Below are 284,750 nucleotides of genomic sequence, written 5' to 3' on the forward strand. Positions count from 1 at the left end.
ACAGAGTCATGTGGACCTGGGTTTGAACCCCTGGCTCTTCCCTTATTAGCTGTGACTTTGAGCACAGCTTGAGCATCAGTACACAGCTGTATCCTTGTGGTGTTGTGGAGATCCAAGGAGAGCCTAAAAGGAAAAGGGCCTGCAGAGGGTTTAGCACCTAGCAGGTGCTCAAAATCTGTGACATCCCTTTCTTTTTCTCCTTTCTGTCATGCTTAAATGGCTTTTCAATGGCATATTCCCCTCTCAGGATTGAATTCTCCTAGTGTTTCGAGTCATCCTTCTTATGGTAATCCTTCCTCCTGTGTGTGTCTCTGGTCATTTCAATGTCCCCTAAACTATACTTGGAAGAACTTAATGGCAACTACCTTCCCCCTTCTAAATGGATTGACACTGTCACTTGTCTTCGTGAGGCCAGATTAGTAAGGATGAATGATGGATCTATTAATATTAACACAATTGTTTTAAAGTTGTGAACATTTGTACTGAGATGGACCTGGAAATAGCTTGCAGTGAGAGAGGTGTGGGGACCAGGATGGTAGAGTGTGTCCTCCAGATGGTGACTGAAGGAGGGAAGGGGAAAGTTAAAGCTCTCTCAGAGAAAATAGTTTCACAAGCGGAGACTAAATATGGTATAAATATGGAGCGGAAGTTCTTTCTAGACCTTGGTCTAGCAGGGAAATAGAAATAAGGTCATGTTGGTATTGGGAAGCTGTTCCAGCAGAGCTCAGTGTCTTTGAAGAGAACTCTGTAATCTGGAGCCAAAGAGAAAGCTGTTATTTCTTCAGGACAGAACACTATGGCAGGGGCTCTCATCTGTACTGGAAATGGAGGCCAGGGAGAACTAAGAAGCACACTAAAGGTATCTGTAAGGTATGGGTGTGTATGCTCCTCTGTGTATGCTCACTCCTACAAGCTGTGCTCATACTTCTCTGCCTGAGTGCCATGATTTCCACGTGTCCACAGCGGGGTAAAGTGGAGCAGCTGTGGCATGCAAATGCTGCCTTGCAGAGACACGGGAGCAGAATGCTGCAAAGGTCCTCACAGATACCCTCCCTGACCCCAGAGGCGGACGTCTTCAAGAGCACATCTGCAAGCCTTTCACAGATGCATTAGAGTGGTATCCAAGCAGCGGTAGAATGGTAGTGGAGGTTTGGTTTGGGGGCTCTCCTAGGCTCCTTCTTGCTATAGCGCCCATATATGTCCCTGGATGGGTTGCATGATTTTACATAGCTTCACATGGCCATGCAACGGATGGAGAGGACAGGATCTCTGCCTGCAAGGAAATGTATAACCAAGGAGAAATTCGGTAACCAGTATGAAGACTGCTCTTGATATCCATCCCCTTCTTCCTGGCTCACGAGACAGCCACAGTATTTATTTATTTTTTCCCCACGGCCATGGTTGATAGAACCCAGAAGGTTCATGGGATCTATTTTGAATTTCCCTTCGTGCCCTATTCCATCCTGAAAGACTTCCTGGCTAAACTGCTATTCCAGGCCTTGGAGGTGGCCAAATGGAGATATTTGAGAGTCCACTTGGCACAGTGAGTGTGAATAGTGAGAAACCGTGATTACAGTAACTGAGAGGCAATCTTGCTCCCTGTGACTGGTTGCCTTTGTAGAGATTTTCATATTAGAAGTTAGACAAAGTAGCCTGTCAGTTTATCTTTCTTTGTAGTAGTCACTTTGTCTATGAAAGTGTTAAACACAGCTGGCGGGTGTGAGGTCAGTTAGGCTCAAGGCAAATGAGGATGTGAATAGCTGTGGAAGCCATAACCCACAGCACTGAATCCTTCCAGATTTCTCTGGCACACAAGTGCTTTGATGTTGAGAAACACAGAAATAACTGGCTTCTTCACAGATTCAACATTCTGTCTTAGTCTCCAGGAAGTAGTTGACTGACTGAGCACTGGAGGAATCTGATCAAGGGCCCCTGAGTCTTTCCTCCCTGGCTGGGAGTGAGGGAGGCATTTATTCCAGGTTTACCATGGAGGAGAGGGGGAGGGCTGTGGCAATGGCCCCCAGTATCTCTCTCTGTTTCTTACCTTTTATAGCAAGTACTGTGTGCTGGTGAAATGAGTATGTTTCTGTGCGGAGACTCCTAGAAGGGAAGGACCTGTACATCTACATCAAAGAGGTCATGAAGGAAGAGGACAGCTTTAGCCCAAGCTCCAGGGGTCCCACCTCCAACCCCAGCCAGCAGCCCACCCTCTGCAGGGCAGGGGAGGGGCACAGACACTGTGGAGAAGGTGAGCCGAGGGACCCGGACATTGCCACTCAGCCTGAAGCACTAACACTGCCGTTCCAGCTGACAGAATAAACCATCACCCAGTCAGTGTGGAGCGGACACCCTCACCCCGTCCCTCACCCCACTGGGTTGACAGGTCCGGGGTGGGGAGTGTAGACTGAGGCCAGAGCTGGGGCAGGGGAGGCCCCAAGTCTGGATGCTGTGTGCGCCCACTATGGCACTTGGTCATTACCACTCCTGGCCTCCAGGTTTGGAAAATGAGGAGTGAAGGCCAGAGGGCCTGTGGGTGACAGCTCTGTTGCATACAAGGCTCCATTCCATCCCTTTTGAGGGCCAATGGGCTCCTGCTGTGGCCCTAACCCTTGGCCGACCAGCCTGAGGTGTGAGGTTCACAGCCTCACCACAGCAATGACCGAATCCTCATGCCTGAGGGGTCTCAATCTGGGCCCCACTACCATGCCTGGGGCAGACCCAGTGCCCGTGGGCCCCCCAATCCCTGTGGTCTCCCCTCCCCGTATTCATACCTGATGGGATGTTGCTGAGGTAGGCGGGCTGGCCTAGGGCCTGTTCCCTCAGAGCCACCTCAATACCACGAAGGCTGAGGTGTTGCCGGGCTCACATAGCAGGCTGATCAGTCTGGGCAAGGACACCTGGGAGGGGGTATGCCATAGGGTCAGTGCTAGCCCCGACTCAGCATTACCACGTGACCTCAACCCCTATGACCTTAGGTGCTAGTCCTGTAAGGTCCTATGAGACCTGCAGCCGCCTCTTCCCCAGACAGGCCTATGCTGTCTGTCTTTGACCCTGCCTCTCTCTCCTCTCACTCCATCTTGGTAAAATGTCACCATGGTCCTTATTAAAATAACACCAGGAAGGACTTGATCAGACAGAGGGCTTTCTTAAAATTTTGAATGGTGTGACTTTGTCATCACCTTCACTGGGGAACATTCCGCAGGCAGAAAAAACACGAGAGGTCAGGACTCAGGGCTTCATGGGAGGGAAAGTGGCTGCCTGCAGGGAGGACAGGACCTCCCAACAGGGCCCTCCATGGCCTGTTACCCCCTCCATAGCACAGCAGCTCCCAGGGCCCCCAGGGACCCTTGGAGGCTGCTGTGAGCAGACAGGGCATACCATATCCCCCTTTCGTACATAAGGGGAAAGTCAGCCCATAGAGCAATTTCCTCAAGATGTCACAGCCAGATGCTGGCAGAGGGACTCCAATCCAGACTCACCACCCAGCGACCATCATGTACTTTCCTGAACCCCTACTCAGAGGAGGCCCAGGCCCCAGACTGGAAGAGACGGAAGTGGAGAGGAGTGGAAGAGAGAGGACAAGGGGGAGATGGAGGGCAGGGAGAAGAAGGCAGTCTGGGGGACAGAGGAGTGGGCTGGGAGCCAGGAGAGGAGGAATGCAGAGGCCTGTGTGACCCCAGCTATTTGTACCGTCTGCAGGACTTTCAAAGACATGAGTCCAATGTCCGCTTCATTCTGGAGGAAGAAAAAAGAACTAAAATCTGGAAGCATTGCCTGCTGACCCACCTGAATCAAGGCTTCCTGGGGCCAAGGACAAGGTTTGGGAAGGGCAAAGTCCCCTGACCCCAGTCCTGCCGGCCCAGCCTCCTGTCCCCGCTCTGCTCTGCACCCTGCCCTTTCTCTCTCCCCTCCCCTCAGCCTTTCTACTGCCTCAGGCCCCCTCAGGAATGGCCCTGCTCACCGAGGAGTCCCACTGGCTGAGCTTCAGGAGGTAATCTATGACCACCCTGCCCTCGGGAAGGCTCAGGTAGTCACGCTGCCCCAGCGCCTCCAGGAACCTCAGGAGGGCCATGCGCACCTGCAGAGTCAGAGAGCATCACATGCAACACAGCAACGGACCTCAGGGACACCATCTGACCCCTTGGGTTCCAAGTGAGGACACAGAGCACCTCAGCAAGTTAGGGAGGACTTCAAGGAACTCAGGTCTCCCGAGTCCAAGTCGACTGTGACTCTTCAGTGGACTCTGTGGCCATGACAGAGCACAGTCACTGAACCTGACCACTTCCAATGCTCCCTGAAGTTCTCACTGACATCCCTGCCACCGTCCTCCTGGAGGACTCTGAGCTCTGGGCTTGTCCACACTGTGGGACTCCACAGGTGTCTGGGTAGGGGGAATCTGAGTCCAGGAAAGGCCTCGTGTTCCTGCCTTCATGGGTCAGGCCAGTAACAACTCCTGCAAGTCCCCAGGGCCCAGCCCTCAACGCCCAGGCTCTTCGTGAGCCTTCTGGGACTTGGGCCCCTGTCTTTCAAGATGATGTCACTGTCCTACATTTGGTGCTCACAACCAGGGTGCCCTGTTCTTGCTGCCCCAACGCTCTGTCCCGCATGGTCAGAGCTGGGAGTCCCTGCTGCCTGCCACCCTGGCTGTGGAGCTTGTTCGAAGTACAGCTGCTCAGCCCCCACCCCACACATGACACCTGAGGCTCTTCTCCCTTAGCAAACTGTGCATCCAGGCACTGAGGAGTGTCATCTGGAGCTCCATGGCTCCCCTGAGGACACCACAGTGCTGCCCAGAGCAAAGGCTCCGAAGGAGGCAGGTGGGAAACTCCTTTCTGCACTCAAACTCTTCCTGGGCTTTGAAAACTCCAATGTATCCCGAGGGAAAGTCCTGAGGCTAGGACAGGCTTGGACAGCCCACCCTCCCTTCCTCCTCCTTCACTGCCCCCCCCCGCCGTGAACAAGACCAGAAGGTCTCAGAGGCAATGGCCCTCCCAGCACAAACATGCAGCCCTTCAGCTCACTGGTCTTCGATCCTTCTGTGTCACTGAGATGACCGAGTTCAGCACCTCCCTCTTCAGCCTTTCTGCCTGGGGTGCTAGAGAAAACACAGGCATGCAGCTGAAGGTCAGATTCCTCCCCCCTCCTCTGCTACTTCAGGTGACATAAGGCACACAGGTGGGAGTACTTCCAGGTATAGTCTCGGTCTTCAGGGCCAGGTGGCATCTTCATGGTGTCTGTCTCTGCCACCCCTCTGCCTGCCAACTGCACTGAGATCAACCAGTGTAGATGGAAAAGTGCCCTGAAGCGGTCCTCTCATCAAGCTGGTATTGGAGCCTCCACCCTTGCCAGCCTCCCGTGGCTGCCCACACAGATGCCCCTGTGCAGCCAAGCTGTGCTCCCGCCCTCTGGTCTCAGCCTGTAGACCTTGGCCCTGGCTCTTCTTCACTGTGAGCTCCCTCTCCTAGCCATGGTGACAACTCTTTAACCTGCCTTTGGTCCATCCCCTCCATGAGCCCTCCCAGCCCCTGAGGGATCCCTCCCTGCATTCCTGCCCAGTGTCATCATGCACCTGTTTCAGTAACTTAGTGCACGTGGCCTGGCATCATTCCCCTGCAGAAACAGCCTCTCACCTTCCTGTCCACCAGCAAGCTCATGGATAGTGGGTCCCGAATTATCCTCATGTGTGTTCCTTAGTGCCCAGCACTGTGTCGCACACAGTGTTTAACATAAGCAGGTGACTGCAGGTGGAGCCCATTCTTCCAGGCAACAGTCATAGATAAACTACGGTAACCACCTGCATAGCAAGCCCTGTTCTAAGCACACCACATACTGTCAGTTCATTTAATCCTCACTAAAACCCCCTAAAGAGAGGTAATATTTTTATACTCATTTTTCAGAAGAAGTCATAGATGCACAGAATCAAAAAGGGGTTTTCCCAAAGCTGCACAGCTAGTAAGAGGCAAAGCCAAGATTTGAACCCACTGAGTTCACTTTGAGTTTAAAAAAGTGCTTTTAACTACTAGACTTGACTGTTGCCCAGAGAAAGGAATCTCCTAGGAAATACCAAGTCCTGGAATCCCAGCCCCCCACGCCATCCCACTCACCTCCAGGGACCACCTCCGTGAAGTACTCAAGGGCTGACAGCACTGTGGACTCCTCTTCTGATGGGATTGCCCTCTGCAGAACGTTGACTGTGGTATCCAGGCATAAATGGCCTATCAGGAGGGTGTGAAGACAGACTCCTGGCGGTTTGTGAGTGGCAGGGAATAAGTAGGAGGAAATCATGCTCCCAGCAACCACTAAGGCCATGACTGGATAAATCAGGCGCCATCAGGATGGAGAAAGGAAGGAGGAAGGTAGAGAACCAGTGTCTGTCCGCATCACCGTGTGCCAGACGCTCTCCCTGAGCCAGACCTTGGCCCTCCCCTGCCCCCTCATTCCCTGCCCTAGGCCAGCACATTGTGCTCATTAGTGCTGAAGTGACATTATTTGACTTTATTCTGAGCTGCAGGTCCCCACGGAAGAAAGGGAAGGCAGTCCCAGGCTATGTGAGTGGAAACCAAAGGAGTGGGGGGCCAATGCCTGTGCCTTTTCAGATCCATTTCATTTCACGCAGAGCTCTCAGGAACTCCTTTGCATCTTGTCTAGAAGGATGGAAGCCCCCAGGAAGACTTTGGTCCCATTCCGGTCAAGGAAGAGGCAAAACGGTCCTGAGTACACAAACATACTCATACACAAGTGCATGCAGACACACACACACACACACACACACACACACACACACACACACACACCTGGGGCTAGGGAAAGGTATTGACTTACTCAACAGGTTAAATGCCCACAGGGATAATGTTTGGGTCTCATCAAAAAGAGCTGATGGCTGGCTCTCTTTGTCACTCATCTGTAGGGAGAACAAGGCCTTCAGACTAAAACCAGGGACCCTGGGCATAGCTGAAGAAACTGAGGCATGAAGCCAAGAAAGACATGGTGCTTGGCCATAAGGAAAATAGGAAAATGTAACCCAGGAATCCACATTCCCCTCCCCATAGGGAGAAAGACAGTGGCCAAAAAATCAAATACCAGGAAAGTATCAATTTTGCTAAATTTTGCAGAGTGAACTCTGATCTTTCTCTTTTGCTCAAAACTCCTTCCTAAGAAGGCCAGCTGAGTCAGGCTGACAAATGGTAAATCCCCACTAAGCAGCTTTTGTTAACCAAATAAAGGGGTCATTTACTTCCTAACCTGATTCAGGTATAGCATTAACATCACCTAAAAGATAAAAAGCCCCTATCTTAACTCAAGCATCCTAGCAGCTGCCTATCTTAAACTTGAAACATTCTCCTGTCTGGACCTCCCAGAGTGCTCACAACTTTATCTTAAATTGTGCATATCCTTTCTGGTCTTTTAGATAACTCTAAAAGTCTAACTCTTAGCCAATTGCCATCCAAAGAATCTTTAAACCCACCTATAACTTGTAGGCCCACCTTTTTGGGCCAAACCAATGTATGCCTCCCAAGTATTGATTTATGACTTTACCTGTAACTCTTTTCTCCCTGAAATGTATAAAAACCAAACTGTAACCAGCCACAGCCAGTCCACTTGCCCAAGGCCTCTTGACAGTGGCTCTGGGTCATGGTTCTCAAATTTGGCTCAGAATAAACCTCTTTAAAACTATTTTATAGAGTTTCCCTTTTTTTCCTTGACAACACCAATGGTCCTCCTCCTACTCCATAACTGAGAAGTCTGCACATTTCCCACAGGCAGATGGAGAGGCTCAAAGCTTCTGCCCTTTTCCCAGAGTTCAGGGGGACCAACAAAGGCCCTTCACCCCAAGAATCATACAGATGTGTCCACCTGTCCTCATGGGAAAGATCCCACTGCGTGTCCAGAATCCAGGCATGTCACTGTTCCGGGGAAGCCTAAGCTGTGTAAGGCTGAGATCCCCACATGAAAGACACCTGTGCTGTGTGGAGTGGCACACTGGTGGGGGGAAGCCGTCCCCTCCAAAGCAGGGAGAAAGGGGAGTCCAGGATGGCTCTACTGCCGCGGCCCTCACCTGCTTCAGGAGGATGCCTGCCAGCTCCTCTGCCCAGGATTGTACCTTGCGACCTCCGTGTTTGCTGCGGTACAGGGCTTTCAGGACGCCGCAGAGACACTGTGTGAGGAAGGACAGTCAGGGTTAGGCTTCCCGGCCCTTCCACAGCCTCAGGGGAAATACTCTTTCCTCACATCTTCTCTTCAAGGAGGAGCCAAGCCATAGTCACTGCACATGGCCCTCTTGGAACTTTTCAAGGCAGGCTCAGGGGCCAGTTCTTCCACAGCTCAACGCAGCCAGAATCTGTCTTTCGCCTCACCCAGCAAGCTAGACTGATTTTTAAATAACCCCATCATTCCACAGACTGCCAGGGCAATTCCACACTGCAAGTGTAGGCTGACTTCAAAGAAACAGGATGACATAACCATGGCCAAAGCAAGAACCGGTTCTATTGTTCTCTGACATTAAAATTTCTGAAGACTACATCTAAAAGCCTGAAGAGCTCCCTTCTGCCTTCTGGATTCTTCCGTTTTGTGGCTTATTCTTACCACTGGTGTGAGGAAACACTCTCAGATTCCACATGTGAGCACATGCCTTTAGCTTTGTCGAAGGATAATTGACATATCATAAACTGCACATACTAAATGTACAATTTGATGAATTTTGACCAATGTATATACACCTGTGAAACTGTCACCACAATTAAAAGAATGAACATTTCCATTATTCCCAAGAGATGGACCTTCCTCTGTGTAATCCCTCCTTTCCTGCCCTACCCCAGGCCACCAGGGCTCTGCTTTCTGTCAATGTAGACCTGTCCCTTGTATTTTACCAAACCACCAAATTGTTTTCCAAAGCAGTGTTCCCATTCATTCTAATAGATGTGTACTGGAGTCTCAAATATTCCCATTTTCTTAGGACTTTTTCAATGTCTCACAGCAATGATAAGGGAACGCTAGGGCGGAACGCACAAACCTCAGGTTACTCAGATTTACAATTCTTGGAAACAGTTTTGGGGTCACATTCCAGTTTAGAGTCTTGTTCTCTGACCAGCAAACGTGTGGTGATACTAGTCCGTCCCCAAGGAAACCAAGAAACAGAGGGAGATGGCTGATGTCCACCATAAAGTGACAGAAATGAAGATGTATCTTCCGACTGCCTTTCTTTATTAAGAGAAAAAGGACTTTAATGCAAGCTGAAAGGAAGTGAAAATAGACTGCAAGGTGCAGAGTGGGCCATTGTCTGCATGGTCTCTGGTCTTCTGAGTGTCTTTAAACTCCCTAATTTCTGCCAGCTGGTAAGGAGCTAATCTGCTAAAGTAATCTGTCCTAATTAGGCAAGGAGTGTAATGAGTTACCCATCAGGCAATGAAGGGGTTTCAAGCACCAGATAAGGCACCTTAGATAAGGAGCTAGTTTTGGCCACTGTAAACTTAAGCCATCTTTCAGTTCTCACTGGTGGGTGGGTGGCAGTCTCTACCTGTCCCTGCAGAATCCTAGCCATGCCTCATTCTTTATCCAAATTGCTGTATGATTTAAATGGCCCTTCCAGACCTAGAGGCTAGTTTTGGAAAATCTTGGCTGCTGATGTCCATCTTCAGCTGCCCTTCCTGTTTTGTGTATCTCCCCCACCCCTGGCAAATTTGCAACAGCTGCCTCTTGTGTTCCTGGGCTTCATGCCATCTATGAGACACCTATAGTGAGACCCAACCCTTTGACTAGCTGACTCACTGGGTGGAGATGGTTTGGAGAACCAAGAATGATTTTCGAAGTGGTTGTGACAGAAAATGTTGAAAAGAAAAGCTCTGGTTGACCAGCCTGGTCTTATTCCCTTGACCAAAGTTGAGTAATTTGTTGAGTCATCCTGGGGTTTGTTTAACTTTTTACAAAAACTTTTAAAAAAGTCTACTTTTTGAATAGATGATGTGTGCACCATTCTGAAAGTACTAAAAGTACATTGAAAAGTAAGTCTCATTGTGCCCCAGCTCTCCTCCTAGGAGGCAGCCACTGTTTGCTACCTCAAGTATCTTTTCAGGGATATTCTATACATATACGTCAGATCCCACAAGTTGAAGGCTCAGTCCCACAAGACTGAACACCCTCCCCCCCCCGAATCAGTTCCAAGTCTGATCAGAACTTCTGACGACTGGGTTCCAGTTGGGGTTCCACAACCCCTCTTTGTGTTCAACTAATTTTCTAGAGCAGCTCACAGAATTCAGGGAAACGTGTTTACCAGTTTATTACGAAGAATATTACAAAGAATACAGATGATGCACGTGGAGTGCTTTGGAGGAAGGGATGCAGAGCTTCCATGCCCTTGAGCAACCTTCACGTGTTCAGCTCTCTGGAAGCTCTCTGTACCCTGTCCTTTGGGGTTTTGTGGAGGCATCATTACATAACGTGTGACGATTGATTAAAGAACTGGTGATCAACTTAACCTTCAGCCCCTCTCCCCTCTCTGTAGGTTGGGGGTGCTGAAAATCTCAACCCTCTAATCCATGGTGGACTTTCTGGTGATCAACCCTGTCCTGAAGCTACCTAGCCATCAGTCAACTCATTAGGATACAAAAAGGTGTCACTTAGGACATTAAGGATTTTAGGAATTGTATGCCAGGTTTTGTAGAGGGGTGTGGGGGTCTCTGTGTTGCCCAGGTGGATCTGAAACTCCTGGCCTAAACAATCCTTCTGTCTTGGCCTCTCAAAGTGCTGGGATTACAGGTGTGAGCCACTGTACCTGGCCGTCTGCTTTTAAATGTTTGAAATTTTTTACCATGAGGTCAATAAACAATTGCAAAATAAAATAGTAAAAACACTTAAAAGATTACTGGAAAGATTTAATAGTCACACGTTGATATTCAGAAACTGGCTGGGCATGGTGGCTCACACCTGTAATCCTAGCAATCTCGGAGGCTGAGGCAGGAGGACTGCTTGAGGTCAGGAGTTCCAGACCAGACTGAGTAAGAGTGAGACCCCCTTTCTACTAAAAATAGAAAGAAATTAGCTGGCTGTGGTGGTGCATGCCTGTAGTCCCAGCTACTCAGGAGGCTGAGGCAGGAGGATCACTTGAACCCAGAAGTTTGAGGTTGCTGTTAGCTAGGTTCCCCCATGGCACTCTAGCCTGGGCAACAGAGTGAGACTCTGTCTCAAAAAAAAAAAAAAAAAAAGTTACTAAGAAGGGTGATAATGACATGCCTATATAGGTTATTTTTCAAGTACAGTACATCATGACATGGAATCATGGTTATAGTTTTACAGCAGCCTTGTTAATCATTTTTACAACGTCTTTGTTTCTAGAGGTACAACTAGGGCATATATATAAGTTAAAAGGATATAATGTCTGGGATTTGCCTCAGAATAATCCAGTGGAGTGGTGAGGAGTGAGAATATTAAAGAAACAGGATTGTCCATGACTTGGTAGTTGTTGTAGCTGGGTGATGGATCCATGGGTTTATCTTTACTTTTGAATAAGCTTGAAAGTTGCCATAATCAAAAGTTAAATAAAATGCCAGGGCTTAATCTGGGTATATGTGACTCTAGAATGTTAACTTTTAACCGTTATACCATTGTTTCTCATAATATGGTTTCACCATACAAGGGGATTTCTGTGGCACCTAGAAAGCATTTTTTATTTTAATAGTTATATATTCATTTTAGTATTACCATCTATTTGTGGCAAGAACCCTATGGTAAGTTTTCCATTTATGCAAGTGGTATGAAACAAATTTAAGTAAAATATTAATCCGCTTAAGAAAAATATTAAATAATAGTACCAGTAAATTGAGGTATGACAAAAATTGTGTGGTATGACAAGGAATTTGGAACTTTTGCTATACCAACTCCATTAGCTCAAATGGAGCTCAAATGGTGAAATGAAAAAGTATTTTATAAGGTTCTACCACCAGTATCCTCGTTTTAGTACCCGACAGACTCTTTGGAAAGAAGGAATATTTTGCATAAAACCTTGTGTTGTGTGTCTATCTGTATATCTTCAAAATCCTTAACCCTTATAGGAAATTACAGAGGACATGTTTTATTGCTACAGAATGTGGTACCCAGGCTATCCTCCTACAGGCTACCCACCTTTCCCTGGATATCCTGTAAGTATTGCCGCTTATAATATTAAAATAACTCATGTCCTCGAAACAGGTGGTGTATAGGAGTAGCCCGCTACTGCTCTTACAGATATGCTAGATCAGAGGTACTGTGTAGAATAAGTGAGTGAAGGCAGGGGTTATGGGGGAACTCAGAAGCACTTGCCTCATCCACACCCAGCTGTAGCTTGATTCGGCCGTGCAGGGAGGCCATCCCAGTGTTGCTAGATACTCTAATTCTTCAGGTAAAGCCAGGAACCTGGATTTTATGCGAAATTGCCCCAATTTTGTTTTCTTTTGGTGGAGGTGCTGGGGATTGAACTGGGAGCCTCAGGCACCAAATTTTTTAAAATGTGGAAGTTTTTAAAAATGTTAAGTGCTATATGAGCCAATAAGACATTTATGTAAGCTAAGCACATGCCATGAATCACTGGGTTTTAGCCTTCGTGTTGGAAGGTTATTAAAATAATTAAAAAGGGCTTGACTTAGAAACAAACTACAGTGGATCAGAGGGCCCTGGATTTTGTGGTTCTGAGATTTTTAGTATTTGGAGTACATTTTATAAATGTGCTACAGACTTCCACCTTGTTGATAGCTGTACTACTGTGAGGACTCAACTGAGAGCTGAGGCATAGTAAGAATTAAGCATTTCAGTTTCATACTCTTAAGTATGAAGTGCTGCTATCTAACGCTGGGAGAATAGAAAGAGGCCTATACAGGTTAATGATAATATGTGTATACTCATGCAAAGTGAATAGATAGCTGTTGTGAATTTATCATAGGAGAGATGAGTGCTATGAATATGTTCCCAAGTCCCTGTGTACTAAACTGAACTCTGGCAACCATTTCAGTCAGTGTAGGTGCTGAAACAGACAACCCCCAAACCTCAGTGGCTCATCACAATAAAAACATGTTTCTTGCTTGCTTTAGTCTCCTAGAAGTTAGTGGTGTGGTAGGAGTTGGGTGGGAGGGGGCTTTGTTTCATGTAGTAGTTCAGGTTCCCAGACTCCTCCTATGTTTGATTTTTATAATACCATCCTTTGGTGCCTTAGAGTCTTCCACTGCATCCTCTACTTATAGCTGACAGATGAAGGAAGAGAGTGAGCATAGAGGATTTTTTTTTTTTTTTGAGACAGATTCTCACTTTGTTGCCCAGGCTAGAGTGAGTGCCATGGAGTCAGCCTAGTTCAGAGGAACCTCAAACTCCTGGGCTAAAGTGATCCTCCTGCCTCAGCCTCCCGAGTAGCTGGAACTACAGGCATGTGCCACCATGCCTGGCTAATGTTATATATATATATATATATATATATATATATATATATATATATATATTAGTTGGCCAATTAATTTCTTTCTATTTCTAGTAGAGATGGGGTCTTGCTCTTGGTCAGGCTGGTTTTGAACTCCTGACCTCGAGCAGTCCGCCCGTCTCGGCTTTCCAGAGTGCTAGGATTATAGGAGTGAGCCACCTTACCCGGCCGAGCATAGAGGTTGGGCAGAGGTTTTTAGGGGCTAGGCTGGAAGTGGTGTACATCACTTCTGTGTATGTTTATTCAGTGGTATTCAATCATGGTCCTACCCAACTATTAGGGGGTCAGGGAAATGTAGCGTCTCTAGCTTTATGGCCTGGAAAGAAAGAGTTTAGTGAGCAGGTAACAATCTCTGCCACTCTTAGACATTTTGTGGTCTGAACCGTGAAGTCCAAAATGTCACACTCTGTTTGTGACTCAGGTCATTTTTTTTTTTTTTAAACATTATGCAGCAAATCCAGGTATGTTGCAAGAAAGCTATGAATTCCTATTTTTTTTGAGACAGTATCTCGCTCTGTTGTCCGGGCTAGAATACTGTGGTGTCAGCCTAGTTCACAGCAACTCCTGGGCTCACATGATCCTTCTGCCTCAGCCTCCCGAGTAGCTGGGCCAGAGGCTCACACCACCACATGTGGCTAATTTTTTTCTATTTTCAGTAGAGACAGGGTCTTGGTCTTGCTCAAGCTGGCTTTGAACTCCTCACCTCAAGCAATCCTCCCGCCTCAGTCTCCCAGAGTGCTAGGATTGCAGGCGTGAGCTACCACACCGGCCGCTGAATTCCTCTTTAGGGTAGAGAGAGGAGGATCTTTCTCATGTTTCCAGATGCCTGGAAAATGAAGGAACTGATGAGGTTTGTTAGTTGTTCCTGCCGCCTTGAGGTTTGTAAAGAACCTGGTTCCAACTGCCAAATAGAGAAAAAAAGAAAAAACAAAAAACCTCTTTGCCTGACCCAAGTAGAATTAAATTTAGCCTTATTCTGGCAAAAAAGTGTCCTGAGAAAGTAGTATACCTATGAACCAGAATAAGACCCCAAGATTTCTCATAGGACTTTAAAAAAGTTTAAGAACAAGCTATTCCTTAATAGTAATCTCTGTTCTTTATTTGTAAATGGGTCATATTTCTTTATGATCACATTCATTTAAAATTATTCTCATTTTCAGCCTGCAGGTCAGGAATCATCTTGTCCCCCTCCAGGTCAGTGTCCTTATCCTAGTGGCTTTCCTCCAGTGGGAGGAGGTGCTTACCCACAAGCGCCCAGTAGTGGCTACCCAGGAGCTGGAGGCTTCCCTGCACCTGGAGGTTCTCCATCCCCTGGAGGCTGTCCTGGTGCCCCACAGCCAGGGGGAGCTGCATCCTATCCCGGAGGTGAGTTCTGGCTGTGGAACTAGTAATGATTTGGGACAGTTGTAACACTTTCCTTCTGTCCTGTTCATTCTTGCTTGTTTTGTCTGAGGTCAGAGTCGCTCTTAACTACCCTTAGACAGTAAGGGACCTAGCTGGCACAATAGAGGGATAAAGTTCTCAGGGGGCATGAAAGCTGGGAGCAGTTTGCAAAATTCCGTTGTGAAGGGAAATGCAATAAACTTAATGGTAATAAAGGACCAATATATAATCCTTTGGTTATTTGTAACCTTTTTTTGTTTGTTTGTTTGTTTTTTTTTTTTTAGACAGAGTCTCGCTTTGTTGTTCAGGCTAGAGTGAGTGCCGTGGCGTCAGCCTAGCTCACAGCAACCTCAAACTCCTGGGCTCGAGCGATCCTTCTGCCTCAGCCTCCCTAGTAGCTGGGACTACAGGCATGCGCCACCATGCCCGGCTAATTTTTTTTTTTATATATATATATCAGTTGGCCAATTAATATCTTTCTATTTATAGTAGAGACGGGGTCTGGCTCTTGCTCAGGCTGGTTTTGAACTCCTGACCTTGAGCAATCCGCCTGCCTTGGCCTCCCAGAGAGCTAGGATTACAGGCTTGAGCCACCGCCCCTGGCCTATTTGTTTGTTTTTTAAATGGAGAAGTGGTTGCTTCATATGGTTATTTGTAATCTTAAGACCTGATTAAGACACTCGAATTAACATGACTCTGGCCTTTAGGACAGCTTTATCCAAAGGTTAAAAAAACAGACTTCATGCTTTTGTATTGTAAATTAATAGGAAGATGAATAAAGTAAAATTTAAAATTTTTTTTCTTTTACTGGGGAAGGGATTGGTGAGAAGTTGAAGTTCTCAGTTTACACAAAAAGGGACTGCTGGTACAGCTTTAATCGCATATTTTTTCCATTGTTAACAGTAGAAATTTTTCTAAAGTTATCTCTTTAATCATGGAACTGTCACTGTAGTTGATCAAACTCTTCTTTTCTCTAGTTCCTCCCGGCCAAGGATTTGGAGTCCCATCAGGGGGAGCAGGCTTTTCTGGCTACCTACCCACAGCCACCTTCGCAGTCTCACGGCGTGGGCCAGCACAGGTCCCGCTACCTGGTAGGTACCAGCTGATCACAAAAAACGACATCGTGATATTTTGAGTTTTCAGTTGCCATCGAGAGAACTTAGTTTATCTTTGGGATGGTCTTCAGTAAATGTGTATGTATTTCTACAAGTAATTTTAAATATATGTTTTCATGAAATATATTAATTTGATGGAAAAGCTTAATCAGGAAAATGAAGTAAGGACCCCTTTTACTATTAAAAAATCTGTCCCAAGGCCAAAAAGAAAAACCTTCAGGAACTTTCACTTCTCTGCTGAATCCTGTACCACAGATGAAATGACCGCCAGAATTATATCCTGATAACCATTCCAGATGGAATCAGAATTTAATCTGGTTCAAGTGTGCGTGTGGGGGGAATAAGTATTGTTTGTTAGGATCTTACGTAGAACATGGAATATTAAAACTGTTCTTGGCCGGGTGTGATGGTTCATCCCTATAATCCTTGCACTGTGGGAAGCCGAGGCGAGAGGATTGTTTTAGGTCAAGAGTTCAAGACCAGCCTAAGCAATATCGAGACCCTGTCTCTACAAAAAATGGAAAAATTAGCTGGGTGTGGTGGTATGCTCCTGTAGGCCCAGCTACTCAGGAGGCTGAGGCAGGAGGATCACTTGAGCCCGAGAGTGGGAGGTTGCAGTGAGCTATGATGATGCCACTGCACTCCAACCTGGTGACAGTGAGACCTTGTCTAATAAAAAAAAAAAAAAGAGTTCTTAGGACCAAAGCTTGTTTTAGAGTCAGTAAATTATAATATTTAAAAACTGATCCTACTTAATATACAGTGTGAATGTTCTCATGTTTCCATATTTATAATGCTGTTTTCAAAAATTCGATTATATAATGCCTATTTGTTATACATTTTTTTTTAAACACATAGGTGGCTTTCCTGGAGGACAGTATCCTGGAGGACAAGCTCCTTTCCCTGGTCAGGTATGTTCACTCCTACTTTTTTTGTTTTTGGTTTTTGTTTTTGAGACAGGGTTTCACTCTGTCACCCAGGCTGGAATACAGAGGTGCAATCACAATTCACTGTGAGCTTGAACTCCTGAGCTGAAGTGATCTCTTACCTAAGCCTTCCCAGTAGCAGTACAGGCACATGCTATCACGCCTGGCTAATTTTTAAATTTATTTGTAGACAGGGGGTCTCTTTATGTTGCCCAGGCTGATCCCTAACTCCTGGCCTCCAGCAATCCTCCTGCCTCAGCATCCCAAAGTTTTGGGATTACAGGCATGAACCACCATGCTTGGCATAATCCTGCCATTTCAGTTCAGTCTATGTAAATGGATAATGCCCAAGAAGGGCACCACTCCTTTGCTGACATGAGAGGTTTCCATGAAGCAGAGGAAACAGTCTGTGACAATAACATAACACTTTAATCTTTGCTTCTGATAGAACTTGTGCCCCCTTTAGTCGATCTGCTTTAACCACTTCGGTACGGCGCTCACCGCCGCGAAACCTTGCCCACAGCTGGCACTCATAGTCCGCACGGTAGTTGGTGCTGTGCATTCACGGCGAATCTGTTTTCCTCTTGTGTGATGAGGAAAGCTTTAAAGCACGGAAAGCTTGTTTTACTTCACAGGCAGCTTTACTTGTAATATAAATCAGAATCGGTAACATAAACATATGCTTTCATTACATTATTTTTAGATGTTCACAATTTTATTTTGATAAATGAAAAATTAGAAAAGTCATCTCACGGCTGTCGGCTAAAGTCGCTGTGCGCGTTCATCTGTGGCTGTTGACTACAGTCGACGCTCGTACCAAAGTGGTTAAATACGGTCCTGATGATTTTGATAAGACAAGCATAGGTCCTTCTCACAGGTGATGATGCTCATAGTTTATCCTAGAGATTCACATTGGCTCTTGGCATTGGTTTTGATTGTATTAGCTCTTCCTTGCCCTTACTAGCAGTTATAACTATGAACTTGGGCAATTTGTTGATTGGATTTCTGGCAGTGGTTTATGAAGGGTGGTTTTTGTTTTCCACTTTTACCTTTATACTTTCCACTCTTCTTTCAGATCAATACAGAGTCCTTTCCTTCCTATCCTGTTTTCTCTCCTGTTTCTTTGGATTATAGCAGTGAAGTGAGTAAGGTTTTCTAATGTTCACGAATCACTAAGTACCCTATATGTGCTTTCAGTTGTTTCTCATTTCTCATATATTTATCTCTCACTATTCCTTTAGGACTCCGATGTATCTGTTTTATCTTTATGTCCCTGTAGTAATTGGTAGGTCTTTAAACATGGTAACCAGTAGGTCTTGATTTCTTAGTAGCCCTACTGGGAAACATTTCTTATTTCATATATCAAATCTTTACCCTATCTCTGTATAGCTCCTTAACTTAATACTGTTTTATTCTTAAATTGCCTTGTTAACTTTTTAAATCTTGAAAATTTTAAATCTTGAAAGTTTTAAATCTTTAAAACTTGAATAGGAATTCAAGTTACTAGGAACATAAGCAGTATAGCTCTATGGTTACATTTGTCTTGATTTTCTTACTGACTTCCATACTGTATATTTATAAAGATCTAGCATTTTCAAGCTTGTTTTAGCCTGGGGTAGGAGAAGGATTACAGTATTGGAAGAGAAACACCTTAGTGATTTTTGTTTGTTTGTTTTTGCTCACTTTCCTGATTTTTGAGGAATTTGAGCTTTAGAGAGATTAAGAAACTTGTCTAGGACTACATAGCTACTGAAAGACAAGATTTGTAACTTTAATTTCAAAGGTTTCACCATCTTTTCTCCTACAAGTTTGGTGTCTGGCTATCTGTTAGCAGGAGAAAAATCTGTCTGCAGGAGTATAGGTCTTTCCTATTTGTTCTAGAATGAGCCCTGGCAATACAATGCTTATATCCTTGCCCTAAAACCCAAACACTGGCCTTCTTTCCTAAGAGCAATGTCTGGGGAAGTCTTTAAGTTTCTTTATTAGAAACTTATTGGAAGTCCTGACTTGGATTTTATGCCTTTTGTTCTCAGCCTGCTGTGATGAGTCAGGGCACTCAAGGAACAATCAGAGCAGCTGCCAACTTCGATGCTATGCGAGATGCAGAAATTCTCCGTAAAGCAATGAAGGGTTTTGGTAAGGAAAGCAGATTTTTGTCTTCTATATTAATAATAACTTTAAGTGATTAATTCTAAAGTAAAAATGAACTGTTAACAAACATACAAGGGGGGCTTCTCTGTTGCTTGCTCACAGAGAGCCAGTTACTGAGACAACAAGGATTGTTGAGGAAGAAAGGATTTATTACAGTGGACGTGTCCACTGGGAGGGGGAGGTATGAACTGTCTCAAATCTGTGTTCCCAGTCAACATGGTCAGGGTTTTCTGGAGGTAAAATGAATAATGCATGAGGGGAGTGAGCATCATTACATGTTTGGGGCGGAGTGGAGGGCACCCAAGTACAGTGATAAATCATACTACTACATAGATCCCATGATCCAAAAATGGTGGATAAGTCCCTCCCAGGGTGGGGATTTTAGTAGTATAATGAGCTGGGTGTTAATATTGGTCATTTCTGATGTGTAGGCAGGATGCAGGGAATAGGCTTCTCAGGGGGTCTTAGTATACAGTCTGTGGTGGCATCGCTTAGCTTGTCTTCTCCGGACAAACAAGTGGTGTAGGGCTTGACAAGGCCGGGAAAGAAACACAAAAGGGAATTCATCAGTGCAGCAGAAAGTTACAAAGTCCTGATCAGCAAATCTTACTGGTCTGGGAACTTGAAGCCTAAAAACTACAAAAAAACTAAACAAAATGTTTTCTTGTTTATGGAGCTGGTTATAAAACCTTATATCATAAACCAAGTTTATGTGTCAGGCTTGGTGCACACACCTCAATTTAATCTAGGGCCTAGCACCTTGTAAGCCTTCTAAGAGATACCCTCAAGGAGCAACCAGCACAGATTTTGTCACTTCTTAAACCTGTCTGGAGCTGGCTGTGAAGGCCCATGCCTGTAATCCTAGCACTCTGGGAAGTCGAAGTGGCAGGATCACTTGAGCTCAGGAGTGTGAGACCAGCCTAAGCAAAAGTGAGACTCTGTCTGTAATAAAAACAGAAAAAATTAGCTGGGTGTGGTGGCACATTCCTGTAGTCCCAGCTACTCAGGAGGCTGAGGCAGGAGAATCGCTTCAGCCCAGGAGTTGGAGGTTGCAGTGAGCCGTGATCACATCACTGCATGCTAGTCAGGGTACTAGAGCAGGACTCTGTCTCAAAAAAACAAACAAACAAAAAACAAACCATGTATGGTTCTTCCAGGGACAGACGAGCAAGCAATTGAGGATGTTGTGGCCAACCGTTCCAATGATCAGAGGCAAAAAATTAAAACAGCTTTTAAGACCATGTATGGCAAGGTATGTTTTTTTGTTGAGTGCACATCAATAGTGGCCCGAGAACTCTGCATTCATGTCAGATTGGAATGCTATCTTTTTATTAGTACCTGTGATATAGAGAGATAACTAGTCTTTAGAGACCTCAGAAGTGGTATATTCGCTTCTCTCAAAAGCGTTTTTTGGCCGGGCGTGGTGGCTCATGTCTGTAATCCTAGCACTCTGGGAGGCCAAGGCTGGAGGATCACTTGAGGTCAGGAGTTTGAGACCAGCCTGAGCAAGAGCAAGACCCCATGTCTACTAAAAAGACAAAAAATTAGCCTGGTGTGGTGGTGCGTGCCTGTAGTCCCAGCTACTTGGGAGGCTTGAATGATTCTTTGTTTCATGTATCTCTTGTCTTTGTATCTGTTACAGTGGTAGAACTGCAGGAAGGATTTGTTATTAGTCAGGCGTGGTGGCATGTGCCTATACTCCCAGCTATTTGGGAGGCTAAGGGGGAAGGATCGCTTGCACCCAGGAGTTCCATACCAGCCTGCGCAACATAGTAAGACCTCATCTCAAAAACGAGAAAATAATTATTATTGTTTATTGATAGAATGAATAAAAGTCATCTGCTTGAGTGTAACAAACTTTAAACATATATATTTCTTACATAATCAGATTTGAAATTCATGGTTTTGTAAAGCGATTCTATTTCAGTTTTCCATATTTTTTTTTAAAGACATTGTCTTTTCTCTGTTGCCGAGGGTGGAGTGCACTGGTGTGATCACAGCTCACTGTAACCTTGATTTCCTGAACTCAAGCGATCCTACTGCCTGGGCCTCCCAAAGTGCTGTGATTACAGGCATGAGCCATTGTACCCAGCCCCATATTTTCTAGAAAAAGATGTCAGTTACAAATTTTGGAGAGCACATGTACTAAGCTTGTGTTTGTAATTAAATAGGATTTAATCAAAGATCTCAAATCAGAGTTAAGTGGAAATATGGAAGAACTAATCCTTGCCCTGTTCATGCCTTCTCCATATTATGATGCCTGGAGTTTACGGAACGCAATGCAGGTACTACATGTCATTTATTGTATTTTACTCTATTTTGTATGTAAAACCCCACAAATGATCACAGTTCTGAATTTACAGTGATAAAGCAATACATTATTTCACATCATCCGAATATATAGTTTTTCGATTCTAGAGAACAAAGAAGTACTGGTGAAACAGTAAGATTTAATTACTTCTAGAAATTTTGATTATCTTTTGTATAATTCTCCCTTCTTTTCACATAGGGAGCAGGAACTCAGGAACATGTATTGATTGAGATTTTGTGCACAAGAACAAATCAGGACATCCGAGAAATCGTCAGGTGTTATCAATCAGAATTTGGACGAGACCTTGAAAAGGACATTAGGTCAGATACATCAGGGCATTTTGAACGTCTACTTGTATCCATGTGCCAGGTGAGTGTAGCATGAATGTATGTGTGTTGGTGAAGGGCACTTTATTGCCAGTGAGCATTCTTTATTCCTTTTGATATTTAGCAATCTTGAAATATTGCCATTTTTAAGAGGGGCAACACTGAATCCAGTGTACAGATGTCTTTGTAGTTACTACTAGGATTTATTTCTGCAAATCTGGCTTTTGTAAGGAATCAGAAATTAACATCTTTAAGGTTGTATGGAATCAGAAACCAGCTTGAGGCTCTGTGGCTAGAATGAAACTGTTCATTCATTCATTCATTCATTTACTTTGGCTCATAGTCTCACTCTGTCAGCCAGGCTAGAGTGCAGTGGCATGGCCATGGTTCACTGCAGCCTTGAACTTCTGGGCTCAAGTGATCTTTCCACCTCAGCCTCCATAGTAGCTAGCTCTACAGGCATGCACCACTACGCCACCCTAATTTGTTTTTATTTTTTGTGGAGAGGAGGTCTTGCTATGTTGCCTAGGTTGGTCTTGAACTCCTGGCCACAAGCAGTCTTCCCACCCCGACCTCCCAAAGTTCTGGGATTACAGGCGTGAGCCATTGCACCTGGCCTGAAAGTGTACATACAAGCTTAGCACTGTCCTGCCTATTACACTGGCCATTAACTGAAGACATGCAGGACTGCTATGGAAGTGCTAGAGGAGATGAGGACTGTGTGAGAAGAACCAGAAATGCAGAAAAATGTTTCAGTGTTCACAGTAATACTGTGATTAGCACCTTCCTTATTCTAATTCCGCAGATGTTCTAGAGAATTGACAGAAAATACTCTAATTTAGGATATTTGGAATAGTATTAGGAACACACTTGGAATGAGATGATGCAAAAGACTATTCCATATCAGAAGTTATTGGCTATCCTGCTAGTGCACAAGGTTGGACTATCTTGAGAGATCTAAAAGCAGAGGAGGGGCTCCTAAGATCCAGGGGAAGTAGTTGCAGCTTGGGTAGAGTACAAAAGTGAGTGGATGTAGAAATGAAAATAAAGCAAATGGGCTGAAGGAAACTGAATTTACCTACATCACAGTAACAGAGCAGGGAAGCAGGTTAGGATGTCAAAGGCACAAGAAGAAAAAACAGGAACAGACATTTAATGCTAAAGAATGATTATTAAGACTTTATATGAGGTGCATAGTTTTTCTTTATGCAAGGTTCAAGGTCATACCTTTTTGAGGGTATGAGCAGAAGAGTATCTAGGAAAATGAGATTATACATAGTATGTATAAATCGAAAGACACAAATTGAGGGAGTCTTCCTGAGCAACTTTACCTGTGCTGTATTCAGTTGCCCATTTAGAATATGCCTGTACATATTCCTTGTGCCAGGTGCTTTTCAGAAGACAGTTCTCCACCTTCAAGGAGCATCTTTTCAATCTTTCTGTTTTGCTCACTGAATGGTCACTGAGACTCTAGAGGGCAGCCTTTCCTTGGTTTGGGTTTCTGTTTTTTTTTTTTTTTTTGAGACAGAGTCTTTGTTGCCCTGGCTAGAGTTAGTGCCTGGTGTCAGTCTAGCTGACAGTAACCTCAAACTCCTGGGCTCAAGCAATCCTTCTGCCTCAGCCTCCTGAGTAGCTGGGATTACAGGCATGCGCCACCATGCCCGGCTAATTTTTTCTATATATATTAGTTGGCCAATTAATTTCTTTGTATTTATAGTAGAGACAGGGTCTCACTCTTGCTCAGGCTGGTTTCGAACTCCTCACCTCCAGCGATCCTACCGCCTCAGCCTCCCAGAGTGCTAAGATTACAGGTGTGAGCCACCGCACCCGGCCCTGGCTTTCTATTTTTGAGAGAAACCAATTGCCTCTTCCCTTCCACCTTGCCTCCTATCCCAGGAGAAGAATTTGGTATACAACCTGGCATAGTCTTGCAGAACTTGAGTTATTTATAGCTTCTAAAAAGCTCATGTGTCATTTTTATATATGTAGTTGTAATATATACGTATTAAGTTTACACTTAGATGAAGGAAAGGAAGTTTATGAAGCCTCCATATTATATCCTTCCTCCCTAGACTTACACTCCTACAGGGCAGGGACCTTGTCTGTCTTGTGTCCCTGCCACCTAACATAGTGCCTGACACAAAGAAAGTGCTCAATACCTTTCAGTTGTATGAATGAATACAAAGTAGAACTCAGTACAATGCATGTTGATTTTAAATCCAAGCTAAGGAGAGTTATACTTTCTCCATTTCAGTGGTAGTGTATATCTCCTAGTGGAAATATTTTTGTTTAAACGTTTTCTGGTTTCATTTAGCCCTCAAATCTCTGAAAGCCGTCATGTTAACATAACATCATTAAACCATGATCATTTATTTAAATCGTCCCTTTAAATCCTGAAGTGACTAGGTTGGAACAAAAATTTAATAGAACTTTGATTTCCTTCTACGAATTCCTGCCTTCCTCCTTTGCAGGGAAATTGTGATGAGAACCAGAGTGTAAACCACCAAATGGCTCAGGAAGATGCTCAGCGTCTCTATCAAGCTGGTGAGGGAAGACTCGGGACAGACGAATCTTGCTTTAACAGGATCCTTGCCACGAGAAGCTTTCCTCAGCTGAGAGCTACCATGGAGGCTTACTCTAGGGTAGGAGCTTTTCTTTGGAGGATTTGGCTTCTATTCTAAGATGTGAAAATATTTAACCCTGTAATTTTTCTTTGCAGATGGCTAATCAAGATTTGTTAAGCAGTGTGGGCCGTGAGTTTTCCGGATATGTTGAAAGTGGTTTGAAGACCATCTGTAAGATGCTTTTGTGCTTTGTTTTTAAATGAATGAGAGCTTTGAATAGTCTGTTCCCATTAAGTGATGATAATTAATACAGCCTCCTGGAATCTGCTTAGGCAGTAGTAGCTGGGCTAATCCTATATTTTTTAATGCAATTTCCTATGAATGGTTGGTGTGATCACATAAGGTTTTTTGGGGATTATTTGGTCTTTATAGGATTTTCTTGGGAACTATTCGACAGTATCTCATAGACTGTAGCACTAGTGCCACAGAAAACATTTTGAGCCCCCAAAACATATCTTTTAAGTACTCAGCCTTATGAGACGCTTTTTCCTTTTGAAATTAAACGATTTCTGGTAGTCTAACACTAGATGTCTAACAAAACGGAAATTTCATTCCCATTGATAATATAGGACTAAAGAGAATATTAGTAATACATTGGTATTAGCAATGGAATGTCTTATAAATGTTACTACAGTAATTGTAGTGAAAGTAAAAACATACAGTTATTACATCTCTGTCATCTGCAGGGGGAGCCTGCTAAGCGAATTTTCCAAAGAGAAACCTGTCAGATTTCTGAGCATCGCTCTGAAGTCTTTGCTCAAATCTGTGTTGTCTCTTTTAAATTGGTTGTATCTGATATCCTTCTCTGAGCCAGATGGTAGTCTTATCTTTTAGAATTCAGATTTTTGTCATTATTCCTTTTGGTTTGAGGTATTACTAGGGTATAGATGCTACAGATTTTCATACTGTAAAGGGAAAACATGTACAGAATCTAAGTCCCTGCAACCATGGAGAGAAAATAGGATTTATTGGCCAAAGGGGATCTTCTAGAATTGAAGGCAATCTGTCGGATGCAGTTAGGAAGTTGGATGCTGAGAAAAATCAAGGGGGGGAGACCATCCCCAACTCGCCTCAAGTTTTAAGATAATTGCATAGCTAATAATTAATGGTGGTAGCCTGGACACAGTGGCTCTTGCCTGTAACCCCAGGAATTTGGGAGGCCAAGGCAGAAGAATCCCTTGAGGCTAGCAGTTCGGCACCAGCCTGCGCAACATAGCGAGACCTCATCCTTACAAAATATTTTAAAAATTAGCTGGACAAGGTGGTGTGTGTCTGTAGTCCCAGCTACTCAGGAGGCTGAGGCTGAGGCAGGAGGTCTGAGCCTAGCAGTACGAGGTTGGAGTGAGCTATGATAGCATAACTGCACTCCAGCCTGACACAGTGAGATTCTGTCTCTTTAATATAAAAACAAAAACAAACAAACAAACAAAAAAAACAGGCCTGGCATGGTAGCTCAGGCCTGTAATCCTAGCACTCTGGGAGGCTGAGGGGAGGCGGGAGGATTGTTTGAGCTCAGGAGTTGAGAGCAGCCTGAGCCACAGGGAGACCCGTCTCTACTCAAAAAAATAGAAATTAGCTGGACAACTAAAAATATAGATATATAAAAAATTAGCTGGGCATGGTGGCACATGCCTGTAGTCCCAGCTACTCGGGAGCTTGAGGCAGGAGGATCGCTTGAACCCAGGAGTTTGAGGTTGCTGTGAGCTAGGCTGAGGAGAAGGCACCCTAGCCAGGGCAACAGAGTGAGACTCTATCTCAAAGAAAAAAAAAAAAAGAAAAGAAAAGAAAGATTCACAGGCAGGCTGGAAGTGGTAAATGAAGTTGGAGGGATAGACCTGCTTGTCAAGTCATGATTCCATTTCTGAAGCATCTCTACCTTGCAGTGCAGTGTGCCCTGAACCGCCCTGCCTTCTTTGCTGAGAGGCTCTACTGTTCTATGAAAGGTGCTGGCACAGATGACTCCACCCTGGTCAGGACTGCAGTATCTCGAAGTGAGGTGAGTCAGGGCTTTTTCTGTTGGGTCTCTCTTGATGTTGAATGCTGATTTCTTAAAAGTTTCTCAATTGGTTGTTAGTTCCTCAGGAATGATGTTAAGAGCTCTTTGTCACTGGTGAGAGCGGTTGATACTAATATGAAGTACAGTATCACTTTGTTTGGCTGTGGGAGAGGCTTGTATTAGTGAAACAAGCCGATGTGCCTTGATGAAGATAAAAACCAAGAGGTTTTCCTACTTGAGAAGGTCTGTGGAGATCGCTAGTTTATGGGAAGTTGGAAGACACTTATCTTTCGATTTTTACTTTGTGTATGTAAAAAATTACATGAAAGAGCTATGTAAATTAATCCTATTGGATATCAAAGTTCTCAAAATTTAGCATCCCTTATTAATAGTAAAATGATTTTTAAAAAATTTATTATCTTTACCTAAATATAGCCTTAGATTTTTTTACCTTAAATTTATATATTTATCGGACTTTTTTAAATTTAAAGAACATAGACTATTAGATTTTACTAAAGAAGGTAGATCATTTTTTTAAGAAAATCAACATATGTTTTGAAAAACTTTTATTTTTCTTAGGCTTAAATTTTTTAAGTAGGATCTTTTTTTAAGTTGTGATATAATATGCATAACATAAAATTTACTGTTTTAACCATTTTTAAGTTGCATTTAGTACATTCGTATTGTTGTGCAACTGTTGCCATCATCCATCTCCAGAACTCTTCATCTTGTAAAACAGACTCTACCCATTAAATAATAACTTCCTTCCCTATGTTTGACTTCTCTAGGTCCCTCATATGAGTGGAGTCATTCAGTATTTGTCCTTTTGTGACTGGCGTCTTTAACTTAGACTAATGTCCTTAAGGTTTATCCCTGTGGTAGCATGTGTCCAAATTTCCTTCCTTTTTAAGGCTGAATGATAGTCCTTATGTATATACTGCCTTTTGTTTATTCATTCATGTGCCTAGACACACTTGGGTTGCTTCCACTTTTTGGCTGTTGCGAATACCGCAACGAGTATGGGTGTACAAATACCTGTTCCAATCCCTGCTTTCACTTCTTTTGGGCATACCCAGAAGTGAAATTGCTGGATCATATTGTAATTCTATGGGGCTTTTTTGTTTTTCAGTTTGTTTATTTTTAGGAACCACCATACCATTTTCCACAGCAGCTGCACGCTTTTCCACAACGCACAAGTGTTCCCATTTCTTGACATCCTCACCAAGACTTAATATTCTCTATTTTGATAATAGCCATCCTACCACATGTTTGTGAAATGACTAATTTTGGGATTAATAGATGAAACTAGTACCACCCTTATCCAATATTTTATAGAGCAGTGAATCAGACCTTTATTGGGTATGAGTGTAAGCTATAAAATATCAGTCACCTGTTGATTTTTCCCCCCTCAGTTTTCATCATTATTAAGATCTTGTCATTATTTAAATACCAGTTTTCTTTTGACAGATTTTTTTCTAACATCAGAAATATCATTTCTTATGCAGATTGATCTTGTGCAGAAAAAACAGATGTTTACTCAGATGTATCAGAAGACCCTGGGCACAATGATTGCAAGTGACACGAGTGGAGATTATTGAAGGCTGCTTCTGGCCATTGTGGGCCACTAGGAAGGATTTTCTTTTTGTACATGAATGAAGCTATTCATAGTTTATCCTTCAAAGCAGTGACTGACCTGCATGCAGCAATATCAACCATCACCTAACCAAAAGAGGTTTTTACTAAGGACTGTGTCAGGGTAATGTGCTTGGTCAGCACATGTTATTGCCTTAATTCTAATTTTTTCTTGATATACAATCAATGTGAAGCCATATCACTATGATGTAGTAATATCACAATGTTTGTTAAGCTTCATTCTCACTAATCTTATTCTAATCAGGATGACAAATCGAATAAAAACTTAAAACAATCTATAATTCTGTGTAATAATGTATATATTTTTTTCTAAAGTTTAAATTCTAAAGTTTAATGGTTAAGAATAGGTAACAGCCCAGAAATCATTCCTAGCAAGTCTCAGGGAAAATAATTAAAATAACCAAATAGGCTGTCAAAGGAAAATATCTGCAGTATGAGACAGCATAAGAATTTCACTTTTCAGAAGAAAATGATTAGCTGTTTGCAAAGTTACAATTGACTAAATCCATATCACCATAATTTTAGGACTTAAAATATGTACCAGTGGCATGAAATTTTACTTGCCATAAAGAAGCTTAGGACATAGTCACATGGTTAGAGGCATTTGAAAATGAAATAAAGGTCAATGACAAATAGCCATGCATAAAGCAATTAGTTAAAATAGTAACAGATCTGAAAATGTAAGGAGACACACGATTGCTGCTCAAAGAAAAGTCTGCTTTAAACCGAAGACATAAGCATGAGGCTTAGTGCCGCAGATCATATCCAGTTTGGATGGTTTTTTAAAAGTTTTTAAGACATCACAGATCTGCTGGATAAAGCAGGAAGTCAAACCTAAGGAAATCACAAGCAAAAGGCATTCACTTTATTTTAGCAAAAAGAAAATCTCCAATACCTGTGAAAGAAATTGTTCATATAGTAGTTGAGTTCATTAAAACACTGCAAGTCTACATAAATTGGATACTTGCCCCTTCTGATTTCTCCATCATCTCCTGCAGGGCCCAGACAGAGAGGGACTGTTCTAACATGAAGGTGCAGATGGAGAGGTCTGAGTGGACATTCTGCACAGAAACAGAGAAAGCCATTAGCGTCACCATCATGCAGCATCCAGACCCAGTTTACCTTAATATGCTCTGGGTTCCTTCATAGGAAAAGTGAGAGTACTCGTCAACTCTATACTATGAGCTTCTAGATCAGCATACACTGTCATTACTGCTCACATTTAATGCATTTTTAAAATCACAGATAACAACAGCTGCCACTTGGCGAGTGCTTACTGCGATGCACATTGCACTTAACTCCTGTGGTCACCTATACTAAGGATTATTACTAAGACTGGACAAGAAACAGAGAAGTTGGATCATGATGGTCCACTAGGCACAGGTAGCATGTGCCTCCACCCTGGAAAAGAACCAGAATAGTAATCAGATTCTCCCATTTCAGACAGGTCATCTAGGAGAGACCACCAGGTTTCACCCGACAAGTGACAGGAAGCACCAAAAGCGGGTAAGGATAGGGTTCAGGGCATCTTGCCCGGTCAGGGGCTCACAGCTGGGAGAAGCTGCTGGAAACAAAGAGTCAGAAGACGCCCCCAGGGGATCTCCAAGCTCGTCCAGTCTCCAAGAGGAGCTTTCAGGATCTTGGTTACAAGAGAACCTCCCGACCCACGCAAGTTGCAGCCTCACATAGGGAGCTACTTGGAGAGTTTCAGAGACGTTGTTCCAGAAAGGGAACCCACGCAGACCCCACAGGCGTCCAAGCCTGGAGCAGCTTGAGCCAGGCGCCATATTCTGAGAGCCAAACGCCAGGCGGCCCGGCAAGCCTGCGCGCAGCCCCGAGGAGGGATGGAGAAGCCCGACACTGCCACACGCCCCTGAGAGGGTCCCCACCGCCGTGCTGGGGGCTGCTGTTGAGCCCGAGATGTGAGAAGACAGCACTTTCCGTAGTGTCTCACCATGCTGCCGGCTGAGGTGAGGCCCCACCCCTTCGGGCCACAGGTCAAGGCGCCGTTTTGAGACTTTGACGCTGGGCGGTGCCGTCGTGTATAATTTTTTACAAAGTTGCTGAGAATTCTGCCTTCCACAATCTTACCAGGTCTATTGGCTAGTTAGAGTTGGTAGTATGTCAAAACTGTATTCCTTTTTTTAAAAGTTCATCTCTTTCGACCTAGAGGAGTAATTTGCATCTTATTTTACATAAATTGGTATTCTATATTTGTAAACACATTCCATGTAGAGAATAGATTAGTATTACCTATAGCACTTTTTAAAAAAGGGTCAAATGTTTATATGCTTAAAATACAGACTACTTTTTTCCAGTTGTTTTCTTAATTGAAGTATGATTGATAAATTTTGCATATATTAAAGGGATACAAGATGATATTTTGATATAAGTATTCCTTGTGGAATGATTCACACAATTAAGCTCAAGCTATTTATCTGTCACCTGACATCATTTTTCACCTTGTGGTGAAAACACTTAAAATCTACATTAGAAAATTACAAGTGGTACAGTACATTATTATTATTTATAGTTACTATTTATTACATGAGATCTCTTGAACTTAAATACATATGATAAATGAAAGGTTTTTTTTTTCTCTATGTAATTTCTTTTACTAATAACTGAAAGTTTCTACCCTTTGACCAGCATCTCCTCATTTTCCACACCCCACCTCTTACAACTACCTCTCTGTCCAGGTTTGACTATTTTAGGTTGCATATACAAGCAATATGCAGTAATTCTTTGTGTCTGGCTTCTTTCACTTAGCACAATGTTCTCTAACATCTTCATAGTTCTTCAACATTGTCACAAATGGCAGGATTTTCTTCTTAAGATTTTCTTGTTAAAGGCCAAATGATATTCCATTGTGTGTATATATACTCCATAGTCTTTATCCATTCATCTACCAGTGGACAGTTGGGTTGTTTCCATATCTTAGCTATTGTGAGTAATGATGCAGTGAACATGGGAGCGCACATATTTCTTGAGATACTGATTTCTTTTCCTTCAGGTATGTACCCAGAAGTGGTATTGCTGGATCATTTAATGTAGTTCTGTTTTTAACTTTTGAGGAAGCTCCATACTGTTTTCCATAATGGCTGTACCAATTTACATTCCTATCAACAGCAAACAGGTTCCTTTTTCTTCACATCTTTGCAAACACTTACATGTTTTGTAATAGCCAATATAACGGGTGTGACTATCCCATTTGTACTTTAAAAGAATATTTATGCTACTGCTGTTAGGTAGAGTGTTTTGGATGTGTCTATTAGATCTAGTTGGTCTATTACATAAGGCCTCTTTTTCCTTCTGATTCTTCTGTCCGTTGCTGAGAATTGAGGTATTGGCATCTCCAACTATTATTTCTTTCTTTTTTAAATATTAGATGCTCGATGTATTGTCTTTCTTTTTTTTAAATAGTAGTTACCCAACTACTATTATAAAGCTGTTTCTCCTTTCAATTTTGTCAGTTTTTGCTTCATATATTTCAGTGGTATGCTAGGTGTGTAGATGTTTATAATTATCATATCTTACTGTTGTATTGAAGCTTTTATTAACATATAACGTCTTTTGTCCCCTGTAACCTTTTTTTGATTTAAAGTCTATTTTGTCTGATATTACTAGATTTTACTAAAGAGAAAACAACCAAAATATGTTTTGAAAAACTTGTGTATTTGTTCTTAGTCTTAAATTTTCTAAGCAGAATCTTTTTCTAAGTTGTGATAAAATATACATAACATAGTTACTATAGACTTCTCGGCTGTCTTTTGATTAACTATTTGTATGGAGTATTTTTTTCCATCCTTTTACTTTTAACCTGTTTGTGTCTTTGGATCAAAAGAGAATCTTTTGTAGACAGCATACAGTTGGATCACTTTTATCCATTCTTCATTCTTCCAATCTCTATCTTGATTGGTGAGTTTAATCCATTTATATTAAAGTAAGTATGAGAAATTTCTGTCATATTGCTATTTTCTATATTCCTTACTGCTTTTTTGTCCCTCATTTCCTACAATGCTGTCTTTCGTGTTTAGTGTTTTTTTGTAGTGAAACATTAAATTCCTATTCTTTTGTGTATATTCTATAACTATTTTCTTTATAGTAACCATAAGGATTACTTTTATTAGTAATGTCCTAAAGCTATACCACAGTGGAGGATAAAGCAACTCCATCTTGGATGCTAATCTGCCATGTTGACTTATGATTAACTCCTGTTCCAGCAATGTCTTTAAGATTTCTGCTTTATCTACTGTTACCATAAATCCTCTTAGGATAACTTTGACCATAAATCCTGCCCTTAGGCAGATTCATATAGCATTCTTGCTTACCCTGAGGGGTCAACTTCAATTGTCCCACACATTCTTTCGCCATGGTATATAAGCCCTGGGTCCTTGGTGGGTAATGGCTCAGGGATCCACCATCTTGTCTTGCTGCTACCGGGAACGTGGCTTCTGTTGGTGAATCCCTATTAAATGTTTCTGAGAAAATGTATTTGTCAGCCTCTTTCTTTGGCCTCAGCTTCCTTGGACTTTGAGGGTAGGTTTGCATAGACCTTACCACAAGACACACTCTAAATTTATACCTTTTTTTTTTTTTTTTTTAGACAGAGTTTACTTTGTTGCCCGGGCTAGAGTGAATGCCCTGGCATCAGCCTAGTTCACAGCAACATGAAATTCCTGGGCTCAAGCAATCCTGCTGCCTCAGCGTCCCAAGTAGCTGGGACTACAGGCATGTGCCACCATGCCCGGCTAATTTTTTCTATGTATATATTAGTTGTCCAATTAATTTGTTTCTATTTATAGTAGAGACGGGGTCTTGGTCTTGCTCAGGCTGGTTTCAAACACTTGACCTCGAACAGTCTGCCCGTCTCTGCCTCAGAGAGTGCTAGGATTACAGGTTTGAGCCACTGTGCCTGGCCAAAATTTATACCTGTTTAACTTCAGTAACACTATAGCTGGGCGTGGTGGCACGTGCCTGTAATCCCAGCTACTAGGGAAGCTAAGGTAGGAGGATTGCTGGAGACCAGGAATTTGATGTTACAGTTACCTGTGATTGGGCCACGGCACTATAGTCTGGGCAACACATCCAAGTCCCTGTCTCAAAAAAAAATTTTTTTTAACATTTTTATTACCCCCAGAAAGAAACCCCATACTCAATTAGAAGTCCTTCCTCATCTGTCCCTCTTCCACTCAGCACCTGTCAGCTACTAATCTACTTTCTGTCCCTAGGGATTTGCTATTCTAGGCTTTTCACATGAACGGAATCATAAAATATGTGGCCCTTTGAGTCTGACTTCCAATTAGCATAGTGTTTTTAAGGTTCTTCTGTGTTGTAGCAGGAATTAGTACTTTATTCTGTTTTATGGCTGAATAATCCAGTGTATGGTTATACTACATTTTCTTTATCCATTCATCAATTGATGGACATGTAGGTTTTATCATCTTTTGGCTATTACAAATAATGCTACTGTGAACATTCATGTACAATTTTTTGTGTGGACATGTGTTTTTTCTGTTTTTATTTTTTATTTTTTTTGAGGCACAGTCTTTCTCTGTTGCCCCATACAGAGTGCAGTGGCATCATCCTATCTCACTGCAACCTCAAAGTCCTGGGTTTAAGCAATCCTCCTGCCTCAACCTCTCAAGTAGTTGGGACTACAGGTGCACACCACAACACCCAGCTAATTTTTTGTTTTTTATAGAGACAGAGTCTCACTATGTTGCTCAGGCTTGTCTTGAACTCTTGGCCTCAAAGAATCCTTCTGCTTTGGCCTCCCAAAGTGTTAGGGTTACAGCTGTGAGCCACTGTGCTTGGCCTGTTTTCAGTTCTGTTAGCCATAGACCCAGGAGTGGAATTGCTGGATCATGTGGTATTCCTGTTTAATTTCTTTAGGTTCGGCCAAAGTGTTTTCCAAAGTGGCTGCACCATTTGACATTGCTGTCAGCAATAGATAAAGATTTCAATTTCTCCTCCTCATCAGTACTTACTATTATTGCCTATCTTTTTGATTGTAGCCATTGTAGTGGTTGTGAAGTGGCATCTTATTTTGCTTTTGATTTTCATTTCCCTAATGAGTAATAAGCAGACTTTTTTGTGCTTATTAATCATTTGCATATGTTCTTTTGAAAAATATTCAAATGCTTTGCCCATTTTTAAATTAGGTAATTTATATTTTTTAAGATTTTTTTTCTTTCAGCATATTATGGGGGTACAAATGTTTAGGTTACGTATATTGCTCCTGCCGCACCCGAGGTAGCGCTTCAAGCGTGTCCATCCCCCAGATGGTGCAAATTGCACCCATTACATGTATATATACCCATCCCCTCTTCCCCCCTCCCATCTGCCTGTTACCCGATGAATGTTATTACTATATATGCACTTCAGTGTGGATCAGTTAATACCAATTTGATAGTGAATACATGTGGTGCTTATTTTTCCATTCTTGGGATACTTCACTTAGTAGAATGGGCTCCAGCTCTATCCAGGATAGTAGAAGAGGTGGTAGATCACCATTGTTTTTTGTGGCTGAGTAGAACTCCATGGTATACATACACTACATTTTATTAATCCACTCGTGTATTGATGAGCACTTGAGTTGTTTCCACATCTTTGCAATTGTGAATTGTGCTGCTATCCACATTGGAGTGCAGCTGTCTTTTTTATAGAATGCCTTTGTTGTTTTGGGTAGATGCCCAGTAATGGAATTGCTGGATCAAATGGTAGTTCTACTTGTAGCTCTTTGAGGTATCTCCGTATTGCTTTCCACAGAGGTTATACTAGTTTGCAGTCCCACCAGCAGTGTATGAGTGTTCCTATCTCTCCACATCCACGCCAACATTTATTATTTTGGGACTTTTTGATAAAGGCCATTCTCACTGGGGATAAGTGATACTTCATTGCGGTTTTGATTTTTATTTCATACACACACACACACACACACATATATATATATATATATAATTTATTTATTAATTTTGAGTACACTCTTAAAAAGCACAAAACTGAACTGATCCAGGAAGCAACAGTCTATTTTTGTTGGGTCATAAGATTTGTTTATTCTGGATAGTTGACCCTTATATATAATTTACAAAATATTTTCTCCCAATGTGTGGGTTGGATTTTGTTTTCTTGATGGAATCTTTTGATGTACAGAACATTAAGATTTTTTCTTCAAAACTTACATATATGTATCTGTATATATATATATATATATTTTTTTTTTTTGAGACAAAGTCTCACTTTGTTGCCCAGGCTAGAGTGAGTGCCGTGGCATCAACCTAGCTCACAGCAACCTCAAACTCCTGGGCTCAAGCAATCCTACTGCGTCAGCCTCCCAAATAGCTGGGACTACAGGCATGTGCCACCATGCCCGGCTAATTTTTTTCTATATATATTAGTTGGCCAATTAATTTCTTTCTATTTATAGTAGAGATGGGGGTCTCGCTGTTGCTAAGGCTGGTTTCGAACTCCTGACGTTGAGCAATCTACCTGCCTCGGCCTCCCAGAGTGCTAGGATTACAGGCGTGAGCCCCCAAGCCTGGCCATCTTATATTTTGAGACAGTATCTCTTCTGTTTCCCAGACTAGAGTGCAGTGTTGTCATCATAGCTCCCTGCATCCTGAAATTCCTAGGCTCAAGTGATCCTCTTGCTTCAGCCTCCCAAGTAGCTGGGACTACAGGCACATGCCACCATGCCTGGCTAATTTTTTTGCATTTTTTTCTAGAGATGGGACCTTGCTATGTTACTAGGCTGGTCTCAAACTCTTGGCCTCAAGCAATCCTCCTGCCTGTGCCTTCCCAAAGTGCTGGGATTATAGATGTGAACCATTGTGCCTGACTTACAAAATATATATTTAATTGACACATAATTGTACATATTTATGGGGGACAGTGTGTTTTGATATGTGCATATAATATGCATAATCAAATTAGGGTTATTAACATGTCTATCGCCTCAGACATTTATCATTGGTGGTGAGAACATTCAAATTCCTCTCCTGGCTATTTTGAAATACATATTACTGTGAACAGTAGTCACTCTTCAGAGCATTGGAACACTAGAACTTACTCCTCCTATTCAGCTGCAACATTTACCCATCGATCAACCTCCCCTCTCCACTCTGTGCCCCCTTCCCGTTAGCCTCTCACAACCACTATTCTACTCTCTACTTGTATGAGATAACTTTTTGTGGCTCCACATATCAGTGAGGGCATGCAGAGTTTGTTTGTCTTTGTGTGCTTGCCTTATGTCACGTGACATAATGTCTTCCATGCTTATCTATGTTGCTGCAGATGACAGAATTTCATTTCTTTCTTTTTTTTTTTTTGATAAATAGTATTCCATTGGGTGAATATACCACATTTTCTTTATCCATTCATCCATTGATTCCATATTTTGAGTATTGTGAGTGCTACAATAAACATGGTGTGCACATATCTCTTCAATGTACTGATTTTATTTCTTGTGGATATATTACCCAGTAGTAGGATTCCTGGATCATATGGTAGTTCTACTTTTAATTTTGATGTTTTTGAGGAACCTCTATACTCTTGCTCCATAGTGGACTGTAGTAATTTACGTTCTTCACCAACAGCATATCAAACTGATGTTTCACTCCATGATATTCCTCATATTTGACTCTGGTTCCAGATCAAAATGGAGCTGAAAAATTCCTATCACCTAGTATTTCCTTGTTAAAAAATTGTGCTTTTTAGAGAGAGGGTCTCTCTCTGTTTCCCAGGGCTCAAGTGATCCTCCCACCTCGGCCTCCCAAAGTTCTGGGATTATAGGCATGAGCCACCATGTCCATGTCCGGCCATTATTAATTTAGAGTATACGCCTTCTACTTAGGAAAAGAAAGCAAAGGGTAAGACAGCCTCAGCGGGCCCTTCAGGAGGTATTCCAGAAGGTCAGCATTGTTACCATAGGAGACTACAGCTCCATGTGTCACTGCCGCTGAAGACCTTCCAGTGGGACAAGATGTGGAGGTAGAAGACAGTGATATTGACAGTCCTGGCCCTGTGTAGGCCTAGACTAATGTGTGTGTTTGTGTCTTTGTTTTTAACAAAAAAGTTAAAAAAAAATTAAAAGCTTATAAAGAAAAAAAATTTTTGTATAACTGTACAAGGTGTGTTTTAAGCTAAGTGTTACTACAAAAGAGTAAAGTTTAAAAAGTTAAAGTTTATGAAGAAGTTACAGTAAGCCAAGGTTAATTAATTGAAGAAAGTTTCAAATTAGCCAAAGTGTACAGTATTTATAGAGTCTACAGTAGTGTACAGTAATGTCCTGTGTCAGGTTTCAGTGTGAAAATGTCAGTTCTTGGCATGCTCATGGCCAAAGAATGACCAGACAAGCCAAAGTTAGGCGAACATGAAAATGAGGTTTATTGAGGAGAGAAAGATAGGGTTATAGGGCAAGAGCAAGACACAGGTTTATAGAGCATGATACATACGCCATGGGTGACGACCAGACACATTGTCCCGCAAAGGAAGCGTTTGACACGGATTCCAAGTTGCCATCAGTCCCTCCAACATGGGACGAGACCAGCGCCAGGAAAGGTCCATCCTGGCACTGAAGGATAATCACATCCTAGACGCAGGATGATTGATCAGTGATGCTGGAAGACAAAGGTGTTAATCAAAAGGGAGACACAGGAAAGTTGTCAAACTCAAAAGGGAGTCACATGTGTTAAACAAAAACAAAAAACCTGACAAATTGGGCTGAGGGAGCCTATGAAGAGAGGGTTCTCCTGCTTGCATACGTAATCACAAAAACTATCACAAAAGTTTTCGCAAAAACCAGAAACTTGCACAAAGGCCACTGCAAAGCTTACACAAAAAATACTTCTGCAAGAACGTCTGCCCAGCAACTGCCTGTTTAACACCACTTTGGTTTCACCCACGTTATTGATCTTTGTAGACAATAATAGTGAGCTCAAACATATTGGAAATCCTCCTCATTTTTACCCTAAAGACTACTTTATCTCCCTGAATTCGCGCATAGTTGACTATGGCATGCATATTCCCATTGCAATGCTCTATTCCTGAATAAACAGTTTTCTTTTAGATAGCCTTTCTGTTTGTTATTTAGGTAGACTCATGTTACAAGAAAGTAACACTAAGGCTGTTTTGGGAATTCTTGGAGATAGTGCATGTAGGGACTGGGCACAGTGTCTGATACAAGAAGTACTCAGTAAACGTCGCTCTCTGTAGGAAGGGGTTGCTCAGTCCTTAGCCACTCCTGAGAAAGTACATTCCAATGAAAACCTAATTCCCTGAGACCATCCACACGGCTGTGCCCAGTGAGAATGTGGCAGTGACGGCCCCTGCCCCGTTCTCTGCACTCATGGAAAGAGGGGAGATGGCCAACAAGCCTCCTGGGGGACAGGGGTCATTCTGGGTTCAGCAGATGGCCCTGGAATCAAAGACGTGATGGAACATAATATAATCAGATCCAATGAGTGTATCAAGGGCCAGGTGAGGAGGCTGCCGGAAGTCCAGCTGTGCCCAGGAGCTCGTGGGGAGGAGCCCTCCCACGTCAGCGCCGAGGCCGCTGCACTGTGGACAGGCCACGCCCTGTGGTAGAAGCACCCCTCCTGCCTGACAGATGCCAAATTATAGGAGATTCTTTAAAAAGTGTTAAGGCCTTCCACCTGCTCGACACCTGCAACGGTGCCTACTGCAACCACTGTTTTGGCTCCATTTTGCAGTAGAGAAAACAGAGGCTCAGAACAGAACACTCCTCTGGTCAAGGTGACACACAATGTGTGCCTGAGCCGGGGTTCCAGGGCCCAGGCCTGGCGGCTGGCATCCTCTCTCAATCCAGGGCAAATACCCCGGCCTGGGCAAGCTACTGGTACACCCGGCCAGGCCCAGAGCCTGGGCTGCTGCCACTTGGCAGGAGCAGACACACGGGCTGGGGGGCCTCAGCGCTCCAGGGAAGGGAGAGCTGGGAACAGGGTGGGCAGGTGCAGCTGAGACGCAGACCCAGCCCCCAACCCAGCCTCAGCGGGGTCAAGCCCTGATCTGGGACGCTCTTGTGGCCCTGGGGGATTTACTCCTCCCCACTCTGCAGATGAAGGGAGGGGTGGCCAGGCTCTGAGTCAGGTCCTCCTTCCACCTGTCCTCACCGCTGTCACCCACAGTGTCCACAGGGAATGGGCACCACGCACTTGAGTCTTGGCTGGCTGTGGAGAAAGCCGGCGTTGTGTGGGGAATGTGTGACTCAGCAGTACCAAGAGGACAACTTTCCAACAAGGTTGTTTTTGCCAAACTTGAGTGTGCAATGACTTGGTCTTGCCCCTTCGCATTCAGAAAGCCAGTTCCACGAATAAGCACTTGGCAGGCTTCTGCAGGGGCGACAGCCAGAAGTCTGAGTGAGGACGGGTGGAGCGCTGTGCGCACGCGCGCCTCGCCCTTCCCGGCGGTCCACCCAATACCGATGGCCAGGGCGCTCCTGCAAGGGAGAAGCTGTGCCTCTACCAACATGTGTGTCCACCAGGCCGAGTCCTCATCTGGTGTCACTGAGGGTGCATGAGGAGGCGGCTGGGCCTTGAGCACTCAGAGGACCCTCCCTGGCCCAAGGAGCCGTGAAAGGCACCTGCACAGGGGCCGACTGAGCCAGGCCTTCCCCACCCTGGGGTCCCACGGTGCACCCTCAGGCCAGAGGGCAGCAGGCCAGGCCCTCCCTCTTGTAAGGCGTCAGAGGAGCTAGGACAAGGCGACAGAAGACACCCTGTCTCCTGCCTGAGCTGGGCACCCGGGCCTGATGTCTGCTGGGCTGCTGCCCATGTGAGGGTCTACCCTTCTTTCTTTCTGTGTGCCTGTGGCAGGCTGGAGACCCCAGGGGCAGGGCCAGGACTCAGTGTGGCAGGTGAGACACCCAGGACACTGCTCAGGAGAACCCATCCCAGAACAAGTGCTGTCTTGGCTGAGCTTCCAGAGACCTACAGATGATTCCTGCTCCCCTGCCTCTTCCTGGCCCACCGCACCGCCCCCCACCACGCTGGGGTTCAGCAAGCACTTCTCCCCAAGCGGGGCTCCTGTCCCTCAGGCAAGTCGCACAGAGAAACGGGACGTAGTGAGAGGGCTGGCCCAGGAGCCCGGAGGCTTCCCGCAGGACTCCAGGTTGCTCCAGGGCACTGGGCTCTGCCCGTCCAGGGGGTGGCTCATTCCTACCCCTGATGGGGCCAAAGGCACCCCAGGTGCTCCCCAAGGAGCACTGCCTCTGGATCCTGCATGGTCCCAGCCTGGGCCAGGTGCTTCTGGGCCTCCTCAAGTGGGAACTTTCAATCCGAACACACTATCAGACAGCGGGAGTTTATAGGTCCACAGCGATGACTGTTGTTGCATCAACAATTAGGACTTGTTTTCTCTTCTAGACGAAAAGTCCATAGAAGCTGTAACATCTTCAAATGTGTCACTGCACGGGAACGGCAGTCTCTGAGGCCGACCCTAGGTCCGGCCTTGTGGCACCTGTCCTAACTCAGAAATGCCCAAGCGTTGGTGGTTCCTGACCATTTGCTGGTCATCACTCCTGCAGGTCAGGCACGATGTTGGGGGCATGGCAGGATGAAAACAAACGGTCTGAAAGAGCTCACATACCTGTAAAGACCTCACACACCGGTATGGGGCTAGTGCACCTGTGAAGAGCTCACACACCTGTGTAGGGCTCCCACACCCACATGGGATCACATGCATGTGTGGAGCTGCTGCAGGCGTGTGGCCTCACACCATCCACAGGGCAGTTGCTGTGCCCTAGGTGCATCCTCCCTCAGCCTCGCACCCTCCCCAGGAGGCAGAGCCCACTGACCCCTTACAGACAGGGAGGCAGAGACAGGAGGTCAGTCACCTGCTGGCCACAGTGGATGGCTGCGTGAGTAGTGGGGTTGGCAGCGAAGTGACATCTCGGCCAGGATGCATGTGGCCCACGGAGGCCAGCCCAGACCACGCCTGGGAGCAGCCAGGCCCACTGCCCTGGGAAGAGGAACGCCCCCGTACCTCTGCCGGCGCCTCCTGACGGTGTGCAGCAGGTGGGGAGCAACGTTGGCCCTGTGGAGACGCAGCAGCTGGGTCACCCCCCTCGTCCCCTGACTTCCCCAGGAAACTGTGTCGGCTCTGTGGCCCTGTGCTGGAAGGGGACCTATGTGGTGGCCGCCAGCACCCGCCTTGGCTTCCTGGACTGGGGGACGCAGCAGGTGCAGTGGGTGACCTGGCTGGTTAGGGTCAGGCCCCATAACGGGTTCCACAATGGAAAGGGGGACCCCACTGGGAGGTTTATGACAGGTGAGCTTCCTAAAGGTGAGGGTGTGGCCTCGGCCCTCTGAGGCTTGGGTCAGTGGAGACATGAGGAGGCCGGTAGTTCTATGCTCACAGCAGGTGCGGGCAGAGCTGGGGGCTGTATGACGCTGTCCCCTCATTCCTGGAGGAAGGAGTGGGGACGAGCAGGCCACGCCCTGCCCTGCACTGCCCTCCTCGGGCTGGGCCGCCATTCTGGCAGGTTTCCTTCAATGCCAAACCCAACTTTTCCCCCCTTATGCCCCCTTAGTTCCCAGCTATCCACAGACAGGGCCGCGGCCTCCCCCTGGGAGCGTCAAATCCACCAGCATGTGGCAGTGGCCCAGAGCGTCTTTCCGAAGGTGTTCCATGTTTTGTGAGGGCTTCATGTTTGCCCTGGGTGTTATGGGGTGGGATTCAAAAGTTTACGTGGTGCTGCATTTGGCAACTCACAGAAATAACCATTTTATACGAATACACTATCCATTACACTAGCATTTCAAACAACAGAAATATGACACTAACGTCATAGATACTTGTACCACCTTTCACATTGAAAGGTAGTTTTAATCATCTCTGTATGCCTACCTGCATTCTAGGTCGATCATGCCTCAACGGACACATTGTGAGTGAACAGCTCCTCAATTCAAAATAACTCCATTCCCCCTAAACTTTCCAACTAATTATTGTAAATCTGTGGTGAGAGGTTTTGCCTGAATTATCTACGTATTTGCTTTAATTCTTTACTTCCATTTGGAGAAGCAGACATGGTCTCCAGTCTAAATATCTTTTGATAAAAATGAAGAACTTTTCTTCAAAATTCCTTTAGAGAAAACTCTTATGGGGATGGATTAGAGAAAACTGACGGGCAGTGGGGGGTGCATTGAGGAGGAATGGGGTGTCTGGCAAGGAGAAATTCAAACAATCACTAGGTTTAGCAAAAGTTTTAGTGGTCCCCTTGTCAAGTAGTACATACTCAGTGGTTAGAGAGTGTGATGATTAATATTCCAGATCCTAAACATTTATCCAGTGAAGCATCTATTCACAGTTCATTCGGATTCGGTGACTGAGACTACCTTAAAAGCACGGATGTCCTCAGTGACAATTCGCATCCTAGCTGCAGAGTCTGGGGAAGTTCCCTGCAAGCTGTCTGTGGGACCACTAGTCCCAGTGGACACATCCAGAGCACACATGGGAGAAGCATTTTTCTTTCTTTGTGGCCTCTGTCTTAATGCAAAAGTAAAACATCCAATCACCTCAGCCCCCAATGCATTTTCTTTTGGATTGTTTTGGGGAGTGGCCAATTAGTAGAGTTAGAGCTAAGTGGTGGGTGGGAAACAAGGGGGAGAGGGCAGAGACTTCCCCAGAGCTGTGAAACAAGATCCAAAAGTGCTGCAAAGTGTCCCGTGGGCAGAGGGAGAAAACTCAGGGGCCTCCAGATTCACTTGTTTCCTTAGATGAATTCAAAAAGTACAACTGTCAGGTTTTCTAAAATGCACAGGCAAGCCAACAGTGTTCAACTTCTGCACCTTGCTCTCAAGCAGCTTAGGGACTCTAGGATTATTATCTAATTGGTCTATTGGCCAGGAAGGAAGCGATTTAAGGCCAAGAAGCCAAGAAGAAGATTTCAAGCCCAAGGAAGTGGAGCTTAAATGTTCTCCATAGGAACATGGCCATGTAACCCTGCCCACCCAGGCTTGGAAATTGCAGCCAACCAAACTGAACCCTGGGATCTGGGCAGCTCAGGAAGAGCTGGCTGCTGGCTGAACCTGCTGCATCTGCAGATAAAACCCTTCACTCAGCTGGTCTGGGCTCCCCTCAATCATCCCCTCCCACCCCCAGCCGCTTGCCTAGGAGAAGAACATTTAATGTCTGCAGCTCTGTACAATGCTTGGAACAAAAAAAGAAAAAAGAAAGAAGTAAAAAATAATTTTAAACAATGTCTGCAGCTCTGAGGAGCCGGATTCGGGGCAAAAGGGGAACTGGGCGCCCCAGCAGCAAGCAACCCTAGCTACTGTGCACCCTCTCTGACACCCTTTCAACTCACCCTTTACCTAAGGAGTTCACCTCCTCCCCCTGGGCCCAGGCTCCCTACCCCTCCTTGCGGAGCTACTTCTGGGGGCTGAGGCACTGCTTTATAACAGTCTCAAGAGGACCAGGCAGCCCGGACCGCACGCGTGCTTCCTCCGGAGGGCGGGAGTCTTGGGCCACCGAGAGTTTGTGGAGGGCACCTATGGGGTGACTACTGGGCACCCGCACCTCGCCAGGGAGCAGCCACAGGAAGAGGGACAAAGAGCCCCGTCCCCAAGACTAAGCCCCTTTAGCCCAGATGGGCCAGAGCACCCGGGGTCGTGGCACCTCCTTCTCCCCAGGCAATTGCAAAAGCTGCACAGAAAGCACTGGGGAGCTCTGGTTTGTGGATCCCAGGGGCTTCCAGTCATTAGGCGACACCATCTGACTCAGGACTGAGCATGATAGCCACAGTCTCAGGAAGTGCTTCGCCTGACCTCACCTCCCTCCATCCCCAGGCTGCCCGCCCCTGTGCTCCACCTGGCCATCCAAGGGATGCAGGGCCCCCCAGGCTCTGCGTCTCAGACATGGGGGGACTCCACCACCAGCGAAGACCCTGAGGTGGCCGGGGGGACTGTGCTCCCTCACTCTGGTAGCCTGTCAAGTCCTGGTGGCCTGGCCGGGGGAATCGGGCTGGGCAAGTGCCCGCGCCGCACCCGCCTCTGGAATTGCTGCTGCTTGGCCTGTGGGCCGCGTCCTCTCTTCTGAGGCGCCAGGGCAGCACGTGGTCACTGGGCTGGAGCTGACAGCTGCCTGGCGCCTTAGTCACCTGTGCTCATCCCGCCTCCCTCAGCAGCAGCGCCTCTACCGCCACTGCAGCCACTTTGCCTCCACTGCCCCCATCTGCTCAACACCTTTTCTGGGATCAGGTGACGGGGCTGGAGAAGCAGGCCATGGCTGGTGCCGGGGCCGGTGTGCTGCCAGGGCTGCTGTGGCTTAGGCTGCCACCATTGCCACTGCCAAGCCCTGAAGTCCAGCAACTGCCAAAAAGAAGGAGGCAGGAGGAGGCAGAGACAGGTGGCTCTCCTGGGGGCTGGGAGGTGGCTGTGGAGGAGGAGGAGGGGAAGGGAAGGGCAAGGAAAAGAAGGCTTGGGGTTGTAGAGCCTCTTCTCTGTGTTTGGGAGTTGAGGGCACTGGGAACACTTGGAAGGTGACTTGGAAAAGGAAGAGACTGGAAATGAATTTGCGTCCCTTGAAAAGTTAGACAGGGGAAGAAATTCCTCCTCCTTTCCTGAGAGAGAGAGAGACAGAGAGAGACCACGCGCTCTAGCAAGCACCTTGGCCAGTTGGAAAGTAAAGAGAGGATGAGGAGATTCCCCCAGGATAGGGTCAGGCAGCCCTGAGCACAAGCAAAGGACAGAGCAGTGGGTGTCACTGGGCCTCCCAGGGTGGCGGGAGCAAGAGGCAAAGGCACAGCAGAGTCTGAGGGGAACAGGCCACTGGCTCCTGTGTCCTGCACGGAGCTCCTGCTCCTGCCAGGGCTGGAAGTTTCCTGAGTTCCTGCCCCAGGACTCAAGTGGGATGAGTGTGTGTGCTTGGCAAGGGGGTGGCGGCTGGGTGGGGGTGGGGAGTGCCTACCTCTCATCTTGGGCAGATGAAGGGGAGGGACTGAGCTTGGAGAAAAGGAGAAGGAGGAGGGAGGCCAGGCTGACCCCAAGCCAAGGCGACTGGCCAAGGCACAGAGGCAGCATGTGACATGGTCCGGAGGGTCAGCTGAACATTTTCAACTCTCCTAAGCAAGCAAGCAAGCATAATGCAGAGGCTGATGGCTGGTTATTGGCTACCTGTGGTCTCTAGGCCCTAACACACGGGCAATATGACCGCCTCGGTGCAATGTTGACTGCACCTGGGGGCGCTTGTGTGCCACCCTGAGCCTCCCCCATGCTCCTGTCCAGAGACGGGATTAAAGAGACAGCCCAAGGATCTGGGGCCAACTCCCCTCTGGCCTCGCCCGACCAATCGCCTGAGGGCACCCCTGGGCAGTAGTCCTAAAAGGTGGAAAGGCAACTCTCCCAGAGCCACCTTTCGGGGATCAGCCACTACCTGGGCCTCCACGTGGGAAGGCTGCAGGAGTCTGCAGGAGCCAGACTGCGGGAGTCTGGCTGCACCCGCGGCAGCGCTCTAGTTTCCTGAGAGAGGGAAGGGACTGCAGAGGAGTAGGGACGGCCCCTGACAGCCCTGCTGGGTCTCAGAATGCCTTTCCCACAGAGCATGCTGCCACAACTCATGCACGTGTAAACACGCACACAAGTGTAAACACACACACTTGCACACAGATACACGTGCACACGCACCAACACAGACGCACTCGCAAACACGGGCACATTCACTACACACGTACACACAGGCACGTGCAACGTGCACACGCACACGGGGCGCGCCAGGGGCTTCAGGGAGCTTTTCCCGGGTTGAGGCGCCATGCTGTGAAAGGGAGGTAGCAGGTCCTGACCCCACAGTTGCACCAACTGCCCAACTGCCCTTCAGTTCACCTGCATCTAACCTTCTCCCTGAGAACTGCCTTTCTGCCAAGCCCTGACTGTGTAGCCCGGGCTGTTTCTCAGATGTGTGAACACGCTAATGGCCACAGTCCCTGGTAAAAGGCGGAGTACATTTTAATATGAACGTCTTTCATCCTTGAATAACACAAAGCTCTGAAAGAATTAGGTTTAGGTTTTCACATATCAACCCAAAAATATTTTGGACTAACTCCAAAATAAAAACATTCACCTGGAGAGGAAATTTTTCCCCCAAATAGAGACCACCTAGAAATAGAAGCGCTACTTCACAGCCCTAAGCGGGACTTGGGCACCGCCAGGCTCCCCTGTGCACGGGGAGGAAGCTCAGGGAAACGCCTGCTTAGGCGGGTGGCGCTGATGGGGCAGAGCTGCCACTTTACATCCATTTCCAGCTGCCCTGGACAGAGCTGGGACACGTGACTGAACGTTGAGTCCTCTGCGGGTCCCCAGTTTTCTCCTGGGTCCAAATTTAGCTGTGGTGGAGAGCCAGAGCTGCCATCCTTCGCGCCAGAGCCCAGCAGCTGACTGGGAGGGAGGCATCTGACAGGAACCAAAGGTTTTCTGTCAGGGCTTGGCTGACAGGATGGCTTCCCGCATGCGCGACCGGGGGCGTGGCCTCGAGGTCAGTGGAGCAGCTGTGCTCACGTGAGAGCATGTTGGCAAAGGGGCGGGGCAAGCAGCTCCCTAAAACAGTCAGTAACCGCAGGGGCGGAGCCAGTATCTGATTGACAGTCGAGAGGCCAATGAGAGAAGGCAGGCCACACCAAGGAACCTGTCAGTTAAACTGTCAGGGCACCTGGGAAATCTAACGGGTTTTGCCTGTCAGGTTCCTAACTTGGCTGTGCTAGGCCTAGCGCTCTCAAAACTGACCTTTTCTGGCGGTCTTAGAACCCATTCGTGGACTGTCTCCTCCGTCGTCTGTACGTTTCTCCACAGGCGCTGGTGAGCACTATTACCACGTCCATTTCACAGGTGCGGCAGCTGAGGCTTAGAGGTAGGAAGCTCAGCAAGGCCACAGCTGGGATCCCACTCTTGGCACCTGACCCCAGAGCCCATCCTGTCCAGCGCGCTGCAGTTCCACTGGCCCGGACACCTGGGAGTCAAGGCGGAGCAGGGCCGGTAAAGAGACCCGGATGAGTGCAGTTGAGCAGATTGCTGGCGCCAGTGTCCTCGGAGTGGACGTAGTGATAAGTAGCTGTTGGGTCCCACACGGCGTGAGAGCTCAGAGGATGCAGATGGGAGGGGAGACAGGAGACAGGAAGGTGAGAATGTGGGTGTCATGGGCCAGGCTGTCCCGCAGCTGGCAGAGCCTGGCAGCACTGCAGTCTGATGTGGCTTTGGGTTACCCCCAGGTGCAGAAAAGCTGTTCTCTCGGGGCTGTGGTGTTTCCCAGGTGTGAAGTTCAGCATTTAGGAGCACAGCAGTATTATAGTCCCTAGGAGACAGTTGCCTCTGTCTGCTAGGGCTGCGACTACAAAATACCACAGAGAAGGTGGCTTAGACAACAGATTTCTTTTCTCATAGCCCCAGAGGCTGAGAAGTCTGAGATCAGGGTGCTGGCAGGTGTGGTTCCTGGCCAGGCCTCTTTCTGGCTTTCAGAGGGTCACCTTCCATCTGCGTCCTCACATCGTGGGAGGACTCCCCTCTCTCTCTCTCTGTCTATCTCTGTCTCTCTCTCTCTCCTTATAAAGCCAGCAATGTTGTGGTCTTATGACGGCACACTTAGTACCTCATTTAATCTCAACTGCCTCCTTAAAAGCCTTATCTCCACATAGACTCACATTGGGGGTTAGGCCTTCAACACAGGAATTTGGGCACACACTGTGCATTTCATAACAACGGTTCATACTCAGTAAGCATGTAATAGTGATAGTAGAGCACTGAAGAAATTGAACAGTTTGAGAACTCACATGCACCTGAAGTCCTTTCACAAATCTTAGCTAGTATAATGGGCATGAGATTCCCTGTGCCTGGGTGAGCCTTAGCCGTGGGGGAACATTCTGAGGAGAACTTGCATGGGAGATCATGGTTGTCCTCTAATAGCCACCACGAGGAGATCTCAGAATGTTATACCACGTGTCCTTGATGGGCCTTAGTGAATCCATTATTCTCTCATTGACCTAAACATTTTCTGATCTATTATTTACCTGGTACAGCTTCTGGAATAATAATCACCCCCAGTGAAGTGAAATAGTAATGACTTTTATTTTGTATTGTTTAATGTTGTCCTGCTAGCTGAAGATACGAGGTAGAGAGATGAAAGTTTGGGGTAATCAGAAACTCTGAGCCAGCTGAAGAAGTCAGACTGTGGCTCCATCTGGCACCTGCCTGAGCAACGAATGAAAAGACAGGGCATTTACTTGTCAGTGAGGTTCCTGGAGCTGTCTTGAAATCCAAACCCCCTTGCAGTTCTAGTCTGCAAGAAGTCCCACCTTGTCATCAGTTTCTGTTCTTGGTGTTCCCAGACATGCTCAGTTCTTCATTTCTTACCAAGGATACTTTCAGCATAACTCCCTTTTACTTTTGCTAGTTCTGCCCTGCAAACAGAGCACTTGACTGGAACAGAGTCATGTGGACCTGGGTTTGAACCCCTGGCTCTTCCCTTATTAGCTGTGACTTTGAGCACAGCTTGAGCATCAGTACACAGCTGATACTTGTGGAGGTGTGGAGATCCAAGGAGAGCCTAAAAGGAAAAGGGCCTGCAGAGGGTTGAGCACCAAACAGGTGCTCAGAATGTGATGTCCCGTCTTCCCCTTTCTATCATGCTTAAATGGCTTTTCAATGGCATATCTCCCTCTCAGGATTGAATTCTCCTAGTGTTTTTGAGTCATCCTTCTTATGGTAATCCCTCCACCTGTGTGTGTCTCTGGTCATTTCAATGTTCCCTTAACTATGATTGAAAGAACTTAATGTCAACTACCTTCCCCCTTCTAAATGGATTGACACTGTCACTTGTGTTCATGAGGCCAGATTAGTAAGAATGAATGATGGATCTATTAATATTAACACAATTGGTTTTAAAGTTGTGAACATTTGTACTTAGATGGACCTGGAAATAGCTTGCAGTGAGAGAGGTGTGGGGACCAGGATGGTAGAGTGTGTCCTCCAGATGGTGACTGAAGGAGGAAAGGGGGTGGCCAAAGCCCTCTCAGAGAAAATAGGTTCATAAGAGGTGAATGAATATGATATAAATATGGAACAGAAGTTCTTTGTAGACCTAGGTAAGCTGTTCCAGGCAGAAATAAGGTCATGTCGGGATTGGGAAGCTGTTCAAGGCAAAGCTCAGTGTCTTTGAAGACAACTCTGTATTCTGGAGCCAAAGAGAACGCTGTTATTTCTTCATGACAGAACACTTTGGCAGGGGCTCTCATCTGTCCTGGAAATGGAGGCCAGGGAAAACTAAGAAGCACACTGAAGGTATTTGTAAAGTATGGGTGTATATGCTCCCCTGGGTATGCTCACTCCTACAAGCTGTGCTCATGCTTCTCTGCCTGAGTGCCATGATTTCCACGTGTCCACAGCAGGGTAAAGTGGAGCAGCTGTGGCATGCAAATGCTGCCTTGCAGAGACACGGGAGCAGAATGCTGCAAAGGTCCTCACAGATACCCTCCCTGACCCCAGAGGCGGACGTCTTCAAGAGCACATCTGCAAGCCTTTCACAGATGCATTAGAGTGGGATCCAAGCAGCGGTAGATTGGTAGTGGAGTTTTGGTTTGGGGGCTCTCCTAGGCTGCGTCCTGCTGTAGCCACTTACTGCCCCTGGATGCGTTGCATGATTCTAGCGTAGCTTCACATGGCCATGCAAAGGATGGAGAGGACATGGTCTCTGCTTGAAAGGAAATGTACAACCAAGAAGCAACTGGGTAACAAGTATGAAGACTGCTCTTGATTTCAATCCCCTTCTTCCTGGCTCATGAGAGAGCTATTATAGTATTTATTTATGTTTTTCCCAGGACCCAAGAACCCAGAAGGTTCATGGCATTCATGTTGAATTTCCCTTCGTGCCCTATTCCGTCCAGAAAGAACTCCTGGCAGAGCTGCTATTCCAGGCTTTGGAGGTGGCCAAATGGAGATATTTGAGAGTCCAGTGGGCACTATGTGTGTGAATAGTGAGGTAGCGTGATTACAGCAACTGAGAGGTGGTCTTGCTCCCTGTGATTGGTTGCCTTTACAGAGATTTTCATGTTAGAAGTTAGGCAAAGTAGCCTGTGAGTTTATCTTTCTTTGTAGTAGTCACTTTGTCTATGAAAGTGTTAAACACAGCTGGAGGGTGTGAGGTCAGTTAGACTCCAGGCAAATGAGGATGTGAATGGCTGTGGACACCATGCCCCACAGCACTGAATGTTTCCAGATTTCTCTGGGCACAGAAGTGCTTTGATGTTGAGAAACACAAAAATAACTGGCTTCTTCACAGATTCAACATTCTGTCTTAGTCTCCAGGAAGTAGTTGACTGAGCACTGGAGGAATGTGATCAAGGGCCCCTGAGTCTTTCCTCCCTGGCTGGGAGTGAGGGAGGCATTTATTCCAGGTTGGCCATGCAGAAGAGGGGGAGGGCTGTGGCAATGGCCCCCAGTATCTCTCTCAGTTTTATAGCAAGTACTGTGTGCTGGTGAAATGAGTATGTTTCTGTGCGGGATCTCCTAGAGGAGAATGACCTGTGAGCCACCTCACTGTGTCCCTGTCCTCTAGGGGGATTGGCTAAGTTGGCCCACAGGAGGCTCCTGATATGTGTGTGCTGAGTGAAGGAATGAGAGAATGTGACTCATTCTTTTTCTCACTGTTGGGAGCCTGTCAGTCTTTCTGGAGATAACACAGGGATCTCTAGGGACAGGAAAAGTGCCCAGTTGGATACTCTGTTTTTCCATTTTGTTCTTTCATATGCAGTGAGTGGGAGAGATTAAGGCCCTCCAGTTAACAAAGAGAGCTCCCTGTATGTGGTGTGCATGGTTTTCTTAGGCAGTATGCTGTTAGCATTCTCACCTTCCATCTAAACCCAAAGCCAGGTGCCTTCTTCCCATAGCAACTCAGTGAAACATTGTTTTTAGGGTCAGTACTGACTTCCTGGCTAAGAGACTTGGATATTTCAAGTCCTTACTTAACTGTTTGCTACATTTAATATTGTTGAACATGTCTTCCTTTTTTCTGTTTAAAGTAATTTTAAAAAGTTAATCAAATATAATACATAAAATTGATGAAATGAGAGAGATTTGACACCTTAAAATAGTGTGTATCAATCCATGACCATGATATAGTCCTGTAATCATTTAGGCATTCTTTACTTTTTTCTCCAGGAATGTTGTATGATTTCCAGTGTAGAGATTTTGCACAGCCCTTACTAGATATATTCCTTCGTATTTTTGGTTTGGGTACTATTATAAATGCTCTTTTCAAAAGTTTATTTTCTGATTGTTTATTGTCAGTATATAGAATGCAATTGATTTTGGGTGGCAGTTTCTTTAATTGTGATAAAATATACCTAACAGAAAATTTACCATTTTAACCATTTTAAGGTGTATAGTTCTGTGACATGAAGTACATTCGCACTGTTGTACAACCACTATTGATTTTTCATATCAACTGTATTGACATAAAACTTATACGTGTTTAAAATTCACCAATTTCAGGTGTACACTTCAGAGAGTTTGGATACATGTGTCCACATCTAGAACATTTCCAGTGCCCCCAAGGGTCACCTATTTCCCTTTACATGTAAAAAAATAGAGGCCCTAAAAGTTAAGCCAATCGCCTAAGGAAATGTTGGTGGGGAGGTGCAATGTCTTGTCTAGAGGCAAGCTTCCATCTCCTGATTCTTAAGCATTAGTCTTTGCATGTTTTCACCATCCATGATGAAATACCCCGAAGAAAATCACCACGTCCACCAGAAGAGAAACACCCCCCTCTTTATTCCTTACAGAAACATCAGCAGCCATGGGTACCACAGCATCTGTAATGTGCTGCCCAGCAGCTGTGTGTTCCTTGTGCTCTGGAGAGGAGTACACAGAGGAGGTTCAAAGAAGAATGTTGGAATGGTACATGCACAACATGCCAAAGAGCAGCTTTGTGGGGTGCCTGCAAAGAGCTGGTGAGGTAAGGCTATCTGAGACATCTTTCTGGCTCCAGCCAAAGTGGGACACCTCCATCCACATAGCTGGTTGGGCACCTACCCAGTCAAACTTCCTGTGAGCAGTGCATGACTTGGTCCAGTTCATTCACAGCTCCATGTCTGATCCCCATGTCCCTCGTGTGACCCATAACTTCTCCACTCCCACAACCACTGGTCCAGCTGGAATCCCCTCTCCACACTCACTCCTCTTCTTCCTTTCTCTGCCAGAGATTGTCATTTCTTTATTATTTCCTCCCTCTAACCTTCCCTCCTTCCTGAGTACCCTCTCTCTCCTAGGTTTATGCAGAGAATATATTAATCACCTTTCAGAAGCTGCAAGCAAAAATCATAAAAAAGGAGCTGGCAAATACACGATGCCAGATGGTGGCTGACATAACCATCCTGTTCCTCAAGAGAATGGTGAGGAGCCCTTGCCCCTAGGCTGGAGGAAAAGAAAGAAAGGACCCCGGGTCTGAGCCCAGGAGTTCTCTTTTGGTGGGCGATGACATTTGGACCCAATTGGGACCTGGGAAATAAGCACCTCCAGTTGCTAAACAGTGCGATCAACCACGTATCCTGCACCCTGAGTGCACCTCAGGAAATGTGACCTCGGCAGAATGGAAGACACAGTAATGGAGGGAAGGGTGAGGCAAGAGAGATGAGATGGACAAGGGAAGGATCTGTGCTATTGGCTTCAGCACCTGACTTGATCCTCAGACTGCGTCCACAACTCCCTTGTGGGATACCATAGATGGTCACCTCCGTTATTGTGACTCAACTAGTTTTCCCACTCAATTTTCTAAGCTATTTAAATCCATCACCAGTGTGCTAGCCCACCTCTGCACTGAATGTTCATGCCATCAACCTGTCTATCCATCCACATAGTTTTGCAGTAACTTTCCTGACACTGGGTTAATGTGCCTTCTTATTTTCTTGGATAACTGCTACTTGGGAGGTACCCTTCTTCCAGTTTACCTGCCTTCCCTTGGCACAGTTGTCTGGTGACCTAGACCACTGACCTCCCAGGGACTTTCCAAAGTTGCTTCCACCACTTCCATCAACCTTCCTGATGATTCACTTGCAGCTACAGGGGACACTCTGTGCTTTGGAACCTCCTTTCCCCACCCTCACCCCAGTACACAAGCCAGAGACATTGCAGGCTGAGAACTTGTCCCTTCTTGTCTTCTCATCCTCCTGTGTGCACTCAAGGAAGCTCTCGCCCTCCAGCACCATTAAGGTGAATGTTGGATGGGTGGTGGGTTGAGGTGAGTGAGCTCCTGCCCATTTGAGAGAAGACAATCACTTATTGATGAAATGTGGTTCTCAGAAGCTTGGGGACTTGTCTGGGGATGACCCTGGGAACAGCTAGTCCTTGTCTTTCTAGAATCCACAGAGAGAAGTGGAGGATGCGTGTACATCAGTCCTCCTGGCTCTGGGGTCGCACAGCATAGAGATGGTCATCGATATGCTGTTGTATGACATCGAGGAAAACATGATGCCCCCAAGGAGCCTCCTGCTGGCATTGAAGGAACTCAGCCTGCGCCCAGGTCTGGACCCTGTGCTGGGAGAGTTTGTGTGAGAAGACGATGGGGCAGCAGGAGAGGGGTCACTGTAGGGAGTCTTGATTCTCCTAATTCTTTTAGTGGGACAGCTGGGCATTTTAGTGGACACTTGGGCCACCACTTGGGGGTATTGGGGAGGAGGGGGATAATCCAGGCTCCGTGTGGGGCAGATGGGAACTGGGGAGCTATTTGTGGGGACCAGGAATGGCTCAGAAGAAAGAGTATTAAGGTATGGGAGACTGGAGCTGGAGGAAAGACTGAGGAACAAAGAGGAATGAGAAGGTGGATTAGAAAGCCCCATTCCCCAGAGGCAGGAGGGGCAAAGGGGGCAGTGAGGAGACATTGCTTAGGGAACACTGGGGGTGTGGATCGGATGAGAGGCTTGGAAGGGTAATTGAGTAGCAGGAGGAGGTAGAGAATCACCACACAGTCTTCCTCTTCCATGCTGTCCCTGTGGCACCTGGTGACAGCAGTGGTTCTCTTACCCATTCCACTTCTGTCCCTCAATCCAAAACAAATCAAGTCACGGACAAATGACAGTCCCTGCCCTTTGTTGACCAATTGAGCTGGGGCCAAGGAGAGGCTGGGGAGTCAGCCGGCCTTCTGGGCCTCAGGTTCCAAAGGACAAGGCACGAGGGTTGGGCTACCAGACAAGCCCACAGAAATGCAAATCAAAACCACAATGAGATTTCACTAAACTCCAGTGAGAATGGCCTTCATCAAAAAGTCCCCAAACAACAAATGCTGGTGTGGATGTAGAGAGAGAGGAACACTCTTACCCTGCTGGTGGGACTGCAAACTAGTTCAACCTCTGCGGAAAGCGATATGGAGATACCTCAAAGCGATACAAGTAGATCTACCATTTGATCCAGTAATTCCACTACTGGGCATCTACCCAAAAGATAAAAAGTCACTTTATGAAAAAGACACCTACACTCGAATGTTTATAGCAGCACAATTCACAATTGCAAAGCTGTGGAAACAACCCAAGTGCCCATCAATTCATGAGTGGATTAATAAAATGTGGTATATGTATACCATGGAATACTATTCAGCTTTAAGAAACAATGGTGATATAGCACCTCTTGTATATTCCTGGATATAGCTGGAACCCATTCTACTGAGTGAAGTATCTCGAGAATGGAAAAACCAGCAGCACATGTACTCACCAGCAAATTGGTATTAACAGATCAACATCTAAGTGGACATATAGAAATAATATTTATCGGGTGACAGGGGGGTGGGAGTGGGGAGGAAGTGATGGGTATATACAACCACAACGAGTAAGAGGGGCAACGTTTGGGGGATGGACACGCTTGAAGCTCTTACTCGAGGAGGGAAAGGGGCATGGGCAATATACGTAACCTTAACACCTGTACCCCCATAATGTGCTAAAAAAATTAATTAATTAATTAAAAAAAAAAAGACAAGCCCAGAGGACACAGCAACAGAGGCAGGAATTGTGTCTCCCGATCTGATCATGCCAAATGCTCTCACATCGAGCTCAGACAGCACATGTCTTTGGTTCTTCAAGTGTTCCTGAAAGGGGGCGCGTGTGCAGGTGGTGGCAGCCCCCGGCTTCTGTGTGCTCTGCTCACACTAACATGGAGCTTCACCTTCCGCGCTGCTTCCCAGAGGCAGCCAGGTCGGGTCCCCTTTCATAGCTGCAGAAACTGGATTCAGGTCAGCAAAGTACCTTGCTCCAGCTTACCCAGACTCTTTGCCGGCAAAGCTAGGGTCAGAAGCCAGGCCTCGTGGCCCCTAATCAGTGAGGCCTCCTACACTACAGCATGGCTGGAAGGCCCCCCTCGCTAGGATGGGGGTGTCATCTTGCTCTCTCCCTCCCAGACATAGACAGCTACCGGGATGCCACGTGGGCCCGTATCCTGAGCCTGCTGAGGAATAAGCGCAGGGAGGAGGACATGTTGTTGCTGTGTCAGGGTAAGGGTCGGGGTGTGGGGAAAGCTCTGTGGGGATCAGGGAGGGAGCAAAGAAGGGCAGGAAAAGATGGGGTCTCTGAATGTGGATCCCAGAAGCCCAGAGAAGGGGCGGGAGGTGGCTGGGAGCAGGCCAGCGTGTCAGCAGATGTTGTGCTCCGTCACCTGGTTTGTGGCCAGGACCCAACTTGATCGGGATGCGGGGAGTGTCGGCAGCCTCACCCATTCCCTTGCCCCTCTGGGTGGACCAGGTGCCATGAGGGGAGGATAGCTGGGGAGACGGTGAATGGGCAATGTTGCCAGCACAGGGCCCCAGGGGCCCTCTTGGGCAGGAGGGGGGACTGTGTGCACACGTCTGTGTGTCTGTTTCCTCCGTGGGGAGGGAAGGGTGATGGCAGCTCCAACTCCCTGCTCCCCTCATAGTGCTCCATGGACTGGCCACGGGTGCCCAGGATCTCCTGGACGACGCCTCTCTGCAGAAGGAAGTGACAAACAGAACGCCCATGGAAGTGGCCACCAGGGCTGAAGAAACCCTCCAGGTTTTCTTCAATCATCAGCTCCTGGGAAGCAAAAGCAAGGTGTGAGTGGGAGGTAGCTGGGGTTGGGGGATGGGCTGAAAGGGAGAGGCTGGAGCCAAAGGTGGGGAGGGACTGTGTGTGTCCACTCGCTTGTGACAGGCTGACTCACCAGGCCCTTGTGGGGGGGGGGGAGAAGGACCCTCTTCAGCCACCTCTTCCTGTTGACCAGAAAAGGGGACAATCAGAAAAGACTCCCCTGTCCATTCACTTACTCAGTAATGACAGGATTCTGTCATTTGCCTTTGCCTGGCCCCCTCTGCCTTCCAGGCACTGTGCTAGGCCCTGGGGATACTAAGAGGAATGACGAGCTGAGGCAAACTCATTGTGTCTCTTTGGACACAGGTGGCAGAGGAAGCTCTGGAGACCATTGGCCACCTCTTCTGTCTGCTGTCAGTTGAAAATCTTGAGAGTCGTGTTTACTGGTTAACCAAATGGTTCACGACTCTGACTTCCACAGCAGTGAGGCCACTCTACATGTGCAAGGTGACTGGGGGGTGAGAAGGAAACGTGTCTAGTTGGTGCATCCCGTATTTATTGAGTACTTGGTGCTGCAGAGTTTGTTTGTAAATAAGCTTTCACCGGAACTCGGCCACGTCCACTCACTCACACACAGTGTGCGTGTCCTCCAAGGCTGCCTCTGACTACCGCAGTGGAGGGGCAGCCGCCACAGAAACCCCATGGCTGGCAGAGCCTAAAGCATTTCCCATCTGGCCTTTTACACAGAACGTTCGCTGAGCCCTGAGTGAGTGCAGCCCACATTTACTGAGAAGCTGCAAGAAGCAGGGCTGGGGAGGTGGAGTTGGATCCACCATGGTGCTTGTGTCAGAGCTGCTTTCTACCTATGGGGATGGGGTGACTAGAAGAAGCAGAGAAACCATGATCAATTGGGCCTGCAGGGATTTAAGGAAGCTTCTCAGAGGGGGTGACATTTGAATTGTACCTTGAAGAATGAGGCAGACAGCATAGACCAATAATGAATAAGGAGGTTGAATCAGCACTAAAAAGTCCCCCAGGAAAGAAAAGCCCAGGACCTGATGGCTTCACTGCCGAATTCTACCAAACATTTAAAGAACTAATAAGAACACGTGTCAAACTCTTCCCCAAAATTGAACAAAATGGAAGAAACTCCTTGTATGAGGCCGGCATTACCATTATGCGAAAACCAAGCAAGGACACTCTAAGAGAATGCAATCATAGGCCAATATCCCTGGTGAACATACATGCAGAAATTCTCAACAAAACACAGACAGCCAATTCAGCAGCACATTAAAATCATCGTTCACCCTGATCAAAGGGGATGTTCTGTACACACAGATTCATGAATATGACAGAACACATTAAGACAATGAAGGAAAAGGACCATGTGATTATCTTGAGTGATGCAGAAAAAGCATTTGACAAAATTTCACATCCTTTCATGATAAAAACTCTCAACAATTAGGTACAGACAGAATGTGCCAGAACACAGTAAAGAGCACACGTGACAGGCCAAAGCCAACATCACACTCAGTGGGCAGATGGTGAAGGCTTTCTCTCCTTTTGTGTCACAGCCTTATGCACAGTAGCCAAGGCAGGGAATCCATCCAAATGAATGGGTGACGGAAACAGGGCACACCCACAGTGGGATACTATTCAGCCTTTCAACAGAAGGACATTCTGTCACTGTGACCACATGGATGAAACTGGAGGGCATTACTTTAAGTGACAGAAACCAGGCAGAGAAAGGCAAATAGCATATGATGTTACTTCTGTGTGGAAACTGAAAGAGTTGACGTAGTAACACCGTATTGTGTACATGAAAATTGCGTGTAGGTTTTAAGTGTTCTCAGCACATACAATACTGAGTATGTGAGGTGATGTGTGTTAATTAGCTCAAAGTTCAGCCATTCCACAGTGTCTCCATATTTCAAAACACAAAAATGCCTATGGTTGTGGTTTGTCACCTTAGAGAAGCAGGCAGCTCTCCCCCCGGCAGACTGAGCTGGGAGGGATTGAAAGGAGAGGGAACAGCGAGGGCAGCTCGAGCCTTTGCTTGCAGAGCCCGGTTGCTGGGACAAGCTCTGGGTAGATGGGAAGGGACTGGCTCCCACAAGTGAGGAAAAGGCCACAGACAAGTCCTTCCTGTGGCTTGGAGATGCACCCACGTGTGGAGCATCCTCACGTATCTGGGCCCCATGCTGTTGCCAGTTCCTGCAGAGCCTGTGAGGACGCCGCCCAGGACTGGACACAGCATGTTGTATGTCACACACAGGAAGCCCCGAAGACCCCAGGTTGCCTGGGGCTCTGGAGTAATGGCTTCATCCAGTGCTTCTCAGACTGTTTTAACACTCGGATCCTTGGGGAATCTTCTGAAAGGCACATTCACATGGAATTCTGCATTCACTTTTGGGGAGTCACAGACCCTCTGAAACTCATCCCTGGTGCTGGGATTAAGAACTGTTCCTCCAAGCTGCTGAGATTTAGGCGTTAGCAAGAAAGAGGGATCTAAGAATCCGTCTGCAGGATCTAAGGACTATCTGTAGTCAGGATGTGGGGAGGGCAGCAGATTGCCGCGGGGAAGTAGGGTTAAGGAGTGAGGAGTGTTCCTGAAGGAAGAAGAGGAAGGTACAAAGGGAGCAGTGTGCCCCAGGAGACCTCTGGGTCAACTTGACCCCCTGGCTTGAGGCCCAGGCTAGTCTGAAACAACCTGGCCTGAGTGGCCCTGCCCCCTTTCAAAAGGCCACCGTGTGTGAGGGGGAGTTTCTGGGGTCCCCCTAGGAAGTACCCTCCCGTTAGATAGGAAAGCTGTCAAAGTTCCGTAACAATAACTGAAAGTAGATTATGGGGAGATGGAAATCCAAGAGCAGTCATGAATCCTCCTGGGGTGACTGGGCGGTGTCCTAGGGGAGAACAGCCTGAGACACATAGGGCCCTTGCGAGAGCACTCAGCCTTAACTGGGAACCACACCCTCCTGTCCTGTGCCCGGTCCTCTGCAAGGTGCCTTTAGATACCTCTGGTCCTTCCAGCAGCCCTGAAGGGAGGACAGCGCAGGAAGGCTTTTGGCCCATTCTCCCCTCCCCCAGTGCTTTTTGTGCTGGCGAGGACCACAGGCGCAGAGGCTCGCCTGGCTGGGAGGCAGGCAGCCTGCCAAGGCTGGCTGTGGAGGCCACTGGCACGTGAGCCCCAAACGGTATTTACCAGCTGTATTTCTAGAGCCACTCACTCACCTTCCCTGACTGTCCCGTTTCCAGTCAGTCAAGGGGTAACAGAACAGCTGCCCCACAGGGTCAGTGCGGGCTTCCCACAAGTGACGGCCATGGACGCGCAGTGCGCGGTGTGTTCCCTTTCTGTGCTGCGCAGCACATGGCCACGTGGATTCCTTACAGTTATGGGACGAGCTGCCTCTGCCCTTGCTGGCTGGCAGCCAGGGGCAGCCCTCCTCTGGTAGAGGCCACCCAAGCTCCTTGTCCTGAGGCAGCCCCCACTTCAAAGCCAGCAATGCCCTCCTCCCGGGGTCCCTCTCATCCTTTGAGTCTCTCTGACCTGCTTGTCTCTGACCTCTCGACCCAGATGTAAAAGGGCTCCTGGCTTAGGTCCAGCCCAAGGGGATAATCTTCCTAGTCTAAGGTCAACTGATTTGGGCCCTTAATCACCTCTGCAAAATCCCTTCACAGCACCACCTAGAGGAGCGCCTGCCCGAGTAACTGACAGAAGGGTGTGTACACCAGGGCCTGCAATTTTGAGGGTGATCTCAGAATTCTACCGACCACAGGAAGATTACACCAATATTAGAGAATTTTTATTAGCAGAGACCCAGAACTAAAACCCCCACTTTCTAGTTGTTATTTCAGGCTCTTTCCTATGATATTTCTCAGTCCCAGTTCCCACCACCTCTTAATGGCTATTCCAAGAAGAATAAGGTGTATTATTTAGCAAAATGGGTGGGAAACACTGAGTTAAGTGAGTTTCTCAGCTGGAGGACTTCTCAGAACTTCTAATGCGTGGCTTAGTCTGGTCCTCCGAGAAGCAAATCCCAACACGGGACTAATAGTGTGAGAGATTGATTTCTTGAAGAAAATCCGAGGAAAGAAAACAAGGAAGGAGCCAGAGGAGGGCGGGACAAGCCATCAGACTGTGATGCAGGTCTGATTTTTGATAAGGAGAAGGACAGAGGAAGACAGGAAGGTCCTTCAACCTCCTGTAGTTCTAAGAGAGTGTCAGCAAGGCCAACAGGCAGTGATCAGACCAAAGTCACCCATCAGAGAAGTCCCAGGTCTTGCTGGACTAGGCCTGCCTCAGTGGACCTGCCATACTCAGTCATTGGCCAGAGAAAGCCCGTGGGGGTCTGGCCTTGGTTGTAACACAGCGATGGAGTTTGAAGCATGGTAGCTAGAGATGCTGGTCAATTCTGCCCCTCTGAGTTGGCATCCGAGGGGCACACTTGTCACTGTTGCTGTGCATGCTAATGTGCATTGCTGAATGTTCAAGAGGAAGAATTTTTTAATGGGAACCCCCATTAGCATCAGGTTTCTAGAAGTCGCAGGAGCAGTCTGTCACTGCACTGCCACATCGAGTGCCCTTCCCTTGGTGTGTGAGGAGGCGACCTTCCTCACTGGTTTGCTGTGAGTTTTCTCCAGTAGTGACCGACTCTCCCTACTGGCACATTTACTCTCCTATTTCCTCTCCCTCCTGGCACGTGTCCGTGTGCTGCGTAAGGGTGAAGTCTGTGAGCTTGGAGCAGAGGTTTGCTTTGTGCAGGAAACATACCGCTGGGAGGATGAAAGCTACACCCTGTGCGTGAATCTGCAGGTTGGTCAGGTGCCCGGATGCCACCCCGTGTCTTGGCTCGTCCTGGAAATGTTTTGGCTACTCTCTTCCTCCTTCTCTCACCTCCTCTCTCACTCCAGGGGACAGTGACTACGAGTCTAGATATTTATCAGTGCATCGTATCCTTTGTTTGGACAATAACTGGCACTAACCAGCTCTGTCTGAGGAGGCTGGCCCAAGGTGGGGGCCATCAGGCAGGTGGAAGTGGAATAATGGTTCCATAATCAACATGCAGTGGGGGGACTTGTGCTTCTGGCAGAGATGGAGTAACAGCGCCAAGACTCACTCTCGTGCCTCACCACCTAGACAGCTGGGCACTGGGTATGAAACGACGGTCTGCAAGACACCGGGTAACTGGTATCAAAGAAGAGTGACCCCTGAGAGGCAGGAAAGAAGTGAAATAGCCCTGTAATTGCCCTAGCTTCCTGGAGAGAGTTCCAGGCAGTGGCAGAGGGAGGGAAACTCCAGGCAGAGTCTGGTGGAGTCCCCAAGTTGAGGAGACGGGGCTGAGAGTTCAGGGAGACCAAGCAGCTGGAGTTTACAGGGAAGAGTGCTCAGCAGTGCCTGCGTGTGGAAACTGGGCCAGGTAAAGAAAAGAACCAAGAACCGAGGGAACAGTAGCCATAACTCTCACAGGGCCTGCAAGAGATCCTGTTCCTAGCAACTAGCCCGGAAACCCTCAGAACGGTACACAGGGCACTGGGCAGAGTCCTTGAGAAGCAGGACAACTAAGCAGTATGCTAACTGTTGTTCTCATCCTGCCTAACAAATCTTAAAAGCAAGACCCAAAGGATCACACAGTTTTCAAGTAACTGTGTCCCAGAACAATCTCAAGAATACAACTCAGGAATACAATAATGTTTGGCATCCAAAAAGATAAATTTACAATGCGTGACAGTAAATAAAAAGTCACGAGGCATGCAGAGAAGCAAGAAATATGACCTATCATAAGGACAAATATCAACCCAAACCCTGGGTGAGACCCAGGACTCACACAGGGGTTAAAAGTATGAGACAAGCACATTGCAACAGATACTCTTACTGCATTCTACAGGTTTCCAAGCTAGAGGAACTATTAGGTAAGTTAAGTAGAAACAGGGAAGACATTTTGAAAAGACACACATTGAACTTCTAGAGCTAAAAATTAGAATGTCTACAATGACAGAAATACTAGATGGGATTAAAGGCCGTTTAGACATCAGAATGTAAAATATTGGTTAATTTAAAGACATAGCAATAGAAATGACACAAAATGAAAACACACAGAGAAAGAAGACTAAAAAGAGAATAAAACATCCATGAGGTGTAGGACCCCTTCAAGCAGCTTAGTTTTTGTGCAATTGGAGCCTCCATAGAATGGGGAAAGCAAGAAAGAAACACTTGCAGAAATATTGGTAGAAAAAATTTTAAATCTGAAGAAATTTATGAACACCCAGATCCAAGATCCTCAATGAACTCCAAGCACAAGAATCATAAAGAACCTATATCCGGGCATATCATAATCAAATTTCTCAAAATCAGTGAAAAAGAGAAAATCTTCAACGTAGCCAGAGGAAAAACTTTAAGAAAACCAGTAGCAACAACAAACAGCTTATTTCATAAAGAGGAACAGAGATAAAGAGAATAGCAGATTTCTCACTGGAAACAATGCAAGCAGGAAGATAGTGATCTAACACATTCAAAAGACTGAAAGGAATGCACTGTCTCCTAGAATTCTATTTTTTTTTCAGTTTTAAAATATTTAGCGGGTACAAAAGTTTTCGTTACATGGATACACTCTGTGATGCAGACCTTTCAGTGTTCTGCCACCAGGACAGTGATTGTTGTACCCAGTAGGTAAATTTTTACTCCTCATCCCCATCCCCCTTCCAACCTCCTCCCTTCTTAGTTTCCAATGTCCTTTGTGCCTTGTGTGTCCATGTTCACTCAGCCTTTAGCTCCCACTTATTAGTGAAAACATGTAGCATTTATTCTCCCATCCTGAAAGACTCCACTTAAGGATAATGGTGTCTAGTTCTATCCAAGTTGCTGCAAATGACATTATTTCATCCCTTTTGTCTGGCTTAATAGTAGTCAGTGGTGTGTGTGTGTGTGTGTTTACACACCACATTTTCTTTATCCACTCATGTGTCAGTGGACACTTAGGCTGATTCCATATGTTTGCAATTGTGAATTGTACAGTCATAAACATTTGAGTGCAGGTATCTTTTTGATAAAATGATTTCTTTTCTTTTGGGTAGATACCCAATAGTGGGATTGCTGGATCAAATGGTAGGCCTACTTATAGGTCTTTGAGGAGTCTCCATGGCATTTTGCATAGAGGTTGTACTAATTTTCAGTCCCAGCAACACAATATCCGTGTACGTTTTTCTCTGCATCCATGCCAGTTTCTGTTCTTTTTTTGACATTGGTAATGGCCATTCTGGCAGGGATAAAGTGGTATCTCATTGTGGATTTAATTGCATTTCCCTAATAATTAGTGATATTGCACATTTCTTCGTATCTTTTGGCCATTTGTCTACTTTGTTTTGAAAAAATTCTGTTTATATCTTTTGCCCACTTTTTGATACAGTTGTTTGCTTTTTTTCTCACTATTTTGTTCGAGTTCTTTGTAGATTCTGGAAATTATTCCTTTGTTGGATGTATAGTTTCTGAATATTTCCTCCCATTCTGCAGGTTACCTATTTACTCTGTTAATTATTTCCTTTGCTGTACAGTAGCTTTTTAATGTAATTAAGTCCCATTTATTTATTTTGCTGCTGCTTTATTTACCTTTGGGGTCTTAGTGAAACATTCTTTGACTAGGCCTATGTCCAGAAGAGTATTTCCTATGTTTTCTTCTAGAATTTTTAAGGTTTCATGCCTTACATGTAAGTCTTTAACTGATCTTGAATGAATTTTTGGTAAAGGTGAGAGAGAGAGCTCCTATTTTGTTCTTCTGCATGTGGCTATCCAATTTTCCCAGCACCATTTATTGAACCGGGCTTCCTTTCCTCAGTACACGTTTCTGTCTGCTTTGTTGAAGATCAGTTGGTCATAGCTGTATGTTTTTATTTCCATGTTCTCTATTAGGTTGTATCGGTCTTTGTCTCTACTTTAATACCAGGACCGTGCTGTCAGGGTACTGTACACTTGTACTAAAATTTGAAGTCAGGCGATGTGATGTTTCCAGACTTGTTCTTTTTGCTTAATAATACACTGGCTATTCAGGCTCTTTTTTGGCTGCAAATGAAATTTAGGATTATTTTTTCTAGATCTGTGAAGGAAGACATTGATATTTTGATGGGGATTGTACTGAAGCTGTAAATCACCTTGGGCAGAATAGACACTTTAACGATGTTATTTCTACCAATCCATGAGCATGGAATATTTTCCATTGATTTGTGTCATCTATGATTTCTTTCATCAGTGTTTTGTGGTTCTCCTTGTAGAGATCTTTCACCTCTCTTGTTAACTGTATTCCTAAGTATTTTCTTTTGATCATAGCTCTCATAAGTGGTATCGAGTCCTTGGTTTGACACTCTACTTGGCTGTTGTTGGTATACAGAAATGCTATTGATTTGTGTACATTGATTTTGTAACCTGAGAGTTTCCTGAATTTATCAATTCTGGGAGTCTTTTGGTGGAATCTTCAGGGTTTTCTAAATACAGGATCCTACTGATGGCAACCAGGGATAGTTTGACCTCCACCTTCCTAACTTGGATTCCCTTTCTTTCTTTCTCTTGACTCATAGCTCTGGCTAGGCCTTCCAGTACTATGTTGAATAGAAGTGGTGACAGTGGGCATCCTTGTCTTGTCCCAGTTGTTAGGGGAATGCTTTCAAGTTTTCCGCATTCAATATAATATTGGCTGTAGTTTTGTTGTATACAGCTTCTATAATTTTGAGGTATACTCCTTGTATGCCTAGTTGATTGAGGGTTTTTACACAAAAAGGTGCTGGATGTTATCGAATGTTTTTTTCTGACTCTATGGAGATGATCATATGGTCTTTGTTTTTGCTTCTCTTTATGTGGTGAATCACATTTAATGATTTCCACATGATGAACCATCCTTATATCCCTGGAATGAAATGCACATGATCATGGTGACTTATCTTTTTGATGTGCTGCTGAATTCAGTTTGCTAGTATCTTGTGGAAGATTTTTGTGTCAGTTTTCCATGGGGGATATTGGTGGTCTGTAATTTTGTTTTCTTGTTGTAGCCTTTTCTAGCTTTGGTGTTAAGGTGATAGTGGCTTTTTAGAATGAGTTAGGGACTATTTCCCCCTGGACATTATGGAACAATTTCTGTAGGATATGTGCCAGTTCTTCTTTGTAGGTCTGGTAGACTTTGGCTCTATATCCATGTGGTCTGGGGCTTTTTTCTGTCAGGAGACTTTTCGTTACTGCATCAATCTCGCGCTGGCTATGGGTCTGTTCAAGTTTTCTATTCTTTCCTGATTCAGGCTTGTGAGGCTGTGTGTTTCCAGGAATTTACCCTTTTCCTCTAGATATTTTAGTAATTTTTGTAGTAATCCTGGATGATGTTTTGTATATCTATTGTGTCAGTTGTAATGTCTCCTTGTTTATTTATGATTCAGGTTCTTTGAGTTCTCTCTCTTCTATTCTGCATGATTGGGCTGTGGTCTATCAATTTTATTTTCATAGAACCAACTTTTTGTTTCGTTGATCTTCTGTTGTATTGTTTTGTTTGTTTGTTTCCCTTTCATTTACTTCCATTTGTAGCTTAGTTATATCCCTTCTTCTACAGGCCTTGGGGTTTGGTTTGTTCTTCTTCTCGTTCCTTGAGATGTGATATCAGGTTCATAAATTATGATGTCTGTATCTTTTTAATGTAAGCATTTAAGGCTATGAATTTTCCTCTTAGCACTGACTTTTCTGTATCTTGTAGATTTTCTTTTTTTTTTTTGAGAATCAGTCTCACTTTGTTGCCTGGGATAGAGTACCCTGGCATCAGCCTAGCTCACAGCAACCTCAAACTCCTGGGCTCAAGCGATCCTCTTGCCTCAGCCTCCCGAGTAGCTGGTACTATAGGCATGCACCACTATGGCCAGCTAATTTTTTCTCTCTCTATATATATTTTTAGCTGTCCAATTCATTTCTTTCTATTTTTAGTAGAAACGGGGTCTCGGTGTCTCTCAGGCTGGTCTCGAACTCCTGAGCTCAAACGATCCACCCACCTTGGCCTCCCAGAGTGCTAGGATTACAGGCGTGAGTCACTGCACCCGGCCTATCCTATAGATTTTTGAAAGCTTGTGTCCCCTCTGTCATTCAGTTTAAAGAACATTTTGATTTCCTTCTTACTTTCATCATTGACACAAGGATAATTCAGCAGTAGTTTGTTTAATTTCTCTGACTTTGTGTGGATTTGAGAATTTTCTTGGACTTGATTTCTAGATTTATCCCACTGTAGTCTGAGAAAATACATGATATGACTGTGATTTTTTGAATTTGCTAAGACTTGCTTTGTGGTCTAGCATAGGAACAATCTTGGAAAATTTCTCATGTGCTGATGAGAAGGATGTACATTCTAGAGTTTTTCGGTGGAGTGTTCTGTAAATGATCATGAGGTCCATTTGTTCTAGGGTTCCATTTAAATTCAGTATTTCTCTGTTGGTTTTCTGCTTTTATGTTGTGTCTAGTTTTGTCAGTGGGGTATTGAACTCCCTGGGGAGTATGATGCAACTGTTTATTTCTTTGCTTTGCTCTTATAGAATTTGCCTTATGAATCCACGAGCTCATGTGTTCAGTGAACATATAGTAGATTTGTTATATCTTCTTGATGAATTGCCCCTTGATCTTTATGTAATGAACATCTTTGTTTTTTTGATTTTTTTTGACAATCTGACTTAAAGGCAATTTTATCTGGTATGAGAATGGGTACACCAGTTGACTTTAGGTTTCCATTTGCAATGGATATTTTTTCTACCCCTTTACCTTGAGTCTGTACATTTCCTTGTGAGTGAGATGGGTGTCTTGGAGTCAACACATACTTTGACAATGACTTCTTATTCATTTAGCTAATCTATGTCTTTTAATGGGAGCATGAAGACCATTCACATTCAGTGTTAGTAATGATATCTATGGTAACGTTCTGTCCATCATGTTGAATGATACCTTTTTGTTTTGTTTTCCCTCTTGTGATATTGTTTTATAAGGGCTGTGAGCTTTGGCTGGGCACAGTGGCTCACGCCTGTAATTCTAGCACTCTGGGAGGCCGAGGCGGGTGGATCGCTCAAGGTCAGGAGTTTGAGAACAGCCTGAGCAAGAGCGAGACCCCGTCTCTACTCAAAATAGAAAGAAAATTAATTGGCCAACTAAAATAGATAGAAAAAAATTAACCGAGCATGGCGGCACATGCCTGTAGTCCCAGCTACTTGGGAGGCTGAGGCAGAAGGATCACTTGAGCCTAGGAGTTTGAGGTTGCTGTGAGCTAGGCTGATGTCACGGCACTCCAGCCGGGGCAATAGAGTGAGACTCTGTCTCAAAAGAAAAACAAGAGCTGTGAGCTTTAATTGTGGGGTGTTTTACATCGGAGGGTATCTATTGTGCTATTCCATATATAGTGCACTATTAAGCATTTCCTGTAGGCCAGGTCTAGTGGTGACAAATTCCCTTAGTGTTTCCTTGTCTAGAAAAACCTTTATTTCTCCATGACTTATGAAACTTAGTTTTGCAGCACACAGAATTCTTGGCTGGCTGTTGTTGTGTTGAAGAAGATTAAAAATGGGCCCTGGTCCCTTCTGGCTTACAAGGACTTGGCTAGGAACCTGTTGTTAGCCTGGTGGGCTTTCCTTTGTAGGTCAGTTGTTGCTTTCATCTTGCAGCTTGTGGAGTTTTCTCCTTCATTTTGACTTTGACCAGGTTGGTGGTCAAAGACTATGTCTTGGAGGTGTCCTCTTTGCTGCTGGTATGTAATGACAGATTGTATGTGGATATCTGCATCTCTGGTGATATCAAATATTGTGGCACATGGGTCTGTGGTGTCATGGCCCCCCACACGGTGCATGGGTACATGTTTTCATGGATGTATACATGGCTCACAGTGCCAGCAGCTTGCTCCTCTGGTCGGCATGGAAGCTCATGGTGCCTAGGACCTCCATGCAACACACAAGTTCCTGGGGGTGTGTACTTCAGCACTGTGGCACATGACGTCAGGGAGCCTATTCTGCTGGTTGGTGCATGGGGCTGCATGGGCTGGGCTGCTAGATGGCTGGCTGGCTCTCCTCACACAGATTCTACTGAGGCTGCTCCTGTGGGACCTCTCAAGTGGCAACATCACCCACTCTATTCAAGTGGGTAGTATGCTTGGCTCTCAGTCACAGGCATGCAAGGGCTTTTGCTCTCCCTGCTCCCTCCCAGGATCAGCAAGGGATGCTGCAGGGGCATCCGCAACAAAGCTGATCCATGTGTAGATTGGGCTTTCTGGACCTGAGAGCTTAAAGTGGTTTCAGCTGTGGCAACCTGGGAACAGAGGCCAGCAGGTCATTGCTGAGCTTGCTCTCTGTTGCAACTTTACAATACAGTTTCCAGCTAGTTTCCTGATCAAAATGGAGGTTGTGCTAGGGCCCCCCATGATGGTGCTAGGGCCCCCCACCAGCTCAAGTCACAGTGTCCATGCACACAGGGTGTGGTTCTGGGGTTCTCTCCTCTTCCTTCCCCATGTGTACATATGCCCTCACGGTACCTTCAGATCTTGGCAAGTGGATCTCCCCATCCCCATCTCCTTCGCTCTGAGCGTCTCCCATACCTTCTCTGATGATTGATAATGCTCTCTCCAGCAGTGTCCATGGGTAGGTGGGTATCTACTTGCAGTGTTCTATCCTCTATTTGAAAGTAGCATGTCCGGGCTTCTACTAGTTCACTATCTATGCCCTGTGTCCTGTCTCATAGAATTCTATACACAGAAAAATATCTTTCAGAAATGAATTGGAAATAAAAATGCTTTCAGGCATACAAAAGCAGAGAGACTTGATCATCAATAGATTTGCAGTGTAAAAAATGTTAAAGGAATCTTTCAACCAGAAATAAAATGATACCAGTTGAAAATACATTATAGCTTTAGTCCCCAATCCCTATACCATGGCCTGCTATCAGTCTGTGTCCTGTCAGGAACCAGGCCACATATCACTGCCTGAGCTCTTCCTCCCCCCCACCCCAGCCCCAGCTGTGGAAATATTGTCCCTGGTGCCAAAATTGTTGGGCACAATTTTTTGCCTGTGCAAAGGGGTGAAGACAAGCAGAAATTATAACTATGTAGATAAGTACATATTTTTTCTTATATTTAAAATATGTATCTTAGATAGTTGTTTAAACAAAAATGAAGCTGGGCATGGTGGCATGTGCCTATAGTCCTGCTCTCAGGAGGCCTAGGTGGGAAGATGGCTTGAGCCCAGTAGTTCTAGGCCGGCTTGAGCAACATAGTAAGACCCTGTCACAAAAAGAGAAAAAGAAACCAAAATAAAGAAACACAAAACTAAACAGCAAATATAATAATGTACTGGGGACTTGGTAACATGGAGAAGTGAAATATATGACAATAGCTCAAAGTATGGTTATAGTGCAAACATAGTAATTCTTACTGTGCATAAGATAGTATACTATCCTTTGAAGGTTGACTGGGACAAGTTAAAGATGTGTGCTCTCAACTCTACCAAGCACTGAAACAATAATGTGTTGTAGCTAATAAGCCAATAAAGAATATAAAGTGGAATTATTAAAAATATTTGATTAATTTTGAAGAAAGACTGAAAGAAAGGAGAAAGGGAACAAAGAATTGAGACTAATCGAGAACAAATAGTAAGATGGTAGACTTTTTTTTAGCGTATTATGGGGGTACAAGTGTTAAGGTTACATATGTTGCCCATGCTCCCTCCCCCCTGGAGTAAGAGCTTCAAGCGTGTCCATCCTCCAAACGTTGCACATCTCACTCATTGTGTTCAACATCTCTAATCATCAGGGAAATGCAAATCAAAACCACAATGAGATATGACTTAACTCCAGTAAGAATGGCCTTTATCAAAAAGTCCCCAAACAACAAATGCTGGCATAGATGAGGAGAGAGAGGAATACTCCTACACTGCTGGTGGGACTGCAAACTAGTTGAACCTTTGTGGAAAGATGGTAGACTCAACCACATAAACCATCACGTTAGAGATCAATGACCTAAACATCCCAATTAAAAGGCAGAGATTGTCAAAAGGATAAAAAAGCAAGACCCATGTGTCTGCTACCCTCAGGAAATGCACTTGAAAGATCAAGCAACAAATAGGTGAAAAGTAAAAGGAGAGAAAAAGATATACTGTGCTAACACTTCTCAACCAAAAGGCTGTATTGGCTATATTCATATCAGAAAAAGTAGATTTCAGAGCAAAACTGTGTTCAGGGCTAAAGACGGTCATCTCATAACCACACAGGGGTCAATTTACCAAGAGCACATAAGAGTTCTAATGATTTTGTACCTAATAGCAGAGCCCCAAAATACATAAGGCAAAAACTTATAGAACATTAAGAAGAAATAGACAAATTCATAATTGCACTCAGAGATTTCAACATGCCTCTTTCAATAACTGATAGAATAGCTATACCACCAGTAGACATATGAAAGATTTAAACAATGCTATAAAACAATTTGACCTGATTGGCCTACACATCAGAAAGGAAGCAGTACAACTGTCTTTATTTTCAGTCAGCATGATCAACTATTAAAATATGAAATACTAGGGAATAAATATGAATATAGGCACATAAAACCTGTATCCTGGAAACTACACAACATTGCTGTGAGACATTAAGAAAGGCCTAAGAAAATGGGAATATTTGAGATTCCAGTACACATCTATTAGAATGAATGGGAACACCGCTTTGGAAAACAGTTTGGCGGTTTGGTGAAACACAAGGGACAGGTCTATATTGACAGAAAACAGAGCCCTGGTGGCCAGGGGTAGCGCAGGAAAGGAGGGATTACACAAAGGAAGGTCCAACTTTTGGGGATGATGGAAATGTTCATTCTTTTAATTGTGGTGACAGTTTTACAGGTGTATACATTTGTCAAAATTCCTCAAATTGTACATTTAGTATGTGCAGTTTATGATATGTCAATTATCCTTCGACAAAGCTGTTTTTTAAAGAAATCAAAGGGCATGTGCTCACATGTGGAATCTGAGAGTGTTTCCTCACACCAGTGGTAAGAATAAGCTACAAAATGGAAGAATCCAGAAGGCAGAAGGGAGCTCTACAGGCTTTTAGAGTTAGTTTTCATAAATTTTAATGTCAGAGAACAATAGAACCGGTTCTTGCTTTGGCCATGGTTATGTCATCCTGTTTCTTTGAAGTCAGCCTACACTTGCAGTGTGGAATTGCCCTGGCAGTTTCTGTGGAAAGATGGGGTTATTTGAAAATCAGTCTAGCTTGCTGGGTGAGGCGAAAGGACAGGTTCTGGCTGCGTTGAGCTGTGGAAGAACTGGCCCCTGAGCCTGCCTTGAAAAGGTCCAGGAGGGCCATGTGCAGTGACTGTGGCTTGGCTCCTCCTTGAAGAGAAGATGTGAGGAAAGAGTATTTCCCCTGAGGCTGTGGAAGGGCCGGGAAGCCTAACCCTGACTGTCCTTCCTCACACAGTGTCTCTGCGGCGTCCTGAAAGCCCTGTACCGCAGCAGACACGGAGGTCGCAAGGTACAATCCTGGGCAGAGGAGCTGGCAGGCATCCTCCTGAAGCAGGTGAGTGCCTCGGCAGTAGAGCCATCCTGGACTCCCCTTTCTCTCTGCTTTGGAGGGGACGGCTTCCCCCGACCAGGGCGCCACTCCACACAGCACAGGTGTCTTTCATGTGGGGATCTCAGCCTTACACAGCTCAGGCTTCCCCGGAACAGTGACATGCCTGGATTGTTTTTTTTTTTTTTTTTTTTTTTTTTTGAGACAGAGTCTCGCTTTGTTGCCCAGGCTAGAGTGAGTGCCGTGGCATCAGCCTAGCTCACAGCAACCTCAAACTCCTGGGCTCAAGCGATCCTCCGGCCTCAGCCTCCCGAGTAGCTGGGACTACAGGCATGTGCCACCATGCCCGGCTAATTTTTTATATATATATCAGTTGGCCAATTAATTTCTTTCTATTTATAGTAGAGACGGGGTCTCGCTCTTGCTCAGGCTGGTTTTGAACTCCTGACCTTGAGCAATCCACCCGCCTCGGCCTCCCAAGAGCTAGGATTACAGGCGTGAGCCACAGCGCCCGGCCTTATGCCTGGATTCTTGACACACAGTGGGATCTTTCCCATGAGGACAGTTGGACACATCTGCATGATTCTTGGGGTGAAGGGCCTTTGTTGGACCCCCTGATCTCTGGGAAAAAGCCAGAAGCTCGAGCCTCTCCATCTGCCTGTGGGAAATGCCTAGACTTCTCTGTTATGTAGTAGGAGGAGGACCATCGGTGTTCAGCAAAAGGGTGATACTTTCCTAGTATTTAATTTTATGGCCACTGTCTGTCTCCCTATGGGGAGGGGACTGTGGATTGCTCGGTTGTATTTTCCTGTTTTCCTTATAGCCAGGCACCGTGTCTTTCTTGGCTTCATGCCTCAGTTTCCTCAGCTATGCCCAGGGTCCCTGGTTTTAGTCTGAAGGCCTTGTTCTCCCTATAGATGAGTGACAAAGAGAGCCAGCCACCAGCTCTTTGTGATGAGACGGAAACATTATCCCTGAGGGCATTTAACCTGCTGAGTAAGTCAACACCTTTCCCTAGCCCCAGGGGTGTGTGTGTGTGTGTGTGTCTGCATGCACTTGTGTATGAGTATGTATGTGTACTCAGGACCGTTTTGCCTCTTCCAAGACTGGAATGGGGCCAAAGTCTTCCTGGGGGCTTCCATCCTTTTAGATAAGAGGCAAAGGAGTTCCTGAGAGCTCTGTGTGAAATGAAATGGATCTGAAAGGGCACAGGCATTGGCCCCCCACTCCTTTGGTTTCCAATCACATAGCCTGGGACTGACTTCCCTTTCTTCTGTGGGGACCTGCAGCTCAGAATAAAGTCAAATAATGTCACTTCAGCACTAATGAGCACAATGTGCTGGCCTAGGGCAGGGAATGAGGGGGCAGGGGAGGGCCAAGGTCTGGCTCAGGGAGAGCGTCTGGCACACGGTGATGCGGACAGACACTGGTTCTCTACCTTCCTCCTTCCTTTCTCCATCCTGATGGCCCCTTATTTATCCAGCCATGGCCTTAGTGGTTTCTGGGAGCATGATTTCCTCCTACTTATTCCCTGCCACACACACTTCTACAAGTCTCTTGTCTTCACACCCTCCTGATAGGCCACTTATGCCTGGACACCACAGTCCATGTTCTGAAGAGGGCAATAACCGCAGAAGAGGAGCCCACAGTGCTGGCAGCACTTGAGGCCTTCAGGGAGGTGATCCATGGAGGTGAGTGGGATGGGGTGGAGGCCCTGGGTTCCAGGACTTGCTATTTCCTAGGAGATTTGTTTCTCTGGGCAACAGTCAAGTCTACTAGTTAAAAGCACTGTTTTAAACTCAAAGTGAACTCACTGGGTTCAAATCTTGGCTTTGCCTCTTACTAGCTGTGCAGCTTTGGGCAAACCCTTTTTGATTCTGTGCCTCTATGACTTCTTCTGAAAAACGGTGATAAAAAAATTACCTCTCTTTAGGGGGTTTTAGTGAGGTTAAATGAACTGACAGTATGTGGTGTGCTTATAAGTGCCCTAGCCATGCAAGTGGTTATGGTAGTTTATCTATGACTATGGTCTGGAAGAATGGGCTCCACCTGCAGTCACCTGCTTATGTTAAACACTGTGTGTGCGGGCGACACAGTGCTGGGCACTGAGGCACACACATGAGGATGAATCCTTTCCCGCTGTCCATGAGCTCGCTGGTGGACAGGAAGGTGAGGCTGTTCATGCAGGGGAATGATGCCAGGCCACGTGCACTAAGTTGCTGAAACAGGTGCATGATGATGCTGGGCAGGAATGCAAGGAGGGATCCCTCAGGGGCTGGGATGGGCTCATGGAGGGGATGGACCAATGGTAGGTTAAAGAGTTGTCACCATGGCTAGGAGAGGGAGCTCACAGTGAAGAAGAGCCTGGATCAAGGTCTACAGGCTGAAACACAGAGGGTGGGAGCACAGCTTGGTTGCACAGGGGCATCTGTGTGGGCAGCCACGGGAGGCTGGCAAGGGTGGAGGCTCCAATACCAGCTTGCTGAGAGGACCGCTTCAGGGCACATTTCCATCTAGGCTGGTTGATCTCAGTGCAGTTGGCAGGCAGAGGGGTGGCAGAGACAGACACCATGAAGATGCCACCTGGCCTCTGAAGGCCGAGACTGTACCTGGAAGTCCTCCCACCTGTGTGTCTTATGTCACCTGAAGCAGCAGAGGAGGGGGAGGAAGCTGACCTTTGGCTGCATGCCTGTGTTTTCTCTAGCACCACAAGCGGAAACGCTGAAGAGGGAGGTGCTGGCTTCGGTTACTTCAGTGATACAGAAGGATCGAAGACCAGTGAGCTGAAGGGCTGCGTGTTTGTGCTGGGAGGGCCATTGCCTCTGAGACCTTGTGGTCTTGTTCACGGAGGGGGGGCAGTAAAGGAGGAGGAAGGGAGGGTGGGCTGTCCAAGCCTGTCCTAGCCTCAGGACTTTCCCTCGGGATACATTGGAGTTTTCAAAGCCCAGGAAGAGTTTGAGTGCAGAAAGGAGTTTCCCACCTGCCTCCTTCGGAGCCTTTGCTCTGGGCAGCACTGTGGTGTCCTCAGGGGAGCCATGGAGCTCCAGAACACTCCTCAGTGCCTGGATGCACAGTTTGCTGAGGGAGAAGAGCCTCAGGTGTCATGTGTGGGGTGGGGCTGAGCAGCTGTACTTCGAACAAGCTCCACAGCCAGGGTCGCAGACAGTAGGGACTCCCAGCTCTGACTGTGTGGGACAAAGCATAGGGACAGCAAGAAGATGGTACTGTGACTGTGAGCACCAAATGTAGGACAGTGGCATCATCTTGAAAGACAGGGGCCCAAGTCCCGTTCCTGGACTCAGATTCCCTCTATGTAGACACCTAGGACACCATGTAGACACCATGTGGGGCACATGGTGTGGACAAGCCCTGAGCTCAGAGTCCTCCAGGAGGACGGTGGCAGGGATGTCAGTGAGAACTTCAGGGAGCGTTGGAAGTGTTCAGGTTCAGTGACTGTGCTCTGTCATGGCCACAGAGTCCACTGAAGAGTCCCAGTCGACTTGGACTCGGGAGACCTGAGTTCCTTGAAGTCCTCCATAACGTGCTGAGGTGCTCTGTGTCCTCACTTGGAACCCAAGGGGTCAGATGGTGTCCCTGAGGTCTGTTGTTGTGTTGCATGTGATGCTCTCTGACCCTGCAGGTACGCATGGCCCTCGTGAGGTTCCTGGAGGCGCTGGGGCAGCGTGACTACCTGAGCCTTCCCGAGGGCAGGGTAGTCATAGATTACCTCCTGAAGCTCAGCCAGTGGGACTCCTCGGTGAGCAGGGCCAGCCCTGAGGGTGCCTGAGGCAGCAGAATGGCTGAGGGGAGGGGAGAGAGAAAGGGCAGGGTGCGGAGCAGAGCAGGGACAGGCGGCTGGGCCGGCAGGACTGGGGTCTGGGGACTTTGCCCTTCCCAAACCTGGTCAGTGGCCCCGGGAAACCTTGTCCCATGCAGGTCAGCGGGCATTGCTTCCAGATTTTAGTTCTTTTTTTCTTCCTCCAGGATGAAGCGGACATTGGACTCATGTCTTTGAAAGTCCTGCAGACGGTACAAATAGCTGGGGTCACACAGGCCTCTGCATTCCTCCTCTCCTGGCTCCCAGCCCACTCCTCTGTCCCCCAGACTGCCTTCTTCTCCCTGCCCTCCATCTCCCCCTTGTCCTCTCTCTTCCACTCCTGTCCACTTCCGTCTCTTCCCGCTCCAGGGCCTGGGCCTCCTCAAGAAGGGGTTCAGGGGAGTACATGATTGTCGCTGGGTGGTGAGTCTGGAGTTGGAGTCCCTCTGCCAGCGTCTGGCTGTGACTTCTTGAGCAAATTGCTCTATGGGCTGACTTTCCCCTTATGTACGAAAGGGGGATATGGTATGCCCTGTCTGCTCACAGCAGCCTCCAAGTGTCCCTGGGGGCCCTGGGAGCTGCTGTGCTATGGAGGGGGCAAGAGGCCAGGGAGGGCCCTGCTGGGAGGTCCTGTCCTCCCTGCAGGCAGCCACTTTCCCTCCCATGAAGCCCTGAGTCCTGACATCTCGTGTTTCTTCTGCCTATGGAATGTTCCCCAGTGAAGGCAATGACAAAGTCATACCATTCAAAATTTCAAGAAAGCCCTCTGTCTGATCAAGTCCTTCCTGGTGTTATTTTAATAAGGACCATGGTGACATTTTACCAAGATGGGGTGAGAGGAGAGAGAGGCAGGGTCAGAGACAGACAGCATAGGCCAGTCTGGGGAAGAGGCGGCTGCAGGCCTCATAGGTTCCTGCAAGACAAGAACCCAAGGTCATGGGGTTGGAGGTCACGTGGTGGTATGAGTCAGGGCTGGCACTGACCTTCTGGCACATCCCCTCCCAGGTGTCCTTGCCCGTTCTTATCAGCATGCTATGTGAGCCCGGCAACATCTCAGCTTTCGTGGTCTTGAGTGACACAGCCACAGAGGTGGCTCTGAGGGAACAAGCGCTGGGGCAGCCCCCCTACCTCAGCAGCTTCTATGTCAGGAGTAAGTACAGGGAGGGGAGACCACGGTGGGGGGTTGGTCGACCACAGGCACTGGGGCTGCCCCAGGCATGGGAGGGGTAGGCCCAGGTGAATCCTGTGAGCATGAGGGTTTGGGTCTGTGCTGTGCTAAGGCTGGGAACCCCACTCCTCAGTCCTGTTTGCAAAGGGTTAGGGCCACAGCCCGAGCCCATTGGCCCTCAGCAGGGGAGGAAAGGAGCCTTCTTTGCAAGATAGCTGCCCCCCACAGGCCCTCTGGCCTTCCCATCTCATTTTGCAACCCTGGAGGCCAGGAGTGGTAATGATCATGTGCCGCAGTGGGTGTACACAGCATCCCCACCTTGGTGCCTCCGGTGCCCCACCTCTGGCCTCACTCTACACTCCCCACCCCTCACCTTTCATCCCAGTGGAGTAAGGGATGGGGTGAGGGTGTCCGCTCCACACTGAGTGGGTGATGGTTTATTCTGTCAGCTGGAATTGCAGTGTTTGTGCTTCAGGCTGAGTGGCAATGTCCGGGTCTCAAGGCTCACCTTCTCCACGGTGCCTGTGCCCCTCCCCTGCCCTGCAGAGGGTGGGCTGCTGGCTGGGAATGGAGGTGGGACCCCTGGAGCTTACATTGACGCTGTCCTCTTCCTTCATCACCTCTTTGATGTAGCGCCTGAGTTCGTCTCCCCACAGCACCTGCTGAGCCATCTGGTGGTAAGTGATGCCAGGATGGACATCTCCCGCTGTCTACCTGTCTACCGGATTGTTCCACAGTAGCTGCATCCTGCGCTGTCCCAGCCATTGCCCTGGGGATAGAATAAGGAGCTGGGGCCAGGGATCCTGGAGGCCCTGGGCAGGGGCAGCCCAGGCTACAGGGCTTGGAGGGGGCACTGGGCACAGGTGCTGGGGCCCGCGGAACCTGAGAGATGGCAGATGGGGAAAGCCCAGCCATCTCCGTTGCGTCCTCCTTGTGAGCTTCTGTCTGTGAACTTGGGCCAATCCCCGTGCCTTTCCAGAGCTCATTTTCTCAGCAAGTACATTTTTAGTTTCTCTACTGGCCCTGCACTGTGCTAGACATTATGAACCCATGGACAGACAAGGGACAGATGGCCCTTGTACTTGCCCTTGAGCTATTCACAGTGTGAGTGAGAGCGGTGACCCTGGGGATGACCTCGCCATCCAGAGTGAGGAGTGACCGTGCACTAACAGAGGAGCCTATCGGGGAAGGGACTCAGCAGAGCAGTTGCTGTCTGGCCCCCACCCATGGTCGGCGGCAGTATCGCAGAGCAGGGACAGCTGAGGGCATGCAGGGAACACGGGCGCAGGTGGAGAAGAACAGGAGTGCTGAGCTTGGGCTCTGCCGTCCCGTGGGTTTGTTCTCATGCTCTTCCTTCCCTCCCCTTCATCCTTCTGCGTCTCCTGGGGCTTCTCTCGCCTGCCAGCTGTATGCTGTGAAGCCCTATCGCGAGAACACATTTGGAGTCAGCTCCCTGAGGCTCCTCCAAGCCCTGGGTCCCATCACCGCCCTGCGCCTTGTCGCCAGCGCAGACGTGGACCAGCTGTGGAGCACGGAGATCCCCCAGATGTTGCAGATGCTGTATGGTGAGGGACAGTGGGAGCTGGAGGAAGGGAGCTGGGCAGTGGGCTCACTCTCGAAAGGCGGGAGTCCTCAGGCATAGGGCGAGACTCCCTGGGGCGGGAGCACTGGGACCAGCCCCTCTGCCCTGGGTGCTGTCTGGATGGGTGTGCGCACGGGAAGGCCAGAGCTCTGTGGCTCCAGAGTTCCCAGACCAACTGCTGCCCCTTCCAGTGCTGGAGGACCAGGGGAGGCTGGGCCTTGGGACCAGAAAGACCCAGATTCGAATCCTTCTTGGACATTAACCAGCTGTGTGTTTGACTTGTGATTGTTGCTCTCACCTTGGGGCCTCTGAGAAGTGGGACAGCAGTTCTGGTGTAGAATTGTGGTGAGAAGGAGCCGAGAGGCTGGGCTTGTGGCCCCCAGTTTAGTGTTCCAGCATGGGCTCTCTTCTTGCTGGGCCCTTGGTTTGGTAGCAGCCATGCTCTCTCCTGTCACAGAACACACAGAGAAGAGCCTGGATCAGGAGGAGTGGGAGGACAGGCTGCTCCAGGTGAGCCCTCCCTGAGACCCCTCACTCCCCCAGTGTGGCTTCCTCCTCAGGGCCCTTAGTGAGGAGAGTCCCTGGGACCCCACCATCAAGGGACCTCCCTTAGCACAGGAACCTCGCTCTGGCACCTGTGCTCCTGGTGCCTTCAGCAGAGTCTCAGACTCTGCTCTCAGCCCCAACCTCCCTCTTCGCTCTCAAGGCCCCTCCTTCCATGGAGAGGGAAGGGAGGAGCCCTGGTGGGGTGTCCTTGGGCAAGCGGTTTCACCTTTCTAGACCTCAGCTACTCCGTCTGTCATATGGGAATGTTCAGTCCTATCACCAGAAGCAAACAGGATAATATGGGAGAGGGGCTTGTCAACTGGAAAGGGGCCTGCCTCCACGTGCGGGTGGCATTACCTTCCTTGTCACTGTATTGTCATTCTCTGTCCTGACCACACCTTTGCCCCTGGTTTTTCAGCTCTTCCCGTTTCTAGAACTCTTTCTCCCTCTTTCCAGATAGCACCCCCTGTTGCTAGATTCTTTCTTCCCCCACTTCCAGGTGCAGAAAGCCCTTCCACAGTTCTGAGTGGGCCTCTTCTCTCTTCCTCTTCCTCAGTTTTATAGCAGGTCACTGGAGGCCATCAGTGATGACAGCTGGCTGGAGCAACAGACTGTGACCACCCTGGAAAGGATAGAAAATGGCAGTGACGAGGAGGAACAGAAGGTGCGTCTGTGTGTGTGGCTGGGGAGGGGAGGGCCGTGCTTGGGTGGAGCGGGTGGTGGAGGCGCCTGGCCCGAAGGGCTGTGGACGTGCTCATGAGGACAGGCTGTGGAGGAAGAGCACAGCGGAGTCCCCGGGCCCCTAGGCACTAAGGGACAGGAGGTCAGGGAGCTGGTGTGTCACCAGGAACATGAGTAAGCTCGAGCGTGTGACATGTGCATGGTGTTTAGGCTTCTTCAAGCACGGTGCCATCTGTCGTCTTCTCTGGCCCCCAGCTGGTGTGGAGCAGAGTGCAGCTGGCGCTTGCGTGACGTGTTAAGGTTATTGCCCCTCAACTCAGATGCGGAAGTTAATCCCTTAATGTTTGAGAGCATCCCATGGATTAGGGATCGTGCTTGGTGTTGGGGGTCCAGGGCTGAGTAAGAAGCTGGGGAACCTCCCTCTGAGAGCTCGAGGTCTGTGTTGGGGAAGGCCTGGGTCCCGTCCCCAGCTCTTCCAAGCGCTCCGGCGGCAAATGTCCTAAGATCTGGGAGGTCTCAGCTGCCTCCCTTGGGAAGAGGCAGAAATAACTGTTCATCTCAGGAGAGTTGACCAGGATGAAACCGGAGGATCCCTGTGCAGGTGCCTTGTAAAGTCCAAAGGCTAAACGACCCTGTCACTGTCACTATCCTCGTGTCCACAGTGAACAGACAGAATCCGGGGGAACTTAGAGTCTGAAGCAAATGCTTGGTGGGACCGGCACTCGGATGCAGGTTTCAGTTCCTAATCTTGTTTTCCTGTCACTGAGCAACACTTCATCTGGGCTTAGGAAGGGTCTCTAGGAAAGAGTCCTCATTTGTAGGACTGGCTGGTTGCTCTCCTGTTGTTGACAAGGATTTATGAATACCTGGTGTATGCAGGCCTTTGTGGAGGGTATGATTAGAAATGCAAAGTAAAGCAAGCAGGATTCCCCATCTAAAAATTCAGCAATTTGAAACATGCACGGAGTGCCCACGGCACAACAGGCACTGTGCTGGGCTCTGGGTAGCGTATGGAAGACCCAGACCCTGCCTTCAGAAGTCCCTCGTCAGCCTGAGTGCATAGCTGAGTAAATGGCCACAGGGAACTGCTCCTGGGCCTCTGTGTGGCACTGGACAGAGAAGTTTCCTAGAGTAGCTCACCCGTTTACTGAGGACAGTCCTGGCTTTGCACCAAAAGTCTAGCGTTCTGTGCAGCCCCTCAGCACTGGGCAACGTGGGTAGATTGGCCCCCTGCAGAGGAGTGTATCTGTCTGGGAAGATGAACAGGAATTCGCCAGCCCAGCAGAGAAGTAGGAGCTTCAGGTCAGGCTTTGTGGAGGCAGAGCCTGAGGTGGAGATTCCTGTGCAGTGAGGTCTCTGGGGAGCAGCCTCAGAAAGCTGGAGCAGAGGGAAGGAAGCAGGGGAGGAGAGGGCAGAAGCTGAGCGAGGGTGTCTGCTGCCGTGGGAGCTCTGCAGGGAAGTCGCACTGCAGCCTCTCCTGCCTGGAGCCCAGGGAGGGGGTGTTTGTGCCTACCCTCTCGCCCCCACCCCTGAGCCACTGACTTCTGTGGCTGTTCTGGAGCAAGGCGCGGAGAGGGGGGACTCAACTCCCAGGCAGTTCCGGGCAAGGAGGCCGCCATGGACGTGGGGCAGCGCTCTTGGGAAGGCTGCAGCCACCAGAGAGAAGGACCCTCGGGTCTGCAGGGGCACCAGCAGCCTCTCCCAGAGAGGGGAGAGGCGCTCGTGGGCAGCGGCCTTAGGGGCTGAGCTGAGCGCAGGTGAGACGTCATTGAACCACTGGCACGTCCTGTGAGCGCTGTGTCAGACGCTGCCTTGGGCACTGGTGAAGGGCGAGGCACACGGTGCTCCTGAGAAGCGCTTCTGAGCTCCTTTCCGGTCAGAGATGTGGGGTGGAGAGCCAGGAGCTGACATGACAGATGCAGAAGGGAGATGTCAGTGGCTGTGGCGAGGTCTGAAGGAAAGCGCCTTGCGGTTGCTGGAGAGGAGCCGGGAGCCCAGGGGAGGCTCCTAAGGCAGTGTCTGAGCTGTGAGAGGGACATGGCCCTTTGCAGGCCCAGGGACGGGAGAAGCAGGTGGAGAAAACAGGAAACGCCAAGGCCCTGGGGGGCGAGCAGGCACAGCACACACCTCTCAGCAGTGCAGGGTAGACAGGGCACGAAGGCGAAGGCCCGTCAGCAGGGACAGGGTCATGACACTCAGAGGAGGGAGAGAGAGAGGAGGGAGATGCCCTTATTTGATGATGCGGTGGTGACTTCCACGTTATGCGAATGTGAGGCGCTGTTTCCATTTCTGGCTGGACCTGGGCAGAGTGTGGACAAGGGAAGGTTCCTGATGGCACGAGGCCCCTCCCCTGAGAGGCTGAGGAGTTAGAAATGCAGTCTTCTCCTCCCTCTAGCTTGAAACCCTGCCCTGTCACATTGTGACTTATTCAGAGATCCTGTGGAGACCGGGGGAGGGAGGTGGCTGGCATGGAGGACAGGATGCTGGGAGAGTGAGGGCTGAAGGGTGTGGAATCTTAGGGCCCCCCCCAGCTGCCCTGGCCTCATTCCTCACTATCCCTGAACTCCCCCTCCCACCACCCTAGGCCTTCCTCTACAAATTCTTTGCCTTCACCCTGCGGACCTCAAGCAGTCCGGACCTGGTGCGGAGGATGCTCTCTGCAGTGCTGAACGCCTCCCACGAGGAGCCGCAGCAGAGGGAGGTGAGGTGGAGGTCCCTGGCAAAGAGGGTTGCTCAGTGTTGTAGAGGGAGGATGGCCTAGTGGCCAGAGCGGGACCTGGCAAGGCAGACCGCCTGGGTTGGAATCTCAGCTCTGTCACTTACTCGCTGTGCACCCTGGGGGCTGTTCCTGTGTCTGTGTGTGCCTCTGTTTCCTCCACTGCCAAATGAGGCTTCGGGACCTTCCTCATAGAATATTTTCTAAAATGCCTTTATTTCACTGTTAGAGGAAAGTTACAAAACACGAAAACAAGCAACAGCACAAGGAACTTCTGTAACCCTTCCCCAGTTTCCTGAAATCTTTACATTTTCCCATGAGTGCACCCTCTTTCTCTCTCTCCATGTATATGCACGTTATTATTTTCCTTTGTGACTCATTCCCAGAAGTTGCAGCCATGCATGATTTACCTCGAGTGTGTCCGTGAGTGTTACCTAAAAATGAAGGTATTCTCTCATGTAATGTGAGGACAGTGACCAAAATGAGGACCTTAACATTACTACAGTGCGATGATCTAACTTATAGAGCCGATTCAAAAATTCCCAATTGTCCAAGCAGTGTTCTTTAGGGCAAATGGAAAAATGACTTTTCTGGTGCAGGATCTAATTTACAAGTAGGTAGTGCATTTAGTTGTCCTACCTCTTTAATCTTTTCAAACCTGGAACAGTTCCTCTGTCTTCATCTTTTACGATCTTGCCATTTTCAGGTATAAACCATTTATTTTGTAGAAACTGCCTGCTTTCTGGTCTGTCTCCTGGTTCCTCTTGATGAGATGTGTGTTTTGTGGGAGAAACCACAGAAGATCTGCGTGTCCTAGGGCAATTTTGAGGATGAAAGGTGTAAGGGGACTTATAAAAATGCCTGGCATAGCCCTTACTCTGTGTTGGCTGCAGGTGGAGTTGACAGCAACACCCTCTGACCTCTTATCTGCAGGGCCCCCAGAGCACCCTCCCTCACCACACGCTATGGTCAGCTTGTCCTGAGCCCAGGTAGCAGACAGTGTCACTTGGGAGACAAGACATGGACAGGACAAAACTGCTCACTACACAGGAGGGTCTCACAGAAGGTTCCAGGGGGTCCCTGAGAGACAGAGCTTCATGGGCTGGTCCAGGCTCGTGGAGGAGAACGGGGGACACAGGTCTTCCTTTGTGACAGTGACATTCTGAGCCAAGACAGAGTAGCAAGAAAGTTTGGGGTGTTCCTAGGGAGCAGTGCATGGTCTGCTTGGACTGGAATGCAGAGTTCTGTGACAGGGAAGTCACAGTGAACCCTCTGCCAGCACTTGGGGCAGACTGCATGCAGGTATGAGGATAAAGGCAGGAGGTGTCCAGATGTGTCCAGGTTTCTGGCATGTTCTGTGGGGAGGACAATGGTATCTCTCCGAGTCAGGAAATCTAGGAGAAAAGGGGCAGGAGCATGATGCCTTCAGTTTTGGACAGGAGGGGTTGGGGTGCCCTGGGACAGCCAGGGGGAGAGATCCATCGCCATGTGGGGCTCAGATGGAGGTGGATGTCTAGACTTGGGAACCATTATATTTTCAGTGTCTGTGACATCGGGATGAAAAGATCTCCCCAGAGCTTTAGCGAGAGGATCAGTGAGATAACACGTGCGAGGGTGGCACAAAGCCAGCGCTCACCTGGCAAGTTATTATGATGGTGACAACCAGGCTTCGTGGAAGCCCTCAGCTAAGCAGGGCATGAGAAGATGGACAGAATAGAACCCCGTGTGATGCTCCACTGGTCCTTGCTTCCTAACCTGGCAAAACCTTCCCTTTATCTACGTGGGGGCCAAACGATTCTGAGTCCCACGAGCACCTCTCTTCATCCTGATGACCTGTGTCCTGGGCCGCTATTGCTGTGCCCATTGTCCCCACACTGCCCCCTCCTGCTGCAGAGTCTTCATGGTGCCACCTCCCATGGGAAGAAGACACCATCTGGTGGCAAACACCAGGTGCCGCACCTATGCCATGGGCGTCCTTTAGCTGGGTGCTCAGCTCCCCTGTGCAGGGAGCTCCAGGCACACTTGGCTGACAAACACTCAGGCAAAGCCCCTGCCAGGATGTGGCCGGGCTTGAGTTAAAGGCTGATCCTGTCAGGGCCTGCCCATCCCCAGGCTGCCTCTCGCTAGGTTGTGGATTACCACATCTGCCCTTGGAGCCCCAGCTTTCAGTCCCGTCAGCCACTGATGTGTCCTGTCCCTGCATCTCACAGGACGCACCCAGGACTCCCGTTGTTCTCTCCCCCACCCATGACAGGCCCCCTGTTCTCCCTGACCCTGGGATCAGAGCCCCTGCTGTGCCCTGTCCTCCCAGACCAGAAACACTGGCACCGTCTGGAGTCTTCCGTTTGCCATCTCCCCTCCTCTCTCTGAGGCCCCCTGCCCTGCGGAAACACTCCCCGGGTTTGCACTTCTCTTCCGTTCCCCCTCAGCCGTCCCCTGAGTTCCTGGTGGGAATCAGTGCTCTCCCTTCTGCAGTGCAGGGCTCTCACCTGCAAGGTTCCCACGTCTGTCACTCTGACTTTCAATGTCTGGATTCCCTTGCTTTGAAAATCTCCTCTTGTACAGATGTTGGCTTCTCCATCTGGATTTTACACAGTTCAAGCCCCGGAGCCAAAATCCCCTGCGTGTGTTTTCTTGCCTTTTCCTCCCCCCTCTGAATCCCTGGTTCTGGAAGCATAGCAGGGGCGGGGCTGTCCTTGTTACAGGGCATCGCCGTGGCACTCGCTATCGTGTCCCTGAGACACCTGAGGGTAGCTCTGGACCAGCTGGAAGTGTACGGCGCGAACCTCACCGACAAGGACAGATCGTGTGTCCTGACACTGACCAAGGTGACGGCATTGGCAGGAGTGCTGCCAGCCTCCCGCACATGGCCTTCCAAGGCCTCCCCTCGCCAGAGCCTCTGCCCTTCTCCAGGCCTTTGACTCCCCCAGAAAGCCTCCTGTCTCCCTCTGATTCTCTCCTGCGCCCGCCCTGTCCCGGGCTCCCCCGTGCCCGGGATTCAGGCCCTGTCATTAGCAGCTCCCTGCCCAACAGTCATTCCTGTTCCCCAGCCCTTCCTCCCTTCTGGGTCCCCTGGGCAATCCTCTTCCCTCCGAGCCTCCATGTCCCCATCAGGTGAGGAGGATGAGGAAGGAGAAGGCAAGTCCCCCTTCCCCCCACAGGAACATCAGCACAGGGAGTGGGGGCTGGTCTGTAGCACCATCTACCTAAGCTACAGGAAGATAATCTCAGTGACTGAAGATGCCCTCTCACTACCTCTCGATTCCATTCTGGCCTTGGCCGTGGAACACTACGGCCACTGCATCGTGGAAAAGGTACTTCCTGCTAACTCTGCTTCGCCCACACCCCAGCCCTGCTGTCCCTCTTTCCTCCATGGGAAAGAGGCCCGGCCTGGGATGGAGCTCGGGGGCAGGGCTCTTGCCGACACTGCCACTCCCACCCCTCTGTCCTCTGTGCCTTGATCCTGCCACTCTGATCCTCTGACTGGCCTGAGGGGACACAGTAATTGGAGGTCTGTTGAAAGTGTCTCCTTACCCCTGGGTGCTCTGTGCCCTGGCTTTGTGCTTCTAGGGAGGGAGGAGCAACACCCAAGTCTCCCAACTCGTCATTAGGGAGTAGCATTCAGGGGACACAGAAGGCGCTCCACGCACCTTTCCTGCCTCTGCTGCTTGTCCAGAGCATGTCATGTGTCCCTAGGGCACGGGCAGCCACCGTTCCGACTCCCTGTCTACCTGCCACCCAGCTGGCCATGCTCAGGGTGGAATGTCCTCAGGGGGGAGATGCTGTCTTGAGAGACAAGGAGGCTATTCCCACCCTAGTGTCAGAGCTCCATGGAGGGGAGCTCCCAAGGGTGCCAAGGAGAGGGGTGGCCCATTCCCCCCAGAGCTGCCACAGGCTGTCCCTGTTTCTTACCTGCATTCAGAGGGCAGATGCAGGGCCTCAGGCTAGGGTAGCCCCTGCTGGGCTTTGCTCCTCATCCCCCGATTGCGTGTGGGTGGATGCCCCTGGCCCCAGGGTCATTCTGGCCCTTGGAGGACTCTGAGCACACCGGTTGGTTCAGGATACGACTCTGACTCTGGCCTACCTGGACGCCCTGACGCAGATGACCAGCTTCCTGGGCGAGCGGCCCATGCCCTTGCCATGCGAGGTTCCCCACAAACTAGACCTTGTAGCCTCCATGGTGGTAAGTGCCTCTCAGGAGGAAGGGGGAGAGCAGAGGGCAGGGAGGGTGGTCTTCGTGGAAACCCTCAACAGGGTCCTGAGCTCGGCCTGGAGGAGAGAAGCCCAGATTTTCCAGTTTCCTCTTCCTGCCGTAGTTCTCCCTGTCCTGTCCTCAAGGTAGGGGTGAGTACTGTGGGGCAGGGATGCGTGGGAGTGGGTGGAGCTTCTGTCCTTCTCAGCCTGCTCATTGGAAGGCCCTGAAGGTTTCAGGTCTCACCTTCTTGTGAGCAGGGCATGGGGTGGGAGCAGGTGGTAGGAAGGCAAGATGAACATGTTCATGGTTCCCCTGGTCTTCGGGGCGGGGCTGTCACAGGAGCTGATCAGGGACGAGCCACTGGGCCGCATCTCCAGCCCCATCCGGCAGAAGGCCATGGCCATCATCGCCGACGTCAGGTAGAAGCGTGCCGCTTCTCTGTCTTCCTTGCTCTGGCTTGATTTCCACTCTTGTCCCTGGTCCCTCCTCACCTCTCATTTCCTGCTTCAGCTTCTTGTATGAGAGTCCCCAGTCAGTAGGGGACGTGTCCTGGACAGTGTGTGCCCTTTCTTTTGTGTCGATTTTGTGGGTGGGATTTCACGCGCACTTGCTTCTCCCCTGTCTGCGGGGCCTTGCTGTCCCCTCTGTCCCAGGCTTCATTCTGCTTCCTGGGCTGTCCCCAGCTTGACCCTCCACGTCCATCCCTGCCCCCTGCATTCCCTATGGACATCTGGGGATCCAGAAAGCAATATGTCACGCCCAGCCCAGATGCCATTGCCTCTAATGGCGGTTCCTGCTCTCACTCCCCTGGTTCCTGTCTTTCCTTTCCCTGGTCCTTGTGCCAGTGGCTGTGGTTTGCTCCCTTTTCCTCTTTCAGTGCCCTTTCTTTCCTGAACGTCCCTGGTTCTTGCTCTGCCTACCATTCTGCCCCCACCACCATCTCCCTCTGCACCGTCTGTCTTCCTTTCCTCAACTGTCATTTCTGGCCACTGCTCGCCGGTCACACTCTGCTCTCCCCTGGGCCTTAGGAATCTCAGGCCGGTCTTGGACGCAGACAGCAGAGAAGAGCTCCTCGTCACGTGCTGGGAGAGTGTGCTCTGCCTGCCCGCCTCCGAGGGCCTGGCCGAGGAGGTGTCTGATCCCAGCGAGGGCCGGGCTAACATGGTAAGGAGCTGTCTGATGGTCGACCCCTTGTGTTTATCATTTGTTTTTGAGAGGGTGCAAAGGATAGGTTTGGCAGTTTTACGGAAGGGTCTTCCCCCACCTTTAACAGAAACAGATCTTGTCCTAGGAGGAGGAGCTGGCCAGGTCAGGCAGTCTGGGTGAGCCAGGGGATTGGCTCCCTCCTTGGGGGCACTCACTCATGGCCACTGCTACCCCTTGAATATTCTGTCCCAAAGGCGCACACTCAGTCCCGCCCTTTATAACTGTCACCCAGTGGAAACCAGTCTGGAAGGTTCAGTGTGGATTTACTCTCAGCCCACGGATACGGGCCTTCCGGGAATGCCAGCAGGAGGAGATCTGACTCCATGTCCCACAGGGCCCGGGTGTTCCCTAGAGGGAGGGAAGCGGGCTGGGCGTTTGCATCTGCAGGCTCGCGCTCCATGCCTGGGAGCTCTGGCCTGTGGTCTGTTCCTTTCTCTTGGCTGCTTGTTCTTATTTTATGGATGCCACAGTCTCTTGAACTTCTCTGAAGATACTCATAAGAATTTTTTGGAACTATGTTTTCTACTGTTTACTGAACTAGATCGTGTCGAGTGGTCACTTGGCCTATGTGACTTGGGCCTTCTTTGTATCAGATGTCTGGTGACCGTTCTTTGTCAGTTCACAGTAATTTGTGTTCCGAAGGGAAGACGGCCACATCTAGAGAGAGCTCAGTGGGATTTCCTCTGGCTGTGCCCCCCGAGGCATTCCTCAGTGCGGTTCCACTTGGGAATGGGGCATTGGGACAGGGCTGGGAATCCCGCTGCCCAGGAGGAATGGCCTCACCTTGGAGTGGATTTCTTTGGAGCACGTCATTCACCAGGGAGCTGCGTTCCCTTCTTGTCAGTGTGGAGTCCTTGGTATCTTGCAGGAGCCCTCGCAGGCAGCTCACCTACTTTCTTTCTAGGGTTTACCTTAAAGGCAAAGAGGTACTGTTGCTGGGCAGGCCATGCGGTCTGTGTGCGGGGAAAGGGGAAGGGCACTGCTGCTGTTTGTGAATCGGCTGTGCACAGACGGCAAGGCCAGCCCCCTTCCCTCCGTGGGGACAGCTGGCCACCAGTCATGGCTCCAGACCACAGCACCCCTGGGAGCAGAGCCCCAGAATGTGCACAGTTAGGGAGGGGAGAATGGCGGGGTTAGGGAGCTGCGTGTCAGGGAAATCCCATTCCACTAGGACAAACCACACACCGGGCAGACTGTTCTACTCTGGTCAAAAAAGCAGAGGATTTATTCAAGTCCGCGGTAGGCTAGCAGCACCTGGAAATGCAGGGAAAACATGAGCAAGGGGCCTTTCTGGGGGTGGGGGTACTGAGCCGAGTGTAGAAGGAGGGGCAGGCTGCTACCTCAGTAGTCCTGTGAGTCCCTCTTCATCCATCAGGGCCTGTTCAGCATGACCATGCAGTCTCTCCGGAGTCTCCTGGAGGCATTGGTCACGGAGAAGCCCACTGAGATCCAGTCCTGCTTGGAGGTGAGTGAGGAGGAACCCTTGAAAGTTGGTGTGTTTGTTTCCTAGGACTCCCGTAAAATGGCACAACTGGCTGGCTTGTACAGCAGGAATTTATTCTCTCTCAGATGTGAAGGCATCTTCACCTTCCAAATTCAAGGTGCTGGCAGGGTTAGTTCCCACTGCAGATCCTGAGGGAGAGTCTGTTCTTCCATTCTGTGCCTCTCCCCTGCCTTCTGGTGGTTCCTGCCAACCCCCGGCATCCCTTGCGTTGTACACATGTCGCTCCAATCTCTGCCTCCATTTTCACATGGTGTATTCTCCCGTGTGTGTGTGTGTGTGTGTGTGTGTGCATGTGTGTGTCCTGTGGTGTGTGTGTGTGTGTCTTTTCTTTATAAGGATGACAATCATTGGAATTAGTAGGGCCCACCATAATTCAATATGAACTCACCTTATCTTGGTGACATCCACAAAGACGCTATTTCCAAACAGGATCACATTCTGAGGCTTGGGGTGGATGTGAATTTTGTCACCCCAGTATAGCTGGGAACAGAACGATCGGGGACAGGAGAGAGGCAGAACTGAGGATGAAGGCTGGGTGCAGAGCTTTGTGGGAAGGTGATCAGGGCTCTCTAGATGTGGTGTCTCTTAATTGGTGGGTTAAACATTTATGTTTTAGAAAATTATTGATATGCTTTTAGGTCTACCATTTGATTATTTGTGTTCTGTTAGTTCCCTCTTTTCTTCATCTGTTTCCTCTTTCTTACCTTCTTTGGCTTATTTTCCCATTTTTCATATTATATTTTAATTTACCTATTGTGTTTTCAACTGTGTCTCTTTGTATAGCTTTACAGAGGCCCCTCTAGGGATTATAATACACACACATAGCTTTTCACAGCCCGCCTACAATCAGTGCTTTGCTTTTTCAAGTAGAATGTGGAGACTCGCTGAGCATATAGACACCTGGACTCTTCCCCCACTCATGTTGGAATGGGCACACGTGTTACATCTGCACACATTAAAATGCCATCTGACAACATTATAATCTTTTCTTTGAGCCAGTCAACATATTTCACACAGTTCCATGAAAGAGGAGTTACTATTTTACCCAGATATTTACCATTTCTGTGTCTTCCTTTATTCCTGATGTTCCCAATTTCCTTCTGGTATCATATCTCTTCCTTTAACAGTTTAGAGTCCCTATGTTTATGGTTCACAATTTTGCATCCTTAGTGTTTAAGTTTCTTATAAGTCTCAAGCATCTACCAAACTGGAGAGAAAGGGTTCCGAGCCCCGTGTGCCACCGTCAGCTTCAACGGTCAGCCACGGCCTGTGTCATTTTAATTAGACCCCTCACAGTCCCCAACTTCTTTCCCCTGAGTTACTTGGAAGCAAATACCATGTCATTTGATCCATCCGTATTTTTCCTTTTTTATTTCCTCATTTCATCCCAGTAGAGATTGTTCCATTGCCCATAAACATTTTAGTATGTTTATCAAAGATAGGGATCTGTTAAAATATATAAATATGCTGTCATTATTATATTTAAAATGTAACATTGTTTCAATGTCTCAATGTCATCATTATTCAAACAACGTTTAGTTTGGCCTGCTGGTCTTAGAAATATGTTTTTTAAAAGGTCTGTTCACTTGAATCAGATCCTAAAAGGGTACAAACATTCCCATTGACGGTCACTTAAGTCTCTTCATCTGTAGATTCCCCTTTCATCACATTTTCCTGGAAATGTATTTGTTAAAAGAACCAAGTCATTTTGTCTGTAAATTTTCCACATGTGGGTTGCACTGGTTACATCCTTTTAGGGTCCTGCAACAAATTCCTCTGTCCCATGACTTCCTGTAGATTATTAGATCTAGAGGCTTGATGGGATTCAGAATTACTTTTTAGCAAGATTACTTCACAGGTAAGTCCTGTTGTATCATTGGAATCTAAAATGAATTTTTAAGTATTTGATGTGTCTGGATCAATGAGAACTATTTTTCCTATTAATGCTTTAATTGTCCCATCTTTTGTCAGCGGGAGCCTCTTCAAGTTGGCTCCTGAGTCCTTTTAACATGGCTCTAGGAATCTGCAGGAGCTTCTTTTCTTTCCAGTATAATATTTTGTGGACTTTCCTTCCCTGGCCAGGAATGAACTGTTTTCTGAAGGAACTTGAGTTCCTTTTTGTATCAGCTGGTTAGTAGAAACACAGTGTTGGCTCGGGGATGTCATCAGAGTCTGGCCACAAGAACATATGCAGAGCTCCCACTGGAGGGCCTCCTCTCTTCCGGAAGGGTATTTTGTGTTTGCTTGTTTTTAATCAGTGTAGCATCAATATTGTGTGGAGTCGGTTGTGGAGCTTTTCATCTGCTGCTATTCTTCCTTTTCAGTTCTGAGTTGCCTATTGTTTACCTGCATCACTGTCAGATTAGTGGCTTCCAGCGGACAGGGAGTGATGTGTATTTGGATCAGTGGTATTTGGGGCCTGTCATTTTCCGGTGGTGAGACGCTTACGCATTGCCTTTCAAATAGGAACCACCCAGAACTATATTTCTCCAACAAACTCACACATAATTCACCATTGAATTTGTGAATACAGTTGACACTTTCTTGTTATTGCCAAGTTCTTTTTGTACTGACGAGTGGGAAGAAGTAGGTAGGGCAACTGTGGGGCATGTTGACCCATTGCAGTGAGCCCAGGTCAATATCATCTGAGAGTCTCTGCTTTCACCTGGAAGAAAGCGGCACTAGTGGAGAGATTTCTAGCACCTAGAGAAGGGGCAATTGGGGCTGGTGGCAGACCCACGTACAATGTGCCTCTAGGCCATAGAAATCCTACTCTCACAAGTCCAGCCCTGATACTGTGCAGAAGCCAGGCTCAAGGTTCCCTTCCTACCGCTGGGATGCAGCTGACTGGGCTTCTCCTGTCCTCGTCTCCCTCCAGCTTCTAGAGATGTGGCTGAATTCCAGGAACGACCACGAGCGGGAACGGGCCATGTGGTGTGCTACCTGTCTTCTTGGCTTTACTGTCAAAATGAATAACTTCCAAGTGAGTGGCCACCTGCCCCAGAGCCTGCCCTCACCCCTATCCTTGTCCCCAGCTTCATCACATCTGTGCCCTGGCCTCGGTCACTAGGCCTCAACCTCTGCCTCCACTTCCTCCTGTGTATCCCGTCTGTTCTCTCCTTTCTTCGTCTTTCCTCTCCCCCACCCCCACATCTTCCATGTCATCTTTGTCCATCTGCCAAGTCCATGTGACTCCACATGCTTCAGTCTCCATTCTGATCACCAAGCAGTCACTGGAGACTCGCCGTGGCCAGGCACCGTGCCAGGTGCTAGAGCGGAAATGGAGATGACCAGGACAGTTCCCTCAATGCCCTGATGCACGTGCAAGCCCAGGGAGGTGGGAGGAATATATGGAAACACATGATGCAAGTGAGGGAATCATGGAGAACTTGATAGAGGGCAGGTCTGAGCTGGGCTCAAAAAGGATGGGGGTGTGGAGTGGCAGAGAAGGGGCACAGTGTCAGGTCCCGCCCCAGCTGTGTGGGCGAACGCGCTTTCCATCCGGCCCTTAACGCATTCCTTCCCTTTTCCCTCACCTAGTCTCACAGCTCAGGTCTCTGGCACATGCGTCCCCTCCTCCTAGCTTTTCCCCTCTGACAGCCCCGTCTGGAGCAGTGGCTGGGATAACTTGTGACTTCCCGCTCTTGTCCCCAGGTGGAAACTCCGTTCCCCCGGCTGGGGCACCTGGTGCGGATGCTGGCCATGCACTGCCAGGACCCAGTGGACGGCGTCCGCTCCTTGGCCGCCGAGGCCGTCTACAACCTCTACCGTATCCTCCTGCTGCAAAAGCGTACGCACAGCCCTGTCTCGTCCCCTCCAACCTCCGCACATGCTCGTCCAGAAGAGTGAGGGCCTAGAATTTACCTGAGCACATCATTTCCCTGCCGTGACCTGCCTCGAAACACCTGCAGTGACCCTCTTGGGACAAAATACCTGCTCAGGAAAGAGTTCTTTTGGATCAGTTCCTCCATCTGGCTGAGCTCCATGCTCATACCCAGTTCTGTCTCTGCTCTGAGGAAGCAAAGTGGGGACTCCCTACACAGGAGCCATCGGCATTCCTTATGGTGATGTCCCCTCCTCCCCTGCACACCCCACCAATCCCTAAGCCGGCTTAGCTCTGTAGGTGCCTTGGGCCAGGCCAGGCAGCCTGGGAAGCCTTCTGAGTGCCTGAGGGGTGTGCCTGCGGTCTTTGTTTCAGAGATGACGAGGGAAACACAAGGGCCGTTGGAGGGAGAGGGCACGAGTGAAGCCTACAGTCCCCACAGCTTCTATGACAACACCATTCAGATTGGCAAGGTGAGGGCGTGGGGCCAGACACAAACTGGGGAGAGCCTGGGCCTCTCATTTACGTGATGTTCCAGCCCCCTCGGGTGGGACTCTTGTATCCCACCTGCGTTCCCTCTCTGACTGGCTGTGAAGGTTTCCTTTGGGGGACTGTCCCTTTGTGGTAGAAGGTCCAGTCCTGGGGTTCAGAACACTCTCCCTTGAGCATCCTGGGTCCTGGTCGTTTGTCATGGCCTGTCCCCAGAATTATTGGTTTCATTCTCTTGATGCTTCCTGTGCAATGTGTATCCCAACTCCTGCCTCAGAGTGGTGACATTAAGAACCCTAGCGCCAGCCCCTCTCTCCCACTGCTCAGCCTCTGACCTCTGAGCCCTGCATTGCACCTGAGGTCAATGTTTCAGCCTCCCACCCCGAAAGACTCCGGCTTTGGGACAGTGTCCTCTGGAAGCTCGGCAGACAGCACAGGCCTAGGACAGAAGGGCATCTTGCTCCTGAGAGGGGTTCCCCCTCGTCCCCTTGCCAGGAGGGGTGGTCTGGGCCATCTGAGGCAGGCCATCTGGAAGCTCGGCAGACAGCACAGGCCTAGGACAGAAGGGCATCTTGCTCCTGAGAGGGGTTCCCCCTCGTCCCCTTGCCAAGAGGGGTGGTCTGGGCCATCTGAGGCAGGGTGTCCAGGCAAGCCCAGACTGATGGCCTGTGTTGCAGGTGTTTGCAGAGTACTTCACCGAGATCCAGCTCTGCGACCTGGTGCTGGAGGCCATTGAGGGCCTGACCGACGACAAGGCCAAGTTGTCTCTGGCTGCTGCCCAGCTGATGAATGCTGTCATAGAAGAGCGGGGCAGAGACATGATAAAGGTAGTGTGGCATTATAGCAAGAGCTCTGCCCTATAAGTCAGGAGCCCCGGGCTCTCTCCTGGCTCTAGTACTAACCAGATGAAGGGAAGTCCCTTCTCCTCTGTTGGTCTTACTTCACTCACCTATAAAATGTAGGCTTGCACTTGATTTTCTCTGTGGTCGCACTGAGCTGTGACGTTTGTATTCCTGAGCTCAAATCTGCCTCCTGTGTTGGGATCTGGTTCCTCACTTAACACCAGGACATGTAGGGCGGGCTGTATTAGCTGGAGAATCTACTGGATCCTCCATTTCATGGGGAGGCATTGCTGGGGGCATTCACCTGATTCCCTGGGGTATCAGGGATAAGACTGTGGATTGCAAATCAACAAGCTCATGGGGTGACTCTGACCTTTGTATGTATTGTGTTTTTTTCTTTTTTTAGTTTAACAGGAAAATTTTGACATAAAAATGTTACATCTTCCACTTCAACAACAAAAACATTTTTTTTTTTTAAATTTGGCTACCTAGGGTATCTGTCTGAGTGGACACTGTCCCTTTAAAGGTAGGGCCTGGGCTCCCTCAGACCATCCTACTCTCTGAGCCCCTGAACCCGTTGCCCTCACTCAAATATGTGGCTAGCCTGGCTGGGGCCCGGCGCTGAGGGTGTCGAGAGGCACTGCACTGGAGTGGGCTTCCCATCGCTCTATGTCAGGGACTTGAGGGCCAGGACAGAGCCTGGGGTCCCCACCTTCCATGCCACTTGTCCCTGCAGTGTTGAGGATGGAAAGTTGATCCCAGCTGTTAGGGGAACTCCTCAAGTGTCTGCAGGGCCTTTGCCTTCCGTTCTGGTGGACCCGCACCTCCTGAGTAACCTGGGGAGTCACCCACAATCTTCGGGGCTGTGGCAGGCATTTGTTGCAGTGTCCTTGGGCCTTTGCTGCACCATCTTCTGCAGTTTATTCTGTGGCCCCTGCTGGTCTGGCCTCTGGCACCCTAGAACTCTGCCTTGGGAAGGGTATCACTGGCAGGATTGCAAATAGGCCCCTTGGGTTGGGAGTTGGTAGAGGAGGAAGGTGGGAAGGAAGCATGGAAAGAGTTATGGGGACTTCTGGCTCTGTCCTGTAGGTTGAGGCAATTGTGGAGGGCATCCTTGGACAGCTCAACAAGAATCTGGAGGCCAGGACAGAGGAGGAGACCCTGCAGGCCATGTGCTCTCTGACAGGCAGCAACACCCGTGCTGTGGTCTCCGTGTTGCTCAGCAAGCCCTGGCCCTGGGACAGGTACCGCTGCCCTGGCCCAGGGGCACATTCTGCAGCCCAGGAAGCCCCCTGTGCCTGGCCCCAAGCCCAGATGAAAAGTCACTCCGTAAGGATGTTGTTTTCTTCCCTCGCTTCTCTTTGATTCCAAGCGAGCCTCCTCTTCATGTCCTCTGGCCAATTTCTCTTTGGTCTCCCTTCCTCTAGCCCCTGAGGACTGGCTCTTCATGGGCCTGAGACGAGACTAGTCCTAGGACTGTGATCACCAGAGCCCATGACATTGCTGTCCCTGGATCTTGCAGCTCCACTCTGGCAATGTGGAAGGCATTTGGCGCCCAGTGGGACACCATACTCAGTGTCGTGCAGCTGTTCACAGACATCCTGGAAAAGAAACGCTCCAGAGAGGATGCAGAGGAGCTCGATGCCCAGCCTGTGGCGGTCAGTAGAGGGAGGAGGGGACCTAGGACTTCCTGTTCTGGGAGTCTGGGGCAGAGTTAGGGATCACAGGGCTTGACCTCAGGGGCCAAGCAGGTACTGGGGAGGGGCCAAAGGAGAGGGTTCACACTGGCTCCTCACAGGAACACTTTAACCTCCTTTTGGTGCTTTTGGATCTAAGAATGCATGGTGGAGAAAGGGTGGGGAACCAACTCATTGCACAAATGAGGAAACTGCCACCAGTTTGTGCTCTCTCCTGATTCTGTGGTTGGCATTTTACGGGAAGCCTGGGGGTATGGCAAGGGGCATAGGAGAGGAGGAAGTTTGGTTACCTGGAGTTAGTGTGGACACATATGCCAGAAATGATGTTGTGCTGAGCATTTAGAGTCAATTTGTTTTCCATTTTGAATGTCAAGTGAGCAGAAGAGGAGGCAGATTGCATGTGGGTGGCCCCCTCATTTCCCTAGGGGTGAGGTGTGGGTGTTCAGTCTTTGGATGTTTCTTCCAAGCCTGGCTCAGAGTGAGCTGTGCCCGCTGGGCAGTGACAGGGAGGGACAGAGTGGGCTTCTGGCCCAGACTTTCACTGCCCAGGCCTGGTCCATTCTGACTCCCCCTTCCCCAGGTGACATGTGTCTTGTGTGAGATGCTGTCAAGATCCCTGTGCCTGGAGGCTGTCCAGCAAAACTTCCCACGGCTGTTGCTGGCAGTGCTCTATCATCTCTACTGGGTGACTGAGCAAAATGCTCGCCAGAAGATGGCAGTGTCCAGAGAAGAGGGGACCCTGGACAGCGAGAGCGAGTCCTTTGACCCCGCTAGGTGAGCCTCACCTCCAGGCGGTGGAGAAATGCAACAAGTCAAATCCTGAGAGCCCTGGACAACTAGATGCTGATCTCTTAGGGACGCAGGAAGAGAAGTGTATGACACGGTGTGGGGTCGCAGCACTGTGCACTGGCATAGTCTCTCCGATTCTCAGATTGCTCATTACTCCTTTTGTCCTGTGCACTCTTCTACTGACGTACACCCCCGCTCCTCCCCATGTTCATAATTCTACACGCGAAGAGGTTCAGTTGGATGGTAGATGGCAGGGCCAAGACTGTGTCACCGTCTTCACTCAGGGTTGGCCATTTGAATCAGCCTGTTGGCCTCTGCCTTGACTTCCTCACCAGCTGCCCCATCCTGTGCAAGTGCCTCCTGGAATTCAGTTTTCTCACCTGTGCCATGGGGGTTGGACTCCTAAATAGGTGGCTGACATACTTTTTATTAACCTCAGTACATTTTATTCCAATGAAATCTGAAATGAAAATGAGAACAAATGAAACCAATGGAGGAGGGACACTGTGATTATGTGGGTGTGGAGGTGAAGTTTAAGAGCAAAATTCGGGAAGCCCGAGGGAAGTGTCTTTCAGAGGACTCTGAGGTTGGAGGAGAGTCGGGGTAAAGGGGTGAGTGGACGGGCAATTGGAGACGGGGCTATGAAGTCATGACCTCTTGTCAGCTGCAGAGCAGAACCCAGCTACCAGGTCTGAGAACTGTCTCCAACTTGCCAGCACAGGAATGCGACCCCAGACCTAACACCTTGTCTATCTTTCTGTTTCTTCTCTTTTCACAAACCTGATGGCGGTGTCCTTCAGTTGTGCCCTGGAGGTGGTCAAGTTGGTATTGGCAGCTGCGGACGAGCGAGTGGTGTCCCATGCAGATGACCTCCACTGCTGGGACCTTCTTTCCAGCTCCACGTCTTTCCACACTTGGGTCATGGACCTGACAAGGTGGAACCACTTCCCCAGTGTCCCTGGCACTACTCTGACCCCTGACCCTAGTCTCCCAGGTCCCAGCACTCAAATAGAGTAGCATCCACCCTCCCTCCCCACCCCCTAGCCCTCTGCCCTCCTGAGTCCTCAGCCCGCATGTCTTCCCTGTTGTGTGCACACTGGCCCTGGCCAACTTCAGCCCCAGCCCCAGCAACTGTTTGCTTCTTGTGTCCCATCCCAGAGCAATGGTAAAGACGTGTGACCCCTCCCTCCTTCATGAACTGATGGCCCTTGTGCAGAAGTCCCTCCACAGCGTCGATGAGGGTCGGAAAATCCTGGCCAGGGCTGTCTATGCGCAGGTGAGAGCAGGGGAGAGCCCAACGGGGGCAGCTGTCCCATTCCTGTAGCTGAGGGACTGACTCTTTAATGGGATGTTAACTTACTTGTCCCAGGAAGGAGAAAAAAGGAAAATCAAGCCCTCTGAAATGGGGCTCCTTTCCCTGGCATGTCAGGGGACTGGTTCAAGGAGGCCAGGGTACCTGGGAAGGGGTTAGCAGTTCTAGTCCTCCGAGAAGGATTGGGCTCTCAATTGAAGTCTTACCAGCATGACCAACCAAGCCCTTCCCTGTAGTCTCCCCCCTATGTGACCAGATATGCCACTGCTCTCTCTGCACACAGTCCTTGCCTGAGCAGGGGCTTAGGGAGGGCTGGGGGAGCACAGGGTCCGCATGACCACTCCTCTATCCATAACCGTGGTGTCCTGCCCCACAGCTCCTGTGGCACCCATCAGTGGGGCACACCCTGATGCCCCAGTCTCTGGGTACTGTCACCGAGTGGTTCAAGGACCCCGACATCAGCATGGTGGAAATCAGCCTGCGGGGCATCACCAACCTGGCCTTGTACCCGGAACTTGTAAGAGTCAGGGAGGGCCCAGAGGGACCCCCTGGGAGTCCCTGAAGCATTTGGTTTACCCCCTTGGGTCCCGCACTTGTCCCAGGGCTAGTACATCCCCCAGCCTCATCCGAGAGCATCGCAACATCCAGTGCGTGGGCCTCCCTAGGCGCGTCCTCAGGCTGCCTGAGCCTTCATTTGCTCGGCATGTCCAGCCCCAGGTCTCCCACGTCTGTTTCCCTTAGGCGCCATCTGCGTGCTCTAAACCCTGTCCCCAGAGTGCTGCCTGACCCCCAGGTGGTGAGTGGTCTCTGCCTTCTTCCAAATAGTCAGAGGCTCTCGGGAGGCTGGTTCCATACTTACGCGGCTTCCTGAGTGCTGAGGCGCGGGTGGCCGTGCAGGCGCTGGAGGGCCTGCAGAACATCATGCAGCACACGCGGGACAAGGACATCCAGGGAATGTTCTGCAGCATCTGCCAGCACCTGCGTCCCCTCATCAGTGATGTATGTGCCTGCAGCGCTAGGAGCCCTTGGGAACAAGATGAGCTGGGGCTGAGGGTGAACCCTGGGGTTTAACTACAGGTTGGGCTAGGCCAAGGGCCTGTGGCCCAAGGCTGAGATGATGGAAGGGCAGACAAAAGGAGACCTGGCCACGTGGAGCCGTGCACAGGACATGTCCCAAGCATGTTCCCACCACATCCAGATGCCCCACACACGTCCAGTTACTCTGCCCTAGAAATTCCCTGGCGGAGCCACTGGACCCACAATGGAAAGTGAAGTTGGGTTTTTCTCTGAGGACCCAGACTCCACTTACAGAGTGAAGAGGGGAGAGAACTGATGGCTCTACCCTTCTGCCAAATCACACAGGACTTTAGAATGCCAAGGTCCTTGTGAGTCAGAAATTTGCACTAATGGACCAATACCAACTCCCCATCTCTCGTCCTCCTTACAGATCATGGCATCTGAGGGCAGGAGGGAACTCCATGTCCCTGAGACACTAGCTGATAGTAGTCCTATTCTGGCATTTGTAACCTTTTCGGATTGGAAGCTAGTGTTGCAAGAATTTTGATATAGGTCTCATCTCCGCTATGACCCTGGAACTCCTGAATGGCTGGGTCACTGTCTCCCTCATCCATATTTCTGTGACCTTTAAAATTCATCATGCTTACTTTTCTTGACCTAAACAGGCCTAAAGGTAGTGTCTTTTCCCTCCATCCAAACAACATCAAGATGGGAATGCTTTAATTCTGATCACACTTTCCCATGTTAGGCATGAATGTTGTCTAGCACTTTAGTTCCACCTTCTTGTTAGATCTGCAATTGTGGTCTTTATATCATCATCATGTTCATGGTTGTTATTAATTTATACAGTCAGTACTTATTTAGAATTACCCACATGTTTACAAATCTCCTTGCTCATCTTTCCTTCTTACAGCTCTTTCCTCCCTCCTGGAGTCTGCTTTCCCCTCCCTTTCGGGTTCCTTGATTGAGGGTCTGAAAGAGGAAACATTTTCAGCCTTTGTATGAAGATGTCTTTATTTTGCCTCATAATTGTCTTTAGTTGTTAGCAGTTTACGATGTCAACATCACGCTATTTCTCGAATGTGGTCCCTTTCTTTTGTAGTGCTGGTTTTCCTCACTGTTTGTGGGTCCATTTCATGCTAGAGATTCTTGGGGGACCCTCTGTGAAAGCAACGCCCATCACGCCCGCCCGATTTCAGTAATCGTGGGGAGCATCGAGGGATAAGGGGACAGTCAGATATGCTAATAGCCAGCCTTTCGACTCCAGGGCTCCCTACACTCCTTGGGGGATATGAAACACCCACGGAACTTTCCTCTCTCTGTGGTGTAGACACCACACTCCCTGCTCTGCTGGGGTGTTTCATGCCCTGCTCCTTGGTCATTGATAAGGGGATATCAGGAGGGGGGAAGCGAAGGAGGTGGCTGACTACACCACCAGAACACCAGCTGTTGGCTGCCCAGGATCATCCCTCCCTCCCTATATCCACAGCCCCTGAGCTTAGAGCAGTCCCGGAACCCCTGCCACCTCCTGCAGTAGGATTTTCTTGCCCACACCCTGGGCTATAATTTCTACCTCAATTCCAATTGTGTCTACTGTTCATCTTTCAGGGATACTCTAGTTCTCTGGAGGGGAATGGAGGAACTCCATCTAATACTTCGGACCCATTATGAGTTGTAAAAACATATTTGCACTCTTTCTCCTAGGGATGGCACGACTGTACAACGCTCAATTGCCCATTTGAGCTACTGTGCGTGGGACACAGTTCTCTTTGTTTTTGTCCTTAAAGTACTAATAAGGAATCATCTCTCTGTGTAGCTCTTATATATAACATGCACATCCCACTGGTTGAAAAGTCTCTCTCTGTGTTCAGGAAGTATCTGTCTTGTCCTGCTATGCCTCTATCATTTGGCACTGAGCCTAGCTCAGGATAGATGGACAAGAAATATTTGTTTGATTAATATATAGTATCCTCCTGAAAGTGTAGAAAGCTTTGCTCTTTGTGGTCATTATAAGTGCACATAGGCTAATATAGACTTCAACAGTTTTATGTGCAACATGACTAGGGTAAAAATATGCATTTAAAAAATCTTGGCATGCTTGAGGTAAATCCTTAGAAGGGATGGCAGTTATGAGCTGTTGATACGGTCCGTGGTAGCATTAAAGGTCGGCTGTTGGTTTCCCTGGCACTGATCTTCATGAACTGACTTCTCAGCTCTGGGGATCTGAAGAGAGTTACTGCGAGACACAGCACTGTAGTCTCCACAGGGAGGAAGCGGCGTGGCCAGCGCACTCTGGCCACGCTCACCTCGGTGGGGTTGGAAGGAAGCGCGGCCAGGCAGGGCCAGGGCAACCACCACCTCCCCATCTCCGTTCTGTGCTCCGTGGCAGGAGAGGGAGCCGGTGAGGATCGCAGCCACCTCTGCCCTGGGCCACATGCTGAGCCGGGACGTGAAGGACAAGCTGGGAGCCACAATGAAAAGGGAACTGTATACATTTCTGGTCCCGTTGCTGCTGAACATGCAGGAGGAAAACAGCGAGGTGGTCAAGGTACACTGGTTGTCTCTGTCCTGCCAACCCTAGGCCCGCTTGATGTCCCTTTTGTGCCTGAGCAGAGCCCCTTCCTTGGGCTCTTTGTTCATGGGCCTGGCTGTGGCCATACACTCTGCAGCCACCACTGGCATCGTCCTCTGTGCTGGCCCTGAGTACTGTCACCCTCTCTTTGTGATGTGTGAGCTCCCACTCAGCCCCTGGCCTGGGCAGTCCTAAGAGTGGGCTTGGGGGGTTCCCTTCTCTCCACCCATAGGCCTGTGGAGGGGTGCTTGCTGAATGGGCAAAGCTGATTGGCTGGGCGTCTCTGACCCACACCTTGCAGCACACCACCCTCGGTGACCGCCTCCAGGTGTTACAGGACACATGCGCCTACCTGGTGAGTGAGAGTCTCAACGTTCATCCCGGGGACAGAACAGCGGGCTCTGTGGATAGTGGGGACAGGTGACACGTATGATCCTTCAGTTCCCTGATTCTCATTCTTTAGCATCAGTTGCCTCTGAGGACCCTCCCCTGGCCCTGGTTCTCTGCATGTGAACCTCATGGCATCCCGGTCCCTTCCTCAGAGGTTAGGGACATCGTGCGGAGTTACTGGATGGCCAGAGGACAGAGGTCTTCCGGTGAGCAGGGCAGGAAGCCCTGCTCTTTTTCCCGTTTGTTGGCACTATGCATTTCCCTTTTGCTAATGAATAGTCAAGAACAGGCCAGAGGGCAGGAACCGGGTTGGCAAGTAACCGTGTAAGGGCTGAGCAAGGAGGTGAGGAAGTGGCACGGTAATTCAGGTGTCATGAGTCCCTTCCACAGGTAGAGCATGTCACAAAGCACTTTTACAGCCATTTCCCCACTGACGCCTGACAGTTACGGGAGGGAGGTTGGGCAGGTTTTCCCTCAACTCTACAGACAGAACTGGGAAGCCAGGATGTGCTGGGGCCAGGATTGAAGCCAGCGTCTCCCTTCTCCTGCCTGTGGCCAGGAACAGCGTTCTCTTTATGGTGGTCCTGCCGCGCCTGTGCTGCTGCGGGGCCGGGAGGGGCCGGGGTCTGCTGTGCAGGGCCGAGCAGTCCACACTGCCTGGAGAGGGATGGCTGCTGCTGTGCTTGGGCTGGGGGTGCGGCTGCTAGAAGGTCTTTAGTGGAATCCCCAGTGGCCCCTCTCTCTGGTCAGCACCACCCCCTCTTTGGCTCCGCAGGTCCACGAGGGCAAATACCAGCTGGTGGGACAGTTACTGTCCCAGAGCTTTGAGTTCCTGGAGAGCCCGCAGACCTCCCTCAGGGCAGCTGCCCTCAATTTCATAGGTAAGCGGAGGCTTCTGGTGATTCCTCCCTCCTCTCTGCAGCAGGGGCACCCTCTGTGACCTTCCGCTAAAGGCCAGGTCATGGCATGATGAAGCAGGTCACCTCCTGTCCCAGCATTGACCTGATGAGGGAGGTTGACCTGTGGCCAGGCCTCAAATCCTGCTTTGGACAGGCTCAGGGAGGAAGAGGAAGCTGTGTGTCCTAGCTCCGTGGGGGTCTCCCCACTGTCTGGGCTCTGCTTGGTGGGCCGACAGCCATAAGCATTGGAAATGGGAAAAACTATTGCTTTAATTGGGGCCCTATGGGCGTTCCAAAATATTTTGATTTCAATTACAGTAGTAGTGAGTATTAATGTCAGAAAAACTAAAAAATTCTGATTTGCAAAAAGAAGAAAATAAACAATGCCTCAATTTCACCATTTGGATGTAACCACTGCTACCATGCTGGAGTTTTTTCTAAGACTATAATTACATACACAAACAAACACATACACATATACATAAGCACTTTGTAACACTGCAGTGTGATGTATTGTTTTGCTACCCTTGCTGGATCAGAAATATATACCATTATATATTCTTCAACATTATCGTTAATGACTGCATATTATTGATTCCATTTTTATGGATAGACTTATGTGTCAATTTATTAAATCAGATCATAATGTTGAATACACAGACTGTGTCGTTTTTTATTTTTATAAGGAGGGATGCAGTGGTTAAGTCTCTGCATGACATGGTGATTATTTTGTTAAGATAAATTTCAAGTAGAATGGCTGGATCCAAAGTGTATGCACAATTTTAAGGCTTGTGATGCCTATTGCCAAATGCTCTCTGCAATGGTTGACTCATGTTCTACACCCACAGTACTGTCCATGAGCATCCGTTTCTGCAGACATCTGCCAAGCCTGGGTAGTATTTTAAAAATCATTACCAGTTCTATAGGTAAAAACAGTCGTTTTGATTGTTAATATTTGTTGTCAGCGGTAAGGTTAAATCATTTTCCTGTTTGTTGGCATCATGTATTTCCCTTTTGCTAATTAATAGGCGTGTGACCTTTGTCCATCATCCCATGGGTGTGGGGGCACCATGCAGTTAGCATCCTGGGCTCATGCTCTACTTGTCACGTGCTGACAACTATGTCTGGGTCGCAGCCACTCTGAGGTTTGTTGTTTTACTAAGATGCTGCTGTCGAGGCTACAAGTCATCTCTGAGGAACCCTCCTTGCTAGGACTTCTTTAAACATGTCCTTATTGACTAGTGGATGTGAGGAAAGAGGCAGCCCAAAGGTGTAGGAGCTGTGGTGTGATGTTACATCTGCCTTATCTGTAGGATGCACACTGAGAAACATTGATAGGAACCGCATCCACGAGGAGGACCTGCAGGTGATCAGGACTGGTGAGTCTGGGCCTGGAGCCAGGCGTCTGCATGGCACACCTGGGTGGGGTGGGAGAGAAGGCAGCGTGGGTTCATTTCCCAAGGACATGTTTTATCCTTTTCTTTTTACCATGACCAATGTAATATAGAAAAGTAGAAAATGAAGAAAAGTAATAGAAAGAGACACATTTTTCCATTGTCCTACTCGTCGAGAAAACACTGCTAATGTTTTGGAGATAGATCCTTTCCGTCAGTGAACACTTATTATGTGCTGTAGCTGCTTACACTGCAATGGTGTTCAAGACAGACACGGTCCCTGCCCCTGAAAATCTGGTAGTTTTTTGTTTTTATTTTACATTAAACTTTTTAAAAGGAGAAATACACAAATAAACTTTTTGTGTCATAAAAATGAGGAATTAGCAGTAAAGGTAAAGTCCCCTTTACACGCCCTGCCATGTCATACCCGTCTCCCCTCCCACACTGGTTTGCTGTAGACATCTGTATTCTTTTTCTGTGCGTACATTACGTGTGTATGCGAACAGTTTCTGAAACTTGCTTTTTTCTCCACTATTAGATGGGTATTTAGGGAATGCAGATCTACTGTATTCCCTACACTGCAACGTGATCTTCCATAGTATTGATATACTATAGTTCATGAATCTCCCGTATTCATGAACATTTAAGGTGTTACCAATGTTTTGCTATTAAAATAAAATCTCCCGAAACATTCTTATCTATATCCCTTTATATACACACACACACATACACGCACATATACAGATATATACATGTATCTGGAAAAGTTTCTATAGGCTCCATACCAAACATAGACTGTTGTCATGCATATTGAGCTTAACAGAGTGTAAAGTAAAACCACGTTTTAAACTTCCCTCTTGTCTTGACTTTCATTCCAACCCCTGTCCTTCCCAACTTACAGGCTTTTGTTCACTGATATTTTAGTTCCATTTGTTAACTCAGAATTCAGATGCTATGATTGTTACTGTTCTTCTATGCAAACACTCTAGACTTACATCCATCCCTCAATATCCCATTCTGCGTTTCTGACCATCCTTTGGGGACCATTTGTCTTCATCCTGGAGAATATATTTTAGAAGATTCTTCAGTGCTGGTATCTTGAGGTGTGCTCTCTTGGGATTTGTTTGTAATGATGTTATGTTATTCTCCTTCTTTTTTGCATTTTTTTATTTTAGCATATTATGGAGGTAGAGGTATTAAGGTTATAGATATTGCCCATGGCCCTCCTACCCCCTCGAGTAAGAGCTTCAAGCTTTCATTTTTTATTTAATTTGATTTAGGGGGTATAAGTGGTTTTTTTCCTTACATGGATGAATTGTATAGTGGCAAAGTCAGGGCTTTCAGTGTGCCAGTCACCCAAAGTGTATGCATTGTACCAGATAGGTAGTTTTTGATCCCACCGTCTTCCCACCCTCCCCCCTTATTAGTCTTCAGAGTCCCTTATAACACTCCGTGTGACCATGTATACCCATCATTCAGCTCCCACTTATAAGGGAATATTGGCAGTATTTCTTTTTCCATGCCTGAGATACTTCCCTTAGGATCGTGGCTTCCAGTTGCATCCAATTCACATTGCTGTGAATGACATCCTTTCATTCTGTGTTATAGCTGAGTAGTATTCTATAGGGTGTGTGTGTATATATTGTTATCTCCTCATCGGTTGCTGGGCACCTAGGTTGATTCCATATCTTTGCAATTGTAAATTGTGCTGCAATAAACACAGAGTGAGTGTGTCTTTTTGATATAATGACTTCTTTTCCTTTGGGTAGATACCCAGTAGTGGGATTGCTGGATTGAATGGTAGGTCTACTTTTAATTCCTTCAGGGGTCTCCATACTGTTTCCTATAGACTTTGTACTAGTTTACATTTTGATCAACGGTGAATGTGCATTCCGTTTTTACCACATCCACACCAACATGTATTGCTTTTGGACTTTTTAATAATGGTCATTCTGCCAGGGGTAAGGTAGTCTCTCATTGTGGTTTTAGTTTGCATTTCCCTAATGCCTAGTGATGTTGGGCGTTTTTTTAATATTTTATATTTTTGTTGGCCATTTTTTATCTCTTCTTCTGAAAAATATATGTTTATATAATTTGCCTGCTTTTTAATAGGGATATTTGGATTTATTTTCTTGCTTATTTGCTTACATTCTCTTTAGATTCTGGACACGAGCCCTTTGTTGGATGTAGAGTGTGCAAATATTATCTCCTGTTCTTAAGGTTATCTACTCTGTGCATTATGTCTTTGGCTGTGCAAAACCTTTGTAGTTTAATTAAGTCCCCTTTGTTTATTTTTGTTTTGGTTGCATTTGTTTTGGGTCTTAGTCACAAATTCTTTTTCAAGAAAATGTCTGGAAGAATTTTTTCTAAGTTTCCTTCTGGAAATTTTTTGGTGGCAGGTTTTCCATTTAAGTCTTCAATGCATCTTGAGTTAATTTTTCGGTATGGTTAAAGGTAGCAATCAAGGTTCATTCTTCTACATGTGGCTCTCCAATTTTTCCCAGGATTATTTATTGACTAGGGCTTCTTTTCGCCAATGTATGTTTTTTGTCTGCTTTGTCAAAGATCAGTTGGCTGTAGGTATGTGGTTATATTTCTGGGTTCTCTATTCTCTTCCATTGATTTATGTACCTACTTTTATGCTAGTATGATTCTGTTTTGGTTACTGTAGCCTTGTGATATCACTGGAAATTAGGTAATATGTTACTTCCAGATCATTCTTTTTTTCTTTTCTTTCTTTTTTGTTTTTTTCATAGCATTGCTTTGGCTATTGAAACTCTTTTTGGATTCATATAAAATTTATGATTTTTTTTCTAATGATGTGAAAAGTGTCATTGGTGTTTTGATGGGAATTGCATTGAGTCTGTAGAACACTTTGGGCAGTATGAAATTTTAACAAGATTGTTTTTTCCAATCCATGAGTATGGGAAACTTTTCCATTTGTGTCATCAACAATTTTTTTCATGAGTGCTCTATAGCTCTCCTTGTAGAGATCATTCACCTCCCTGGTTAAGTATATTCCTAGGTACTTTATTTTTTCTTTTGCAGCTATTTGGAAATGGTATTTAGTTCTTGATTTGATTCTCATGTTGGGTGTTATTAGTATATAGAAATGCTACTGATTTATATACATAAATTTTGTAACCTGACACTTTGTTGAATTGATTTATCAATTCTAGGAGTCTTTTGATGAAGTCTTTGGGATTTTCTAGATACATGATGGTACCATTGGAAACTAGGGATAGTTGGATCTCTTCTTTTCTGGCTTAGATGTCCTTTGTTTCTTTCCCTTGCCTGATTGTTTGGCTAGGACTTCCCATATGATCTCAAATAAGTGGTGAAAGTAGAACACTTGTACTGATCCAGTTTATAGGGGGAATGCCTGTCAACTTTACCCCATTCAGTATGAGCTTGGCTGTGGATTTGTCATATATGGCTTTTACTATTTTGAAGAATGTTCCTTCTATCCCTAGTTTGTTAAGGGTTTTTATCATGAAGGGGTGGGGTGCTGGACTTCATTGAATGCTCTTTCCAAAATCTCTTATGATGATCATATGATTTTTGTTTTTAATCTTGTTTTTGTGATGAGTCACATTTATTGATTTGTGAATATGGTGTGATCATTGTATCCCTGAGATGAAACCGACTTGATCGTAGTGAATGATTTTTTTGATGTCTTGTGAGGTTCAATTTGCCAGTATTTGGTTGACTATTTTTATATCTGTCTTCTTGAAGAATATTGGTCTATAGTTTAGTTGTTGTTGTGTCCATCCTGCTTTTGGTTTCAGTGTGATACTGGCTTTGTACAATGAGTTAGGGAGGACTCCCTCCTTTTCAATGTTATGGAATACTTTCAGTGGGATAGGTACCAGTTCTTCTTTGTAGGTCTGGTAAAATTCATCTGTGAATCCATCTAGTCCTGGGCACTTTTTTTCTTGGGAGTTTTTAAATTATTATTGTTATTGCTGATTCAGTCTCTCCACTTGATATTGATCTGTTCAGGATTTCTATTTCTTCTTGATTTAGGCTTGGTGAAATTTTTATAAATTTATGTATTTCCTCTACGTTTTCTAGTTTGTTTGCAAAGAGATATTTGTCATAGTCTTGGAGGATGTTTAATATATCGACAGTATCAGTTGTAATGCCTCCGGGTTCATTCATGACTGAGCTTATTTCAATTCTCAATTTTCTTTCATTGCATAATCTAGCTAGTGGTCACTCAATTTGTTTATCTTTTCAAAGATACAACTTGATCCTTGTCTGTGTGTGTGTGTGTGTGTGTGTGTAAAATTCATTTAATTTTGCGCTGATCTCTGTTCTCTCTTGTCTTGTGCTGGCTTTCTGTTGGGTTTGTTCTTGTTTTTCTAGTTCTCTAAGGTGTGACATTAGGTTGTTAACTTGTGATCCTCCTGTCTTTTTGATGCAGACATTTAGTGCTATGGACTTCCTTCCTAGCACTGTTATAGCTATATCCTAGAGATTTTGGTAGCTTATGTCACCATTGTCATTCAGTTCAAAATGGGTTTGATTTTTATCTGGATCTCATTATTGAACTAAAGATCGTTCAGCAGCTGATGGTTCAATTTTCATGTATTTGTATAGTTTTGAGATTTCTTTTTGGAATGGATTTGTTCATTGATTCCACTGTGGTCTGAGAAGATACATGGTATGATTTCCATTTTTTCAAATTTGCTAACACTTGTTTTGTGGCACAACATATGTTGTATCTGGGACACATTCAATATGTGGGTGAGAAGAATGTATATTCTGGACTTTTGTGGTAGAATGTTCTCTAAATGTCTGTTAGATTCATTTCTTCTGGAGTCCCATGTAAGTCTAGGGTGTCTGTTGATTTTCTGCCTCCACAGTCTGTCTAGTTTTGTCAGCGGAGTGTTGAAGTCTCCTACTATTATTGTATTGCTGTTTATTTCGATTCTTAGGTCTATTAGTATTTGTTTTATGAATCTGGAACTCTAGTGTTGGGTGCATATATGTTTGGAATCATTATCTGTTCTTGTTGAATTGATTCCTTTATCATTATACAATGAGCACCTTTGTCTTTTTTCACTGTTGTTAATTTAAAGTCTATTTTTTTTCTGATATAAGAATAGCTACTGCTACTCTTGCTCACTTCTGGTTTCCATTTCTTGTACCCTTTTATCTTGAGTGTATGGAACTCTTTATGAATTAAATGGGTTTATTGGGCACAGCAGATGTTTGGGCTTTGTTTTTTTTTTCCCCCAGTCCTTTATTCTATATCCTTTACGTGAGACATTTAGAATGTTTAGATTTAATGAGGTACTGTTCTGGTCATCATATTGATTGTTACCTGCTTGCTTTGTATTCTTCCTTGTGATACTGTTTTATAGGAGCTGTGAGTTGCCACTCTTTGGTGTTTATACGCTGATGCATAGCAAACATCCTTTCTGGGGTTTTGAGCACTTTTCAGTATTTCCTGTAGGGCACTTCTAAGGGTGACAAATCCACTTAGAGATTGCTTGTGTGGGTAGGATTTTATCTCTCATTCATGTATGAAACTTAATTTTGTAAAACATGCAATTCTTAGCTGACAGTTATTCTGTTTAAGATTACTAAAGATGGGGTCTGGATGCAGTGGCTCATGCCTGTAATCCTAGCAATTTTAGAGACTGAGGAGGGAGGGTCACTTGAGAGCAGGAGTTCAAGACCATCTGGACAACATAGTGAGAAGTCAGCACTCTAAAACATCTAAAAGAAATTAGCTGGACATGGGAGCACATACCTATACTCCTAGCTCTATCAGTGACTGGCCTTGAGAATGTGGGAACATTACTTAATCTCTATGCCTGAGTTTTTTTCATCTGTATCACAAAGACAATAGTGCTGATCTTGAAAGTTGTTTTAAGTACTGAATAAAAATATACATAAAACACTGAGGTTTGCATGAGACATAGATGTCCCACAATACATTAGTGTTTCATTGCTTCAGGCTTCTGGGCTACCGCAAGGGATAGTGTTGTTAGTGGCAGGTAGGGAACATCCTGATAGCTGTGGTCAAGTAAAAATGAGTTTCCTGGTGGTTTCTCAGAGAGTAGCCATGCTACATCTAGAACACTGAAAACTAGGCAGCAGTATCTTTTTCCTTTGGCCTCTAACTCTGGTTTCAATTATGACCCTTGACATTTGGAATGCCTCCAGCCTCTAGAAGTCCAATGTGCTATCCATTGCACCATGGATCCACCTTGACCCTTGATATTCTATACCTCTTAAGCCCTCTGGCCTTGGTTTCAAAACTGAGGTCTCTGCTGCATCTTGTAGACCCCTCAGTCCTCCAGAGATTTCACCTTGCCTTCCCATCGCACCCTGCCTCCAATTTAGATTTTCTAAACCACCAGGACAAGGGGAAGACTTTCCCAAAGAAAGCACTTCTAGTTATCCTGTGCCCTGGGGTCAAGAACCCTGGGGTCAAGAAATCTTTTTTCTAATGCCTTACCTCTTTGCTGTTAGATTCGAAGCCCAGCTCATTTCTTGTGATCTAGGTTTAAATTAACAGGATGCTATAGTCGGATGGGTTTGAAGCCTACAAGCAAAAAGTTTTGTTGAGCCAAGATTCTTTCTGTTGTCTTTCTACTCTTCATGCTAATGAATTTTCTGTCTCCGTTTACCATGTTCCCATGCCTATGTAACCCACACCACTTTAACAACCTTCCAACACCCTGTTCCTCTTCTCTGCGGTGTTCTCCACATAGCAGCCAGATTCTCTGTAAAGCAGGGACACTGGATCCTGCCCCTCCCTCACTTTAAACCCTCAGTAGCCTGCCTCCCACTGCTCTGAGGCTCACAGGCTGGCCCTGGGGGTTCTGGCCTCTGCCTGCCCCCCCGCACCTCAGCCTACATCACTGCCTGCTTCTCAGAAGCTACAGCCAACTGGAACTTTGTATAGCATGAATACATCCCTCCCCCACTGGGAATGCTTCTGCCCTCAGGCTGCACATGGCAGGCTCTCAGGCTTTAGATCTAGGCTCAAATGCCACTTTCCCAGAGAGGCATTCCTCAACTGGCCTGTCTGAAGGGGTCCTTCCCAGTGATTCTCTCTCATTAGTCCATTCAGCTTCCTTCTCTGGGCTGAATTCATGTTTCCTGATTTCTTCTTTCCCCCACCTGTTAACTGCTTGAGGTTGGGGACTCTGTCTCTATGAGTCACCACTCTATTGTCAGCACCTAGCACAGTGCCAGGTGATAAGAAGTACTCAGTAAAGAGTTGATGACTGAATTCATGATTATTTATATTAATAAAAGTGAAAAATTACAAACAATCTAAGTATTTACTAGTAAAGTATTCATCTAAAAATATATGCTAGAATCATGTGATTGGATTTTATGGTGTTTAGAGTACTATTTTGTGGGAGGAAAAAATGTTAAAGCTATTTTTGTAAATAAATGTTTTATTGATATTAGGTATTTATCCATATTAGGTATTTAAATATAGGTACCAAGTTATTAGCAATGTTATCTCTGGGGGTGAGAGATTTTTCTTCTTTTCCTTTTGTTAAAAAATAATTTTTATTATCCATATTTCCTACAATGAAGCAAGTATGGCTTTGATAGTGATAAAAATGACTGTAAATGCAAACATGTGATAATGACCTGGTGTGTGAGGTGGAGAAGGATGAGGTTGGGCCGACGGTCCTCAGGGTCTGGCGCCTTAGTTGACCTCCTTCTTCTTTCAGCTCTGGAACGTGTAGAAGACGATGGGGACCAAACCATAACATCTTTGGCCCAAGCCTTACTGGAAGAAGTTGGGAGCAATCCTGCCTCCCAGTTCCCCACTCCAAGAAAGACCATACTGGGCATCAGAATCCCACAGAGGAAGACACACCTCTTCAAAAAAGGAAAAAACAACCCTCGTCGAAAGAGCTGTCCCCGAAAAATTCGCGCCTTCTTTCACAGGTGGCGCAACAGACGCGTTATGGATGCTCCACCGTGAGAGGCTACAAGAACTGAGGCACAAGAACATCTCAAGGTCCACACGAGGCCAGGCACGGTGGCATGCCCCTGGAGTCCCAGCCACTCAGGAGGCTGAGGCAAGAGGATCGCTTGAGGCCAGGAGTTCAAGCTGCAGTGAACAACCACCACCACCACCACCACCACCAGAACAACAACAACCAAACAGAAACCTACTGTGTCTGCCAAGATCAAATCTGCCTCCTCAATTGTAATCCAAAGCAGCCCCTTGCCTGGGACCAAAACTAGTCTCACTGACATCTGAACAAACAAGTGGGAGCAGCTTTATCGCCCCGATCTCAGTATTCACAGTGACTCACAAATGGCTTTTAAGCACAAGCAATTCTTTAGGTGGACTCTTATCGTTTTTACTGTTTTAAGTGACACAGTGTTGCCCTGTCACCCATGCTGGGACGTGGTGCACTGTCATAGCTTAGTGTAGCCTGGACCTCCTGGCCTCAAGCGATCCTCCCAGCTCAGCCTCCTGAGCAATTGGGACTCCAGGAACACGGCACATGTCCACCTAATATATTTTTCACTTTATTTTCAAGAATGTGTGTGTGGCTATATTGCCCAGGCTGGTGTCAAACTCTTAGCCTCCAGTGATCCACCCATGTCAGCCTCCTGAGTAGTTGGGACGCCCATACCAAGCTAGTTTACTTTTTACATTTTATTTTTTATATTGTTAAAATACTTTTCCAAACCAAAGTGTCATGAACAGCACAAGGCCACAGATAACAAGGCCAGCACACATTTGTGTTTCTCCACAATTGGAACAAACTGGTAAATATTTGTTTCTCTAAACAAATATAGATTCTACATAGTTAATGTAGAAAAGGCATAGTTAAAATACGGTATGAAAGGCTAAAATGTTACACACATTTAGGACATTGTGATATGATGATGTATATATATTTGTTTTTGTCTCTGGTTCCTGGCTTATAACTCCCATAGCCCTTCTACAGTCTTTTGTTATAATGATGGGGGATTTAGGCCCCAGAAGTAGGACTCTGAAAACAGAAATTTCACTTTGATCCTCTCCCGTCCTCCTTTCACTTGCTGGAGAGAGCACTCTAATCTGCTTGTGGGTCACAAGACCCTCATTCCAGAGAGGGTCCTGCCCCATTCCTAGGCAGAAGGAAAGCTGTGCAACGAGTTGAAGAGGGATCTCTGCACAGGGTTTGCTGGGTTTCCCACTCAGTGTAATAGTGTTAGGTCATATCCTTTTTGTCCGATCACATTTCTACGTGGTTGTCAATCATTCCTATCCAATGAAGTCTCCCTAAAAGGCTCAAAAGGACAGGATTCAAGGAGCTCCCAGACAGTTGGACAGCTGGAGTCTTACAGGAAGGTGAGCCAGAACTCATCCACCCACATGCCAGGAGGGTGGTGCACCCCAACTCCACCAGAAGCTTCAGCACTGGGGACCTTTCCACACTGCAGCCTATGTGTCCCTTCATCTGGCAGTTTATTGGCATCATATAAAATGTCCTTTGTAATAAGTCATCAGGGGCACGTGTTTCCCTTAGTCTGTGAGCTGCTCTTGCAAATGAATGAAAATTACTTAAAATTAACAAGAAGTAATGAGAATAGGTAAAACAAAGTATCAAAAAAATGCCAGTGAAAACTAAAACAATGCACAATATATACCTTGGAGATTACAAGTAGTGAAGACAAAGAGCAACACAGAATGTATAAACAGGCCTCACTGCTGAGTTATAGAAAGCCTGTGTGTGCATTAGGAGGAAAATTATTCTTCCCAGCTCTGAGTTTTGAGAGGAGTTTGTTAAGAAGGTCTTTGAGGTAATTCTATGATGTCACCATCTAGTGTAGTTTAATAAAAATTGCAGGGTCATCCACATTGGGCTAACTTCTGCTTTTACCTTTGTGACTGTTGGGGCTCAGAAACTGATGCCTCCAACTGTGGCACTTTGACAGGCTGAACTGAAGAAGCCTCCAGGTCTCTCTGACCTCACCCTCCCCACTGTCTCCCCCAGAGGAGTGGAAGTTTCTGCAACTGTCTAAGACCCAGACCCGCCAAGGAGAATAATTGTTCCTTTTCTTCCCCTCCCCATGAGACTGGGAGACTCAGCACATCTGCCCAGACTCATTTAGAAGATGATGTTCTGCCCTTAAGACTCATTCAGATTCCACAGAGAGCCCCCTGGGGGTCACTTTCCCTTCCCCAGCCAATCACTCTCCCTAGTAATCATTCATTGCCCCTCCACAGAATCCTCTTCTTCCCATCCCATAGCCTTTTCTTCCAGGGCCCAGGCCCCGCCCCTTCAGTCCCCTCAAGGTGGTGTGGAAGTGTCTGTGCCTCCCTGGGGTGGAGTCTCCATCCTGAAGCTGCTGTGTATGCAGGTCAAAGACATGTGTTTGCCTTTTCTCCTGTTCATCAATCTGCCTCCTGTCAGTGCTTGTCCCTGAACCTCCAGGAGGCCAAAGCCCTTGGCCCTCACTAGGCCCAGCCTGAGTCCAGTGTTGGCAGAGTGGCTGTCAAAACACAAGCCCCTGGGGGGGAGACAGGGGAGGCAGGGACAGGACTCACAGCCTGGTGCTAACTGCCTCTGTCCTGTCCCTTCCTACTGCCTCTTGTGCTCCACTTCCCATGGCATTGCCTGTTTTCCTGCATGGGCTAACTTGTTTGCTTTTTTTCTCATCTCTTCCCCCCAAACCATCCTTCACACTGTTTCTGGCTTAGTGTTTCCAACACGTTGCAATTTGATCCCTCTGTTTGCAATGTTCTCATGACTTGCCAGTTTCCTACAGTGTGAAGTCTAAACTCAATGGCTTGCTGCTTAAAGCCTCCCACAGCCAGCCCCGGAAGGACCCAACTGACCAGCTTAAACTGGAGAGTCACAGCCTGGGACTGTGGGGGGATTTGAAGCAACTGGGTAAAACCTGCTGTATCTTCTATTCTGGAGGTGTCCTTTTACCACACAACAATTACTTTAAAATGTTATTTTGTATACTAAAGCGCACACAGATGTCATAGGGTAGATTGTAACATTTACATGGATTTTAAACTTAAAGTTAAGATGTTAAAATGCCTTTTTAGGATTTTGCTGAACCACATTCCAAGACCCAGAAGGGTGCCAGTTCATTGTAGGCTCCAATCTGCCACAGTCAGTGGTAGTTGTAAGCAGATGACAAAAACCTGAGCCTGGGATCACCTTTTGTCCACTCCCACTTCCAATCTTTTAGACAGCTTGTAACACTGATTGTAGAAATTATTTACATTAACACTTGATGAGTAGTTTGCCTTTGCCTGAGATTCCAGTGGAAAATTCTCTACTTAGCAGTGGAGATGGGTGTGTGGTTCTCATAGCAGTCTGTTGTAAAATAATTTGTTCCGTCCCTGACTTCCTTGCATGTCTTTGTTTCCCAAGATGTGCTACCTAGACGTGCCATACACGTATATATCCAAATGAACTTTGTTCTGCCTCCTGGTTATTGAGACTGTTAATTGAGCCATGTTTTCAAAGGAGCTATCTAAACATTTTTGTTCAAACATTGACCTAATCTCTGGCTGTCATTATCTTCCCAATCATGTCTTTAGTGTGTCAGCCGTGTTTAACTTGAACTCCAGCATAGTCCAGTTATTAATGGATGTTCTCTTTTTGCATTCTTCCTTTAGCACCTGAATATGTCCTAGCGGCTCTGACATGCGAGTATACTTCCAAGGACACATGGAAAAGGTCAACAAGAAATTTTGAAATGGTATCTAAATAAAATAAATACAGTTTGATAAGCATAAGTCTAATTCTACAGTATAAACATTATTATATCTATAAAATGGCAAAATATCCATCGACCCTGTTTCTGGTCCTCATATGATAAATGTATTAAAAGACCAGTTTAGTTTTATGTCCTTTTCCACCATTTACACACCATTTTACAAGTCTGTTCCTTAGTGTATATTGAAGAGAGTCTATTGCTTTGAATTCTGATTCCAAAGAAAGGTTTCTTTTAGAGTACTGAGACAGATAATATTTGAAGATCACACACACACACACACACATATATATATGTTTTTATATCTCTAACTTTTGCATATATCTCTAACTTTTATTTTAATAAAAATAAATTATTTGTTTGTAATTTTAGTTTGAAACTACGCTACGCATAGTTTCTGTAATTTTTTTCTTCACTTAGCAATAGACCTTGAACAGCCTTCACCATCATTGCTTTGTGGCAGAGTAATTGCAATGGCTGCACAGTGTGGGTCTGTCCATTCATGAACACTTATGTGTCTCCAGGCAGGGGGTAGGCACAGGAGATACAGCAGTTAACAAAATAAAGTTTTGGCCCTCTAGGGTTGGCTTTTGCTAGAGTAAAAGTCTTAAAATTTCTGATATAAATTATCACCAGGATAAAATAAAATTGAACATTGCTCAAGTTGCAGAAGCAGAGAAGACTTTGGGTGGATAAAATCACAAAATAAAAGATTTATGGATTTATTTTATTATTTTTTAAATGTTTTTTGTTTCAAATCTTAGGAGAGTACAAATGTTTTTGATACATAGCTTGAGTCAGGGCTGTTAATGTGCCCGTCACCTGAATAGTGTTCCTTGTACCCGTTAGGTGGATTTTCTTGCCCCCTTCTCCCCTTCCCCTGCTTGATTCCTGTGACGTGTACTGTCATCTGTGCACCTGTGTGCCATCGGTTAGTGCCATTTTATTAGAGTGTACATGTGGTGTCTGTTTTTCCATTCTTGACACATTTCACTTAGGATGGTCTCTAGTTCCTCCCAAATTGATGCAAGAGGCATTAATTCATCCTTTTTTATGGCCGAGTGGTACTAAATGCTTAAAAGATGAGTCTAAAAGACAGAACAGTAGAAAAAGTTCCAGAAACAGCAGCTCGTGACAAGGTCAGTTTGGGGACAAGAAAAGAGGAAAGCAAACCATAATACAAAACCTGTGGAACTGACTGGAGTAATAAATGAAGCTCTTACAGATGCAGTATTTCAAAGGTGGCTGGATCAATTCAAAAATTAAATACATTTCCTACCATAAAGGCAGGTTTTATGTGCAAAGTGTTTCAGCATGTAATTCAGAGAACAGGATGTTATCTGTGAGTTTGCTGTTTCTGTGAGTGGTTAGCCTAGTAAGGATAAAGGGCATATCTGGCCAAGCACAGTGGCTCATGCCTGTAATCCCAGCACTCTGAGAGGCCAAGGCGGGAGGATCCTTGGACCTCAGGAGTTTGAGACCAGCCTGAGCAAGAGCTAACCCCATCTCTATATTTAAAAAGAAAGAAAAAAGAAAAACAGAAAAGATAAAGGGCATATCTGAAGTTTCTAATTCATATTAGGTAGCTCCACATTGCTTTTTCCTCCATAAACTTATCTAAATTTAAGCATGTTTGTGATTTGTCCCAATACCCATTTTGGTGGCATTTTTGGGCTCCTTTCCCTAAGAATTTTAATGAATTAAGTTTCTTTGAGTTTCAAGGTAAATATTTTAACTTATAGCTCAGAATAGCTGTTTTCTTTTTTCCTTTGTCATGTGAGTTCTTTGTGAAGTGCTTTGTTTTAGCTGTTTTGGACTTTTAGTGTTATGTTGTCTTTTTACATTAGCTGTTCATCCAGAAATCACAGCTCGAGGTCCTATTGGCTTTTCTGGGACAGAGTTGGAGAATCCTGTGAACCAAACTGCATTGAAGGCCACTGTTGATAGAAAAGAAATGGTTACCATGAAGAAACTTGATTTTTCCAAAGACAAAATGCTAATGGGTAGGTTTTCTTTATGTTTTTTTCTACCTTTACTTTTCATTTATTAGATAATAAATTATTTTCTTGGCAAATATGCTATTTAGACAGCGAAAGCTGTGTTGAATCTCATCTGAATCTAAACTTAATCTAAAACCTTCCTGCCTGAGTACATACATGTTGCAATAAATAACTTCACGCAGCCCTGGCGTTGGCCTGAGATCCGAATGGTGGAACCGCCGCTCCGAGACGCTCCCTGAGGTGTCCTGAGCCCGGCTGGTCCCCTCTCTTGCTGGGCTGGTCTACTGGGCAGCCATGAGGGGGACAGGTGCCCAGGAGGAGGCCTGAGGCCTGTGGCTGGACACCGCGGTGTTGAAGAGACAAGAGTGCAGGTGGGACACTGGCAGGTGGCAGGCCCTTGGGCGTTCACAGCGTTACGCCCATTAGTTCTTCTTAGAAGACCTTTTCATCTGACTGAAGAGAGAGGTTAAAAAAAGAAAGGTTATCGGAACATGAAAATATATTCTTGAAAACGACAAAATTAGGCTTCTTAAAGAGCAAATATATTCCGGTTGTTTATATAATTATACTTGTGACCAGGCACGGGGTCCCCAGGCATTTCCTCTTGTCCAATATTGCCGTTAGAAAGGCTGGCTAGTTTTATTTATTCTTTCTTTAATTTTTATTTTAAAATTCAGATTGTCTTAACAGCTGCTTACATAGGACTTTCTTATTAAATAGTAAGTTTATTTTATAAAATAGAATTATTCCATCCCTTTCGATGTAAGGATTAAGATGATGGTTCTGACAGCTGTGGTTTGTAGTTGCAAATTGTTATAGTTTGCTGTGTTGTGGAGTGAATTCTATCCATTTTCTTTTTCAAAAACCTTTACTCTGTTCAAAAAATTTATGAATAATATTAAATTATGTTACTCTAAAATGACTTTAAGGAGAATGATTTTTTTTTAAGATTAATCCCATATCAGATACATTCATCCATCCCTCAGTATCTGTGGGAGGGACTGGTTCCAGGAACCCCTGTGGACACCAAAATTCAGGGCGGCTCAAGTCTCTTATGCAGAGTGGCAGACTTTATGTATATAACCTCTGCTCATTCCCCCAAATTCATTACATCATCTCTAGATTGCATATAATACCTAATACCATGTAAATGCTGTGCAACTTGTTGGTATCCTGTATTTTATTTTATTTATTTATTTTTTTTTCCCCTCTGGATGCTTTCAAAGTATTTATTTGGTATCTAGCTTTTAGCATTTTTAATATGATAATACTTACATATGCTTTATTGTTTATTTGGTTTTTTTTTGTTTAGTTTTGTTTTTAATTTTTTTTTATTTTGGCATATTATGGGGGTACAGATTTTAGGGTTTCAATAAATGCCCATTTCCCCCCCTCCCCCCAAAAGTCTGAGTCTCCATCATGACCATCCCCCAGATGGTGCACATCTCACTCATTATGTATGTATATACCCGCCCCCCTCCCCCCTCCCACCTCCCCAATACCCTATTACTGTAGCACCTATGTGTCCACTTAGGTGCTACTCAGTTAATACCAGTTTGCTGGAGAATATATCTGGTGCTTGTTTTTCCATTCTTGGGATACTTCACTTAGTAGTATGGGTTCCAGCTCTAACCAGGAAAATATAAGATGTGCTATATCACCATTGTTTCTTAGAGCTGAATAGTACTCCATGGTATACATATACCACATTTTATTAATCCATTCTTGGATTGATGGGCACTTGGGCTGTTTCCACAGCCTTGCAATTATGAATTGTGCTGCTATAAACATTCGAGTGCAGGTGTCTTTTTTGTAGAGTGTCACTGGATCATTTGGGTAGATGCCCAGCAATGGGATTGCTGGATCAAATGGTAGATTCACTTGTATCGCTTTAAGGTATCTCCATATTGCTTTCCACAGAGGTTGAACTAGTTTGCAGTCCCACCAGCAGTGTAGGAGTGTTCCTCTCTCTCCGCAACCACGCCAGCATTTATTGTTTGGAGATTTTTTGATAAAGGCCATTCTCACTGGGGTTAAGTGATATCTCATTGTGGTTTTGATTTGCATTTCCCTGATGATTAGAGATGTTGAGCATTTCTTCATATGTTTGTTGGCCATTCTTCTGTCTTCTTTAGAAAAATTTCTGTTCAAGTCCTTTGCCCACTTTTTAATGGGGTTATTTGACTTTTTCTTCCTAATTTTCGTGAGTTCTAAGTATATTCTAGTTATCAGTCCCCTATCGGATACATAGGATGCAAAAATTTTCTCCCATTCTGTAGGTTGTCTGTTTACTTTCATGACTATTTCTTTGGCTGTGCAGAAGCTTTGTAGTTTGATCATGTCCCATTTATTTATTTTTGTTGCTGCTGTGATTGCCTTTGGGGACTTCTTCATAAACTCTTTGCCCAGGCCGATGTCTAGGAGAGTGTTTCCAACTTTTTCCTCTAGAGTTCTAATAGTTTCATATCTTAGGTTTAAGTCTGTTATCCAGCATGAGTTGGTTTTTCTGAGAGGTGAAAGGTGTGGGTCCTGTTTTAGCCTTCTACAGGTGGCTATCCAGTTTTCCCAGCACCATTTATTGAAGAGAGATTCTTTTCCCCAGCGTATGTTTTTGTCTGCTTTGTCAAAGATGAGATGGCTATATGAGGATGGTTTTATATCAGGATTCTCACATCTGTTTCACTGGTCAATATTCCTGTTTTTGTGCCAATACCATATTGTTTTAATTACTACAGCTTTGTAGTATAGTTTGATATCTGGCATATTAATGCCTCCCATTTTGTTTTTGTTGCCCAGAATTGCTCTTGATATTCGGGGTCTTCTTTGGTTCCATACGAAGCGTAAAATTATTTTTTCTATATCTGTGAAGAATGCTGATGGGATTTAATAGGTATTGCATTGAATCTGTAGATCAGTTTGGGTAGTATAGACATTTTGATGATATTGAGTCTGCCGATCCACAAGCATGGTATGGATTTCCATCTGTTTACATCCTCTGCTATTTCCTTCCTCAGTGTTTCATAGTTCTCCCTGTAGAGGTCTTTTACGTCCTTGGTTAAGTAAATTCCTAGGTACTTTAATTTCTTTGTTGCTATTGTGAAGGGAATTGAGTCTTTGATTTGGTTCTCAATTAGATTGTTGTTGGCGTATATGAATGCCTCTGATTTCTGTGTATTGATTTTGTATCCTGAGACTTTACTAAATTCATTGATCAGTTCCAGGAGTTTCTTGGTTGAATCCTTGGGGTTTTCTAGATACAATATCATATCATCAGCAAACAGTGAAAGTTTGATCTCTTCTGCCCCTATTTGGATACCTTTGATTCCATTTTCCTGTCTGATTGCTGTAGCCAAGACTTCCAGCACTATGTTGAACAGAAGTGGAGATAGTGGGCAGCCTTGTCTGGTTCCAGTTCTAAGTGGGAATGATTTCAATCTTTCCCCATTCAGTATGATGTTGGCTATGGGTCTGTCATATATGGCTTGTATCATTTTTAGGTATGTCCCTTCTATGCCTATTTTCTTAAGTGTTCGTATCATGAAAGGGTGTTGAATTTTGTCAAAAGCTTTTTCTGCATCTATTGAAAGAATCATGTGGTCTTTGTTTTTGCTTATGTTTATGTGGTGAATTGCATTTATAGATTTACGTATGTTGAACCATCCCTGCATCCCTGGGATGAAGCCCACTTGGTCGTGGTGGATTATTTTTTTGATAAATGTCTGGATTCGGTTAGCTAAGATTTTGTTGAAAATTTTTGCATCTATATTCATTAGGGATATTGGTCTGTAATTTTCCTTTTTTGTTGCATCCTTTCCTGGTTTTGGTATCAGAGTAATATTCGCTTCATAAAAGGTGTCGGGGAGGTTTCCGTTCTTCTCGATGTTGTGGAATAGTTTCTGCAAGATAGGTACTAGTTCTTCTTTGTAAGTATGGTAAAATTCAGGTGTGAAGCCATCTGGACCGGGACTTTTCTTTTTAGGGAGATTTTTAATTGCTGTTTCTATTTCAGCTGTTGAGATTGGTCTGTTCAGGGAATCTATTTCTTCCTGGTTGAGCCTAGGGAGGCTGTGTATTTCTAGAAATTTGTCCATTTCCTCCACATTTTCCAGTTTGTGTGCATAAAGATTTTTGTAGTATTCATAAATTGTATCTTGTATCTCTTTGGGATCAGTTGTGATATCTCCTTTTTTATTCCTGATGGAGCTTATTAGAGATTTCTCTTTTCTGCTTTTCGTTAGCTTAGCCAATGGTGTGTCAATTTTGTTTATTTTTTCAAAGAACCAACTTTTTGTTTTATTAATCTCCTGAATAGCTTTCCTGTTTTCAATTTCATTTAGTTCCGATTTGATCTTGTTGATTTCACTTCTTCTGCTGGGTTTGGGGTTGGTCTGTTCTTCTTTTTCCAGCTCTTTGAGTCGTTTCATTAGATTGTCTATTTGTGATCTTCTTGTCTTTTGGTTATAGGCATTTATGGAGATAAACTTTCCTCTCAGAACTGCTTTATCTGTGTCCCAGAGGAGTTGATAACTTGTCTCTCCATTGTCGTTTTCTTCATAGAACTTTTTTATTTCCGTCTTGATTTCTTCATTTACGAAGTAATCATTTAGTAGGAGGTTGTTTAATTTCCACGTTTTTGTGTAGAAATGTGAGTTTCTGTTAGGGTTGATTTCTACTTTTATTCCACTGTGATCTGAGAAGGTACATGGTATGATGTCTATTTTTTTAAATTTCTTGAGATTTTCTTTGTGTCCTAGGATATGGTCAATCTTAGAGAATGTCCTGTGAGCTGATTAGAAGAACGTATATTCAGTGGATTTTGGGTAGAATGTTCTGTAGATGTCTGTCAGACCCAATTGTTCTAGAGTTTTGTTTAAGTCCATTATTTCTTTATTAATTTTCTGTTTGGAGGATCTGTCTCGTGCCGTCAGTGGGGTATTGAAATCTCCGGCGATTATGGAGTTGCTATTAATCCATTTGCTTAGCTCCAGTAAGGTTTGCTTTATGAATCTGGGTGCACCTAAGTTGGGTGCATATATATTTAAAATTGTTATCTCTTCTTGTTGGACTGTGCCCTTCACCATTATATAATGACCCTCTTTGTCTTTTACTACTTTTGTTGGTTTAAAAACTAAATCGTCTGAAATTAGAACTGCCACACCAGCCTTCTTTTGGCTTCTATTTGCTTGGAATATTGATCTCCACCCTTTTATTTTTAGTCTATATGCATCCTTGCAGGTTAGATGTGTTTCCTGAAGACAGCATATACTTGGCCTGTATTTTCTTATCCATTCAGCCAGCCTATGTCTCTTGAGTGGAGAGTTTAAGCCATTCACATTTATTGAGAGAACTGATAGGTAAGGTAGATTACTGATCATTCTGTTGGATTGGATGTTGTTGCTATGATTTTTGTCTTGAGCCATTGTAATATCTGGCCTTTAATATCTTTGGGTTTTGGTTGTTTTTATATTCGTGGGTTATTATTATGATGTTCCGTGCATAACGCGGTTTTAAGTACTTCTTGTAGGGCTGGTCTTGTCTTGGTGAATTCTCTGAGCCTTTGCTTGTCTGAGAATGTTTTTATTTCTCCTTCATATACGAAGCTTAGTTTTGCAGGGAATAATATTCTAGGCTGGGCATTGTTTTGTTTCAAAAGAGTGAGAATGGGGCCCCGGTCTCTCCTTGCTTGTAAAGTCTCATTAGAGAAGTCTGATGTTATTCGAATTGGCTTTCCCTTGTATGTTACTTGCTTCTTTTGTCTTACAGCTCTTAGAAGGGCCTCTTTAGTTGATACTTTGGTTAGTCTGATGACTGCATGTCGTGACGTCTTCCTGTTTGCGTTGAATCTCCCAGGGGTCCTCTGAGCTTCTTGAACTTGTATATCAAGATTTTGAGCAAGGCCTGGGAAATTTTCCTCTATTATATCTTCAAACAGCTTGTCCAACCCTTGAGTGTTGTCTTCTTCCCCTTCTTGTAACCCTATGACCCTCACATTAGGTTTCTTCACATAATCCCACAGCTCTTGTAGGCTGTGCTCTTTTCTCTTGTTTCTCTGCTCTATTTCTGTGACTGATTTATTTAATTGGAGGGTGTTATCTTCAAGCTCTGAGATTCTTTCTTCTGTTTCATCTACCCTGTTCTTGAGACTTTCCACTGTATTTTGTAGTTCCTTGAATTGATTCTTCATTTCCAGGAGTTCGGTTACACTTTTCTTCAATGTGTCTATTTCTTTTCTCATATCCTGGAGACTTTTTGTGGTTTCTTGGTGTTGGTTATTGAGTTGTTGTTGCAGCTGGGTGAGTGTTCTTATGTTCCACATACGAAATTCCTCTTCTGTCATATTGGTTGCCTGATTTTGGTCGGTGTCCGTTTCTAGGGGGCTGGTGCTCCTCTTTGTGGTTGTGTTTTCCATTTGGTTCTTCATATTTCCTGAGTTCTTTCGCTGATTTCTTCCCATGTCGATCAGTTGTTGTTTCTTTCCTTAGGTTATTGTTTGGGTATTCACACACCTTGTTTAGTTTCTGAGGCGTTAGGTGGTGCCTGTGGGTGAAATTGGACCACTCCCTGTATATTGAGTCAGTGGGTGCCGTGGAAAGGCTGTGCAAGATGCCGTCCCTGTCAGTAGGTGGCGTTTGCTTGGAGGAACAGGCTATGGTGTTGATTTTGAGTCCTGTTATCAGCTCTCGTTCTGAGCGGAGCTGGGTTGGGTAAGCCTGCCCTCAGGCCGTTAGCAGGGGTCAAAGTTCTGTTCTCTGCTTCCAGGGAAAGCTGTCAGGGTGGGGCTGGAATGGTCCCGCTCAGCCAGAAAGTCTGGGTGTGGGGGTAGGGCTGTCTGAGACCCGCAGTCTGCAGCAGGCCTCGCTTCTTTCCACCCTCCCCAACTCCGCAGCTACTCCTGGGCCTCTGCCAGCAGGCCAGACCACAAGCCACCAGGCCTCCCCGGACTGTGATGCCGGCGGGGAGGTTCACTGCACAGGAACGCCACCTGGGTTGGGCGCACGGCCTCCTCCTGGGAGGAGGGTTGCCCTCTAGGATGCCGATCCGCCCCTGGAGGCACACACACCTCAGTAGGCTGTTCACGTATAACCCTTCTGTGCCCCGGGCAATGCTAGCCCTCGGTGCAGGGGATCTGGTCTGCAGGTCCGACCTCTGGGTCCCAGAGTTCAAACTGTATTCCCACCAGGGAGAGGATTTCCGGACCTAATTCACCCACAGGGAGCCCAAGCTGGGTCTATGTCTCTCAGCCTCTGAGTTGGCACCGTTTTCCTAGGAACCGGGTGTCAGCAGCACCTGGGAGGGCGGGCGGGGTCCCAAATGGGAAGGTCCCGTTCCCTGGAGGTGCCTCCGGCTGGTGGCTGTATTGTCTCTCTGGGCAGCCGCGGGTAGGGTCGGCGGAGGGGGGGAGGAGGCAATATGGCGCCTGCCGCGCGGCTCGGGTCCATGCACACGGAGGTGCCCGGAGGAAGTTGGGAACCTGGTGCCACGTCTGCTACAGGCTCACCGTTGGCAGGCGGCGGCAGTCTCTGGGCTGGTGTCCGCAGGTCTCTCCACCCGCTGGGGAGCCCACCAGCAGTCCCGAATGCAGGGGAGGGGAAACAGCAAAACCACCTACTCTTGCCACTGGTCTCCGGGCTGCTCTGGTGGTCTCAGCCTCCAGTTCTCCTCTGCAGCCTCCTCCGGTGGAGTCTCCCGGGGTCTCAGGTACCCCTCCTTCCGGCCCTTGTCCGCTGTATGCTCGTCTTCTTGCTTCTTTCCTCTAGTTTCTGCTAGAATCTGTCTTTTCTGCAGAGACCCTCTGTCTGGCAGTGTTATTTGTCCGCCATCTCCTGTATTTTATTTGTATGTTTTTTACTGATTCCCCCTATATTTTCAATCCCCAGTTGGTTGAATCGATGTATGAGGAACCCATGGATAAGGAGGTCTGACTGTATTTGATTTGCAAAGGAAAATGGGTTTCATTGATTGAAATGCTCCCTTTTAATGCAGTATTTTGCTCAATTAAATATTTAGCAGAGGGTCTGAGGGAGGAAGTGTGGAAATTGATAACCAAAATCAAACCATCACACCAATCTGGTGGTGCTATTATTGCATATTGCACAGAAGATGCGACACCTATCAACAAAGCTACAACCATGACATGAGGGCCAACCGTTGGACATGCAAATTTTTTGTAGTTTCTTGTTTTGTTCTCAAATCAAGCCCTCCAGAAGGTTATGTAGGCAATTGCTGATAAAAACATTTATAAAAAGAATTCACCTACTTCTTATGTTTTTAAATACCTTCTTCTTTAACTTCCTTGAAGCCTCTTGAAATCACATAGAGGCATTTGTGGATTTTTTTTCTCTTAATAAAGAGTATTATTTAGACTTATAATATATATTATATGTGTTGTGGAGTGATTTCTGCCCATTTTCTTTTAAAAATGTTTTAAAGTAATATATATTAAAAAGACTATTATAAGGATTTAATATATTTCATGTTACATATGTGTGTTACAAAATTTAATTGATTAATGGCAGCAAGCTATAAGGCTTAAATGTCTAAATGCTCAATTCCCCCAAAAGAGAGAAATTATGTGTCCTAATAATGGATTCAATAGTTTTTCTAAGATTTTTCTCACTTAGTAAAGGTTTCCTCATCATGTCTTTCCAGTTGTAAATATCTTAAACATTTCTATATAACTAAGGAGAAGACAGTGCTATTGCCATATTATGCACTTATTGTTTTAAAAATGCATTTTTGCTATGTAAGCAATTATTTTTTGTTGTCTACATTGCTTGTTTTGCCATCAGTCATCTGATAGTCATTTCTCTTAGTGTCTTTCATTAGTCAGCATTATGGTAGTAAGTGTTTACTTTAGTGAGAGCCAAATGATCATTGTGGTTTCTAATGTCACTATTTCAGAACTGTACGTGAAGGTCCTTCTTTAGTTATCATCTGATTATTTTTCAGTTATCCAAGTCCTTGTGTTGCCTGAGCATGACAGATGGAATGCTGTTGAGCCCAGCTGCTTGCACAGACATGTGTTAGCATGGGAGAAAGAGTGGCGGACGAGCTTGTGTTTGGAATGGACCCCATGACCACAGGTAGCTGGAAAGAATGGCTTTAGTTCAAAAATAGTGTTTGTAGGTTTAAAGACATTATTTAAATTGAGTTATTTGTTTTGAAATTTATTTTACTTTAGGTGCTTCCAGGGATTTTGATAATGCACCTAAAATAGTAAAGCAGATGCTAACCGGATTTGGAAGCAGTGAAAAGGTAATAGCTAATTTTCATCCTTTCCACGTGTGAAATCATGGGTCAAGTGTCTCTTTCAGAGATGCTTCTGATTGTAAGTTACTAGCATTTACTTTTGCTTGTCTTATTTCAGGTAGAACTGAAGTGATTTATTGTAAATAGTATTCTAAATGTTATTCTCTGAATAACAAAAATAGAGCATTCTCTTAGGTCAGAATTAGCTTGTGAGATGTTAACTATGACTTCATGAGTTCAGCAAGTGCCGAAGTAAATTCTTAGCCTTTTCACATGGGCTAAAAAAGAGCCTACTTTCTGAGCTTGCTTACTTTACGCTGTCCATGAATTTCAGACTCCCACACTGTCATGGTTGCTCCTTGAAGCACTTCAGTACTCTGGACTGTGGATTTCTGTATTTAGAGTGGCTCACCCAGGTTCTCCAGGGAGTACTCAGAACTAGATTAAAATGATTTTAAGTTTTCTCTCTTGCTCACACATTTCCTAATTGATTTCAGTCTTCCTTCTTTCAGAGGAACAATGAAATTTCTTGGGGCTTAAAAGCAATTTTCTATTGTATTTCTTCCATTTCAGCCAGGATATTTATTCCTTTATATATTAGATTGTACTTTCTCTGTTAAATGTTGGTGTTGGGAGGCTTTTCTGTTCCATTAGTTTCATCATTTGGGTTATAGCTTGAAGTTATGATCTACAGTAATACAGGGAAACTGAGTCCAGACACTCAATCTGCCATTGCATAGGAAAGAAGAGTCCTTCTAAGGATAATGAAAATATTGTTCTATGTTTATTTTTTCATTTATTAAAATAACATAAATATATAATATTCCTAAATAGGCACTTGAAAATGGTAAAAGCTGTAGGCCCTCTGTTCACCAGAAATATCCCTCCAAGAAAGAAAGATAATATCTCATGCCTGTCATCCTAGCAGTCTGGGAGGCAGAGGCAGGTAAGTCATTTGAGTTCAGGAGTTTGAGACCTGAGCAAGAGCAAGACCCCATCTCTACTGAAGAAAATGGAAAGAAATTAGCCAGACAACTAAAAATATATAGAAAAAAGTAGCTGGTCATGGTGGCCCATGCCTGTAGTCTCAGCTACTTGAGAGACTGAGGCAGGAGGATCGCTTGAGCCCAGGAGTTTGAGGTTGCTGTGAGCTAGGCTGATGCCACGGCACTCTAGCCTGGGGAACAGAGTGAGAGACTCTGTCTCAAAAAGAAAAAAAAAAAGAAAGAAAGAAACATAATAGATGCATCATTATATCAGTGCTTTAAATATGTCAGTGAGGCACTTTGATCATCAACTGGGTCTTCATTTTATTCTAACCATGAGCTAAGAACAGTTATATTTGTGGCGATAAAAATTCAATATTGCTTTGTCTACAAAACCACAACCAGTGGTATAAAGGGGAAGATTGTTTACTCATTCCCTGTGTCACTGGTTTCCCATTCTGACATGGTTTTTCAGGAAATATTACAGATGATTTGCTTTGCACCCACCAGTGTGCATGTGCTAAGAATTTAGAATAGGCAAAACAAGTGTTCCTTTGGGTACAATGCACATTACAGCCTAGGGTGAGAATAGTAAGAGTAGATTCAGTGAGATGAGTTAGTAAGCACTGCAGTAGTCCAGGCATGATAGAACAGACGCTTGAATGAGCTTGGTGAAAGTAGGAATGGAGAAACATGGTGAGTTCAAGAGATGTGTATATTGTAGAATCAATGTGTTTTTGTGATGTTCTGGTTGTGAGGGCTGAGGGAAGTTAAAGGTCTTTTTAAGATTTCCACCTCATGCATGTACAATTGTTGGTGCCACTCCCTGAGGAACCTGGAGACTAAGCTGGGCTAAGGCTGGCAAGTAGGGAGATCATGAGTTCAAGGGGAGGGTTGTTTTTAAATGTTTTTTAGAGCTGGAGTCTTGCTATGTTTCCCAAGCTGGATTTGAACTGCTGGGCACAAGTGATTCTCCTGCCTCAGCCATCGGAGTAGCTGGGGCTCTAGGCATGTACCATCATGGGGGATCCATGAATTCTGTTTTGTTCAGGTTGGATTTGAGGTACTTTGGTAAAGATTTCAAGTTAGATGTGTGGGTGTGGAGTGTGGTGGAGAGGTTTGGATGTTGAAGTTCCCCATTCATTAAGGCAGGGCTTGGCATGAAGAGGAAGACCAGGGTCAGTTCCAAAGTCTTTGGTGAATGGGAATATAATGAGGGTATTTGTTAGATGGCGCATGAAGGGACTTGGATAGGTCTCTAGTCAAATGGTTCTGGACTTGGAAGGAATAGCGCTTTAGACAAGAGGTGGGGTTAGACATGGTCTGGGAGTGGTGGTGGGAACAAAGAGCTCACTTCTTCACCCTGAAACAGCTGGGGTGAGAGTGAATAGATTACACCTGAGAGGACTTAGGGAAAGCAGGATCAGCAGGAGAGAGCCAGGTTTTGACTAATTCAGAGGAGTAGAAGGAATGCTTTAGAGCAGTTGAGGACATGGAAAGTTTCTATAACGGAAAAGGTCTAGACCGTGTTTGAGACGAAGAGCTCTGTCCCTTCACTGAATGTTTATTCTCTTGTTCTGAATATTCATGTTATGATGTACAGATTCTCTCTACTGTAGAACCAAGCTTTTAAATGGGGTTATATGCCAATAGATTTTCCATTATCTAGGTACATAACATTTTTATATTTTCTCCCATTGACTGTGGTTTTATGCCTCTCCTGCATTTTCTACTTCTTACATATCTGCTTTTTATTTGGGACTCATATGAAAGAGCAAAATGTATCTTGAAAATTCATGCAAAAGAGCACAAGAATCTAGCAGAACCTTGACTGACCTATGAGACTTGAGATGCCAAAGAATTCCAATTGTTCTTGAGGGGAAGAAATTGGAAGTGAAATGACGTGGAGAAACTGTAACTTTACACTTATAGTTATACATCTTTTGCAGTATTTCTTATAGTCTGCCTTTTTTCTTTTATCTTTTTTTTGTGGACACATACTCTCACTGTGTCAGCCCAGTAGAATGCAGTAGCATCATCATAGCACACTGCAACCGAAACTCCTGGGCCCAAGCAATCCTCCGGCCTCAGCCTCCCCATTAACTGGGACTACAGTCACACACCACCATGCCCAGGTAATTTTTCTGTTTTTTGTAGAGATGGGGTCTTGCTCTTGCTCAGGCTGGCCTTCAACTCCTGAGCTCAAGCGATCCTCCCACCTTGTCCTCCTAGAGTGCTAGGATTATAGGCAGGAGCCATCAGGCTTGGCCTGCCTTTTTGACTATGTTCATTCTATTGAATATTCTGTGAAGGGAGAGAGCTCTTCTATTGAATATGAAATGGCATCTTATATCATTGACATTTAAATTCTTCTTGCCAAAATGTTAATGCCATCCCCATTAGATCATTTTCCTAGTGACTGGTCATGTTGAGCATCTTCTCCTGTGCTATTGGTCATTTGTATATCTGCCTGAGAATTGTGCATTCAAATATTTCTCCTCCCTTTCTTAGTTGACTTGAGTCAGTGGAGTCTAGTCTGCACTCTCAGCATTTGTTTTTGCAAAGAATATTTGCATGTTTACAGATGACCAAATGCTGGTCAAGTGCAAAAGAGCAAGAGAGGCATTGTGGGGATGGGTACTTATTTGAGATCCTATGACAAAGGCCCTGTTAAGGGTGTAAACAGGCTTCAGAACAGGACAAGCCAACGTGGGCCTCTGGTGTCCTTAGGAGCTCAGAGGAAAGAAAGGCCAGAGTGCAGGGCATTTGCTCAGGCCAAGGTCGTTGCAGGTGGGAACAGGGGTGGGCACGGAAGAGCCCCTGAGAGGGGCAGCTCTAAAACGAATGCCATATCCAAACTGCTGAAAATCACCTCACAGCAGTGCCAGGCAGATAAGAACTCAACCACTCTCTGCCCTTGTGACCGTGGCAGGATCAGAAACCATACCACCATGTTTAGGCTGCTGAGGGAGGACGTACGCAATGAAGCAGGGAAGAAGAAAAGGAGCATGTCTGCTGTCCACCCTCCCCGCAGGTGGCCGGCCTGCAGCACTGCCCAGCTGACTGACGCTGACTTTCGGGCATTTATATGATTGTATTGGGCTGGCATTCTGTGTCATGGCTTTGTCAGTTTAAGCAACAGCACAGCTTTTTATAACTCGAGAATCATGTTCCCAGCCTGGGGCAGATGAGTACATGAATATGTAATTGAAAAGTTACAGTGAGAGATAATGTTGCATTCTGATTACAACCCATGAGTCAAAGATAGTGGTGACATTTATTAATACATTATTATTTGAACATTTTGTTATTGATATAATTCCATTCCTATAAATTTTAACATCTCAAATATTTTTATAATCTCCATCACAGCAAACATGTATTTGATATGTGTGTGAATATACATCACATTTAAATTATGTTTATTATTTTAACCAAAGTTCTCTTGTCTTGGTATTTATTTCTTTGATATGATTTTTTATTGTACTCTATGGCTCAGTTTGCCTCTTAAAATTTCTATGCAATTTAGTCATGTTATTTTTCCATAAACATTACTAAAAATCATACTGCTAATACTGAAAGAACGAATCTATGGGTTTAGTACAATTATCCACACTATTGCTAAATTGATAACTAGAATAAGATACAATCTCATCTGGTAACTGCGTTTAGTCAAGTAGAGCTCCTATTTCCCCTTTTAGTCTATTGAAATCGTTTCTATAGATTATTCTATTGAAAGTGTTTCTATATGATTGTGTTAAAATTCAGGAATGACCTTGTGAGGTCCTTATTCTTTGCTGTCCCCGTCATGCTGGTTCACTGTGGTGCCATGTCCTTGGTTATTTCCCCACCTCTCCATGGTCCTCCTGTCCATGTTGATGCTTCTTAGTCTCTCCCCCGGCCCCTTCTGTTCAGGATGCATCTGCAGTTGCTTTCTCTGCTCCTCCCCAGCATTTCATTTGCACTGTGTAAGAAGCTACTGTCTAGTTTATTATTTCTGTGTCTGCCTTGCCCTACCTGATGAGTTCTAGAAAACTTGAACAGCTTCACCTCTCTAAGGCTCACAGAATGCTTTAGACGTAGCACCTACTACATGTGAATATTATAGATATTCAGCCGATTAACTACCCTAATTCCCTCACCATCAGGCAGAGCACTTGAACACATGAGCCAGACTCTCTGAAGAGTGATAAAATGCTGTAGAGAATGGGAATGTTAATGACTTTATTCATCTCTGATACCCTGGTGAGTATCACAGTCAAAAGACTGGAGGGATGTCTCCTTGTAGCGAAATGCCTGATTTCTTTTTAAGAAGAAAAAATACAAGGTAGGATAGTGACCCAGGATAGCAGAGTATCTGCCACATCAAAGGATCTGTCAGGGGGACACAAGGATAAATTTCAGATCTCTAGCATGGGAGATTCTGTGGGGTGTTCTGGATTCATTTCACTCAAGAAGCACTTTATCTTTGCCCAGCCAGTCACTGCCATTCAGGGTCAAAATCATATATGTTGCATAAATGCACTACTAATTTCAAACGAAAATTCAACCTCGTGGGATACAGAGTTACATGGATCTTTCATATGTCAATGTTTTAATGCTGGAAGCCTTCAGACTTCATTGCAAAACTAGAAGAGGTTGTTGATGGGCTTACAGGGACTGGGGCAGATGGAGAAACAGTGAAACCGAACTCGTGTTTAATGATTTCTAGTCATTAATCACATCCATGTCAACTCCCTTCCACACCAAGCTTGCATAAGTAAAACCCACAGTTTCCCCCTATTATGAGATAGGACAATATAGTTAAAAATGGGTGGCCATCACTTTGCCTTCCCTTAGGAAGGAAGTAGTAATGCTGGGCTTTCTTTACTAGGTACCTAATAAAGTTTTCCAGTTGAATTGCTATCCCAGTAGCAATCAGATACAGATTTTCTGGACTTATAATAATGAAGTAGAGTATTTCATGTCATCAAAAGTGGAAAATTATCTCATATTTTCTATTTTCCAGATCTCATGTTTGTCTTGTTTCATGTATGTTGTTCTTGTTTCTCTTTGTATACTGTGAACCTAACAAATGTTCAGATCAAAGGAGGACAGTTTTGTTTTTGAGTAGATGGGTATGTACTGAGCAGGGTCTACATTTAAATAGGAATATTATGATGTAAAAAGGAAGAATGGATCACATGGCCTCTGAGGGAGATGGACATATAGAGGGAGCCTGTCTTTAACGGCCCTTTCCACTGAAGAAGTCCGTGAAAGTGGACACATTTCACGTAAATGTGCTTATCTCTTAGGATTTCTCTTTAGTGCTCTACAGCAGTGGTCCCCAAGCCCTGGCCATGGACCAGTTTGGGTCCGTGGTCAGTTAGGAACTGGGCTGCACAGCAGGAAGTGAGTGGTGGGCTAGTGAGCAAAGCTTCATCTGTATTTTCAGCCGCTTCCTGTTACTCTCATGAGTGCCTGAGCTCCGCAGCATTGGATGCTCTCAGGAGCACAAACCCTACTGTGAGCTGCACGTGCGAGGGATGCAGGTTGCGTGCTCCCCATGAGAAGGTAATGCCTGATGAGCTGAGGGGGAGCCGAGGCGGTGATGCTAGTGCTGGGGAGCAGCTGCAAATATAATGAATGCAATGTACTTGCTTCATCCCGAAGCTATCCCACTCCCCAGTTGGAGAAATAAAATTTGTCTTCCATGAAATTTTTCCAAAAAATTTTGGAAATGGAAAAAAATGTTTCTATGAAACCAGTTCCATTTTTCCATGAAACCAGTCCCTAGTGACAAAAGGTTGGGGACCACTGCTCTACAGCAATGATTTTGGATACTCATCTCATATTTTGCCACGATTGTTCTGATACATATTAAGAACCAGTTGTTTTATCCTAAACCTGAGAGGCTAGTTATTTCTGTATAATTTCCTAGATACTATGAGCCAGATGATGAAAGAGGCAGAAGTGGGAGAAGATGGAGGACGAAGAGAAAAAAATGACAGTGGCAATTCAAGAAACTGGTTGTTAAAGGATTTCCAAGAAGAAATAAAGGACTGTTTATATTATTTTGAATAATCACTATTTGCGGTTATTTAAAAACAAAACCAAAATCAACCACAGCCACAAAAATGAAATGACTGAATGGCTGTAAGAAATTTGTCAATCATGCCATGCAAAGGCTTGCATAATGTGTTCATGAGTACAGAGAGCATAGCACAAGCCACGGAGAAATGGCATGTTTAAAGTGTAACTATTAGCTCTGCTATGCCCAAAGTCTCATAATCGTTTCTTCTTTTTCATTTGAGGAAGAGCAACATGTTTAATATTGTTATAGCACAAAGAAAATACACTTGTTTTCAATTGTGCACACCTAATTTCACATAAGGTGTATGGATGGACATATTGATCGTTACATTATGTAACCACAGGGCATCTTTTCCTGTTTTGGAAGTTGGCACAAAAGCGTGTCCTTGCCCGTGTCTGCACTCTGTGTACTTTCCGTGTGCTTTTTCATCCTCATGTGATTTGAAGATTCTTAAATGAACAGTGCTCCTTAGTGTTGCAAAATGTCCTCGAATCCTCTCACATAAAACTTGAAGCAAAAAATGGCTGATAGAGGAATATGTAGAATGTAAGAAAAGGTCCTTATTGATAAAGTTTTATACAAATTACACTATTTTCAGCTGGACATAGCACTCTGTACATTTGTCCCATGTATTCAGGAAGCTGAAGACAGAGGCTCAAATGAGCCCAGAAATTCAAGTCCAGCCTGGGCGACACAGAAAAGCCTCATGTCTGAAAATAATAAAAATGAAAAATGAAAAGTAAAGAATATATTTATCGTGTATTCATGGGCAAGGACATATTGACATGCAGTCAGCCATATTAGGTGACATTAAAACCATCATACAAGGAAAGCGTTTTAAAAATAAATGAGTTACAAAAAATGAGATGTTACTATGAGGCTCTGATACTTAGTACCACTAAACACACATTTTGTTGTATCCACCAAAATTTTGTTCACTATGAGAATTGATTGTGTTGTTAACATTATGCTTTGTAAATGACATGTGATACCAAGGTGATATACTGAAGTTGTGTTTAACTGTGGAGAAATATTTCTGTTTCTCCTTTTGTGATGTAAATTATAAAACAGTGGGGAAAGAAATGTTTACTAGGAGAAAGAAACTACCTCCTATCTCCTATGTGCCTAATACTGATAGCATGAAGTTCCTCATAGAATGCAAATGTGATCACACCTGTAAGTTGGTGAGAACACTAAGGTGCGAGTGAATTAAATGATGACACAAAACTGAAGAGCAAACGTTCTCTTCAGGTAAGAGGGTGAGGCTGAACACTTGTCCCTCTAAGATAAGCCCAGAAATCTTCTGGTCCTGGTGGGTGCCGTGTGAAGTGATTCCATCCTTTAACTGTAAACACACAAGAATGCTTTTAATAGTTTTGAATGTTAATGCTTTTTCCTATATTTTGACTAAGTTTACTTGACTATAAGTCTCTGCGGCCAAATGTATTGAGATTTTCTTTTGTAACTTTCATTGTTATTTGTTTGAACAATCTTCTACCACTTACCAATAGTATAACTATTTATTTATATTTTGCTCTAAAAAGGTTAGTGGTATGATAGCTTCATTAAAATGACTGAATGCTTTTTCCACTCTGGAGGTATTTGGGTGTATGTGTTGTGCGATGTGTAGTTATATTCTTTTCACTAGTTCACTTCCCGCTAAGCATGTCTTGAAGAAACAGTATCACATCTCAGTGGTTTGTATAGCTTCCGTGATGTTAGTAAGGCCTTGACCTCTGTATTGTTTTCCGCTGATGGGCCTATTCCTCTATTGGCAACCTAATATTTAACAATTATATATTTTGCATTTATTATATCTTTACTATTTTAATTCTGCTACATAAACCCTTATGTTAATTTCATTTAAGCATATTTAAAGATAGTTTATTATTTTAACTAGAAATAAGTCACTAAGGTTTATGCAGAAGCAGCATATTTTCATTACTGAAAAGTTAAAAGATACAAATAGGAAAATAAATATGAAACAAGGGAGACCTTAGTAGTCCAAGTGGATGTAGGTATAGCTCACTTTACTTAGATCAGATCCACCAAATGCAAGGTTCTGAGAGCTAATAGCAAGTTTTGTCTACCTCTTTCCCATCCAAGGACTTCTCGGAGTCCATTTGTGTCCCAAGTTGAAAACTGAGCCACTTAATTTGCTTCCATTGAAAAAACTTTGACCACAAGGAGGATGGCTATAATCATATTCTGTGGGCACATCTCCCTATGAAACTTAGAGATGCTGTGTTTGGCACAGATGCAGGAACAAATCAAAGAGACTTAGGACTTTATAAAGTAGAAATGACCACTCATGTTTCTGTCGAAGGTGAGAAGTGCATTGAGTGGCTGACTGGAACCATAAGAAAATGAGCTTGGAACCAGTATTTGCTTTTCCCATAGTGGAAACAGAGACCCTTGTGGCAAGAGCTAAAGTAGGCATGTTGCTAGCCAGTGCTCCAAATCTCATGATGAGAAGGGTCAGGGACGTAGCAGTTGGCCCAGATTCTTTATGGGAGAAGTGTGGAAGTAAAACAAAGGACTAAATTGGAAACTTCGCACCCTGTCTAATCCGGATGGATCGGGAAGGGTGGGGAAATGGGCTCCAGGGTAGGTGGTGAGAATGTCTTCTAGCCGTAAACTGTCACCATAAGCAAAAATCTATTCCAAGAGGGCGTCACAGAGATAAGAAAGATGTTGGGCGTGAAGGTGCTCACATCAGGTCTCCAATCTCAGGGATAGGGTGACCAGCTATCCCAGTTTTCCCAGGGCTGTCTTCGTTTTAAAACTGAAGATCCTGGGTCAGATCAGGGAGGCTACTTAGGGCACACGGTAGACAACCCAGCTGCTGCCCTTGGGGATCCACATGTGTATGGTGCTGAGACCAAGCCTCCTACGAACTGCTCTCAGCCATGGACCGGCACAGCAGGGATTCTAATACAGGTGTATTCCTGTGAGAGGCAGGATTTCTGGCTTGGGGACTCCACATTGGCCTGGCCAGAAACATTCTTGGAAATGTGCAGCTGACCTATACTCCCTCTGCCCAGCCCTCTCTGCTCCCGTGCCCACGCTCCTTAACGAGGGCCAGACCGGCACTGCTGTCCTCAGCTTCCCCCCATTCTTTCCAGCCCCTCCCTGTGCTGGTTTTCTAGGACTGCTGGAACAAATGGCCACAAATACAGAGGCTGCTGGTTTTCTAGGACTGCTGGAACAAATGGCCACCAATACAGAGGCTGAAAATAGCACACATTTATTTTACCATTCTGGAGATCACAGGTCTGAAACGGCTCTCACTGGGCTGAAACCAAGATGATAGTAGGGCCTTGCTACTTTCTGGGGGCTCTAGCGGAGACTCTGTTCCCTTATCTTTGTCAGCTACTAGAGGCCAACTGAGTGGAGGCCCTTGGCCCCTTCCCATTTCAAAAAGGAATTTTGCCAGGACATGGCCTTGGAACTTGAATTGCACCATGACCTCTTCCCTGAGTCTCTGGCCTCATGTCCTACCTGGCGCAATTGGGACCTGTCAGCTTTTATACACACATGAGGGAATTCCTTAACATAAATCTCTGTTCTCCCTCCTCTCTCTCTCTTTCCCTCTCTCTTTCTCTGTCTCTCAAACTCTCTCTCTCTCTCTCTCTCTCTCTCTCTCCACGCACACACACACACACACACACACACACACACACACACACACACACACACCCTATTGGTTGTTTCTCTGGAGAACCCTGACTAAGACACAAGGTGCAAGGAACTGAATGTGGGTGTTTCTCCAAAGTCCATATTTTGAAATTCGAACCCCCAAGGTGAGGCTGTTGAGTGGTGAAGCATCTGGGAGGTGCGTAGTTCATGAGAGCAGAACACTCGTGAATAGAATTCAAGCCCCTATTTAGGAAGCCCAGAGATCCCGGCACCCTGCGACCATTTGAAGACGCGGCGAGAAGGTGCAACTGATGAACCAGGATGAGGGCTCTCACCAGACAACACATCTTCCTTCATCTTGGACTTTGCAGCCTTCAGGACTGTGAGAAAGTTTTTGTTTTTTATAAGCCACCCAGCTTAGGGCATTTTATTATAGCAGCCCGGACGGACTGAGACACTGGCCATATGGGTCATCTTCTGTGTCAGTAGAGAAGTGACGAATCTCTCCGATGAACAAGGTGCAGCTAGTGCAGGTAGGTGAGATAGCTGGAATGTTAGAGGAGAAATGCTCTCCTGATTTTAGTTTCTGAAACCAAAATCTGAGCCTGTCAATGCTTTATACAATCATGCATCCTTTCATGACAAGAATATTTTTTGAGAAATGCATCATTAGTTGATTTCATCATTGTGAAAACAACACAGAGGGCACTCACACCAAACTGGATGGTGTAGCCACTACATACCTTATATGCTGTAGGCAAATGCACCTGGGATATTGTAACAGAGAGAATGGCCTGAGAAAAATGGCAAAAATATTTTCCATCTCTTGAAAACCTCCTCCACTCCTTTTTGAGAACTAAAACCTGCATCCCTGCTTCAGCACAGGGGTTGGGAGGGGCAGGTGAGTGGTTTTTCTTTGTGTTTCAGGAGCTCCCACAGATACCCCAGGCTGGCACCAGCTCCCCAGGTGGGTGGAGAGCGCAGGCTTTGTCTTAGGCAGAGGTGGACAATGAGTAGAGTTAACCACAATAGCCAAGCACTGAGGGCCCTCCCTTTAAAAGCTCTGCTCTCTGTTCTGCTGGTGTGGAGGAAACTTGGACTTTGAGATGAGAATGTCTACCCTTTTTCCTCCTTTGTTGGCAAAGTAATGAACTTCTCTTTCTTTCTGTCAAACCACTGTTTTCATTCTTCTGTCAGGGCCTCGAGGTCAAGTGCTGAGCTTTCGGTAACACCATGAGCCTGTGCAGCATGTTACTGTCCTGAACACTACAGGCAATTGGAGCACAGTGGTAAGTATTTTGTCTCTGGACATATCTGGAGTTGGAAAAGGTATAGTTGAAATATGAAAGGTTCAAAAGTTACACATCTATAGGACACTGTGATACTATGATGTGTACCTGTCGCTTTCTGTTCCGGATTCCTGGCTTGTGGCTTCCAAAGCCCTTGTTACAGTCTTTTGTTACAATGTTGGGGGATTTAAACCCCAGAAGTAGGCCTCAGGAAACAGAACCACCCTCTCCCGTCCTCCTCTCACCTGCCAAGGCAGGATGCTAATCTGCTTCTCAGTCATAAGACCCTCATTCCAGAGAGGGTCCTGCCCCATTCTCAGACAGAAGGAAAGCTGCCCGGAGAGCCGAGTAGGATCTAGGAACAGGCTTTGCTGGGTTTTTCCACTCATTCTAATAGTCTAGATCAGATCCTTCTTGTCCAGTCACATTTTTCCATGGTTGTCAATCATGCCTGTCCCATGAAGTCTCCCTTGAGTCTCAATGAAGAGGCTCAAAAGGACAAGGTTAAGGGAGCATATGGATAGTTCAAGGCTTCCAGGGAGATGAATCAGAATTTACCCACATGCCAGGAGGGCGGCTCACCCCAACTGCATCTGGACAGAAGCTCCTGTGCTTGGGATCATTCCAGGCCTTGCCCTATGTATCCCTTCAGCTGGCTGTTTATTGGCATCATATAAAACGTTCTTTGTGATAAGCCAGCAGGGTCACGGGTTTCCCCGAGTCTGTGAGCTGTTCTAGCAATTAATGAAAATTTACTTAAAATTAGCAAGAAGTAATGAGAACAAAAAATCAAAGTATTGAAACATGCTTGCCAGTGAAAACTAAAACAATGCACAATCCATAGCTTGGAGATTACTAGTAGTGGACGCAAAGAAGACAGAATATATAAACAGGCCTCACTGCTGAGTTATAGAAAGCCTGTGTGTGCATTAGAAGGAGAACTGTTCTTCCCAGCCCTGAGTTTTGAGAGGAGTTTGTTAAGAAGGTCTTTGAGTTAATTCTATGATATCACCATCTAGTGTAGTTTAATAAAAATTGCAGCAGTCGTCCATTTTGGGCTAACTTCTGCCTTTACCTTTGCGACTGTTGAGGCTCAGAAACTGATGCTCCAAACTGTGGCACTTTGACAGGCTGAGCTGAAGAAGCCTCCAGGTCTCTCTGACCTCACCCTCCCCACTGTCTCCCCCAGAGGAGTGCAAGTTTCTGCATCTGCCTAAGACCCAGACCCGCCAAGGAGAATAATTGTTCCTTTTCTTCCCCTCCCCAGGAGACTGGGAGTCTCAGCACATCTGCCCAGACTCATTTAAAAGATGATGTTTTGCCCTTAAGACTCATTCAGATTCCACAGAGAGCCCCCTGGGGGTCACTTTGTCTTCCCCAGTGAATCACTCTCCCTGGCAATCATTCATTGCCCTCAACAGAATCCTCTTCTCCCATCCCATAGCCGGTTCTTCCAGGGCCCAGGTCCCGCCCTTTCTGTCCCTCCAGGTGGTACAGAAGTGTCTGTGCCTCCCTGGGTGGGGTCTCCATCCTGAGGAGAATGTGCTCGCACATCCGCGTGCGCACTGAGACACGTGTGTCCCTTGTCTCCTGGTGCTCAGTCTGCCTCCCGCAGTGCTGCTCCGTGACCTCCCAGGGCCCAGGCCTCCCAGTGCAGAGCCTCGTGTGACGCCAGGAGTTCAGCTCTCCGCATAGAAGCCTCTGGGGTGGGGACAGGATCTGGATTCCGAGCCCAGGATTCGCTGCCTCTGTGCTCTGCATTCCCACTGCCTGTCTGGCAGTCCCAGCGGGCAGGCCTGGTTCCTCCCGAGGGTGCTGAGGGAAGGGTCTCTCAGGCCCCTTCCTTGGCTAGTGGGTGGCCGTCTCCTCCCTGTGTCCCATCACATGCCATCCCCTCCCCTTCCTCCAGTGCACGTCTGCATCCTTTGTAATAAGGACCCCAGTCCTTATCAAGGACTAGGACCACCCTAGTGGCCTCATCATAACTGAGCACATCTGGGGTGACCCTATTTCCAAATAAGGTCCCATTCTGAGACATAGGGATTAGGACTTCAACATAGGCACTGTGGGCAGATACAGTTCAACACATATCAAGGACCCACAGGGAAAATTCTGGTCTTTCAGTAAGAGTAGTGTTCTCAGAGCAATTTGTTTGCTTTCAAAACTTGTAAACACTGGCACTCATGTGACTGGCATGCTCTGTGTGCACATGGGCTGGGTGACGCTGAGAGCCCAGGGTGGCTCCCCCTGGCAAGTAGGTGGGGTCCCATGCTGGACAGTGTTTGGCTTTATTTCTTGGGGGTGGCTGTCTATCCACCTTCTCACCTTGTTCTCATTGTTAACTGGCAGCGTTTGTCTATAACCTGACAAACCACTTACATTTCTTTTCAGAACGGTAAGCTGGGCGGCCCTGGGAGACAGGGCTGGTGTTCGCCCTGGGGCATCTCTGAAGGAGCAGCACTTCCGCTTTGGTGGCGCCCCTTGCTGGGACCTTCTGCCTCCTTTCTGGCCCAGACCGCAGGCCTCAGATCTGTTGGCTTCTGGGGAAGGAGCTCCGTCCTCCTCACGTGTCATGGAGAGCCCAGGCCTGTCGGGGGCTCAGTAGATGCTCAGTGACCGTCTGCGCGGCTGCCCCGAGTGTGCTGGGCCGTCCACCCTGGGGAGAGGGCCAGGGTCGCTCCGGCTGCTTCTCACCCTCCAGCTGAAGAAGGATCTTCTGGCTCAGGGACTCTGTGGCTTCCCAGACCCAGCCTGGTCCCCGTGGCTCCCCTGGCAGGCTGGGCCCTGGGAGGCCTGTCCTGGGAGCGAGGCCCCGGCTTGGCGCCGGGCACTGAAGAGCAGCCACGCTGTGCGAGGCCTGGGCTGGTCCCTGTTCGGCCGGTGCTAGTGGGGCGTGGGGAGGACGGGCAGAGGCGCCGCCCTGCCACTCTCGGTGCTTTTCTCTGCGTTTCCGTTTGCACGCAGTGCTGTGACTCATGGCAGCCCTGACGCGTCTCAGATTTAAACATATTTGTTTTTATTCATTTAAGCCTTTTGTTTTCTGTTAAAGGAAGGTATTTCCCCTATTTTCCTCTTCTCCAAGCCTAAGAGCAGCAGAGAGAATCTTTAGCTGAGTCCTGCTCTCCCTTTGGGTGTGTGTCACGCCCCCTCGCCAGATACCCCCGTCCCCAGACTGGCAGAATCTTCACCCTTAGAGCCCCCACCCAGGGAACACACGCTTTCCCTAGGTCGCCAAACCCTCCTAGCAGCCGGATCAGAGGCTGAGTCCGGCTACGGGAAGGAGCTGCCTCCTGTGGGTGTTCCCTGGCACTGCTGGAGCCGCAGGACACTGGGGGCGTCCCTGGCCCCTGGTTAGAGGAGACCTGACATGAGATGTAGTCCTCCTGCTCGGGCTGGTTTGTCGCAGTCACTGTCCTCGTGCCCTCAGCGTCTTAGGCTGCGGCGCCCCAGTGCGCAGGCGCATTCGAGTCCCCTCTGTGTAACGCTGTCTGTTCCATGAGCAGGTTTTGACTGCGGTTGGACACACTCCCTGCGGGCCACCTTGTGCACAGAGTACACAGGAGTCCCTTCGGCAAGGACATCCCGCTTGTTCCCCTCGGCTCTCGGCAGGTGGAGAGCAGCAGAGTGTCTCGGCCCAGGAGGCATCCGCTCTGTTCCCTGGGCCTTCGTCTTCCTTGTCCAGGCCCAGAAAGGCGCTGGGCGTGGGGCCGGCTGCGCAGCCCTCTAGGCCTGAGCGGTCAGTCACTGGAAGGAAAGGGAGAGGCGGGTGGGCTGGGCCGGCAGGTCTGGGCGGTCGCTTGTGTGTCACTTGGCAGCACCGAGTCTTCGCCGCTTCCCTTCCCCTGCCTCGTAGAGCCTGCGTGTGAACAAAGTCAGGCAGGGCCTGGGTGCCGCGTAGCTTGTCCACGCTGCTGTGTGCAGATGCGGAGAAGCCACACGCAGCCACGCGCCCCGGGTGCAGCCGCAGGACATCTGGAGACACTGGGGACAGGGCTGGATGTGACCAAGGATCTGGGGCCATGTGGGCCAGGGATGTGGGAAATGAAGACCACCTGCATCTCGAAAGGGAGAAACGGCAGAGCAGATCCCGGTTTCCTCCAGGGGACCCTCTCCTTAGGAAAGGAGTTCCTGCCTTCGGGGTCAGTGTCTAGTCCTGTCCCTGCCTTGGAGACGATTTCATAGGCCCTTTATGGAGAACATGAGGTCACATCCCAGAGTTTCCTGATGGGACCACAGTGAGCAACACGTGGAAGAGTTGTGTCGCCCCAACCCCTGGAAATGGGTTTCAACATGACAAAGCGACTCTTGGCCCCACGGACAGCCGCCGTCCTCTGTGCTCTGCTCCCTGTGCCTGTGCCAGCTTCAGAGAAGAAGAATGAAGCTGAGGGGAGACGCCAGAGGGAAGGAGGCAGGAGAAGCAGGCTGCCTGCCCCTTCTACAACCATGAGCACAGGGACAAGAGCCTGGCAGAGGGGAAGTCCCTGGGCAGCTGGTGGCCCTTGGGAAGAGGCCTGGGCCTGTCCCTGTTCCGGTGGCTGGGTTGCCATTCCGGCAGCCTGGGTGAGAACTCTGGAGGTTTGGGGAGAAGCCCTTGGTTCTGACTGAGACCTAGCCCATGGGGGATTCTTCCTGACGCTATGATTTGGGAGGATGCCACCCGCAGTGGTTAGACTGGCAGCCACACCACAGGCAAATGGCACCAACTCCATTCCCCCCTAGTGCATGGGTTGGACGAAGCCTTGGATCCCTGGTGGTTCTGGGTTGCGGGGCCAATTGTCATTGGGGACAGCAGATAGGAGCCAGGAAAGAGTGTGCATTCGTCATGAAGCCTCAGTCACAGGAGGGCAGAAACTGAGAAGAGAGCAGCAAGTGTGCCACAGAGCACGACTACGTTTCCAAATGGCTTTTCAGCTGCCACCCCTACCTGCGGCACAGCACAATACTGTCTTCTTTGACCTCCCATGGCTTTTGCCTGGCCACACTTTGGGGGGTCCAGGAATCTGTAGCTGGGGGCTGCTGGCGGGCTCAGGTCTGCAACCCCTGATGTGTCATGGCCCGAGGTCGCAGGTCCTTGGGGAGACTCCTACAGATGTAGGATGGAGGATTCCGTTCTGGGGCAAGTGATGTCCCAAGGGGCAGGAGAGCGAGGCAGGGCCCAGGTATGCTGCTGGGAGTCAGGGTCGCTACTGTGGCGGTGACTGAGAAAGGCTCGTATCAGAGATGCAGGAGGATTTATGGGTGAAATGTGTGATATCTTGAACTTGTTTTAAAATCCTCTGTCCAAAAACATGGAAGAGATAGATGACATAATACTGATAAAAATAATAATAAAAATGACATAATACTGATAAAAATACTTAGGGCTTGGTCTTGGCTTCAGGGAGTTTGTTACACTGTTGATTCTATTTTTGTGTACATTTGAAAATAATGAACAATGAAAAATTAAACAGAAATTTAAAGAAAAGAAACAGCTGCCTCTCCTGCTGCCTGCTCCCCTCTCAGCATTCCTGTCACTGCACTGGGGCGTTTCTCTTTCCCTGGGAACATCACTGGGGTGTCTGAATCTTTGTGTTCCCTGCACCCAGCCTGGGGACCGGCACAGTGTAGGTGCGCAGTGACTGAGATTTTGGTAAAAAGGTGGATAGATGTGTCAAGGGTGGGCGTCCCTCCTGGCCGCCATGACCAAGAGCTCCAGGGTCGGAGCTGCCCAACCCGAGCAGGGCCTGGTGGGCTGTGCTGATGGGGCATGGTGCATTACATGGGCAGATCTGAACCCCGGGACCTTCCGCCAGGGGACAGTGTGTGTGCTGGGTGCTCACCTGCTCTCAGCCCTCCCCTCCTGCCCAAGGTCTCGCTCCTCTTAGGTTGCTGTGCTCTCACTTTTCTCAGCATCTAAACCTCTTAGGAAAGGACGAGGAAGGTGTGAGTGACCAGTCACACTTAACCACACCCCTGGACGTTTTGCATTTAAATAAGGGACAAGGCCTATGTTAAGGCAATGGGCCTAACTGGTGGCACTGTAGACTCTGATTAGCAGTCAGAGAAGTGTGGGGAGTGAGAAAGTGTTCCTGGCCCTGAAGATATGTCCGTTCACCACTGTACTCTCCTCTTGCACATTGTGTCCTTCCTGAATTAGAACCAGAGAGGGGGCTGAGATGAACGACTAAGGCAAGAGCACCATCCTCACTCCCGTGTTCTCCAGGGATCGTGGGTGCAGAGGGGGGCAGGTAGAAAGGCCACGTTTCAGCCATCTCCATTCAGGACTTCAACTTGATTTCTGCTCCACTCGACCCAGGGGAGGTTGCAGCTGGAGTGACTGTCCCCCTCGACCCTGGCTGTGCCCTCTGCTCCCTCCCTGCAGGGTCCGCGGGGTGCCCTGCAACCCACCAGCACCGGCACCCTCTTAGCCCAGGAGACCTGTGGACACAGCCCCAATCCCCAGGGACAATCCCAGGAAAGACGGGGCATTCTCAGTGCTTGTCTTCAGCTCCTCCAGCCCTGCCGTCCAGTGCCCTTCCCCTCCCCAGACCCAGCACGTCACAGGGTCTCTCCCCTGCGTCCAGCCCTACTCTGCAGAGACAGCAGCAAACTTGCAGATGGAGGTGTCAGTGGCCAGTGGGGCTTCCCCTGTGACTGCCCCGACAGGTGTGCATGGTGGCTGCCCAGTGAGAAGAGAAGCGGTTCGAAGGCAGAGAGCAAAGTCACACCTGGGAACAAGGGGAAGCCGCCTGGCAAGGCAGGGCAGGGGGCGTTTGCAGGAGACAGCCTGGCCGGGTACAGGGACTACAGGTGGGACACAGCTGAAGGCCCAACAGCCACTGATGCTACCACTGACAGGGGCCACCTGGGGGCCTCTTCAGGGTGGGTGCAGCAGGTGGCCACAAAGCCATGTGAGGAGGGCAGACAGCTGGCGTGGGTATGGGGGGGGAGCTGGATAGGTAGGGCGAGGGCCAAGGAGGGTGTGCACGAGGGCGGGCATGCTGGGAGCTCTGGGAGTCCCAGGGGAGAGCTGGGAGCAGCAGGAGATGCACGGAAAGGGGGCGGGGTCAGTGAGAAGAGGGCGGGCATGGGAGCCTGGCCACACTGCAGACTTGACTTCAGTGAGGAGGGAAACAAAGGCAGGCCCTCTCTGCCAGCATCCACGGATCAAAGGGCAGAGACGGAGGGCACGTGGGGACAGGCTGGCGTCCTCCCAACTGTCCTGCGGGTGGTCATGTCTTCAGCAGGAGGCGAGATGCTAGGCAAACTGAGGGGTGAGGCAGTGGGGGCGGCGTTTGGGAGGTGAGAAGCAGTCACTGTGGGACTGAAGGAATCTCACCTGTAGGGGACACCCGGCATGCACAACTCAGACACTTTGAGGGACTCCAGACCTGAGTGAAGACTGCCCTGGTCCCTGAGTGTGGGACCTGTTCTAACCACCCGTGTAAGACCAGGAACGCGTGTTCCCCAGCCAGAGGCGGTGTCCACCCTGCTCCGCCTGCCTGTCAGGACCCTCCGGGAAGCGCAGACCCCTGACTCCCCGCAGCAGACGGCTACTGGGTTCCGCCACTGGGGCTCGCTGTGTGGCCACGATAATCGGCCAGCTCAGCCTGCAGGTACAGGCGTGTGCGTGCGTGTGTGCGTGTGAGAGTCAGCAAGAGAGATTGAGAGAGAGAGCGCTTGGAGAGTTTGAGAGAGAGAGCGGCAGCGCCAGCAGGTGCCCGAGTCTCAGTGGGTGGGAGTGAGGGCTGGTGTTGGGGAGAAGGGGAGAGGGTGCACAGCTGAGAGGAAGGCCTCTTCCACGGGTGCCCGACAGGGCACAGGGCCCAAGGGCTTGTGTGCTTCGAGCCTTTCAGGGTGCCTGAGCCCGCCCAGCTGGGCATCTGCTCTGCCTGGCAGGAGGCTGCAGGTTCCCTGGGAGGCGCATGGGCTGGAACCGTGAGCACTGGGGGCGTAGGGTGGTGCAGCTGCCCCTCCCAGTACTCTCCTGCCTCTCCGTGTTTTAAACAAACATCTCCAGGCTCCAGAAAGGGGACATCGGGTCCAACAGTAGGAAAGTGACAACAAATGGGTATGAAACAGCTATATATTGGAACAGACTCCTTCCTTTGGATTCTGTGACTCTGCAAACATTGACGTTTTAAAATAAATTTTTCGCATCAGTCTAATTATCAGGTACAGCAGGGGATAATCGTCTGTCACACTGCTTCCCCGTCATCTCAGCCCCAGGCCTCAAGAAGGCTCTGGGGCACCGAGGCAGGAAGACCCCTGGGGATGGGGTGCAGGAGACGCCCCTCAGGCCCTGTGCCCGCTGCCCCCTGCCCCGCGTGCACCTCTGCAGACTCGGCCCCTACTGGTCTCTGAGACAGCCTGAGCCCCGCCCCTCCCCTTCAGGGCCTCTGGACTATCATCTGGTGAGCACCCACCCAGGGCCACCTGCTCTCTGATCCCACGACCCTTTCCCAGGGTGCCCTGCAGCCCCAGGGTAGCAGGGAAATACAGAGGGAAGGGTCAGGATTTCTGGTTATAATAACTGGATCCAGCAACCCTGGATCGGTAGCCTGGGCCGGTGTCTGGCGCTGCACCCCCAGGACTGGGTTGCTGGCTGACCCTGTGCTCTGCAGGGGCTGCACGTCCCCGCAGACACCCATCCTCTTTAGTGCTTGGCTCACCTTAGACCCCGGAATCCACACACTAAAGGCTTAAAGAGGAGAGACCTGCACCTCCTCCGCACATCTGAGTATTTGGGGACCCAACAGAAGTCTTACGAGTCACTTGTCCCCCGCAAGGTTTTCATGGTTTCGGGGGACAAGGTCAAATTAGATGGGACAAGAGTAGCTAGAAGGGAGCCAAGGTCTACAAAGCAGAGTGGTGGGTCCCCTTCGGTTCAGGAAATTGCTGGAGTTAACTTCAGAGAGCCCTGGATGCTGCCCCGAACTCTCTGGGTGCCCTCAGGTAACTTCCTGGACCTCTCTGGGCCTCTGTTTTGCCATCAGTAAAAGAGGATGGTCACTCCGGCTGACAGAACTACAGGTGGACTTGACACGATGGTGGTGGCAAGGGCCTGGCAGAGCCTTGGAAAGTGCCCTCCATAAGGCAATCACTCTGCCACCCTCCCCAAAATCTTATCTTCAAAGAGCTGCCCTCAGTCATGGACAATTTCAGGGTCACTTGGAGCCCCCTCCTGGCCCATTCCACCTGGGGCTTCCAGAAGACGGGCTTGTGTGAGGCAGCCCTGTTCCAGGGGCTGAGGTCACTTCTCTCAGGACCAGGGCAGGTCTTGGCTCCATGTCCAGGGCGTCCCAGGCCACTATCTGTGGCAAGCCGGGGCTGAGGCGTGGTGGAAGCCCAGGCTCTCCATGGCCTGCTATTGCAGGGACCGAAACTGCCCTCCCCTGGCTCACGTGATGACCTCGGAGGCAAAGGGAACCTGCCCAAAGGCAGGATCATGGGGCTCTCACATGTTCGTGTTCCTCAGAGACTGGGCATGTTTGGGGGCCCCAGGGCCTGGTGGCAGGAAGCACTTACCTTCCTGCTGCACAGACAGCAGAGCCCAGAGCAGCAGCGGCACAGCAGGGGGGATGAGCCAGTAGCAGTCCTGGAAAAGGCTCTGGGGGAGGGGAACATCCCTGACAGTCCAGCAGATAAGGCAAATGTCAGCAGCTGGGGAGCCTGGGTGGCCTCTTCCCCACCAACAGCCACCCATCTGCCCCCACTCCCTTGGCCCCATACAACCCCACCTAAGGGGCCACAGTGGGGCAGGAGCTGGGGCTGGTCTCCACCTTTCAGGGATCAGCCACCACCTGCGCCTCCACGTGGGAAGCCAACACTGCAGAAGAGTCTGGCTGCACCCGCGGCAGCGCTCTAGTTTCCTGAGAGAGGGAAGGGACAGCAGAGGAGTAGGGACGGCCCCTGACAGCCCTGCTGGGTCTCAGAATGCCCTTCCCACAGAGCGTGCTGCCACGCACCCACACACGTGTAAACACACACACAAGTGTAAACACACACACTTGCACACAGATACACGTGCACACTCACCAACACATATGCACTCCCAAACACAGGCACATTCACTACACACGTACACACAGGCACGTGCAACGTGCACACGCACACGGGGCGCGCCAGCGGCTTCAGGGAGCTTTTCCCGGGTTGAGGCGCCATGCTGTGAAAGGGAGGTAGCAGGTCCTGACCCCACAGTTGCACCAACTGCCCAACTGCCCTTCAGTTCACCTGCATCTAACCTTCTCCCTGAGAACTGCCTTTCTGCCAAGCCCTGACTGTGTAGCCCGGGCTGTTTCTGAGATGTGTGAACACGCTAATGGCCACAGTCCCTGGTAAAAGGCAGAGTACATTTTAATATGAACGTCTTTCATCCTTGAATAACACAAAGCTCTGAAAGAATTAGGTTCAGGTTTTCACATATCATACCCAAAAATATTTTGGACTAACTCCAAAGTAAAAACATTCACCTGGGGAGTAATTTTTTCCCCAAAATATAGACCACCACGGAATAAAAGCGCTACTTCACAGCCCTAAGCGGGACTTGGGCACCGCCAGGCTCCCCTGTGCACGGGGAGGAAGCTCAGGGAAACGCCTGCTTAGGCGGGTGGCGCTGATGGGTCAGAGCTGCCACTTTACATCCATTCCAGCTGCCCTGGGCAGAGCTGGGACAAGTCAGTGAAAGCTGAGTGCTCTGCGGGTCCCCATGGTTTCTCCTGGGTCCCAAGGTTAGCTGTGGTGGAGACCCAGAGCCGCCATCCCTCCCTCCAGAGCCCAGCAGCTGACTGAGGGGAAGGGGTCTGAGATGAACCAAAGGTTTTCTGTCAGGACTTGGCTGACAGGATGGCTTCCTGCATGCGCGACCGGGGGCGTGGCCTCGAGGTCAGTGGAGCAGCTGTGCTCACGTGAGAGCACCTTGGCAAAGGGGCGGGGCGAAGCAGCCAGGGAAAACGGTCAGGAACCGCAGGGGCGGAGCCAGTATCTGATTGACAGTCGAGAGGCCAATGAGAGAAGGCAGGCCACACCAAGGAATGCGCCACCTTCAGTTAAACTGTCAGGGCGCCCGGGAAATCTAATGGGTTTTGCCTGTCAGGTTCCTAACTTGGCTGGGCTTGGCCTAGCGCTCTCAAAACTGACCTTTTCTGGCGGTCTTAGAACCCATTCGTGGACTGTCTCCTCCGTCGTCTGTACCTTTCTCCACAGGCGCTGGTGAGCACTATTACCACGTCCATTTCACAGGTGCGGCAGCTGAGGCTTAGAGGTAGGAAGCTCAGCAAGGCCACAGCTGGGATCCCAATCTTGGCACCTGACCCCAGAGCCCATCCTGTCCAGCGCGCTGCAGTTCCACTGGCCCGGACACCAGGGAGTCAAGGTGGAGCAGGGCCGGTAAAGGGACCCGGATGAGTGCAGTTGAGCAGATTGCTGGCGGCAGTGTCCTCGGAGTGGACATAAATAGTGATAAGTAGCTGTTGGGTCCCACACGGCGTGAGAGCTCAGAGGATGCAGATGGGAGGGGAGACAGGAGACAGGAAGGTGAGAATGTGGGTGTCATGGGCCAGGCTGTCCCGCAGCTGGCAGAGCCTGGCAGCACTGCAGTCTGATGTGGCTTTGGGTTACCCCCAGGTGCAGAAAAGCTGTTCCCTCGGGGCTGTGGTGTTTCCCAGGTGTGAAGTTCAGCATTTTAGGAGGACACCAGTATTAGTCCCTAGGAGACAGTTGCCTCTGTCTGCTAGGGCTGCGACTACAAAATACCACAGAGAAGGTGGCTTAGACAACAGATTTCTTTTCTCATAGCCCCAGAGGCTTAGTGTCTGAGATTAGGGTGCTGGCAGGTGTGGTTCCTGGCCAGGCCTCTTTCTAGCTTGCAGAAGGTCACCTTCCATCTGCGTCCTCACATGGTGGGAGGACTCTCCTTTCTATCTTTGTCTCTGTCTCTGTCTCTGTCTCTCTCTCTCTCCTTATAAAACCAGCAATGCTGTTGGCTTATGAAGGCACACTTAGGACCTCATTTAATCTTAACTGCCTCCTTAAAAGCCTTGTCTCCACATGGAGTCACATTGGGGGTTAGATTTTCAACACATGAATTTGTGCACACACAGTTATTTCCATAACAACGGTTCATACTCAGTAAGTATGTAACAAGTGGTAATGGAGCACTGAAGAAATTGAACAGTTTGACAACTCACATGTAACTGAAGTTCTTTCACAAATATTAGCTGGTATAATGCGCATGACATTCCCTGTGCCTGGGTGAGCCTTAGCCGTGGGGGAAAATTCTGAGGAGAACTTTCGTGGGAGCTCATGGTTATCTTCCAGTAGCCACCACGAGGAGGTCTGAGAAAGTTACACCACGTGTCCTTAATGGGCCTTAGTGAATCCATTATTCTCTGATTGACCTAAACATTTCTTGAACTGTCATTTAGCTGGTGCAGCTTCTGGAATAATGATATCCCTAATGAACACCCCAAGTAAAAGGAAATAATAATGATGTTTATTTTGTATTGTTTAATGTTGTCCTTCTAGCTGAAGATAAAAGGTAGAGAGATTAAAATTTGAGGTAATCATAAACTCTGAGCCAGCTGAAGAAGTCGGATTGTGGCTCCATCTGGCACCTGCCTGAGCAGGAGAATGAAAAGACAGGGCATTTATTTGTCAGTGAGATTCCTAGAGCTGTCTTGAAATCCAAGCCACCTTGCAGTTCTAGTCTGCAAGAAGTCCCACCTTGTCATCAGCTTCTGTTCTTGGTGTTCCCAGACAGTCTCAGTTCTTAATTTCTGACCACCTAAACTTTCAACATAACTCCCTTTTACTTTTGCTAGTTCTCCCCTGCAAACAGAGCACTTGACTGGAACAGAGTCATGTGGACCTGGGTTTGAACCCTTGGCTCTTCCCTTATTAGCTGTGACTGTGAGCACAGCTTGAGCATCAGTACACAGCTGATCCTTGTGGTGTTGTGGAGATCCAAGGAAAGCCTAAAAGGAAAAGGGCCTGCAGAGGGTTTAGCACCTAGCCAATGCTCAGAATGTGTGACATCCCTTTATTCTTTCCCTTTCTGTCATGTTTAAATGGCTTTTCAATGGCATATTCCCCTCTCAGGATTAAATTCTCTTAGTGTTTTCGAGTCATCTTACTTATGGTAATCCCTCCACCTGTGTGTGTCTCTGGTCATTTCAATGTCCCCTAAACTATAATTGGAAGTTCATAATGGCAACCACCTTCCCCCTTCTAAATGGATTGACACTGTCACTTCTCTTCATGAGGCCAGGTTAGTAAGGATGAATGACGGATCTATTAATATTAACACAATTGGTTTTAAAGTTGTGAACATTTGTACTTAGATTGACATGGAAATAGCTTGCAGTGAGAGAGGTGTGGGGACCAGGATGGTAGAGTGTGTCCTCCAGATGGTGACTGAAGGAGGAAAGTGGGAGATAAAGCCTTCTCAGAGAAAATAGTTTCATAAGAGGAGACAAAATACGATATAAAAATGGAGCAGAAGTTCTTTCTAGACCTTGGTCTAGCAGGGAAATAGAAATAAGGTCATGTTGGGATTGGGAAGCTGTTCCAGGCAAAGCTCAGTGTCTTTGAAGACAACTCTGTATTCTGGAGCCAAAGAGAACGCTGTTATTTCTTCAGGACAGAACACTATGGCAGGGGCTCTCATCTGTACTGGAAATGGAGGCCAGGGAAAACTAAGAAGCACACTTAAGGTATCTGTAAGGTATGGGTGTGTATGCTCCCCTGTGTATGCTCACTCCTACAAGCTGTGCTCATACTTCTCTGCCTGAGTGCCATGATTTCCACGTGTCCACAGCAGGGTAAAGTGGAGCAGCTGTGGCATGCAAATGCTGCCTTGCAGAGACACGGGAGCAGAATGCTGCAAAGGTCCTCACAGATACCCTCCCTGACCCCAGAGGCGGACATCTTCAAGAGCACATCTGCAAGCCTTTCATAGACGCATTAGAGTGGGATCCAAGCAGCAGGAGAGTGGTAGTACAGGTTTGGTTTTGGGGCTCTCCTAGGCTCCTTCTTGCTATAGCCCCCACATATGTCCCTGGATGGGCTGCATGATATTGGCATAGCTTCATGTGGGCATGGAACGGATGGAGAGGACATGATCTCTGCCTTCCAGGAAATGTACAACCAAGGAGAAACTTGGTAACAAGTATGAAGACTGCTCTTGATTTCAATCCCCTTCTTCCTGGCTCACGAGAGAGCTACAGTATTTATTTTATTCCCAGGACCATGGTTGATAGAACCCAGAAAGTTCATGGCATCGATTTTGCATTTCCCTTTGTGCCCTATTCCATCCTGAAAGGACTTCCTGGCAGGGCTGCTATTCCAGGATTTGGGGGTGGCCAAATGGAGATATTTGAGAGTCCAGTGGGCACTATGTGTGTGAACAGTGAGAGAGCGTGATTACAGCAACTGAGAGGTGGTCTTGCTCCCTGTGACCGGTTGCCTTTGCAGAGATTTTCATGTTAGAGTTAGGCAAAGTAGCCTGTCAGTTTATCTTTCTTTGTAGTAGTCGTTTTGTCTATAAAAATGTTAAACACAGCTGGAGGGTGTGAGGTCAGTTAGGCTCAAGGCAAATGAGGATGTGAATGGCTGTGGACGCCATGCCCCACAGCACTGAATCTTTCCAGATTTCTCTGGACACACAAATGCTTTGATGTTGAGAAACACAAAAATAACTGGCTTCTTCACAGATTCAACATTCTGTCTTAGTCTCCAGGAAGTAGTTGACTGAGCACTGGAGGAATGTGATCAAGGGCCCCTGAGTCTTTCCTCCCTGGCTGGGAGTGAGGGAGGCATTTATTCCAGGTTGGCCATGGAGGAGAGGGGGAGGGCTGTGTCAATGGCCCCCAGCATGTCTCCTGTGTTTATTTCGTTTTATAGGAAGTACTGTGTGCTGGTGAAATGAGTATGTTTCTGTGCGGGGATCTCCAAGAAGACAAGGACCTGTACATCTACATCAATGAGATGATGAAGGAAGAGGACAGCTTTAGCCCAAGCTCCAGGGGTCCCACCTCCAGCCCCAGCCAGCAGCCCACCCTCTGCAGGGCAGGGCAGGGGCACAGGCACCGTGGAGAAGGTGAGCTGGGAGACCTGGACATTGCCACTCAGCCTGAAGCACAAACACTGCCATTCTAGCTGACAGAATAAACTGTCACCCACACAGAGTGAAGCGACACCCTCACCCCGTCCCTCACCCCACTGGGATGACAGGTCAGGGGTGGGGAGTGTAGACTGAGGCCAGAGCTGGGGCAGGGGAGGCACCAAGTTCGGGATGCTGTGTGCGCCCTCTGTGGCACTTGGTCATTACCACTCCTGGTGTCCAGGGTTGGAAAGTGAGGCTCGAAGGCCAGAGGGCGTGTGGGGGGCGGCTATAGTGCAGAGAAGGCTCCCTTCCACCCCTGCTGAGGGCCAAAGGGCTCGGGCTGTGGCCCTAACCCTTGGCCAACTGGCCTGAGGCGTGGGATTCGCTGCCTCAGCACAGCACAGACTGAACCCTCATGCCCAAGGGGTCTCAACCTGGGCCCCCCCCTCCCAAGCCTGGGCCAGACCCAGTGCACTTGGACCCCCCAACCCCCATGGTCTCCCCTCCCTGTACTCTCGCCTGAGGTGGAAGTTACGAGTAGGGGGGCTGCCCCAGGGCTTGTTCCCTCAGAGCCACCTCTATGGCGCTGTCACTCAAGACCACGAAGGCTGAGGTGTCGCCGGGCTCACATAGCAGGCTGATCAGTCTGGGCAAGGACACCTGGGAGGGGATGTGCCAGAGGGTCAGTGCCAGCCCTGACTCAGCACCACCACGTGACCTCCTACCCCATGACCTTGGGTGCTTGTCCTGCAGGGACCTGTGAGGCCTGCAGCCGCCTCTTCCCCAGACAGGCCAATGCTGTCTGTCTCTGACCCTGCCTCTCTCTCCTCTCACCCGGGTTGGTAAAGTGTTACCATGGTGCTTATTAAAATAACACCAGGAAGGACTTGGTCAGACAGAGGGATTTCTTGAAATTTGGAATGGTGTGACTTTGTCATCGCCTTCACTGGGGAACATTATGCAGGCAGAAGAAACACGAGAGGTCAGGACTTAGGGCTTCATGGGAGGCAATGTGGCTGCCTGCAGGGAGGTCAGCACCTCCCAGCAGGGCCCTCCATGGCCTGTTGCCCCCTCCATAGCAGCTTCCCGGGCCCCCAGGAACCCTTGGAGGCTGCTGTGAGCAGAAAGGGATACCATCTCTTCCTTTTGTACACAAGTAAAAAGTAAGCCCATAGAGCAATTTCCTAAAGATGTCACAGCCAGACGCTGGCAGAGGGACTCCAACTCCAGACTCACCACCCAGTGACCATCATGTGCTCTCCTGAAACCCTTATCAGAGGATGCCCAGGCCCTGGAGCGGGAAGAGACAGAGGGGAGAGGGGTGGAAGAAAGAGTACAAGGAGGAGATGGAGGGCAGGGAGAAGAAGGCAGTCTGGGGGACAGAGGAGTGGGCTGGGAGCCAGGAGAGGAGGAATGCAGAGGCCTGTGTGACCCCAGCTGTTTGTACCGTCTGCAGGACTTTCAAAGACATGAGTCCAATGTCCGCTTCATTCTGGAGGAAGAAGAAAAGAACTAAAATCTGGAAGCAATGCCCGTTGACCTGCATGGGACAAGGTTTCCCAGGGCCACTGACCAGGTTTGGGAAGGGCAAAGTCCCCCGACCCCAGTCCTGCCGGCCCAGCCTCTGGTTCCCGCTCTGCTCCGCATCCTGCCCTTTCTCTCTCCCCTCCCCTCAGCCTTTCTGCTGCCTCAGGGCTGCCCTGCTCACCGAGGAGTCCCACTGGCTGAGCTTCAGGAGGTAATCTATGACCACCCTGCCCTCGGGAAGGCTCAGGTAGTCACGCTGCCCCAGCACCTCCAGAAACCTCAGGAGGGCCGGCGCACCTGCAGGGTCAGACAGCATCACATGCAACACAGCAACGGACCTCAGGGACACCATCTGACCCCTTGGGTTCCAAGTGAGGACACAGAGCACCTCAGCAAGTTAGGGAGTACTTCAAGAAACTCAGGTCTCCCGAGTCCAAGTCGACTGTGACTCTTCAGTGGACTCTGTGGCCATGACAGAGCACAGTCACTGAACCTGACCACTTCCAACGCTCCCTGAAGTTCTCACTGACATCCCTGCCACCGTCCTCCTGGAGGACTCTGAGCGCTGGGCTTGTCCACACCGTGTGTCCCCACAGGTGTCTACATAGGGGGAATCTGGGTCCAGGAAAGGCCTCGTGTTCCCGCCTTCATGGGTCAGGCCAGTAACAAATCCTGCAAGTCCCCAGGGCCCAGCCCTCAATGCCCAGACTCTTCGTGAGCCTTCTGGGACTTGGGCCCCTGTCTTTCAAGATGATGCCACTGTCCTACATTTGGTTCTCACAGCCAGGGTGCCCTTTTCTTGCTGCCCTGACGCTCTGTCCGCATGGTCAGAGCTGGGAGGCCCTGCTGCCTACACCCAGGCTGTGGTGCTTGTTCAAAGTATAGCTGCTCAGACCCCACCCCACACATGACACCTGAGGCTCTTCTCCCTCAGCAAACTGTGCATCCAGGCACTGAGGAGTGTCATCTGGAGCTCCATGGCTCCCCTGAGGACACCACAGTGCTGCCCAGAGCAAAGGCTCTGAAGGAGGCAGGTGGGAAACACCTTTCTGCACTCAAACTCTTCCTGGGCTTTTAGAACTCCAAAGTATCCCGATTGCAAATCCTGAGGGTAGGACTGGCTTGGGCAGCCCACTCTCCCTTCCTCCTCCTTCACCAATCCCCTCCCCCTCCGTGAAGAAGACCACAAGGTCTCAGAGGCAACGGCCCTCCCAGCACAAACACGCAGCCCTTCAGCTCACTGGTCTTCGATCCTTCTGTGTCACTGAGATGACCGAGGCCAGCACCTCCCTCTGTGTCTCAGCCTGTAGACCTTGGCCCTGGCTCTTGTTCACTGTGAGCTCCCACTCCTAGCCATGGTGACAACTCTTTAACCTGCCTTTGGTCCATCCCCTCCATGAGCCCATCCCAGCCCCTGAGGGATCCCTCCCTGCATTCCTGCCCAGCGTCGTCATGCACCTGTTTCAGTAACTTAGTGCACGTGGCCTGGCATCATTTCCCTGCAGGAACAGCCTCACCTTGCTGCCCACCAGCAAGCTCATGGACAATGAGGCCTCAGTTGTCCTCATGTGTGTACCTCAGTGCCCAACACTGTGTCACACACACAGACAGTGTTTAACATAAGCAGGTGACTGCAGGTGGAGCCCATTCTTCCAGGCGACAGTCAAAGATAAACTATGGTAACCACCTGCATAGCAAGCGCTGTTCTAAGCACACCACATACTGTCAGTTCATTTAATCATCACTTAAACCCCCTACAGAGAGGTAATATTTTTATCCCCAATTTTCAGAAGAAGCCATAGACGCACAGGATCAAAAATGGTTTTCCCAAAACTGCACAGCTAGTAAGAGGCAAAGCCAAGATTTGAACCCACTGAGTTCACTCTGAGTTTAAAAAAGTGTTTTAACTTCTAGACTTGACTGTTGCCCAGAGAAAGGAATCTCCTAGGAAATACCAAGTCCTGGAACCCCAGCCCCCCACGGCATCCCACTCACCTCCAGGGACCACCTCCCTGAAGGACTCAAGGGCTGACAGCACTGTGGACTCCTCTTTTGATGGGATTGCCCTCTGCAGAACATTGACTGTGGTATCCAGGCATAAGTGTCCTATCAGGAGGGTGTGATGACAGACTCCTGGCGGTTTGTGAGTGGCAGGGAATAAGTAGGAGGAAATCATGCTCCCAGCAACCACTGAGGCCATGGGTGGATAAATCAGGGGCCATCAGGATGGAGAAAGGAAGGAGGAAGGTAGAGAACCAGTGTCTGTCCGCATCACCATGTGCCAGACACAGTGCCAGAGGCTCTCCCTGAGCCAGACCTTGGTCCTGCCCTGCCCCCTGCATTCCCTGCCCTATGCCAGCACACTGTGCTCATCACTGCGGAAGTGACATTATTTGACTTTATTCTGAGCTGCAGGTCCCCACGGAAGAAAGAGAAGGCAGTCCCAGGCTATGTGAGTGGAAACCAAAGGAGTGGGGGGCTAATGCCTGTGCCCTTTCAGATCCATTTCATTTCACGCAGAGCTCTCAGGAACTCCTTTGCATCTTGTCTAGAAGGATGGAAGCCCCCAGGAAGACTTTGGCCCCCCTCCAGTCCTGGAAGAGGCAAAATGGTCCTGAGTACACAAACATACTCATACACAAGTGCATGCAGACACACACACACACACACACACACACACACACACACCCCTGGGGCTAGGGAAAGGTGTTGATTTACTCAGCAGGTTAAATGCCCTCAAGGCTAAGGTTTGGGTCTCTTCACAAATTGGTGGTGGCTGGCTCTCTTTGTCACTCATCTGTAGGGAGAAAAAGGCCTTCAGACTAAAACCAGGGCCCCTGGGTATGGTTGAGGAACTGAGGCATGAAGCTAAGAAAGACATGATACTTGCCTATAAGGAAAGCAGGAAAATGCAACCCAGGAATCCACATTCCCCTCCCCATAGGGAGAAAGACAGTGGCCAAAAAGTCAAATACCAGGAAAGTATCAATTTTGCTAAATTTTGCAGACTGAACTCTGATCTTTTTCTTTTGCTCAAAACTCCTTCCTAAGGAGGCCAGCTGAGTCAGGCTGACAAATGGTAAATCCCCACTAAGCATCTTTTGTTAACCAAATAAAGGGGTCATTTACTTCCTAACCTGATTCAGGTATAGCATTAACCTCACTTAAAAGATAAAAAGCCCCTATCTTAACTCAAGCATCCTAGCAGCTGCCAATCTTAAACTTGAAACATTCTCCTGTCTGGACCTCCCATAGTGCTCACACCTTTATCTTAAATTAAGCATATCCTTTCTGGTCTTTTAGATAAAGCCTAACTCTCTCAGCCAATTGCCAGCCAAAGAATCTTTAAACCCACCTGTAACATGTAAGCCCACCTTTTTGGACCACACCAATGTATGCCTCCCAAGTATTGATTTGACTTTACCTATAATCTTTTCTCCCTGAAATGTATAAAAACCAAACTGTATCCAGCCTCAGCCAGTCCACTTGCCCAAGGCCTCTTGGCAGTGGCTCTGGGTTATGGTCCTCAAATTTGGCTCAGAATAAATCTCTTGAAAACTATTTTACAGAGTTTCGCTTTTTTTCCATTGTCAACACCAATGGTCCTCCTCCACTCCATAACAGGGAAGTCTGCAAATTTCCCACATGCGATGGAGAGGCTGGGGCTTCTGCCCTTTTCCCAAAGTTCAGGGGGACCAACAAAGGCCCTTCACCCCAGGAAACATACAGATGTGTCCAACTGTCCTCACCGGAAAGATCTCATTTTGTGTCCAGAATCCAGGCATGTCACTGTTCTGGGGAAGCCTGAGGTGTGTAAGGCTGAGATCCCCACGTGAAAGACACCTGTGCTGTGTGGAGTGGCGCCCTGGTGGGGGGAAGCCGTCCCCTCCAAAGCAGGGAGAAAGGGGAGTCCAGGATGGCTCTACTGCCGCGGCACTCACCTGCTTCAGGAGGATGCCTGCCAGCTCCTCTGCCCAGGATTGTACCTTGCGACCTCCGTGTTTGCTGCGGTACAGGGCTTTCAGGACGCCGCAGAGACACTGTGTGAGGAAGGACAGTCAGGGTTAGGCTTCCCGGCCCTTCCACAGCCTCAGGGGAAATACTCTTTCCTCACATCTTCTCTTCAAGGAGGAGCCAAGCCACAGTCACTGCACATGGCCCTCCTGGACCTTTTCAAGGCAGGCTCAGGGGCCAGTTCTTCCACAGCTCAACGCAGCCAGAACCTGTCCTTTCGCCTCACCCAGCAAGCTAGACTGATTTTCAAATAACCCCATCTTTCCACAGAAACTGCCAGGGCAATTCCACACTGCAACTGTTGGCTGAATTCAAAGAAACAGGATGACATAACCATGGCCAAAGCAAGAACCGGTTCTATTGTTCTCTGACATTAAAATTTATGAAAACTAACTCTAAAAGCCTGTAGAGCTCCCTTCTGCCTTCTGGATTCTTCTGTTTTCTGGCTTATTCTTACCACTGGAGTGAGGAAACAGCCTTAGATTCCACATGTGAGCACATGCCCTTTGATTTTTTTTTTTTTAAAAACAGCATTGTGGAAGGATAATTGACATATCATAAACTGCACATACTAAATGTACAATTTGAGGAATTTTGACCAATGTATATACACCTGTGAAACTGTCACCACAATTAAAAGAATGAACATTTCCATCATCCCCAAGAGTTGGACCTTTCTCTGTGTAATCCCTCCTTTCCTGCCCTACCCCAGGCCACCAGGGCTCTGCTTTCTGTCAATGTAGACCTGTCCCTTGTATTTTACCAAACCACCAAACTGTTTTCCAAAGCAGTGTTCCCATTTATTCTAATAGATGTGTACTGGAGTCTCAAATATTCCCATTTTCTTAGGACTTTTTCAATGTCTCACAGCAATGATAAGTGAACACTAGGGCGGAACGAACAAACCTCAGGTTACTCAGATTTACAATTCTTGGAAACAGTTTTGGGGTCACATTCCAGTTTAGATTCTTGCTCACTGACCAGCTAATGTGTGGTGATACTTGTCCATCCCCAAGGAAACCAAGAAACAGAGGGAGATGGCGGATGTCCATAAAGTGACAGAAATGAAGACTATATCTTCCGACAGCCTTTTTTTATTAAGAGAAAAAGGACTTTAATGCAAGCTGAAAGGAAGTGAAAATAGACTGCAAGGTGCAGAGTGGGCCATTGTCTGCATGGTCTCTGGTCTTCTGACTGCCTTTAAACTCCCTAATTTCTGCCAGCTGATAAGGAGCTAATCTGCTAAAGTAATCTGTCCTAATTAGGCAAGGAGTGTAATGAGTCATTAGGTAAGGCAAGGAAGGGATATCAAGGACCAGATAAGGCACCTTAGGTAAGGAGCTAGTTTTGGCCACTGTAAACTTAAGCCATCATTCAGTCTTCACTGGTGGGTGGGTGGCAGTCTCTACTTGTTCCTGCAGAATCCTAGCCATGCCTCATTCTTTATCCAAATTGCTGTATGATTTAAATGGCCCTTCCAGACCTAGTGGCTAGTTTTGGAAAATCTTAGCTGCTGATGTCCATCTTCAGCTGCCCTTCCTGTTTTGTGCCCCTCTCTCCCCACCTGGCAAATTCACAACAGCTGCCTCTTGTGTTCCTGAGCTTCATGCCATCTATGAGACACCTATAGTGAGACCCAACCCTTTGACTAGCTGACTCACTGGGTGGAGATGGTTTGGAGAACCAAGAATGATTTTCGAAGTGGTTGTGACAGAAAATGTTGAAAATAAAAGCTCTGGTTCACCAGTCTGGTCTTATTCCCTTGAGCAAAGTTGAGTAATTTGTTGAGTCATCCTGGGGTTTGTTTAACTTTTTACAAAAACTTTTTTAAAAGTCTACTTTTTGAATAGATGATGTGTGCACAATTCTGAAAGGACTAAAGGTACATTGAAAAGTAAGTCTCATTGTGCCCCAGCTCTCCTCCTAGGAGGCAGCCACTGTTTGCTACCTCAAGTATCTTTTCAGGGATATTCTATACATATACGTCAGATCCCACAAGTTGAAGGCTCAGTCCCACAAGACTGAACACCCTCCCCCCGCAATCAGTTCCAAGTCTGATCAAAACTTCTGACGACTGGGTACCGGTTGGGGTTCCACAACCCCTCTTTGTGTTCAACTAATTTTCTAGAGCAGCTCACAGAATTCAGGCAAACGTGTTTACCAGTTTATTACGAAGAATATTACAAAGAATACAGATGATGCACGTGGAGCGCTTTGGAGGAAGGGATGCAGAGCTTCCATGCCCTCTCTGAGAGCACAACCCTTGAGCAACCTTCACGTGTTCAGTTCTCTGGAAGCTCTCTGAACCCTGTCCTTTGGGGTTTTGTGGAGGCGTCATTACATAACGTGTGACGATTGATTAAAGCACTGGTGATCAACTTAACCTTCAGCCCCTCTCCCCTCTCTGTAGGTTGGGGGTGCTGAAAATCTCAACCCTCTAATCCATGGTGAACTTTCTGGTGATCAACCCTGTCCTGAAGCTACCTAGCCATCAGTCAACTCATTAGGATACAAAAAGGTGTCACTTAGGACATTAAGGATTTTAGGAATTGTATGCCAGGTTTTGTAGAGGGGTTTGGGGGTCTCTATGTGTTGCCCAGGTGGATCTGAAACTCCTAGCCTAAACAATCCTTCTGTCTTGGCCTCTCAAAGTGCTGGGATTACAGGTGTGAGCCACTGTACCTGGCCATCTGCTTTTAAATGTTTGAAATTTTTTACCCTGAGGTCAATAAACAATTGCAAAATAAAATAGTAAAAACATTTAAAAGATTACTGGAAATTTCAATAGTCACACGTTGATATTCAGAAACTGGCTGGGCATGGTGGCTCACACCTGTAATCCTAGCACCCTCAGAGGCTGAGGCAGGAGGACTGCTTGAGGTCAAGAGTTCCAGACCAGCCTGGGCAAGAGTGAGACCCCCTTTCTACTAAAAATAGAAAGAAATTAGCTGGCTGTGGTGGTGCATGCCTGTAGTCCCAGCTACTCAGGAGGCTGAGGCAGGAGGATCACTTGAACCCAGAAGTTTGAGGTTGCTGTGAGCTAGGTTCCGCCATGGCACTCTAGCCTGGACAACAGAGTGAGACTTTGTCTCAAAAAAAAAAGTTACTAAGAAGGGTGATAATGACATGCCTATATAGGTTATTTTTCAAGTACAGTACATCATGACATCGAAACATGGTTATATTTTTACAGCAGCCTTGTTAATCATTTTTACAAAGTCTTTGTTTCTAGAGGTATATACTGGGGTATATATATATAGGTTAAAAGGATATAATGTCTAGGATTTGCCTCAGAATAATCCAGTGGAGTGGTGGGGAGAGAGAATATTAAAGAAACAAGACTGTCCATGACTTGGTAGTTGTTGCAGCTGGGTGATGGATCCATGGTTTTATCTTTACTTTTGAATAAGCTTGAAGGTTGCCATAATCAAAAGTTAAATAAAATGCCAGGGCTTAATCTGGGTATGTGTGACTCTAGAATGTTAACTTTTAACCATTATACCATTGTTTCTCATAATATAGTTTCACCATACAAGGGGATTTCTGTGGCACCTAGAAAGCATTTTTTTTTTGATAGTTATGTATTCATTTTAATATTACCAACTATTTGTGGCAAGAGACCTATGGTAAGTTTTCCATTTATGCAAGTGGTATGAAACAAATTTAAGTAAAATATTAATCTGCTTAAGAAAAATATTAAATAATAGTACCAGTAAATTGAGGTATGACAAAAATTGTGTGGTATGACAAGGAATTTGGAACTTTTGCTATACCAACTCCATTAGCTCAAATGGAGCTCAAATGGTGAAATGAAGAAGTATTTTATAAGGTTCTACCACCAGTATCCTTGTTTTAGTACCCGACAGACTCTTTGGAAAGAAGGAATATTTTGCATAAAACCTTGTGTTGTGTGTCTATCTGTATATCTTCAAAATCCTTAACCCTTATAGGAAATTACAGAGGACATGTTTTATTGCTACAGAATGTGGTACCCAGGCTATCCTCCTACAGGCTACCCACCTTTCCCTGGATATCCTGTAAGTATTGCCGCTTATAATATTAAAATAACTCATGTCCTCGAAACAGGTGGTGTATAGGAGTAGCCCGCTACTGCTCTTACAGATATGCTAGATCAGAGGTACTGTGTAGAATAAGTGAGTGAAGGCAGGGGTTATGGGGGAACTCAGAAGCACTCTCGCCTCATCCACACCCAGCTGTAGCTTGATTCGGCCGTGCAGGGAGGCCATCCCAGTGTTGCTAGATACTCTAATTCTTCAGGTAAAGCCAAGAACCTGGATTTTATGCAAAATTACCCCAATTTTGTTTTCTTTTGGTGGAGGTGCTGGGGATTGAACCGGGAGCCTCATGCACCAAATTTTTTAAAATGTGGAAGTTTTTAAAAATGTTAAGTGCTATATGAGCCAATAAGACATTTATGTAAGCTAAGCGCATGCCATGAATCACTGGGTTTTAGCCTTCGTGTTGGAAGGTTATTAAAATAATTAAAAAGGGCTTGACTCAGTAACAAACTACAGTGGATCAGAGGGCCCTGGATTTTGTAGTTCTGAGATTTTTAGTATTTGGAGTACATTTTATAAATGTGCTACAGACTTCCACCTTGTTGATAGCTGTACTACTGTGAGGACTCAACTGAGAGCTGAGGCATAGTAAGAATTAAGCATTTCAGTTTCATACTCTTAAGTATGAAGTGCTGTTATCTAACGCTGGGAGAATAGAAAGAGGCCTATACAGGTTAATGATAATATGTGTATACTCATGCAAAGTGAATAGATAGCTGTTGTGAATTTATCATAGGAGAGATGAGTGCTATGAATATGCTCCCAAGTCCCTGTGTACTAAACTGGACTCTGGCAACCATTTCAGTCAGTGTAGCTGCTGAAACAGACAACCCCCAAACCTCAGTGGCTCATCACAATAAAAACATGTTTCTTGCTTGCTTCAGTCTCCTGGAAGTTAGTGGTGCGGTAGGAGTTGGGTGGGAGGGGGCTTTGTTTCATGTAGTAGTTCAGGTTCCCAGACTCCTCCTTTGTTTGATTTTATAATACCACCCTTTGGTGCCTTAGAATCTTCCACTGCATCCTCTACGTATAGCTGACAGATGAAGGAAGAGAGTGAGCATAGAGGATTTTTTTTTTTTTTTTTTTGAGACAGAGTCTCACTTTGTTGCCCAGGCTAGAGTGAGTGCCATGGAGGCAGCCTAGTTCACAGCAACCTCAAACTCCTGGGCTAAAGTGATCCTCCTGCCTCAGCCTCCCAGTAGCTGGAACTACAGGCATGTGCCACCATGCCAGGATAATGTTTTATATATATATATATATATATATATATATATATATATATATATATATACATATATATATATATATTAGTTGGCCTATTAATTTCTTTCTATTTCTAGTAAAGATGGGGTCTTGCTCTTGGTCAGGCTGGTTTTGGACTCCTGACCTCGAGCAGTCTGCCCGCCTGGGCTTCCCAGAGTGCTAGGATTACAGGAGTGAGCCACCGCGCCATGCCGAGCATAGAGGATTGGGCAGAGGTTTTTAGGGGCTAGGCTAGAAGTGGTGTACATCACTTCTGTGTATGTTTATTCACTGGTATTCAATCATGGTCCTACCCAACTATTAGGGGGTCAGGGAAATGTAGCGTCTCTAGCTTTATGGCGTGGGAAGAAAGAGTTTAGTGAGCAGGTAACAATCTCTGCCACTCTTAGACATTTTGTGGTCTGATCTGTGATGTCCAAAATGTCACACTCTGTTTGTGATTCAGGTCATCTTTTTTTTTTTTTTTAATCATTATGCAGCAAATCCAGGTATGTTGCAAGAAAGCTATGAATTCCTATTTTTTTTTGAGACAGTATCTCGCTCTGTTGCCCGGGCTAGAATACTGTGGTGTTGGTCTAGTTCACAGCAACTCCTGGGCTCACATGATCTTTCTGCCTCAGCCTCCCGAGTAGCTGGGCCTACAGGCTCACACCACCACATGTGGCTAATTTTTTTCTATTTTCAGTAGAGACAGGGTCTTGCTCTTGCTCAAGCTGGCTTTGAACTCCTCACCTCAAGCAATCCTCCCACCTCAGTCTCCCAGAGTGCTAGGATTACAGGCGTGAGCTACCACACCGGCCGCTGAATTCCTCTTTAGGGTAGAGAGAGGAGGATCTTTCTCATGTTTCCAGATGCCTGGAAAATGAAGGAACTGATGAGGTTTGTTAGTTGTTCCTGCTGCCTTGAGGTTTGTAAAGAACCTGGTTCCAACTGCCAAATAGAGAAAAAAAGAAAAAACAAAAAACCTCTTTGCCTGACCCAAGTAAAATTAAATTTAGCCTTATTCTGGCAAACAAGTGTCCTGAGAAAGTAGTATACCTATGAACCAGAATAAGACCCCAAGATTTCTCATAGGACTTTAAAAAAGTTAAAGAACAAGCTATTCCTTAATAGTAATCTCTGTTCTTTATTTGTAGATGGGTCATATTTCTTTATGATCACATTCATTTAAAATTATTCTCATTTTCAGCCTGCAGGTCAGGAATCATCTTGTCCCCCTCCAGGTCAGTGTCCTTATCCTAGTGGCTTTCCTCCAGTGGCAGGAGGTGCTTACCCACAAGCGCCCAGTAGTGGCTACCCAGGAGCTGGAGGCTTCCCTGCACCTGCAGGTTCTCCATCCCCTGGAGGCTGTCCTGGTGCCCCACAGCCAGGGGGAGCTGCATCCTATCCCGGAGGTGAGTTCTGGCTGTGGCACTAGTAATGATTCGGGACTGTTGTAACACTTTCCTTCTGTCCTCGAATCCTGTTCATTCTTGCTTGTTTTGTCTGAGGTCAGAGTCGCTCTTAACTACCCTTAGACAGTAAGGGACCTAGCTGGCACAATAGGGATAAAGTTCTCAGGGGGCATGAAAGCTGGGAGCAGTTTGCGAAATTCCGTTGTGAAGGGAAATGCAATAAACTTAATGGTAATAAAGGACCAATACATAATCCTTTGGTTATTTGTAACCTGTTTTTGTTTGTTTGTTTGTTTTTTAAATGGAGAAGTGGTTGCTTCATATGGTTATTTGTAATCTTAAGACCTGATTAAGACACTCGAATTAACATGACTCTGGCCTTTAGGACAGCTTTATCCAAAGGTTAAAAAAACAGACTTCATGCTTTTGTATTGTAAATTAATAGGAAGATGAACAAAGTAAAATTTAAAATTTTTTTTCGTTTACTGGGGAAGGGATTGGTGAGAAGTTGAAGTTCTCAGTTTATACAAAAAGAGACTGCTGGTACAGCTTTAATCTCATATTTTTTCCATTGTTAACAGTAGAAATTTTTCTAAAGTTATCTATTTAATCAAGGAACTGTTACTGTAGTCGATCAAACTCTTCTTTTCTCTAGTTCCTCCCGGCCAAGGATTTGGAGTCCCACCAGGGGGAGCAGGCTTTTCTGGCTACCCACAGCCACCTTCGCAGTCTCACGGCATGGGCCAGCACAGGTCCCGCTACCTGGTAGGTACCAGCTGACCACAAAAAACGACATCATGCTATTTTGAGTTTTCAGTTGCCATCGAGAGAACTTAGTTTATGTTTGGGATGGTCTTCAGTAAATGTGTATGTGTTTCTACAAGTAATTTTAAATATATGTTTTCATGAAATATATTAATTTGATGGAAAAGCTTAATCAGGAAAATGAAGTAAGGACCCCTTTTACTATTAAAAAATCTGTCCCAAGGCCAAAAAGAAAAACCTTCAGGAACTTTCACTTCTCTGCTGAATCCTGTACCACAAATGAAATGACCGCCAGAATTATATCCTGATAACCATTCCAGATGGAATCAGAATTTAATCTGGTTCAAGTGTGCGTGTGGGGGGAATAAGTATTGTTTGTTAGGATCTTACGTAGAACATGGAATATTAAAACTGTTCTTGGCCGGGTGTGATGGTTCATGCCTATAATCCTTGCACTGTGGGAGGCCGAGGCGAGAGGATTGTTTTAGGTCAGCAGTTCAAGACCAGCCTGAGCAATATCGAGACCCTGTCTCTACAAAAAATGGAAAAATTAGCTGGGTGTTGTGGTATGCTCCTGTAGGCCCAGCTACTCAGGAGGCTGAGGCAGGAGGATCACTTGAGCCCGAGAGTGGGAGGTTGCAGTGAGCTATGATGATGCCACTGCACTCCAACCTGGTGACTGTGAGACCTTGTCTAAAAAAAAAAAAAGAGTTCTTAGGACCAAAGCTTGTTTTAGAGTCAGTAAATTATAATATTTAAAAACTGATCCTACTTAATATACAGTGTGAATGTTCTCATGTTTCCATATTTATAATGCTGTTTTCAAAAATTCGATTATGTAATGCCTATTTGTTATACATTTTTTTTTAAACACATAGGTGGCTTTCCTGGAGGACAGTATCCTGGAGGACAAGCTCCTTACCCTGGTCAGGTATGTTCACTCCTACTTTTTTTGTTTTTGGTTTTTGTTTTTGAGACAGGATTTCACTCTGTCACTCAGGCTGGAATACAGAGGTGCAATCACAATTCACTGTGAGCTTGAACTCCTGAGCTGAAGTGATCTCTTACCTAAGCCTTCCCAGTAGCAGTACAGGCACATGCTATCACGCCTGGCTAATTTTTAAATGTCTTTGTAGACAGGGGGTCTCTTTATGTTGCCCAGGCTGATCCCAAACTCCTGGCCTCCAGCAATCCTCCTGCCTCAGCATCCCAAAGTTTTGGGATTACAGGCATGAACCACCATGCTTGGCATAATCCTGCCATTTCAGTTCAGTCTATGTAAATGGATAATGCCCAAGAAGGGCACCACTCCTTTGCTGACATGAGAGGTTTCCATGAAGCAGAGGAAACAGTCTGTGACAATAACATAACACTTTAATCTTTGCTTCTGATAGAACTTGTGCCCCCTTTAGTCGATCTGCTTTAACCACTTCGGTACGGCGCTCACCGCCGCGAAACCTTGCCCACAGCTGGCACTCATAGTCCGCACGGTAGTTGGTGCTGTGCATTCACGGCGAATCTGTTTTCCTCTTGTGTGATGAGGAAAGCTTTAAAGCACGGAAAGCTTGTTTTACTTTACAGGCAGCTTTACTTGTAATATAAATCAGAATCGGTAACATAAACATATATGCTTTCATTACATTATTTTTAGATGTTCACAATTTTATTTTGATAAATGAAAAATTAGAAAAGTCATCTCACGGCTGTCGGCTAAAGTCGCTGTGCGCGTTCATCTGTGGCTGTTGACTACAGTCGACGCTCGTACCAAAGTGGTTAAATACGGTCCTGATGATTTTGATAAGACAAGCATAGGTCCTTCTCACAGGTGATGATGCTCATAGTTTATCCTAGAGATTCACATTGGCTCTTGGCATCGGTTTTGGTTGTATTAGCTCTTCCTTGCCCTTACTAGCAGTTATAACTATGAACTTGGGCAATTTGTTGATTGGATTTCTGGCAGTGGTTTATGAAGGGTGGTTTTTGTTTTCCACTTTTACCTTTATACTTTCCACCCTTCTTTCAGATCAATACAGAGTCCTTTCCTTCCTATCCTGTTTTCTCTCCTGTTTCTTTGGATTATAGCAGTGAAGTGAGTAAGGTTTTCTAATGTTCACTAATCACTAAGTACCCTATATGTGCTTTCAGTTGTTTCTCATTTCTCATATATTTATCTCTCACTATTCCTTTAGGACTCCGATGTATCTGTTTTATCTTTATGTCCCTGTAGTAATTGGTAGGTCTTTAAACATGGTAACCAGTAGGTCTTGATTTCTTAGTAGCCCTAGTGGGAAACATTTCTGATTTCATATATCAAATCTTTACCCTATCTCTGTATAGCTCCTTAACTTAATACTGTTTCATTCTTAAATTGCCTTGTTAACTTTTTAAATCTTGAAAATTTTAAATCTTGAAAGTTTTAAATCTTAAAACTTGAATAGGAATTCAAGTTACTAGGAACATAAGCAGTATAGCTCTATGGTTACATTTGTCTTGATTTTCTTACTGACTTCCATACTGTATATTTATAAAGATCTAGCATTTTCAAGCTTGTTTTAGCCTGGGGTAGGAGAAGGATTACAGTATTGGAAGAGAAACACCTTAGTGATTTTTGTTTGTTTTTGCTCACTTTCCTGATTTTTGAGGAATTTGAGCTTTAGAGAGATTGAGAAACTTGTCTAGGACTACATAGCTACTGAAAGACAAGATTTGTAACTTTAATTTCAAAGGTTTCACCATCTTTTCTCCTACAAGTTTGGTGTCTGGCTATCTGTTAGCAGGAGAAAAATCTGTCTGAAGGAGTATAGGTCTTTCCTATTTGTTCTAGAATGAGCCCTGGCAATACAATGCTTATATCCTTGCCCTAAAACCCAAACACTGGCCTTCTTTCCTAAGAGCAATGTCTGGGGAAGTCTTTAAGTTTCTTTATTAGAAACTTATTGGAAGTCCTGACTTGGATTTTATGCCTTTTGTTCTCAGCCTGCTGCGATGAGTCAGGGCACTCAAGGAACAATCAGAGCAGCTGCCAACTTCGATGCTATGCGAGATGCAGAAATTCTCCGTAAAGCAATGAAGGGTTTTGGTAAGGAAAGCAGATTTTTGTCTTCTATATTAATAATAACTTTAAGTGATTAATTCTAAAGTAAAAATGAACTGTTAACAAACATACAAGGGGGGCTTCTCTGTTGCTTGCTCACAGAGAGCCAGTTACTGAGACAACAAGGATTGTCGAGGAAGAAAGGATTTATTACAGTGGACGTGTCCACTGGGAGGGGGAGGTATGAACTGTCTCAAATCTGTGTTCCCAGTCAACATGGTCAGGGTTTTCTGGAGGTAAAATGAATAATGCATGAGGGGAGTGAGCATCATTACATGTTTGGGGCGGAGTGGAGGGCACCCAAGTACAGTGATAAATCATACTACTACATAGATCCCATGATCCAAAAATGGTGGATAAGTCCCTCCCAGGGTGGGGATTTTAGTAGTATAATGAGCTGGGTGTTAATATTGGTCATTTCTGATGTGTAGGCAGGATGCAGGGAATAGGCTTCTCAGGGGGTCTTAGTATACAGTCTGTGGTGGCATCACTTAGCTTGTCTTCTCCGGACAAACAAGTGGTGTAGGGCTTGACAAGGCCGGGAAAGAAACACAAAAGGGAATTCATCAGTGCAGCAGAAAGTTACAAAGTCCTGATCAGCAAATCTTACTGGTCTGGGAACTTGAAGCCTAAAAACTACAAAAAAACTAAACAAAATGTTTTCTTGTTTATGGAGCTGGTTATAAAACCTTATATCATAAACCAAGTTTATGTGTCAGGCTTGGTGCACACACCTCAATTTAATCTAGGGCCTAGCACCTTGTAAGCCTTCTAAGAGATACCCTCAAGGAGCACCCAGCACAGATTTTGTCGATTCTTAAACCTGTCTGGAGCTGGCTATGGAGGCCCATGCCTGTAATCCTAGCACTCTGGGAAGTCGAAGTGGGAGGATCACCTGAGCTCAGGAGTGTGAGACCAGCCTAAGCAAAAGTGAGACTCCGTCTGTACTAAAAACAGAAAAAATTAGCTGGGTGTGGTGGCACATTCCTGTAGTCCCAGCTACTCAGGAGGCTGAGGCAGGAGAATCGCTTCAGCCCAGGAGTTGGAGGTTGCAGTGAGCCGTGATCACATCACTGCATGCTAGTCAGGGTACTAGAGCAGGACTCTGTCTCAAAAAAACAAAAAAAACAAACCATGTATGGTTCTTCCAGGGACAGATGAGCAAGCAATTCAGGATGTTGTGGCCAACCGTTCCAATGATCAGAGGTAAAAAATTAAAGCAGCTTTTAAGACTATGTATGGCAAGGTATGTTTTTTTGTTGAGTGCACATCAATAGTGGCCCCAGTGAACTCTGCATTCATGTCAGATTGGAATGCTATCTTTTTATTAGTACCTGTGATATAGAGAGATAACTAGTCTTTAGAGACCTCAGAAGTGGTATATTCGCTTCTCTCAAAAGCGTTTTTTGGCCGGGCGTGGTGGCTCATGTCTGTAATCCTAGCACTCTGGGAGGCCAAGGCTGGAGGATCACTTGAGGTCAGGAGTTTGAGACCAGCCTGAGCAAGAGCAAGACCCCATGTCTACTAAAAAGACAAAAAATTAGCCTGGTGTGGTGGTGCGTGCCTGTAGTCCCAGCTACTTGGGAGGCTTGAATTATTCTTTGTTTCATGTATCTCTTGTCTTTGTATCTGTTACAGTGGTAGAACTGCAGGAAGGATTTGTTATTAGTCAGGCGTGGTGGCATGTGCCTATACTCCCAGCTATTTGGGAGGCTAAGGGGGAAGGATCGCTTGCACCCAGGAGTTCCATACCAGCCTGCGCAACATAGTAAGACCTCATCTCAAAAACGAGAAAATAATTATTATTGTTTATTGATAGAATGAATAAAAGTCATCTGCTTGAGTGTAACAAACTTTAAACATATATATTTCTTACATAATCAGATTTGAAATTCATGGTTTTGTAAAGCAATTCTATTTCAGTTTTCCATATATTTTTTTTAAAGACATTGTCTTTTCTCTGTTGCCAAGGGTGGAGTGCACTGGTGTGATCACAGCTCACTGTAACCACTCACTGTAACCTTGATTTCCTGAACTCAAGCGATCCTACTGCCTGGGCCTCCCAAAGTGCTGTGATTACAGGCATGAGCCATTGTACCCAGCCCCATATTTTCTAGAAAAAGATGTCAGTTACAAATTTTGGAGAGCACATGTACTAAGCTTGTGTTTGTAATTAAATAGGATTTAATCAAAGATCTCAAATCAGAGTTAAGTGGAAATATGGAAGAACTAATCCTTGCCCTGTTCATGCCTTCTCCATATTATGATGCCTGGAGTTTACGGAACGCAATGCAGGTACTACATGTCATTTATTGTATTTTACTCTATTTTGTATGTAAAACCCCACAAATGATCACAGTTCTGAATTTACAGTGATAAAGCAATACATTATTTCACATCATCCGAATATATAGTTTTTCGATTCTAGAGAACAAAGAAGTACTGGTGAAACAGTAAGATTTAATTACTTCTAGAAATTTTGATTATCTTTTGTATAATTCTCCCTTCTTTTCACATAGGGAGCAGGAACTCAGGAACATGTATTGATTGAGATTTTGTGCACAAGAACAAATCAGGACATCCGAGAAATCGTCAGGTGTTATCAATCAGAATTTGGACGAGACCTTGAAAAGGACATTAGGTCAGATACATCAGGGCATTTTGAACGTCTACTTGTATCCATGTGCCAGGTGAGTGTAGCATGAATGTATGTGTGTTGGTGAAGGGCACTTTATTGCCAGTGAGCATTCTTTATTCCTTTTGATATTTAGCAATCTTGAAATATTGCCATTTTTAAGAGGGGCAACACTGAATCCAGTGTACAGATGTCTTTGTAGTTACTACTAGGATTTATTTCTGCAAATCTGGCTTTTGTAAGGAATCAGAAATTAACATCTTTAAGGTTGTATGGAATCAGAAACCAGCTTGAGGCTCTGTGGCTAGAATGAAACTGTTCATTCATTCATTCATTCATTTACTTTGGCTCATAGTCTCACTCTGTCAGCCAGGCTAGAGTGCAGTGGCATGGCCATGGTTCACTGCAGCCTTGAACTTCTGGGCTCCAGTGATCTTTCCACCTCAGCCTCCATAGTAGCTAGCTCTACAGGCATGCACCACTACGCCACCCTAATTTGTTTTTATTTTTTGTGGAGAGGAGGTCTTGCTATGTTGCCTAGGTTGGTCTTGAACTCCTGGCCACAAGCAGTCCTCCCACCCCGACCTCCCAAAGTTCTGGGATTACAGGCGTGAGCCATTGCACCTGGCCTGAAAGTGTACATACAAGCTTAGCACTGTCCTGCCTATTACACTGGCCATTAACTGAAGACATGCAGGACTGCTATGGAAGTGCTAGAGGAGATGAGGACTGTGTGAGAAGAACCAGAAATGCAGAAAAATGTTTCAGTGTTCCCAGTAATACTGTGATTAGCACCTTCCTTATTCTAATTCCGCAGATGTGCTAGAGAATTGACAGAAAATACTCTAATTTAGGATATTTGGAATGGTATTAGGAACACACTTGGAATGAGATGATGCAAAAGACTATTCCATATCAGAAGTTATTGGCTATCCTGCTAGTGCACAAGGTTGGACTATCTTGAGAGATCTAAAAGCAGAGGAGGGGCTCCTAAGATCCAGGGGAAGTAGTTGCAGCTCGGGTAGGGTACAAAAGTGAGTGGATGTAGAAATGAAAAGAAAGCAGATGGGCTGAAGGAAACTGAATTTACCTACATCACAGTAACAGAGCAGGGAAGCAGGTTAGGATGTCAAAGGCACAAGAAGAAAAAACAGATACAGACATTTAATGCTAAAGAATGATTATTAAGACTTTATATGAGGTGCATAGTTTTTCTTTATGCAAGGTTCAAGGTCATACCTTTTTGAGGGTATGAGCAGAAGAGTATCTAGGAAAATGAGATTATATATAGTATGTATAAATCAAAAGACAAAAATTGGGGGAGTCTTTCCTGAGAAACTTTACCTGTGCTGTATTCAGTTGCCCATTTAGAATATGCCTGTACATATTCCTTGTGCCAGGTGCTTTTCAGAAGACAGTTCTCCACCTTCAAGGAGCATCTTTCCAATCTTTCTGTTTTGCTCATTGAATGGTCACTGAGACTCTAGAGGGCAGCCTTTCCTTGGTTTGGGTTTCTGTTTTTTTTTTTTGAGACAGAGTCTTACTTTGTTGCCCTGGCTAGAGTTAGTGCCTGGTGTCAGTCTAGCTGACAGTAACCTCAAACTCCTGGGCTCAAGCAATCCTTCTGCCTCAGCCTCCTGAGTAGCTGGGATTACAGGCATGCGCCACCATGCCCGGCTAATTTTTTCTATATATATTAGTTGGCCAATTAATTTCTTTGTATTTATAATAGAGACAGGGTCTCACTCTTGCTCAGGCTGGTTTCGAACTCCTCACCTCCAGCGATCCTACCGCCTCAGCCTCCCAGAGTGCTAAGATTACGGGCGTGAGCCACCGCACCCGGCCCTGGCTTTCTATTTTTGAGAGAAACCAATTGCCTCTTCCCTTCCACCTTGCCTCCTATCCCAGGAGAAGAATTTGGTATACAACCTGGCATGGTCTTGCAGAACTTGAGTTATTTATAGCTTCTAAAAAGCTCATGTGTCATTTTTATATATGTAGTTGTAATATATACGTATTAAGGTTACACTTAGATGAAGGAAAGGAAGTTTATGAAGCCTCCATATTATATCCTTCCTCCCTAGACTTAAACTCCTACAGGGCAGGGACCTTGTCTGTCTTGTGTCCCTGCCACCTAACATAGTGCCTGACACAAAGAAAGTGCTCAATACCTTTCAGTTGTATGAATGAATACAAAGTAGAACTCAGTACAATGCATGTTGATTTTAAATCCAAGCTAAGGAGAGTTATACTTTCTCCATTTCAGTGGTAGTGTATATCTCCTAGTGGAAATATTTTTGTTTAAACGTTTTCTGGTTTCATTTAGCCCTCAAATCTCTGAAAGCCGTCATGTTAACATAACATCATTAAACCATGATCATTTATTTAAATCGTCCCTTTAAATCCTGAAGTGACTAGGTTGGAACAAAAATTTAATAGAACTTTGATTTCCTTTGCTAATTCCTGCCTTCATCCTTGGCAGGGAAATCGTGATGAGAACCAGAGTGTAAACCACCAAATGGCTCAGGAAGATGCTCAGCGTCTCTATCAAGCTGGTGAGGGAAGACTCGGGACAGACGAATCTTGCTTTAACAGGATCCTTGCCACGAGAAGCTTTCCTCAGCTGAGAGCTACCATGGAGGCTTACTCTAGGGTAGGAGCTTTTCTTTGGAGGATTTGGCTTCTATTCTAAGATGTGAAAATATTTAACCCTGTAATTTTTCTTTGCAGATGGCTAATCGAGATTTGTTAAGCAGTGTGGGCCGTGAGTTTTCCGGATATGTTGAAAGTGGTTTGAAGACCATCTGTAAGATACTTTTGTGCTTTGTTTTTAAATGAATGAGAGCTTTGAATAGTCCGTTCCCGTTAAGTGATGATAATTAATACAGCCTCCTGGAATCTGCTTAGGCAGTAGTAGCTGGGCTAATCCTATATTTTTTAATGCAATTTCCTATGAATGGTTGGTGTGATCACATAAGGTTTTTTGGGGATTATTTGGTCTTTATAGGATTTTCTTGGGAACTATTCGACAGTATCTCATAGACTGTAGCACTAGTGCCACAGAAAACATTTTGAGCCCCCAAAACATATCTTTTAAGTACTCAGCCTTATGAGACGCTTTTTCCTTTTGAAATTAAACGATTTCTGGTAGTCTAACACTAGATGTCTAACAAAACGGAAATTTCATTCCCATTGATAATATAGGACTAAAGAGAATATTAGTAATACATTGGTATTAGCAATGGAATGTCTTATAAATGTTACTACAGTAATTGTAGTGAAAGTAAAAACATACAGTTATTACATCTCTGTCATCTGCAGGGGGAGCCTGCTAAGCGAATTTTCCAAAGAGAAACCTGTCAGATTTCTGAGCATCGCTCTGAAGTCTTTGCTCAAATCTGTGTTGTCTCTTTTAAATTGGAGTGTATCTGATATCCTTCTCTGAGCCAGATGGTAGTCTTATCTTTTAGAATTCAGATTTTTGTCATTATTCCTTTTGGTTTGAGGTATTACTAGGGTATAGATGCTACAGATTTTCATACTGTAAAGGGAAAACATGTACAGAATCCTAGTCCCTGCAACTATGGAGAGAAAATAGGATTTATTGGCCAAAGGGGATCTTCTAGAATTGAAGGCAATCTGTCGGATGCAGTTAGGAAGTTGGATGCTGAGAAAAATCAAGGGGGGGGGGAGACCATCCCCAACTCGCCTCAGGTTTTAAGATAATTGCATAGCTAATAATTAATGGTGGTAGCCTGGACACAGTGGCTCTTGCCTGTAACCCCAGGAATTTGGGAGGCCAAGGCAGAAGAATCCCTTGAGGCTAGCAGTTCGGCACCAGCCTGCGCAACATAGCGAGACCTCATCCTTACAAAATATTTTAAAAATTAGCTGGGCAAGGTGGTGTGTGTCTGTAGTCCCAGCTACTCAGGAGGCTGAGGCTGAGGCAGGAGGTCTGAGCCTAGCAGTACGAGGTTGGAGTGAGCTATGATAGCATAACTGCACTCTAGCCTGACACAGTGAGATTCTGTTTCTTTAATATAAAAACAAAAAAAAAAAAAAAGAAAGAAAAAAAAACAGGCCTGGCATGGTAGCTCAGGCCTGTAATCCTAGCACTCTGGGAGGCTGAGGGGAGGCGGGAGGATTGTTTGAGCTCAGGAGTTGAGAGCAGCCTGAGCCACAGGGAGACCCGTCTCTACTCAAAAAAATAGAAATTAGCTGGACAACTAAAAATATAGATATATAAAAAATTAGCTGGACATGGTGGCACATGCCTGTAGTCCCAGCTACTCGGGAGGTTGAGGCAGGAGGATCGCTTGAGCCCAGGAGTTTGAGGTTGCTGTGAGCTAGGCTGAGGCGAAGGCACCCTAGCCAGGGCAACAGAGTGAGACTCTATCTCAAAGAAAAAAAAAAAAAGAAAAGAAAAGAAAGATTCACAGGCAGGCTGGAAGTGGTAAATGAAGTTGGAGGGATAGAGCTGCTTGTCAGGTCATGATTCCATTTCTGAAGCATCTCTACCTTGCAGTGCAGTGTGCCCTGAACCGCCCTGCCTTCTTTGCTGAGAGGCTCTACTGTTCTATGAAAGGTGCTGGCACAGATGACTCCACCCTGGTCAGGACTGCGGTATCTCGAAGTGAGGTGAGTCAGGGCTTTTTCTGTTGGGTCTCTCTTGATGTTGAATGCTGATTTCTTAAAAGTTTCTCAATTGGTTGTTAGTTCCTCAGGAATGATGTTAAGAGCTCTTTGTCACTGGTGAGAGCGGTTGATACTAATATGAAGTACAGTATTCACTTTGTTTGGCTGTGGGAGAGGCTTGTATTAGTGAAACAAGCCGATGTGCCTTGATGAAGATAAAAACCAAGAGGTTTTCCTACTTGAGAAGGTCTGTGGAGATCGCTAGTTTATGGGATGTTGGAAGATACTTATCTTTCGATTTTTACTTTGTGTATTTAAAAAATTACATGAAAGAGCTATGTAAATTAATCCTATTGGATATCAAAGTTCTCAAAATTTAGCATCCCTTATTAATAGTAAAACGATTTTTAAAAAATTTATTATCTTTACCTAAATATAGCCTTAGATTTTTTTACCTTAAATTTATATATTTATCGGACTTTTTTAAATTTAAAGAACATAGACTATTAGATTTTACTAAAGAAGGTAGATCATTTTTTTAAGAAAATCAACATATGTTTTGAAAAACTTTTATTTTTCTTAGGCTTAAATTTTTTAAGTAGGATCTTTTTTTAAGTTGTGATATAATATGCGTAACATAAAATTTACTGTTTTAACCATTTTTAAGTTGCATTTAGTACATTCGTATTGTTGTGCAACTGTTGCCATCATCCATCTCCAGAACTCTTCATCTTGTAAAACAGACTCTACCCATTAAATAATAACTTCCTTCCCTATGTTTGACTTCTCTAGGTCCCTCATATGAGTGGAGTCATTCAGTATTTGTCCTTTTGTGACTGTCGTCTTTAACTTAGACTAATGTCCTTAAGGTTTATCCCTGTGGTAGCATGTGTCCAAATTTCCTTCCTTTTTAAGGCTGAATGATAGTCCTTATGTATATACTGCCTTTTGTTTATTCATTCATGTGCCTAGACACACTTGGGTTGCTTCCACTTTTTGGCTGTTGCGAATACCGCAACGAGTATGGGTGTACAAATACCTGTTCCAATCCCTGCTTTCACTTCTTTTGGGCATACCCAGAAGTGAAATTGCTGGATCATATTGTAATTCTATGGGGCTTTTTTGTTTTTCAGTTTGTTTATTTTTAGGAACCACCATACCATTTTCCACAGCAGCTGCACGCTTTTCCACAACGCACAAGTGTTCCCATTTCTTGACATCCTCACCAACACTTAATATTCTCTATTTTGATAATAGCCATCCTACCACATGTTTGTGAAATGACTAATTTTGGGATTAATAGATGAAACTAGTACCACCCTTATCCAATATTTTATAGAGCAGTGAATCAGACCTTTATTGCGTATGAGTGTAAGCTATAAAATATCAGTCAACTGTTGATTTTTCCCCCCTCAGTTTTCATCATTATTAAGATCTTGTCATTATTTAAATACCAGTTTTCTTTTGACAGATTTTTTTCTAACATCAGAAATATCATTTCTTATGCAGATTGATCTTGTGCAGAAAAAACAGATGTTTACTCAGATGTATCAGAAGACCCTGGGCACAATGATTGCAAGTGACACGAGTGGAGATTATCGAAGGCTGCTTCTGGCCATTGTGGGCCACTAGGAAGGATTTTCTTTTTGTACATGAATGAAGCTATTCATAGTTTATCCTTCAAAGCAGTGACTGACCTGCATGCAGCAATATCAACCATCACCTAACCAAAAGAGGTTTTTACTAAGGACTGTGCCAGGGTAATGTGCTTGGTCAGCACATGTTATTGCCTTAATTCTAATTTTTTCTTGATATACAATCAATGTGAAGCCATATCACTATGATGTAGTAATATCACAATGTTTGTTAAGCTTCATTCTCACTAATCTTATTCTAATCAGGATGACAAATCGAATAAAAACTTAAAACAATCTATAATTCTGTGTAATAATGTATATATTTTTTTCTAAAGTTTAAATTCTAAAGTTTAATGGTTAAGAATAGGTAACAGCCCAGAAATCATTCCTAGCAAGTCTCAGGGAAAATAATTAAAATAACCAAATAGGCTGTCAAAGGAAAATATCTGCAGTATGAGACAGCATAAGAATTTCACTTTTCAGAAGAAAATGATTAGCTGTTTGCAAAGTTACAATTGACTAAATCCATATCACCATAATTTTAGGACTTAAAATATGTACCAGTGGCATGAAATTTTACTTGCCATAAAGAAGCTTAGGACATAGTCACATGGTTAGAGGCATTTGAAAATGAAATAAAGGTCAATGACAAATAGCCATGCATAAAGCAGTTAGTTAAAATAGTAACAGATCTGAAAATGTAAGGAGACACACGATTGCTGCTCAAAGAAAAGTCTGCTTTAAACCGAAGACATAAGCATGAGGCTTAGTGCCGCAGATCATATCCAGTTTGGATGGTTTTTTAAAAGTTTTTAAGACATCACAGATCTGCTGGATAAAGCAGGAAGTCAAACCTAAGGAAATCACAAGCAAAAGGCATTCACTTTATTTTAGCAAAAAGAAAATCTCCAATACCTGTGAAAGAAATTGTTCATATAGTAGTTGAGTTCATTAAAACACTGCAAGTCTACATAAATTGGATACTTGCCCCTTCTGATTTCTCCATCATCTCCTGCAGGGCCCAGACAGAGAGGGACTGTTCTAACATGAAGGTGCAGATGGAGGGGTCTGAGTGGACATTCTGCACAGAAACAGAGAAAGCCATTAGCGTCACCATCATGCAGCATCCAGACACAGTTTACCTTAATATGCTCTGGGTTCCTTCATAGGAAAAGTGAGAGTACTCGTCAACTCTATACTATGAGCTTCTAGATCAGCATACACTGTCATTACTGCTCACATTTAATGCATTTTTAAAATCACAGATAACAACAGCTGCCACTTAGCGAGTGCTTACTGCGATGCACATTGCACTTAACTCCTGTGGTCACCTATACTAAGGATTATTACTAAGACTGGACAAGAAACAGAGAAGTTGGATCATGATGGTCCACTAGGCACAGGTAGCATGTGCCTCCTCCCTGGAAAAGAACCAGAATAGTAATCAGATTCTCCCATTTCAGACAGGTCATCTAGGAGAGACCACCAGGTTTCACCCGACAAGTGACAGGAAGCACCAAAAGCGGGTAAGGATAGGGTTCAGGGCATCTTGCCCGGTCAGGGGCTCACAGCTGGGAGAAGCTGCTGGAAACAAAGAGTCAGAAGACGCCCCCAGGGGATCTCCAAGCTCGTCCAGTCTCCAAGAGGAGCTTTCAGGATCTTGGTTACAAGAGAACCTCCCGACCCACGCAAGTTGCAGCCTCACATAGGGAGCTACTTGGAGAGTTTCAGAGACGTTGTTCCAGAAAGGGAAGCCACGCAGACCCCACAGGCGTCCAAGCCTGGAGCAGCTTGAGCCAGGCGCCATATTCTGAGAGCCAAACGCCAGGCGGCCCGGCAAGCCTGCGCGCAGCCCCGAGGAGGGATGGAGAAGCCCGACACTGCCACGCGCCCCTGAGAGGGTCCCCACCGCCGTGCTGGGGGCTGCTGTTGAGCCCGAGATGTGAGAAGACAGCACTTTCCGTAGTGTCTCACCATGCTGCCGGCTGAGGTGAGGCCCCACCCCTTCGGGCCACAGGTCAAGGCGCCGTTTTGAGACTTTGACACTGGGCGGTGCCGTCGTGTATAATTTTTTACAAAGTTGCTGAGAATTCTGCCTTCCACAATCTTACCAGGTCTATTGGCTAGTTAGAGTTGGTAGTATGTCAAAACTGTATTCCTTTTTTTAAAAGTTCATGTCTTTCGACCTAGAGGAGTAATTTGCATCTTATTTTGAGTAAATTGGTATTCTATATTCGTAAACACATTGCATGTAGAAAATAGATTAGTATTACCTATAGCACTTTTTAAAAAAGGGTCAAATGTATATATGCTTAAAATACAGACTACTTTTTTCCAGTTGTTTTCTTAATTGAAGTATGATTGATAAATTTTGCATATATTAAAGGGATACAAGATGGTATTTTGATATAAGTATTGCGTGTGGAATGATTCATACAATTAAGCTCAAGCTATTTATCTGTCACCTGACGTCATTTTTCACCTTGTGGTGAAAACACTTAAAATCTACATTAGAAAATTGTGTTACAATACCTTATTATTATTTAAAGTTACTATTCTTTCCATTAGAGCTCTAGAACTTAACTACATATGATAAATGAAAGGTTTCTTTTTTTTCTCTATGTAATTTCTTTTACTAATAACTGAAAGTTTCTACCCTTTGACCAGCATCTCCTCATTTTCCACATCCCACCTCTTACAACTACCACTCTGTCCAGGTTTCACTATTTTAGGTTGCATACACAAGCAATATGCAGTAATTATTTGTGTCTGGCTTCTTTCACTTAGCACAATGTTCTCTAACATCTTCATAGTTCTTCAACATTGTCACAAATGGCAGGATTTTCTTCTTAAGATTTTCTTGTTAAAGGCCAAATGATATTCCATTGTGTGTATATATACTCCATAGTCTTTATCCATTCATCTACCAGTGGACAGTTGGGTTGTTTCCATATCTTAGCTATTGTGAATAATGATGCAGTGAACATGGGAGCGCACATATTTCTTGAGATACTGATTTCTTTTCCTTCAGGTATGTACCCAGAAGTGGTATTGCTGGATCATTTAATGTAGTTCTGTTTTTAACTTTCGAGGAAGCTCCATACTGTTTTCCATAATGGCTGTACCAATTTACATTCCTATCAACAGCAAACAGGTTCCCTTTTCTTCACATCTTTGCAAACACTTACATGTTTTATAATAGCCAATATAACGGGTGTGAATATCCCATTTGTACTTTAAAAGAATATTTATGCTACTGCTGTTAGGTAGAGTGTTTTGGATGTGTCTATTAGATCTAGTTGGTCTATTACATAAGGCCTCTTTTTCCTTCTGATTCTTCTGTCCATTGCTGAGAATTGAGGCATTGGCATCTCCAACTATTATTTCTGTCTTTTTTAAATATTAGATGCTCGATGTATTGTCTTTCTTTTTTTTAAATAGTAGTTACCCAACTACTATTATAAAGCTGTTTCTCCTTTCAATTTTGTCAGTTTTTGCTTCATATATTTCAGTGGTATGCTAGGTGTGTAGATGTTTATAATTATCATATCTTACTGTTGTATTGAAGCTTTTATTAACATATAACGTCTTTTGTCCCCTGTAACCTTTTTTTGATTTAAAGTCTATTTTGTCTGATATTACTAGATTTTACTAAAGAGAAAACAACCAAAATATGTTTTGAAAAACTTGTGTATTTGTTCTTAGTCTTAAATTTTCTAAGCAGAATCTTTTTCTAAGTTGTGATAAAATATACATAACATAGTTACTATAGACTTCTCGGCTGTCTTTTGATTAACTATTTGTATGGAATATCTTTTTCCATCCTTTTACTTTTAATCTGTTTGTGTCTTTGGATCAAAAGAGAATCTTTTGTAGACAGCATACAGTTGGATCACTTTTATCCATTCTTCATTCTTCCAATCTCTATCTTGATTGGTGAGTTTCATTTATATTAAAGTAAGTATGAGAAATTTCTGTCATATTGCTATTTTCTATATTCCTTACTGCTTTTTTGTCCCTCATTTCCTACAATGCTGTCTTTCGTGTTTAGTGTTTTTTTGTAGTGAAACATTAAATTCCTATTCCTTTTGTGTATATTCTATAACTATTTTCTTTATAGTAACCATAAGGATTACTTTTATTAGTAATGTCCTAAAGCTATAGCACAGTGGAGGATAAAGCAACTCCATCTTGGATGCTAATCTGCCATGTTGACTTATGATTAACTCCTGTTCCAGCAATGTCTTTAAGATTTCTGCTTTATCTACTGTTACCATAAATCCTCTTAGGATAACTTTGACCATAAATCCTGCCCTTAGGCAGATTCATATAGCATTCTTGCTTACCCTGAGGGGTCAACTTCAATTGTCCCACGCATTCTTTCGCCATGGTATATAAGCCCTGGGTCCTTGGTGGGTAATGGCTCAGGGATCCACCATCTTGTCTTGCTGCTACCGGGAACGTGGCTTCTGTTGGTGAGTCCCTATTAAATGTTTCTGAGAAAATGTATTTGTCAGCCTCTTTCTTTGGCCTCAGCTTCCTTGGACTTTGAGGGTAGGTTTGCATAGACCTTACCACAAGACACACTCTAAATTTATACCTTTTTTTTTTTTTTTTTTTTTTTTAGACAGAGTTTACTTTGTTGCCCGGGCTAGAGCTAGCCCTAGCATCAGCCTAGTTCACAGCAACATCAAATTCCTGGGCTCAAGCAATCCTGCTGCCTCAGCGTCCCAAGTAGCTGGGACTACAGGCATGTGCCACCATGCCCGGCTAATTTTTTCTATGTATATATTAGTTGTCTAATTAATTTGTTTCTATTTATAGTAGAGACGGGGTCTTGGTCTTGCTCAGGCTGGTTTCAAACACTTGACCTCGAACAGTCTGCCCGTCTCTGCCTCCCAGAGTGCTAGGATTACAGGCTTGAGCCACTGTGCCAGGCCAAAATTTATACCTGTTTAACTTCAGTAACACCATAGCTGGGCGTGGTGGCACGTGCCTGTAATCCCAGCTACTAGGGAAGCTAAGGTAGGAGGATTGCTGGAGACCAGGAATTTGATGTTACAGTTACCTGTGATTGGGCCACGGCACTATAGTCTGGGCAACACAGCCAAGTCCCTGTCTCAAAAAAAAAATTTTTTTTAACATTTTTATCACCCCCAGAAAGAAACCCCATACTCAATTAGAAGTCCTTCTCATCCGTGCCTCTTCCACTCAGCACCTGTCAGCTACTAATCTACTTTCTGTCCCTAGGGATTTGCTATTCTAGGCTTTTCACATGAACGGAATCATAAAATATGTGGCCCTTTGAGTCTGACTTCCAATTAGCATAGTGTTTTTAAGGTTCTTCTGTGTTGTAGCAGGAATTAGTACTTTATTCTGTTTTATGGCTGAATAATCCAGTGTATGGTTATACTACATTTTCTTTATCCATTCATCAATTGATGGACATGTAGGTTTTATCATCTTTTGGCTAGTACAAATAATGCTACTGTGAACATTCATGTACAATTTTTTGTGTGGACATGTGTTTTTTCTGTTTTTATTTTTTTTTTGAGCCACAGACTTTCTCTGTTGCCCCATACAGAGTGCAGTGGCATCATCATATCTCACTGCAACCTCAAAGTCCTGGGTTTAAGCAATCCTCCTGCCTCAACCTCTCAAGTAGTTGGGACTACAGGTGCACACCACAACACCCAGCTAATTTTTTGTTTTTTATAGAGACAGAGTCTCACTATGTTGCTCAGGCTTGTCTTGAACTCCTGGCCTCAAACAATCCTCCTGCTTTGGCCTCCCAAAGTGTTAGGGTTACAGCTGTGAGCCACTGTGCTTGGCCTGTTTTCAGTTCTGTTAGCCATAGACCCAGGAGTGGAATTGCTGGATCATGTGGTGTGGGGCGCGGTGGCAACGCCATTCCAAGATGGCGCCCGCTTCTTGGTCAAACCCTGTTGTTAGTCTGACAAACAATTGCTCAGCGCATGTGCAGAGTTTGTCTCCTCCCTTCCAAGTGCCTTATCCAATCAGACAATGCCCAGTGTACTTACTGCCTTTATAAGCAGCCGCCGAGAACGCCTCGGCGTCTTCCGTATCATGTAAGCTTAAAGGGAACCCCATTAAAGCACGGTCAGAAGAACTCCGGTTGCCGCGTCTTCCTTGCTGGCGAGGCGGGCGCGACAAGTGGTGCCGAAACCCGGGACTTGAAACAACTTTGAGGCACCAGCGGAGACGACCTCGACAGAGGTGAGTTCAGAACTGACGTGTGGGACGGCCAAAACTCCCCTGCTTCCAAAAAATGGGTAATATTCTGCTGCGGCACTTTTTGTGGCCTATTATCATGAAATGCCTGTATGATGAGACTTCAGGCCCGCGCGTAGCAGCTAGCCAAAGTGCACTGAGTGACTTGCAAGAAGCAAGCTCAGAGAGAAGCAGTAAGGGAGGTACCGCGGTAAAAGGTGGAAAAAAGGAATATAGAGCTCAAAAAAGGAAAATGCAGGGAGGGAAAGTGCAGCCCGACCTGAAAAGGGAGAAAGAAAGAAGAAAGGGGAGAGAAAGAAAGGAGAAAAAGGGAGAGAAAGAAAGGAGAAAAAGGGAGAGAAAGAAGGAGAAAAAGGGAGAGAAAGAAGAAAGGAGAAAAAGGGAGAGAAAGAAGAAAGGAGAAAAGGGAGAGAAAGAAGAAAGGAGAAAAGGGAGAGAAAGAAGAAAGGAGAAAAGGGAGAGAAAGAAGAAAGGAGAAAAGGGAGAGAAAGAAGAAAGGAGAAAAGGGAGAGGTAGAAGAAAAGGGAGAGGTAGAAGAAAAGGGAGAGGTAGAAATGTAAAGGTACCAAAAATAAAAATGACAAAGGAAAGGACAGGACAGAAGACAGAGGAGTTTCGCCGGAAGCATGCGAGAAGCAGAGAGAGGCCCGCGCGGCTGCGTGCTCCTCGGGCAGAGGCGCCCGCCTTTTCTCCGCGCGGCGTGTGCGGGACACGGGGTGACGGAGACGCAGCCCCGCAAGGGACGCCGTCCAGAGAGGAAGCTGGCCTACTTGCTCTGTTGCCTGGACTAAAGTGGTGTGGCCTCAGCCTAGCTCTATGACTCTGTTTAGATCTCGCAGAGATTTTGGGATCACAGCTGCGATTCATACTGCTCAGGCTCTCAACAATCTATCTGCTGGAGTAGCCGTAGCCCTCGACACTCAAGCCTGAATCAGCGAGTGGATTTAGTACAGGACCAGGTGGACACTCTTTGGCAGTTTGCGCAGCTGGGTTGTGAGTGGAGAATGACCGGCCTCTGTGTCACTTCTGTGCTCTGAGAACTTTACCTTTGCCGCTAATCTTTCTAAACAGCTGTCTAGGCATCTAACAGGCAACTGGTCTGAACAGTTTGATTCCTCACTCAGAGACCTGAGACTGGCCATCATGCACGTGAACTCCACTCGTGTGGATCTGAGCCTTGCCACAGGACTGACAGCATGGATTCAACAAGCCACCCATCATCTGAAGGAATGGTCCGGTCTTGCAGCCGTGGCCGTTTTGCTGATCGTTGCGGCTGTTGGCGGACTGTGGTGCATCTGTAGGCTGCAGGCCCAGAGACAGAGGGACCATGTGGTATTGGCACAGGCATTTGCTGCGCTTGAACTGGGACAGTCTACACAGGTGTGGTTGACCATGCTTAAGGGTTAGCCTAGGTTTGGGTTGCACCCGCTCCTACCCCCAGGCATTTGGCAGACATGGCCTTTGCACCAGAGAAGGCATGTCCTCAGTCCCACAACCAGCCTTTGCACATCTCAGAGTTTTGCTCATTGCACGAGGTAAGGTGGTTGTTGTTGGGTAAGTGAGGCTCTGCATCCTTGCTAAACGGTTGCTCAGTTCTCATTTAATTAATAAAATAGGGGGAGATGTGGGGCGCGGTGGCAACGCCATTCCAAGATGGCGCCCGCTTCTTGGTCAAACCCTGTTGTTAGTCTGACAAACAATTGCTCAGCGCATGTGCAGAGTTTGTCTCCTCCCTTCCAAGTGCCTTATCCAATCAGACAATGCCCAGTGTACTTACTGCCTTTATAAGCAGCCGCCGAGAACGCCTCGGCGTCTTCCGTATCATGTAAGCCTAAAGGGAACCCCATTAAAGCACGGTCAGAAGAACTCCGGTTGCCGCGTCTTCCTTGCTGGCGAGGCGGGCGCGACAATGTGGTATTCCTGTTTAATTTCTTTAGGTTCGGCCAAAGTGTTTTCCAAAGTGGCTGCACCATTTGACATTGCTGTCAGCAATAGATAAAGATTTCAATTTCTCCTCCTTATCAGTACTTACTATTATTGCCTATCTTTTTGATTGTAGCCATTGTAGTGGTTGTGAAGTGGCATCTTATTTTGCTTTTGATTTTCATTTCCCTAATGAGTAATAAGCAGACTTTTTTTGTGCTTATTAATCATTTGCATATGTTCTTTTGAAAAATATTCAAATGCTTTGCCCATTTTTAAATTAGGTAATTTATATTTTTTAAGATTTTTTTCTTTCAGCATATTATGGGGGTACAAATGTTTAGGTTACGTATATTGCTCCTGCCGCACCCGAGGTAGAGCTTCAAGCGTGTCCATCCCCCAGATGGTGCAAATTGCACCCATTACATGTATATATACCCATCCCCTCTTCCCCCCTCCCATCTGCCTGTTACCCGATGAATGTTATTACTATATATGCACTTCAGTATGGATCAGTTAATACCAATTTGATAGTGAATACATGTGGTGCTTATTTTTCCATTCTTGGGATACTTCACTTAGTAGAATGGGCTCCAGCTCTATCCAGGATAGTAGAAGAGGTGGTAGATCACCATTGTTTTTTGTGGCTGAGTAGAACTCCATGGTATACATACACTACATTTTATTAATCCACTCGTGTATTGATGAGCACTTGAGTTGTTTCCACATCTTTGCAATTGTGAATTGTGCTGCTATCCACATTGGAGTGCAGCTGTCTTTTTTATAGAATGCCTTTGTTGTTTTGGGTAGATGCCCAGTAATGGAATTGCTGGATCAAATGGTAGTTCTACTTGTAGCTCTTTGAGGTATCTCCGTATTGCTTTCCACAGAGGTTATACTAGTTTGCAGTCCCACCAGCAGTGTATGAGTGTTCCTATCTCTCCACATCCATGCCAACATTTATTATTTTGGGACTTTTTGATAAAGGCCATTCTCACTGGGGATAAGTGATACTTCATTGCGGTTTTGATGTTTATTTCACACACACACACACACACACACACACACACATATATATATATATTATTTATTTATTAATTTTGAGTACACTCTTAAAAAGCACAAAACTGAACTGATCCAGGAAGCAACAGTCTATTTTTGTTGGATCATAAGAGTTGTTTATTCTGGATAGTTGACCCTTATATATAATTTACAAAATATTTTCTCCCAATGTGTGGGTTGGATTTTGTTTTCTTGATGGAATCTTTTGATGTACAGAACATTAAGATTTTTTCTACAAAACTTACGTATATGTATCTGTATATATATATATATATATATATATATATTTTTTTTTTTTTTTTTTTTTTGAGACAAAGTCTCACTTTGTTGCCCAGGCTAGAGTGAGTGTCGTGGCGTCAGCAACCTCAAACTCCTGGGCTCAAGCAATCCTACTGCGTCAGCCTCCCAAATAGCTGGGACTACGGGCATGTGCCACCATGCCCGGCTAATTTTTTTCTATATATATTAGTTGGCCAATTAATTTCTTTCTATTTATAGTAGAGATGGGGGTCTCGCTGTTGCTCAGGCTGGTTTCGAACTCCTGACGTTGAGCAATCTACCTGCCTCGGCCTCCCAGAGTGCTAGGATTACAGGCGTGAGCCCCTAAGCCTGGCCATCATATATTTTGAGACAGTATCTCTTCTGTTTCCCAGACTAGAGTGCAGTGGTGTCATCATAGCTCCCTGCATCCTGAAATTCCTAGGCTCAAGTGATCCTCTTGCTTCAGCCTCCCAAGTAGCTGGGACTACAGGCACATGCCACCATGCCTGGCTAATTTTGTTGCATTTTTTTCTAGAGATGGGACCTTGCTATGTTACTAGGCTGGTCTCAAACTCTTGGCCTCAAGCAATCCTCCTGCCTGTGCCTTCCCAAAGTGCTGGGATTATAGATGTGAACCATTGTGCCTGACTTACAAAATATATATTTAATTGACACATAATTGTACATATTTATGGGGGACAGTGTGTTTTGATATGTGCATATAATATGCATAATCAAATTAGGGTTATTAACATGTCTATCACCTCAGACATTTATCATTGGTGGTGAGAACATTCAAATTCCTCTCCTGGCTATTTTGAAATACATATTACTGTGAACAGTAGTCACTCTTCAGAGCATTGGAACACTAGAACTTACTCCTCCTATTCAGCTGCAACATTTACCCATCGATCAACCTCCCCATCCACTCTGTGCCCCCTTCCCGTTAGCCTCTCGCAACCACTATTCTACTCTCTACTTGTATGAGATAACTTTTTGTGGCTCCACATATCAGTGAGGGCATGCAGCGTTTGTCTTTGTGTGCTTGCCTTATGTCACGTGACATAATGTCTTCCATGCTTATCTATGTTGCTGCAGATGACAGAATTTCATTTCTTTCTTTTTTTTTTTTGATAAATAGTATTCCATTGGGTGAATATACCACATTTTCTTTATCCATTCATCCATTGATTCCATATTTTGGGTATTGTGAGTGCTACAATAAACATGGTGTGCACATATCTCTTCAATGTACTGATTTTATTTCTTGTGGATATATTACCCAGTAGTAGGATTCCTGGATCATATGGTAGTTCTACTTTTAATTTTGATGTTTTTGAGGAACCTCTATACTCTTGCTCCATAGTGGACTGTAGTAATTTACGTTCTTCACCAACAGCATACCAAACTGATGTTTCACTCCATGATATTCCTCATATTTGACTCTGGTTCCAGATCAAAATGGAGCTGAAAAATTCCTATCACCTAGTATTTCCTTGTTAAAAAATTGTGCTTTTTAGAGAGAGGGTCTCTCTCTGTTTCCCAGGGCTCAAGTGATCCTCCCACCTCGGCCTCCCAAAGTTCTGGGATTATAGGCATGAGCCACCATGTCCATGTCCGGCCATTATTAATTTAGAGTATACGCCTTCTACTTAGGAAAAGAAAGCAAAGGGTAAGACAGCCTCAGCGGGCCCTTCAGGAGGTATTCCAGAAGGTCAGCATTGTTACCATAGGAGACTACAGCTCCATGTGTCACTGCCGCTGAAGACCTTCCAGTGGGACAAGATGTGGAGGTAGAAGACAGTGATATTGACAGTCCTGGCCCTGTGTAGGCCTAGACTAATGTGTGTGTTTGTGTCTTTGTTTTTAACAAAAAAGTTAAAAAAAAATTAAAAGCTTATAAAGAAAAAAAATTTTTGTATAACTGTACAAGGTGTGTTTTAAGCTAAGTGTTACTACAAAAGAGTAAAGTTTAAAAAGTTAAAGTTTATGAAGAAGTTACAGTAAGCCAAGGTTAATTAATTGAAGAAAGTTTCAAATTAGCCAAAGTGTACAGTATTTATAGAGTCTACAGTAGTGTACAGTAATGTCCTGTGTCAGGTTTCAGTGTGAAAATGTCAGTTCTTGGCATGCTCATGGCCAAAGAATGACCAGACAAGCCAAAGTTAGGCGAACATGAAAATGAGGTTTATTGAGGAGAGAAAGATAGGGTTATAGGGCAAGAGCAAAACACAGGTTTATAGAGCATGATACATACGCCATGGGTGACGACCAGACACATTGTCCCGCAAAGGAAGCGTTTGACACGGATTCCAAGTTGCCATCAGTCCCTCCAACATGGGACGAGACCAGCGCCAGGAAAGGTCCATCCTGGCACTGAAGGATAATCACATCCTAGACGCAGGATGATTGATCAGTGATGCTGGAAGACAAAGGTGTTAATCAAAAGGGAGACACAGGAAAGTTGTCAAACTCAAAATGGAGTCACATGTGTTAAACAAAAACAAAAAACCTGACAAATTGGGCTGAGGGAGCCTATGAATAGAGGGTTCTCCTGCTTGCATACGTAATCACAAAAACTATCACAAAAGTTTTCGCAAAAACCAGAAACTTGCACAAAGGCCACTGCAAAGCTTACACAAAAAATACTTCTGCAAGAACGTCTGCCCAGCAACTGCCTGTTTAACACCACTTTGGTTTCACCCACGTTATTGATCTTTGTAGACAATAATAGTGAGCTCAAACATATCGGAAATCCTCCTCATTTTTACCCTAAAGACTACTTTATCTCCCTGAATTCGCGCATAGTTGACTATGGCATGCATATTCCCATTGTAATGCTCTATTCCTGAATAAACAGTTTTCTTTTAGATAGCCTTTCTGTTTGTTATTTAGGTAGACTCATGTTACAAGAAAGTAACACTAAGGCTGTTTTGGGAATTCTTGGAGATAGTGCATGTAGGGACTGGGCACAGTGTCTGATACAAGAAGTACTCAGTAAACGTCGCTCTCTGTAGGAAGGGGTTGCTCAGTCCTTAGCCACTCCTGAGAAAGTACATTCCAATGAAAACCTAATTCCCTGAGACCATCCACACGGCTGTGCCCAGTGAGAATGTGGCAGTGACGGCCCCTGCCCCGTTCTCTGCACTCATGGAAAGAGGGGAGATGGCCAACAAGCCTCCTGGGGGACAGGGGTCATTCTGGGTTCAGCAGATGGCCCTGGAATCAAAGACGTCATGGAACATAATATAATCAGATCCAATGAGTGTATCGAGGGCCAGGTGAGGAGGCTGCCGGAAGTCCAGCTGTGCCCAGGAGCTCGTGGGGAGGAGCCCTCCCACGTCAGCGCCGAGGCCGCTGCACTGTGGACAGGCCACGCCCTGTGGTAGAAGCACCCCTCCTGCCTGACAGATGCCAAATTATAGGAGATTCTTTAAAAAGTGTTAAGGCCTTCCACCTGCTCGACACCTGCAACGGTGCCTACTGCAACCACTGTTTTGGCTCCATTTTGCAGTAGAGAAAACAGAGGCTCAGAACAGAACACTCCTCTGGTCGAGGTGACACACAACGTGTGCCTGAGCCGGGGTTCCAGGGCCCAGGCCTGGCGGCCGGCATCCTCTCTCAATCCAGGGCAAATACCCCGGCCTGGGCAAGCTACTGGTACACCCGGCCAGGCCCAGAGCCCGGGCTGCTGCCACTTGGCAGGAGCAGACACACGGGCTGGGGGGCCTCAGCGCTCCAGGGAAGGGAGAGCTGGGAACAGGGTGGGCAGGTGCAGCTGAGACGCAGACCCAGCCCCCAACCCAGCCTTGGTGGGCTCAAGCCCTGATCTGGGACGCTCTTGTGGCCCTGGGGGATTTACTCCTCCCCACTCTGCAGATGAAGGGAGGGGTGGCCAGGCTCTGAGTCAGGTCCTCCTTCCACCTGTCCTCACCGCTGTCACCCACAGTGTCCACAGGGAATGGGCACCACGCACTTGAGTCTTGGCTGGCTGTGGAGAAAGGCAGCGTTGTGTGGGGAATGTGTGACTCAGCGGTACCAAGAGGACAACTTTCCAACGAAGTTGTTTTTCCCAAACTTGAGTGTGCAAATGACTTGGTCTTGCCCCTTCGCATTCAGAAAGCCAGTTCCACGAATAAGCACTTGGCAGGCTTCTACAGGGGCGACAGCCAGAAGTCTGAGTGAGGACGGGTGGGGCGCTGTGCGCACGCACGCCTCGCCCTTCCCGGCGGTCCACCCAATACCGATGGCCAGGGCGCTCCTGCAAGGGAGAAGCTGTGCCTCTACCAACATGTGTGTCCACCAGGCTGAGTCCTCATCTGGTGTCACTGAGGGTGCATGAGGAGGCGGCTGGGCCTTGAGCACTCAGAGCCCTCTCCCCACCCTCCCTGGCCCAAGGAGCCGTGAAAGGCACCTGCACAGGGGCCGACTGAGCCGGGCCTTCCCCACCCTGGGGTCCCACGGTGCACCCTCAGGCCAGAGGGCAGCAGGCCAGGCCCTCCCTCTTGTAAGGCGTCAGAGGAGCTAGGACAAGGCGACTGAAGACACCCTGTCTCCTGCCTGAGCTGGGCACCCGGGCCTGATGTCTGCTGGGCTGCTGCCCATGTGGGGGTCTACCCTTCTTTCTTTCTGTGTGCCTGTGGCAGGCTGGAGACCCCAGGGGCAGGGCCAGGACTCAGTGTGGCAGGTGAGACACCCAGGACACTGCTCAGGAGAACCCATCCCAGAACAAGTGCTGTCTTGGCTGAGCTTCCAGAGACCTACAGATGATTCCTGCTCCCCTGCCTCTTCCTGGCCCACCGCACCGCCCCCCACCACGCTGGGGTTCAGCAAGCACTTCTCCCCAAGCGGGGCTCCTGTCCCTCAGGCAAGTCCCACAGAGAAACGGGACGTAGTGAGAGGGCTGGCCCAGGAGCCCGGAGGCTTCCCGCAGGACTCCAGGTTGCTCCAGGGCACTGGGCTCTGCCCGTCCAGGGGGTGGCTCATTCCTACCCCTGATGGGGCCAAAGGCACCCCAGGTGCTCCCCAAGGAGCACTGCCTCTGGATCCTGCATGGTCCCAGCCTGGGCCAGGTGCTTCTGGGCCACCTCAAGTGGGAACTTTCATCCTGAACACACTATCAGACAGCGGGAGTTTATAGGTCCACAGCGATGACTGTTGTTGCATCAACAATTAGGACTTGTTTTCTCTTCTAGACGAAAAGTCCATAGAAGCTGTAACATCTTCAAATGTGTCACTGCACGGGAACGTCAGTCTCTGAGCCTGACCCTAGGTCCGGCCTTGTGGCACCTGTCCTAACTCAGACATGCCCAAGCGTTGGTGGTTCCTGACCATTTGCTGGTCATCACTCCTGCAGGTCAGGCACGATGTTGGGGGCATGGCAGGATGAAAACAAACGGTCTGAAAGAGCTCACACACCTGTAAAGACCTCACACACCGGTATGGGGCTAGTGCACCTGTGAAGAGCTCACACACCTGTGTAGGGCTCCCACACCCACATGGGATCACATGCTTGTGTGGAGCTGCTGCAGGCGTGTGGCCTCACACCATCCACAGGGCAGTTGCTGTGCCCTAGGTGCATCCTCCCTCAGCCTCGCACCCTCCCCAGGAGGCAGAGCCCACTGACCCCTTACAGACAGGGAGGCAGAGACAGGAGGTCAGTCACCTGCTGGCCACAGTGGATGGCTGCGTGAGTAGTGGGGTTGGCAGCGAAGTGACATCTCGGCCAGGATGCATGTGGCCCACGGAGGCCAGCCCAGACCACGCCTGGGAGCAGCCAGGCCCACTGCCCTGGGAAGAGGAACGCCCCCGTACCTCTGCCGGCGCCTCCTGACGGTGTGCAGCAGGTGGGGAGCAACGTTGGCCCTGTGGAGACGCAGCAGCTGGGTCACCCCCCTCGTCCCCTGACTTCCCCAGGAAACTGTGTCGGCTCTGTGGCCCTGTGCTGGAAGGGGACCTATGTGGTGGCCGCCAGCACCCGCCTTGGCTTCCTGGACTGGGGGACGCAGCAGGTGCAGTGGGTGACCTGGCTGGTTAGGGTCAGGCCCCAAAACGGGTTCCACAATGGAAAGGGGGACCCCACTGGGAGGTTTATGACAGGTGAGCTTCCTAAAGGTGAGGGTGTGGCCTCGGCCCTCTGAGGCTTGGGTCAGTGGAGACATGAGGAGGCCGGTAGTTCTATGCTCACAGCAGGTGCGGGCAGAGCTGGGGGCTGTATGACGCTGTCCCCTCATTCCTGGAGGAAGGAGTGGGGACGAGCAGGCCACGCCCTGCCCTGCACTGCCCTCCTCGGGCTGGGCCGCCATTCTGGCAGGTTTCCTTCAATGCCAAACCCAACTTTTCCCCCCTTATGCCCCCTTAGTTCCCAGCTATCCACAGACAGGGCCGCGGCCTCCCCCTGGGAGCGTCAAATCCACCAGCATGTGGCAGTGGCCTAGAGCGTCTTTCCGAAGGCGTTCCATGTTTTGTGAGGGCTTCATGTTTGCCCTGGGTGTTATGGGGTGGGATTCAAAAGTTTACGTGGTGCTGCATTTGGCAACTCACAGAAATAACCATTTTATACGAATACACTATCCATTACACTAGCATTTCAAACAACAGAAATATGACACTAACGTCATAGATACTTGTACCACCTTTCACATTGAAAGGTAGTTTTAATCATCTCTGTATGCCTACCTGCATTCTAGGTCGATCATGCCTCAACAGACACATTGTGAGTGAACAGCTCCTCAATTCAAAATAACTCCATTCCCCCTAAACTTTCCAACTAATTATTGTAAATCTGTGGTGAGAGGTTTTGCCTGAATTATCTACGTATTTGCTTTAATTCTTTACTTCCATTTGGAGAAGCAGACATGGTCTCCAGTCTAAATATCTTTTGATAAAAATGAAGAACTTTTCTTCAAAATTCCTTTAGAGAAAACTCTTATGGGGATGGATTAGAGAAAACTGACGGGCAGTGGGGGGTGCATTGAGGAGGAATGGGGTGTCTGGCAAGGAGAAATTCAAACAATCACTAGGTTTAGCAAAACTTTTAGTGGTCCCCTTGTCAAGTAGTACATACTCAGTGGTTAGAGAGTGTGATGATTAATATTCCAGATCCTAAACATGTATCCAGTGAAGCATCTATTCACAGTTCATTCGGATTCGGTGACTGAGACTACCTTAAAAGCACGGATGTCCTCAGTGACAATTCGCATCCTAGCTGCAGAGTCTGGGGAAGTTCCCTGCAAGCTGTCTGTGGGACCACTAGTCCCAGTGGACACATCCAGAGCACACATGGGAGAAGCATTTTTCTTTCTTTGTGGCCTCTGTCTTAATGCAAAAGTAAAACATCCAATCACCTCAGCCCCCAATGCATTTTCTTTTGGATTGTTTTGGGGAGTGGCCAATTAGTAGAGTTAGAGCTAAGTGGTGGGTGGGAAACAAGGGGGAGAGGGCAGAGACTTCCCCAGAGGTGTGAAACAAGATCCAAAAGTGCTGCAAAGTGTCCCGTGGGCAGAGGGAGAAAACTCAGGGGCCTCCAGATTCACTTGTTTCCTTAGATGAATTCAAAAAGTACAACTGTCAGGTTTTCTAAAATGCACAGGCAAGCCAACAGTGTTCAACTTCTGCACCTTGCTCTCAAGCAGCTTAGGGACTCTAGGATTATTATCTAATTGGTCTATTGGCCAGGAAGGAAGCGATTTAAGGCCAAGAAGCCAAGAAGAAGATTTCAAGCCCAAGGAAGTGGAGCTTAAATGTTCTCCATAGGAACATGGCCATGTAACCCTGCCCACCCAGGCTTGGAAATTGCAGCCAACCAAACTGAACCCTGGGATCTGGGCAGCTCAGGAAGAGCTGGCTGCTGGCTGAACCTGCTGCATCTGCAGATAAAACCCTTCACTCAGCTGGTCTGGGCTCCCCTCAATCATCCCCTCCCACCCCCCAGCCGCTTGCCTAGGAGAAGAACATTTAATGTCTGCAGCTCTGTACAATGCTTGGAACAAAAAAAGAAAAAAGAAAGAAGTAAAAAATAATTTTAAACAATGTCTGCAGCTCTGAGGAGCCGGATTCGGGGCAAAAGGGGAACTGGGCGCCCCAGCAGCAAGCAACCCTAGCTACTGTGCACCCTCTCTGACACCCTTTCAACTCACCCTTTACCTAAGGAGTTCACCTCCTCCCCCTGGGCCCAGGCTCCCTACCCCTCCTTGCGGAGCTACCTCTGGGGGCTGAGGCATTGCTTTATAACAGTCTCAAGAGGACCAGGCAGCCCGGACCGCACGCGTGCTTCCTCCGGAGGGCGGGAGTCTTGGGCCACCGAGAGTTTGTGGAGGGCACCTATGGGGTGACTACTGGGCACCCGCACCTCGCCAGGGAGCAGCCACAGGAAGAGGGACAAAGAGCCCCGTCCCCAAGACTAAGCCCCTTTAGCCCAGATGGGCCAGAGCACCCGGGGTCGTGGCACCTCCTTCTCCCCAGGCAATTGCAAAAGCTGCACAGAAAGCACTGGGGAGCTCTGGTTTGTGGATCCCAGGGGCTTCCAGTCATTAGGCGACACCATCTGACTCAGGACTGAGCATGATAGCCACAGTCTTAGGAAGTGCTTCGCCTGACCTCACCTCCCTCCATCCCCAGGCTGCCCGCCCCTGTGCTCCACCTGGCCATCCAAGGGATGCAGAGCCCCCCAGGCTCTGCGTCTCAGACATGGGGGGACTCCACCACCAGCGAAGACCCTGAGGTGGCCGGGGGGACTGTGCTCCCTCACTCTGGTAGCCTGTCAAGTCCTGGTGGCCTGGCCGGGGGAATCGGGCTGGGCAAGTGCCCGCGCCGCGCCCGCCTCTGGAATTACTGCTGCTTGGCCTGTGGGCCGTGTCCTCTCTTCTGAAGCGCCAGGGCGGCACGTGGTCACTGGGCTGGAGCTGACAGCTGCCTGGCGCCTTAGTCACCTGTGCTCATCCCGCCTCCCTCAGCAGCAGCGCCTCTACCGCCACTGCAGCCACTTTGCCTCCACTGCCCCCATCTGCTCAACACCTTTTCTGGGATCAGGTGACGGGGCTGGAGAAGCAGGCCATGGCTGGTGCCGGGGCCGGTGTGCTGCCAGGGCTGCTGTGGCTTAGGCTGCCACCATTGCCACTGCCAAGCCCTGAAGTCCAGCAACTGCCAAAAAGAAGGAGGCAGGAGGAGGCAGAGACAGGTGGCTCTCCTGGGGGCTGGGAGGTGGCTGTGGAGGAGGAGGAGGGGAAGGGAAGGGCAAGGAAAAGAAGGCTTGGGGTTGTAGAGCCTCTTCTCTGTGTTTGGGAGTTGAGGGCACTGGGAACACTTGGAAGGTGACTTGGAAAAGGAAGAGACTGGAAATGAATTTGCGTCCCTTGAAAAGTTAGACAGGGGAAGAAATTCCTCCTCCTTTCCTGAGAGAGAGAGAGACAGAGAGAGACCACGCGCTCTAGCAAGCGCCTTGGCCAGTTGGAAAGTAAAGAGAGGATGAGGAGATTCCCCCAGGATAGGGTCAGGCAGCCCTGAGCACAAGCAAAGGACAGAGCAGTGGGTGTCACTGGGCCTCCCAGGGTGGCGGGAGCAAGAGGCAAAGGCACAGCAGAGTCTGAGGGGAACAGGCCACTGGCTCCTGTGTCCTGCACGGAGCTCCTGCTCCTGCCAGGGCTGGAAGTTTCCTGAGTTCCTGCCCCAGGACTCAAGTGGGATGAGTGTGTGTGCTTGGCAAGGGGGTGGCGGCTGGGTGGGGGTGGGGAGTGCCCACCTCTCATCTTGGGCAGATGAAGGGGAGGGACTGAGCTTGGAGAAAAGGAGAAGGAGGAGGGAGGCCAGGCTGACCCCAAGCCAAGGCGACTGGCCAAGGCACAGAGGCAGCATGTGACATGGTCCGGAGGGTCAGCTGAACATTTTCAACTCTCCTAAGCAAGCAAGCAAGCATAATGCAGAGGCTGATGGCTGGTTATTGGCTACCTGTGGTCTCTAGGCCCTAACACACAGGCAATATGACCGCCTCGGTGCAATGTTGACTGCACCTGGGGGCGCTTGTGTGCCACCCTGAGCCTCCCCCATGCTCCTGTCCAGAGACGGGATTAAAGAGACAGGCCAAGGATCTGGGGCCAACTCCCCTCTGGCCTCGCCCGACCAATCGCCTGAGGGCACCCCTGGGCAGTAGTCCTAAAAGGTGGAAAGGCAACTCTCCCAGAGCCACCTTTCGGGGATCAGCCACTACCTGGGCCTCCACGTGGGAAGGCTGCAGGAGTCTGCAGGAGCCAGACTGCGGGAGTCTGGCTGCACCCACGGCAGCACTCTAGTTTCCTGAGAGAGGGAAGGGACTGCAGAGGAGTAGGGACGGCCCCTGACAGCCCTGCTGGGTCTCAGAATGCCCTTCCCACAGAGCATGCTGCCACAACTCATGCACGTGTAAACACGCACACAAGTGTAAACACACACACTTGCACACAGATACACGTGCACACTCACCAACACAGACGCACTCGCAAACACAGGCACATTCACTACACACGTACACACAGGCACGTGCAACGTGCACACGCACACGGGGCGCGCCAGCGGCTTCAGGGAGCTTTTCCCGGGTTGAGGCGCCATGCTGTGAAAGGGAGGTAGCAGGTCCTGACCCCACAGTTGCACCAACTGCCCAACTGCCCTTCAGTTCACCTGCATCTAACCTTCTCCCTGAGAACTGCCTTTCTGCCAAGCCCTGACTGTGTAGCCCGGGCTGTTTCTCAGATGTGTGAACACGCTAATGGCCACAGTCCCTGGTAAAAGGCGGAGTACATTTTAATATGAACGTCTTTCATCCTTGAATAACACAAAGCTCTGAAAGAATTAGGTTTAGGTTTTCACATATCAACCCAAAAATATTTTGGACTAACTCCAAAATAAAAACATTCACCTGGAGAGGAAATTTTTCCCCCAAATAGAGACCACCTAGAAATAGAAGCGCTACTTCACAGCCCTAAGCGGGACTTGGGCACCGCCAGGCTCCCCTGTGCACGGGGAGGAAGCTCAGGGAAACGCCTGCTTAGGCGGGTGGCGCTGATGGGGCAGAGCTGCCACTTTACATCCATTTCCAGCTGCCCTGGACAGAGCTGGGACACGTGACTGAACGTTGAGTCCTCTGCGGGTCCCCAGTTTTCTCCTGGGTCCAAATTTAGCTGTGGTGGAGAGCCAGAGCTGCCATCCTTCGCGCCAGAGCCCAGCAGCTGACTGGGAGGGAGGCATCTGACAGGAACCAAAGGTTTTCTGTCAGGGCTTGGCTGACAGGATGGCTTCCCGCATGCGCGACCGGGGGCGTGGCCTCGAGGTCAGTGGAGCAGCTGTGCTCACCTGAGAGCATGTTGGCAAAGGGGCGGGGCAAGCAGCTCCCTAAAACAGTCAGTAACCGCAGGGGCGGAGCCAGTGTCTGATTGACAGTCGAGAGGCCAATGAGAGAAGGCAGGCCCCACCAAGGAACCTGTCAGTTAAACTGTCAGGGCACGTGGGAAATCTAACGGGTTTTGCCTGTCAGGTTCCTAACTTGGCTGTGCTAGGCCTAGCGCTCTCAAAACTGACCTTTTCTGGCGGTCTTAGAACCCATTCGTGGACTGTCTCCTCCGTCGTCTGTACGTTTCTCCACAGGCGCTGGTGAGCACTATTACCACGTCCATTTCACAGGTGCGGCAGCTGAGGCTTAGAGGTAGGAAGCTCAGCAAGGCCACAGCTGGGATCCCACTCTTGGCACCTGACCCCAGAGCCCATCCTGTCCAGCGCGCTGCAGTTCCACTGGCCCGGACACCTGGGAGTCAAGGTGGAGCAGGGCCGGTAAAGAGACCCGGATGAGTGCAGTTGAGCAGATTGCTGGCGGCAGTGTCCTCGGAGTGGACGTAGTGATAAGTAGCTGTTGGGTCCCACACGGCGTGAGAGCTCAGAGGATGCAGATGGGAGGGGAGACAGGAGACAGGAAGGTGAGAATGTGGGTGTCATGGGCCAGGCTGTCCCGCAGCTGGCAGAGCCTGGCAGCACTGCAGTCTGATGTGGCTTTGGGTTAACCCCAGGTGCAGAAAAGCTGTTCTCTCGGGGCTGTGGTGTTTCCCAGGTGTGAAGTTCAGCATTTAGGAGCACAGCAGTATTATAGTCCCTAGGAGACAGTTGCCTCTGTCTGCTAGGGCTGCGACTACAAAATACCAAGAGAAGGTGGCTTAGACAACAGATTTCTTTTCTCATAGCCCCAGAGGCTGAGAAGTCTGAGATCAGGGTGCTGGCAGGTGTGGTTCCTGGCCAGGCCTCTTTCTGGCTTTCAGAGGGTCACCTTCCATCTGCGTCCTCACATCGTGGGAGGACTCCCCTCTCTCTCTCTCTGTCTATCTCTGTCTCTCTCTCTCTCCTTATAAAGCCAGCAATGTTGTGGTCTTATGACGGCACACTTAGGACCTCATTTAATCTTATCTGCCTCCTTAAAAGCCTTATCTCCACATAGACTCACATTGGGGGTTAGGCCTTCAACACAGGAATTTGGGCACACACTGTGCATTTCATAACAACGGTTCATACTCAGTAAGCATGTAATAGTGATAGTAGAGCACTGAAGAAATTGAACAGTTTGAGAACTCACATGCACCTGAAGTCCTTTCACAAATCTTAGCTAGTATAATGGGCATGAGATTCCCTGTGCCTGGGTGAGCCTTAGCCGTGGGGGAACATTCTGAGGAGAACTTGCATGGGAGATCATGGTTGTCCTCTAATAGCCACCACGAGGAGATCTCAGAATGTTATACCACGTGTCCTTGATGGGCCTTAGTGAATCCATTATTCTCTCATTGACCTAAACATTTTCTGATCTATTATTTACCTGGTACAGCTTCTGGAATAATAATCACCCCCAGTGAAGTGAAATAGTAATGACTTTTATTTTGTATTGTTTAATGTTGTCCTGCTAGCTGAAGATACGAGGTAGAGAGATGAAAGTTTGGGGTAATCAGAAACTCTGAGCCAGCTGAAGAAGTCAGACTGTGGCTCCATCTGGCACCTGCCTGAGCAACGAATGAGAAGACAGGGCATTTACTTGTCAGTGAGGTTCCTGGAGCTGTCTTGAAATCCAAACCCCCTTGCAGTTCTAGTCTGCAAGAAGTCCCACCTTGTCATCAGTTTCTGTTCTTGGTGTTCCCAGACATGCTCAGTTCTTCATTTCTTACCAAGGATACTTTCAGCATAACTCCCTTTTACTTTTGCTAGTTCTGCCCTGCAAACAGAGCACTTGACTGGAACAGAGTCATGTGGACCTGGGTTTGAACCCCTGGCTCTTCCCTTATTAGCTGTGACTTTGAGCACAGCTTGAGCATCAGTACACAGCTGATACTTGTGGAGGTGTGGAGATCCAAGGAGAGCCTAAAAGGAAAAGGGCCTGCAGAGGGTTGAGCACCAAACAGGTGCTCAGAATGTGATGTCCCGTCTTCCCCTTTCTATCATGCTTAAATGGCTTTTCAATGGCATATCTCCCTCTCAGGATTGAATTCTCCTAGTGTTTTTGAGTCATCCTTCTTATGGTAATCCCTCCACCTGTGTGTGTCTCTGGTCATTTCAATGTTCCCTTAACTATGATTGAAAGAACTTAATGTCAACTACCTTCCCCCTTCTAAATGGATTGACACTGTCACTTGTGTTCATGAGGCCAGATTAGTAAGAATGAATGATGGATCTATTAATATTAACACAATTGGTTTTAAAGTTGTGAACATTTGTACTTAGATGGACCTGGAAATAGCTTGCAGTGAGAGAGGTGTGGGGACCAGGATGGTAGAGTGTGTCCTCCAGATGGTGACTGAAGGAGGAAAGGGGGTGGCCAAAGCCCTCTCAGAGAAAATAGGTTCATAAGAGGTGAATGAATATGATATAAATATGGAACAGAAGTTCTTTGTAGACCTAGGTAAGCTGTTCCAGGCAGAAATAAGGTCATGTCGGGATTGGGAAGCTGTTCAAGGCAAAGCTCAGTGTCTTTGAAGACAACTCTGTATTCTGGAGCCAAAGAGAACGCTGTTATTTCTTCATGACAGAACACTTTGGCAGGGGCTCTCATCTGTCCTGGAAATGGAGGCCAGGGAAAACTAAGAAGCACACTGAAGGTATTTGTAAAGTATGGGTGTATATGCTCCCCTGGGTATGCTCACTCCTACAAGCTGTGCTCATGCTTCTCTGCCTGAGTGCCATGATTTCCACGTGTCCACAGCAGGGTAAAGTGGAGCAGCTGTGGCATGCAAATGCTGCCTTGCAGAGACACGGGAGCAGAATGCTGCAAAGGTCCTCACAGATACCCTCCCTGACCCCAGAGGCGGACGTCTTCAAGAGCACATCTGCAAGCCTTTCACAGATGCATTAGAGTGGGATCCAAGCAGCGGTAGATTGGTAGTGGAGTTTTGGTTTGGGGGCTCTCCTAGGCTGCGTCCTGCTGTAGCCACTTACTGCCCCTGGATGCGTTGCATGATTCTAGCGTAGCTTCACATGGCCATGCAAAGGATGGAGAGGACATGGTCTCTGCTTGAAAGGAAATGTACAACCAAGAAGCAACTGGGTAACAAGTATGAAGACTGCTCTTGATTTCAATCCCCTTCTTCCTGGCTCATGAGAGAGCTATTATAGTATTTATTTATGTTTTTCCCAGGACCCAAGAACCCAGAAGGTTCATGGCATTCGTGTTGAATTTCCCTTCGTGCCCTATTCCGTCCAGAAAGAACTCCTGGCAGAGCTGCTATTCCAGGCTTTGGAGGTGGCCAAATGGAGATATTTGAGAGTCCAGTGGGCACTATGTGTGTGAATAGTGAGGTAGCGTGATTACAGCAACTGAGAGGTGGTCTTGCTCCCTGTGATTGGTTGCCTTTACAGAGATTTTCATGTTAGAAGTTAGGCAAAGTAGCCTGTGAGTTTATCTTTCTTTGTAGTAGTCACTTTGTCTATGAAAGTGTTAAACACAGCTGGAGGGTGTGAGGTCAGTTAGACTCCAGGCAAATGAGGATGTGAATGGCTGTGGACACCATGCCCCACAGCACTGAATGTTTCCAGATTTCTCTGGGCACAGAAGTGCTTTGATGTTGAGAAACACAAAAATAACTGGCTTCTTCACAGATTCAACATTCTGTCTTAGTCTCCAGGAAGTAGTTGACTGAGCACTGGAGGAATGTGATCAAGGGCCCCTGAGTCTTTCCTCCCTGGCTGGGAGTGAGGGAGGCATTTATTCCAGGTTGGCCATGCAGAAGAGGGGGAGGGCTGTGGCAATGGCCCCCAGTATCTCTCTCAGTTTTATAGCAAGTACTGTGTGCTGGTGAAATGAGTATGTTTCTGTGCGGGATCTCCTAGAGGAGAATGACCTGTGAGCCACCTCACTGTGTCCCTGTCCTCTAGGGGGATTGGCTAAATTGGCCCACAGGAGGCTCCTGATATGTGTGTGCTGAGTGAAGGAATGAGAGAATGTGACTCATTCTTTTTCTCACTGTTGGGAGCCTGTCACTCTTTCTGGAGATAACACAGGGATCTCTAGGGACAGGAAAAGTGCCCAGTTGGATACTCTGTTTTTCCATTTTGTTCTTTCATATGCAGTGAGTGGGAGAGATTAAGGCCCTCCAGTTAACAAAGAGAGCTCCCTGTATGTGGTGTGCATGGTTTTCTTAGGCAGTATGCTGTTAGCATTCTCACCTTCCATCTAAACCCAAAGCCAGGTGCCTTCTTCCCATAGCAACTCAGTGAAACATTGTTTTTAGGGTCAGTACTGACTTCCTGGCTAAGAGACTTGGATATTTCAAGTCCTTACTTAACTGTTTGCTACATTTAATATTGTTGAACATGTCTTCCTTTTTTCTGTTTAAAGTAATTTTAAAAAGTTAATCAAATATAATACATAAAATTGATGAAATGAGAGAGATTTGACACCTTAAAATAGTGTGTATCAATCCATGACCATGATATAGTCCTGTAATCATTTAGGCATTCTTTACTTTTTTCTCCAGGAATGTTGTATGATTTCCAGTGTAGAGATTTTGCACAGCCCTTACTAGATATATTCCTTCGTATTTTTGGTTTGGGTACTATTATAAATGCTCTTTTCAAAAGTTTATTTTCTGATTGTTTATTGTCAGTATATAGAATGCAATTGATTTTGGGTGGCAGTTTCTTTAATTGTGATAAAATATACCTAACAGAAAATTTACCATTTTAACCATTTTAAGGTGTATAGTTCTGTGACATGAAGTACATTCGCACTGTTGTACAACCACTATTGATTTTTCATATCAACTGTATTGACATAAAACTTATACGTGTTTAAAATTCACCAATTTCAGGTGTACACTTCAGAGAGTTTGGATACATGTGTCCACATCTAGAACATTTCCAGTGCCCCCAAGGGTCACCTATTTCCCTTTACATGTAAAAAAATAGAGGCCCTAAAAGTTAAGCCAATCGCCTAAGGAAATGTTGGTGGGGAGGTGCAATGTCTTGTCTAGAGGCAAGCTTCCATCTCCTGATTCTTAAGCATTAGTCTTTGCATGTTTTCACCATCCATGATGAAATACCCCGAAGAAAATCACCACGTCCACCAGAAGAGAAACACCCCCCCCTCTTTATTCCTTACAGAAACATCAGCAGCCATGGGTACCACAGCATCTGTAATGTGCTGCCCAGCAGCTGTGTGTTCCTTGTGCTCTGGAGAGGAGTACACAGAGGAGGTTCAAAGAAGAATGTTGGAATGGTACATGCACAACATGCCAAAGAGCAGCTTTGTGGGGTGCCTGCAAAGAGCTGGTGAGGTAAGGCTATCTGAGACATCTTTCTGGCTCCAGCCAAGGTGGGACACCTCCATCCACATAGCTGGTTGGGCACCTACCCAGTCAAACTTCCTGTGAGCAGTGCATGACTTGGTCCAGTTCATTCACAGCTCCATGTCTGATCCCCATGTCCCTTGCGTGACCCATAACTTCTCCACTCCCACAACCACTGGTCCAGCTGGAATCCCCTCTCCACACTCACTCCTCTTCTTCCTTTCTCTGCCAGAGATTGTCATTTCTTTATTATTTCCTCCCTCTAACCTTCCCTCCTTCCTGAGTACCCTCTCTCTCCTAGGTTTATGCAGAGAATATATTAATCACCTTTCAGAAGCTGCAAGCAAAAATCATAAAAAAGGAGCTGGCAAATACACGATGCCAGATGGTGGCTGACATAACCATCCTGTTCCTCAAGAGAATGGTGAGGAGCCCTTGCCCCTAGGCTGGAGGAAAAGAAAGAAAGGACCCCGGGTCTGAGCCCAGGAGTTCTCTTTTGGTGGGCGATGACATTTGGACCCAATTGGGACCTGGGAAATAAGCACCTCCAGTTGCTAAACAGTGTGATCAACCACGTATCCTGCACCCTGAGTGCACCTCAGGAAATGTGACCTCGGCAGAATGGAAGACACAGTAATGGAGGGAAGGGTGAGGCAAGAGAGATGAGATGGACAAGGGAAGGATCTGTGCTATTGGCTTCAGCACCTGACTTGATCCTCAGACTGCGTCCACAACTCCCTTGTGGGATACCATAGATGGTCACCTCCGTTATTGTGACTCAACTAGTTTTCCCACTCAATTTTCTAAGCTATTTAAATCCATCACCAGTGTGCTAGCCCACCTCTGCACTGAATGTTCATGCCATCAACCTGTCTATCCATCCACATAGTTTTGCAGTAACTTTCCTGACACTGGGTTAATGTGCCTTCTTATTTTCTTGGATAACTGCTACTTGGGAGGTACCCTTCTTCCAGTTTACCTGCCTTCCCTTGGCACAGTTGTCTGGTGACCTAGACCACTGACCTCCCAGGGACTTTCCAAAGTTGCTTCCACCACTTCCATCAACCTTCCTGATGATTCACTTGCAGCTACAGGGGACACTCTGTGCTTTGGAACCTCCTTTCCCCACCCTCACCCCAGTACACAAGCCAGAGACATTGCAGGCTGAGAACTTGTCCCTTCTTGTCTTCTCATCCTCCTGTGTGCACTCAAGGAAGCTGTCGCCCTCCAGCACCATTAAGGTGAATGTTGGATGGGTGGTGGGTTGAGGTGAGTGAGCTCCTGCCCATTTGAGAGAAGACAATCACTTATTGATGAAATGTGGTTCTCAGAAGCTTGGGGACTTGTCTTGGGGATGACCCTGGGAACAGCTAGTCCTTGTCTTTCTAGAATCCACAGAGAGAAGTGGAGGACGCGTGTACATCAGTCCTCCTGGCTCTGGGGTCGCACAGCATAGAGATGGTCATCGATATGCTGTTGTATGACATCGAGGAAAACATGATGCCCCCAAGGAGCCTCCTGCTGGCATTGAAGGAACTCAGCCTGCGCCCAGGTCTGGACCCTGTGCTGGGAGAGTTTGTGTGAGAAGACGATGGGGCAGCAGGAGAGGGGTCACTGTAGGGAGTCTTGATTCTCCTTATTCTTTTAGTGGGACAGCTGGGCATTTTAGTGGACACTTGGGCCACCACTTGGGGGTATTGGGGAGGAGGGGGATAATCCAGGCTCCGTGTGGGGCAGATGGGAACTGGGGAGCTATTTGTGGGGACCAGGAATGGCTCAGAAGAAAGAGTATTAAGATATGGGAGACTGGAGCTGGAGGAAAGACTGAGGAACAAAGAGGAATGAGAAGGTGGATTAGAAAGCCCCATTCCCCAGAGGCAGGAGGGGCAAAGGGGGCAGTGAGGAGATATTGCTTAGGGAACACTGGGGGTGTGGATTGGATGAGAGGCTTGGAAGGGTAATTGAGTAGCAGGAGGAGGTAGAGAATCACCACACAGTCTTCCTCTTCCATGCTGTCCCTGTGGCACCTGGTGACAGCAGTGGTTCTCTTACCCATTCCACTTCTGTCCCTCAATCCAAAACAAATCAAGTCACGGACAAATGACAGTCCCTGCCCTTTGTTGACCAATTGAGCTGGGGCCAAGGAGAGGCTGGGGAGTCAGCCGGCCTTCTGGGCCTCAGGTTCCAAAGGACAAGGCACGAGGGTTGGGCTACCAGACAAGCCCACAGAAATGCAAATCAAAACCACAATGAGATTTCACTAAACTCCAGTGAGAATGGCCTTCATCAAAAAGTCCCCAAACAACAAATGCTGGTGTGGATGTAGAGAGAGAGGAACACTCTTACCCTGCTGGTGGGACTGCAAACTAGTTCAACCTCTGCGGAAAGCGATATGGAGATACCTCAAAGCGATACAAGTAGATCTACCATTTGATCCAGTAATTCCACTACTGGGCATCTACCCAAAAGATAAAAAGTCACTTTATGAAAAAGACACCTACACTCGAATGTTTATAGCAGCACAATTCACAATTGCAAAGCTGTGGAAACAACCCAAGTGCCCATCAATTCATGAGTGGATTAATAAAATGTGGTATATGTATACCATGGAATACTATTCAGCTTTAAGAAACAATGGTGATATAGCACCTCTTGTATATTCCTGGATACAGCTGGAACCCATTCTACTGAGTGAAGTATCTCGAGAATGGAAAAACCAGCAGCACATGTACTCACCAGCAAATTGGTATTAACAGATCAACATCTAAGTGGACATATAGAAATAATATTTATCGGGTGACAGGGGGGTGGGAGTGGGGAGGAAGTGATGGGTATATACAACCACAACGAGTAAGAGGGGCAACGTTTGGGGGATGGACACGCTTGAAGCTCTTACTCGAGGAGGGAAAGGGGCATGGGCAATATACGTAACCTTAACACCTGTACCCCCATAATGTGCTAAAAAAATTAATTAATTAATTAAAAAAAAAAAGACAAGCCCAGAGGACACAGCAACAGAGGCAGGAATTGTGTCTCCCGATCTGATCATGCCAAATGCTCTCACATCGAGCTCAGACAGCACATGTCTTTGGTTCTTCAAGTGTTCCTGAAAGGGGGCGTGTGTGCAGGTGGTGGCAGCCCCCGGCTTCTGTGTGCTGTGCTCACACTAACATGGAGCTTCACCTTCCGCGCTGCTTCCCAGAGGCAGCCAGGTCGGATCCCCTTTCATAGCTGCAGAAACTGGATTCAGGTCAGCAAAGTACCTTGCTCCAGCTTACCCAGACTCTTTGCCGGCAAAGCTAGGGTCAGAAGCCAGGCCTCGTGGCCCCTAATCAGTGAGGCCTCCTACACTACAGCATGGCTGGAAGGCCCCCCTCGCTAGGATGGGGGTGTCATCTTGCTCTCTCCCTCCCAGACATAGACAGCTACCGGGATGCCACGTGGGCCCGTATCCTGAGCCTGCTGAGGAATAAGCGCAGGGAGGAGGACATGTTGTTGCTGTGTCAGGGTGAGGGTCGGGGTGTGGGGAAAGCTCTGTGGGGATCAGGGAGGGAGCAAAGAAGGGCAGGAAAAGATGGGGTCTCTGAATGTGGATCCCAGAAGCCCAGAGAAGGGGCGGGAGGTGGCTGGGAGCAGGCCAGCGTGTCAGCAGATGTTGTGCTCCGTCACCTGGTTTGTGGCCAGGACCCAACTTGATCGGGATGCGGGGAGTGTCGGCAGCCTCACCCATTCCCTTGCCCCTCTGGGTGGACCAGGTGCCATGAGGGGAGGATAGCTGGGGAGACGGTGAATGGGCAATGTTGCCAGCACAGGGCCCCAGGGGCCCTCTTGGGCAGCAGGGGGGACTGTGTGCACACGTCTGTGTGTCTGTTTCCTCCGTGGGGAGGGAAGGGTGATGGCAGCTCCAACTCCCTGCTCCCCTCATAGTGCTCCATGGACTGGCCACGGGTGCCCAGGATCTCCTGGACGATGCCTCTCTGCAGAAGGAAGTGACGAACAGAACGCCCATGGAAGTGGCCACCAGGGCTGAAGAAACCCTCCAGGTTTTCTTCAATCATCAGCTCCTGGGAAGCAAAAGCAAGGTGTGAGTGGGAGGTAGCTGGGGTTGGGGGATGGGCTGAAAGGGAGAGGCTGGAGCCAAAGGTGGGGAGGGACTGTGTGTGTCCACTCGCTTGTGACAGGCTGACTCACCAGGCCCTTGTGGGGGGGGGGGAGAAGGACCCTCTTCAGCCACCTCTTCCTGTTGACCAGAAAAGGGGACAATCAGAAAAGACTCCCCTGTCCATTCACTTACTCAGTAATGACAGGATTCTGTCATTTGCCTTTGCCTGGCCCCCTCTGCCTTCCAGGCACTGTGCTAGGCCCTGGGGATACTAAGAGGAATGACGAGCTGAGGCAAACTCATTGTGTCTCTTTGGACACAGGTGGCAGAGGAAGCTCTGGAGACCATTGGCCACCTCTTCTGTCTGCTGTCAGTTGAAAATCTTGAGAGTCGTGTTTACTGGTTAACCAAATGGTTCACGACTCTGACTTCCACAGCAGTGAGGCCACTCTACATGTGCAAGGTGACTGGGGGGTGAGAAGGAAACGTGTCTAGTTGGTGCATTCCGTATTTATTGAGTACTTGGTGCTGCAGAGTTTGTTTGTAAATAAGCTTTCACCGGAACTCGGCCACGTCCACTCACTCACACACAGTGTGCGTGTCCTCCAAGGCTGCCTCTGACTACCGCAGTGGAGGGGCAGCCGCCACAGAAACCCCATGGCTGGCAGAGCCTAAAGCATTTCCCATCTGGCCTTTTACACAGAACGTTCGCTGAGCCCTGAGTGAGTGCAGCCCACATTTACTGAGAAGCTGCTAGAAGAAGGGCTGGGGAGGTGGAGTTGGATCCGCCATGGTGCTTGTGTCAGAGCTGCTTTCTACCTATGGGGATGGGGTGACTAGAAGAAGCAGAGAAACCATGATCAATTGGGCCTGCAGGGATTTAAGGAAGCTTCTCAGAGGGGGTGACATTTGAATTGTACCTTGAAGAATGAGGCAGACAGCATAGACCAATAATGAATAAGGAGGTTGAATCAGCACTAAAAAGTCCCCCAGGAAAGAAAAGCCCAGGACCTGATGGCTTCACTGCCGAATTCTACCAAACATTTAAAGAACTAATAAGAACACGTGTCAAACTCTTCCCCAAAATTGAACAAAATGGAAGAAACTCCTTGTATGAGGCCGGCATTACCATTATGCGAAAACCAAGCAAGGACACTCTAAGAGAATGCAATCATAGGCCAATATCCCTGGTGAACATACATGCAGAAATTCTCAACAAAACACAGACAGCCAATTCAGCAGCACATTAAAATCATCGTTCACCCTGATCAAAGGGGATGTTCTGTACACACAGATTCATGAATATGACAGAACACATTAAGACAATGAAGGAAAAGGACCATGTGATTATCTTGAGTGATGCAGAAAAAGCATTTGACAAAATTTCACATCCTTTCATGATAAAAACTCTCAACAATTAGGTACAGACAGAATGTGCCAGAACACAGTAAAGAGCACACGTGACAGGCCAAAGCCAACATCACACTCAGTGGGCAGATGGTGAAGGCTTTCTCTCCTTTTGTGTCACAGCCTTATGCACAGTAGCCAAGGCAGGGAATCCATCCAAATGAATGGGTGACGGAAACAGGGCACACGCACAGTGGGATACTATTCAGCCTTTCAACAGAAGGACATTCTGTCACTGTGACCACATGGATGAAACTGGAGGGCATTACTTTAAGTGACAGAAACCAGGCAGAGAAAGGCAAATAGCATATGATGTTACTTCTGTGTGGAAACTGAAAGAGTTGACGTAGTAACACCGTATTGTGTAAATGAAAATTGCGTGTAGGTTTTAAGTGTTCTCAGCACATACAATACTGAGTATGTGAGGTGATGTGTGTTAATTAGCTCAAAGTTCAGCCATTCCACAGTGTCTCCATATTTCAAAACACAAAAATGCCTATGGTTGTGGTTTGTCACCTTAGAGAAGCAGGCAGCTCTCCCCCCGGCAGACTGAGCTGGGAGGGATTGAAAGGAGAGGGAGCAGCGAGGGCAGCTCGAGCCTTTGCTTGCAGAGCCCGGTTGCTGGGACAAGCTCTGGGTAGATGGGAAGGGACTGGCTCCCACAAGTGAGGAAAAGGCCACAGACAAGTCCTTCCTGTGGCTTGGAGATGCACCCACGTGTGGAGCATCCTCACGTATCTGGGCCCCATGCTGTTGCCAGTTCCTGCAGAGCCTGTGAGGACGCCGCCCAGGACTGGACACAGCATGTTGTTAGTCACACACAGGAAGCCCCGAAGACCCCAGGTTGCCTGGGGCTCTGGAGTAATGGCTTCATCCAGTGCTTCTCAGACTGTTTTAACACTCGGATCCTTGGGGAATCTTCTGAAAGGCACATTCACATGGAATTCTGCATTCACTTTTGGGGAGTCACAGACCCTCTGAAACTCATCCCTGGTGCTGGGATTAAGAACTGCTACTCCAAGCTGCTGAGATTTAGGCGTTAGCAAGAAAGAGGGATCTAAGAATCCGTCTGCAGGATCTAAGGACTATCTGTAGTCAGGATGTGGGGAGGGCAGCAGATTGCCGCGGGGAAGTAGGGTTAAGGAGTGAGGAGTGTTCCTGAAGGAAGAAGAGGAAGGTACAAAGGGAGCAGTGTGCCCCAGGAGACCTCTGGGTCAACTTGACCCACTGGCTTGAGGCCCAGGCTAGTCAGAAACAACCTGGCCTGAGTGGCCCTGCCCCCTTTCAAAAGGCCACCGTGTGTGAGGGGGAGTTTCTGGGGTCTCCCTAGGATGTACCCTCCCGTTAGATAGGAAAGCTGTCAAAGTTCCGTAACAATAACTGAAAGTAGATTATGGGGAGATGGAAATCCAAGAGCAGTCATGAATCCTCCTGGGGTGACTGGGCGGTGTCCTAGGGGAGAACAGCCTGAGACACATAGGGCCCTTGCGAGAGCACTCAGCCTTAACTGGGAGCCACACCCTCCTGTCCTGTGCCCGGTCCTCTGCAAGGTGCCTTTAGATACCTCTGGTCCTTCCAGCAGCCCTGAAGGGAGGACAGCGCAGGAAGGCTTTTGGCCCATTCTCCCCTCCCCCAGTGCTTTTTGTGCTGGCAAGGACCACAGGCGCAGAGGCTCGCCTGGCTGGGAGGCAGGCAGCGTGCCAAGGCTGGCTGTGGAGGCCACTGGCACGCGAGCCCCAAATGGTATTTACCAGCTGTATTGCTGGAGCCACTCACTCACCTTCCCTGACTGTCCCGTTTCCAGTCAGTCAAGGGGTAACAGAACAGCTGCCCCACAGGGTCAGTGCGGGCTTCCCACAAGTGACGGCCATGGACGCGCAGTGCGCGGTGTGTTCCCTTTCTGTGCTGCGTAGCACATGGCCACGTGGATTCCTTACAGTTGTGGGACAAGCTGCCTCTGCCCTTGCTGGCTGGCAGCCAGGGGCAGCCCTCCTCTGGTAGAGGCCACCCAAGCTCCTTGTCCTGAGGCAGCCCCCACTTCAAAGCCAGCAATGCCCTCCTCCCGGGGTCCCTCTCATCCTTTGAGTCTCTCTGACCTGCTTGTCTCTGACCTCTCCACCCAGATGTAAAAGGGCTCCTGGCTTAGGTCCAGCCCAAGGGGATAATCTTCCTAGTCTAAGGTCAACTGATTTGGGCCCTTAATCACCTCTGCAAAATCCCTTCACAGCACCACCTAGAGGAGCGCCTGCCCGAGTAACTGACAGAAGGGTGTGTACACCAGGGCCTGCAATTTTGAGGGTGATCTCAGAATTCTACCGACCACAGGAAGATTACACCAATATTAGAGAATTTTTATTAGCAGAGACCCAGAACTAAAACCCCCACTTTCTAGTTGTTATTTCAGGCTCTTTCCTATGATATTTCTCAGTCCCAGTTCCTACCACCTCTTAATGGCTATTCCAAGAAGAATAAGGTGTATTATTTAGCAAAATGGGTGGGAAACACTGAGTTAAGTGAGTTTCTCAGCTGGAGGACTTCTCAGAACTTCTAATGCGTGGCTTAGTCTGGTCCTCCGAGAAGCAAATCCCAACATGGGACTAATAGTGTGAGAGATTGATTTCTTGAAGAAAATCCGAGGAAAGAAAACAAGGAAGGAGCCAGAGGAGGGCGGGACAAGCCATCAGACTGTGATGCAGGTCTGATTTTTGATAAGGAGAAGGACAGAGGAAGACAGGAAGGTCCTTCAACCTCCTGTAGTTCTAAGAGAGTGTCAGCAAGGCCAACAGGCAGTGATCAGACCAAAGTCACCCATCAGAGAAGTCCCAGGTCTTGCTGGACTAGGCCTGCCTCAGTGGACCTGCCATACTCAGTCATTGGCCAGAGAAAGCCCGTGGGAGTCTTGCCTTGGTTGTAACACAGCGATGGAGTTTGAAGCATGGTAGCTAGAGATGCTGGTCAATTCTGCCCCTCTGAGTTGGCATCCGAGGGGCACACTTGTCACTGTTGCTGCGCATGCTAATGTGCATTGCTGAATGTTCAAGAGGAAGAATTTTTTAATGGGAACCCCCATTAGCATCAGGTTTCTAGAAGTCGCAGGAGCAGTCTGTCACTGCACTGCCACATCGAGTGCCCTTCCCTTGGTGTGTGAGGAGGCGACCTTCCTCACTGGTTTGCTGTGAGTTTTCTCCAGTAGTGACCGACTCTCCCTACTGGCACATTTACTCTCCTATTTCCTCTCCCTCCTGGCACGTGTCCGTGTGCTGCGTAAGGGTGAAGTCTGTGAGCTTGGAGCAGAGGTTTGCTTTGTGCAGGAAACATACCGCTGGGAGGATGAAAGCTACACCCTGTGCGTGAATCTGCAGGTTGGTCAGGTGCCCGGATGCCACCCCGTGTCTTGGCTCGTCCTGGAAATGTTTTGGCTACTCTCTTCCTCCTTCTCTCACCTCCTCTCTCACTCCAGGGGACAGTGACTACGAGTCTAGATATTTATCAGTGCATCGTATCCTTTGTTTGGACAATAACTGGCACTAACCAGCTCTGTCTGAGGAGGCTGGCCCAAGGTGGGGGCCATCAGGCAGGTGGAAGTGGAATAATGGTTCCATAATCAACATGCAGTGGGGGGACTTGTGCTTCTGGCAGAGATGGAGTAACAGCGCCCAGACTCACTCTCCTGCCTCACCACCTAGACAGCTGGGCACTGGGTATGAAACGATGGTCTGCAAGACACCGGGTAACTGGTATCAAAGAAGAGTGACCCCTGAGAGGCAGGAAAGAAGTGAAATAGCCCTGTAATTGCCCTAGCTTCCTGGAGAGAGTTCCAGGCAGTGGCAGAGGGAGGGAAACTCCAGGCAGAGTCTGGTGGAGTCCCCAAGTTGAGGAGACGGGGCTGAGAGTTCAGGGAGACCAAGCAGCTGGAGTTTACAGGGAAGAGTGCTCAGCAGTGCCTGCGTGTGGAAACTGGGCCAGGTAAAGAAAAGAACCAAGAACCGAGGGACCAGTAGCCATAACTCTCACAGGGCCTGCAAGAGATCCTGTTCCTAGCAACTAGCCCGGAAACCCTCAGAACGGTACACAGGGCACTGGGCAGAGTCCTTGAGAAGCAGGACAACTAAGCAGTATGCTAACTGTTGTTCTCATCCTGCCTAACAAATCTTAAAAGCAAGACCCAAAGGATCACACAGTTTTCAAGTAACTGTGTCCCAGAACAATCTCAAGAATAAAACTCAGGAATACAATAATGTTTGGCATCCAAAAAGATAAATTTACCATGCGTGACAGTAAATAAAAAGTCACGAGGCATGCAGAGAAGCAAGAAATATGACCTATCATAAGGACAAATATCAACCCAAACCCTGGGTGAGACCCAGGACTCACACAGGGGTTAAAAGTATGAGACAAGCACATTGCAACAGATACTCTTACTGCATTCTACAGGTTTCCAAGCTAGAGGAACTATTAGGTAAGTTAAGTAGAAACAGGGAAGACATTTTGAAAAGACACACATTGAACTTCTAGAGCTAAAAATTAGAATGTCTACAATGACAGAAATACTAGATGGGATTAAAGGCCGTTTAGACATCAGAATGTAAAATATTGGTTAATTTAAAGACATAGCAATAGAAATGACACAAAATGAAAACACACAGAGAAAGAAGACTAAAAAGAGAATAAAACATCCATGAGGTGTAGGACCCCTTCAAGCAGCTTAGTTTTTGTGCAATTGGAGCCTCCATAGAATGGGGAAAGCAAGAAAGAAACACTTGCAGAAATATTGGTGGAAAAGATTTTAAATCTGAAGAAATTTATGAACACCCAGATCCAAGATCCTCAATGAACTCCAAGCACAAGAATCATAAAGAACCTATATCCGGGCATATCATAATCAAATTTCTCAAAATCAGTGAAAAAGAGAAAATCTTCAACGTAGCCAGAGGAAAAACTTTAAGAAAACCAGTAGCAACAACAAACAGCTTATTTCATAAAGAGGAACAGAGATAAAGAGAATAGCAGATTTCTCACTGGAAACAATGCAAGCAGGAAGATAGTGATCTAACACATTCAAAAGACTGAAAGGAATGCACTGTCTCCTAGAATTCTATTTTTTTTTCAGTTTTAAAATATTTAGCGGGTACAAAAGTTTTCGTTACATGGATACACTCTGTGATGCAGACCTTTCAGTGTTCTGCCACCAGGACAGTGATTGTTGTACCCGGTAGGTAAATTTTTACTCCTCATCCCCATCCCCCTTCCAACCTCCTCCCTTCTTAGTTTCCAATGTCCTTTGTGCCTTGTGTGTCCATGTTCACTCAGCCTTTAGCTCCCACTTATTAGTGAAAACATGTAGCATTTATTCTCCCATCCTGAAAGACTCCACTTAAGGATAATGGTGTCTAGTTCTATCCAAGTTGCTGCAAATGACATTATTTCATCCCTTTTGTCTGGCTTAATAGTAGTCAGTGGTGTGTGTGTGTGTGTGTTTACACACCACATTTTCTTTATCCACTCATGTGTCAGTGGACACTTAGGCTGATTCCATATGTTTGCAATTGTGAATTGTACAGTCATAAACATTTGAGTGCAGGTATCTTTTTGATAAAATGATTTCTTTTCTTTTGGGTAGATACCCAATAGTGGGATTGCTGGATCAAATGGTAGGCCTACTTATAGGTCTTTGAGGAGTCTCCATGGCGTTTTGCATAGAGGTTGTACTAATTTTCAGTCCCAGCAACACAATATCCGTGTACGTTTTTCTCTGCATCCATGCCAGTTTCTGTTCTTTTTTTGACATTGGTAATGGCCATTCTGGCAGGGATAAAGTGGTATCTCATTGTGGATTTAATTGCATTTCCCTAATAATTAGTGATATTGCACATTTCTTCGTATCTTTTGGCCATTTGTCTACTTTGTTTTGAAAAAATTCTGTTTATATCTTTTGCCCACTTTTTGATACAGTTGTTTGCTTTTTTTCTCACTATTTTGTTCGAGTTCTTTGTAGATTCTGGAAATTATTCCTTTGTTGGATGTATAGTTTCTGAATATTTCCTCCCATTCTGCAGGTTACCTATTTACTCTGTTAATTATTTCCTTTGCTGTACAGTAGCTTTTTAATGTAATTAAGTCCCATTTATTTATTTTGCTGCTGCTTTATTTACCTTTGGGGTCTTAGTGAAACATTCTTTGACTAGGCCTATGTCCAGAAGAGTATTTCCTATGTTTTCTTCTAGAATTTTTAAGGTTTCATGCCTTACATGTAAGTCTTTAACTGATCTTGAATGAATTTTTGGTAAAGGTGAGAGAGAGAGCTCCTATTTTGTTCTTCTGCATGTGGCTATCCAATTTTCCCAGCACCATTTATTGAACCGGGCTTCCTTTCCTCAGTACACGTTTCTGTCTGCTTTGTTGAAGATCAGTTGGTCATAGCTGTATGTTTTTATTTCCATGTTCTCTATTAGGTTGTATCGGTCTTTGTCTCTACTTTAATACCAGGACCGTGCTGTCAGGGTACTGTACACTTGTACTAAAATTTGAAGTCAGGCGATGTGATGTTTCCAGACTTGTTCTTTTTGCTTAATAATACACTGGCTATTCAGGCTCTTTTTTGGCTGCAAATGAAATTTAGGATTATTTTTTCTAGATCTGTGAAGGAAGACATTGATATTTTGATGGGGATTGTACTGAAGCTGTAAATCACCTTGGGCAGAATAGACACTTTAACGATGTTATTTCTACCAATCCATGAGCATGGAATATTTTCCATTGATTTGTGTCATCTATGATTTCTTTCATCAGTGTTTTGTGGTTCTCCTTGTAGAGATCTTTCACCTCTCTTGTTAACTGTATTCCTAAGTATTTTCTTTTGATCATAGCTCTCATAAATGGTATCGAGTCCTTGGTTTGACACTCTACTTGGCTGTTGTTGGTATACAGAAATGCTATTGATTTGTGTACATTGATTTTGTAACCTGAGAGTTTCCTGAATTTATCAATTCTGGGAGTCTTTTGGTGGAATCTTCAGGGTTTTCTAAATACAGGATCCTACTGATGGCAACCAGGGATAGTTTGACCTCCACCTTCCTAACTTGGATTCCCTTTCTTTCTTTCTCTTGACTCATAGCTCTGGCTAGGCCTTCCAGTACTATGTTGAATAGAAGTGGTGACAGTGGGCATCCTTGTCTTGTCCCAGTTGTTAGGGGAATGCTTTCAAGTTTTCCGCATTCAATATAATATTGGCTGTAGTTTTGTTGTATACAGCTTCTATAATTTTGAGGTATACTCCTTGTATGCCTAGTTGATTGAGGGTTTTTACACAAAAAGGTGCTGGATGTTATCGAATGTTTTTTTCTGACTCTATGGAGATGATCATATGGTCTTTGTTTTTGCTTCTCTTTATGTGGTGAATCACATTTAATGATTTCCACATGATGAACCATCCTTATATCCCTGGAATGAAATGCACATGATCATGGTGACTTATCTTTTTGATGTGCTGCTGAATTCAGTTTGCTAGTATCTTGTGGAAGATTTTTGTGTCACTTTTCCATGGGGGATATTGGTGGTCTGTAATTTTGTTTTCTTGTTGTAGCCTTTTCTAGCTTTGGTGTTAAGGTGATAGTGGCTTTTTAGAATGAGTTAGGGACTATTTCCCCCTGGACATTATGGAACAATTTCTGTAGGATATGTGCCAGTTCTTCTTTGTAGGTCTGGTAGACTTTGGCTCTATATCCATGTGGTCTGGGGCTTTTTTCTGTCAGGAGACTTTTCGTTACTGCATCAATCTCGCGCTGGCTATGGGTCTGTTCAAGTTTTCTATTCTTTCCTGATTCAGGCTTGTGAGGCTGTGTGTTTCCAGGAATTTACCCTTTTCCTCTAGATATTTTAGTAATTTTTGTAGTAATCCTGGATGATGTTTTGTATATCTATTGTGTCAGTTGTAATGTCTCCTTGTTTATTTATGATTCAGGTTCTTTGAGTTCTCTCTCTTCTATTCTGCATGATTGGGCTGTGGTCTATCAATTTTATTTTCATAGAACCAACTTTTTGTTTCGTTGATCTTCTGTTGTATTGTTTTGTTTGTTTGTTTCCCTTTCATTTACTTCCATTTGTAGCTTAGTTATATCCCTTCTTCTACAGGCCTTGGGGTTTGGTTTGTTCTTCTTCTCGTTCCTTGAGATGTGATATCAGGTTCATAAATTATGATGTCTGTATCTTTTTAATGTAAGCATTTAAGGCTATGAATTTTCCTCTTAGCACTGACTTTTCTGTATCTTGTAGATTTTCTTTTTTTTTTTTGAGAATCAGTCTCACTTTGTTGCCTGGCATAGAGTACCCTGGCATCAGCCTAGCTCACAGCAACCTCAAACTCCTGGGCTCAAGCGATCCTCTTGCCTCAGCCTCCCGAGTAGCTGGTACTATAGGCATGCACCACTATGGCCAGCTAATTTTTTCTCTCTCTATATATATTTTTAGCTGTCCAATTCATTTCTTTCTATTTTTAGTAGAAACGGGGTCTCGGTGTCTCTCAGGCTGGTCTCGAACTCCTGAGCTCAAACGATCCACCCACCTTGGCCTCCCAGAGTGCTAGGATTACAGGCGTGAGTCACTGCACCCGGCCTATCCTATAGATTTTTGAAAGCTTGTGTCCCCTCTGTCATTCAGTTTAAAGAACATTTTGATTTCCTTCTTACTTTCATCATTGACACAAGGATAATTCAGCAGTAGTTTGTTTAATTTCTCTGACTTTGTGTGGATTTGAGAATTTTCTTGGACTTGATTTCTAGATTTATCCCACTGTAGTCTGAGAAAATACATGATATGACTGTGATTTTTTGAATTTGCTAAGACTTGCTTTGTGGTCTAGCATAGGAACAATCTTGGAAAATTTCTCATGTGCTGATGAGAAGGATGTACATTCTAGAGTTTTTCGGTGGAGTGTTCTGTAAATGATCATGAGGTCCATTTGTTCTAGGGTTCCATTTAAATTCAGTATTTCTCTGTTGGTTTTCTGCTTTTATGTTGTGTCTAGTTTTGTCAGTGGGGTATTGAACTCCCTGGGGAGTATGATGCAACTGTTTATTTCTTTGCTTTGCTCTTATAGAATTTGCCTTATGAATCCACGAGCTCATGTGTTCAGTGAACATATAGTAGATTTGTTATATCTTCTTGATGAATTGCCCCTTGATCTTTATGTAATGAACATCTTTGTTTTTTTGATTTTTTTTGACAATCTGACTTAAAGGCAATTTTATCTGGTATGAGAATGGGTACACCAGTTGACTTTAGGTTTCCATTTGCAATGGATATTTTTTCTACCCCTTTACCTTGAGTCTGTACATTTCCTTGTGAGTGAGATGGGTGTCTTGGAGTCAACACATACTTTGACAATGACTTCTTATTCATTTAGCTAATCTATGTCTTTTAATGGGAGCATGAAGACCATTCACATTCAGTGTTAGTAATGATATCTATGGTAACGTTCTGTCCATCATGTTGAATGATACCTTTTTGTTTTGTTTTCCCTCTTGTGATATTGTTTTATAAGGGCTGTGAGCTTTGGCTGGGCACAGTGGCTCACGCCTGTAATTCTAGCACTCTGGGAGGCCGAGGCGGGTGGATCGCTCAAGGTCAGGAGTTTGAGAACAGCCTGAGCAAGAGCGAGACCCCGTCTCTACTCAAAATAGAAAGAAAATTAATTGGCCAACTAAAATAGATAGAAAAAAATTAACCGAGCATGGCGGCACATGCCTGTAGTCCCAGCTACTTGGGAGGCTGAGGCAGAAGGATCACTTGAGCCTAGGAGTTTGAGGTTGCTGTGAGCTAGGCTGATGTCACGGCACTCCAGCCGGGGCAATAGAGTGAGACTCTGTCTCAAAAGAAAAACAAGAGCTGTGAGCTTTAATTGTGGGGTGTTTTACATCGGAGGGTATCTATTGTGCTATTCCATATATAGTGCACTATTAAGCATTTCCTGTAGGCCAGGTCTAGTGGTGACAAATTCCCTTAGTGTTTCCTTGTCTAGAAAAACCTTTATTTCTCCATGACTTATGAAACTTAGTTTTGCAGCACACAGAATTCTTGGCTGGCTGTTGTTGTGTTGAAGAAGATTAAAAATGGGCCCTGGTCCCTTCTGGCTTACAAGGACTTGGCTAGGAACCTGTTGTTAGCCTGGTGGGCTTTCCTTTGTAGGTCAGTTGTTGCTTTCATCTTGCAGCTTGTGGAGTTTTCTCCTTCATTTTGACTTTGACCAGGTTGGTGGTCAAAGACTATGTCTTGGAGGTGTCCTCTTTGCTGCTGGTATGTAATGACAGATTGTATGTGGATATCTGCATCTCTGGTGATATCAAATATTGTGGCACATGGGTCTGTGGTGTCATGGCCCCCCACACGGTGCATGGGTACATGTTTTCATGGATGTATACATGGCTCACAGTGCCAGCAGCTTGCTCCTCTGGTCGGCATGGAAGCTCATGGTGCCTAGGACCTCCATGCAACACACAAGTTCCTGGGGGTGTGTACTTCAGCACTGTGGCACATGACGTCAGGGAGCCTATTCTGCTGGTTGGTGCATGGGGCTGCATGGGCTGGGCTGCTAGATGGCTGGCTGGCTCTCCTCACACAGATTCTACTGGGGCTGCTCCTGTGGGACCTCTCAAGTGGCAACATCACCCACTCTATTCAAGTGGGTAGTATGCTTGGCTCTCAGTCACAGGCATGCAAGGGCTTTTGCTCTCCCTGCTCCCTCCCAGGATCAGCAAGGGATGCTGCAGGGGCATCCGCAACAAAGCTGATCCATGTGTAGATTGGGCTTTCTGGACCTGAGAGCTTAAAGTGGTTTCAGCTGTGGCAACCTGGGAACAGAGGCCAGCAGGTCATTGCTGAGCTTGCTCTCTGTTGCAACTTTACAATACAGTTTCCAGCTAGTTTCCTGATCAAAATGGAGGTTGTGCTAGGGCCCCCCATGATGGTGCTAGGGCCCCCCACCAGCTCAAGTCACAGTGTCCATGCACACAGGGTGTGGTTCTGGGGTTCTCTCCTCTTCCTTCCCCATGTGTACATATGCCCTCACGGTACCTTCAGATCTTGGCAAGTGGATCTCCCCATCCCCATCTCCTTCGCTCTGAGCGTCTCCCATACCTTCTCTGATGATTGATAATGCTCTCTCCAGCAGTGTCCATGGGTAGGTGGGTATCTACTTGCAGTGTTCTATCCTCTATTTGAAAGTAGCATGTCCGGGCTTCTACTAGTTCACTATCTATGCCCTGTGTCCTGTCTCATAGAATTCTATACACAGAAAAATATCTTTCAGAAATGAATTGGAAATAAAAATGCTTTCAGGCATACAAAAGCAGAGAGACTTGATCATCAATAGATTTGCAGTGTAAAAAATGTTAAAGGAATCTTTCAACCAGAAATAAAATGATACCAGTTGAAAATACATTATAGCTTTAGTCCCCAATCCCTATACCATGGCCTGCTATCAGTCTGTGTCCTGTCAGGAACCAGGCCACATATCACTGCCTGAGCTCTTCCTCCCCCCCCCCCCCCAGCCCCAGCTGTGGAAATATTGTCCCTGGTGCCAAAATTGTTGGGCACAATTTTTTGCCTGTGCAAAGGGGTGAAGACAAGCAGAAATTATAACTATGTAGATAAGTACATATTTTTTCTTATATTTAAAATATGTATCTTAGATAGTTGTTTAAACAAAAATGAAGCTGGGCATGGTGGCATGTGCCTATAGTCCTGCTCTCAGGAGGCCTAGGTGGGAAGATGGCTTGAGCCCAGTAGTTCTAGGCCGGCTTGAGCAACATAGTAAGACCCTGTCACAAAAAGAGAAAAAGAAACCAAAATAAAGAAACACAAAACTAAACAGCAAATATAATAATGTACTGGGGACTTGGTAACATGGAGAAGTGAAATATATGACAATAGCTCAAAGTATGGTTATAGTGCAAACATAGTAATTCTTACTGTGCATAAGATAGTATACTATCCTTTGAAGGTTGACTGGGACAAGTTAAAGATGTGTGCTCTCAACTCTACCAAGCACTGAAACAATAATGTGTTGTAGCTAATAAGCCAATAAAGAATATAAAGTGGAATTATTAAAAATATTTGATTAATTTTGAAGAAAGACTGAAAGAAAGGAGAAAGGGAACAAAGAATTGAGACTAATCGAGAACAAATAGTAAGATGGTAGACTTTTTTTAGCGTATTATGGGGGTACAAGTGTTAAGGTTACATATGTTGCCCATGCTCCCCTCCCCCCTGGAGTAAGAGCTTCAAGCGTGTCCATCCTCCAAACGTTGCACATCTCACTCATTGTGTTCAACATCTCTAATCATCAGGGAAATGCAAATCAAAACCACAATGAGATATGACTTAACTCCAGTAAGAATGGCCTTTATCAAAAAGTCCCCAAACAACAAATGCTGGCATAGATGAGGAGAGAGAGGAATACTCCTACACTGCTGGTGGGACTGCAAACTAGTTGAACCTTTGTGGAAAGATGGTAGACTCAACCACATAAACCATCACGTTAGAGATCAATGACCTAAACATCCCAATTAAAAGGCAGAGATTGTCAAAAGGATAAAAAAGCAAGACCCATGTGTCTGCTACCCTCAGGAAATGCACTTGAAAGATCAAGCAACAAATAGGTGAAAAGTAAAAGGAGAGAAAAAGATATACTGTGCTAACACTTCTCAACCAAAAGGCTGTATTGGCTATATTCATATCAGAAAAAGTAGATTTCAGAGCAAAACTGTGTTCAGGGCTAAAGACGGTCATCTCATAACCACACAGGGGTCAATTTACCAAGAGCACATAAGAGTTCTAATGATTTTGTACCTAATAGCAGAGCCCCAAAATACATAAGGCAAAAACTTATAGAACATTAAGAAGAAATAGACAAATTCATAATTGCACTCAGAGATTTCAACATGCCTCTTTCAATAACTGATAGAATAGCTATACCACCAGTAGACATATGAAAGATTTAAACAATGCTATAAAACAATTTGACCTGATTGGCCTACACATCAGAAAGGAAGCAGTACAACTGTCTTTATTTTCAGTCAGCATGATCAACTATTAAAATATGAAATACTAGGGAATAAATATGAATATAGGCACATAAAACCTGTATCCTGGAAACTACACAACATTGCTGTGAGACATTAAGAAAGGCCTAAGAAAATGGGAATATTTGAGATTCCAGTACACATCTATTAGAATGAATGGGAACACCGCTTTGGAAAACAGTTTGGCGGTTTGGTGAAACACAAGGGACAGGTCTATATTGACAGAAAACAGAGCCCTGGTGGCCAGGGGTAGCGCAGGAAAGGAGGGATTACACAAAGGAAGGTCCAACTTTTGGGGATGATGGAAATGTTCATTCTTTTAATTGTGGTGACAGTTTTACAGGTGTATACATTTGTCAAAATTCCTCAAATTGTACATTTAGTATGTGCAGTTTATGATATGTCAATTATCCTTCGACAAAGCTGTTTTTTAAAGAAATCAAAGGGCATGTGCTCACATGTGGAATCTGAGAGTGTTTCCTCACACCAGTGGTAAGAATAAGCTACAAAATGGAAGAATCCAGAAGGCAGAAGGGAGCTCTACAGGCTTTTAGAGTTAGTTTTCATAAATTTTAATGTCAGAGAACAATAGAACCGGTTCTTGCTTTGGCCATGGTTATGTCATCCTGTTTCTTTGAAGTCAGCCTACACTTGCAGTGTGGAATTGCCCTGGCAGTTTCTGTGGAAAGATGGGGTTATTTGAAAATCAGTCTAGCTTGCTGGGTGAGGCGAAAGGACAGGTTCTGGCTGCGTTGAGCTGTGGAAGAACTGGCCCCTGAGCCTGCCTTGAAAAGGTCCAGGAGGGCCATGTGCAGTGACTGTGGCTTGGCTCCTCCTTGAAGAGAAGATGTGAGGAAAGAGTATTTCCCCTGAGGCTGTGGAAGGGCCGGGAAGCCTAACCCTGACTGTCCTTCCTCACACAGTGTCTCTGCGGCGTCCTGAAAGCCCTGTACCGCAGCAGACACGGAGGTCGCAAGGTACAATCCTGGGCAGAGGAGCTGGCAGGCATCCTCCTGAAGCAGGTGAGTGCCTCGGCAGTAGAGCCATCCTGGACTCCCCTTTCTCTCTGCTTTGGAGGGGACGGCTTCCCCCGACCAGGGCGCCACTCCACACAGCACAGGTGTCTTTCATGTGGGGATCTCAGCCTTACACAGCTCAGGCTTCCCCGGAACAGTGACATGCCTGGATTGTTTTTTTTTTTTTTTTTTTTTTTTTTTTGAGACAGAGTCTCGCTTTGTTGCCCAGGCTAGAGTGAGTGCCGTGGCATCAGCCTAGCTCACAGCAACCTCAAACTCCTGGGCTCAAGCGATCCTCCGGCCTCAGCCTCCCGAGTAGCTGGGACTACAGGCATGTGCCACCATGCCCGGCTAATTTTTTATATATATATCAGTTGGCCAATTAATTTCTTTCTATTTATAGTAGAGACGGGGTCTCGCTCTTGCTCAGGCTGGTTTTGAACTCCTGACCTTGAGCAATCCGCCCGCCTCGGCCTCCCAAGAGCTAGGATTACAGGCGTGAGCCACAGCGCCCGGCCTTATGCCTGGATTCTTGACACACAGTGGGATCTTTCCCATGAGGACAGTTGGACACATCTGCATGATTCTTGGGGTGAAGGGCCTTTGTTGGACCCCCTGATCTCTGGGAAAAAGCCAGAAGCTCGAGCCTCTCCATCTGCCTGTGGGAAATGCCTAGACTTCTCTGTTATGTAGTAGGAGGAGGACCATCGGTGTTCAGCAAAAGGGTGATACTTTCCTAGTATTTAATTTTATGGCCACTGTCTGTCTCCCTATGGGGAGGGGACTGTGGATTGCTCGGTTGTATTTTCCTGTTTTCCTTATAGCCAGGCACCGTGTCTTTCTTGGCTTCATGCCTCAGTTTCCTCAGCTATGCCCAGGGTCCCTGGTTTTAGTCTGAAGGCCTTGTTCTCCCTATAGATGAGTGACAAAGAGAGCCAGCCACCAGCTCTTTGTGATGAGACGGAAACATTATCCCTGAGGGCATTTAACCTGCTGAGTAAGTCAACACCTTTCCCTAGCCCCAGGGGTGTGTGTGTGTGTGTGTGTCTGCATGCACTTGTGTATGAGTATGTATGTGTACTCAGGACCGTTTTGCCTCTTCCAAGACTGGAATGGGGCCAAAGTCTTCCTGGGGGCTTCCATCCTTTTAGATAAGAGGCAAAGGAGTTCCTGAGAGCTCTGTGTGAAATGAAATGGATCTGAAAGGGCACAGGCATTGGCCCCCCACTCCTTTGGTTTCCAATCACATAGCCTGGGACTGACTTCCCTTTCTTCTGTGGGGACCTGCAGCTCAGAATAAAGTCAAATAATGTCACTTCAGCACTAATGAGCACAATGTGCTGGCCTAGGGCAGGGAATGAGGGGGCAGGGGAGGGCCAAGGTCTGGCTCAGGGAGAGCGTCTGGCACACGGTGATGCGGACAGACACTGGTTCTCTACCTTCCTCCTTCCTTTCTCCATCCTGATGGCCCCTTATTTATCCAGCCATGGCCTTAGTGGTTTCTGGGAGCATGATTTCCTCCTACTTATTCCCTGCCACACACACTTCTACAAGTCTCTTGTCTTCACACCCTCCTGATAGGCCACTTATGCCTGGACACCACAGTCCATGTTCTGAAGAGGGCAATAACCGCAGAAGAGGAGCCCACAGTGCTGGCAGCACTTGAGGCCTTCAGGGAGGTGATCCATGGAGGTGAGTGGGATGGGGTGGAGGCCCTGGGTTCCAGGACTTGCTATTTCCTAGGAGATTTGTTTCTCTGGGCAACAGTCAAGTCTACTAGTTAAAAGCACTGTTTTAAACTCAAAGTGAACTCACTGGGTTCAAATCTTGGCTTTGCCTCTTACTAGCTGTGCAGCTTTGGGCAAACCCTTTTTGATTCTGTGCCTCTATGACTTCTTCTGAAAAACGGTGATAAAAAAATTACCTCTCTTTAGGGGGTTTTAGTGAGGTTAAATGAACTGACAGTATGTGGTGTGCTTATAAGTGCCCTAGCCATGCAAGTGGTTATGGTAGTTTATCTATGACTATGGTCTGGAAGAATGGGCTCCACCTGCAGTCACCTGCTTATGTTAAACACTGTGTGTGCGGGCGACACAGTGCTGGGCACTGAGGCACACACATGAGGATGAATCCTTTCCCGCTGTCCATGAGCTCGCTGGTGGACAGGAAGGTGAGGCTGTTCATGCAGGGGAATGATGCCAGGCCACGTGCACTAAGTTGCTGAAACAGGTGCATGATGATGCTGGGCAGGAATGCAAGGAGGGATCCCTCAGGGGCTGGGATGGGCTCATGGAGGGGATGGACCAATGGTAGGTTAAAGAGTTGTCACCATGGCTAGGAGAGGGAGCTCACAGTGAAGAAGAGCCTGGATCAAGGTCTACAGGCTGAAACACAGAGGGTGGGAGCACAGCTTGGTTGCACAGGGGCATCTGTGTGGGCAGCCACGGGAGGCTGGCAAGGGTGGAGGCTCCAATACCAGCTTGCTGAGAGGACCGCTTCAGGGCACATTTCCATCTAGGCTGGTTGATCTCAGTGCAGTTGGCAGGCAGAGGGGTGGCAGAGACAGACACCATGAAGATGCCACCTGGCCTCTGAAGGCCGAGACTGTACCTGGAAGTCCTCCCACCTGTGTGTCTTATGTCACCTGAAGCAGCAGAGGAGGGGGAGGAAGCTGACCTTTGGCTGCATGCCTGTGTTTTCTCTAGCACCACAAGCGGAAACGCTGAAGAGGGAGGTGCTGGCTTCGGTTACTTCAGTGATACAGAAGGATCGAAGACCAGTGAGCTGAAGGGCTGCGTGTTTGTGCTGGGAGGGCCATTGCCTCTGAGACCTTGTGGTCTTGTTCACGGAGGGGGGGCAGTAAAGGAGGAGGAAGGGAGGGTGGGCTGTCCAAGCCTGTCCTAGCCTCAGGACTTTCCCTCGGGATACATTGGAGTTTTCAAAGCCCAGGAAGAGTTTGAGTGCAGAAAGGTGTTTCCCACCTGCCTCCTTCGGAGCCTTTGCTCTGGGCAGCACTGTGGTGTCCTCAGGGGAGCCATGGAGCTCCAGAACACTCCTCAGTGCCTGGATGCACAGTTTGCTGAGGGAGAAGAGCCTCAGGTGTCATGTGTGGGGTGGGGCTGAGCAGCTGTACTTCGAACAAGCTCCACAGCCAGGGTCGCAGACAGTAGGGACTCCCAGCTCTGACTGTGTGGGACAAAGCATAGGGACAGCAAGAAGATGGTACTGTGACTGTGAGCACCAAATGTAGGACAGTGGCATCATCTTGAAAGACAGGGGCCCAAGTCCCGTTCCTGGACTCAGATTCCCTCTATGTAGACACCTAGGACACCATGTAGACACCATGTGGGGCACATGGTGTGGACAAGCCCTGAGCTCAGAGTCCTCCAGGAGGACGGTGGCAGGGATGTCAGTGAGAACTTCAGGGAGCGTTGGAAGTGTTCAGGTTCAGTGACTGTGCTCTGTCATGGCCACAGAGTCCACTGAAGAGTCCCAGTCGACTTGGACTCGGGAGACCTGAGTTCCTTGAAGTCCTCCGTAACGTGCTGAGGTGCTCTGTGTCCTCACTTGGAACCCAAGGGGTCAGATGGTGTCCCTGAGGTCTGTTGTTGTGTTGCATGTGATGCTCTCTGACCCTGCAGGTACGCATGGCCCTCGTGAGGTTCCTGGAGGCGCTGGGGCAGCGTGACTACCTGAGCCTTCCCGAGGGCAGGGTAGTCATAGATTACCTCCTGAAGCTCAGCCAGTGGGACTCCTCGGTGAGCAGGGCCAGCCCTGAGGGTGCCTGAGGCAGCAGAATGGCTGAGGGGAGGGGAGAGAGAAAGGGCAGGGTGCGGAGCAGAGCAGGGACAGGCGGCTGGGCCGGCAGGACTGGGGTCTGGGGACTTTGCCCTTCCCAAACCTGGTCAGTGGCCCCGGGAAACCTTGTCCCATGCAGGTCAGCGGGCATTGCTTCCAGATTTTAGTTCTTTTTTTCTTCCTCCAGGATGAAGCGGACATTGGACTCATGTCTTTGAAAGTCCTGCAGACGGTACAAATAGCTGGGGTCACACAGGCCTCTGCATTCCTCCTCTCCTGGCTCCCAGCCCACTCCTCTGTCCCCCAGACTGCCTTCTTCTCCCTGCCCTCCATCTCCCCCTTGTCCTCTCTCTTCCACTCCTGTCCACTTCCGTCTCTTCCCGCTCCAGGGCCTGGGCCTCCTCAAGAAGGGGTTCAGGGGAGTACATGATTGTCGCTGGGTGGTGAGTCTGGAGTTGGAGTCCCTCTGCCAGCGTCTGGCTGTGACTTCTTGAGCAAATTGCTCTATGGGCTGACTTTCCCCTTATGTACGAAAGGGGGATATGGTATGCCCTGTCTGCTCACAGCAGCCTCCAAGTGTCCCTGGGGGCCCTGGGAGCTGCTGTGCTATGGAGGGGGCAAGAGGCCAGGGAGGGCCCTGCTGGGAGGTCCTGTCCTCCCTGCAGGCAGCCACTTTCCCTCCCATGAAGCCCTGAGTCCTGACCTCTCGTGTTTCTTCTGCCTATGGAATGTTCCCCAGTGAAGGCAATGACAAAGTCATACCATTCAAAATTTCAAGAAAGCCCTCTGTCTGATCAAGTCCTTCCTGGTGTTATTTTAATAAGGACCATGGTGACATTTTACCAAGATGGGGTGAGAGGAGAGAGAGGCAGGGTCAGAGACAGACAGCATAGGCCAGTCTGGGGAAGAGGCGGCTGCAGGCCTCATAGGTTCCTGCAAGACAAGAACCCAAGGTCATGGGGTTGGAGGTCACGTGGTGGTATGAGTCAGGGCTGGCACTGACCTTCTGGCACATCCCCTCCCAGGTGTCCTTGCCCGTTCTTATCAGCATGCTATGTGAGCCCGGCAACATCTCAGCTTTCGTGGTCTTGAGTGACACAGCCACAGAGGTGGCTCTGAGGGAACAAGCGCTGGGGCAGCCCCCCTACCTCAGCAGCTTCTATGTCAGGAGTAAGTACAGGGAGGGGAGACCACGGTGGGGGGTTGGTCGACCACAGGCACTGGGGCTGCCCCAGGCATGGGAGGGGTAGGCCCAGGTGAATCCTGTGAGCATGAGGGTTTGGGTCTGTGCTGTGCTAAGGCTGGGAACCCCACTCCTCAGTCCTGTTTGCAAAGGGTTAGGGCCACAGCCCGAGCCCATTGGCCCTCAGCAGGGGAGGAAAGGAGCCTTCTTTGCAAGATAGCTGCCCCCCACAGGCCCTCTGGCCTTCCCATCTCATTTTGCAACCCTGGAGGCCAGGAGTGGTAATGATCATGTGCCGCAGTGGGTGTACACAGCATCCCCACCTTGGTGCCTCCGGTGCCCCACCTCTGGCCTCACTCTACACTCCCCACCCCTCACCTTTCATCCCAGTGGAGTAAGGGATGGGGTGAGGGTGTCCGCTCCACACTGAGTGGGTGATGGTTTATTCTGTCAGCTGGAATTGCAGTGTTTGTGCTTCAGGCTGAGTGGCAATGTCCGGGTCTCAAGGCTCACCTTCTCCACGGTGCCTGTGCCCCTCCCCTGCCCTGCAGAGGGTGGGCTGCTGGCTGGGAATGGAGGTGGGACCCCTGGAGCTTACATTGACGCTGTCCTCTTCCTTCATCACCTCTTTGATGTAGCGCCTGAGTTCGTCTCCCCACAGCACCTGCTGAGCCATCTGGTGGTAAGTGATGCCAGGATGGACATCTCCCGCTGTCTACCTGTCTACCGGATTGTTCCACAGTAGCTGCATCCTGCGCTGTCCCAGCCATTGCCCTGGGGATAGAATAAGGAGCTGGGGCCAGGGATCCTGGAGGCCCTGGGCAGGGGCAGCCCAGGCTACAGGGCTTGGAGGGGGCACTGGGCACAGGTGCTGGGGCCCGCGGAACCTGAGAGATGGCAGATGGGGAAAGCCCAGCCATCTCCGTTGCGTCCTCCTTGTGAGCTTCTGTCTGTGAACTTGGGCCAATCCCCGTGCCTTTCCAGAGCTCATTTTCTCAGCAAGTACATTTTTAGTTTCTCTACTGGCCCTGCACTGTGCTAGACATTATGAACCCATGGACAGACAAGGGACAGATGGCCCTTGTACTTGCCCTTGAGCTATTCACAGTGTGAGTGAGAGCGGTGACCCTGGGGATGACCTCGCCATCCAGAGTGAGGAGTGACCGTGCACTAACAGAGGAGCCTATCGGGGAAGGGACTCAGCAGAGCAGTTGCTGTCTGGCCCCCACCCATGGTCGGCGGCAGTATCGCAGAGCAGGGACAGCTGAGGGCATGCAGGGAACACGGGCGCAGGTGGAGAAGAACAGGAGTGCTGAGCTTGGGCTCTGCCGTCCCGTGGGTTTGTTCTCATGCTCTTCCTTCCCTCCCCTTCATCCTTCTGCGTCTCCTGGGGCTTCTCTCGCCTGCCAGCTGTATGCTGTGAAGCCCTATCGCGAGAACACATTTGGAGTCAGCTCCCTGAGGCTCCTCCAAGCCCTGGGTCCCATCACCGCCCTGCGCCTTGTCGCCAGCGCAGACGTGGACCAGCTGTGGAGCACGGAGATCCCCCAGATGTTGCAGATGCTGTATGGTGAGGGACAGTGGGAGCTGGAGGAAGGGAGCTGGGCAGTGGGCTCACTCTCGAAAGGCGGGAGTCCTCAGGCATAGGGCGAGACTCCCTGGGGCGGGAGCACTGGGACCAGCCCCTCTGCCCTGGGTGCTGTCTGGATGGGTGTGCGCACGGGAAGGCCAGAGCTCTGTGGCTCCAGAGTTCCCAGACCAACTGCTGCCCCTTCCAGTGCTGGAGGACCAGGGGAGGCTGGGCCTTGGGACCAGAAAGACCCAGATTCGAATCCTTCTTGGACATTAACCAGCTGTGTGTTTGACTTGTGATTGTTGCTCTCACCTTGGGGCCTCTGAGAAGTGGGACAGCAGTTCTGGTGTAGAATTGTGGTGAGAAGGAGCCGAGAGGCTGGGCTTGTGGCCCCCAGTTTAGTGTTCCAGCATGGGCTCTCTTCTTGCTGGGCCCTTGGTTTGGTAGCAGCCATGCTCTCTCCTGTCACAGAACACACAGAGAAGAGCCTGGATCAGGAGGAGTGGGAGGACAGGCTGCTCCAGGTGAGCCCTCCCTGAGACCCCTCACTCCCCCAGTGTGGCTTCCTCCTCAGGGCCCTTAGTGAGGAGAGTCCCTGGGACCCCACCATCAAGGGACCTCCCTTAGCACAGGAACCTCGCTCTGGCACCTGTGCTCCTGGTGCCTTCAGCAGAGTCTCAGACTCTGCTCTCAGCCCCAACCTCCCTCTTCGCTCTCAAGGCCCCTCCTTCCATGGAGAGGGAAGGGAGGAGCCCTGGTGGGGTGTCCTTGGGCAAGCGGTTTCACCTTTCTAGACCTCAGCTACTCCGTCTGTCATATGGGAATGTTCAGTCCTATCACCAGAAGCAAACAGGATAATATGGGAGAGGGGCTTGTCAACTGGAAAGGGGCCTGCCTCCACGTGCGGGTGGCATTACCTTCCTTGTCACTGTATTGTCATTCTCTGTCCTGACCACACCTTTGCCCCTGGTTTTTCAGCTCTTCCCGTTTCTAGAACTCTTTCTCCCTCTTTCCAGATAGCACCCCCTGTTGCTAGATTCTTTCTTCCCCCACTTCCAGGTGCAGAAAGCCCTTCCACAGTTCTGAGTGGGCCTCTTCTCTCTTCCTCTTCCTCAGTTTTATAGCAGGTCACTGGAGGCCATCAGTGATGACAGCTGGCTGGAGCAACAGACTGTGACCACCCTGGAAAGGATAGAAAATGGCAGTGACGAGGAGGAACAGAAGGTGCGTCTGTGTGTGTGGCTGGGGAGGGGAGGGCCGTGCTTGGGTGGAGCGGGTGGTGGAGGCGCCTGGCCCGAAGGGCTGTGGACGTGCTCATGAGGACAGGCTGTGGAGGAAGAGCACAGCGGAGTCCCCGGGCCCCTAGGCACTAAGGGACAGGAGGTCAGGGAGCTGGTGTGTCACCAGGAACATGAGTAAGCTCGAGCGTGTGACATGTGCATGGTGTTTAGGCTTCTTCAAGCACGATGCCATCTGTCGTCTTCTCTGGCCCCCAGCTGGTGTGGAGCAGAGTGCAGCTGGCGCTTGCGTGACGTGTTAAGGTTATTGCCCCTCAACTCAGATGCGGAAGTTAATCCCTTAATGTTTGAGAGCATCCCATGGATTAGGGATCGTGCTTGGTGTTGGGGGTCCAGGGCTGAGTAAGAAGCTGGGGAACCTCCCTCTGAGAGCTCGAGGTCTGTGTTGGGGAAGGCCTGGGTCCCGTCCCCAGCTCTTCCAAGCGCTCCGGCGGCAAATGTCCTAAGATCTGGGAGGTCTCAGCTGCCTCCCTTGGGAAGAGGCAGAAATAACTGTTCATCTCAGGAGAGTTGACCAGGATGAAACCGGAGGATCCCTGTGCAGGTGCCTTGTAAAGTCCAAAGGCTAAACGACCCTGTCACTGTCACTATCCTCGTGTCCACAGTGAACAGACAGAATCCGGGGGAACTTAGAGTCTGAAGCAAATGCTTGGTGGGACCGGCACTCGGATGCAGGTTTCAGTTCCTAATCTTGTTTTCCTGTCACTGAGCAACACTTCATCTGGGCTTAGGAAGGGTCTCTAGGAAAGAGTCCTCATTTGTAGGACTGGCTGGTTGCTCTCCTGTTGTTGACAAGGATTTATGAATACCTGGTGTATGCAGGCCTTTGTGGAGGGTATGATTAGAAATGCAAAGTAAAGCAAGCAGGATTCCCCATCTAAAAATTCAGCAATTTGAAACATGCACGGAGTGCCCACGGCACAACAGGCACTGTGCTGGGCTCTGGGTAGCGTATGGAAGACCCAGACCCTGCCTTCAGAAGTCCCTCGTCAGCCTGAGTGCATAGCTGAGTAAATGGCCACAGGGAACTGCTCCTGGGCCTCTGTGTGGCGCTGAACAGAGAAGTTTCCTAGAGTAGCTCACCCGTTTACTGAGGACAGTCCTGGCTTTGCACCAAAAGTCTAGCGTTCTGTGCAGCCCCTCAGCACTGGGCAACGTGGGTAGATTGGCCCCCTGCAGAGGAGTGTATCTGTCTGGGAAGATGAACAGGAATTCGCCAGCCCAGCAGAGAAGTAGGAGCTTCAGGTCAGGCTTTGTGGAGGCAGAGCCTGAGGTGGAGATTCCTGTGCAGTGAGGTCTCTGGGGAGCAGCCTCAGAAAGCTGGAGCAGAGGGAAGGAAGCAGGGGAGGAGAGGGCAGAAGCTGAGCGAGGGTGTCTGCTGCCGTGGGAGCTCTGCAGGGAAGTCGCACTGCAGCCTCTCCTGCCTGGAGCCCAGGGAGGGGGTGTTTGTGCCTACCCTCTCGCCCCCACCCCTGAGCCACTGACTTCTGTGGCTGTTCTGGAGCAAGGCGCGGAGAGGGGGGACTCAACTCCCAGGCAGTTCCGGGCAAGGAGGCCGCCATGGACGTGGGGCAGCGCTCTTGGGAAGGCTGCAGCCACCAGAGAGAAGGACCCTCGGGTCTGCAGGGGCACCAGCAGCCTCTCCCAGAGAGGGGAGAGGCGCTCGTGGGCAGCGGCCTTAGGGGCTGAGCTGAGCGCAGGTGAGACGTCATTGAACCACTGGCACGTCCTGTGAGCGCTGTGTCAGACGCTGCCTTGGGCACTGGTGAAGGGCGAGGCACACGGTGCTCCTGAGAAGCGCTTCTGAGCTCCTTTCCGGTCAGAGATGTGGGGTGGAGAGCCAGGAGCTGACATGACAGATGCAGAAGGGAGATGTCAGTGGCTGTGGCGAGGTCTGAAGGAAAGCGCCTTGCGGTTGCTGGAGAGGAGCCGGGAGCCCAGGGGAGGCTCCTAAGGCAGTGTCTGAGCTGTGAGAGGGACATGGCCCTTTGCAGGCCCAGGGACGGGAGAAGCAGGTGGAGAAAACAGGAAACGCCAAGGCCCTGGGGGGCGAGCAGGCACAGCACACACCTCTCAGCAGTGCAGGGTAGACAGGGCACGAAGGCGAAGGCCCGTCAGCAGGGACAGGGTCATGACACTCAGAGGAGGGAGAGAGAGAGGAGGGAGATGCCCTTATTTGATGATGCGGTGGTGACTTCCACGTTATGCGAATGTGAGGCGCTGTTTCCATTTCTGGCTGGACCTGGGCAGAGTGTGGACAAGGGAAGGTTCCTGATGGCACGAGGCCCCTCCCCTGAGAGGCTGAGGAGTTAGAAATGCAGTCTTCTCCTCCCTCTAGCTTGAAACCCTGCCCTGTCACATTGTGACTTATTCAGAGATCCTGTGGAGACCGGGGGAGGGAGGTGGCTGGCATGGAGGACAGGATGCTGGGAGAGTGAGGGCTGAAGGGTGTGGAATCTTAGGGCCCCCCCCAGCTGCCCTGGCCTCATTCCTCACTATCCCTGAACTCCCCCTCCCACCACCCTAGGCCTTCCTCTACAAATTCTTTGCCTTCACCCTGCGGACCTCAAGCAGTCCGGACCTGGTGCGGAGGATGCTCTCTGCAGTGCTGAACGCCTCCCACGAGGAGCCGCAGCAGAGGGAGGTGAGGTGGAGGTCCCTGGCAAAGAGGGTTGCTCAGTGTTGTAGAGGGAGGATGGCCTAGTGGCCAGAGCGGGACCTGGCAAGGCAGACCGCCTGGGTTGGAATCTCAGCTCTGTCACTTACTCGCTGTGCACCCTGGGGGCTGTTCCTGTGTCTGTGTGTGCCTCTGTTTCCTCCACTGCCAAATGAGGCTTCGGGACCTTCCTCATAGAATATTTTCTAAAATGCCTTTATTTCACTGTTGGAGGAAAGTTACAAAACACGAAAACAAGCAACAGCACAAGGAACTTCTGTAACCCTTCCCCAGTTTCCTGAAATCTTTACATTTTCCCATGAGTGCACCCTCTTTCTCTCTCTCCATGTATATGCACGTTATTATTTTCCTTTGTGACTCATTCCCAGAAGTTGCAGCCATGCATGATTTACCTCGAGTGTGTCCGTGAGTGTTACCTAAAAATGAAGGTATTCTCTCATGTAATGTGAGGACAGTGACCAAAATGAGGACCTTAACATTACTACAGTGCGATGATCTAACTTATAGAGCCGATTCAAAAATTCCCAATTGTCCAAGCAGTGTTCTTTAGGGCAAATGGAAAAATGACTTTTCTGGTGCAGGATCTAATTTACAAGTAGGTAGTGCATTTAGTTGTCCTACCTCTTTAATCTTTTCAAACCTGGAACAGTTCCTCTGTCTTCATCTTTTACGATCTTGCCATTTTCAGGTATAAACCATTTATTTTGTAGAAACTGCCTGCTTTCTGGTCTGTCTCCTGGTTCCTCTTGATGAGATGTGTGTTTTGTGGGAGAAACCACAGAAGATCTGCGTGTCCTAGGGCAATTTTGAGGATGAAAGGTGTAAGGGGACTTATAAAAATGCCTGGCATAGCCCTTACTCTGTGTTGGCTGCAGGTGGAGTTGACAGCAACACCCTCTGACCTCTTATCTGCAGGGCCCCCAGAGCACCCTCCCTCACCACACGCTATGGTCAGCTTGTCCTGAGCCCAGGTAGCAGACAGTGTCACTTGGGAGACAAGACATGGACAGGACAAAACTGCTCACTACACAGGAGGGTCTCACAGAAGGTTCCAGGGGGTCCCTGAGAGACAGAGCTTCATGGGCTGGTCCAGGCTCGTGGAGGAGAACGGGGGACGCAGGTCTTCCTTTGTGACAGTGACATTCTGAGCCAAGACAGAGTAGCAAGAAAGTTTGGGGTGTTCCTAGGGAGCAGTGCATGGTCTGCTTGGACTGGAATGCAGAGTTCTGTGACAGGGAAGTCACAGTGAGCCCTCTGCCAGCACTTGGGGCAGACTGCATGCAGGTATGAGGATAAAGGCAGGAGGTGTCCAGATGTGTCCAGGTTTCTGGCATGTTCTGTGGGGAGGACAATGGTATCTCTCCGAGTCAGGAAATCTAGGAGAAAAGGGGCAGGAGCATGATGCCTTCAGTTTTGGACAGGAGGGGTTGGGGTGCCCTGGGACAGCCAGGGGGAGAGATCCATCGCCATGTGGGGCTCAGATGGAGGTGGATGTCTAGGCTTGGGAACCATTATATTTTCAGTGTCTGTGATATTGGGATGAAAATATCTCCCCAGAGCTTTAGCGAGAGGATCAGTGAGATAACAGGTGCGAGGGTGGCACAAAGCCAGCGCTCAGCTGGCAAGTTATTATGATGGTGACAACCAGGCTTCGTGGAAGCCCTCAGCTAAGCAGGGCATGAGAAGATGGACAGAATAGAACCCCGTGTGATGCTCCACTGGTCCTTGCTTCCTAACCTGGCAAAACCTTCCCTTTATCTACGTGGGGGCCAAACGATTCTGAGTCCCACGAGCACCTCTCTTCATCCTGATGACCTGTGTCCTGGGCCGCTATTGCTGTGCCCATTGTCCCCACACTGCCCCCTCCTGCTGCAGAGTCTTCATGGTGCCACCTCCCATGGGAAGAAGACACCATCTGGTGGCAAACACCAGGTGCCGCACCTATGCCATGGGCGTCCTTTAGCTGGGTGCTCAGCTCCCCTGTGCAGGGAGCTCCAGGCACACTTGGCTGACAAACACTCAGGCAAAGCCCCTGCCAGGATGTGGCCGGGCTTGAGTTAAAGGCTGATCCTGTCAGGGCCTGCCCATCCCCAGGCTGCCTCTCGCTAGGTTGTGGATTCCCACATCTGCCCTTGGAGCCCCAGCTTTCAGTCCCGTCAGCCACTGATGTGTCCTGTCCCTGCATCTCACAGGACGCACCCGGGACTCCTGTTGTTCTCTCCCCCGCCCATGACAGGCCCCCTGTTCTCCCTGACCCTGGGATCAGAGCCCCTGCTGTGCCCTGTCCTCCTAGACCAGAAACACTGGCACCGTCTGGAGTCTTCCGTTTGCCATCTCCCCTCCTCTCTCTGAGGCCCCCTGCCCTGCGGAAACACGCCCCGGGTTTGCGCTTCTCTTCCGTTCCCCCTCAGCCGTCCCCTGAGTTCCTGGTGGGAATCAGTGCTCTCCCTTCTGCAGTGCAGGGCTCTCACCTGCAAGGTTCCCACGTCTGTCACTCTGACTTTCAATGTCTGGATTCCCTTGCTTTGAAAATCTCCTCTTGTACAGATGTTGGCTTCTCCATCTGGATTTTACACAGTTCAAGCCCCGGAGCCAAAATCCCCTGCGTGTGTTTTCTTGCCTTTTCCTCCCCCCTCTGGATCCCTGGTTCTGGAAGCACAGCAGGGGCGGGGCTGTCCTTGTTACAGGGCATCGCCGTGGCACTCGCTATCGTGTCCCTGAGACACCTGAGGGTAGCTCTGGACCAGCTGGAAGTGTACGGCGCGAACCTCACCGACAAGGACAGATCGTGTGTCCTGACACTGACCAAGGTGACGGCATTGGCAGGAGTGCTGCCAGCCTCCCGCACACGGCCTTCCAAGGCCTCCCCTCGCCAGAGCCTCTGCCCTTCTCCAGGCCTTTGATTCCCCCAGAAAGCCTCCTGTCTCCCTCTGATTCTCTCCTGCGCCCGCCCTGTCCCGGGCTCCCCCGTGCCCGGGATTCAGGCCCTGTCATTAGCAGCTCCCTGCCCAACAGTCATTCCTGTTCCCCAGCCCTTCCTCCCTTCTGGGTCCCCTGGGCAATCCTCTTCCCTCCGAGCCTCCATGTCCCCATCAGGTGAGGAGGATGAGGAAGGAGAAGGCAAGTCCCCCTTCCCCCCACAGGAACATCAGCACAGGGAGTGGGGGCTGGTCTGTAGCACCGTCTACCTAAGCTACAGGAAGATAATCTCAGTGACTGAAGATGCCCTCTCACTACCTCTCGATTCCATTCTGGCCTTGGCCGTGGAACACTACGGCCACTGCATCGTGGAAAAGGTACTTCCTGCTAACTCTGCTTCGCCCACACCCCAGCCCTGCTGTCCCTCTTTCCTCCATGGGAAAGAGGCCCGGCCTGGGATGGAGCTCGGGGGCAGGGCTCTTGCCGACACTGCCACTCCCACCCCTCTGTCCTCTGTGCCTTGATCCTGCCACTCTGATCCTCTGACTGGCCTGAGGGGACACAGTAATTGGAGGTCTGTTGAAAGTGTCTCCTTACCCCTGGGTGCTCTGTGCCCTGGCTTTGTGCTTCTAGGGAGGGAGGAGCAACACCCAAGTCTCCCAACTCGTCATTAGGGAGTAGCATTCAGGGGACACAGAAGGCGCTCCACGCACCTTTCCTGCCTCTGCTGCTTGTCCAGAGCATGTCATGTGTCCCTAGGGCACGGGCAGCCACCGTTCCAACTCCCTGTCTACCTGCCACCCAGCTGGCCATGCTCAGGGTGGAATGTCCTCAGGGGGGAGATGCTGTCTTGAGAGACAAGGAGGCTATTCCCACCCTAGTGTCAGAGCTCCATGGAGGGGAGCTCCCAAGGGTGCCAAGGAGAGGGGTGGCCCATTCCCCCCAGAGCTGCCACAGGCTGTCCCTGTTTCTTACCTGCATTCAGAGGGCAGATGCAGGGCCTCAGGCTAGGGTAGCCCCTGCTGGGCTTTGCTCCTCATCCCCCGATTGCGTGTGGGTGGATGCCCCTGGCCCCAGGGTCATTCTGGCCCTTGGAGGACTCTGAGCACACCGGTTGGTTCAGGATACGACTCTGACTCTGGCCTACCTGGACGCCCTGACGCAGATGACCAGCTTCCTGGGCGAGCGGCCCATGCCCTTGCCATGCGAGGTTCCCCACAAACTAGACCTTGTAGCCTCCATGGTGGTAAGTGCCTCTCAGGAGGAAGGGGGAGAGCAGAGGGCAGGGAGGGTGGTCTTCGTGGAAACCCTCAACAGGGTCCTGAGCTCGGCCTGGAGGAGAGAAGCCCAGATTTTCCAGTTTCCTCTTCCTGCCGTAGTTCTCCCTGTCCTGTCCTCAAGGTAGGGGTGAGTACTGTGGGGCAGGGATGCGTGGGAGTGGGTGGAGCTTCTGTCCTTCTCAGCCTGCTCATTGGAAGGCCCTGAAGGTTTCAGGTCTCACCTTCTTGTGAGCAGGGCATGGGGTGGGAGCAGGTGGTAGGAAGGCAAGATGAACATGTTCATGGTTCCCCTGGTCTTCGGGGTGGGGCTGTCACAGGAGCTGATCAGGGACGAGCCACTGGGCCGCATCTCCAGCCCCATCCGGCAGAAGGCCATGGCCATCATCGCCGACGTCAGGTAGCAGCGTGCCGCTTCTCTGTCTTCCTTGCTCTGGCTTGATTTCCACTCTTGTCCCTGGTCCCTCCTCACCTCTCATTTCCTGCTTCAGCTTCTTGTATGAGAGTCCCCAGTCAGTAGGGGACGTGTCCTGGACAGTGTGTGCCCTTTCTTTTGTGTCGATTTTGTGGGTGGGATTTCACGCGCACTTGCTTCTCCCCTGTCTGCGGGGCCTTGCTGTCCCCTCTGTCCCAGGCTTCATTCTGCTTCCTGGGCTGTCCCCAGCTTGACCCTCCACGTCCATCCCTGCCCCCTGCATTCCCTATGGACATCTGGGGATCCAGAAAGCAATATGTCACGCCCAGCCCAGATGCCATTGCCTCTAATGGCGGTTCCTGCTCTCACTCCCCTGGTTCCTGTCTTTCCTTTCCCTGGTCCTTGTGCCAGTGGCTGTGGTTTGCTCCCTTTTCCTCTTTCAGTGCCCTTTCTTTCCTGAACGTCCCTGGTTCTTGCTCTGCCTACCATTCTGCCCCCACCACCATCTCCCTCTGCACCGTCTGTCTTCCTTTCCTCAACTGTCATTTCTGGCCACTGCTCGCCGGTCACACTCTGCTCTCCCCTGGGCCTTAGGAATCTCAGGCCGGTCTTGGACGCAGACAGCAGAGAAGAGCTCCTCGTCACGTGCTGGGAGAGTGTGCTCTGCCTGCCCGCCTCCGAGGGCCTGGCCGAGGAGGTGTCCGATCCCAGCGAGGGCCGGGCTAACGTGGTAAGGAGCTGTCTGATGGTCGACCCCTTGTGTTTATTATTTGTTTTTGAGAGGGTGCAAAGGATAGGTTTGGCAGTTTTACGGAAGGGTCTTCCCCCACCTTTAACAGAAACAGATCTTGTCCTAGGAGGAGGAGCTGGCCAGGTCAGGCAGTCTGGGTGAGCCAGGGGATTGGCTCCCTCCTTGGGGGCACTCACTCATGGCCACTGCTACCCCTTGAATATTCTGTCCCAAAGGCGCACACTCAGTCCCGCCCTTTATAACTGTCACCCAGTGGAAACCAGTCTGGAAGGTTCAGTGTGGATTTACTCTCAGCCCACGGATACGGGCCTTCCGGGAATGCCAGCAGGAGGAGATCTGACTCCATGTCCCACAGGGCCCGGGTGTTCCCTAGAGGGAGGGAAGCGGGCTGGGCGTTTGCATCTGCAGGCTCGCGCTCCATGCCTGGGAGCTCTGGCCTGTGTTCTGTTCCTTTCTCTTGGCTGCTTGTTCTTATTTTATGGATGCCACAGTCTCTTGAACTTCTCTGAAGATACTCATAAGAATTTTTTGGAACTATGTTTTCTACTGTTTACTGAACTAGATCGTGTCGAGTGGTCACTTGGCCTATGTGACTTGGGCCTTCTTTGTATCAGATGTCTGGTGACCGTTCTTTGTCAGTTCACAGTAATTTGTGTTCCGAAGGGAAGACGGCCACATCTAGAGAGAGCTCAGTGGGATTTCCTCTGGCTGTGCCCCCCGAGGCATTCCTCAGTGCGGTTCCACTTGGGAGTGGGGCATTGGGACAGGGCTGGGAATCCCGCTGCCCAGGAGGAATGGCCTCACCTTGGAGTGGATTTCTTTGGAGCACGTCATTCACCAGGGAGCTGCGTTCCCTTCTTGTCAGTGTGGAGGCCTTGGTATCTTGCAGGAGCCCTCGCAGGCAGCTCACCTACTTTCTTTCTAGGGTTTTACCTTAAAGGCAAAGAGGTACTGTTGCTGGGCAGGCCATGCGGTCTGTGTGCGGGGAAAGGGGAAGGGCACTGCTGCTGTTTGTGAATCGGCTGTGCACAGACGGCAAGGCCAGCCCCCTTCCCTCCGTGGGGACAGCTGGCCACCAGTCATGGCTCCAGACCACAGCACCCCTGGGAGCAGAGCCCCAGAATGTGCACAGTTAGGGAGGGGAGAATGGCGGGGTTAGGGAGCTGCGTGTCAGGGAAATCCCATTCCACTAGGACAAACCACACACCGGGCAGACTGTTGCACTCTGGTCAAAAAAGCAGAGGATTTATTCAAGTCCGCGGTAGGCTAGCAGCACCTGGAAATGCAGGGAAAACATGAGCAAGGGGCCTTTCTGGGGGTGGGGGTACTGAGCCGAGTGTAGAAGGAGGGGCAGGCTGCTACCTCAGTAGTCCTGTGAGTCCCTCTTCATCCATCAGGGCCTGTTCAGCATGACCATGCAGTCTCTCCGGAGTCTCCTGGAGGCATTGGTCACGGAGAAGCCCACTGAGATCCAGTCCTGCTTGGAGGTGAGTGAGGAGGAACCCTTGAAAGTTGGTGTGTTTGTTTCCTAGGACTCCCGTAAAATGGCACAACTGGCTGGCTTGTACAGCAGGAATTTATTCTCTCTCAGATGTGAAGGCATCTTCACCTTCCAAATTCAAGGTGCTGGCAGGGTTAGTTCCCACTGCAGATCCTGAGGGAGAGTCTGTTCTTCCATTCTGTGCCTCTCCCCTGCCTTCTGGTGGTTCCTGCCAACCCTCGGCATCCCTTGCGTTGTACACATGTCGCTCCAATCTCTGCCTCCATTTTCACATGGTGTATTCTCCCGTGTGTGTGTGTGTGTGTGTGTGTGTGCATGTGTGTGTCCTGTGGTGTGTGTGTGTGTGTCTTTTCTTTATAAGGATGACAATCATTGGAATTAGTAGGGCCCACCATAATTCAGTATGAACTCACCTTATCTTGGTGACATCCACAAAGACGCTATTTCCAAACAGGATCACATTCTGAGGCTTGGGGTGGATGTGAATTTTGTCACCCCAGTATAGCTGGGAACAGAACGATCGGGGACAGGAGAGAGGCAGAACTGAGGATGAAGGCTGGGTGCAGAGCTTTGTGGGAAGGTGATCAGGGCTCTCTAGATGTGGTGTCTCTTAATTGGTGGGTTAAACATTTATGTTTTAGAAAATTATTGATATGCTTTTAGGTCTACCATTTGATTATTTGTGTTCTGTTAGTTCCCTCTTTTCTTCATCTGTTTCCTCTTTCTTACCTTCTTTGGCTTATTTTCCCATTTTTCATATTATATTTTAATTTACCTATTGTGTTTTCAACTGTGTCTCTTTGTATAGCTTTACAGAGGCCCCTCTAGGGATTATAATACACACACATAGCTTTTCACAGCCCGCCTACAATCAGTGCTTTGCTTTTTCAAGTAGAATGTGGAGACTCGCTGAGCATATAGACACCTGGACTCTTCCCCCACTCATGTTGGAATGGGCACACGTGTTACATCTGCACACATTAAAATGCCATCTGACAACATTATAATCTTTTCTTTGAGCCAGTCAACATATTTCACACAGTTCCATGAAAGAGGAGTTACTATTTTACCCAGATATTTACCATTTCTGTGTCTTCCTTTATTCCTGATGTTCCCAATTTCCTTCTGGTATCATATCTCTTCCTTTAACAGTTTAGAGTCCCTATGTTTATGGTTCACAATTTTGCATCCTTAGTGTTTAAGTTTCTTATAAGTCTCAAGCATCTACCAAACTGGAGAGAAAGGGTTCCGAGCCCCGTGTGCCACCGTCAGCTTCAACGGTCAGCCACGGCCTGTGTCATTTTAATTAGACCCCTCACAGTCCCCAACTTCTTTCCCCTGAGTTACTTGGAAGCAAATACCATGTCATTTGATCCATCCGTATTTTTCCTTTTTTATTTCCTCATTTCATCCCAGTAGAGATTGTTCCATTGCCCATAAACATTTTAGTATGTTTATCAAAGATAGGGATCTGTTAAAATATATAAATATGCTGTCATTATTATATTTAAAATGTAACATTGTTTCAATGTCTCAATGTCATCATTATTCAAACAACGTTTAGTTTGGCCTGCTGGTCTTAGAAATATGTTTTTTAAAAGGTCTGTTCACTTGAATCAGATCCTAAAAGGGTACAAACATTCCCATTGACGGTCACTTAAGTCTCTTCATCTGTAGATTCCCCTTTCATCACATTTTCCTGGAAATGTATTTATTAAAAGAACCAAGTCATTTTGTCTGTAAATTTTCCACATGTGGGTTGCACTGGTTACATCCTTTTAGGGTCCTGCAACAAATTCCTCTGTCCCATGACTTCCTGTAGATTATTAGATCTAGAGGCTTGATGGGATTCAGAATTACTTTTTAGCAAGATTACTTCACAGGTAAGTCCTGTTGTATCATTGGAATCTAAAATGAATTTTTAAGTATTTGATGTGTCTGGATCAATGAGAACTATTTTTCCTATTAATGCTTTAATTGTCCCATCTTTTGTCAGCGGGAGCCTCTTCAAGTTGGCTCCTGAGTCCTTTTAACATGGCTCTAGGAATCTGCAGGAGCTTCTTTTCTTTCCAGTATAATATTTTGTGGACTTTCCTTCCCTGGCCAGGAATGAACTGTTTTCTGAAGGAACTTGAGTTCCTTTTTGTATCAGCTGGTTAGTAGAAACACAGTGTTGGCTCGGGGATGTCATCAGAGTCTGGCCACAAGAACATATGCAGAGCTCCCACTGGAGGGCCTCCTCTCTTCCGGAAGGGTATTTTGTGTTTGCTTGTTTTTAATCAGTGTAGCATCAATATTGTGTGGAGTCGGTTGTGGAGCTTTTCATCTGCTGCTATTCTTCCTTTTCAGTTCTGAGTTGCCTATTGTTTACCTGCATCACTGTCAGATTAGTGGCTTCCAGCGGACAGGGAGTGATGTGTATTTGGATCAGTGGTATTTGGGGCCTGTCATTTTCCGGTGGTGAGACGCTTACGCATTGCCTTTCAAATAGGAACCACCCAGAACTATATTTCTCCAACAAACTCACACATAATTCACCATTGAATTTGTGAATACAGTTGACACTTTCTTGTTATTGCCAAGTTCTTTTTGTACTGACGAGTGGGAAGAAGTAGGTAGGGCAACTGTGGGGCATGTTGACCCATTGCAGTGAGCCCAGGTCAATATCATCTGAGAGTCTCTGCTTTCACCTGGAAGAAAGCGGCACTAGTGGAGAGATTTCTAGCACCTAGAGAAGGGGCAATTGGGGCTGGTGGCAGACCCACGTACAATGTGCCTCTAGGCCATAGAAATCCTACTCTCACAAGTCCAGCCCTGATACTGTGCAGAAGCCAGGCTCAAGGTTCCCTTCCTACCGCTGGGATGCAGCTGACTGGGCTTCTCCTGTCCTCGTCTCCCTCCAGCTTCTAGAGATGTGGCTGAATTCCAGGAACGACCACGAGCGGGAACGGGCCATGTGGTGTGCTACCTGTCTTCTTGGCTTTACTGTCAAAATGAATAACTTCCAAGTGAGTGGCCACCTGCCCCAGAGCCTGCCCTCACCCCTATCCTTGTCCCCAGCTTCATCACATCTGTGCCCTGGCCTCGGTCACTAGGCCTCAACCTCTGCCTCCACTTCCTCCTGTGTATCCCGTCTGTTCTCTCCTTTCTTCGTCTTTCCTCTCCCCCACCCCCACATCTTCCGTGTCATCTTTGTCCATCTGCCAAGTCCATGTGACTCCACATGCTTCAGTCTCCATTCTGATCACCAAGCAGTCACTGGAGACTCGCCGTGGCCAGGCACCGTGCCAGGTGCTAGAGCGGAAATGGAGATGACCAGGACAGTTCCCTCAATGCCCTGATGCACGTGCAAGCCCAGGGAGGTGTGAGGAATATATGGAAACACATGATGCAAGTGAGGGAATCATGGAGAACTTGATAGAGGGCAGGTCTGAGCTGGGCTCAAAAAGGATGGGGGTGTGGAGTGGCAGAGAAGGGGCACAGTGTCAGGTCCCGCCCCAGCTGTGTGGGCGAACGCGCTTTCCATCCGGCCCTTAACGCATTCCTTCCCTTTTCCCTCACCTAGTCTCACAGCTCAGGTCTCTGGCACATGCGTCCCCTCCTCCTAGCTTTTCCCCTCTGACAGCCCCGTCTGGAGCAGTGGCTGGGATAACTTGTGACTTCCCGCTCTTGTCCCCAGGTGGAAACTCCGTTCCCCCGGCTGGGGCACCTGGTGCGGATGCTGGCCATGCACTGCCAGGACCCAGTGGACGGCGTCCGCTCCTTGGCCGCCGAGGCCGTCTACAACCTCTACCGTATCCTCCTGCTGCAAAAGCGTACGCACAGCCCTGTCTCGTCCCCTCCAACCTCCGCACATGCTCGTCCAGAAGAGTGAGGGCCTAGAATTTACCTGAGCACATCATTTCCCTGCCGTGACCTGCCTCGAAACACCTGCAGTGACCCTCTTGGGACAAAATACCTGCTCAGGAAAGAGTTCTTTTGGATCAGTTCCTCCATCTGGCTGAGCTCCATGCTCATACCCAGTTCTGTCTCTGCTCTGAGGAAGCAAAGTGGGGACTCCCTACACAGGAGCCATCGGCATTCCTTATGGTGATGTCCCCTCCTCCCCTGCACACCCCACCAATCCCTAAGCCGGCTTAGCTCTGTAGGTGCCTTGGGCCAGGCCAGGCAGCCTGGGAAGCCTTCTGAGTGCCTGAGGGGTGTGCCTGCGGTCTTTGTTTCAGAGATGACGAGGGAAACACAAGGGCCGTTGGAGGGAGAGGGCACGAGTGAAGCCTACAGTCCCCACAGCTTCTATGACAACACCATTCAGATTGGCAAGGTGAGGGCGTGGGGCCAGACACAAACTGGGGAGAGCCTGGGCCTCTCATTTACGTGATGTTCCAGCCCCCTCGGGTGGGACTCTTGTATCCCACCTGCGTTCCCTCTCTGACTGGCTGTGAAGGTTTCCTTTGGGGGACTGTCCCTTTGTGGTAGAAGGTCCAGTCCTGGGGTTCAGAACACTCTCCCTTGAGCATCCTGGGTCCTGGTCGTTTGTCATGGCCTGTCCCCAGAATTATTGGTTTCATTCTCTTGATGCTTCCTGTGCAATGTGTATCCCAACTCCTGCCTCAGAGTGGTGACATTAAGAACCCTAGCGCCAGCCCCTCTCTCCCACTGCTCAGCCTCTGACCTCTGAGCCCTGCATTGCACCTGAGGTCAATGTTTCAGCCTCCCACCCCGAAAGACTCCGGCTTTGGGACAGTGTCCTCTGGAAGCTCGGCAGACAGCACAGGCCTAGGACAGAAGGGCATCTTGCTCCTGAGAGGGGTTCCCCCTCGTCCCCTTGCCAGGAGGGGTGGTCTGGGCCATCTGAGGCAGGCCATCTGGAAGCTCGGCAGACAGCACAGGCCTAGGACAGAAGGGCATCTTGCTCCTGAGAGGGGTTCCCCCTCGTCCCCTTGCCAAGAGGGGTGGTCTGGGCCATCTGAGGCAGGGTGTCCAGGCAAGCCCAGACTGATGGCCTGTGTTGCAGGTGTTTGCAGAGTACTTCACCGAGATCCAGCTCTGCGACCTGGTGCTGGAGGCCATTGAGGGCCTGACCGACGACAAGGCCAAGTTGTCTCTGGCTGCTGCCCAGCTGATGAATGCTGTCATAGAAGAGCGGGGCAGAGACATGATAAAGGTAGTGTGGCATTATAGCAAGAGCTCTGCCCTATAAGTCAGGAGCCCCGGGCTCTCTCCTGGCTCTAGTACTAACCAGATGAAGGGAAGTCCCTTCTCCTCTGTTGGTCTTACTTCACTCACCTATAAAATGTAGGCTTGCACTTGATTTTCTCTGTGGTCGCACTGAGCTGTGACGTTTGTATTCCTGAGCTCAAATCTGCCTCCTGTGTTGGGATCTGGTTCCTCACTTAACACCAGGACATGTAGGGCGGGCTGTATTAGCTGGAGAATCTACTGGATCCTCCATTTCATGGGGAGGCATTGCTGGGGGCATTCACCTGATTCCCTGGGGTATCAGGGATAAGACTGTGGATTGCAAATCAACAAGCTCATGGGGTGACTCTGACCTTTGTATGTATTGTGTTTTTTTCTTTTTTTAGTTTAACAGGAAAATTTTGACATAAAAATGTTACATCTTCCACTTCAACAACAAAAACATTTTTTTTTTTTAAATTTGGCTACCTAGGGTATCTGTCTGAGTGGACACTGTCCCTTTAAAGGTAGGGCCTGGGCTCCCTCAGACCATCCTACTCTCTGAGCCCCTGAACCCGTTGCCCTCACTCAAATATGTGGCTAGCCTGGCTGGGGCCCGGCGCTGAGGGTGTCGAGAGGCACTGCACTGGAGTGGGCTTCCCATCGCTCTATGTCAGGGACTTGAGGGCCAGGACAGAGCCTGGGGTCCCCACCTTCCATGCCACTTGTCCCTGCAGTGTTGAGGATGGAAAGTTGATCCCAGCTGTTAGGGGAACTCCTCAAGTGTCTGCAGGGCCTTTGCCTTCCGTTCTGGTGGACCCGCACCTCCTGAGTAACCTGGGGAGTCACCCACAATCTTCGGGGCTGTGGCAGGCATTTGTTGCAGTGTCCTTGGGCCTTTGCTGCACCATCTTCTGCAGTTTATTCTGTGGCCCCTGCTGGTCTGGCCTCTGGCACCCTAGAACTCTGCCTTGGGAAGGGTATCACTGGCAGGATTGCAAATAGGCCCCTTGGGTTGGGAGTTGGTAGAGGAGGAAGGTGGGAAGGAAGCATGGAAAGAGTTATGGGGACTTCTGGCTCTGTCCTGTAGGTTGAGGCAATTGTGGAGGGCATCCTTGGACAGCTCAACAAGAATCTGGAGGCCAGGACAGAGGAGGAGACCCTGCAGGCCATGTGCTCTCTGACAGGCAGCAACACCCGTGCTGTGGTCTCCGTGTTGCTCAGCAAGCCCTGGCCCTGGGACAGGTACCGCTGCCCTGGCCCAGGGGCACATTCTGCAGCCCAGGAAGCCCCCTGTGCCTGGCCCCAAGCCCAGATGAAAAGTCACTCCGTAAGGATGTTGTTTTCTTCCCTCGCTTCTCTTTGATTCCAAGCGAGCCTCCTCTTCATGTCCTCTGGCCAATTTCTCTTTGGTCTCCCTTCCTCTAGCCCCTGAGGACTGGCTCTTCATGGGCCTGAGATGAGACTAGTCCTAGGACTGTGATCACCAGAGCCCATGACATTGCTGTCCCTGGATCTTGCAGCTCCACTCTGGCAATGTGGAAGGCATTTGGCGCCCAGTGGGACACCATACTCAGTGTCGTGCAGCTGTTCACAGACATCCTGGAAAAGAAACGCTCCAGAGAGGATGCAGAGGAGCTCGATGCCCAGCCTGTGGCGGTCAGTAGAGGGAGGAGGGGACCTAGGACTTCCTGTTCTGGGAGTCTGGGGCAGAGTTAGGGATCACAGGGCTTGACCTCAGGGGCCAAGCAGGTACTGGGGAGGGGCCAAAGGAGAGGGTTCACACTGGCTCCTCACAGGAACACTTTAACCTCCTTTTGGTGCTTTTGGATCTAAGAATGCATGGTGGAGAAAGGGTGGGGAACCAACTCATTGCACAAATGAGGAAACTGCCACCAGTTTGTGCTCTCTCCTGATTCTGTGGTTGGCATTTTACGGGAAGCCTGGGGGTATGGCAAGGGGCATAGGAGAGGAGGAAGTTTGGTTACCTGGAGTTAGTGTGGACACATATGCCAGAAATGATGTTGTGCTGAGCATTTAGAGTCAATTTGTTTTCCATTTTGAATGTCAAGTGAGCAGAAGAGGAGGCAGATTGCATGTGGGTGGCCCCCTCATTTCCCTAGGGGTGAGGTGTGGGTGTTCAGTCTTTGGATGTTTCTTCCAAGCCTGGCTCAGAGTGAGCTGTGCCCGCTGGGCAGTGACAGGGAGGGACAGAGTGGGCTTCTGGCCCAGACTTTCACTGCCCAGGCCTGGTCCATTCTGACTCCCCCTTCCCCAGGTGACATGTGTCTTGTGTGAGATGCTGTCAAGATCCCTGTGCCTGGAGGCTGTCCAGCAAAACTTCCCACGGCTGTTGCTGGCAGTGCTCTATCATCTCTACTGGGTGACTGAGCAAAATGCTCGCCAGAAGATGGCAGTGTCCAGAGAAGAGGGGACCCTGGACAGCGAGAGCGAGTCCTTTGACCCCGCTAGGTGAGCCTCACCTCCAGGCGGTGGAGAAATGCAACAAGTCAAATCCTGAGAGCCCTGGACAACTAGATGCTGATCTCTTAGGGACGCAGGAAGAGAAGTGTATGACACGGTGTGGGGTCGCAGCACTGTGCACTGGCATAGTCTCTCCGATTCTCAGATTGCTCATTACTCCTTTTGTCCTGTGCACTCTTCTACTGACGTACACCCCTGCTCCTCCCCATGTTCATAATTCTACACGCGAAGAGGTTCAGTTGGATGGTAGATGGCAGGGCCAAGACTGTGTCACCGTCTTCACTCAGGGTTGGCCATTTGAATCAGCCTGTTGGCCTCTGCCTTGACTTCCTCACCAGCTGCCCCATCCTGTGCAAGTGCCTCCTGGAATTCAGTTTTCTCACCTGTGCCATGGGGGTTGGACTCCTAAATAGGTGGCTGACATACTTTTTATTAACCTCAGTACATTTTATTCCAATGAAATCTGAAATGAAAATGAGAACAAATGAAACCAATGGAGGAGGAACACTGTGATTATGTGGGTGTGGAGGTGAAGTTTAAGAGCAAAATTCGGGAAGCCCGAGGGAAGTGTCTTTCAGAGGACTCTGAGGTTGGAGGAGAGTCGGGGTAAAGGGGTGAGTGGACGGGCAATTGGAGACGGGGCTATGAAGTCATGACCTCTTGTCAGCTGCAGAGCAGAACCCAGCTACCAGGTCTGAGAACTGTCTCCAACTTGCCAGCACAGGAATGCGACCCCAGACCTAACACCTTGTCTATCTTTCTGTTTCTTCTCTTTTCACAAACCTGATGGCGGTGTCCTTCAGTTGTGCCCTGGAGGTGGTCAAGTTGGTATTGGCAGCTGCGGACGAGCGAGTGGTGTCCCATGCAGATGACCTCCACTGCTGGGACCTTCTTTCCAGCTCCACGTCTTTCCACACTTGGGTCATGGACCTGACAAGGTGGAACCACTTCCCCAGTGTCCCTGGCACTACTCTGACCCCTGACCCTAGTCTCCCAGGTCCCAGCACTCAAATAGAGTAGCATCCACCCTCCCTCCCCACCCCCTAGCCCTCTGCCCTCCTGAGTCCTCAGCCCGCATGTCTTCCCTGTTGTGTGCACACTGGCCCTGGCCAACTTCAGCCCCAGCCCCAGCAACTGTTTGCTTCTTGTGTCCCATCCCAGAGCAATGGTAAAGACGTGTGACCCCTCCCTCCTTCATGAACTGATGGCCCTTGTGCAGAAGTCCCTCCACAGCGTCGATGAGGGTCGGAAAATCCTGGCCAGGGCTGTCTATGCGCAGGTGAGAGCAGGGGAGAGCCCAACGGGGGCAGCTGTCCCATTCCTGTAGCTGAGGGACTGACTCTTTAATGGGATGTTAACTTACTTGTCCCAGGAAGGAGAAAAAAGGAAAATCAAGCCCTCTGAAATAGGGCTCCTTTCCCTGGCATGTCAGGGGACTGGTTCAAGGAGGCCAGGGTACCTGGGAAGGGGTTAGCAGTTCTAGTCCTCTGAGAAGGATTGGGCTCTCAATTGAAGTCTTACCAGCATGACCAACCAAGCCCTTCCCTGTAGTCTCCCCCCTATGTGACCAGATATGCCACTGCTCTCTCTGCACACAGTCCTTGCCTGAGCAGGGGCTTAGGGAGGGCTGGGGGAGCACAGGGTCCGCATGACCACTCCTCTATCCATAACCGTGGTGTCCTGCCCCACAGCTCCTGTGGCACCCATCAGTGGGGCACACCCTGATGCCCCAGTCTCTGGGTACTGTCACCGAGTGGTTCAAGGACCCCGACATCAGCATGGTGGAAATCAGCCTGCGGGGCATCACCAACCTGGCCTTGTACCCGGAACTTGTAAGAGTCAGGGAGGGCCCAGAGGGACCCCCTGGGAGTCCCTGAAGCATTTGGTTTACCCCCTTGGGTCCCGCACTTGTCCCAGGGCTAGTACATCCCCCAGCCTCATCCGAGAGCATCGCAACATCCAGTGCGTGGGCCTCCCTAGGCGCGTCCTCAGGCTGCCTGAGCCTTCATTTGCTCGGCATGTCCAGCCCCAGGTCTCCCACGTCTGTTTCCCTTAGGCGCCATCTGCGTGCTCTAAACCCTGTCCCCAGAGTGCTGCCTGACCCCCAGGTGGTGAGTGGTCTCTGCCTTCTTCCAAATAGTCAGAGGCTCTCGGGAGGCTGGTTCCATACTTACGCGGCTTCCTGAGTGCTGAGGCGCGGGTGGCCGTGCAGGCGCTGGAGGGCCTGCAGAACATCATGCAGCACACGCGGGACAAGGACATCCAGGGAATGTTCTGCAGCATCTGCCAGCACCTGCGTCCCCTCATCAGTGATGTATGTGCCTGCAGCGCTAGGAGCCCTTGGGAACAAGATGAGCTGGGGCTGAGGGTGAACCCTGGGGTTTAACTACAGGTTGGGCTAGGCCAAGGGCCTGTGGCCCAAGGCTGAGATGATGGAAGGGCAGACAAAAGGAGACCTGGCCACGTGGAGCCGTGCACAGGACATGTCCCAAGCATGTTCCCACCACATCCAGATGCCCCACACACGTCCAGTTACTCTGCCCTAGAAATTCCCTGGCGGAGCCACTGGACCCACAATGGAAAGTGAAGTTGGGTTTTTCTCTGAGGACCCAGACTCCACTTACAGAGTGAAGAGGGGAGAGAACTGATGGCTCTACCCTTCTGCCAAATCACACAGGACTTTAGAATGCCAAGGTCCTTGTGAGTCAGAAATTTGCACTAATGGACCAATACCAACTCCCCATCTCTCGTCCTCCTTACAGATCATGGCATCTGAGGGCAGGAGGGAACTCCATGTCCCTGAGACACTAGCTGATAGTAGTCCTATTCTGGCATTTGTAACCTTTTCGGATTGGAAGCTAGTGTTGCAAGAATTTTGATATAGGTCTCATCTCCGCTATGACCCTGGAACTCCTGAATGGCTAGGTCACTGTCTCCCTCATCCATATTTCTGTGACCTTTAAAATTCATCATGCTTACTTTTCTTGACCTAAACAGGCCTAAGGTAGTGTCTTTTCCCTCCATCCAAACAACATCAAGATGGGAATGCTTTAATTCTGATCACACTTTCCCATGTTAGGCATGAATGTTGTCTAGCACTTTAGTTCCACCTTCTTGTTAGATATGCAATTGTGGTCTTTATATCATCATCATGTTCATGGTTGTTATTAATTTATACAGTCAGTACTTATTTAGAATTACCCACATGTTTACAAATCTCCTTGCTCATCTTTCCTTCTTACAGCTCTTTCCTCCCTCCTGGAGTCTGCTTTCCCCTCCCTTTCAGGTTCCTTGATTGAGGGTCTGAAAGAGGAAACATTTTCAGCCTTTGTATGAAGATGTCTTTATTTTGCCTCATAATTGTCTTTAGTTGTTAGCAGTTTACGATGTCAACATCACGCTATTTCTCGAATGTGGTCCCTTTCTTTTGTAGTGCTGGTTTTCCTCACTGTTTGTGGGTCCATTTCATGCTAGAGATTCTTGGGGGACCCTCTGTGAAAGCAACGCCCATCACGCCCGCCCGATTTCAGTAATCGTGGGGAGCATCGAGGAATAAGGGGACAGTCAGATATGCCAATAGCCAGCCTTTCGACTCCAGGGCTCCCTACACTCCTTGGGGGATATGAAACACCCACGGAACTTTCCTCTCTCTGTGGTGTAGACACCATACTCCCTGCTCTGCTGGGGTGTTTCATGCCCTGCTCCTTGGTCATTGATTAGGGGATATCAGGAGGGGGGAAGCGAAGGAGGTGGCTGACTACACCACCAGAACACCAGCTGTTGGCTGCCCAGGATCATCCCTCCCTCCCTATATCCACAGCCCCTGAGCTTAGAGCAGTCCCGGAACCCCTGCCACCTCCTGCAGTAGGATTTTCTTGCCCACACCCTGGGCTATAATTTCTACCTCAATTCCAATTGTGTCTATTGTTCATCTTTCAGGGATACTCTAGTTCTCTGGAGGGGAATGGAGGAACTCCATCTAATACTTCGGATCCATTATGAGTTGTAAAAACATATTTGCACTCTTTCTCCTAGGGATGGCACGACTGTACAACGCTCAATTGCCCATTTGAGCTACTGTGCGTGGGACACAGTTCTCTTTGTTTTTGTCCTTAAAGTACTAATAAGGAATCATCTCTCTGTGTAGCTCTTATATATAACATGCACATCCCACTTGTTGAAAAGTCTCCCTCTGTGTTCAGGAAGTATCTGTCTTGTCCTGCTATGCCTCTATCATTTGGCACTGAGCCTAGCTCAGGATAGATGGACAAGAAATATTTGTTTCATTAATATATAGTATCCTCCTGAAAGTGTAGAAAGCTTTGCTCTTTGTGGTCATTATGAGTGCACATAGGCTAATATAGACTTCAACAGTTTTATGTGCAACATAACTAGGGTAAAAATATGCATTTAAAAAATCTTGGCATGCTTGAGTTAAATCCTTAGAAGGGATGGCAGTTATGAGCTGTTGATACGGTCCATGGTAGCATTAAAGCTCGGCTGTTGGTTTCCCTGGCACTGAGTCTTCATGATCTGACTTCTCGGCTCTGGGGATCTGAAGAGAGTTACTGTGAGACACAGCACTGTGGTCTCCACAGGGAGGAAGCGGCGTGGCCAGCGCACTCTGGCCACGCTCACCGCGGTGGGGTTGGAAGGAAGCGCGGCCAGGCAGGGCCAGGGCAACCACCACCTCCCCATCTCCGTTCTGTGCTCCGTGGCAGGAGAGGGAGCCGGTGAGGATCGCAGCCACCTCTGCCCTGGGCCACTTGCTGAGCCGGGACATGAAGTACAAGCTGGGAGCCACAATGAAAAGGGAACTGTATACATTTCTGGTCCCGTTGCTGCTGAACATGCAGGAGGAAAACAGCGAGGTGGTCAAGGTACACTGGTTGTCTCTGTCCTGCCAACCCTAGGCCCGCTTGATGTCCCTTTTGTGCCTGAGCAGAGCCCCTTCCTTGGGCTCTTTGTTCATGGGCCTGGCTGTGGCCATACACTCTGCAGCCACCACTGGCATCGTCCTCTGTGCTGGCCCTGAGTACTGTCACCCTCTCTTTGTGATGTGTGAGCTCCCACTCAGCCCCTGGCCTGGGCAGTCCTAAGAGTGGGCTTGGGGGGTTCCCTTCTCTCCACCCATAGGCCTGTGGAGGGGCGCTTGCTGAATGGGCAAAGCTGATTGGCTGGGCGTCTCTGACCCACACCTTGCAGCACACCACCCTCGGTGACCGCCTCCAGGTGTTACAGGACACATGCGCCTACCTGGTGAGTGAGAGTCTCAACGTTCATCCCGGGGACAGAACAGCGGGCTCTTTGGATAGTGGGGACAGGTGACACGTGTGATCCTTCAGTTCCCTGATTCTCATTCTTTAGCATCAGTTGCCTCTGAGGACCCTCCCCTGGCCCTGGTTCTCTGCATGTGAACCTCATGGCATCCCGGTCCCTTCCTCAGAGGTTAGAGACATCGTGCGGAGTTACTGGATGGCCAGAGGACAGAGGTCTTCCGGTGAGCAGGGCAGGAAGCCCTGCTCTTTTTCCCGTTTGTTGGCACTATGCATTTCCCTTTTGCTAATGAATAGTCAAGAACAGGCCAGAGGGCAGGAACCGGGTTGGCAAGTAACCGTGTAAGGGCTGAGCAAGGAGGTGAGGAAGTGGCACGGTAATTCAGGTGTCATGAGTCCCTTCCACAGTTAGAGCATGTCACAAAGCACTTTTACAGCCATTTCCCCACTGACGCCTGACAGTTACGGGAGGGAGGTTGGGCAGGTTTTCCCTCAACTCTATAGACAGAACTGGGAAGCCAGGATGTGCTGGGGCCAGGATTGAAGCCAGCGTCTCCCTTCTCCTGCCTGTGGCCAGGAACAGCGTTCTCTTTATGGTGGTCCTGCCGCCCCTGTGCTGCTGCGGGGCCGGGAGGGGCTGGGTTCTGCTGTGCAGGGCCGAGCAGTCCACGCTGCCTGGAGAGGGATGGCTGCTGCTGTGCTTGGGCTGGGGGTGCGGCTGCTAGAAGGTCTTTAGTGGAATCCCCAGTGGCCCCTCTCTCTGGTCAGCACCACCCCCTCTTTGGCTCCGCAGGTCCACGAGGGCAAATACCAGCTGGTGGGGCAGTTACTGTCCCAGAGCTTTGAGTTCCTGGAGAGCCCGCAGACCTCCCTCAGGGCAGCTGCCCTCAATTTCATAGGTAAGCGGAGGCTTCTGGTGATTCCTCCCTCCTCTCTGCAGCAGGGGCACCCTCTGTGACCTTCCGCTAAAGGCCAGGTCATGGCATGATGAAGCAGGTCACCTCCTGTCCCAGCATTGACCTGATGAGGGAGGTTGACCTGTGGCCAAGCCTCAAATCCTGCTTTGGACAGGCTCAGGGAGGAAGAGGAAGCTGTGTGTCCTAGCTCCGTGGGGGTCTCCCCACTGTCTGGGCTCTGCTTGGTGGGCCCACAGCCATAAGCATTGGAAATGGGGAAAACTATTGCTTTAATTGGGGCCCTATGGGTGTTCCAAAATATTTTGATTTCAATTACAGTAGTAGTGAGTATTAATGTCAGAAAAACTAAAAAATTCTGATTTGCAAAAGGAAGAAAATAAACAATGCCTCAATTTCACCATTTGGATGTAACCACTGCTACCATGCTGGAGTTTTTTCTAAGACTATAATTACATACACAAACAAACACATACACATATACATAAGCACTTTGTAACACTGCAGTTTGATGTATTGTTTTGCTACCCTTGCTGGATCAGAAATATATACCATTATATATTCTTCAACATTATCGTTAATGACTGCATATTATTGATTCCATTTTTATGGATAGACTTATGTGTCAATTTATTAAATCAGATCATAATGTTGAATACACAGACTGTGTCGTTTTTTATTTTTATAAGGAGGGATGCAGTGGTTAAGTCTCTGCATGACATTGTGATTATTTTGTTAAGATAAATTTCAAGTAGAATGGCTGGATCCAAAGTGTATGCACAATTTTAAGGCTTGTGATGCCTATTGCCAAATGCTCTCTGCAATGGTTGACTCATGTTCTACACCCACAGTACTGTCCATGAGCATCCGTTTCTGCAGACATCTGCCAAGCCTGGGTAGTATTTTAAAAATCATTACCAGTTCTATAGGTAAAAACAGTCGTTTTGATTGTTAATATTTGTTGTCAGCGGTAAGGTTAAATCATTTTCCTGTTTGTTGGCATCATGTATTTCCCTTTTGCTAATTAATAGGCGTGTGACCTTTGTCCATCATCCCATGGGTGTGGGGGCACCATGCAGTTAGCATCCTGGGCTCATGCTCTACTTGTCACGTGCTGACAACTATGTCTGGGTCGCAGCCACTCTGAGGTTTGTTGTTTTACTAAGATGCTGCTGTCGAGGCTACAAGTCATCTCTGAGGAACCCTCCTTGCTAGGACTTCTTTAAACATGTCCTTATTGACTAGTGGATGTGAGGAAAGAGGCAGCCCAAAGGTGTAGGAGCTGTGGTGTGATGTTACATCTGCCTTATCTGTAGGATGCACACTGAGAAACATTGATAGGAACCGCATCCACGAGGAGGACCTGCAGGTGATCAGGACTGGTGAGTCTGGGCCTGGAGCCAGGCGTCTGCATGGCACACCTGGGTGGGGTGGGAGAGAAGGCAGCGTGGGTTCATTTCCCAAGGACATGTTTTATCCTTTTCTTTTTACCATGACCAATGTAATATAGAAAAGTAGAAAATGAAGAAAAGTAATAGAAAGAGACACATTTTTCCATTGTCCTACTCGTCGAGAAAACACTGCTAATGTTTTGGAGATAGATCCTTTCCGTCAGTGAACACTTATTATGTGCTGTAGCTGCTTACACTGCAATGGTGTTCAAGACAGACACGGTCCCTGCCCCTGAAAATCTGGTAGTTTTTTGTTTTTATTTTACATTAAACTTTTTAAAAGGAGAAATACACAAATAAACTTTTTGTGTCATAAAAATAAGGAATTAGCAGTAAAGGTAAAGTCCCCTTTACATGCCCTGCCATGTCATACCCGTCTCCCCTCCCACACTGGTTTGCTGTAGACATCTGTATTCTTTTTCTGTGCATACATTACGTGTATATGCGAACAGTTTCTGAAACTTGCTTTTTTCTCCACTATTAGATGGGTATTTAGGGAATGCAGATCTACTGTATTCCCTACACTGCAACGTGATCTTCCATAGTATTGATATACTATAGTTCATGAATCTCCCGTATTCATGAACATTTAAGGTGTTACCAATGTTTTGCTATTAAAATAAAATCTCCCGAAACATTCTTATCTATATCCCTTTATATACACACACACACATACACGCACATATACAGATATATACATGTATCTGGAAAAGTTTCTATAGGCTCCATACCAAACATAGACTGTTGTCATGCATATATAGCTTAACAGAGTGTAAAGTAAAACCACGTTTTAAACTTCCCTCTTGTCTTGACTTTCATTCCAACCCCTGTCCTTCCCAACTTACAGGCTTTTGTTCACTGATATTTTAGTTCCATTTGTTAACTCAGAATTCATATGCTATGATTGTTGCTGTTCTTCTATGCAAACACTCTAGACTTACATCCATCCCTCAATATCCCATTCTGCGTTTCTGACCATCCTTTGGGGACCATTTGTCTTCATCCTGGAGAATATATTTTAGAAGATTCTTCAGTGCTGGTATCTTGAGGTGTGCTCTCTTGGGATTTGTTTGTAATGATGTTATGTTATTCTCCTTCTTTTTTGCATTTTTTTATTTTAGCATATTATGGGGGTAGAGGTATTAAGGTTATAGATATTGCCCATGGCCCTCCTACCCCCTCGAGTAAGAGCTTCAAGCTTTCATTTTTTATTTAATTTGATTTAGGGGGTATAAGTGGTTTTTTTCCTTACATGGATGAATTGTATAGTGGCAAAGTCAGGGCTTTCAGTGTGCCAGTCACCCAAAGTGTATGCGTTGTACCAGATAGGTAGTTTTTGATCCCACCGTCTTCCCACCCTCCCCCCTTATTAGTCTTCAGAGTCCCTTATAACACTCCGTGTGACCATGTATACCCATCATTCAGCTCCCACTTATAAGGGAATATTGGCAGTATTTCTTTTTCCATGCCTGAGATACTTCCCTTAGGATCGTGGCTTCCAGTTGCATCCAATTCACATTGCTGTGAATGACATCCTTTCATTCTGTGTTATAGCTGAGTAGTATTCTATAGGGTGTGTGTGTATATATTGTTGTTATCTCCTCATCGGTTGCTGGGCACCTAGGTTGATTCCATATCTTTGCAATTGTAAATTGTGCTGCAATAAACACAGAGTGAGTGTGTCTTTTTGATATAATGACTTCTTTTCCTTTGGGTAGATACCCAGTAGTGGGATTGCTGGATTGAATGGTAGGTCTACTTTTAATTCTTTCAGGGGTCTCCATACTGTTTCCTATAGACTTTGTACTAGTTTACATTTTGATCAACGGTGAATGCGCATTCCGTTTTTACCACATCCACACCAACATCTATTGCTTTTGGACTTTTTAATAATGGCCGTTCTGCCAGGGGTAAGGTGGTCTCTCATTGTGGTTTTAGTTTGCATTTCCCTGATGCCTAGTGATGTTGAGCGTTTTTTTAATATTTTATATTTTTGTTGGCCATTTTTTATCTCTTCTTCTGAAAAATATATGTTTATATAATTTGCCTGCTTTATAATAGGGATATTTGGGTTTATTTTCTTGCTTATTTGCTTACATTCTCTTTAGATTCTGGACACGAGCCCTTTGTTGGATGTAGAGTGTGCAAATATTATCTCCTGTTCTTAAGGTTGTCTACTCTGTGCATTATGTCTTTGGCTGTGCAAAACCTTTGTAGTTTAATTAAGTCCCCTTTGTTTATTTTTGTTTTGGTTGCATTTGTTTTGGGTCTTAGTCACAAATTCTTTTTCAAGAAAATGTCTGGAAGAATTTTTTCTAAGTTTCCTTCTGGAAATTTTTTGGTGGCAGGTTTTCCATTTAAGTCTTCAATGCATCTTGAGTTAATTTTTCGGTATGGTTAAAGGTAGCAATCAAGGTTCATTCTTCTACATGTGGCTCTCCAATTTTTCCCAGGAGTATTTATTGACTAGGGCTTCTTTTCGCCAATGTATGTTTTTTGTCTGCTTTGTCAAAGATCAGTTGGCTGTAGGTATGTGGTTATATTTCTGGGTTCTCTATTCTCTTCCATTGATTTATGTACCTACTTTTATGCCAGTATGATTCTGTTTTGGTTACTGTAGCCTTGTGATATCACTGGAAATTAGGTAATATGTTACATCCAGATCATTCTTTTTTTCTTTTCTTTCTTTTTTGTTTTTTTTCATAGCATTGCTTTGGCTATTGAAACTCTTTTTGGATTCATATAAAATTTATGATTTTTTTTCTAATGATGTGAAAAGTGTCATTGGTGTTTTGATGGGAATTGCATTGAGTCTGTAGAACACTTTGGGCAGTATGAAATTTTAACAAGATTGTTTTTTCCAATCCATGAGTATGGGAAACTTTTCCATTTGTGTCATCAACAATTTTTTTCATGAGTGTTCTATAGCTCTCCTTGTAGAGATCATTCACCTCCCTGGTTAAGTATGTTCCTAGGTACTTTATTTTTTCTTTTGCAGCTATTTGGAAATGGTATTTAGTTCTTGATTTGATTCTCATGTTGGGTGTTATTAGTATATAGAAATGCTACTGATTTGTATACATAAATTTTGTAACCTGACACTTTGTTGAATTGATTTATCAATTCTAGGAGTCTTTTGATGAAGTCTTTGGGATTTTCTAGATACATGATGGTACCATTGGAAACTAGGGATAGTTGGATCTCTTCTTTTCTGGCTTAGATGTCCTTTGTTTCTTTCCCTTGCCTGATTGTTTGGGCTAGGACTTCCCATATGATCTCAAATAAGTGGTGAAAGTAGAACACTTGTACTGATCCAGTTTATAGGGGGAATGCCTGTCAACTTTACCCCATTCAGTATGAGCTTGGCTGTGGATTTGTCATATATGGCTTTTACTATTTTGAAGAATGTTCCTTCTATCCCTAGTATGTTAAGGGTTTTTATCATGAAGGGGTGGGGTGCTGGACTTCATTGAATGCTCTTTCCAAAATCTCTTATGATGATCATATGATTTTTGTTTTTAATCTTGTTTTTGTGATGAGTCACATTTATTGATTTGTGAATATGGTGTGATCATTGTATCCCTGAGATGAAACCGACTTGATCGTAGTGAATGATTTTTTTGATGTCTTGTGAGGTTCAATTTGCCAGTATTTGGTTGACTATTTTTATATCTGTCTTCTTGAAGAATATTGGTCTATAGTTTAGTTGTTGTTGTGTCCATCCTGCTTTTGGTTTCAGTGTGATACTGGCTTTGTACAATGAGTTAGGGAGGACTCCCTCCTTTTCAATGTTATGGAATACTTTCAGTGGGATAGGTACCAGTTCTTCTTTGTAGGTCTGGTAAAATACATCTGTGAATCCATCTAGTCCTGGGCACTTTTTTTCTTGGGAGTTTTTAAATTATTATTGTTATCGCTGATTCAGTCTCTCCACTTGATATTGATCTGTTCAGGATTTCTATTTCTTCCTGATTTAGGCTTGGTGAAATTTTTATAAATTTATGTATTTCCTCTACGTTTTCTAGTTTGTTTGCAAAGAGATATTTGTCATAGTCTTGGAGGATGTTTAATATATTGACAGTATCAGTTGTAATGCCTCCGGGTTCATTCATGACTGAGCTTATTTCAATTCTCAATTTTCTTTCATTGCATAATCTAGCTAGTGGTCACTCAATTTGTTTATCTTTTCAAAGATACAACTTGATCCTTGTCTGTGTGTGTGTGTGTGTGTGTGTGTGTGTAAAATTCATTTAATTTTGCGCTGATCTCTGTTCTCTCTTGTCTTGTGCTGGCTTTCTGTTGGGTTTGTTCTTGTTTTTCTAGTTCTCTAAGGTGTGACATTAGGTTGTTAACTTGTGATCCTCCTGTCTTTTTGATGCAGACATTTAGTGCTATGGACTTCCTTCCTAGCACTGTTATAGCTATATCCTAGAGATTTTGGTAGCTTATGTCACCATTGTCATTCAGTTCAAAATGGGTTTGATTTTTATCTGGATCTCATTATTGAACTAAAGATCGTTCAGCAGCTGATGGTTCAATTTTCATGTATTTGTATAGTTTTGAGATTTCTTTTTGGAATGGATTTGTTCATTGATTCCACTGTGGTCTGAGAAGATACATGGTATGATTTCCATTTTTTCAAATTTGCTAACACTTGTTTTGTGGTACAACATATGTTGTATCTGGGACACATTCAATATGTGGGTGAGAAGAATGTATATCCTGGACTTTTGTGGTAGAATGTTCTCTAAATGTCTGTTAGATTCATTTCTTCTGGAGTCCCATGTAAGTCTAGGGTGTCTGTTGATTTTCTGCCTCCACAGTCTGTCTAGTTTTGTCAGCGGAGTGTTGAAGTCTCCTACTATTATTGTGTTGCTGTTTATTTCGATTCTTGGGTCTATTAGTATTTGTTTTATGAATCTGGAACTCTAGTGTTGGGTGCATATATGTTTGGAATCATTATCTGTTCTTGTTGAATTGATTCCTTTATCATTATACAATGAGCACCTTTGTCTTTTTTCACTGTTGTTAATTTAAAGTCTATTTTTTTTCTGATATAAGAATAGCTACTGCTACTCTTGCTCACTTCTGGTTTCCATTTCTTGTACCCTTTTATCTTGAGTGTATGGAACTCTTTATGAATTAAATGGGTTTATTGGGCACAGCAGATGTTTGGGCTTTGTTTTTTTTCCCCCAGTCCTTTATTCTATATCCTTTACGTGAGACATTTAGAATGTTTAGATTTAATGAGGTACTGTTCTGGTCATCATATTGATTGTTACCTGCTTGCTTTGTATTCTTCCTTGTGATACTGTTTTATAGGAGCTGTGAGTTGCCACTCTTTGGTGTTTATACGCTGATGCATAGCAAACATCCTTTCTGGGGTTTTGAGCACTTTTCAGTATTTCCTGTAGGGCACTTCTAAGGGTGACAAATCCACTTAGAGATTGCTTGTGTGGGTAGGATTTTATCTCTCATTCATGTATGAAACTTAATTTTGTAAAACATGCAATTCTTAGCTGACAGTTATTCTGTTTAAGATTACTAAAGATGGGGTCTGGATGCAGTGGCTCATGCCTGTAATCCTAGCAATTTTAGAGACTGAGGAGGGAGGGTCACTTGAGAGCAGGAGTTCAAGACCATCTGGACAACATAGTGAGAAGTCAGCACTCTAAAACATCTAAAAGAAATTAGCTGGACATGGGAGCACATACCTATACTCCTAGTTCTATCAGTGACTGGCCTTGAGAATGTGGGAACATTACTTAATCTCTATGCCTGAGTTTTTTTCATCTGTATCACAAAGACAATAGTGCTGATCTTGAAAGTTGTTTTAAGTACTGAATAAAAATATACATAAAACACTGAGGTTTGCATGAGACATAGATGTCCCACAATACATTAGTGTTTCATTGCTTCAGACTTCTGGGCTACCGCAAGGGATAGTGTTGTTAGTGGCAGGTAGGGAACATCCTGATAGCTGTGGTCAAGTAAAAATGAGTTTCCTGGTGGTTTCTCAGAGAGTAGCCATGCTACATCTAGAACACTGAAAACTAGGCAGCAGTATCTTTTTCCTTTGGCCTCTAACTCTGGTTTCAATTATGACCCTTGACCTTTGGAATGCCTCCAGCCTCTAGAAGTCCAATGTGCTATCCATTGCACCATGGATCCACCTTGACCCTTGATATTCTATACCTCTTAAGCCCTCTGGCCTTGGTTTCAAAACTGAGGTCTCTGCTGCATCTTGTAGACCCCTCAGTCCTCCAGAGATTTCACCTTGCCTTCCCATCGCACCCTGCCTCCAATTTAGATTTTCTAAACCACCTGGACAAGGGGAAGACTTTCCCAAAGAAAGCACTTCTAGTTATCCTGTGCCCTGGGGTCAAGAACCCTGGGGTCAAGAAATCTTTTTTCTAATGCCTTACCTCTTTGCTGTTAGATTCGAAGCCCAGCTCATTTCTTGTGATCTAGGTTTAAATTAACAGGATGCTATAGTCGGATGGGTTTGTAGCCTACAAGCAAAAAGTTTTGTTGAGCCAAGATTCTTTCTGTTGTCTTTCTACTCTTCATGCTAATGAATTTTCTGTCTCCATTTACCATGTTCCCATGCCTATGTAACCCACACCACTTTAACAACCTTCCAACACCCTGTTCCTCTTCTCTGCGGTGTTCTCCACATAGCAGCCAGAGTCTCTGTAAAGATGGGACACTGGATCCTGCCCCTCCCTCACTTTAAACCCTCCGTAGCCTCCCACTGCTCTGAGGCTCACAGGCTGGCCCCGGGGGTTCTGGCCTCTGCCTGCCCCCCCCCCACCTCAGCCTGCATCACTGCCTAATTCTCAGAAGCTACAGCCAACTGGAACTTTGTATAGCATGAATACATCCCTCCCCCACTGGGAATGCTTCTGCCCTCAGGCTGCACATGGCAGGCTCTCAGGCTTTAGATCTAGGCTCAAATGCCACTTTCCCAGAGAGGCATTCCCCAACTGGCCTGTCTGAAGGGGTCCTTCCCAGTGATTCTCTCTCATTAGTCCATTCAGCTTCCTTCTCTGGGCTGAATTCATGTTTCCTGATGATTTTTTCTTTCCCCCACCTGTTAACTGCTTGAGGTTGGGGACTCTGTCTCTATGAGTCACCACTCTATTGTCAGCACCTAGCACAGTGCCAGGTGATAAGAAGTACTCAGTAAAGAGTTGATGACTGAATTCATGATTATTTATATTAATAAAAGTGAAAAATTGCAAATAATCTAAGTATTTACTAGTAAAGTATTCATCTAAAAATATATGCTAGAATCATGTGATTGGATTTTATGGTGTTTAGAGTACTATTTTGTGGGAGGAAAAAATGTTAAAGCTATTTTTGTAAATAAATGTTTTATCCATATTAGGTATTTGTCCATATTAGGTATTTAAATATAGGTACCAAGTTATTAGCAATGTTATCTCTGGGGGTGAGAGATTTTTCTTCTTTTCCTTTTGTTAAAAAATAATTTTTATTATCCATATTTCCTACAATGAAGCAAGTATGGCTTTGATAGTGATAAAAATGACTATAAATGCAATCATGTGATAATGACCTGGTGTGTGAGGTGGAGAAGGATGAGGTTGGGCCGACGGTCCTCAGGGTCTGGAGCCTTAGTTGACCTCCTTCTTCTTTCAGCTCTAGAACGTGTAGAAGACGATGGGGACCAAACCATAACATCTTTGGCCCAAGCCTTACTAGAAGAAGTTGGGAGCAATCCTGCCTCCCAGTTCCCCACTCCAAGAAAGACCATACTGGGCATCAGAATCCCACAGAGGAAGACACACCTCTTCAAAAAAGGAAAAAACAACCCTCGTCGAAAGAGCTGTCCCCGAAAAATTCGCGCCTTCTTTCACAGGTGGCGCAACAGACGCGTTATGGATGCTCCACCGTGAGAGGCTACAAGAACTGAGGCACAAGAACATCTCAAGGTCCACACGAGGCCAGGCACGGTGGCATGCCCCTGGAGTCCCAGCCACTCAGGAGGCTGAGGCAAGAGGATCGCTTGAGGCCAGGAGTTCCAGCTGCAGTGAACAACCACCACCACCACCACCACCACCAGAACAACAACAACCAAACAGAAACCTACTGCGTCTGCCAAGATCAAATCTGCCTCCTCAATTGTAATCCAAAGCAGCCCCTTGCCTGGGACCAAAACTAGTCTCACTGACATCTGAACAAACAAGTGGGAGCAGCTTTATCGCCCCGATCTCAGTATTCACAGTGACTCACAAATGGCTTTTAAGCACAAGCAATTCTTTAGGTGGACTCTTATCGTTTTTACTGTTTTAAGTGACACAGTGTTGCTCTGTCACCCATGCTGGGACGTGGTGCACTGTCATAGCTTAGTGTAGCCTGGACCTCCTGGCCTCAAGCGATCCTCCCAGCTCAGCCTCCTGAGCAATTGGGACTCCAGGAACACGGCACATGTCCACCTACTATATTTTTCACTTTATTTTCAAGAATGCGTGTGTGGCTATATTGCCCAGGCTGGTGTCAAACTCTTAGCCTCCAGTGATCCACCCATGTCAGCCTCCTGAGTAGTTGGGACGCCCATACCAAGCTAGTTTACTTTTTACATTTTATTTTTTATATTGTTAAAATACTTTTCCAAACCAAAGTGTTATGAACAGCACAAGGCCACAGATAACAAGGCCAGCACACATTTGTGTTTCTCCACAATTGGAACAAACTGGTAAATATTTGTTTCTCTTAACAAATATAGATTCTACATAGTTAATGTAGAAAAGGCATAGTTAAAATACGGTATGAAAGGCTAAAATGTTACACACATTTAGGACATTATGATATGATGATGTATATATATTTGTTTTTGTCTCTGGTTCCTGGCTTATAACTCCCATAGCCCTTCTACAGTCTTTTGTTATAATGATGGGGGATTTAGGCCCCAGAAGTAGGACTCTGAAAACAGAAATTTCACTTTGACCCTCTCCCGTCCTCCTTTCACTTGCTGGAGAGAGCACTCTAATCTGCTTGTGGGTCACAAGACCCTCATTCCAGAGAGGGTCCTGCCCCATTCCTAGGCAGAAGGAAAGCTGTGCAACGAGTTGAAGAGGGATCTCTGCACAGGGTTTGCTGGGTTTCCCACTCAGTGTAATAGTGTTAGGGCATATCCTTTTTGTCCGATCACATTTCTACGTGGTTGTCAATCATTCCTATCCAATGAAGTCTCCCTAAAAGGCTCAAAAGGACAGGATTCAAGGAGCTCCCAGACAGTTGGACAGCTGGAGTCTTACAGGAAGGTGAGCCAGAACTCATCCACCCACATGCCAGGAGGGTGGTGCACCCTAACTCCACCAGAAGCTTCAGCACTGGGGACCTTTCCACACTGCAGCCTATGTGTCCCTTCATCTGGCAGTTTATTGGCATCATATAAAATGTCCTTTGTAATAAGTCATCAGGGGCACGTGTTTCCCTTAGTCTGTGAGCTGCTCTTGCAAATGAATGAAAATTACTTAAAATTAACAAGAAGTAATGAGAATAGGTAAAACAAAGTATCAAAAAAATGCCAGTGAAAACTAAAACAATGCACAATATATACCTTGGAGATTACAAGTAGTGAAGACAAAGAGCAACACAGAATGTATAAACAGGCCTCACTGCTGAGTTATAGAAAGCCTGTGTGTGCATTAGGAGGAAAATTATTCTTCCCAGCTCTGAGTTTTGAGAGGAGTTTGTTAAGAAGGTCTTTGAGGTAATTCTATGATGTCACCATCTAGTGTAGTTTAATAAAAATTGCAGGGTCATCCACATTGGGCTAACTTCTGCTTTTACCTTTGTGACTGTTGGGGCTCAGAAACTGATGCCTCCAACTGTGGCACTTTGACAGGCTGAACTGAAGAAGCCTCCAGGTCTCTCTGACCTCACCCTCCCCACTGTCTCCCCCAGAGGAGTGGAAGTTTCTGCAACTGCCTAAGACCCAGACCCGCCAAGGAGAATAATTGTTCCTTTTCTTCCCCTCCCCATGAGACTGGGAGACTCAGCACATCTGCCCAGACTCATTTAGAAGATGATGTTCTGCCCTTAAGACTCATTCAGATTCCACAGAGAGCCCCCTGGGGGTCACTTTCCCTTCCCCAGTGAATCACTCTCCCTAGTAATCATTCATTGCCCCTCCACAGAATCCTCTTCTTCCCATCCCATAGCCTTTTCTTCCAGGGCCCAGGCCCCGCCCCTTCAGTCCCCTCAAGGTGGTGTGGAAGTGTCTGTGCCTCCCTGGGGTGGGGTCTCCATCCTGAAGCTGCTGTGTATGCAGGTCAAAGACATGTGTTTGCCTTTTCTCCTGTTCATCAATCTGCCTCCTGTCAGTGCTTGTCCCTGAACCTCCAGGAGGCCAAAGCCCTTGGCCCTCACTAGGCCCAGCCTGAGTCCAGTGTTGGCAGAGTGGCTGTCAAAACACAAGCCCCTGGGGGGGAGACAGGGGAGGCAGGGACAGGACTCACAGCCTGGTGCTAACTGCCTCTGTCCTGTCCCTTCCTACTGCCTCTTGTGCTCCACTTCCCATGGCATTGCCTGTTTTCCTGCATGGGCTAACTTGTTTGCTTTTTTTCTCATCTCTTCCCCCCAAACCATCCTTCACACTGTTTCTGGCTTAGTGTTTCCAACACGTTGCAATTTGATCCCTCTGTTTGCAATGTTCTCATGACTTGCCAGTTTCCTACAGTGTGAAGTCTAAACTCAATGGCTTGCTGCTTAAAGCCTCCCACAGCCAGCCCCGGAAGGACCCAACTGACCAGCTTAAACTGGAGAGTCACAGCCTGGGACTGTGGGGGGATTTGAAGCAACTGGGTAAAACCTGCTGTGTCTTCTATTCTGGAGGTGTCCTTTTACCACACAACAATTACTTTAAAATGTTATTTTGTATACTAAAGCGCACACCGATGTCATAGGGTAGATTGTAACATTTACATGGATTTTAAACTTAAAGTTAAGATGTTAAAATGCCTTTTTAGGATTTTGCTGAACCACATTCCAAGACCCAGAAGGGTGCCAGTTCATTGTAGGCTCCAATCTGCCACAGTCAGTGGTAGTTGTAAGCAGATGACAAAAACCTGAGCCTGGGATCACCTTTTGTCCACTCCCACTTCCAATCTTTTAGACAGCTTGTAACACTGATTGTAGAAATTATTTACATTAACACTTGATGAGTAGTTTGCCTTTGCCTGAGACTCCAGTGGAAAATTCGCTACTTAGCAGTGGAGATGGGTGTGTGGTTCTCATAGCAGTCTGTTGTAAAATAATTTGTTCCGTCCCTGACTTCCTTGCATGTCTTTGTTTCCCAAAATGTGCTACCTAGACGTGCCATACACGTATATATCCAAATGAACTTTGTTCTGCCTCCTGGTTATTGAGACTGTTAATTGAGCCATGTTTTCAAAGGAGCTATCTAAACATTTTTGTTCAAACATTGACCTAATCTCTGGCTGTCATTATCTTCCCAATCATGTCTTTAGTGTGTCAGCCGTGTTTAACTTGAACTCCAGCATAGTCCAGTTATTAATGGATGTTCTCTTTTTGCATTCTTCCTTTAGCACCTGAATATGTCCTAGCGGCTCTGACATGCGAGTATACTTCCAAGGACACATGGAAAAGGTCAACAAGAAATTTTGAAATGGTATCTAAATAAAATAAATACAGTTTGATAAGCATAAGTCTAATTCTACAGTATAAACATTATTATATCTATAAAATGGCAAAATATCCATCGACCCTGTTTCTGGTCCTCATATGATAAATGTATTAAAAGACCAGTTTAGTTTTATGTCCTTTTCCACCATTTACACATCATTTTACAAGTCTGTTCCTTAGTGTATATTGAAGAGAGTCTATTGCTTTGAATTCTGATTCCAAAGAAAGGTTTCTTTTAGAGTACTGAGACAGATAATATTTGAAGATCACACACACACACACACATATATATGTTTTTATTTTTTGCATATATCTCTAACTTTTATTTTAATAAAAATTAATTATTTGTTTGTAATTTTAGTTTGAACTACGCTACGCATAGTTTCTGTAATTTTTTTCTTCACTTAGCAATAGACCTTGAACAGCCTTCTCCGTCATTGCTTTGTGGCAGAGTAATTGCAATGGCTGCACAGTGTGTGTCTGTCCATTCATGAATACTTATGTGTCTCCAGGCAGGAGGTAGGCACAGGAGATACAGCAGTTAACAAAATAAAGTTTTGGCCCTCTAGGGTTGGCTTTTGTTAGAGTAAAAGACTTAAAATTTCTGATAAAAATTATCACCAGGATAAAATAAAATTGAACATTTCTCAAGTTGCAGAAGCAGAGAAGACTTTGGGTGGAGAAAATCACAAAATAAAAGATTTATGGATTTATTTTATTATTTTTTAAATGTTTTTTGTTTCAAATCTTAGGAGAGTACAAATGTTTTTGATACATAGCTGAGTCAGGGCTGTAAATGTGCCCGTCACCTGAATAGTGTTCCTTGTACCCGTTAGGTGGATTTTCTTGCCCCCTTCTCCCCTTCCCCTGCTTGATTCCTGTGACGTGTACTGTCATCTGTGCACCTGTGTGCCATCGGTTAGTGCCATTTTATTAGAGTGTACATGTGGTGTCTGTTTTTCCATTCTTGACACATTTCACTTAGGATGGTCTCTAGTTCCTCCCAAATTGATGCAAGAGGCATTAATTCATCCTTTTTTATGGCCGAGTGGTACTAAATGCTTAAAAGATGAGTCTAAAAGACAGAACAGTAGAAAAAGTTCCAGAAACAGCAGCTCGTGACAAGGTCAGTTTGGGGACAAGAAAAGAGGAAAGCAAACCATAATACAAAACCTGTGGAACTGACTGGAGTAATAAATGAAGCTCTTACAGATGCAGTATTTCAAAGGTGGCTGGATCAATTCAAAAATTAAATACATTTCCTACCATAAAGGCAGGTTTTATGTGCAAAGTGTTTCAGCATGTAATTCAGAGAACAGGATGTTATCTGTGAGTTTGCTGTTTCTGTGAGTGGTTAGCCTAGTAAGGATAAAGGGCATATCTGGCCAAGCACAGTGGCTCATGCCTGTAATCCCAGCACTCTGAGAGGCCAAGGCGGGAGGATCCTTGGACCTCAGGAGTTTGAGACCAGCCTGAGCAAGAGCTACCCCCATCTCTATATTTAAAAAGAAAGAAAAAAGAAAAACAGAAAAGATAAAGGGCATATCTGAAGTTTCTAATTCATATTAGGTAGCTCCACATTGCTTTTTCCTCCATAAACTTATCTAAATTTAAGCATGTTTGTGATTTGTCCCAATACCCATTTTGGTGGCATTTTTGGGCTCCTTTCCCTAAGAATTTTAATGAATTAAGTTTCTTTGAGTTTCAAGGTAAATATTTTAACTTATAGCTCAGAATAGCTGTTTTCTTTTTTCCTTTGTCATGTGAGTTCTTTGTGAAGTGCTTTGTTTTAGCTGTTTTGGACTTTTAGTGTTATGTTGTCTTTTTACATTAGCTGTTCATCCAGAAATCACAGCTCGAGGTCCTATTGGCTTTCCTAGGACAGAGTTGGAGAATCCTGTGAACCAAACTGCATTGAAGGCCACTGTTGATAGAAAAGAAATGGTTACCATGAAGAAACTTGATTTTTCCAAAGACAAAATGCTAATGGGTAGGTTTTCTTTATGTTTTTTTCTACCTTTACTTTTCATTTATTAGATAATAAATTATTTTCTTGGCAAATATGCTATTTAGGCAGCGAAAGCTGTGTTGAATCTCATCTGAATCTAAACTTAATCTAAAACCTTCCTGCCTGAGTACATACATGTTGCAATAAATAACTTCACACAGCCCTGGCGTTGGCCTGAGATCCGAATGGTGGAACCGCCGCTCCGAGACGCTCCCTGAGGTGTCCTGAGCCCGGCTGGTCCCCTCTCTTGCTGGGCTGGTCTACTGGGCAGCCATGAGGGGGACAGGTGCCCAGGAGGAGGCCTGAGGCCTGTGGCTGGACACCGCGGTGTTGAAGAGACAAGAGTGCAGGTGGGACACTGGCAGGTGGCAGGCCCTTGGGCGTTCACAGCGTTACGCCCATTAGTTCTTCTTAGAAGACCTTTTCATCTGACTGAAGAGAGAGGTTAAAAAAAGAAAGGTTATCGGAACATGAAAATATATTCTTGAAAACGACAAAATTAGGCTTCTTAAAGAGCAAATATATTCCGGTTGTTTATATAATTATACTTGTGACCAGGCACGGGGTCCCCAGGCATTTCCTCTTGTCCAATATTGCCGTTAGAAAGGCTGGCTAGTTTTATTCTTTCTTTAATTTTTATTTTAAATTTCAGATTGTCTTAACAGCTGCTTACATAGGACTTTCTTATTAAATAGTAAGTTTATTTTATAAAATAGAATTATTCCATCCCTTTCGATGTAAGGATTAAGATGATAGTTCTGACAGCTGTGGTTTGTAGTTGCAAATTGTTATAGTTTGCTGTGTTGTGGAGTGAATTCTACCCATTTTCTTTTTCAAAAACCTTTACTCTGTTCAAAATATTTATTAATAATATTAAATTATGTTACTCTAAAATGACTTTAAGGAGAATGATTTTTTTTAAGATTAATCCCATATCAGATACATTCATCCATCCCTCAGTATCTGTGGGAGGGACTGGTTCCAGGAACCCCTGTGGACACCAAAATTCAGGGCGGCTCAAGTCTCTTATGCAGAGTGGCAGACTTTATGTATATAACCTCTGCTCATTCCCCCAAATTCATTACATCATCTCTAGATTGCATATAATACCTAATACCATGTAAATGCTGTGCAACTTGTTGGTATCCTGTATTTTATTTTATTTATTTATTTTTTTTTCCCCTCTGGATGCTTTCAAAGTATTTATTTGGTATCTAGCTTTTAGCATTTTTAATATGATAATACTTATATATGCTTTATTGTTTATTTGGTTTTTTTTGTTTAGTTTTGTTTTTAATTTTTTTTTATTTTGGCATATTATGGGGGTACAGATTTTAAGGTTTCAATAAATGCCCATTTCCCCCCCCTCCCCCCAAAAGTCTGAGTCTCCATCATGACCATCCCCCAGATGGTGCACATCTCACTCATTATGTATGTATATACCCGCCCCCCTCCCCCCTCCCACCTCCCCAATACCCTATTACTGTAGCACCTATGTGTCCACTTAGGTGCTACTCAGTTAATACCAGTTTGCTGGAGAATATATCTGGTGCTTGTTTTTCCATTCTTGGGATACTTCACTTAGTAGTATGGGTTCCAGCTCTAACCAGGAAAATATAAGATGTGCTATATCACCATTGTTTCTTAGAGCTGAATAGTACTCCATGGTATACATATACCACATTTTATTAATCCATTCTTGGATTGATGGGCACTTGGGCTGTTTCCACAGCCTTGCAATTATGAATTGTGCTGCTATAAACATTCGAGTGCAGGTGTCTTTTTTGTAGAGTGTCACTGGATCATTTGGGTAGATGCCCAGCAATGGGATTGCTGGATCAAATGGTAGATTCACTTGTATCGCTTTAAGGTATCTCCATATTGCTTTCCACAGAGGTTGAACTAGTTTGCAGTCCCACCAGCAGTGTAGGAGTGTTCCTCTCTCTCCGCAACCACGCCAGCATTTATTGTTTGGAGATTTTTTGATAAAGGCCATTCTCACTGGGGTTAAGTGATATCTCATTGTGGTTTTGATTTGCATTTCCCTGATGATTAGAGATGTTGAGCATTTCTTCATATGTTTGTTGGCCATTCTTCTGTCTTCTTTAGAAAAATTTCTGTTCAAGTCCTTTGCCCACTTTTTAATGGGGTTACTTGACTTTTTCTTCCTAATTTTCGTGAGTTCTAAGTATATTCTAGTTATCAGTCCCTTATCGGATACATAGGATGCAAAAATTTTCTCCCATTCTGTAGGTTGTCTGTTTACTTTCATGACTATTTCTTTGGCTGTGCAGAAGCTTTGTAGTTTGATCATGTCCCATTTATTTATTTTTGTTGCTGCTGTGATTGCCTTTGGGGACTTCTTCATAAACTCTTTGCCCAGGCCGATGTCTAGGAGAGTGTTTCCAACTTTTTCCTCTAGAGTTCTAATAGTTTCATATCTTAGGTTTAAGTCTGTTATCCAGCGTGAGTTGGTTTTTGTGAGAGGTGAAAGGTGTGGGTCCTGTTTTAGCCTTCTACAGGTGGCTATCCAGTTTTCCCAGCACCATTTATTGAAGAGAGATTCTTTTCCCCAGCGTATGTTTTTGTCTGCTTTGTCAAAGATGAGATGGCTATATGAGGATGGTTTTATATCAGGATTCTCACATCTGTTCCACTGGTCAATATTCCTGTTTTTGTGCCAATACCATATTGTTTTAATTACTACAGCTTTGTAGTATAGTTTGATATCTGGCATATTAATGCCTCCCATTTTGTTTTTGTTGCCCAGAATTGCTCTTGATATTCGGGGTCTTCTTTGGTTCCATACGAAGCGTAAAATTATTTTTTCTATATCTGTGAAGAATGCTGATGGGATTTTAATAGGTATTGCATTGAATCTGTAGATCAGTTTGGGTAGTATAGACATTTTGATGATATTGAGTCTGCCGATCCACAAGCATGGTATGGATTTCCATCTGTTTACATCCTCTGCTATTTCCTTCCTCAGTGTTTCATAGTTCTCCCTGTAGAGGTCTTTTACGTCCTTGGTTAAGTAAATTCCTAGGTACTTTAATTTCTTTGTTGCTATTGTGAAGGGAATTGAGTCTTTGATTTGGTTCTCAATTAGATTGTTGTTGGCGTATATGAATGCCTCTGATTTCTGTGTATTGATTTTGTATCCTGAGACTTTACTAAATTCATTGATCAGTTCCAGGAGTTTCTTGGTTGAATCCTTGGGGTTTTCTAGATACAATATCATATCATCAGCAAACAGTGAAAGTTTGATCTCTTCTGCCCCTATTTGGATACCTTTGATTCCATTTTCCTGTCTGATTGCTGTAGCCAAGACTTCCAGCACTATGTTGAACAGAAGTGGAGATAGTGGGCAGCCTTGTCTGGTTCCAGTTCTAAGTGGGAATGATTTCAATCTTTCCCCATTCAGTATGATGTTGGCTATGGGTCTGTCGTATATGGCTTGTATCATTTTTAGGTATGTCCCTTCTATGCCTATTTTCTTAAGTGTTCGTATCATGAAAGGGTGTTGAATTTTGTCAAAAGCTTTTTCTGCATCTATTGAAAGAATCATGTGGTCTTTGTTTTTGCTTCTGTTTATGTGGTGAATTGCATTTATAGATTTACGTATGTTGAACCATCCCTGCATCCCTGGGATGAAGCCCACTTGGTCGTGGTGGATTATTTTTTTGATAAATGTCTGGATTCGGTTAGCTAAGATTTTGTTGAAAATTTTTGCATCTATATTCATTAGGGATATTGGTCTGTAATTTTCCTTTTTTGTTGCATCCTTTCCTGGTTTTGGTATCAGAGTAATATTCGCTTCATAAAAGGTGTCGGGGAGGTTTCCGTTCTTCTCGATGTTGTGGAATAGTTTCTGCAAGATAGGTACTAGTTCTTCTTTGTAAGTATGGTAAAATTCAGGTGTGAAGCCATCTGGACCGGGACTTTTCTTTTTAGGGAGATTTTTAATTGCTGTTTCTATTTCAGCTGTTGAGATTGGTCTGTTCAGGGAATCTATTTCTTCCTGGTTGAGCCTAGGGAGGCTGTGTGTTTCTAGAAATTTGTCCATTTCCTCCACATTTTCCAGTTTGTGTGCATAAAGATTTTTGTAGTATTCATAAATTGTATCTTGTATCTCTTTGGGATCAGTTGTGATATCTCCTTTTTTATTCCTGATGGAGCTTATTAGAGATTTCTCTTTTCTGCTTTTCGTTAGCTTAGCCAATGGTGTGTCAATTTTGTTTATTTTTTCAAAGAACCAACTTTTTGTTTTATTAATCTCCTGAATAGCTTTCCTGTTTTCAATTTCGTTTAGTTCTCATTTGATCTTGTTGATTTCACTTCTTCTGCTGGGTTTGGGGTTGGTCTGTTCTTCTTTTTCCAGCTCTTTGAGTCGTTTCATTAGATTGTCTATTTGTGATCTTCTTGTCTTTTGGTTATAGGCATTTATGGAGATAAACTTTCCTCTCAGAACTGCTTTAGCTGTGTCCCAGAGGAGTTGATAACTTGTCTCTCCATTGTCGTTTTCTTCATAGAAGTTTTTTATTTCTGTCTTGATTTCTTCATTTACGAAGTAATCATTTAGTAGGAGGTTGTTTAATTTCCACGTTTTTGTGTAGAAATGTGAGTTTCTGTTAGGGTTGATTTCTAGTTTTATTCCACTGTGATCTGAGAAGGTACATGGTATGATTTCTATTTTTTTAAATTTCTTGAGATTTTCTTTGTGTCCTAGGATATGGTCAATCTTAGAGAATGTCCCGTGAGCTGATGAGAAGAACGTATATTCAGTGGATTTTGGGTAGAATGTTCTGTAGATGTCTGTCAGACCCAATTGTTCTAGAGTTTTGTTTAAGTCCATTATTTCTTTATTAATTTTCTGTTTCGAGGATCTGTCTCGTGCCGTCAGTGGGGTATTGAAATCTCCGGCGATTATGGAGTTGCTATTAATCCATTTGCTTAGCTCCAGTAAGGTTTGCTTTATGAATCTGGGTGCACCTAAGTTGGGTGCATATATATTTAAAATTGTTATCTCTTCTTGTTGGACTGTGCCCTTCACCATTATATAATGACCCTCTTTGTCTTTTACTACTTTTGTTGGTTTAAAAACTAAATCGTCTGAAATTAGAACTGCCACACCAGCCTTCTTTTGGCTTCTATTTGCTTGGAATATTGATCTCCACCCTTTTATTTTTAGTCTATATGCATCCTTGCAGGTTAGATGTGTTTCCTGAAGACAGCATATACTTGGCCTGTATTTTCTTATCCATTCAGCCAGCCTATGTCTCTTGAGTGGAGAGTTTAAGCCATTCACATTTATTGAGAGAACTGATAGGTAAGGTAGATTACTGATCATTCTGTTGGGTTGGATGTTGTTGCTATGATTTTTGTCTTGAGCCATTGTAATATCTGGCCTTTAATATCTTTGGGTTTTGGTTGTTTTTATATTCGTGGGTTATTATTATGATGTTCCGTGCATAACGCGGTTTTAAGTACTTCTTGTAGGGCTGGTCTTGTCTTGGTGAATTCTCGGAGCCTTTGCTTGTCTGAGAATGTTTTTATTTCTCCTTCATATACGAAGCTTAGTTTTGCAGGGAATAATATTCTAGGCTGGGCATTGTTTTGTTTCAAAAGAGTGAGAATGGGGCCCCAGTCTCTCCTTGCTTGTAAAGTCTCATTAGAGAAGTCTGATGTTATTCGAATTGGCTTTCCCTTGTATGTTACTTGCTTCTTTTGTCTTACAGCTCTTAGAAGGGCCTCTTTAGTAGATACTTTGGTTAGTCTGATGACTGCATGTCGTGACGTCTTCCTGTTTGCGTTGAATCTCCCAGGGGTCCTCTGAGCTTCTTGAACTTGTATATCAAGATTTTGAGCAAGGCCTGGGAAATTTTCCTCTATTATATCTTCAAACAGCTTGTCCAACCCTTGAGTGTTGTCTTCTTCCCCTTCTTGTAACCCTATGACCCTCACATTAGGTTTCTTCACATAATCCCACAGCTCTTGTAGGCTGTGCTCTTTTCTCTTGTTTCTCTGCTCTATTTCTGTGACTGATTTATTTAATTGGAGGGTGTTATCTTCAAACTCTGAGATTCTTTCTTCTGTTTCATCTACCCTGTTCTTGAGACTTTCCACTGTATTTTGTAGTTCCTTGAATTGATTCTTCATTTCCAGGAGTTCGGTTACACTTTTCTTCAATGTGTCTATTTCTTTTCTCATATCCTGGAGACTTTTTGTGGTTTCTTGGTGTTGGTTATTGAGTTGTTGTTGCAGCTGGGTGAGTGTTCTTATGTTCCACATACGAAATTCCTCTTCTGTCATATTGGTTGCCTGATTTTGGTCGGTGTCCGTTTCTAGGGGGCTGGTGCTCCTCTTTGTGGTTGTGTTTTCCATTTGGTTCTTCATATTTCCTGAGTTCTTTCGCTGATTTCTTCCCATGTCGATCAGTTGTTGTTTCTTTCCTTAGGTTATTGTTTGGGTATTCACACACCTTGTTTAGTTTCTGAGGTGTTAGGTGGTGTCTGTGGGTGAAATTGGACCACTCCCTGTATATTGAGTCAGTGGGCGCCGTGGAAAGGCTGTGCAAGATGCTGTCCCTGTCAGTAGGTGGCGTTTGCTTGGAGGAACAGGCTATGGTGTTGATTTTGAGTCCTGTTATCAGCTCTCGTTCTGAGTGGAGCTGGGTTGGGTAAGCCTGCCCTCAGGCCGTTAGCAGGGGTCAAAGTTCTGTTCTATGCTTCCAGGGAAAGCTGTCAGGGTGGGGCTGGAATGGTCCCGCTCAGCCAGAAAGTCTGGGTGTGGGGGTAGGTCTGTCTGAGACCTGCAGTCTGCAGCAGGCCTCGCTTCTTTCCACCCTCCCCAACTCCGCAGCTACTCCTGGGCCTCTGCCAGCAGGCCAGACCACAAGCCACCAGGCCTCCCCGGACTGTGATGCCGGCGGGGAGGTTCACTGCACAGGAACGCCACCTGGGTTGGGCGCACGGCCTCCTCCTGGGAGGAGGGTTGCCCTCTAGGACGCCGATCCGCCCCAGGAGGCACACACACCTCAGTAGGCTGTTCACGTATAACCCTTCTGTGCCCCGGGCAATGCTAGCCCTCGGTGCAGGGGATCTGGTCTGCAGGTCCGACCTCTGGGTCCCAGAGTTCAAACTGTATTCCCACCAGGGAGAGGATTTCCGGACCTAATTCACCCACAGGGAGCCCAAGCTGGGTCTATGTCTCTCACCCTCTGAGTTGGCACCGTTTTCCTAGGAAGCCGGTGTCAGCAGCACCTGGGAGGGCGGGCGGGGTCCCAAATGGGAAGGTCCCGTTCCCTGGAGGTGCCTCCGGCTGGTGGCTGTATTGTCTCTCTGGGCAGCCGCGGGTAGGGTCGGCGGAGGGGAGGAGGAGGCAATATGGCGCCTGCCGCGCGGCTTGGGTCCATGCACACGGAGGTGCCCGGAGGAAGTTGGGAACCTGGTGCCACGTCTGCTACAGGCTCACCGTTGGCAGGCGGCGGCAGTCTCTGGGCTGGTGTCCGCAGGTCTCTCCACCCGCTGGGGAGCCCACCAGCAGTCCCGAATGCAGGGGAGGGGAAACAGCAAATCTACCTACCCTTGCCACTGGTCTCCGGGCTGCTCCGGTGGTCTCAGCCTCCAGTTCTCCTCTGCAGCCTCCTCCGGTGGAGTCTCCCGGGGTCTCAGGTACCCCTCCTTCCGGCCCTTGTCCACTGTATGCTCGTCTTCTTGCTTCTTTCCTCTAGTTTCTGCTAGAATCTGTCTTTTCTGCAGAGACCCTCTGTCTGGCAGTGTCATTCGTCCGCCATCTCCTGTATTTTATTAGTATGTTTTTTACTGATTTCCCCCTATATTTTCAATCCCCAGTTGGTTGAATCGATGTATGAGGAACCCATGGATAAGGAGGTCTGACTGTATTTGATTTGCAAAGGAAAATGGGTTTCATTGATTGAAATGCTCCCTTTTAATGCAGTATTTTGCTCAATTAAATATTTAGCAGAGGGTCTGAGGGAGGAAGTGTGGAAATTGATAACCAAAATCAAACCATCACACCAATCTGGTGGTGCTATTATTGCATATTGCACAGAAGATGCGACACCTATCAACAAAGCTACAACCATGACATGAGGGCCAACCGTTGGACATGCAAATTTTTTGTAGTTTCTTGTTTTGTTCTCAAATCAAGCCCTCCAGAAGGTTATGTAGGAAATTGCTGATAAAAACATTTATAAAAAGAATTCACCTACTTCTTATGTTTTTAAATACCTTCTTCTTTAACTTCCTTGAAGCCTCTTGAAATCACATAGAGGCATTTGTGGATTTTTTTTCTCTTAATAAAGAGTATTATTTAGACTTATAATATATATTATATGTGTTGTAGAGTGATTTCTGCCCATTTTCTTTTAAAAATGTTTTAAAGTAATATATATTAAAAAGACTATTATAAGGATTTAATATATTTCATGTTACATATGTGTGTTACAAAATTTAATTGATTAATGGCAGCAAGCTATAAGGCTTAAATGTCTAAATGCTCAATTCCCCCAAAAGAGAGAAATTATGTGTCCTAATAATGGATTCAATAGTTTTTCTAAGATTTTTCTCACTTAGTAAAGGTTTCCTCATCATGTCTTTCCAGTTGTAAATATCTTAAACATTTCTATATAACTAAGGAGAAGACAGTGCTATTGCCATATTATGCACTTATTGTTTTAAAAATGCATTTTTGCTATGTAAGCAATTATTTTTTGTTGTCTACATTGCTTGTTTTGCCATCAGTCATCTGATAGTCATTTCTCTTAGTGTCTTTCATTAGTCAGCATTATGGTAGTAAGTGTTTACTTTAGTGAGAGCCAAATGATCATTGTGGTTTCTAATGTCACTATTTCAGAACTGTACGTGAAGGTCCTTCTTTAGTTATCATCTGATTATTTTTCAGTTATCCAAGTCCTTGTGTTGCCTGAGCATGACAGATGGAATGCTGTTGAGCCCAGCTGCTTGCACAGACATGTGTCAGCATGGGAGAAAGAGTGGCGGACGAGCTTGTGTTTGGAATGGACCCCATGACCACAGGTAGCTGGAAAGAATGGCTTTAGTTCAAAAATAGTGTTTGTAGGTTTAAAGACATTATTTAAATTGAGTTATTTGTTTTGAAATTTATTTTACTTTAGGTGCTTCCAGGGATTTTGATAATGCACCTAAAATAGTAAAGCAGATGCTAACCGGATTTGGAAGCAGTGAAAAGGTAATAGCTAATTTTCATCCTTTCCACGTGTGAAATCATGGGTCAAGTGTCTCTTTCAGAGATGCTTCTGATTGTAAGTTACTAGCATTTACTTTTGCTTGTCTTATTTCAGGTAGATCTGAAGTGATTTATTGTAAATAGTATTCTAAATGTTATTCTCTGAATAACAAAAATAGAGCATTCTCTTAGGTCAGAATTAGCTTGTGAGATGTTAACTATGACTTCATGAGTTCAGCAAGTGCCGAAGTAAATTCTTAGCCTTTTCACGTGGGCTAAAAAAGAGCCCACTTTCTGAGCTTGCTTACTTTACGCTGTCCATGAATTTCAGACTCCCACACTGTCATGGTTGCTCCTTGAAGCACTTCAGTACTCTGGACTTTGGATTTCTGTATTTAGAGTGGCTCACCCAGGTTCTCCAGGGAGTACTCAGAACTAGATTAAAATGATTTTAAGTTTTCTCTCTTGCTCACACATTTCCTAATTGATTTCAGTCTTCATTCTTTCAGAGGAACAATGAAATTTCTTGGGGCTTAAAAGCAATTTTCTATTGTATTTCTTCCATTTCAGCCAAGATATTTATTCCTTTATATATTAGATTGTACTTTCTCTGTTAAATGTTGGTGTTGGGAGGCTTTTCTGTTCCATTAGTTTCATCATTTGGGTTATAGCTTGAAGTTATGATCTACAGTAATACAGGGAAACTGAGTCCAGACACTGAATCTGCCATTGCATAGGAAAGAAGAGTCCTTCTAAGGATAATGAAAATATTTTTCTATGTTTATTTTTTCATTTATTAAAATAACATAAATATATAATATTCCTAAATAGGCACTTGAAAATGGTAAAAGCTGTAGGCCCTCTGTTCACCAGAAATATCCCTCCAAGAAAGAAAGATAATATCTCATGCCTGTCATCCTAGCAGTCTGGAAGGCAGAGGCAGGTAAGTCATTTGAGTTCAGGAGTTTGAGACCTGAGCAAGAGCAAGACCCCATCTCTACTGAAGAAAATGGAAAGAAATTAGCCAGACAACTAAAAATATATAGAAAAAAGTAGCTGGTCATGGTGGCCCATGCCTGTAGTCTCAGCTACTTGAGAGACTGAGGCAGGAGGATCGCTTGAGCCCAGGAGTTTGAGGTTGCTGTGAGCTAGGCTGATGCCACGGCACTCTAGCCTGGGGAACAGAGTGAGAGACTCTGTCTCAAAAAGAAAAATAAAAAGAAAGAAAGAAACATAATAGATGCATCATTATAGCAGTGCTTTAAATATGTCAGTGAGGCACTTTGATCATCAACTGGGTCTTCATTTTATTCTAACCATGAGCTAAGAACAGTTATATTTGTGGCGATAAAAATTCAATATTGCTTTGTCTACAAAACCACAACCAGTGGTATAAAGGGGAAGATTGTTTACTCATTCCCTGTGTCGCTGGTTTCCCATTCTGACATGTGTTTTTTCAGGAAATATTACAGATGATTTGCTTTGCACCCACCAGTGTGCATGTGCTAAGAATTTAGAATAGGCAAAACAAGTGTTCCTTTGGGTACAATGCACATTACAGCCTAGGGTGAGAATAGTAAGAGTAGATTCAGTGAGATGAGTTAGTAAGCACTGCAGTAGTCCAGGCATGATAGAACAGACGCTTGAATGAGCTTGGTGAAAGTAGGAATGGAGAAACATGGTGAGTTCAAGAGATGTGTATATTGTAGAATCAATGTGTTTTTGTGATGTTCTGGTTGTGAGGGCTGAGGGAAGTTAAAGGTCTTTTTAAGATTTCCACCTCATGCATGTACAATTGTTGGTGCCACTCCCTGAGGAACCTGGAGACTAAGCTGGGCTAAGGCTGGCAAGTAGGGAGATCATGAGTTCAAGGGGAGGGTTGTTTTTAAATGTTTTTTAGAGCTGGAGTCTTGCTATGTTTCCCAAGCTGGATTTGAACTGCTGGGCACAAGTGATTCTCCTGCCTCAGCCATCGGAGTAGCTGGGGCTCTAGGCATGTACCATCATGGGGGATCCATGAATTCTGTTTTGTTCAGGTTGGATTTGAGGTACTTTGGTAAAGATTTCAAGTTAGATGTGTGGGTGTGGAGTGTGGTGGAGAGGTTTGGATGTTGAAGTTCCCCATTCATTAAGGCAGGGCTTGGCATGAAGAGGAAGACCAGGGTCAGTTCCAAAGTCTTTGGTGAATGGGAATATAATGAGGGTATTTGTTAGATGGCACATGAAGGGACTTGGATAGGTCTCTAGTCAAATGGTTCTGGACTTGGAAGGAATAGCGCTTTAGACAAGAGGTGGGGTTAGACATGGTCTGGGAGTGGTGGTGGGAACAAAGAGCTCACTTCTTCACCCTGAAACAGCTGGGGTGAGAGTGAATAGATTACACCTGAGAGGACTTAGGGAAAGCAGGATCAGCAGGAGAGAGCCAGGTTTTGACTAATTCAGAGGAGTAGAAGGAATGCTTTAGAGCAGTTGAGGACATGGAAAGTTTCTATAACGGAAAAGGTCTAGACCGTGTTTGAGACGAAGAGCTCTGTCCCTTCACTGAATGTTTATTCTCTTGTTCTGAATATTCATGTTATGATGTACAGATTCTCTCTACTGTAGAACCAAGCTTTTAAATGGGGTTATATGCCAATAGATTTTCCATTATCTAGGTACATAACATTTTTATATTTTCTCCCATTGACTGTGGTTTTATGCCTCTCCTGCATTTTCTACTTCTTACATATCTGCTTTTTATTTGGGACTCATATGAAAGAGCAAAATGTATCTTGAAAATTCATGCAAAAGAGCACAAGAATCTAGCAGAACCTTGACTGACCTATGAGACTTGAGATGCCAAAGAATTCCAATTGTTCTTGAGGGGAAGAAATTGGAAGTGAAATGACGTGGAGAAACTGTAACTTTACACTTATAGTTATACATCTTTTGCAGTATTTCTTATAGTCTGCCTTTTCTCTTTTATCTTTTTTTTGTGGACACATACTCTCACTGTGTCAGCCCAGTAGAATGCAGTAGCATCATCATAGCACACTGCAACCGAAACTCCTGGGCCCAAGCAATCCTCCGGCCTCAGCCTCCCCATTAACTGGGACTACAGTCACACACCACCATGCCCAGGTAATTTTTCTGTTTTTTGTAGAGATGGGGTCTTGCTCTTGCTCAGGCTGGCCTTCAACTCCTGAGCTCAAGCGATCCTCCCACCTTGTCCTCCTAGAGTGCTAGGATTATAGGCAGGAGCCATCAGGCTTGGCCTGCCTTTTTGACTATGTTCATTCTATTGAATATTCTGTGAAGGGAGAGAGCTCTTCTATTGAATATGAAATGGCATCTTATATCATTGACATTTAAATTCTTCTTGCCAAAATGTTAATGCCATCCCCATTAGATCATTTTCCTAGTGACTGGTCATGTTGAGCATCTTCTCCTGTGCTATTGGTCATTTGTATATCTGCCTGAGAATTGTGCATTCAAATATTTCTCCTCCCTTTCTTAGTTGACTTGAGTCAGTGGAGTCTAGTCTGCACTCTCAGCATTTGTTTTTGCAAAGAATATTTGCATGTTTACAGATGACCAAATGCTGGTCAAGTGCAAAAGAGCAAGAGAGGCATTGTGGGGATGGGGTACTTATTTGAGATCCTATGACAAAGGCCCTGTTAAGGGTGTAAACAGGCTTCAGAACAGGACAAGGCAACGTGGGCCTCTGGTGTCCTTAGGAGCTCAGAGGAAAGAAAGGCCAGAGTGCAGGGCATTTGCTCAGGCCAAGGTCGTTGCAGGTGGGAACAGGGGTGGGCACGGAAGAGCCCCTGAGAGGGGCAGCTCTAAAACGAATGCCATATCCAAACTGCTGAAAATCACCTCACAGCAGTGCCAGGCAGATAAGAACTCAACCACTCTCTGCCCTTGTGACCGTGGCAGGATCAGAAACCATACCACCACGTTTAGGCTGCTGAGGGAGGACGTACGCAATGAAGCAGGGAAGAAGAAAAGGAGCATGTCTGCTGTCCACCCTCCCCGCAGGTGGCCGGCCTGCAGCACTGCCCAGCTGACTGACGCTGACTTTCGG

The 284,750-nt window shown here is 46.9% G+C and overlaps 6 protein-coding genes, 3 long non-coding RNA genes and 1 pseudogene across 9 annotated transcripts; all 10 read left to right on the forward strand.

Moving 5' to 3' along the window:
- The first annotated feature begins 15,885 nt into the window (after nucleotides 1–15,885).
- On the forward strand, nucleotides 15,886–179,478 carry LOC142875561 (annexin A7-like). The gene is made up of 12 exons (XM_076010171.1): nucleotides 15,886–15,909; nucleotides 16,792–16,844; nucleotides 18,893–18,995; nucleotides 20,168–20,262; nucleotides 21,182–21,295; nucleotides 21,520–21,690; nucleotides 172,478–172,591; nucleotides 172,816–172,986; nucleotides 175,414–175,584; nucleotides 175,662–175,737; nucleotides 177,457–177,569; nucleotides 179,076–179,478. The coding sequence occupies exons 3-12, from the start codon at nucleotides 18,902–18,904 to the stop codon at nucleotides 179,196–179,198; spliced, it is 1,242 nt and encodes a 413-aa protein (XP_075866286.1). The 5' UTR covers nucleotides 15,886–15,909; nucleotides 16,792–16,844; nucleotides 18,893–18,901; the 3' UTR covers nucleotides 179,199–179,478.
- LOC142875619 (maestro heat-like repeat-containing protein family member 1) lies at nucleotides 73,607–84,913 on the forward strand. The gene is made up of 10 exons (XM_076010363.1): nucleotides 73,607–73,651; nucleotides 75,123–75,239; nucleotides 75,467–75,511; nucleotides 76,305–76,449; nucleotides 77,101–77,144; nucleotides 77,873–78,032; nucleotides 78,507–78,559; nucleotides 79,152–79,259; nucleotides 81,861–81,977; nucleotides 84,698–84,913. The coding sequence occupies exons 1-10, from the start codon at nucleotides 73,607–73,609 to the stop codon at nucleotides 84,911–84,913; spliced, it is 1,050 nt and encodes a 349-aa protein (XP_075866478.1).
- LOC142875621 (maestro heat-like repeat-containing protein family member 7) lies at nucleotides 88,780–101,862 on the forward strand. The gene is made up of 14 exons (XM_076010364.1): nucleotides 88,780–88,858; nucleotides 91,776–91,880; nucleotides 92,552–92,687; nucleotides 93,096–93,193; nucleotides 93,887–94,036; nucleotides 95,141–95,380; nucleotides 95,596–95,709; nucleotides 96,329–96,522; nucleotides 97,338–97,472; nucleotides 97,696–97,813; nucleotides 98,226–98,366; nucleotides 98,675–98,848; nucleotides 101,256–101,414; nucleotides 101,671–101,862. Exons 1-14 carry the CDS (start codon nucleotides 88,781–88,783, stop codon nucleotides 101,860–101,862), a joined length of 2,034 nt encoding a protein of 677 aa, XP_075866479.1. The 5' UTR covers nucleotide 88,780.
- On the forward strand, nucleotides 112,672–117,842 carry LOC142875655 (uncharacterized). Its single transcript, XR_012922975.1, has 3 exons — nucleotides 112,672–112,887; nucleotides 115,745–115,827; nucleotides 117,690–117,842. It is a non-coding gene; the product is annotated as an uncharacterized LOC142875655 (long non-coding RNA).
- Nucleotides 126,797–135,732, forward strand: LOC142875656 (uncharacterized). Its single transcript, XR_012922976.1, has 4 exons — nucleotides 126,797–126,925; nucleotides 127,024–127,097; nucleotides 132,226–132,322; nucleotides 133,998–135,732. It is a non-coding gene; the product is annotated as an uncharacterized LOC142875656 (long non-coding RNA).
- Nucleotides 163,678–167,174, forward strand: LOC142875562 (uncharacterized). The gene is made up of 3 exons (XR_012922910.1): nucleotides 163,678–163,738; nucleotides 166,233–166,437; nucleotides 167,093–167,174. It is a non-coding gene; the product is annotated as an uncharacterized LOC142875562 (long non-coding RNA).
- Nucleotides 179,479–229,070: 49,592 nt separating the features above from the next.
- LOC142875657 (maestro heat-like repeat-containing protein family member 1) lies at nucleotides 229,071–240,197 on the forward strand. Its single transcript, XM_076010384.1, has 10 exons — nucleotides 229,071–229,110; nucleotides 229,904–230,048; nucleotides 230,700–230,743; nucleotides 231,472–231,631; nucleotides 232,106–232,158; nucleotides 232,751–232,858; nucleotides 235,460–235,576; nucleotides 238,297–238,419; nucleotides 238,753–238,905; nucleotides 239,652–240,197. The coding sequence occupies exons 1-10, from the start codon at nucleotides 229,087–229,089 to the stop codon at nucleotides 239,931–239,933; spliced, it is 1,209 nt and encodes a 402-aa protein (XP_075866499.1). The 5' UTR covers nucleotides 229,071–229,086; the 3' UTR covers nucleotides 239,934–240,197.
- On the forward strand, nucleotides 240,078–254,002 carry LOC142875385 (maestro heat-like repeat-containing protein family member 7). Its single transcript, XM_076009656.1, has 15 exons — nucleotides 240,078–240,205; nucleotides 240,815–240,950; nucleotides 242,369–242,458; nucleotides 245,376–245,480; nucleotides 246,152–246,287; nucleotides 246,696–246,793; nucleotides 247,487–247,636; nucleotides 248,741–248,895; nucleotides 249,174–249,309; nucleotides 249,929–250,122; nucleotides 250,938–251,072; nucleotides 251,296–251,413; nucleotides 251,826–251,966; nucleotides 252,275–252,448; nucleotides 253,955–254,002. Exons 1-15 carry the CDS (start codon nucleotides 240,078–240,080, stop codon nucleotides 254,000–254,002), a joined length of 1,944 nt encoding a protein of 647 aa, XP_075865771.1.
- Nucleotides 254,003–254,871: 869 nt separating this feature from the next.
- Nucleotides 254,872–269,456, forward strand: LOC142875658 (maestro heat-like repeat-containing protein family member 7). The gene is made up of 6 exons (XM_076010385.1): nucleotides 254,872–255,014; nucleotides 255,271–255,393; nucleotides 256,204–256,309; nucleotides 257,641–257,706; nucleotides 265,438–266,494; nucleotides 269,352–269,456. Exons 1-5 carry the CDS (start codon nucleotides 254,916–254,918, stop codon nucleotides 265,692–265,694), a joined length of 651 nt encoding a protein of 216 aa, XP_075866500.1. The 5' UTR covers nucleotides 254,872–254,915; the 3' UTR covers nucleotides 265,695–266,494; nucleotides 269,352–269,456.
- Nucleotides 269,457–271,398: 1,942 nt separating this feature from the next.
- Nucleotides 271,399–283,571, forward strand: LOC142875386 (ATP-dependent zinc metalloprotease YME1L1-like; annotated as a pseudogene).
- The last annotated feature ends 1,179 nt before the right edge of the window (nucleotides 283,572–284,750 follow it).

This window comes from Microcebus murinus, chromosome 14 (genome assembly GCF_040939455.1).
Source record: "Microcebus murinus isolate Inina chromosome 14, M.murinus_Inina_mat1.0, whole genome shotgun sequence".
In the NCBI taxonomy this organism is placed as follows: domain Eukaryota; kingdom Metazoa; phylum Chordata; class Mammalia; order Primates; family Cheirogaleidae; genus Microcebus; species Microcebus murinus.

What these genes read in the sequence shown, in the direction of transcription:
- LOC142875561 (XM_076010171.1), top strand. Translation starts at nt 18,902, where the DNA reads ATGAGTCAGGGCACTCAAGGAACAATCAGAGCAGCTGCCAACTTCGAT. An exon ending in TACTTGTATCCATGTGCCAG is followed by an intron (nt 21,691 to 172,477) that starts GTGAGTGTAGCA and finishes GTAATTAAATAG; the next exon opens with GATTTAATCAAAGATCTCAA. An exon ending in CCATGGAGGCTTACTCTAGG is followed by an intron (nt 175,585 to 175,661) that starts GTAGGAGCTTTT and finishes TTTTCTTTGCAG; the next exon opens with ATGGCTAATCGAGATTTGTT.
- LOC142875619 (XM_076010363.1), top strand. Translation starts at nt 73,607, where the DNA reads ATGAATCCTTTCCCGCTGTCCATGAGCTCGCTGGTGGACAGGAAG. An exon ending in GCTCGCTGGTGGACAGGAAG is followed by an intron (nt 73,652 to 75,122) that starts GTGAGGCTGTTC and finishes CTGACCCTGCAG; the next exon opens with GTACGCATGGCCCTCGTGAG. An exon ending in TCAGCCAGTGGGACTCCTCG is followed by an intron (nt 75,240 to 75,466) that starts GTGAGCAGGGCC and finishes TTCTTCCTCCAG; the next exon opens with GATGAAGCGGACATTGGACT.
- LOC142875621 (XM_076010364.1), top strand. Translation starts at nt 88,781, where the DNA reads ATGACCATGCAGTCTCTCCGGAGTCTCCTGGAGGCATTGGTCACGGAG. An exon ending in TATCCTCCTGCTGCAAAAGC is followed by an intron (nt 92,688 to 93,095) that starts GTACGCACAGCC and finishes TCTTTGTTTCAG; the next exon opens with AGATGACGAGGGAAACACAA. An exon ending in AAAACAGCGAGGTGGTCAAG is followed by an intron (nt 101,415 to 101,670) that starts GTACACTGGTTG and finishes CTCCACCCATAG; the next exon opens with GCCTGTGGAGGGGTGCTTGC.
- LOC142875657 (XM_076010384.1), top strand. Translation starts at nt 229,087, where the DNA reads ATGTCTTTGAAAGTCCTGCAGACG. An exon ending in CTTTGAAAGTCCTGCAGACG is followed by an intron (nt 229,111 to 229,903) that starts GTACAAATAGCT and finishes ATCCCCTCCCAG; the next exon opens with GTGTCCTTGCCCGTTCTTAT. An exon ending in CAGCAGCTTCTATGTCAGGA is followed by an intron (nt 230,049 to 230,699) that starts GTAAGTACAGGG and finishes TCTTTGATGTAG; the next exon opens with CGCCTGAGTTCGTCTCCCCA.
- LOC142875385 (XM_076009656.1), top strand. Translation starts at nt 240,078, where the DNA reads ATGAACATGTTCATGGTTCCCCTGGTCTTCGGGGTGGGGCTGTCACAG. An exon ending in GGGGCAGAGACATGATAAAG is followed by an intron (nt 247,637 to 248,740) that starts GTAGTGTGGCAT and finishes TCTGTCCTGTAG; the next exon opens with GTTGAGGCAATTGTGGAGGG. An exon ending in TGCGTCCCCTCATCAGTGAT is followed by an intron (nt 252,449 to 253,954) that starts GTATGTGCCTGC and finishes CTATATCCACAG; the next exon opens with CCCCTGAGCTTAGAGCAGTC.
- LOC142875658 (XM_076010385.1), top strand. Translation starts at nt 254,916, where the DNA reads ATGAAGTACAAGCTGGGAGCCACAATGAAAAGGGAACTGTATACATTT. An exon ending in AAAACAGCGAGGTGGTCAAG is followed by an intron (nt 255,015 to 255,270) that starts GTACACTGGTTG and finishes CTCCACCCATAG; the next exon opens with GCCTGTGGAGGGGCGCTTGC. An exon ending in AGGACACATGCGCCTACCTG is followed by an intron (nt 255,394 to 256,203) that starts GTGAGTGAGAGT and finishes TTGGCTCCGCAG; the next exon opens with GTCCACGAGGGCAAATACCA.